Source organism: Heptranchias perlo, chromosome 25 (genome assembly GCF_035084215.1).
Source record: "Heptranchias perlo isolate sHepPer1 chromosome 25, sHepPer1.hap1, whole genome shotgun sequence".
Lineage (NCBI taxonomy): Eukaryota > Metazoa > Chordata > Chondrichthyes > Hexanchiformes > Hexanchidae > Heptranchias > Heptranchias perlo.
Genome location: NC_090349.1, coordinates 24,272,469 through 24,516,628, shown reverse-complemented (window position 1 = coordinate 24,516,628; position 244,160 = coordinate 24,272,469). Strand labels below are relative to the sequence as shown.

Here is a 244,160-nt window from a genome sequence, read left to right as displayed (position 1 = left end):
TCTTTAGAGCCCTTATAGTTAGGTACAATTCCCCATTACTGAATGAAGGCAAATCAAATAAGAAAAGTGAGCTAGGCAGTCTACTTCCACAAATTATGTCTTGAAATTAAGCCCAAGTGACAACTAAATCCATAGGATCAATTTGTGGCAAATGCCCCCAATCCAGTGCAAAAGACCAGACTCTGAATGTATAGATTTAAAATCTGACCAGTACCTATAGTTTCATTCCAGCTAAGTTTGATGATTTGCAGTTTTAGGTATGGGATTGTTGCATCAGTTTGCTCAATTCATAAAGTTGAGGGACTGTGATTATATATTACAGTCCAATGGGAGAGGAAGCACTACAGTCAGAGTTTTCCTCTATCGTGGATTTTTGGTTTTACGTGCTTCTGACTATGAGTCCTAATGTGCAAGTACAATTCCGATTAAGTTTAAAGGCTGAAATCCACTAGGAGGAATTCCATCTTCATCAGAGGCCTAAACATATCAACTGGTAACACTTATAGGCCCTTTCAAGATTTTCAGTTTCAACCAAAACTATGAAGTGTGTGATAGCATCAACTGAAAAGAAAAGCTACAATGAACCACCAACATGTAGAGGACTTCTCGTGTTCTTTTGCACTGCTGCTACTGTCTCAGCAGATGAGTCTATCTACAATGTGGGTGATCCAATTGGAAATGTACTGTTCCTAATCTAGTAGATCAGTGTTAATTTTGAATGTAGTTCAACCTATAATGCTGGATTGGATGTGAATTTGTATTTCTAGATGTAAACAGCAGTCTTGTTCTTTGAGCAGCAATTTAACTTTTTCTTTTACTTTTTAAGTTCTTCTCTTTGGTAACCTATATTTTAAAAAAGGCTCTGTCCTTAATGTTCTTTTAAGCCTCTGACTTTGGTTATTGAAACAAACATTTCAAAATGAATCCATTTCTGATGTATAACTTATTCAAAGGATTTCAAGGAAGGACTCTGGTTCAATGAAATGCTACATCATCATGCAAAGTACCACAAAGATATTTGCATGCAAATCCCATATTGTAGGTTTACCATTAACATTCTATTGAAAATGAAAGCAATCCACACCTAAGCTTTACTCTACGCTTTAATTATATCCCCCCCTCCTTTTCTCTACCTCTCCTCTAAAGTGGTCACTTGTATTGAGGTATGGTTTTACAGGCACTAGTAGCCCTCTGATACCCTGTCCAAGTAGCTGTTCTTCACATGTGAAAATGGGTAGACTATTTGACTATTGGGCAGGGGGAACAGAGAGGCAGTGGCATCATAGGCAAGTCTGATCCTTTGTTTACTTCATGTTCACATATATACATTCCAGCAGGAGTCCTGGATAATGATCAGGAGTGAGGTTCTTGCCAGCTGATTTTTTTTCTTCTTCCCTCACTCTAGCAGAAAGGCCAATTTTAGTGACCCCACCACTGATCTGAATAAGATAAGAAATTTAGTAAGTGCTTGGGATTGATGGGGTTCATTCCTGGTCTATATAACTCAATACCACACCGAATCATTAACTGAGCTTTATTTAATTAATCTTGTTTTTGAAGGTTTCAAAATATGTACGCTTTATTTTTGATTTCATCATCAAAAATGAGCCTGTAAATATTGAACTAACTTTTTAAAATTCATTGTATAAATTGTAAAGTATGTGTTTATTTTTGGCACAAAAATTGTGCTGTGGGTCCCGTAATTGAATAACTGAAGCACACCATCAGTTACATGACTACATAAATAAATTGGATCTATTTAATATTGTTATTGATTAATGTAAATCTGTTTAAATACACATAACTTTTCAAACTGAAGAGGTTTCTTATACTTGACAGTTCCTGCAATCATAATGTGATGGACTATTTCATTAAATATCCATTCTGGGACAGTAGTGTCATTAGCAAATGCAGTAAGTTGACATTTTTTAAAGTGAACCAGCAGCTCTAGTGTTGGAATATTCTGTTTGAGTTCACTGCATAGTTCAAATCCCAGTGTCAACTAACATTCGGACTCTGCCTCCGTTGTTTAGACAAGTATCACTGGTTCTCTGCTAGAATGGTATCTGGAGTGTCTTGTGATGGTGGAGTACTTCACCATATGAGAGGGAATTAAACTGCAAGGAGATCTGCTGCACCACCCCCCGCCCCCAATTGTGCCTCCTCTTAGATTGACACTGACAACTGTGGGAAAAGTGTAACTCAGACCAGCCCCAACCAGCTGAAGGAAGACACTGGAAGTGAGATGGTTATAGTGGGGATGTATACATATTTTATGAAGACATTTAACTAATATTCATAAACTCTGTAATTTTGTATTTTTTTGTATTTATTTTTATTAGGACTACTCTATTAAATGCATTGTCCAGTGAAAATGTAAATGCAAGCCAGATAAACTGATATATTTATAGTTTTATTATAAAGCTCACAGTATATGTTTCCACTGCTGGAACTAATGTGTTTATCAGTAGAATTAATTGTGGTGTTTTGACTTAAAGGTTTCTGAAATCTATCCTCATATATGGAACTGGCTTGTTTTGGAGCATTGAATTGAAATTAAATTGCAAATTTTGTACTTGGCAGTTTTTTACATAAAAGTTTATTTAAGTACCAAAAAGGTGTGCAGTTGATAATTTTGTTGCTCATGCCAACTGATTATATCCTCTGACTCAGGGACTTCTGGATCCATGCAGCAGCAAGTTTGGAGTATCAGAGATGGTGATGAAAGTGAGAGTCTGTTGCAGAGTTGACAGTAAATGATGGTATATTTGTCCATTTTGGAAATGTTGGTGAAAGAGATCAGATAAAAGGACTGAACAAAATTTCCAGTGCAGTAGTAGATTTTTATTTTGGGGTCTGTTGACAGTAAAGCTTGAATTCAGCATATACTTTAAACAAAAACCTATAAGAGGCTATATGTGTATTCACACACTCCATTTCCATATAAATCTTAGTAAATAAAATCGGGAACTCTAGAACAAAGATGCCATCATCAGATTTGTAGACTTAACTGCTGCTAATGCTTGTCCTTCACTTTTCCCAGAAGTCTCAAATGTTATGAGACTAATCATATATGGAACCAAGTCCACCATCCTTCTGACCCAGGTGAATATAAAGGAGTTCCAAAGTAACCAGATCCCAAGATATGCAGTTCTTTATCTCTCTTAACCTCCATATACTTCATACCCGGTCCAATATCCAATTTGTTCATAATAATCTTTCATGCCTGTGCTGAATAAGTGCCCAGGCCAGTCTGTTTCTTCCTTCCCCAGTTGGATGCAGTATGTCCTTTTCTCTCCCAGTAGAAAATATTTTCTTAAGCTGGTTTTTGGTTTTCTTTGCAATCACACATCTTTCTGTTCGGCATAGTCCTTAATTAAGATCGTCCTTGATGTTTTGATATCGATGTAACTGCCATTTTCTGTTTTCTTTTAGTGTTACTCATTGAATTAAAGTTTTCCCATGGGTTTCCCATCCCGTGCCTTCAGCTGTCTCGGCCCTAAGCTGTGGAATTCCCTCCCTAAATCTCTCCTCCTTTTAAGACGCTCCTTAAAACTTACCTTCTTGACCAAGCTCCTGTCCTGATATCGCCTTACATGGCACGGTGCCAAATTTTGTCTGAAAGTGCTCCTGTGAACTGTGTTGGAACATTTTACTATGTTAAAGGTGTTATATAAATGCAAGTTGTTGACATTACTTCATTTGAGGTACAAGTACTAGATCTGTTGACCAAATTAATAGAAGGACATCAGCTGAAATAGGTACGATGCCATCATGTTCAGGGTAATGAAATCAATCCTGGAACTTGGCAGCCTTTTTCCAGTTGTTGTCCTAAGGCTGTGTTAGCGGGGAGTGGTCAGCTCTGGCACCATGCTGTACTTGAAGCAGCAGCCTCCAACGGCTACCGTGGCCCTTCTTGCCTCGATCTGTACTTCAGTTGTTAGGGTGACTGACGCAAACCTAGGTTTCAGTCAACTCTTTTGCAAGGATTCATCGTCTGTCAACCAGCAGCTGCTTTTGACAGGCTAGTTCCACTGTCTCAGATGGACTGACTATAAGATTTCATACACACCCACCCAGAATCTCCAATTAACAAAAAAGGGGTTTTGAAAGAAATGGGCTGATTGGTGGGGGACTTCTGCTGTCACAGTACAATACTCTCAGCATTCAGCAAACCTTCCACTTTAGAGGCAAAGTGGAATTGATTTGTTTTATTGTGTCAAGATAATCACTTTAACTCCGTAATCTGTTAAATCCCAACATCTTTATCTATAATCTTGAATAAGAATGAGTGAAGACACGCAACCTCAGGTTTTGTTCTTCCAAAACATACACACAGCTGTGATGTCAACACATCACCTAAAGCTCTTGCATATGAAAAATAGGGTGAGGAAAGACCATCAGGTCTAACAATGCTGACATTGTCCACTAGATGGTGCAACCTCATGCACTATTGTCTCTAATTGCAGGTAATTTATGCTACTTGGGAAGGCAAAAAGCAGCAAAAACTTAAGGAAAAATGGGAAAATTCTTTTCTGGCCACCTAATGTAATCTAGCAAGCTCCAGGAGATCATGGTTACCCAAGATACAACACTAGCTCCCAGTTTCCAATGGGGAGCAGTGGTATATGGTTAGGGTACTGGACCAGCAACCCAGAGATAGTGAGTTCAAATCCCATGTAGCAGAATTATTGAATTGAATACATCTGGTAATTTAGGGGCTAGCAGAAAGAAAATTGATCATCAAAGCTGTGAGTAAAAGTTCAACTGGTTTACTTCAGTTACGTGGATAAACTGGAGAAGTTGGGGTTGATCTCCTTAGAGCAGAGAAGGGTGAGAGAAGATTTGATAGAAGTATTCAAAATCACGAAGGGTCGAGACAGAGTAGATAGAGAGAAACTGTTCCCATTGGCGAAGGGTCAAGAATGAGAGGACATAGATTTAAGGTGATTGGCAAAAGAACCAAGGGGGACATGAGGAAAAACGTTTTTACGCAGCGCGTGGTTATGATCTGGAATGCACTGCCTGGAGGGCGGTGGAGGTGGATTCAATCGTAGGTTTTAAAAGGGAATCGGACAAGTACTTGAAGGGAAAAAAATTGCAGGGCTATGGAGAAAGGGCAGGGGAATGGGACTTGCTGGATTGCTCTTGCATAGAGCCGGCACAGGCTCGAGGGGCCAAATGGCCTCCTTCTATGCTGTAACCATTCTATGATTCTAACGTCCTTCAGGAAAGGTAAACTACCACACTTACATGTGACTTCAGTCCTAAAATGTTGTTGACTCTTACTGCCTTCTGAAGTAGCCTAGCAAGCCACTCAGTGCCTCTAGTGTGGCAGTACTGCCGTGCTATATGGGACAGACTAAGGATCGATTTAGCAGCTCAAAACTGGGCATCCATGAAGTGCTGTGGGCCATCAGCAGCAGCAGAATTGTATACCACCATAATCTGTTATCATTGAACCATAGAAAGATTACAGCATGGAAGGAGGCTATTTGGCCCATTGAGCCCATGCCAGATCTACACAGGAGCAGTCCAGCTAGTCCCACTCCCCCACCCTATCCCTGTAGCCCTGCAATTTTTTTACTTTCATGTACTTATCCAGTTCCCTTTTGAAGGCCATGATTGAATCTGCCTCCACCACCCCCTCGGGCAGTGCATTCCAGATCCTAACCGCTCGCTGTATAAAAAAGTTTTTCCTCATGTCCCCTTTGGTTCTTTTGCCAATCACCTTAAATCTATGTCCCCTCGTTCTTGACCCTGATGCCAATGGGAACAGTTTCTCTCTATCTACTCTGTCTAGACCGTTCATGATTTTGAATACTTGCATCAAATCTCCTTGCAATCATCTCTGTCCAAGGAGAACAATCCCAGCTTCTCCTTATCTCATGGTCTGGCACATCCCTCATCCATCCCCATCAAGCCAAGAGACCAATCCTGGTTCAACGGGGATGTAGAAGGGAATGGTCCTGGAGCACAGGGCTACCTGCCTGCTAAACACCAAAAGCAGCAGGCTGTAGACAGAGCTAAAATGGTTCAACAACCAATGGATCAGAGCAAATCTCTAATCCTACCATATCCAGTCAAGAATAGTAGTGGATAATCAAACACCTAATGAGAGAAGAAGGCCAAATGATCATTCTCACTGTTGACTGTGACAGAGCCCTCATGTGAGTAGAAGTGCCAAATGGCTGATCCCAGTTGGCCTCCTCCCAAGGTCCTCACCATCATAAAGGCCGGTGTCTATCCAATTTGATTTACTTCACCTGACATTAAGAAAGGGCTGAGTACACTGGATACAGTGAAGGCAATGGGCCCTGACAACATTCCAGCAGAAGATCTGTGCACCAGAACTAGCAAGCCTCCAAGCCAAGCTATTCCAGTGCAGCTCTGACACTGGCACCTTTCCAACAATGTGGAAAGTTGCCCAGGTATGACTTGTTGACAAAAAGCAGGACAGATTTAACTCGGCCAATTACTGCTTTATCAGCCTCCTCCAAATCTTCAGCATAATGATGGAAAGAGTCATCAGTAGGACTATCAAGTGAAACCTACTCACCAATAGCCTGCTCACTGACGTCCAGTTTGAGTTCCACCAGAACTTTTTGGCTTTTGGAACAGGCAGGGACACAAGGACTGAGTGCCAGAGGAGAGGTGAAAGTAACTATCCATAGTATCAAGGCAGCATTCGACTGAGTGTGGCACAAAGGACCTCTGGCAAAATAGGTAAAGGGGAAAACTCAGTGGCTAGAGCCATACCCGACACAAAGGAAGATGGTTGTGGTGGTTGGCGGCCAATCATTGCAGCCACAGGTCACTGCTGCAGGAGTTCCTGACGGCGGCGTTCTCAGCCCAACCATTTTAGCTGCTTCATCCATGACCTTCCCACCCATCATAAGGGCAGGAGTGGGATTGTTTTCTGATGATTTCAGAGTGTTTGACTCCATTCACAACTTTGATAATGAAGCAGCCCATGTCAGAGTACAGCAGGGGCTGGACAACATCCAGGCTTGGACTAGAAAGTGCAGGAAACTTACAGGCAACATAAGTGCTAGTAACCATCTCCCAGCAAGAAAAGGTCCAATCCACTTCTGCTGACCTTCAGTGGCACCACCATTGCTGAGTCCATCAACAGCTTGGGGGTCTTCATTGACCAGAAGCTTAACTGGACCAGCCATATCAACAACATGACTATGAGCTGGGTAGAGGCTTGGTATTCTGTGATGAGGCTCAACTCCTGACTTCTCAAAGCCTCTCCATAATTTACAAGGCTCAAGTAAAGAGTGTAATGGAATACTCATTATTCACCTGGATACCATCTGTGACAGAGCAGTCTGCTTCGTCGACACCCCTGCCACTGCCTCAATATTCACTCTTTCCACCTACTGCACTGTGGCTGTAGTATGTACTATCTACAAGATGCATTGAAGCAGCTCACCACTTCCAACAGCAACTCCCAGCACCATAACCTCTATCACCAAGTTATAGTCCAACGATTTTATTTGAAATTTACAAGCTTTCGGAGGCTTCCTCCTTCCTCAGGTAAATGTCAGGAACTCCTCGAAGCCTATGCATTTATAAATCACAGAACAATACATGGTGATTACAGATAGTCTTTGCAGCGGCCCGTTGCCAAGGCAATCACAGTATTCAGACAGAGAGGTGTTACCTACAGAGCCCCCGAATATACAGTCAACAAAAAAAAACAAACAGAAAAAAAAACAGAGAGAGAGAGGCAGAAACATCCGGAAGGCAGAGAAAGCCAGCAAATGAACCGTTATATTAAAAACAGATAGCTTTTGTTCGCTGGTGGGGTTACGTGTAGCGTGACATGAACCCAAGATCCCGGTTGAGGCCGTCCTCATGGGTGCGGAACTTGGCTATCAATTTCTGCTCAACGATTTTGCGTTGTCGTGTGTCTCGAAGGCTGCCTTGGAGTACGCTTACCCGAAGGTCGGTGGCTGAATGTCCCTGACTGCTGAAGTGTTCCCCGACTGGGAGGGAACCCTCCTGTCTGGCGATTGTTGCGCGGTGTCCGTTCATCCGTTGTCTCAGCGTCTGCATGGTCTCGCCAATGTACCATGCTCTGGGGCATCCTTTCCTGCAACGTATGAGGTAGACAACGTTGGCCGAGTCACAGGAGTATGAACCATGTACCTGGTGGGTGGTGTCCTCTCGTGTGATGGTGGTATCTGTGTCGATGATCTGGCATGTCTTGCAGAGGTTACCATGGCAGGGTTGTGTGGTGTCGTGGATGCTGTTCTCCTGAAAGCTGGGTAATTTGCTGCGAACAATAGTCTGTTTGAGGTTGGGTGGCTGTTTAAAGGCGAGTAGTGGAGGTGTGGGGATGGCCATAGCGAGGTGTTCGTCGTCATTGATGACATGTTGAAGGCTGCGGAGAACATGGCGTAGTTTCTCCGCTCCGGGGAAGTACTGGACGATGAAGGGTACTCTGTTGGTTGCGTCCCGTATTAGTCTTCTGAGGAGGTCTATGCGATTTTTCGCTGTGGCCCGTCGGAACTGTCGATCGATGAGTCAAGCGTCATATCCCGTTCTTACTAGGGCGTCTTTCAGCGTCTGTAGGTGTCCATCGCGATCCTCCTCGTCTGAGCAGACCCTGTGTATTCACAGGGCCTGTCCATAGGGGATGGCCTCTTTGACGTGGTTAGGGTGGAAGCTGGAAAAGTGGAGCATCGTGAGGTTGTCCGTGGGCTTGCGGTAGAGTGAGGTGCTGAGGTGCCCGTCTTTGATGGAGATTCGTGTGTCCAAGAAAGAAACTGATTCTGAGGAGTAGTCCATGGTGAGCTTGATGGTGGGATGGAACTTGTTGATGTTATCGTGTAGTCTCTTTAGTGATTCTTCGCTGTGGGTCCATAGAAAGAAAATGTCGTCGATGTATCTGGTGTATAGTGTTGGTTGGAGGTCCTGTGCAGTGAAGAAGTCCTGCTCAAACTTGTGCATGAAAATGTTGGCGTATTGGGGTGCAAATTTGGTCCCCATGGCTGTTCCGTGTGTTGGGGTAAAGAACTGGTTATCGAAGGTGAAGACATTGTGATCCAGGATGAAGCGGATGAGTTGTAGGATGGCGTCTGGAGATTGGCTGTTGTTGGTGTTGAGTATTGATGCTGTCACAGCGATGCCGTCATCATGGGGGATACTGGTGTAGAGTGCCGAGACGTCCATCGTGGTGAGAAGTGTTCCTGGTTCAACTGGTCTGTGGGTACTGAGTTTTTGTAGGAAGTCTGTAGTGTCGCGACAGAAGCTGTGGGTTCCCTGTACGATGGATTTCAGGATGCCCTCGATGTATCCAGAGAGGTTCTCACACAGGGTTCCGTTGCCTGATACGATAGGACGTCCGGGTGTGTTGGCTTTGTGTATCTTTGGGAGGCAGTAGAAGTCTCCCACGCGGGGAGTACGTGGGATGAGAGTGCGTAGGATGCTTTGAAGGTCTGGATCAAAGGTCTTGATCAGTTTGTTGAGCTGGTGGGTGTGTTCTTTGGTCGGATCTGCGGGTAACCGTCTGTAGTGTTCCTGGTTGTCCAGTTGTCGGTATGCTTCTTTGCAATAGTCCGTTCTGTTCTGTATGACGATGGCTCCTCCTTTGTCCGCTGGTTTGATGACGATGTTGCGGTTGGTCTTGAGAGCGTTGATGGCGTTGCGTTGTGTTTGGGTGACATTCTGGACTGTCTTCTGAGTGCGCCTGATGAATCTGGCATTGACTCATCGATCGACAGTTCCAATGTGCCACAGCGAAAAATCGCATAGACCTCCTCAGAAGACTAACACGGGACGCAACCAACAGAGTACCCTTCGTCGTCCAGTACTTCCCCGGAGCGGAGAAACTATGCCATGTTCTCCGCAGCCTTCAACATGTCATCAATGACGACGAACACCTCGCTATGGCCATCCCCACACCTCCAGTACTCGCCTTTAAACAGCCACCCAACCTCAAACAGACTATCGTTCGCAGCAAATTACCCAGCTTTCAGGAGAACAGCATCCACGACACCACACAACCCTGCCACGGTAACCTCTGCAAGACATGCCAGATCATCAACACAGATACCACCATCACACGAGAGGACACCACCCACCAGGTGCATGGTTCATACTCCTATGACTCGGCCAACGTTGTCTACCTCACACGTTGCAGCAAAGGATGCCCCAGAGCATGGTACATTGGCGAGACCATGCAGACGCTGCGACAACGGATGAACGGACACCGCGCAACAATCGCCAGACAGGAGGGTTCCCTCCCAGTCGGGGAACACTTCAGCAGTCAGGGACATTCAGCCACCGACCTTCGGGTAAGCGTACTCTAAGGCGGCCTTCGAGACACACGACAACGCAAAATCGTTGAGCAGAAATTGATAGCCAAGTTCCGCACCCATGAGGACGGCCTCAACCGGGATCTTGGGTTCATGTCACGCTACACGTAACCCCACCAGCGAACAAAAGCTATCTGTTTTTAATATAACGGGTCATTTGCTGGCTTTCTCTGCCTTCCGGATGTTTCTGCCTCTCTCTCTCTGTTTTTTTTTCTGTTTGTTTTTTTTTGTTGACTGTATATTCGGGGGCTCTGTAGGTAACACCTCTCTGTCTGAATACTGTGATTGCCTTGGCAACGGGCAGTTGCAAAGACTATCTGTAATCACCAAGTATTGTTCTGTGATTTATAAATGCGTAAGCTTCGAGGAGTTCCTGACATTTACCTGAGGAAGGAGAAAGCCTCCGAAAGCTTGTAAATTTCAAATAAAATCGTTGGACTATAACTTGGTGTTGTAAAATTGTTTATAATTGTCAACCCCAGTCCATCACCGGTATCTCCACATCATGTCTATCACCAAGAAGGGCAAGAGCAGCAATATCATGGGAACACCTTCACCGTTCAAGTTCCCCTCTAAGTCACACACCATCTTAACTTGGATATATATTACTGTTCTTTCATTGTCGCTGGGTCAAAATCCTCGAATTCCCTACCTAACAACAGCATAGGAACACCATCAGCACAAGACCCACCACCACCCCTTCAGGGCAACTAGACATGGGCAATAAATGTGTCCAACTAAATATTGGGAAGACCGAAACCATTGTCTTGACGCAACCTTGGCGTTCTATCTGACCCTGAGATGAGCTTCCGATCTCATATCCTCTCCATCACCAAGACTGCCTAATTCCACCTCTATAACTTTGCCCGTTTCCACCCCTGTCTCAGCTTATCTGCTGCTGAAACTCTCATCCATGCCTTTGTTACCTCTAGACTTGACTATTCCAATGATTTCCTGGCCGTCCTCCTATCTTCCACCCTCCATAAGCTTGAGCTCATCCAAAACTTTGCTGCCTGTATCCTAATTCGCACCAAGTGCAATTCATCCGTCACCCCTGGTCTCGCTGACCTACTTTGGCTCTCACTCCGACAATGCCTCGATTTAAAAATTTTCATCCTTGTTTTCAAATCCCTCCATGGCCTGGCCGCTCCCTACCTTGGTAACTTCCTCCAGCCCTACAACCCTTCGTGACCTCTGCGCTCTTCCAATTCTTGCCTCTTGCGCATCCCTGATTTTAATCGCTCCACCATTGGCGGCCGTGCCTTCAGCTGCCTAGGCCCTAAGCTCTGGAATTCCCTCCCTAAACCTCTACATCTCTCCTCCTTTAAGACAGTCCTTAAAACCTAACTCTTTGACCAAGCTTTTGGTCACCTGTCTTAATATGTCCTTATGTGGCTCGATGTCAAATTTTGTTTGATAATCACTCCTGTGAAGCGCCTTGGGATGTTTTACTATGTTAAAGGTGCTGTATAAATGCAAGTTTTTGTTGTTGTCCTTGGCAAGGTTGCTCCATCATAAGAACAAATAAAAAAAATGTTCTTTGAAACATAGGACTGTACAAGATCATTTCTATCAATCAGTACCCAAAGGTCACAAAGTTCATACACCATTTTAGATCATACCCTGCAGTCGCCCTGTCTACCAAAAATGTATCCAGCACTCAATTTCCTCTGTGGGTAGGCCATTCCATATATTTACCACTCTGCTTGAACCATAGAGAAACCACATGCTAAGAAGCATGCACATAAAAATTGCTGTAATGATTTGCAGATAAGCAGTGCTGCATGTGGCTTCCCCCTCTCATGTTGTACAAAAATTGAAGATTTGTGCCATTGTGCCAGCTTTTTTTCCTAGCTGAAGGTTCTTTGCTACTTGTGTCAGATCTCTCATGCCAAAAGTCTCAGCAGTAAGTTAGATTAGTTAGATATTACAACAGGATGTACAATCTCAACCTCAACCCCAAGGAGCAGCACCGCTTTAAGAGAAAATTGTGCAGAAAAACCTATCGGCAGAAGCAGAAATAGGTCATCTACAGGTGGGGAATGAAACTTACAGCAGGCCTGCAGGCGCTCTTGCAAGAATACAGTGTGTGCCACCAGCCTCTCACTCCCAGAAACACAGCTCTCCTCCAGTCAAAACCCACATCAATGTGGATTGCTGAGCCAACAGTACTGTCTTTCATTCCTTGCTAGGCAGTGCCACCTGTTTGCTGGCACCACCTATCTGGAGTGTCATAGTGTTTTTCTGCACTAGGCTACACTTCTCCAAATGTGTCGGGGATGCACACTATTTGAAAGGTGAAGACCCTACCAGGTAGGTAACCCATCTTTTGCAGTTGTGATCAGTGGATAGTGATCTTACCCTCCCTCGATGATGAGTTTTAATGCCTATAATAGTGCCCCAGATCATGCCATGGTTTAAATCAGCTAATTCAACACAACCTGTATCAGTCTTTAACATCTAGGTCAATCTTTCCTGTACCGGTCAAATACTAGGAACTTTAACCAGTTTTCAGGCCATTTACAAAGAAAGAACTTGCATTTGATATTTACATGTTTGTTTTGTTTGTACTCATGTATGTTTTGTTGATTTTGCTAGTGTGCTGTTACAAACAATAAAATCTTGAGTTTTCAACCATTTTTCTTTGTGGTGAAAGGATAGACCTTCCCTCCCTCCCAGAAGATTGCTCTGTCAAGGGAAAACCCTGAAGATTGATATAAGAATTGGAAATGATTACATGGGTCATAGGGAACTACTGCAATTAAAATTATTAGAGACAGTGGGCCATAATTTGCTGTGGCAGAGCATCTAACACTGTCTGCCGTTAGTTAGGCTTTCCCTTGCATGTTTAGGTTTTAAAATTTTTTTGCGTGACAAATTGCTGAATGTGCGAGGTGATAATGTTGCAGCGAGTGAAACGGAGCATCTGGGACCTGAGTGAACAGGGCAAGCAACAGGGTATATCCTTAACCAATCAGATTGAAGGATTGTGAAATTAACAGCGCAAGGACTGAGAAGGAAGTGTAAATTAGAGAGGGGGAATTCAATGTCAAATCAGGTGCAGAAAGAGAAATAAAGAGCGGGAAAGAAAGATTGGATTAAAAGAGAGAGAGAACAAAGAGACAGAAAGGAAAAGTTTAAAAAAAAATTAAATTTTGCATTTCTAAAATCTCTAACAACTAAAACCTGAAGGAATGAGACTCCTCAATTATAATAGTTAATTTTCAGTGTAAGAGAGGTTGACTGTCAGTAATTAACACTTATCACGTAGTTAAAAGGGTACTTAGACTTGAAATAACCAGACTTAAACTGTGGTGAGTTTAGTTCATATCTACCACGCAAATACAGCACCTTCACGCCTTTCAATGGTGAGGCAGACAGTGAGATACCGTTTTTGTGAAGCTAACGGCAGAGTGGCGCAACTCGGACATCAACTTTTGGATTTTCACGTTTAACCTCGCATCTGCCCCTTGCCTGAAGTTGCTGTATCATTTACGCATAAATAAAGGCGAGCACCATTAGCTTCACCATTATTTTGACAGCAAATTCTGGTCCAGTATTTTTTCAGTGCTGAGACTATAATTGTGTGCTCCCATCAACTGTAGGTTGACCCTGTCTCCTCAGGCAGTGCATGGTGGGATTTTATCGGTTTAGCAGGGTGTGTGTTGTGCTTCCTGATCTGGAGGGAGGCTGGATGTTCTTGTTGAGGTCTATGCCAAACTAACTATTAAAGCATTTCATTTTTAAAAATGTATCATCCAAAGGCATGAGTACATTATCTTTTTAAAATCTACTATCAAGGAAATCTGAAGCCTGCAAATGCAGGCATGAGTTCATTTTTATAATTTTATCGAGATACTAAACCATGTATTAATTTTTCAGTAATGTGTTAGCAGTTAATTACTATGGAGACATTACCGAAAACTTTTGCTTTTTGTTATGGATGTTAGGGATGCAGGGGCTAAAATTATGGAAATCTAAAATATAAACAGGGATTTGTACTAAAAATGAATAGGTTTGATTTAAAACTTTCTCCTGAGGAGTGGATAGAAGCTGTTTTTTTAAAAATTCCTTTTACTTTGTCAGTTTTTCTCCATCTCTCTTCTTAAGATATTGACTGCTTATTGTGGTACATTTTCCACTGCCACTAGCCACCTTCCAGTACCTTGCCTTGAGAGGCTGTTTCCCTCTGGCTGGAGAGTCTAGTACTAGGGGCCATAGTCTCAAGATAAGAGGTCGGCCATTTAGGACCTAGATGAGGAAAAATTTCTTCACTCAGAGGATTGTGAATCTTGGAATTCTCTACCCCATAGGGCTGTGGATGCTCAGTCGTTGAGTATATTCAAGACTGAGATCGATGGATATTTGGACAGTAAGGGAATCAAGAGATATGGGGATAGGGCAGGAAACGAGTTGAGGTAGAAGATCTGCCATGATCTTATTGAATGGTGGAGCAGGCTTGAGGGGCCGTATGGCCTACTGCTGCTCCTATTTCTTATGTTCTTATGTTTGCCCTTGTGGTCATTGTTCAAGTCTGAGCCTTGACAGTGAGTGGTGGCATGCTATTTGACTGCATGGGGCATTACACTGAAATCTTATTTTAGAATAACACCCTTCCTCTTCATGTCACCTGATGGTTCAAAGCCACATTTGCATTCCACTTTGTGGATGGGTCGCTAAAATGGCCTATGTCCTCACCATACATAACGCATGCACCACAGCACACTTCCAGCAGGGGCCCCTTAGATAGTAACAACAAGCAGGGACTGCTTTTCCCTTTCACAACCTGGGGTGCTGAAGAAAATGTTAGCCCCTCTACTTCGATCACTGTTGAGATGAGCTAACTCAATGCAGAGCAGAGATGGAAGCTGGGAACTTTAGTCTGTTTATCGCAGAGCAACATTAGTGGGGGGGGGGGGGGTTAAGCCTGAAAAATTGCTGGTTAACGGTACTGCAGACAACTAAACAACAAAAAAAAACACAAAATCCCCGCAGAGCTCCCTGGCTGTACATGATGGAAGAAAGTAGGTTCACGCTGAATTGGATGATTTAAAAAAAGTTGGTCTTTAAAACTAAACATGCAAAGAGTATTTTGAATATATTTTAGATTAACAGTTGCTCCCTCCCCTCCCATATTTGCATCCACTTTGTAGGTAGGTTGGTTAAATACCACCTGCCCTGCCATCCTCTCCCTATTTTTTTGCACCAGTCTCTATGCAGCCAGTCCTATATTTACATGCCTGGAGCTGGGGCTGGCAGTCGGCCGCCCTGCTTTTCCCATGATGCATGTAGACGTGCGCTGTTGGGCTGTGAGTTGTTGCTGAGACCGGGCACGGATCAGGATCAGGACCGGGACCGGGACCGGGACCTAGACGGGGCTGTCCATTCAAACCTTCAGGATCCGCACAAGCACGGCAGAGCGCCCATCGGATCGCGGAGCCGCCTCTGCAGAAACAGTTCACAATGAACACCATCAGACAAGTGCCGGCCAAGGTGCTCCACCGGAGATCGGTGCACAGTTTGGAAGCGGAGAGAGAGCAGTTTGACAGGCATCAGGTAAAGCGGAGACAGTTTACTGCAATCGAAACACTGAGCCCAGCATTAATTACATCTGTGCATCTTTGTGCAGTTTTTAATTTTTTTTTTTAAAAAATCCCTTTTAATTTACTCTCCTGTTTGAAACCCCTTTTTGTTTTGCTCGGGTAATGAGAGCCCTGCAGGAAGTCAGCGATCTTATTGCAATCCAGGTAGCAACTGATTTCATTTTTAAGGTGGATTTGCGGTGTTTCCGAACGTTGCATGAAATTCGACATCCCCAAACCCCGCACATGTTAAATGGAAATACCCCAATCAGCTCAAAAGTCACACCAAGCTGCTACACGGAGGCATCGACCAGATTCCGCCGCTTGTTTATTCCGAGCGATTTCCGTAAACCTGGGAACATGGCGATGGAGCTTCTCTTCCCCACCTCCCCAGTGTTTACACGTTTTATCAGCTGCAAATATTGACATGTGCGAAGTTCCGGGAATGTTGGTTTGAAAAATGTTTTGCCTGGATTCGAGCCACCTTAATGAAGGTGACACGACCCAAGCTGCCAGCCAGCCGCTCTCAAGGTCTTTCGATTTTTCTATCTGTAAAATGGCCAGGTACAGATAGCTTTAAGGCTGCCCTTTCCTTCCATCTTTACAACTGTCTCATCGGCCTTCGGTTATTTTGTATAATGTGTTGCTAAATTGGGACGGAAGGGGATACCATTGATTTCAATAATTACCAATTAAAGGAGCCCATCTTAGATTTGCCCACTTGCACTGTAGTTTTATATTCAGGCACCCCACTTATTTAAAGAAAAGTCTAGCCCTGTCTAACACAGCTCACCTGTAAAAGCAGCATCCAGTGCTGCCAAGGTTTGCCTGTGTGTGTGGATTATAAAGTAAAAGTAGCAGCTGGTGCATGTGGTATACAGCCAATATTTTTTAAACGAAGACTGGCATGACGGTCAAAGTCCAAGAAAACGTACACCAACAAATTTTAAATCTTATTTGGCCGTGAACTGGCGTCGATTCAAGCTGTAAAGAAGAACACTAAGTCTGAAAGGTTTAAGGAACTTTTAAAAATATCCTCGCATCACAATTGACCCTTAAATGTAAGGGGGATTTTACTGCACTGGCCTGTAATACTAGATCATGTTTTAAAGAGAAACACAAACACAAAAATATTTCCGCAGACTTTGTTGACCTAAAGCTGCCAGTTAGAAGGAGTCTGGGAAAAGACGTTTTATGTTGAACAAACTGATGTAACAGCCTGAACCCAACTCTGAGATGTAATGTGCCCATGATGTAATTGAAGTAAAACTATAAGAAGGTGGCCTTTTTCCACATAACTGCTCCCACATGCCCTCTAACCTGTAGGGTTTTTTTCTTCTGCCAGTTTTCTCCCCTTTTCTCTGCTCTTCCTTTTCCGAAGCCGCTGACTCATTGCTCAGGTACAGTTCTGTCCTCCAATACTTTGCTCAAGGGGGCATTTTTCATATGTGAGCTGAGAGTGTAAGTATTAGTAACCGTTCAATGGTGGACAGCACAGTTGAGCCGAAAGCTGTTCTCACACTATGTCTGTACGTGCACACTTTCCAGCAGAGTCACTGGATATCAATCAAGAGTAGAGCCCTGGATGACCCAGGGGCACTGATGCCATTGCACTGCCCTAACTGCAGATCCATAAGGCTGCAGACCCATAAGAGATATGCTGACGTAGCACAGATTGGGAATCAAAGGTCGGATCTGTATAACTTAGTGCTACATCTTTGCTCAGTAGGCCACGGGTCTCCAAAACAAGGTAACAAGGAGTGACTGAAAAATATATCTCTCATTATAACATCTGGTATTATGTGATGATGCAGAAGAATATGCATTTCCTTTTTATCTATTTTCTCTGGTAGGCTTGAGGGGAGTGGTGCTGAGGCCCATTTTTGAATGGCTGGGATTTGACACTCATTTATTGGGTGGATTATCTCGAATGGGAACCATGATGTGTGACATCTCCTGCCATCATTTCCCTACTATTTTCTCCACATTTTAATCTCGGGTTCTACATTTTAATTTGTTCATCGCTGATCATAATTTTTCCTTTTATGTTCTTCGATATTTGTTCTTGTACAACAAATAAGCAATATTAACAAATTCTACTTTTAATGGTGAGTACACTATGATTTATAAGCAAAGAAAACAATAGATTTTAACATCTCAGGGAACTGGCTATACTGGATTTAGTGACGAGTAATGAACCAGAATTAGTTAATAATCTGACGGTAAGGGAACATCCTGCAAATAGTGACCAAAATATGATTGAATTTGGTATTAAGTTTGAGAGGGAGAAGGCAAAGTCACAAACCAAGGTTTTAAATTCAATTAAGGCAAATTTCGAAGGGATGAGAAATAATTTGACTACTGTAAACTGGGCTGAACTCTTCATGGGTAAACCTACAAACAGTGGGAAGTAGTCAAAGAAATATTTGGTACTGTACAAAACCAGTACATACCCGTAAAAGTGTGTAGTTATGTAACCATGGTCAACAAATGAGATAAGAAATGGTATCAAGCTAAAAGAAAAGGCTTACACAAATGCAAGGAAAAATGGGAATACAGCAGACTGGGAGAGCGATAAAAAGCAACAAAGGGACACACAAAATAATAGGAGAAGCAAAAATGAAATGTGAAAAAAAAACTTGCAAGAGATATCGAAGCTAACATGAAAAGTTTTCAAAAATATATTAAGAGCAAGAGAGTGGTAAAGGGGAATGTGGGCCCATTAAAGATGGTCGGAGGTGAGACTATAATGGATAATATGAAAATGGCAGACTTGTGAAATGAGTATTTTGTATCCATTTTCACAGTGTAGGAAGAAAACAAAATACCATTAGAACTAGGGAACCTAAAAATAAGTCAAGGGGAGGAACTTAGTGGATTTAATATAAGTAAGAAAATGGTACTGGAGAAAATAATGGGACTTGAGATAGACAAATCTCCAGGACATGATGGTCTCCACCCCAGACTATTAAAAGAACTAGGTGAGGAAATTGTGGATGCATTAGCCATAATTTCCCAAAGCTCTCTAGATTCAGGAATTGTGTATTTGGATTGGAAAATTGCAAATGTCACTCCATTACTTAAGAAGGGAGGGAGCGAGAAACCAGGTAACTACAGACCTGTCAGTTTAACATCAATTGTGGGGAAGTTACTGGAATTTATCATCAGAGACAGAGTGACTGAGCACTTGGACAAGTATCAGCTGCTCAGAGTCAGCATTGATTTGTGAAGAGTAGGTCATGTCTGACTAATCTGGTTGATTTTCCTGAGTAGGTCACCAGCATAGTGGATAGGGGAGTGTCTATGGATGTTGTCTACATGGACTTCCTGAAGGCATTTGATAAGGTTCCGCACAAGAGATTATTGTAAAAACGAGAGCACATGAAATTGAAGGAAATCTTGTGATATGGGTTGGTAATTGATCTGGAGGTAGGAGACAGAAAGTAGGGATAAAGAGTTTGTTCTCTGATAGTCGGGATGTGACAAGTGATGTTCCCCATGGATCTGTATTGGAGCCTCAGCTTTTCACCATATATATGAATGACTTGGATGAAGGAATACAAAATTGTCACATCCAAGTTTGCAGATGACATAGTTAATGCAGGGTAAATGGAGTTGAGGTATAGATCAGCCATGATCTAATTGAATGGCAGAACAGGCTTGAGGGGCTGAATGTCCTACTCCTATTCTCATGGCCTATCTCCCCTTCCCAAATAGGTAGAAGACTTTTGAATTTGTGTTCATGTAATGTGATGTAATACTCTTCCCTATAAGCATCAGTATTATCCGCTCTGGGTGTAGGATATCCATTTCAAGACCAATCCCACCACCACGCCCTTTCCTTGATCATAGTGTACATTTCAGGGTTAGCCTCACCCTTGTTTTCTACATTCTTGAGCTAAATGGTGCTTGTGAGTACAGGCAAGAACAATGGTAAACACAGGATCTGAGTACCCAACCCTTGTAAATCGTTCCTTGGTGCTCAGAAGATTATAGAAGGAAGTGATATTTCATAAGAGAGAATTATTTAATGGTGCACAATGCAGACTAACAAACTTATCTCCAGTTAAGAACAATAATATTCAAACAAAAGGTTAACTACACTAAGAAAACAATGTCTCCCTTTCTATCTATGTCTATTGTGAGGATTAATTGATGTGTTACAGCTCTTAAGACATCAGGATTATTTTATGGGTAACAGTGTGATCTGATGAAATTCATGAGTGGGTTGTAATTGGCCTGTTTGAGTGTTTATCATTTATCCATTAGACATTATCTGGTTGTAACATTTGTATGTTTTCATCTGATTAGAAATTAATTTTAGTGTTTCCTTTTTCTAGCCCAGAGGAAATCAGTTAAAACCACCTTACACCAGTAGAATTATATATTATTTATAACATTTGTGTGGGGAAATACAGGACAATCCTGCTAATAATGATATCACAAAGCAGCTTCAATGTTTTTCTTGGACTGCAAGGGTATTCATTTAAATCCTTCTTTATTTTAGCTGAAAGTGTGTATAACACACAGTGTGCAGTGTGTTATTGGCTTCGATGTGATTAGGCTAGAAATAATAATGTACCAAGTAATTAGTCAAAAGGGATATTGAGATTGATTTTACTGGTTGGTACACTATAGCTTCCATAAACGATCAGCATTATAAATATAACATGCCATGGATAGATCACCCAGAAAGTTGCCTGTTCAACTTCTAGATTTGTCATATGTTATTTGGAAGACCAAGACATCCTTTATTAATAGGAGACATGTTATAAATAGAGGGCATGTTTTGATGTACAATTATTTCTATGACTGCATAAATGACTTTGAGTGGCATCACATTAATTATTTATCAAAATGCATGGTTGGCCATGATCTATTCTCTCAAACATCCGTAATAGGTTTTCAATTTAAATTGATTTGTATATATTTGAAGTTGCTTCATGTGGCACAATGTGGTCAAATCTGAACCTATCCATTTCTGCTTTAGTGAGTCCGATGTGCCTCTGGCTCTCACTCCATCACTTTCCCTGGCTGTCAGCTCAGGCTGAGACTGGTGTTGCGCAGCTTCAGCATTCACATTACCCTGAGCTGAATTTTTTGCTCCACATTTGGTCTGTTGTCATACCACATTCTTGTACTTCTGGAACATTGCTCATCCAAGTTCCTGCTTCCCTCCCTCCCCCATACTGATGTTAATACCCTAATTGTGCTTTTATTGATTTTTCTCAAATGCTTTTCGTGCCAGCATCTGTACTTCCATCCATCACAAACTTCAGCTAATCCAGAACTTTTTGCCCTGAGTTCTCCCACACAGAGTTCTGCACACGAGTCCCTGTGATTTAGCAAATCGGTCTCTAAATCCTTGCTTTCAAGTTGCTCACTCCTGCTCCGCCCTACCTAAGCAAACTTCTCCAGCCATATCCTCTCCCCTTCAGTTCCAACAATGGAGGCTAATCTTTCAATCACTATATCCCAGGTTCCAGAAATACTGTACCTTCCTAAAACCGCTTTACCCTACTTCCTTGCATCAAAAGCCTCTTAAAACCCCATCTTTTTGCACCTTTGGTGGGCACTTCCCTTCTCCTCCACAATTGCTCTCTTTACTGCAATGTCCACCTCCCTGTGAAGCAGTCTTGAGATGCTCTTTTACAATGGGAGTGCTGTACAAATGTAATTGTTGTAGAATTAGGATTTTTACGTTCACGGTTACTTGTTTTCCCCTCTCTTCTTTTTCGTGGATATTGAGGTCAGTTGTGGTGACCATATATCATTGATCTAGTAGCGATCAATCAATATTGTACTCATGGTACTAATGAGTACAGTCAAAAATTCCAACCCTTTCTTGTTTATAAATGCACACTGTTACACTGAAAAATGGGCCCCAAAACCCAGATAAATGTTAGACCTTAAAATGATTTTGGTGTACAACATGCACTATTTCACATTGGGAAATGGGCTTGAAATTCAAATGTGTGTTAGACATGCATATTTGTATAGTAATGGAAAAGTGCATCATGTGTGAAATTCAGTAAGTCCATGTTGGATCTGGGCTGTTCATGTAACATATCTTTCTTGATTTTCGTTAATAATTTGGTAGAAATGATTAAACAGTGCCTTTAAAAAGAAATTGCCTTTTGTCAGCCTAAGTCTGCAGAGGCTGCAAATGCTAGAAAAAATGAATCAATTAATGCTGCTGTCTGACCAGTCCTCGTGTGAACAAAAGGAAATGGTTTATGGTTATATAGTGGGTGGATGACATTTCATTCTTTAATGTTCTGTGTGAGAAATGTGTAGAGAGTGAAAGTAGATGGAGGATGATTATTTTATGTGTACGGTATCTCTGCCACGCGATTGTTTGAGGACTGGAGCAGTAATTCTGAAGCAAAACCAAAAGTACATGCAGCTTTTTTAGTTTTTAATAAGAATGCTCTTAGGCTTTTTTTGATTTTCAACTCCATTTTATACCAGTTTTCTTCCCTCTCCTCCCATTGAACATGCTGATTCCTTATTGTGATACAATTCCATGGATGCTGTGTGCCCTCAGTATTTCACCCGAGTAGCCATTCTTTGTGCGAAGCTACATGATGATTGTCAGGCTATTCACCATTAAGGGCATCATAGCTGAACCTGATCCTATCCTCGTTCAAGTGACTCCATTTGGTTGATTTTTTGGCCTCTTCCCACTCTAATCTGGGTAATGAGACCAGTTATGATTTCCCTGGCAGGGATCAGTTAATTCAACATCCACCATTTTGAATGTGTTCACCATTCTGAAACAAAAGTAGAAAACACTGGAGAAACTCAGCAGGTCAGGCAGCATCCAGGGAGAAAATATAGAAAGACAGTTAATGCTTCATATCTAAAATCTTTCCTCAGTATTGTGTGGCTCAGCTACTCCCTGTCCTAACCAGTTTTACAGTTCTTTTAATTAAATATTTTAGACTTAGAAAAAAAATTGCTAATATCTGGAAAATTGCATATTTTGAAAGCTGAAATAGCTTAGGATTAAAATGGTTATGATGGAATAGTTGCCACTGGTGCAAATACAGCTCAAGTTAAGGTGCTGTGCTTCAGAGCTAAGTGGAGGTGGGTGAAAGAATATTGTAAACTAAAGTATCACAATTGAATCGTCTTTTAAAGAAATAGGCTAGTTCATAACTGGTGGGAATGGGTACAAATGAGACTGTTGAACTCTGCAAATTTCAATTGACAGACAGGCTTGTGCCCAAACCCAATCATTGAGGACAGGCAGGCTCTTCATGCACTCTCAATCTTAATTCCAAAATGTCACACACACCCTTACGTTATGATTAGGAACACTTTGTGCTCTGTTTTTTGATGAGCCTTATGCTGCAGAATCCTCACCTTGCATCTGTGAGTACTTATACTTTGTGCAATAAGTGTAAGATATAAAGGGAGTCCATTGATGTTGTACACATGAATAAGATCTTGTGTGCTCCTGAATTCCGAATTGTGGAGTGGTAAAATGAAAGGAAATTAGTCTGTCCTGCTTAGAAAGGAACCTTTGACTTCCAGGAGTTGTAGCTATTGGATACTGTATACAGTGGGTGTATTAATTAATACTCTTGAGTGTAAGAATCCTTTACTCGACTCATGCCTAACAGTCTCATGTTGCTAGATCAGTTGCAGATCTAGTAGTTTTGAAAACTGCGGTTTGGATTTACACTTACAGAATGTTTTTTCTCCATGCTGAGAAAGTGTGAATAGTCTCCCTAACAGTTGGCACCAGTTATTGAAGTAGTAAGGAAGGGACTTCCCCTGATGGTGCAGTGTGACTTGACTGAACCATCCAGACTGGGAAGGTGCTAGGTTTGATCCTGGAGTTAGCTGTTCTCAGTCAGGACAGCAGTGTTGTGATTACAATTAGCCTTGGTGTCTCTTGGTTAGGGTGGAGAAAAAAATCACCTAGCGTTCCCACTTGTGATCATTATCCAGTCACCCTGCTGGAAAGTGTGTGCCAAGACATTGGCTGAGTACAAGATTGTGCTTGGTTAAATAGTCTGCAGTCTCTTCCCGTCTATGCACACACATACTGGAGGGCGGTTGGTGCCAGTGTAACTGTATGTCAGTAAGAGTCACTGCCTCAGGCACGAGAATAGAAAGTAAGATAAAATGGGGAGGGAAGAGAGAGTATTGGAAAAGGATTTGCATAATACAAATACATGTTTAAAGAACAAGTTTTGCCATATGTACTATTTTTTTAAAGATCAAATGGTTATAAAGAATTCTGGAGGGGTTTCAGATTTTGTTTTGTGTTTTTCCTGTCCATTTTTGTTGGATTTTTTTGTGTGTGAATATCTTTGTTTGAACAGTGAGTGTTTTAAACCTCATGGGGATCTGGCTTGGAGGACTGAATGAGACTAGACAGTGTGAAGGAGCAGAATCAACAACAGAAGATGCAGTCATTAACTCAGGATGCTTCAATGATTTTGTCATTTTAAATATATGTTAATTCAGCTCTCTTGCTTTGTTGGAGCAATGACTTCCCAGAGCTAGTTCCCTGATGATATTAGTAACGTACTCTATCACCATTCAGGCAAAAATGCTCATATAACCAACCAAAATGTATAAAAACAAGTTAACTTTAAATCTTCAATAAAGGTCTGTTATAGATATGGTGAGCCTTCCTTAAGCTTATTGAGATGTGGACAATGCACTGAAGCTTCAATGTGCTGAGCTGTGGGGTGATAAGATGCAGATTGAATCTCACGAAGTTCCATATGCTGAGTTCCCAGTCTGCTGTCCCAACATGTGGAGATTGGCTGTTGCTCCACATAAAGGGAGGGAAAGCTACAGGTGGAATTGTGCTGGGCAGCTCTAGCACACCTCCTAATGATGTGGAGATGCCGGTGATGGACTGGGGTTGACAATTGTAAACAATTTTACAACACCAAGTTATAGTCCAGCAATTTTATTTTAAATTCACAAGCTTTCGGAGATTTTCTCCTTCCTCAGGTAAAACATTTACCTGAGGAAGGAGAAAATCTCCGAAAGCTTGTGAATTTAAAATAAAATTGCTGGACTATAACTTGGTGTTGTAAAATTGTTTACAACCTCCTAATGAGTGGCAATAGAACAGCATTGGCCTGTGAATAGTGAATGCTAATTGGCTGGAGTCCAAAACAAAAAGTTCCCACCATACTCTGCAGCCATCGATCTGCTCAACCACTTCATCACTTCCAGAGTCCAGGCATGACTATTCCAATGCTCTCTGGGCTGGCCTCCCATCCCCCATACTCTGCTGCCCATATCCTATTCCACATCAGGTCCTGCTCACCCATCACCCCTGTTCTTGCTGACCTACATTGACTCTTGGTCCCCCAATGTCTCCCAATTTAAAATTCACATCCTCGTGTTTAAATCCCTTCATAGCCTCACCCTTCCCTACCTCTGTAACCTCCTCCAGCTCTACAACCTTTTCCAAACTCTCCGTTCCTCTGATTCTGGCTTCTTGTACATCCCTTCCCTCCCTTTATCCCACTATTGGCTGCTCTGCTTTCATCTGTCAAGGCCCTATGCTCTGGAATTCCCTCTTTAAACTCCCTCTCCTCCTTTAAGATCCTCCTTAAAACCCGTCTCTTTGACCAAGCTTTTGATCACCCCTCTTAATATCTACTTTTTTGACTTAACCTCCATTTCTGTCTGATTACGTCTCTGTGAAGCATCGTGGGATGTTTTTCTATGTAAAAGACACTGTATAAATGCAAGTAGTTGTTGTTGAGTATTATAGGCTATTTAACCATAGAGGATAGCTCCTCCTCTGACCACACACATACACTCCTTTTCTATTAGGTGTCACTGGATAAGGAGCAAGAGTAAGAACCATGGCTGATAATCTTAATCTCCATAGCCCAGGGATGCTGAGGAAAAATGTAGCACCCCACATACAGCCCAGCTGAGATGGCTAACTCAGCACAGCTCAGCACAGAATTGAATCTTGGGATGTCCTGGTCTGTCGGTCTCAGTATCACAGAGGCTGATGCCTTTTCCTAATAAATCATTAGGAGAGCGTTATGATTCCACATTATTAGTTGTGTATCACAGCAGCTCCAAGGTGTGGATATGAAGTTAGCCATGTAGCCGAGAGATTTAAATATTGTCAGATTCTTCACAATTAGACATTAATATTATGCTCTTGGTTAAAATTTTATGGTAACTCCAGACTTTACTAACTTTCTTAATCTGATTGTAACTCTGTTTTGAGTCTGTTAGTTTTGAGCTGCATCTGATCTATACTTTTTTGCTTTATTCATTTTTCTGATATCACCACTGATGAAAACTGACGGGAGTTTAGCAAGTCTTCACATTGATCAATTTTACAATAGGTGATGTATGGAGCACTAAGTGGTTTACTTAAGGTTCCTATTGTTACATTGAATGTATTCAGTACATATCTCTGCAGATAGTGATTGGCTTCTAAGTAGAAAATTGTCATCTCTGTTCAAGAAGCCTGTTGTACTTCGAATGTGTTCAGAATAGAAATGTGCAGTTCCTAGATAGACCTTGTGTGTAAAAGCACCATCTTGTGTATCAGTAGGTAATCCCCAGCATGTGATTATTGTGTGAGATTTTTGTAGAAGTTCATTAGTATTCTTGTGATAAGGAATGTAATTGCAGTCCATTGATTGGAGAATAATCTAACTTCCGTGCCTTTTTAAAATGCAATTACTCTTTTAAAAAAATATTAAAGTGCCATTATCCTTCTTGGCTATAATGTTATTTGATAAGTGCATGGTATTAATAAGTGTTTTGTTTTATTTACCTTCCCCTCTTTAGACTCTCCATGTGTCACAGTCTCCTCTGGAGGCTGCTCCCATATCTCCAAAAGTGCTGTTTCCCAGCCATCTGCGAGTAGTTGTGTAAGGGTGACTGGACCGTTTTCTTTTTTTTTCTTTTGGGAAAGCACTTAGCTTCCAGTCAGCATCTGCCAAGTTGACATAACTGAGATCAGGAACTCAGTGTGTTAATTGCAAGATATGGCGATGCCGGTGATGGACTGGGGTTGACAATTGTAAACAATTTTACAACACCAAGTTATAGTCCAGCAATTTTATTTTAAATTCACAAGCTTTCGGAGGCTACCTCCTTCCTCAGGTGAACGATGTGGAAATGAAATCCTCGAAATGAAGTCGCATTTATAATTCACAGAACAATGCTTGGTGAGTACAGACAGTTTTTTCAACTGCCCGTTGCCAAGGCAATCAGTGTGCAGACAGACAGGTGTTACCTACAAGGTCTCACAGAATATTGTATATTCTGTGAGACCTGGCAGGTAACACCTGTCTGTCTGCACACTGATTGCCTTGGCAACGGGCAGTTGAAAAAACTGTCTGTACTCACCAAGCATTGTTCTGTGAATTATAAATGCGACTTCATTTCGAGGATTTCATTTCCACATCGTTCACCTGAGGAAGGAGGTAGCCTCCGAAAGCTTGTGAATTTAAAATTAATTGCAAGAGTTATGAAAACCAGTTGATTTGCTCAGCAATCAGCCAAAACTACCTTTGCATAAGGATAATAGCCACACTTCATTTAAGAATGATAAGTGCCAAAGTTGTGTTGGAATTTTATGATAAAGGATAAACCACAATCTAACCTCGGTGGTGGGCAAATTATTGGAATCAATTCTGAGGGACAGTATAAATCGTCATTTAGAAAGGCACGGCTTAATCAAGGACAGTCAGCATGGATTTGTTAAAGGAAGATCGTGTCTGATTAACCTGATTGAATTTTTTGAGGAGTTAACAAGGAGTATTGATGAGGGTAACACGTTTGATATAGTGCACATGGATTTTAGCAAAGCTTTTGACAAGGTCCCACATGGCAGACTGGTCAAAAAGTAAAAACCCATGGAATCCAAGGTAAAGTGGCTAGTTGGATCCAAAATTGGCCCAGTGGCAGGAAGCAAAGGGTCATGGTTGATGGGTGTTTTTGTGACTGGTAGGCTGTTTCCAGTGGGGTTCTGCAGGGCTCAGTACTAAGTCCCTTGCTTTTTGTGGTATATATTAATGATTTGGACTTGAATGTGGGGGGCTCGATCAAGAAGTTTGCAGATGATACAAAAATTGGCCATGTGGTTGATAATGAGGAGGAAGATATCAATGGACTGGCCAGGTGGGCAGAAAAGTGGCAAATAGAATTCAATCCAGAGAAGTGTGAGGTAATGCATTTGGGGAGGGCAAACAAGGCAAGGGAGTACACAATAAATGGGAGGATACTGAGAGGTGTAGAGGAACAAAGAGACCTTGGAGTGCATGTCCACAGATGCCTGAAGGTAGCAGGACAGGTAGATAAGGTGGTCAAAAAGGCATACAGGATACTTTACTTCATTAGCCAAGGCAGAAAATATAAGAGCATGGAGGTTATGCTGGAATTATATAAAACATTGGTTAGGCCACAGCTTGAGTACTGCATACATTTCTGGTCACCACATTACAGGAAAGATGTGATTGCACTAGAGAGGGTACAGAAGAGATTTACAAGGATGTTGCCAGGGCTGAAAAATGTTACCTTTGAGAAAAGATTGGATAGGCTGGGGTTGTTTTCTTTGGAACAAAGGAGGCTGAGGGGAGATTTAATTGAGGTATATAAAATTATGACAGGATTAGATAGAGTGGATTGGGAGGACCTATTTCCCTTAGCAGAGGGGTCAGTGACCGGGGGCATAGATTTAAAGTAATTGGTAGAAGGATAGAAGGGAGCTGAGGAGAATTTTTTTCACCCAGAGGGTGGTGGGGGTCTGGAACTCACTGCTTGAAAGGTGGGTAGAGGCGGAAACCCTCGACTCATTTAAAAAGTACTTGGATGGGCCAAATGGCCTCCTTCTGTGCCATAACTTTCTATGATTCTGTGAAACCTATTCTGTCTGATGTGTTTTTAAAAATTTTTAAAAATGGGTCCGAGACCACTTTTACTATTGTGGCATATTGGCATATTCATCCCAAAGTAATGGTCATTAGCAATTCAGTGATTAGAAGTCAGCTGTAGTGTGTAATTGTAAATGGAACCTAGAGGCAAAGGTGGCCCTTGGCAATTATGATGTCATAGGCATCACACTTGCATAGCTAAACTTGGACGATGGGAATGGGTATAAGGCCATTCAATGCGGACAGGAACGATAAAGGGTACGCCTTACTTGTAAGGGACACCTAGGAAGTTGCAACACCAAAATAGTTGTAGTATCAAATTCTCTGGCTGAATAAGGGCCAAGATAAAATTTAGCGTTTGGATACCAAAATAAGGAGAATGAGTTGCCATTTGGATCTCATCAAAAAGTGACAAGTGAGAAAAGGAAGTGGGTACTGATGGAAGACATCAACTAGCCCAACATAATTGGAATTCTGAGTTCATTGATGTAGTTCATGACTGCTTCCTGAATTAGTGAATCACGGAGCTCATGAGACGTGGCACTTTCCTTGAATTGGTTCTTGAGAGTGACCCAGACACTATGCAGAGAGTAGAATTAGTTGAACTGTTAAGGGTTGACGACCAATGCACAATAATAATCCGACTTGGGGAAACAGTGCAGGCATGAAACTCGACCATAGTTTGACATACTGGGTAGACTTGGGGGCATTATTCAAGGATAGATCTGTTGAGGATAAATGGATGTCCCCATAAATATTGTGTGGACATGTAGGAAAAGTACATACCAAAGTCCAGTAGGGGCAAGGTAAATTAATATGTGTTGAAATGGATCAAATTAGGGAAATTAAGGAAAAAAGAAAGATTTACAAAGCTTGTAGAGAGAAGGGAAAGGGCAACCATTGCACTGAGTACAAGATTTATACAGAAGCCTGTTAGAATACTTTGGATGCCAAGAAAACTGAAAAAGTATTGAGCAGAAGATTCAATTTTTCCCCAAAACTAATGCCATGTGGGTAGATTGGTCTACTCCTGCTCCTATTTCTAAATCAAAACCTTAAGGGACCCACATGAAGTTGAAAATGGGAATGGACAAGAGATGGTAAACATGCTAAATACTGCATTTTGGAGGCACTTACCAGGGAGGACAATGACAATGTACCATCAAACACACACTGTGTGCTCTTTGGGATGGTGAAGTTAGCAAAACAAAGGTCCAGTGGGTACAAAGGGCTGAAAGCCAATAAATCGCCTTGGAATGATCAACTAAACTTTGGGGTACTTGGAGACACAAGGCAGTGTTGCGAAATACTGACAGTTATGTTGAGGGAGTCTATGAACACTGGGACATTCTGCCAGATTGGAAATGGACAAATGTGGTTTCCATTTTCAAGAAAGGCAACAGAGCTACATCTGACAACGGACACACTAACCTGACCTTAATAATTGGATAGCTAGGAGAAGTAGAATGGAAATGTGCCTGTATGAAAACAACCTAATAAACAACAGGCAGCACTAGTTCAGATGGAATAAATTTTTGCCAAATTAACCTCATAGACTCTTTTTAATATGCCATCCCAAATTGACTTGGAGGTGGGGTGGGGTGAGGTGGGGCAAGAAGCCAAATGATGTAGTGCACCTAAAAGCTTTTAATAAAGTGCTGCCCAAGAGAGTATTTTGCAAAGTAAGATTGGAGGGTATCAGGTGTGGATTAGTAACCGTTTAAAGGAAAGGAACCGTAACGTCAAACTGAAGAAATATATTGAGTGGGGTGCTGAAATCATCTGGCCTGAGACCGATTCATTTTCTGCTATACACAAATGACTTGGATTTGCAGTCCCAGTGCAAGGTTCTCTGTTTAATTTTTTTCCTAAACACTGTGAATTTACCAGCATATTTTTATTCTTTTTGCTCTAAAGATTATTCTATATATAGTCATGTTTATTAGCTGCCAATCAAAACGACACTCCCAATTTTATTTTACCTGGTTGTGCCAAACGGGAATGTGAGAAAACCAGCCAATCACAATGCATCTGTAATGGCAAAGAGCCAGCAGAGATACAATGAGGTGAATGGCCTCTTTCTGTGCTGTAAACGTCCATGGTTCTGTGGTCATTCCCCTCTTCTCAAGCAGCTAAATTGGCACATATTCAATATAAATGGCATATATTTCATTCATCAAGAGCTGGCATGAATAAAGCTTAATCCATGGCCCAACAAAGATTTTACAGAGCCTGTTTTATGAACTGGGATATAAGAGATCCTGTTAAAAAGTTTGATTGGAATGTTTGGTGCGTTACCCTGATTGAACCCAACTCCGTCTGACAATTCTTACACTCAAATAAACACAGCTGACAAGTCAGCCACTCTTAATATGGAGCGGATGAGCATATACATTAGATAAAATTATACGGGCTATCTTTGTAAAGATAGAAATTAAATACTTGAGGTTGCTGGTAAGAATCAGGTGTGCTCAGGTCGGCCAATGAGAGTTGGGTTGGTTGGAGCTCCCAGTGGGAGTTTGGTTAATAAGGGGATGCAATGCCACTAATCATTTTTGAACATTAAGTACCAGCTATACTGATGCATCCATAAGTAGTTATTTCTCATGACTGACTTCTGTTCTGAGTGGAAGTTCAGAACATAATTTTTATTTTCATTCCTCTCTGTGCAAGGCAATGAGATTTTAACACAATTGGTCTTTAATTAAACCATCACAGTCTTTAATAATCCCCTTAGTACATTTACAATCAGAGGTGTACAAGAAACTTATCTTTTAGTCATCTTCTGCTTTCTACCAGTCTTGTCAACCTTGGGATAAGGACTTCTTTTGGTTACTAAGTATAGGAACATTATAAATAAACATTTCCGGTGTATGCTATTGCCAGCAAAACTGTAGAGTTGTTGTAAAAGAATGTGTTTATTATTTCCCTTGAAATACTGAACAGAGGAAATCCTCACAAATGAATTTATGGTGTTGCTACATATATCGACCAGAGGAAATCTTGCCACTTATTTACAATGCTCGTCGACTCTTTTGTTAAACTTTACACCCACATCCTCTTGTAAATGGTTTTAACAGGACTTGCATTTGATTAGGCTTCTCTACTTAGTGTAATAGAGTTGAAAGAATGTATGTGCCAATAAACTGCATGTTGGCACATGTGCAATTGAAAAAAAGTTAGACACCTCGTCTCCTGTAATATAATCTGGGTTGTTTCGCCAATGGAGGTGGTGTCCCAAATGTTCAGGTCCAGACTCTGGCTCTGTGTCAGTACATAACTGAGATAAAAGACAGCAATTGACATCAATTAAAGGAATACTCCAGGATAAGCCCTTGCGTAGACCTTGCAGCCTTAACCTCAAATGCTTATCCAAAAAATTACTCTGCCCTGTATTTGAATAAAATTTGTAACTGTAAAATAGGTGCTCAGTATAATCAACCATTGGGCAGGTCTAGAAGAAACTGCCGCTTTCACATTTTCAACATAGATAAGGTACTGTCATAGATAAGGAAGTTGGAAAAATAAAAGATCAATTAGCCTATCACTCTTGTCTTCTAATGGACCACATTACTGTACAGTTTGCACCATCAATGACTTTAAGTGAGGTGAATAACAGAGGTGAAATTTCTACCTGTCCCGTGTCCTCCAAAGGTGGTCAAGTTTAAAAACCCCAGGATATCAATTGAACATCACAATATACACATTTTACCCCAACCTGTTGCATTCCACTGATCATGGGTACGGTAGCATAGTGGTTATGTTACTGGACTAGTAATCCAGAGGCCTGGACTAATAATCCAGAGTCATGAATTCAAATCCCGCCACGGCAGCTGGGGAATTTAAATTCAATTAATTAAATAAAATCTGGAATAAAAGAAACTAGTATCAGTTATGGTAGCCATGAAACTACCGGATTGTCGTAAAAACCCATCTGGTTCACTAATGCCCTTTAGGGAAGGAAACCTGCTGGTCTTGGCCTATATGTGACTCCAGATCCACAGCAATGTGGCTGACTCTCTGCAATGGCCTAGCAAGCCAGTCAGTTGTACAATCTCGCTACAGAAGGTCATAATAAGAATAAAACCGGATGGACCACTAGGCACCGGACATGACAAAGGCAAACCAAGCCCAGTTGACCCTGCAACGTCCTCCTCACTAACATCTGGGGACTTGTGCCAAAATTGGGAGAGCTGTCCCACAGACTAGTCAAGCAACAGCCTGACATAGCCATACTCACAGAATCATACCTTTCAGCCAACGTCCCAAACTCTTCCAACACCATCCCTGGGTACGTCCCAAACTCTTCCAACACCATCCCTGGGTATGGCGGTACAGTGGTATACAATCAGGAGGGAGTGGCCCTGGGAGTCCTCAACATTGACTCCGGACCCCATGAAATCTCATGGCATCAGGTCAAACTTGGGCAAGGAAACCTTCTGCTGATTGCCACCTGCCGCCCTCCCTCAGCTGATGAATCAGTCCTCCTCCATGTTGAGCACCACTTGGAGGAAGCACTGAGAGTAGCAAGGGCACAGAATGTACTCTGGGTGGGGTACTTCAATGTCCATCACCAAGAGTGGCTCGGTAGCACCACAACTGACTGAGCTGGCCGAGTCCAGAAGGACATAGCTGCCAGACTGGGCCTGCGGCAGGTGGTGAGTGAACCAACACGAGGGAAAAACCTACTTGACTTCGTCCTCACCTTGACCTTGTCGCAGATGCATCTGTCCATGACATTATTGGTAGGAATGACCACCGCACAGTCCTTGTGGAGATGAAGTCCCGTCTTCACATGGAGGACACCATCCAATGTGTTGTGTGGCATTACCACCGTGCAAAACGGGATAGATCTAGCAGCTCAAAACTGGGCATCCATGAGGCGCTGTGGGCCATCAACAGCGGAAGCAACATGCTATAGACAGAGCTAAGTGATTCCACAAACAACGGATAGAATCATAGAAAATTTACGGCACAGAAGGAGGCCATTCGGCCCATCGTGTCCGTGCCAGCTGAGAAACGAGCCACCCAGCCTAATCCCACTTTCCTGCATTTGGTCCATAGCCCTGCAGTTCACGGCTCTTCAGGTGCACATCCAGGTATTTTTTAAATGAGTTGAGGGTTTCTGCCTCTACCACCCTCTCAGGCAGTGAGTTCCAGACCCCCACCAACCTCTAGGTGAAAAGATTTTTCCTCATTTCTGCTCTAATCCTTCTACCAATCACTTTAAATCTATGCCTCCTGGTTATTGACCCCTCCGCTATGGGAAATAGGTTCTTCCTATCCACTCTATCTAGGCCCTTCATAATTTTGAATACCTCAATCAAATCACCCGTCTGCCTCCTCTGTTCCAAGGAAAAAAACCCAGCCTATCCAATCTGTTATCATAGCTAAAATTCTCCAGATCAGATCAAAGCTCTGCAGTCCTGCCACATCCAGTCGTGAATGGTGGTGGACAATTAAACAACTAACGGGAGGAGGAGGCTCTGTGGACATCCCCATCCTCAATGACGGCGGAGTCCAGCACGTGAGTGCAAAAGACAAGGCTGAAACGTTTGCAACCATCTTCAGCCAGAAGTGCCGAGTGGATGATTCATCTTGGCCTCCTCCCGATATCCCCACCATCACAGAAGCCAGTCTTCAGCCAATTCGATTCACTCCATGTGATATCAAGAAACAGCTGAGTGCACTGGATACAGGAAAGGCTATGGGCCCCGAAAACATCCCAGCTGTAATGCTGAAGACTTGTGCTCCAGAACCAGTCGCGCCTCTAGCCAAACTGTTCCAGTACAACTACAACACTGGCATCTACCCGATGATGTGGAAAATTGCCCAGGTATGTCCTGTCCACAAAAAGCAGGACAAATCCAATCCGGCCAATTACCGCCCCATCAGCCTACTCTCAATCATCAGCAAAGCGATGGAAGGTGTCGTCGACAGTGCTATCAAGCGGCACTTACTCACCAATAACCTGCTCACCGATGCTCAGTTTGGGTTCCGCCAGGACCACTTGGCTCTAGACCTCATTACAGTCTTGGTCCAAACATGGACAAAAGTGCTGAATTCCAGAGGTGAGTTGAGAGTGACTGCCCTTGACATCAAGGCAGCATTTGACCGAGTGTGGCACCAAGGATCCCTAGTAAAATTGAAGTCAATGGGAATCAGGGAGAAGACTCTCCAGTGGCTGGAGTCATACCTCGCACAAAAGAAGATGGTTGTGGTTGTTGGAGGCCAATCATCTCAGGCCCAGGACATTGCTGCAGGAGTTCCTCAGGGCACTGTCCTTGGTCGAACCATCTTCAGCTGCTTCATCAATGACCTTCCCTCCATCATAAGGTCAGAAATGGGGATGTTCGCTGATGATTGCACTGTGTTCAGTTCCATTCGCAACCCCTCAGATAATGAAGCAGTCCGAGCCCTCATGCAGCAAGACCTGGACATCATCCAGGCTTGGGCTGATAAGTGGCAAGTAACATTCGCACCAGACAAGTGCCAGGCAATGACCATCTCCAACAAGAGAGAGTCTAACCACCTCCCCTTAACATTCAACGTCATTACCATCGCCGAATTCCCCCACCATCAACATCCTGGGGGTCACCATTGACCAGAAACTTAACTGGACCAGCCACATAAATACTGTGGCTACAAGAGCAGGTCAGAGGCTGGGTATTCTGCGGCGAGTGACTCACCTCCTGACTCCCCAAAGCCTTTCCACCATCTACAAGGCACAAATCAGGAGTGTGATGGAATACTCTCCACTTGCCTGGATGAGTGCAGCTCCAACAACACTCAAGAAGCTCGACACCATCCAGGACAAAGCAGCCCCCTTGATTGTTACCCCATCCACCACCCTAAACATTCACTTCCTTCACCACCGGCGCACCCTGGCTGCAGTGTGTACCATCCACAGGATGCACAGCAGCAACTTGCCAAGGCTTCTTTGACAGTACCTCCCAAACCCACGACCTCTACCACCTAGAAGGACAAGGGCAGCAGGCACATGGGAACAACACCACCTGCACGTTCCCCTCCAAGTCACACACCATCCCGACTTGGAAATATATCGCCGTTCCTTCATTGTCGCTGGGTCAAAATCCTGGTGCTCCCTTCCTAACAGCAATGTGGGAGAACCTTCACCACACGGACTGCAGTGGTTCAAGAAGGCGGCTCACCACCACCTTCTCAAGGGCAATTAGGGATGGGCAATAAATGCTGGCCTTGCCAGCGACGCCCACATCCCATGAATGAATTAAAAAAAAACATTCCTATGGAATAAAGTTGTGGCCATAGCACTCCATTGACTGCCATGTCTGCTCTTCTCTCTATAACCTTCAATTCATTTTGTAACCAGATATTCATAGGTGCTGTTTAAAAGACTTACTTTTACAGCACCTCTGAGCCCTACAACCTTCACCACTGAGAAGGACAACAGCATCAATGTCATAGAAATATTATTGCCTCCAAGTTCCCGTCCAAGTCACACACCATCCTGATAGACATATATCACCAGTTCTTTATCATCACTGGGTCAGAATCCTGGACTTCCCTACGTCGCCTCTCAGATTGCAATGGTTTAAGGAGAAGCCCATCACCACCTTCTCAGGGCGACTAGGGATGGGCAATAAATGTGGCTATGCCAATGTTGGCTACACCCTGTGCACAAAATTATTTTTAAAAATTGAAATATCGTTAAGTAATTTTGATGGACATGCAATTTATATTCTTCCTATCTGCTACACTGAGAAGAAACTCATCAGTTTTGAACTTGACTTCTAGTTCAACAACAACTTTCATTTATAAAATATCTTTAACCTAGAAAAAATGGCCGAAAGTTCTAATCAGCTGAACCAAAGAAGGAAATATGAGGAGGGATCACTAAAAGCTTGGTCAGAGAAGTGGGTTTTAAGGAGGGTCTTCGAGGAGAGCCGGAGAGGTTTAGGGAGGGAATTCCAGAGATTAGAGACTAGATGGCTGAAGGCACTGCCGGCAGTGGTGTGGCAAAGGGAGTGGGGGTTGCATAAGATGCCAAAGTCGAAGGAACGCAGAGGGTCGTAGGGTTGGAGAAGGTTTTAGAAATAGGGAGAGGTGAGGCCATGCAGGGGTTTAAACATGAGGAGGAAAATTTTAAATTTGAAGCGTTGTGGGACCAGGAGCCAATATAGGTCAGTGTGCACAGGGGTGATGGGCACGTGGGACTTGGTGCAGGATAGGATATGGTCAGCATACTTTTGGATGAGCTGAAGTTTATGGAAGGTGGAGTATGGGAGGCTGGCCAGGAGAGCATTGGAAAAGTTGAGTTTGAAAGCAACATACTTAAGTCAGAAACTAGAGTCTTAAACTTAAATAAAGTCAATTACATAGGTATGATGGGCGAGTTGTCAAAGGTAGATTGGGAAATTAAATTAAAGGGTTTGACAGTTGAAAAGCATTGGCAAATATTTAAAGAAATATTTCAATATTCTCAACAAATATACATTCCATTGAGAAATAAAAACTCCACGGGAAAAGTGATCCGCCTGTGGCTAACTAAAGAAGTTAAGGATAGTATTAGATTGAAAGAAGAGGCCTATAATGCTGCCAAGAAGAGTAATAAGCCTGGGGATTTGGAGAGTTTTCGAAACCAACAAAGGACAACCAAAAAATTGATAAAAAGGGAGAAAATAGAATATGAAAGTAAACTAGCAAGAAATATAAAAACAGATTGAAAGAGCTTCTACAAGTATGTAAAAAGGAAGAGAGTAGCAAAAGTAAATGTTGGTCTCTTAGAGGCTGAGACAGGAGAAATTATAATGGGGAATCAGGAAATGGCAGATACGTTAAACAAATATTTTGTATCTATCTTCACAGTAGAAGACACAAAAGGCATACCAAAAATAGTGTGGAACCAAGGAGTAAATGAGAGTGACGAACTTAAAACAATTAATATCACTAAAAAAAAAGTACAGGACAAACTAATGGGACTAAAAGCCAACAAATTGCCTGGACCTGATGGCCTACATCCTAGGGTTTTAAAAGAGGTGGTTGCAGAGATAGTGGATGCATTGGTTATGATCTTCCAAAATTCTCTAGATTCTTGAACAGTCCCAGTGGACTGGAAGGTAGCAAATGTTACTCCGCTATTCAAGAAGGGAGGGAGAGAGAAAACAGGGAACGACAGGCCAGTTAGCCTGACATCGGTCGTCGGGAAAATGCTGGAATCCATTATTAAGGAAGTGGTAACAGGGCACTTCGAAAATCATAATATGATTGGGCAGAGTCAACATGGTTTTATGAAAGGGAAATTGTGTTTGACAAATTTATTTGAGTTTTTTGAGGATATAACTAGCAGCGTAGATAAAAGGGAACCAGTGGATGTTATATATTTGGATTTTCAAAAGGCATTTGATAAGGTACCACATAAAAGGTTTTTACACAAGATAAGGACTCATGGGGTTGGAGGTAATATAGTAGCATGGATAGAGGATTGGTTAAAGGACAGAAAACAGAGAGTAGGGATAAACTGTTCATTCTCAGGTTGGAAGGCTGTAACTAGTGGGGTGCCACAAGGATCGGTGCTTGGGCCTCAGCTATTTACAATCTATATTAATGACTTAGATGAAGGGATCGAGTGTAATGTATCCAAGTTTGCTGACAATACAAAGCTAGGTGGGAAAGTAAGCTGTGAGGAGGACACAAAGAGTCTGCAAAGGGATATAGACAGGTTAAGTGAGTGGGCAAGAAGGTGACAGATGGAATATAATGTGGGGAAATGTGAGATTGTTCACTTTGGCAGGAAGAATAGAAAAACAGAATATTTTTTAAATGATGAGAAACTATTAAATGTTGGGGTTCAGAGAGACGTGGGTGTCCTCGTACAAGAAACACAGAAAGTTATGATGCAGGTACAGCAGGCAATTAGGAAGTCAAATAGCATGTTGGCCTTTATTGCAAGGGGGTTGGAGTACAAGAATAAGGAAGCCTTATCATAGTTGTACAGGGCTTTAGTGAGACCTCACCTGGAGTACTGCATACAGTTTTGGTCTCCTTATCTAAGGAAGGATATACTTGCCTTGGAGGCAGTGCAATGAAGGTTCACTAGATTAATTCCTGGGATGAGAGGGTTTTCCTACGAAGAGAGGTTGAGTAGAATGGGCCAGTTTAGAAGAATGAGAGGTGATCTCATTGAAACATATAAGATAATGAGGGGGCTTGACAGGGTAGATGCTGAGAGATTGTTTCCCCTGGCTGGAGAGTCTAGAACGAGGGGGCATAGTCTCAAGATAAGGGGTCAGCCATTTAAGACTGAGATGAGGAGGAATTTCTTCATGCAGAGGGTTGTGAATCTTTGGAATTCTCTACCCCAGAGAGCTGTGAATGCTGATTCATTGAATATATTCAAGGCTGAGATGGATCGATTTTTGGACTCTAGGGAATCAAGGGATATGGGGATCGGGTGGGAAAGTGGAGTTGAGGTTGAAGATCAGCCATAATCTTATTGAATGGCAGAGCAGGCTCGAGGGACCGTATGGCCTACTCCTGCTCCTATTTCTTATGTCGAGTCTGGAAGTGACAAAGACATGGATGAGGCATCTAGATTCAGAGTTGAAATAACTTAATTATATTCGAATTATCTCTGCTTTCCAGCATTTTAAAGATTTGTACTGTGTCCCCCATCAATCTTTTCCAATGGGAATAAGTTCACTTCTGTCAGCATATTATAACTTAGTATTCCCAAATCATCCTGGTACACCTCTTGTCTGACGAGCCCTTTTGGAGGTGGGGTGTCCAATTTCCTCATTCCAAATATGACTTTATTAACAAACTACGAAGGTTAAAATAATATATTTTGATTTGTAAGCAAAAGCTGTTGAGGTGCATCTCAGCCTTCATATTTCTGAAGGCTTGCTTCATAAAAGCTGTTGTTCCTGTCATCTGCTTCTTCATCTTGGCACATAACATCATGAATTCTACTTTCTTGACAAATCAATTATGGCAAACAATGGTAATCACCTCGCTGCAAATGACTTGAAAGCACTACACTCATAACTACAAGAACAGTCTAACTCTTACATATTCTTTAAAGTAACACTAGTCAGTATAAATGATAAGCTGTGTGATTTGAAATTTAGTTAAAATTGATGAGGAATGAGTTTCATGCTTGTATTCAGTAATGCCAAAGCATTGTAACACACTCCAACTTGACATGTTACTGAATTTATATGTTGTGTCATTTACCTAAGATTATACATCGCAGTCAATGTAGCCACATGTAATTGTATTAGCATCTGTTGTTAAAACTGAAAAGGAATCTGACCCAAGGAGGAGGGAAAATGCAGAGACAATGGAATGAAAGGCTATGTTTGAAGGCAGTGCTGCACCAGCAAAAAAACACACTTTAGCTTAGTCTATTTGGTCAGATGTCATTTAGATTAATGGCATGAGGCTTGCTGTTAATAATTCAACCTGTATATTCCTGCTTAACTAAAAAAAAATCACCCCAAACTGTTGAATGTGAGAATAAGCTTGGTGTTGTCCAATTTTGAATTAGTGACCTGTGACGTGTTGCTGTGTTTACATTAGGAGGAAGCCGGAATAAAACAAGTCATATCTGTGCAAAATGTGCTGTTAAAAACAGTGAGGAATGTAGCCTCCCGAAAGAGGCTAGTGTTTCCCAATGATATATTGAGGCAGGCAGTACTGACAAAGTGCTGTTAGTGACGTAAGTAGCAATAGGGTGCGAGTGTGTGTCTTTGTGAACTGGAAGCCAGGTGTGTACATGACAAATTTTTGTCTGCCTATACTTATTTTCAAACTCTGCTTGTACTGAATACTTTATTCTTGAATAAACCCTGCTTAAAAAAATACAATACCTCACACCTTCAAATCCAGCTTTACACCAGAATATTGACAGTTCAATAAGAATAGCACTGGATTATTAATCCCACTCGTCCCAGTCTTACCTGAAACAGCACACTGGCACTGAGGCATATTCATTGAGCCCAGGACAGTGCTTTCTTCGATAACTGTTGTGACTAATGTAAAGAAGGCAGCTCAGGTCATGACCTTGCTAGGCTGCAGCATTTGGAATGAACTGGATCAGTGTTAAAAATCCAGAGTTTTATTAATAACTACTAATCTCTTGAGACACTCTTGAACAAAACTTTAATTTTAATAATTTAAGATCACTATCTTCTAGTACGCTCAATGTAGGGAACGTAACATGGTAAACAGTGGCTTGAAACACAAATAGATTTGTACCACCACCTCTACTACACTATCTCTCAATCAACCAGCTCTGGAGCCAATGTTTGAGAGACTGTAAATGCCAAGCTGAAATACAGAAAGCTTTTCATAAAAGTAATTAGGAACAAAAATGGAAAATACTGGAAACAATCAGCAGGCCAGGCAGCATCACATTGACATTGCAGGTGTAGACTCTTCATCAGAACCAGAATCGTCTTCTGTATCCTTTTTGATAGTATTGTTTATTTCTAGTGATGGGTCCAGGTTCACGGGTTCTGAAAGGTAGGGTGTGTCTTCTGAACTTGGTTGCCTAAAAGGAGAATAAAAGCAGTTGCTTGGTCTAGGGGAGCCTGAACCAGTTCGGTAAAGATGTTAACCACCCTGTTGTGCCACAAGCAGAAATCTGAGCTGGTTACTTAACTTGTTTGATTACTTCTACCCAGTGAATAGTTTTGACAATTCAGGAACATTGAACCTGAATTGGACTCGATTGTTACAGAAAACCTGGGCATCTTTAAAAAGAGACACCAATTACTATTTTTGTCAACAGCATTAAAATAACATTCAGTCATTTTACACTGGATGATGTGAACACACTAACTGCTAATGTCTTCCAGAATCAACCCAATTACTCTTATGGAAAGATTGCTGTATTACAGCTTGGCATTTACAGTCTCTCAAACATTGATTTCAGATTTGGTTAATTGACAAACGGTGTATTGGGGGTGGTGGTACAAATCTATTTGTGTTTGGAGGCTATAAATTAAATGAAATCTGCTTTCCCTTGGAAAAGTACACCATTCCTTTCTAGAAGCAAATTTATTAGGTTTAAAATTGTTGCAGGTTGGTCCTAGACAAGTTTCTTTTGTATATATGCTAAGTTTCCTGTAAAATTAATGGGTGCAATTAAACATAACAAACTTGAGCTAAATAATATTTCATTGCAAGCTGTATCTTTTAAAAACTAAATTAAATGTTTTGGGGTTCCTTTTGTGGTTTATTTTCCCCTCTTCCCCTAATTTCTCCTCTCTTGCCTGCCCCTTTCATCAAGGCCGAATGTGGCAGGATGAGGTTCCACAGGTGCTGGTCCCATTCTTCATGTGTAAGCCTAGTCAGTGAGTTTGGTAGCATGTTCTATTATAGAGGGCACTTTCAAGCAGGGATTGCAGAACAGTGATCAGAGGCACTGAGCCCAATTGTAGTACCTTTACTCAGCGCAGACCAGAATCAAGCCCAAAATCTTCTGGTCTGTATGGCTTAGTACCACACCATGTGATGCATTTAACCATCTAAATGTTTTAATTACAAATTTTAATTACAAATGATTAAACCTATCAAATGCTTATTGATAATTAGATGGAAGACATTTTGGAACTTTCCTTTCCATATTGGACTTTAAGGGGCTAAAAACTCCTAAGAACACAAATTTCTTTTTTATTGGTATTTTATATTGTTGATGTTTCATATTATTGGAAAATATTAATGCACATAAAGATATCTATTTGCAGCATCATGGGAGGTTGGCTGGAAGAGTTGGCGTATAGTGAACATGTAGCACTTCATGCTGTTAATCCCAGGAAATGGTGGGTACTGGTCAATCTATGCATGGATAGATGCATTTTCTAATGACATTTTTGTGTACTCACTGTCCCAGAAATTGCTTTAAAATTAACGGTGAGCTCAACAGCGCTCACCGTTGTTAGTGGCGAAATCGAGGAGCAAGTTCGCACATTGCAGTGAAACACAGAAATCCGGAACTTGCTCCTCCTGATTCACCGGTGATATAACAGCTTCGAATTATAGGGATATCGCCGGCTACAGTCAGTGGAAACAATGGACCAGCGCCAACTTGCTCATCTGGCCAGCTGGAAAGTAACTAATATCGCCACAAAACAGGTATGTTTCAAAATACCAGGCCCAAACTAAGTTTTAACAGCGCAGTAAGTCTTAATGACTGCCAAACCACTAAAAATTAACTTTTAAAATGGGGGGGGGGTCCTCATTACTCCTTATTTTAATAGTTTTTGGTCATTTAAAAAAAATATTTTTTTTAAATTAAAAATTGATTTTTTAAAACTTTTTCCCCCTGTCTCTTTTCTTTACCCTTTCTGTCTTCACTGTCTATAATTGTTTTTACAAATGGTTTAAGTGTTGTGCCTTTCACTTCCTGGATTTAACGTTGCAGTTTGCAGAAACCGTTTGCAGCTTGTCAAAAATGCTGCAACCTGATCGATCAAGGGGAGAGATCGATCCTCTCTCCTCTCCCATGGGTCTTAGCTTCGCTGGAACTAACGCTGGGCTCTTCTCCGCTTCCTGTTCGAGGAAGTGCACCCAGTAAAGACCGCAGTGAGTTAGTGGGTTAGTATAAATCTATGGAATGGCGAGCACTGTTGGTTCACCATTCTGAGAACTTTCTCGGTCATTATAAATGACCAACTTGTGTTCTTGGAGGAGTTCCCAGTCTCCTTTCCTTTTGAAGATATAGTAACTTTAGTACAAAAAGAATAGTTTCAAAACTTTGCTCTATCCATTTCGACTAGGGAACAAAACATTTTATCCATTTCAGGCTATATTCTTTACCATTGTCTGTGTAATCTGATACAGCATTTGTACTTAGCTGGTTTATTTCACTTTCTAACTGGACTCTTGTGAAGAGTCTTTCACTCATGTAAAATAAATCCAGAAAGGTATTGTACTTATGTTTCACTGGTTGCCACCACTTATAATTGAGAGCAATGATTTACAACTTGCATTGGTTGATTTAAGAATAGTTTATGTTGAGTAATGATATCAAATTAATTATCATAAAAGTTGCCATTGCAAACTGTTCAAAATCCTGCCCCCACTGAAGTGATTTTCAATGGATGTCTAATGCTGAATGTTCACTTGTAGTATCTTGACACATCGTATTGAAAAGAGACTCACTAGCCTTATAGAAACATAGAAACATAGAAAATAGGAGCAAGAGTAGGCCATTCGGCCCTTCGGGCCTGCTCCGCCATTCAGAATGATCATGGCTGATCGTCTAACTCAGTACCCTGTTCCCGCTTTTTCCCCATATCCCTTGATCCCTTTAGCATTAAGAAACATATCTATCTCCTTCTTGAATACATCTAATGACTTGGCCTCCAATACCTTCTGTGGTAGAGAATTCCACAAGTTCACCGCCCTCTGAATGAAGAAATTTCTCCTCATCTCAGTTCTAAATGACATACCCCGTATCCTGTGACCCCTGGTTCTGGACTCCCCAGCCATCGGGAACATCCTCCCTGCATCTAGTCTGTCTAGTCCTGTTAGAATTTTAAATGTTTCGATGAGATCACCTCTCATTCTTCTAAACTCTAGTGAATATAAGCCTAGTCGACCCAATCTCTCCTCATACGTCAGTCCTGCCATCCCAGGAATCAGTTTGGTTATGATGAAACAAGATATTTAACCAGCACCTGGTAGAGGCAGAGACGATGATTGCAACTTCTCATTCCAATGTGAAGTCTGCTCTTTCTTCTATTTGAATGTCATCTGACTGGTCAAATTTTCTCTGTAGGTAGAGATCATACAGAACCAGGAAACAGTTTCTTATACTCACATATCTAATTACAAATGCTTGTGCTCATCTTCAGTTCCAGGCATCTCATGGGAGAGATCTATAAAAGCTTGAGGTCATGAAAGAGAAAGAGAGAGATTTTGTGTAACCTCAAGCATTTGTTTTTTTAGTTTATAAACCTGTTCAGTTAATAAGAGGTATTGCCTCAAGCAGTTTCATCACTAGTTTGAAAACGGTGCTAGATAGCCGTTAAACTCTGAAGTTAGCTAAGTTCTTGATTAATGATAATGTAGAGCAAATATGGATGTACCTCTCTAATCTACTGAAATTTGTGATTGTATTGTACGTGAATCTCAGCAATTTGATCTTTTTTCAGCTTCCATAAAGATCAACCAAACTGTTGGTCCGTAAGTCTGTGATATTGACTTGAGGTAGAAAGCATGTGCATCTTGCACAATGACCTTGTTGAATGCAGTTTCTGTACCAGCTGAGCCTCATGACTGGATTAGTGATATTTCTCCTAAGTGTTTCTTTAATAAACTGGCTGACAAGGCTATATGTGTATGTGGGGGCTGTTTCATTTTGTGTACTTAAGATAGTCACACAACTTCTATTGCAACACTGACTTTGTTACAATGTCATCTTTTGTTTTTAGAATATAATTGGCTTTGATGGTAGCAGCTCTGGAGCATGGAAGGAGTAAAATAAATTTTTAAACAACCACTTACTCCGAATGAAAAGAAAATATTTTTGAAGCACTTTAAGTCTGTCAAAATGCTTCAAAATGCATCACATATGGTGAATTATTTTGGAGTGCAGTCACTGTTGATACGTGGGCAAATGCAACAGTAATTTTGAGCACAGCAGGATCCTACAAACAGCAATGAGATGAACGACCAGTTAATCTGCTTCTAGTTGTGTTTTTTTAGGGAGACCTATCTGCTCTTCAAAGTTGCACCATGGGATCTTTAACATCCATCTGAAAAGGCAGGTGGGATCTTGATTTAATGTCTCACCCAAAGGATGGCATCTCAAACAATGCAGCACTCCCTCAGTACTGCAGCGGAATGTCAACCTGGATTATGTGCTCAAATCCTGGAGTGGGCTTGAACTCTCAACCTCTGACTCGAGTGTTACCAACTGAGGCAAGTTGATGCTCTGCTTTCAGCTTGTGATGTTCTGCATTTTGTACTTATTCCCCACCCTCTAAATTTCTCCCTTCCTGTGCTGAAAGTGCGGGATATAGTCCCATAGGTGCGGACAGTTCTCTGGTACCATGCCTAGGTTGGCATTACTTTTATCCCTGATATTATAGTTTATAATAAAAGAGAAACCTCTGGAAAATCTTGATTTCAGACTTCTAAATTTCAGCTTGGCTTAGTGGTAGAACTCTCACCTCTGAGGTAAATAGTTGTAGGTTCAAACCCCATTGTGGACTTGACCATATAATGTAGGTTGACACTACATTGCTGTATTGAGGAATGCTACATTGTCAGGGTTGCTGTCTTTCAGATAAGATGTTAAACTGAAGTCACATTTGCCCATTCAAATGGATGTAAAAGATGCCATTGCACTGTTTGAAGAAGAGCAGGGGAGTTCTTCCAACATTTATCCCTCAATCAAAACCACCAAAAATAGATTAGTCATTTGCTGTTTGTGGGATCTCACTGTGTGCATATTGGCTGGTGCATTTGTCTACAAAACAAGAGACTATGTAATTATTTGGCTGCAAAGTGTTTGAAACATCCTGAGAACACAAAAGGCGCTATATAAATGCGAGAATGTCTGTCTTCAACTCATTTACTGCACACTAAACACTAATATTGTTTACTAATGTCATCATCCGAGCTGTAGTAATGATGCTTTATACTGCCTTGGAGCACAAACAGCAGTGGGTGTGTCGTTGCATCTACTGAAGATTGTGCATCTTTAGGAACAAATAAATTATAAATTTGTGTTAGGAATGTCCTATTTTCCATTGTTTGATTTTCTTTGGAAGCGTGAAAAACCAAAAGAATTGAGGTTTTATAAAAATGATTAGCCAATTTTAATTGTCATTGAGACTTCCCAATGATTGAAAACAAGTTTAACTAACTTTCAAATGTAAGATCCTCCAGCTGAAGTGCTACAGAAAGGATTAAAGCGAATTGGATAGGCTCATTTAGTTGCTTATATTTTTATTCAAAGATAGAATCACACAACACAGAAGAAAAATAGAAACATAGAAAATAGGAGCAAGAGTAGGCCATTCGGCCCTTCGGGCCTGCTCCGCCATTCAAAATGATCCTGGCTGATCGTCAAACTCAGAACCCTGTTCCCGCTTTTTCCCCATATTCCTTCATCCCTTTAGTATTAAGAAATATATCTATCTCCTTATCGAATACATCTAATGACTTGGCCTCCACTGCCTTCTGTGGTAGAGAATTCCACAGGTTCACCACCCTCTGAGTGAAGAAATTTCTCCTCATCTCTGCTCTAAATTGCATACCCTGTATCCTGAGACTGTGACCCCTGGCTCTGGACTCCCCAGCCATCGGGAACATCCTCCCTGCATTCGGCCATTCGGCCCATTGTGCCTGTGCCAGCTCTCTGAAAGAGCTACCAATTAGTCCCACTCCCCTGCTCTTTCCCCATAGCCTTGAATTTTTTTCCTTTTTAAGTATTTATCCAATTCCTTTTTGAAAGTCACTATTGAATCTACTTCCACCACCCTTTCAGGCAGTGCCTTCCTGATCATAACAACTCGCTGAGTAAAAAAATTCTCTTCATCGCCCCCTGGCTTTTATGCCAATTATTTTAAACATGTGTCTTCTGGTTACCGACTTTCCTACCAGTGGATAGCTATTGTGCATGACATAGTGCTGGAAGTTTGTGTTCTAGAGACTGAGGTAAGTGATCTGGCCCAGTTTATGCTGCAAGTTCTCAGTGTGGCTTTTCCACTGCTGGCCTCTGCATTATATACACAACTTAACCCAGCCACACACGTCCGTATTATCTGCACTGTTTGATCACTATGAGATTGATAGGGAGGACATACATTCCACATTTGGTTTAAACTGCACTGATTCCAGTCTCATGCTGGGATGAAAATCACTCTTGAGATTTTGTACCTTCATTCCAGATGTTACAAAATTTGCTTCCTTCTAAAAGCAGATTTTTGCTGATAGTGGCATCAGAAGCAGAGTGTAAACAGGGTATAAGAAAATGAATTCCAGCAAATAGACTCTAGTCTGAGTGTGCTGAGACACTAATGTGAAACATAGGACTTGCTTTAGTCTAGTGTAAAATGATGAGCTTAGAGGTCGTTTAAAGAAAAACATTTTAGCAATTAACATTGTGTTAAAGCTATTAACATGTCACTATGGCAACTTGGCAGAACATGCCATCCCAGTGAATAGTGAAGCTGGGTACAATTTGAATGAGTTACAGTACTTCGAGAGAAATGCCAGCTGTTGGTAGAAGGCTTACAATAACTCATTGTTGGGTTGTGTTTAGGCGCACTGTCCCTCACATACAGTTTTTTTTATAGATGATGAACAGCTGGTATCATAAGGTAAAGGAAGTCCTAAACCCAAGTAGCAGTCAACTGAAGACTGCAGCTTTCTGAATCTGAATTAGTGAGGGACACAGAAGACCTTTTGTGTTAAATGAGGTCAGGTATTGAAAAAAACAGTGCCCTTCAGACTGAACATGCTGAACGCAATAGGAAATGTGTTAATATTTGGGGAGAGGAGGGGATGCTTATTGGGAAGTTCTCTATCATTGTACTGTTCATCCCCAAAATGCTGTGACATCAAGGAGATATTTTTAAATATCGGCCATGTCCCAGTAGTCCAAACAGTCCACTTTGTAACACAAGTGGCAAATAAACATAGAAGATGAATTAATGAGGCAGTGGGTTTTTTAATATATTTGCTCAGCTCTAATTTAGCAAAACAAAATTGAAGACCCGTTTTTTTTTGTTTTTCATATCTTCGCACTCTTGGAGAGAATATGCTAATTAGAGGAAGGTTTCACACAGTTTGACAAACTGCGACGTGAACACTCCTTCGATAGAGGTGACCATCTTTATACCAGCCGATAGGGTGGTAAGTCCTATATGGTGAGAAAGGTGAAGGGAGGTCGCCCACACCCATCGGACACAAGTGTCCCGCTGGATGTCAACCCAGTATTCAAAGCCGGAGCTCCAGTCTCCACAGGCTGGGAATGTGTGGAACAGGGTTCGAAGACTGCACTTCTGACTCAGTGACGGGAATGCTATCACTAAGCCAAAGACTCGCTCCTATTGAAGACCAGTAAACATTTATGAAGAGCTCCAAGTACCAGTGCTTCATTCTAAAAGAACAATTATAATTTTAGTAAATCATACTATACATATTAATGTACAGTTTTAGAAGACATCTGCATGGAAATTCCTCCATGCATTACCTATATCCCATAGGAAAAGTCATTGTGGGTAACTGACTGCCTCCGGATAAGTATAATACAAGGAGGAATTTTCAGACATTTAAACTTTGGTTGTGACTCTGTATAAACATTAGTAAACTGTTCTGTATTGCATGAAGATGATGGACATTGCTTTAGTCTTCAGCACTTGTGCTGAATGTTAAAAAAAAACAATTTTCTTCTAGTCTGGCAAATCTTTACAGCACTTTTTTTGTTTAAAAACTAGATTTCAATCTGCTTACAAGTTCTGTGCATAAAATTCCTACTGTTTAAAAACAGTTCTGCAAAGCCTGCTGTGTGATTGTATGGGGTGAGGAGATAAGTTTAGGAGGAGGTTTATCCAATAAGTTTTCAAAAGAGGGTCCTGAGACCTCAGAGCTCTGGAAGAGGGCTTCCAGCGAGATCCAGAAGGCGATCAGATTTCTGTCCATCTGTATTTTTTTCTGTTGCCGTATATTAAATGTTTTCTGCACTGATGGCACTGTTTCACTTTGGGCAGCTGATGTTTTCTTTTGGACATTAGGACAGGGGATCACCGGTAGTGTAGTCATTTTTGCTAGGGGCCACCCATATTGAAAAATTTGAAAAGCACTGGCTTATCACGATCTGCGAGGTGTTGTCTGAATGGGCCGGCCGTATGTATTCAAGTTAAGTACATCTGATTCCTGCACACAGCTCCCCAGTGTCTGCAGCTTTCCCTGCCTCCATAGCAATCCATGATACCTGCGGTTCTTCATTTTATCTGTCCATACTATTTTTCCTTATGTTGTAAATTACTCTGTAGCAGCAGTAAGAATGATGTGGAGATGCCGGTGATGGACTGGGGTGGACAAATGTAAGGAGTCTTACAACACCAGGTTATAGTCCAACAGCTTTAATTTTTCAATTAAAGCTGTTGGACTATAACCTGGTGTTGTAAGACTCCTTACAGCAGTAAGAATGACCTCAGAATCATGGACGATTAATGTGTCAGTAACGCATCAGTATAGTTGTCCTTGCTGAAGTAGCAGTCCAGACTTCACTTGCACTTAATAAATGTTTTGCTTTAAGTTAATTTCTGCTGCATCTTCCATCTCTTGTCAATCAACTCTGAGTGATGTTCAGTGCCGTCAACTGGGAAAATATTAGGAGTGGGATTTATGATCAGAAAGAGAGAAATGGAGAGGAACCCTATTTAAATGAACAGAGCTGTGTTTATTTTAAGAGTGAGATAACATGGTAATATTTTTAAACCAATTACTATTAAATTGAATACTTTTACAGCTGGGCTTGCAGAAAAGTGATATGCATGTACCAGCTTCACTTTGCTAAAATTACTTCCCTTGCCCACATTTTCATGGGCCAATGTTTCTGCTGTCAGGATAAAAGAGCTGGTTTTAGCAGCCTCACTGTAATATAGCACACTGTGGAACATTGGCCCTGTGACCTGAACAATCAAAGTGCCAAATTTAAAAGCACCTTGTCTCTAAGTGAGTGAGACTGGATACATCTGGTAACATTGCCTCCAGGAAGGGAGAGAATGGGGGTCAGTTTAAAGTGTTGCGTAAAAGATCAGGATTATCCTCTGTCTGCTGCAAGTGGCAATGGCTGAAACTGGACCAAGCTGGCAAGGATCTGAGTTGGTTCGGTACCGTCAAATCGGGGGAGGAGAGAATCTTGGTGTTTAATGTGAGTAATTTGAAAATTAACTTCTGTGTGACTTGCTACTTTATTTGCTTTTGTATCATTATCATTCTTTTGCAGAATCTCCAAAACTGCGGAACTCTTCACCTCCTTCAGTCTTCCTTTCTTCCTCCAATCTTTAGGCTTTTAAAATTCCATGCTTAGCATCGCCTAATGACTACTTCCTGATTTTACCATCTAATTTTAAAATCGGTGATCTCCAACCCTGGCCATTCACCCTGATTTTCCTCGATTTAATAAAGAAAAAATCTGGAATGCATTGCCGTATTAAAATGTTTTCATTCAGAAAAAATGTCACTCAGATTTTCTTCAAAAGATGATGTTGAACAATAAACTTTTTCGGGGCAAATATCATGCTCCCACATTTCGATGTGGGCTGGTTCTTGTATTCCTTCATGATCTGCACTGGAGCTCTAGCCAGCCCTCCCATGGGCCTGAAACAAAAACAAACACAAATTATGTCATTAATGTAAATATTTTCTGGTATGGTCAGCTAGAACTTCCTGTAGCTTGATTTGTCCATCAGCTGTTGGTCTGCTTTCTCTCTCTTACCTGGATTTGATATCCTTTTCAATCCAGTGCCATAGATTCTTAATATGGTACAGTATAAATGCAAATTCTTTCTTTCTTTACAGTCAACTGCAGAAATATACAAAACCATTTAATGTCCAGGTTGTAGTCAGTCTCTCTGTAGGCTGAGTACTGAATCACATGAACATACTACCTTTTGTGTTCTGAATGGTGGTATATCTCTTTGGTAGCACTCTTGCTCTTTGTCTGTTTCTGCATTGACTCTTGCTCGGACTTTTGCACTCAAATTCTCTCTGCCATCAGCTCTTGACTGATCATTTTGTTCAACTGCCAGCCACTTATCATGCAGCTTCAAAATCTCTTGCAGTTTAGTGACCAGTTCCCATTGATGAGTCTCGCATGTGATAAGTTTGTGTTTTGCCTTGGGGTGCTCAGGTTTTACTTTTCCTAGCTGGAACCAAACCATTCTTTCTTATGTTGAGGTTATTGTGAGGAAGTCTGGTCTATATTTTATGTAGTACTATGGTCAGTTTTGTTGGTTGGGATATGTGCAACACCCTATTAAAAAAAATTGCTTCACGTGACATAGACCTGTACTAAGTTTGAGGATAATTAGTCAGTCTAAAGCCATAAATAATAATCTGTGAATCTAGGTTTGTTCCATTACTTGCCTTATTTCCTTTAACTTGAAGATTACCTAAGAACATAAAAGATTCAGTTCACCTAATATGGTATCTAAACAGTGGCCGCTGGTGACCTTTTTCACGGGTGATGTACAGCTACACATGACTAACCAAGCCAGCGTATTACAATGGCAACGGGCCCTTCCTGTGGAATCCCACCACCAACCTTTTAAGCTCGGGGTTATCTAAAGTACACTGACCAATAAATGTAGCCTGGAAATTTTCCAGCGGGACATCCACCCTCACATTGCCACGGTAAGTCGGAAAAAGAAAATCAGATGGGCAATAAATTTAAATATATCTAAATTTAAATACCTGTAACATTCCAGTGGGAAATCTGTGCAGAATTCCAGGTGAGGCAGTGGGCTCGATTTTCGGAGACGGCGGGTTCATGGCGGTGGGGCTCCGAAAATCGGGGATTCCCGGGGCGGGTCCGGAGCCCGGCTCCAACCCTCCCACTTCCGGGTTCCCCAATGACGCGATTAGATGCGCCGCAGCCCCAGCATGCGGGACTTCCGCCGGCAATTAAAGCTGGCGGGATCCCACTTAAACCAATTAATTAGATAGTTCAGGTCATTTGCAGACCTGATTTGTAGGATATTTTAGGAGGGGTGGGATTTTCAACTCAATTGAGCGTGTTTCCCGTACTGGGAGAAACACTCCCAGTTGAAATGGACGTGTTGCAGCCACCAGCCTGTGGCAGCTGCAAAGGTCCATTTGACAGGTGCGGGGAGGAGACCCTCACTCATTGTAGTAGGCCACTCTGTCACTTTGGACAAAGGTTGGCCTCCACCACCCTCCTCCTAACAATAAAATTCACAAACTTGCAACCTCAACCCCGGTGTGCAAACACATTTACCTACCTTATGGACCCCCTCAAACGTACATGTTCCGGATGGGGGCCGCCATAGCTGCAGTCATGACCTCCTCGTAGGGCGAACAGCATCACCAGCCTCGCTGGCCACGTCGTCCACCTCTGACACGTGGAGCTCCACAACACAGTGCTGTGACACATCCACCTGCACAGCAGGAGGGAGGGCAACGGCAGAGAGAGATGCGTCGCAGGAGGCACTACCCTCGCCACAGGGTCCACAGACCGAGGCTCAGCTTCCTGGACCTCTCTGAGCAGCAGTGCACACAGAGGCTCAGAGTCACTTGACATGTAGTCGTGGACATCTGCAGCCTCCTTCATGCCGAGCTGCTCCGGGCTGGCCCGAGCACCATCTTCTTACCTGTCGCTGTCAAAGTCACCACTGCCCTCAACAACTTCTCCTCCGCATCTTTCGAGGGTGCCACCGGGGACATCGCTGACGTCTCTCAGTCATCTGCACAAAAGGGCCCTGCAAATACACCTACACCCACTCTGCAGTGACACAATGGGCTCGATTTTGGCGTCGGGTTGCCGGCGGGTTTCCAGCGGGGGGGCCCGGAAAATCCCGATATCCGGTCACGTGACCGGATCGCGACGAAATCCTGGCCACTTCCGGGTACCGCGCTGACGTGCGGGGCTGCGCGCGCAAGCCCCGCTGGTGGGAATCCCGCAGGCAATTAAAGCCAGCGGGGTTCCACTTGAGAGTACTTACCTTGCTTGTTGAGGTCAGTTAATGAGCTGAATCAGCTGTCAAAAGAGGAAGTGTGGGATTTTAGGTTCAAGGCAGTGAGCTTCACACACTGGGGGAAACAGTCTCTCTCCAACCAGGCGTGTTGCAGCCAGCAGCCTGTGGCAGGTGCCAAGGTGCACTCCACGGGGGAGAGCCCTCACCCACGCAGGAGGCCACCGCGTCACATAGGGCAACCCCTGCCCCCCACCACCCCCCGCCAAGCCAGAGGACAGACCGACACGAAACCGCAGCCCCAGTCCGAGGAACCACCCACCTACCCTGCACAACCCCTCAGACCAACACCTGCCAGATGGGTGGTGTGTGGACACCCTCGGAGGACGAAGAGCATGACCAGCCCCAGCAGCCTCGCAGTCCACGCCGTCCGCCGCAGAGACGTGGATCCCCCCAACACGGTGTTGTTGCACGCCCACCTGCACAGCAGAAGGGAGGGCTACCGCAGAGAGAGACGCATCGCAGAGGGCACTACCCTCGCCACAGGGTCCACAGACCGAGGCGCAGCTCCCCGGACCTCTCCGAGCAGCAGTGCACAGGGAGGCGCAGATTCGCTCGACATGTAGTCGTGGAGATCTGCAGCCTCCTTCATGCCGAGCTGCTCCTGGCTGGCCCCAGCACCAACTGCTTACCTGTCACTGTCAAAGTCACCACTGCCCTCCACACCTTCTCCTCCGCATCCTTCCAGGGTGCAGCCGGCTACACCGCCGATGTCTCTCAGTCGTCTGCGCGGACGAGCCCTGCAAATACACCTGCACCTACTCTGCAGTAACACGATGGGTGGCATCAGTGGTGGGTCCTCATAGTGATACCCAGGAGCGGGCATTATTGGACACAATGGACAGGATTCGCGGAGACATGGCAGTGGTGGTGTCAATATAATGTGTGCTGTTTGTTGCTCTGAAATTCAATATAGGTAACACCCATGACAAACCCTCAGACACCCTTGTGCACCCCCTTCATGCTCACGACACGTTTGCCTTACGCTGCCTACTGCACATATGTGATGCATGCCCTGTGGCTGCAGCACAGGTGGTGGCAGGTTGAGTGAGGCTGGCCGTGAGGGAGATGCACGAGAGGGTGAGTATGGGATGGAGCAATGAGATTGTATGAGGATTGGGTTGCGTGTTAGTGGCAGGATGAGTACTGGCGAGGTGAGTAGGTGGAGGTAAGATGAGGATGGGGTTTGAGTGGGTATGAAGGGTGATGTGACAGAATAGTGTTGGCGGTGCCGAAGGAGATGTGGGGTGGGGGCAGTGTTGTGGCAGACGGAGTGTAGGGGAAAGACTTCGTGTTCTCACTGCGGCTGACCTACTGCGGTCATTGCAGCGCCTCCTGCACTGTAAGCAGGTGGGCCATATGTTGGTGGCGCAGGTGACCCCCTCTGCCACCTCGAGCCAGGCCTTCTTGGTGGCAGAGGCAGGCCGCTTCCTCCCGCCCGCCGGGTGGAAGATCTGTGTCTTCCCCCTCCTCCTCACCCCATCTGATGATACCTGGGGTAAGGCATCATTAAACTGGGAGCAGCCTTCCCCCTGGGCTGCTCCATGCTGCAATTTGTCCCATTGGTTGCAGCATCTGTCAGTGGAGGACTGCCCCTTTAACTAGAGAGCCTCCAGCTGACAGATCGTACTGCGCATGCGCAGCCCGACCGACGCGCAGGCCAGCGCCGTGGACCCCGGAGGAGCAGGTAATTGATTCCTATTAGTGGGTTGCCTGCTACGATCGCGTGGGCAACCCACTAATTTCGCCGAGCGTGTTGGCCACGCTCCCGGAGGACCACCCGCTGGGAACCCGCAGGCCTGCTAAATTCGGGCCCAATGGGTGGCATCAGTTGTGGGTCTTCATGGTGATCCTCAGGAAAGGGCATTATTGCACAAACCAGACAAGATTTGCAAAGACGTGGCAGTAGTGGTGACAATATAATATGTAATGTGAGTTGATCTGAAATCAAATATAATTAAAAACCATGACAAACCCTCAAACACCCTTGTGCATCCCCTTCATGCTCACGACACATTTGCCTTACGCTTCCTACTGCACATATGTGATTCATGCCCTGTGGCTGCAGCACAGGTAGTGACAGGTGGTGAGACTGACCGTGAAAGAGATGCATCAGAGGGTGAGTATGAGACGGAACCATGAGATTGTATGAGGATTGGGTTGAGTGGTAGTGGCGGGATGAGTACTGGCGAGGTGAGTAAGTGCAGGTAAGATGAGGATGAGCTTTGAGTGGGTATGAGGGGTGATGTGACAGAGTAGTGTTGGTAGTGCAGAAGGAGATGTGAGGTGGGGGTGGTGATGTGGCAGACGGAGTGTAGGGGAATGAGTAAGTGTACTCACTTCGGCTAAACTACTTGGGTCATTGAAGCACCTCCTGCACTGTATGCAGGTGCGTGAAATGTTGGTGGTGCTGGTGACCTCCTCTGCCACCTCGAGCCAGGCCTTCGTGGTGGCAGAGGCAGGCCACTTCCTCCCATCCAATAGGACCTGGAGTGAGGCATCATTAACCTGGGAGCAGCCTTCCCCCTGGGCTGCTCCATGCTGTAATTTTGGCTCCTTTCTGCAGCATCAGTCAGTGGAGGACTGCCCCTTTAAATAGGGCTCCTCCAGCTGACAGCCTATGATGCGGCTGCGCAGTCCGCCCGCTGCGCAGCTTTCCAACGCGCAACGCGGAAGCCAAGGTAAGTACCTTCAATTAGGCTGCGATCGTGTGCAGAGCACCCCGAATTCACTGGGCGGGTTACACACGCGCCCAGTCGACCCCCCTGCTGCCAACCCGCCTCCCTCATACAATCGAGCCCAGTGTCTTACTTGCCTCAGCTGATTAGCCGCCTCTGGATCTAAAGCTTTTCCGTGTCATACAGTTGAAAGATTTTCTGCTTTGTGACTCCTTACTGTCACTTGATGTGATATACAGCTGGTGTGTTTAATAATAAACCCTGTTTTAACCCCTTCCTTTAGTCATGTGATCTACAAAAACTGGTGATGTCTTCCAGAGGTTGTCAGGGTAGACTCTAGCCCCTGACAATCAGTCACTGATATATGAAATATCAGTGCAACTATAGTGGTATACTGGTTGTATTTTCTTGCCTGGTTTAGAGCCTCAGAATTTCTTCTCTGTAACAGCACTGTTTTAGAGATGGGTGGCTATAGTGCCTGATTAATGCTGTTGAGAGTTGATCTGCACTTTTTTAAAGGCTCCAGATCTGTCAATTTTGTATCAAATCTTTGCACATGGAAGCTGCTTTAGCTAAGAGTAGTTCATCAGGAGGACCTATTGATCAGATTACAATATGAAAAAAAATCTAATTTTCATGCATTTAATGGATAAGCAGTATTTACTGGCACATTCCATTTTCTTCTGCATTTCTTTAATGTTATTGCAGTTGTCATTTGGCTACAACACCATTGACATACATTATGTTCATGGTATACAGTGTGAAGGGTATAATATAATAGATAGTAGCAGTGACTGAGCTTTACTGAGTGGCTGGGATGTTGGTGACCCTGGAGACAGATTCCAGATAGTGGCAGTGACTCTCGTTTGCTGTGTCAGTATCTGGTGGGTTTTGGTTGTTCCACTAGGGCTTTAACAGTTAACCTGTTGAGTGGACTGGAGCACCCTTGATCTTTTGCATGCAACTTATATAGTGGCTACTATACTATTGACTTTGATGAACTTAGCCTCCAGGAATATATGATGTGGAGATGCCGGTGATGGACAGGGGTGGACAAATGTAAGGAGTCTTACAACACCAGGTTATAGTCCAACAGCTTTATTTAAAATCACAAGCTTTCGGAGGTCTTCCACATCCCAGCCACTCAGTAAAGCTCAGTCACTCACCTGACGAAGGAGAAAGCCTCCGAAAGCTTGTGATTTTAAATAAAGCTGTTGGACTATAACCTGGTGTTGTAAGACTCCTTACATTTGTCCAGGAATATATGACTTTCTCGAACTGGTCTATCTTCCATTGTGTCTCAATGTCTCTTGTTCATTTCTTCAACAAAAAGCCAATCTACCTGATATCATTTGGTGGCTGGTTTAGTGTCAGATAATCAGTGTTTGTACTTGTGCCATAAGCAGAATAGGAAGACATAAACTCACAGATTCAAAGTCTACCCAGTGCAACATTCCCATGGAAAGGACGCTGCTCTCTGTTATAGTATGAAATCTTTCCACTGTTATTTTTTTATGAAAAGAAATATGAGAAGAAATCGTTGGGCCCATCAGTGCTGACCCCATCCACTAGATGGTGTAACCTCTTGTGCTGCCCTCCCCAACACCTAGTAATACAAACTCCTGGGGGAGGTGCGGAAAATAAACAATGGGCAATTTCAAGAAATATTCTTAAGAATTTCCGCCCTGACTATAGTTCAAGGAAGCTCTCGGACGCTTTGCTCCTTAGGTACCCATAATGCGTCACTAGGAGAATGTAATTAAATATGAACAGTGCAAATATTTTTAAATGGAGCTGCAATTTAGAAACTATTTCTTATGTTGCTGAAATGTAGCAGTTGCCAGGCTGCAATTCTTTGTAGGGTTGTCAGAGCAACTAACTAATAACCTTCACTTTATAGCAATAAACAAACTCAATAAATTCTGTCACTCTCATGAATCCAGCATATCTTGTACAGTTTCTATATCCATAGATTGCAGCCGTAGGATTTCAGAACTTCTGTTCTTGCACTAGAAGAATATTAAACATATAAGGAATACTGTTGTTGGAACGGCAACTTTTATTTAAATATTAATGTATTTTTAAGTGACCATGGCAAATTGCTTTCCCAGAAACCATTAAGGATTTATTGAGTAGCTATACATTTGTGAAATGTAAGAATTTGAAATGTCTAAATTTGAGAGTTATCTACGGTAAAAATATGAAGATGCCTGCTTTGTTTTGGAATATTATTGAATTATTTGCATATTTGAGTATATAAAGGGTATTTTTAAGTACAGGGCTGTGCTGGTAGCTACAACAGTAGAGCATACTTTTGAGTAGGAGGAAGAATTGAAATCCCAGAATCCCACCCTAGGCTGACATTAGTACTCAGTCCTCAGACTCCCCTGACGACAGGGGTGTCATTGCTTTTGGAGTTGTTATTTTGTGGTCAGCTAGGTATCTAATGCACACAGAACCCATCACAGATCCCATTACCATGTTTTGAGTCTACTATTCAGCTACTGAGAGATCTAGACTTGCCTATGGAGTGGACGTGCTCTCATTATTTGGATACATTCAACTTTCCTAAACCCAGAGCGCTTGGATGCAGGTTAGCAGAGCCAAGGGTTAGGAACCTCCAAGTGTGCACGTGGATACTGCATCATTAATCTTCTAAAACCGCACAGTCTACCAGAGCAGATCACTGTTTGACCAGCCAGAAGCAACCTACCCATTAGGGCTTTGGTCTGCCACATTATGTGGAGCCGATTGGGAAGAATCCCAGCCTCTAGTGACAGATTTACCTTTCCAGGTCCCATTAATTGGCCAGGCTTGCTGATTGATCATCAACAGTCCCCTGGAGTATTGCCAGATATCCGCCTTCAGTATGATGGAAGGACCTACATGGGGCAGCTTGTGTCGTGCCAGCCACATTGATGTTCTAGACATCCAAGGTCAATGTCGCGTATCAGGTTTTCACAACACCAGCTACTTAGTCCAAGTCCTTGTGAGAGGCCTTGAGGTTGATTCCACCTCCAGGGTACTGGGTGACCTTACTGTATAGGCTGGAACCCTCCTCAACTGCTTCCACTTTTTGCTACATATCTACCTTGCATCTTAATCTTAAGGATAGGCTGGAGGAATCCTTTCCATTGTATGCTTGGGAGTTAGACCATGGAGGAGAACTGTTTGGACTCCTCTATTTTACAAGCTTATAAGTTCCGTCTGTTCTGGAAAAGGAGAGAAAACTGAATTTGAGGTCAGGGGGAATCCCTTCCTTCTCCACTCAAGACATGACTGATTGTAAGATCACTAAAGAGGAGCATTCAGTGTGGTCTTAAAGGTGTGTATGAGCCAGAGCATCCTATCCCCCAGATCAAAGGAAGGTGGCTTTAGGGAGGGGAGCAACAGTTTTCCAAAAATATTGAAGAAAACAATTTTTCAAACATCAGAACAGGATTCCTACACTTTATGAAGTCACTTGAAGTATAGACCATCTGCTCATCAGGATCTAGGAGGTTTCATTCTTTCTGCAAAACACATCCTGAAGAACTGGCCAACAGTGACATACTTGATGTGCACTGTGTAATTGAAAAAAAATCAGTTTGTGTTATTAATAATGAAATTAATTATTTAGCTCTCCATATTGTACCTCCTAATAGACGTCAGAAGGTATTTGTCAGATTGTATGTGCACACGGCATAAGGTTCAGAACAACAACACCAACCTGCATTTCTATAGTGCTCATTACAAACAGGGAGACATCTAAGAGCACTTTTACAGGGCAGTGGTTTGTGTGGAGGAGAGGAAGATAGAAAAAGCAGCTATCCATTGAATCACAATTCATACAAATATATGGGCCTACGTTTTAACCTGGAAGAATGGGTGGGTTGGGGGTTGGGGGGGGATGGCAGTAAAAATTTTAAAAATCTAAAACCCGCCTCCAACTAGCTCACTTCCGGTTTTAATGGAGGTGGGACGAGAGGCGGGCGACCAACCTGCTTTTAGGAGGTGGGTCAGTCAGCGAAAGCTTTCAAGGAGGCTGCGGGCCTCCATTTTAACAGCTTTTTTTTAACCTCTGGGGGCCAGGATTCCCGGCCCTTCTACTTCACGCCACATGAGAGAAGGCAAGAAGGCCCGAAACTGTAGGTAAGTGCCTTTATTGTACTGCTAGTGGGCCCGGAGGAGCAGGAGTGTTTCCCCCAGGCCCAACAAACCTACCTGCAGCAACCCCCCCCCCGCCGAAGACCTCCGACCCACGATGACTCCGGAACCCCCCCCCCCGATAACTCTCAACCCCGACTGCCGATGACCCTGATACTCCCCTAATGACCTCCGACCCTCCCGATGACTCCTGACCCCATCCCCAATCTAAGACTTACCTTCTTGCATCCGCTTCTCCCGTCCAACTGATGGGCAGCCTGTCAATCAGGTTGGCCTGTCGGGCGGGAAACCGACAAAAAAAAATAAAAGACGCCCTTACGTCAAAATCGTATGGACGTCCGGGAAACCCGTACTTCCGGGTTTCCCATTAGGAATCCCCCCCCACCCCCGCCATCTCCTCGGCTCTGTGTTAAAATATAGGCCATGGTTTCTGGCTGACTTTTCCATTGGGCAGATCTTGTGCATGCTAAGTAACTGGAACCATTTCTTTCCTTGTGCATCATTTGGATTCCCACTGTAGTTCCTGGTCTTGAGACTGGGTCAAATGAAGCTCTTTTCCCCCTAATTTACTGTTGCTGTGTCTGTTGACTCTGAGCTGTAGGTGGTAGCATTACAATGACTGATTGTAAACAATTTTACAACACCAAGTTATAGTCCAGCAATTTTATTTTAAATTCACAAGCTTTCGGAGGCTACCTCCTTCCTCAGGTGAACGATGTGGAAAATGTGGAAAATTATTTTCCACATCGTTCACCTGAGGAAGGAGGTAGCCTCCGAAAGCTTGTGAATTTAAAATAAAATTGCTGGACTATAACTTGGTGTTGTAAAATTGTTTACAATTGTCAACCCCAGTCCATCACCGGCATCTCCACATCATACAATGACTGAGTGAGGTGAGGAAATTCAGCTCAAATTTCTTTTGAAAAGCTGCCTTCATCCAGCTCCCATAGCTTCAAAGTGTTTGAATTCTGCTGATGCCAGTGTTTTGATCTAGCTGACAGTTGCTATCTTTTTTTCTCTTCCAGGCTGCCAGCATCGGCAAAGCTATTAACAACCAGGAGGTACCCGTCAAAGAAAAGCACGCACGCAGTATCCTTTTTTAAAAAAACATTCCTTCTTAGAATCTTTTCAATAACACAAGGTAAAGTCCATTTTTATCACTTTCAGCAAACGTAACCAAGCAAAATTTGATGTGACTTACTATGGTCAGTCTATTCATTAATTGGTCAACTTCTGTGCTCATTAAATGAGGGCTATCCTGGCCTGGGAATGAAAACTTTTCTCCTTTGACCAACTAGCAACAAATATTTGGTATAGTATAGATGAGATAAAGAGTAAATTGCCCTCCCATCGTGCATTAACAATATGCCTTAACTCCAGCCTGGAAGCTCCCTCTGCAGCATCAAAAGGTTTCCATTTTCCATAATAGTCATCCTTTCTGAGCATTCTGATTAATGCTAATTTGTTAACAATTTTGTACTGTGGACCCAAGGCCATGGGACACTGGGCTGGAACTACCTGTAAAGCCGGCAGTGAGATGAGTCTTTCGTCCCATCATTCTAGCTTGGGTTTGAACTCAACTCCTTGAAGTGAAAGGAAATATGTTATCAGCTCCGTCTCTCAGTCTTTTGCCCATTCCCTGACCACACTTAAAAAAAAAAGATTTGTCTTAGAAGTACAAGGTGGCATTCTTGAATAGTTGCTGTCTTGCATTTGGCATTGTTGGGTGTTGACTTGTACCAAGAATGCTTGGCTGGTTGACATTTCATTCCCATTTCTCTTTCCTCTTTTTAAAGAAAGAGAAACTGATAAGTAATATAAATAAAAGTACTTTGACCCCATTTTCTACATGTTCACTGATTACTTCAGTATAAATTTGAATGTTGTATCGTTTATCCTTTATTCACTTCTGCCTGAGCACATGATGTCATATACATGAAGCTGAAGGGGGATTGTAAAGGGAATGACTATTATCCAGAAGGAATTAGATATTATAATAAGGTCCCTTGAAACTTCCTCATTTGTACTTGCAAAAATTAAGCACAAATTTTGACCACGTGTTTGTCTATAATTTACGCAGACTTTCCACTTGGTATCAAGTCACATCCTGTTTCTTTTTCCCTCTTTTTCACTAAACTGTAACAATCATGAAAATCGATCAGTAAATGAGAGCATAGCCCACGTGTATACCCAAATAAGGTTGTTTCCAGCAAAAAAAATTAAGCATTTATCAGAGTCATGGAATGATGTAGCACAGAAAGAGGCCATTCGGCCCATCATGCCTGTGCTGATGGTTTTAAGCGTGATGGCTGTTCAAGGCTGCAAGTGAATTAAGCTGTGATAAAGTTTACTTAAACCAGGGACTGGTCCTAAATTTGTCTCTTTAATTGAATGCTCCCACTTCAAACTGTTGAATCTGACTGGTGAATAAATGGGATGAAAATGCCCTTCTTTGTGGAAGGAAAGAATTTTATTCTCTGAGGAGGACTTTATTTTAATTATATTTTCTTTCTAAAAGAACATTCTGCTAAATCTTACTAAATGCTCCATGTTGCTACAAACCCTTGCAGACTAAAGCATAATTTGTGGTTATACCTGTCATCAGGAGCTGGTAATATAGGACAGATGGATATTGATATTAAATGATTCAGCTGTGTAATATTTTATACTACTACTTGTGAGTTTTCTTGACTCCTTTGAATGAATTATATTGGGAACACATCATGAGAAAGGGGCATTTACCTTCTGGTCCTACGCCATTGGCCTTCCATTATCCAGCAGCTCCATCATGAGCTGGAAGTTCTGTCACGTCCTACACAAAGTTCTGAGAGATGGACATCCAAATGTAAGTCACATTTTGGCTAATTATGAAAGTTCTTCTGTAAAAGAGCAGTCAAAACCAGGGACGGTTGGGTCATTCGTTTTAATGGTACTTTTTAAACGTTTTATCACAGCAATCATGTTGACTAAATTAAATGTATTTTTAATAAATGGCCATATTTGCAGTGTGATGGAATAGTCTTTTGGAATGCTGCCCTAAGTTGCTAAACTTGTCCAGAGATACTTGCTTGAAAAGGAGGTTGGTGAGCAAAGGAGCGTCATTGCAGGCATGTTGAAAGCCCATCTTTCAGTAGCGTTGATAGAAGATTAATGATGTGTGAACGCATCTTTTTTTAATTTGAAAATATACTTTATTTCATAGAATTTAAGGATACACAAGGGTGGCCATCAGGATCAGAGCAAATGAAGTGTGAATGCATCACAAGTTTAACATTTAGTACAAAGCTAAACTGACTCCGAAGGGATACAGAGTAGTACTCCTTCCACCAGGGAATCCCTCGCTGCTTTGTCCTGGTGTTAGGTTGAGCCCTGACCTTTGTCCTCAGGAAAAGTCACATCCTGGGTTCCATCGGAGACCTATAGTTCTCCCTCGTTATATTCTAGTGTGCAGTGGGAGTACCATGCAAAAAACCTCTGCCTGTATTTTACATGGGGCTTCTCCTGATTGTTTGCGGAAACTTTGGTGGGAGATCATCAGAAAGTCTGGAGAAATGGCATAAACGACTCTTTACACCGTTTCTCTGGAGATTCTGCTGAAATTATGTCACATGATCAGGAAAACCCCCTCTTCTCAGGGTGCATTTATTCTGTAACAGCAGCATCATTGTGAAGCAATAGTTGTTTCCAACAATGCTACAGCTATAGCATGAATGTACCATGAGAGAACATTTGTTTGGCTGCAGGCAGTATGTAGCTTGAGGAGATGAGGGAATCTAGGGGAGGCATTTCACAAGGTGCCTCTATATTGATAGTGTGCTGTTGGCAATTGGTGCATGGTACTTCCATTGCTGCTGATCCATGTGCCTCTGACCACACGTGGGAGCTGATTTTTACTGGATCCCAAGACTAGAGGTCAGAGGTATGGGAAACATAGTTGTCCAACGGGGTGTGATGGCATGCTTGACAACTTAAAGAAAAAAGTTAATGCGATGCTCAAAGGTTGAAGTCTCCTCTTGAACTTTGCTTTCCTGGAGCCCCACTGCTAATATAAAAATATCTATATGCTCCTGAATAAATTAGGGGAACAAACTCGTTCCCACACTTTTAAAACACGATCGGGCCACTTTAAAAAATGCCCCAGTGAAAACTACTTGTATGGAAATCTGACTAGTGGATACTGTGTGCAAGAATGCCCCTGCTTAATGTCAAAGTGTCTAATTTACAATATTTTGTGTTTTGTGCACAATTAAGACATTCCTTGTCAAGCAAGGAGAATATTTCATAATAATTATTTGGAACATTTAATGGAGGCAGCACTTCACACTGAAATTACCTACTCATTCGCTTAACTGCTACTTCAAGCCTTGCCCAGTTTCAAGATTGATAGTATTTACAGTTTATCCAGAAGTGCATATCCTGATTTCGAAGACTGACGAGAGTGAGTTAGACTTTGCACATTCTGAAAACTGAGGCATCTATTGCAGCTTGGGTCAACAAGCGGGAGTGCTGTCCTCTGCTATGAATTGAACCTGCAGGTGTAGGGATGCAGGATTCTTCCCTGTTTCTCTGAAAGCCAGTCCAGTTTCTTAGAGTTTTATGTTTTGCTTGATATTCTTACTGTTTCAAATTTTCAATATAAATGACTCTTTGTGTCACAAAAATCTGCTTCTACTTATTTCTAGGTTCTGCACGACTGCACCAGGCATAAAAGTAATATCCGTGAAATGGGAAATTTATGGGTAAGATAAGTCTTGAAAATTGTGACATTCTAATTAACAAAGGTGAGACCTGAAATAGTTTAGAAATGCATGAATGTTTTTAGTTCTTCTGCAGTTTCCATTACTTACGTGAGCATGAGAATTTCTAATGATAAATGTTGACATGCAAGTTTGACAAAATGTGCCAATAGGTTTTGTAGGGGGGAAGTGCTTGTAGACGTAAGATTTTTAATATATTGCTAGTTGATCCCCTGTGGCTTTGTACATGAAGAGTCAAGACAAAGTGTAGTCTTCATATAAAGTAAGGTTAGAGGAGTGGGGGAATAATTGGACCAGGCTGTGCAGGTGTAATTCAGTCTTCATTTTGAAGTCGTACACTTTGTCTTTATTTTTCTCTTTCCATTATAAATTCCTATGTCTACATTTATAATGGAAACTACCTATGTACACTTGTCTCGCTGTAGGTACACCTCCTCCCAGTAGTGGCAAGGGGATGAGGGTGTAACGACACCAAGACAATTTTAGATAGGCAGTTTCATTTGGGAGGAGTGTTTAATTATAGTCTGACAAGTTTTACACAGGCAGTTTCAATTATGAATATGGACATAGGAATTTATAATGGAACAGTTGACAGGTCACTGAGGACACCACCCAACATGTTGTGTGGCACTATCACCTTGCTAAATGGGATAGATTCAGAACAGATCTAGCAGCTCAAAACTGGGCATCCATGAGGCGCGGTGGGCCAGCAGCAGCAGAATTGTATTCCAGCACAATCTGTAACCTCATGGCCCAGCATATTCCACACTCTACCATTACCAACAAGCCAGGGGATCAACCCTGGTTCAATGAGGAGTGTAGAAGAGGAACAGCACCAGGTGCACCTAAAAATGAGGTGCCAAACTGGTGAAGCTACAACTCAGGACTACATGCATGCTGAAGAGCGGAAGCAACATACTATAGACAGAGCTAAGCAATTCCACAACCAACGGATCAGATCAAAGCTCTGCAGTCCTGCCACATCCAGTCGTGAATGATGGTGGACAATTAAACAACCAACAGGAGGAGGAGGCTCTGTAAACATCCCCATCCTCAGTGAGTGCAAAAGACAAGGCTGAAGCATTTGCAACCATCTTCAGCCAGAAGTGCCGAGTGGATGATCCATCGTGGCCTCCTCCCAATATCCCCACCACCACGGAAGCCAGTCTTCAGCCAATTCAGTTCATTCCACGTGATATCAAGAAACGGCTGAGTGCACTGGATACAGCAAAGGCTATGGGCCCCAATAACATCCCGGCTGTAGTGCTGAAGACTTGTGCTCCAGAACCAGTTGCGCCTCTAGCCAAACTGTTCCAGTACAGCTACAACACTGGCATCTACCCGACAATGTGGAAAATTGCCCAGGTATGTTCTGTCCACAAAAAGCAGGACAAATCCAATCCGGCCAATTACCGCCCCATCAGCCTACTCTCAATCATCAGCAAAGTGATGGAAGGTGTCGTCGACAGTGCTATCAAGCGGCACTTACTCACCAATTACCCACTCACCGATGCTCAGTTTGGGTTCCACCAGGACCACTCGGCTCCAGACCCCATTACAGCCTTGGTCCAAACATGGACAAAAGTGCTGAATTCCAGAGGTGAGGTGAGAGTGATTGCCCTTGATGTCAAGGCAGCATTTGACCGAGTGTGGCACCAAGGAGCCCGAGTAAAATTGAAGTCAATGGGAATCGGGGAAAACTCTCCAGTGGCTGGAGTCATACCTAGCACAAAAGAAGATGGTAGTGGTTGTTGGAGGCCAATCATCTCAGCCCCAGGACATTACTGCAGGTCCTCAGGGCAGTGTCCTAGGCCCAACCATCTTCAGCTGCTTAATCAATGACCTTCCCTCCAACATAAGGTCAGAAATGGGGATGTTTGCTGATGATTGCACTGTGTTCAGTTCCATTCGCAACCCCTCAGATAATGAAGTAGTCCGTGCTCGCATGCAGTAAGACCTGGACAACATCCAGGTTTGGGCTGATAAGTGGCAAGTAACATTCGCGCCAGACAAGTGCCAGGCAATGACCATCTCCAACAAGAGAGAGTCTAACCACCTCCCCTTGACATTCAACGGCATTACCATCGCTGAATCCCCCACCATCAACATCCTGGGGGTCACCATTGACCAGAAACTTAACTGGACCAGCCATATAAATACTGTGGTTACAAGAGCAGGTCAGAGGCTGGATATTCTGCGGCGAGTGACTCACCTACCGACTCCCCAAAGCCTTTCCACCATCTACAAGGCACAAGTCAGGAGTGCGATGGAATACTCTCCACTTGCCTGGATGAGTGCAGCTCCAACACCATTCAAGAAGCTTGACACCATCCAGGACAAAGCAGCCCGCTTGATTGGCACCTCATCGACCATCCTAAACATTCATTCCCTTCACCATCGGTGCACTGTGGCTGCAGTGTGTACCATCCACAGGATGCACAGCAGCAACTCACCAAGGCTTCTTCGACAGCACCTCCCAAACCTGCGACCTCTACCACCTAGAAGGACAAGAGCAGCAGGAACATGGGAACACCACCTGCACGTTCCCCTCCAAGTCATACACCATCCCGATGTGGAAATATATCGCCGTTCCTTCATTGTCGCTGGGTCAAAATCCTGGAACTCCCTTCCTAACAGCACTGTGGGAGAACCTTCACCACACGGACTGCAGCAGTTCAAGAAGGCGGCTCACCACCACCTTCTCGAGGGCAATTAGGGGTGGGCAATAAATGCCGGCCTCACCAGCAACGCCCACATCCCATGAACGAATAAAAAAAAAAGTGCACGCAGAAATAAATTTATTAATATATTATAGATAGAAAGATATGAGGATGAGCCCATGGGGTTTTGATAAGGATTGTAAATATCCATTGGGCTATTTGAACCCACAATAGACATTAACCCATTTCATTCACACCTATTCCAAAGCACATTGCAATAGTTTTTTCTTATCAAAAGCAAATAGCCTTCTTCCCACAGCGTGTCCTGATGGGATTAGAAGAAGCATTCTTGTAGATCATCGCTTAATAACTTTGCAATCAAGGTATTAGCAAGTCAGAATACTTTGTCCCCTCCAAAGAGGCCCTGTGACAGTAAACTATATGGGCATGATTTTGACCCCGAGCCGGGAAGGGGTTAGGGGGTCAAATTGCGGACAGCAAACCCGGAAGTACGGGTTTCCCAAAAGTTCTTACGATTTTGACTTCAGGACGTCTTTCATTTTTTAAAATCGGTTTGCCGTCCGACTGGCCGGCCTGATTGACAGGCTGGTTTCAATCGGATGGGGGAGCATCCAGGGAGAGGACATGTTCAGGTAAGTCTTTGGTGTATTGATTGGGGGGGGGTGGGTGGGCATGGGTTGGTACATGGGCATGGGTTGGTACAGGGCCATGGGTTGGCATGGGGGACACCGGTGGACATAGGGGTCACGGGGGGAGTCAGTTATGGGGAGGTGGAATCGGGGGTCAGTCACGGAGGGAGTGTCGGAATTGGGGGTCAGTCACGGGCATCTGCGATAGTTGGGGGGGAATCGGGGGTCATCGCAGGAGTCAGAGATCCGGGGGGTCTGCACTCTGGGGGGGGTTCGGAGATCAGGGGGGGAGGAGGTCGGAGATCGAGGGGGTCCGCGATCATTGTGGGGGGGGGGGGTTGGAGATCGGGGTGGGGGGGCATGATCGTTGGGTGGTCGCTGCAGGTAGGCTTGTTGGGCCTGGGGAAAGCACTCCTGCTCCTCCGGGCCCACAAGCTGTGCTCGAAAGGCACTTACCTGTTAGTTTTGGGCCCTCTTATCTTCGTTCACGTGGCGTAAAAGAGAAGGCCCGGGAATCCCAGCTCCCAGGGGTTGAAATTGGAAACTCTGGAAAAATGGAGGCCCGCAGCCTCCATGAAAGGTTTTAATCACCAACCCGCCTCCTGGGAGTGGGTTGGTCACCTAGCCCGCGTACTGCCCCGATGAAAACCGGAAGTCGGTGGGTTGGAGGCGGATCCGAAATGGTTGCAATTTTGAATGCCCCCTGGCCCCAATCCATCCGTTTCTCCCTTTTAAAATCATGCCCTATGTCTCATTTCCGAGAAAATATGTTGTTAGTAACAGTGTAACCTCCATTTTGAATGTGGAGTTTACAATTGCTATTTAAAAACAGCGAAAACAAGAGAAACCATGAACAGAAATTCCATTCATGTCATTTTTAGTTGTCTATGCAGCTAGCTTTATATTAGATAAGCTATTTTTGCAGGTTACTCACCCTAAGACAAAATTACTGAATTATTTATTAAATACATATACAAATAGAACCATAGAGGTTTCCAGCACAAAGGGAAGCCTTTCGGCCCATTGTATCTGTGCCAGCTATATGTTAGAGTAATGCAGAACTAATCCCACTGCTCTGCCGCCCCCCCCCCCCCCCCCACCCCATTGCCGTGCATCTTCGTCTGCTTCAAATATTTATCCAATTTTCCCTTAAAAAGTGCAATTGTCTTTTCCCCAACCACTCCCTATGGGGAAGTATTCCATGCTCCAGTGACCCTCTGTATAAAGAACTTTCTCCTGATCTCTCGCCTCATGATCTGTGTAAGGAATCTTACAACACCAGGTTATAGTCCAACTGTTTTATTTGAAAATCACCAGCTTTTGGAGGCTTTCTCCTTCGTCAGGTGAGTGTGGGATCTGTGATCTCATGATCTGTGACAACCCCTCATTTCTGACTGCCCAACCAAAGGAAGTAGTCTTTCCCTATTCACTCTATCAAAACCTGTCAGAATTTTTAAAAACCTCAATTAAGTCTCCTCTTAGCCTTATTTGCTCCAGGGGAAATAGACCTAGTATCTCAAGTCTCTCTGCATAACTTTAGTTTCTCATCCCTGGTATCATCCTGGTGAATCTGTTCAGTTTGCCCCTAACAATTTGGGGCACTCGAAACGGAACACAGTACTGTAACTGTGACCTAATCAACACTTTGTACAAATCTATCATTACTTCTTTACTCTTGTACTCTTTGCCCCATTTATATAATCCTAAATATTGTTTGCCCTTTTTTATGGCTTCATCTACCTGCACTCACACTTTCAGGGAATTATGTAATTGAACCCCTAAGCCCCTCTGTTAATCCCAACCCTTCAATGTCCTTTCACTTGAGTGCGTGCTCCCATTCCTTGCTTTTCCTCTCAAAATGTATTACCTCACACTTGCCAACAATAAATTGCATCTTCCACCATTCTGCTACCCGATGTCTTCCTGAAGTCTTTTTCCACCTATCACAATTGTTAAGTGTATTTATGGGCTGAAACCAAAAGTATAAAAACACTCAAAATAGCCAGTCTCATTATCACAGGCATAATTTTACACTTTGTTTTAATTTTCTCACCACTTTTCTCCCCTGCTTTCTGAATGCATTGTGTCTTTGCTGGGGTACAGCTGTGTGGCTGCTGGGTCACCGCCCCCTCCCCCGAACCTCGTTCAAGTGGCCATTATTCATGTGCGATTCTTGACGGTGAATGTCGGCACGTTAGTCAACCTTGGGGTGTGAGAGCCTAGCCCAAACCTGTCCTTGTCCAATGCCCAGTACCAGCAGGTATCCCTGGCTGATCTCCAATGACACCCCAGCTGAGATCAGCTAATTTAGCACTCCCTGCAGACCAGGAACTGAACCAGAACCTTCTTGTTTGGTATGACTCAGCTATTCACTGGATAAATTCAGGTTCTGATTTGTTTTTTTAAAAAGAGTTCATTTTGCTCGAATATCCCCTATCACAGCCATTCAATCTTACAAAGTAACCATTATCCAATTGCCTTACATCTGAGAGCTTTTATTCCATACAGGAGCTTCCTAAAGTGAAAGATGTCATGCTCTGGATCAATAGTAATAAAGGAAATATAGTTCTCGATGGGCAAGATTTTAAATTAGGTAATTGATTTATGGTATCAATGTTCTGCAATATTTAAATTAAATGTGAAAACAGCTACATAAAGTAATTTTAGGACTAACTCATTTTAAATGAACTGTGTGACCTTTCCAATCCCCTCCAATTTCCCCCCACCCTCTTCTGAAGGTATGGTGAGGTACAGTTACACAGTTGTTACCCTTCCTGTAATACCTCACCAGAGTGGCAGTTTCCATGTCCAGTATTCATCTATGGGGGCCTCAAATTCTAGGTCCAGTCCTCTCCTCATTCAATAATGACACATGCACACTTTACAGCAAGAGTCACTGGATAAAAATAAGGTTGGGAACTCTGAATTTTCCTTCGTTAGCTCAGAGCCAAAGCCAATTGTAGCACCTCTACAGGCACCCAGGCTGAAGCCAACTAACGATACAAACTGTAGATCGAAACTTGAACCCTTCATGGCCAGTTCCACACCGGGCAGCAAATTTACCAACCGAGCCATCCATTCACAGACTTGAATCACAGTCCAGTTGCAGCAACTTCAAAGCATAGGATAGCACCTCTTCAAAAATGAAAAGAAATATTGAGCAGTATAAGATACAGATTACTGAATTAATACCACTCATAAATAAGGCCACAGACCTTGAACTTTGTTACTTTCAGTTCTTTACGGGAAAATTTAAAACAAACTAAATTCAGCAAGATGCATATCGTCATTGCACAAATATTAGGAAAAACTCCCATCATCCCTATTAAACTGCCACTGACGATGCCATCAATTATCTAACAATTAAGAACAAAACTCTTGTTATAAATTCTCTCTGAGGATATCATTACTGATATGATAGTCTCACTATATCCCAACTTGGCAGATTAATTTAAACTCTATACTGTAATGCATCTCGTTAATGATTTCATATTTGTGTCTGATATTACTTAAAGCAAAATTAATGGTTAGTTTCTAATTGCAGGGCATAGTCACCTGTGACCTTGTTACCAGTAATGAGTCTTAAATAAGTTGTACAGAAAGACTTAGTCATTGTGCAAACCATATTCGCATTTCCAAGAAAATACGTTTTTATAGGAAATCAGCACCTATTTGAACATTTACATCTCAATGTTATTTGCTCTTCCTCTGTTTAAAAAAAATGGACAGTAAAAAGGGCCACGACAACATGTGGCAGAGGAGATTTTGAGCTGGATTTTACTTTGAATTACTGCCTGTTTTGGGTGGTTTTGAGATAGTAAGCAGGGTGGCATCAAGTTGACACTTTAGAAGTGAAAGGCAATGGATGTATATATAGATTAGATCCACCATACCGAATCCCTGCATTTATTGTAAATATAACTTTTTGCCATTTGTAATATTAACATGGAGTCTTTTTTGGTGTCCTGCAATGAAGTGCATCCACCCTCAAGTTTCTCTGTACTGTTATCCAGTCAAGCATGGGGCCTGCAACTCTGCCCCCTTGAGAGGGGCCAACCCAGAGACCTTCCTTTGGCTGGTTACTGGGACATGAACTAGTGATCTGCAATAACACCTTCATTCAATTTACCCTCTCCCCTGAAGTAAAAGACCGCAACCTATGCTCAACACCACTTCTCTCTGCATGGTTCAGGTCAAAAATAAACACTCTCATGGCAAGTAAGTTTAAAAAAAAATAAGTTTAATGGTTATGGATGAATCACCATGGTATACGTATCCTCTCATCGGTTCTGGACTCGTATATAAACTTTCATTGTTCACATACTGGCTGAACACTATTTCAGGGCCAAATAGACTCTTGCAGTACTCGCGACCATCTGTTATTCTATATATAGATATTGAGTCTCCAATGAAGCAGCCACCAAGGAAAAAAATACCTACGTGTTATACCCACATGGGTGCACATCAGGAATGCTGTGAGATTCCGTTCACCCTCCCGTCAACTGAAATTACACTGAGTCAGCCAACACTGTTGATGCAACTGTGCAATAAAGCCAGTGTCAATGGGATGGACGACAGTAAACTCTCCAGAGGAAACCCTGAGTATAATAGTTTTTAATTGTTTTGCTAGCTGAGTTATAGTTTGTCCTATCTACTGTGCAGTCCACAGTATACTGTATGCAGTTAAAAAAAGGATAACGTTGAAAGTTATAAAGAAGCCCCAGCAGTAAAACATTATCCATATAATAGGCAGGAATCAATCTTCAGATCATGAATATCAGACAATTGATCCAAATAGGCACATTTAATTATGTAAATTAGGGTTGCATTTTTATCCATCTATCTGTAATTATTAAAAATCTTATGACTGCCTGCACTTCCTGTCAATGTTTCTTGTTGTAAATTCCAATGTCCACATTTTATAATGTAAATTGCTGTTGTAAATTTGTCACGCTGTAATTTACTCCACCTACCAGTGGAGGTGCTATAGCGCCATCACTGGCTGGAGGGCGGAATTACAATGTAACAAGTTTATATAAGCAATTTCCTTATTAATATGGCAATGGCAATTCATAATGAAAATATAAAAATAGGGCTGGAATGTATAACTTTAAAATGGGGATTGAATTATGTTTGCGTGCCCTGGTCCAATTATCCCCCACTCTCTAACCCTGCTTCATCACCATGGGCGAGCCTCTAGTAGGTTGCAACAGTTGTTAGTATTGTTCAGCCGATCACCTTAATCTGACAGACCAGCTTTCAGAACACGTGCCTGTTCTTCAAGTGAACTAAGAATATGGAAAAGCATATTTGCGTATCAGCAGTTTGTTTTGTCTTGCTGTGAAGCACAGGGATGAATTAAGTTCCATATGCTTGTGTTTATATGATTCTTACAAAGACTGTTTTTCTGTTTTCGCTGAGGAACAAAATTGCATATTCCTTTCTCAGAATTTTTTCATCTCAAGTTCTGTTAGAAGTCAAAGAGACTTCTCTGAGTGGTTTCCTTTGACTAACCCCTTGGAATCTGCCTCCAGACTCGTAAGGCATATTATAATGTTTAATATCTCATCTATATTGCTGGCTTCTGTAAATAATTCCATTTGTGAATACATTCATTCAATAGTTATGAACAAAGCATTTCATGGCTGATCGGATTCATCTTCTGAAGTGATACAAGATGTAGTGCAATCCTACGCGTTATCCGGTAGTAAGTTTATAATAGGAGAGAGAATTGTTTGCCCTGTAGCACACTATATCCCATATACTATACAGATAAGATTAAGTTTCAGATCATAAAGAGTGGATTAGGAACAAGCAAAAATTGGAACATTGATAACTGCTCGTTCACTTTGCACACAAGGCAAAGTGGCAGTAGGACTATCCGAGGCCTTCGGGCATGTGGTAGTTAAAGGGGAAAAATTGTTCATAAACCAAACCCCTTGTATTTATTAGAAATTTGTGGTCACCAATGAGTGAATTAATACAGCGATGGTACAGGATATGGATTAAATATTCTCTTCAGAACTTTCCATTTAAAAAAAGTAGTGTGTAAATTTATAAGTTATTTTATTTAATATGAACATTACTGCTAAAACAAAATAATTGATGTAGATTTTCAAAAGCAAAATGCTATAATGTATCTTTTCCTCCTAGGATTATATATTTCAATTTGGTGATAAAATCTCACTTAAATTCCTCTAGGGTCATATGCATGATCGGTATGGGCAGTTGGCAAGTGTCTACGTCAGACTTCTAAGTACCAAGATGGATTTTCATAAAAAGGTATTTACTCCATTGTACTATTTGACTAACATGCCTTACTTGGGCGTTTTTCTGAAGAGACCTATTCAGATACACTGTTAGAGTCTGAAGACTTCATGCGCATTTCGTGTGCTGGTGTTAATATATCTGAATTACACTTCATACAACACGTAAACAAAAAGGGTGTTAACTAGATCACACCTGGTAATTAGAAAGAACTTGCATTTATATAGTGCCTATTCTGTCCCAAAGCACTTTACATCCAATAGATGACTTTTGAAGCTTAGTCACTATTGTTATGTAGGCAATTGGCATGAAGTACCTGTTGCCAATAGTTGTCTACGGAAAGTAGGATTCCTGCAGACAACTTCTTGAGGATTGAATGTCGTGTGGAGTTGTGAACATTCAGTTTTTAGAACCATTTAAAAATATGCAAAAAAAAAAGCCTTTTTTGTGACCCTAAAGAACAGGAATAAGTAATTAATGTAAAACAAATTGTACTTCGAACTTCAGTGTCACAAAAGCATATTGGAGGGAGAAACAGAAGATTTTATTAAAAATCTTGTGTATAGCAAACACTTACCTGTAAGTGTAAGACTTCCTGTAGCAATTTCCTGTCACGCTTCCTGTCGAGGTTAAAACTTAACTATTTATTATACTTCTGTTAAGTCCTCCCAGCTCCATCTTCATGATAGGTGACATCTTGGTAATGTATCCACATCCCTCCTGCTCCCTCTCCTACTCCTCATCCTCCAACTTCCCCTCCTGCTCATTGCTCCGTCTTGCTGCCAAACATGCAGTTTCACTTATTCAATCACCATAAATTAGTGGCCCTGATAATATATTGTACATTAAACAGCGTATCCTCCAATTTACCATGAGTAAAAAGGGAGATTTTGCACTCTGGATATTAATTTGTCCACATGTTGTATTATTGTGAACTTGAATGATGCTTAAAGAAACAAAGATAGAATTTGCATTTATATACAGCATCTTCCTCAGCCTCAGGACATCCCAAAGCTGTTCACAGATAATGAAGTACTTTTGAAGTGTAGTCACTGTTGTAATGTATGGAAATGTGGCAGTCAATTTGCACGGAGCACGGTCCCACAAACAGCAATGATATAAATGAACAGATAAACTGTTTTCATGATGTTGGTTGAGGGAGAAATATTGGCCAGGGAGAATTCCCTGCTCTTCTTCAATATAATGCCATGGGATCTTTTACGTCCACATAGGAGGGCAGATGGGGCCTTGGTTTAAAGTCTCAATCGAAAGATGGCACCTCTGGCTGTGCAGCTGTCTCTCAGTGCTGCACTGAAGTGTCAGCCTGGATTATGTGCTCAAATCTCTAGAGTGCGGCTTGAACCCATGACCTTTTGACTTAGATGAGAGAGTGCTACCACTGAGCCAAGGCTGACACTTATAAGGGTTTCCCTTATTGCTAGGACAGTTTTTAAAATTATTCAATTTAGTGGTAGTCAGGACAATTTGTGGTTTTCGTGTTCTCTGGAAATGGATTTATTCTACTCGTTTGCACTGTCTCAATAATCAGAGAGATTAGCACCAAATCCAGTAATGAGTGATGCGTAATTGTTCCCTCCAGAACGAAATGTTTTTTCAACCAATTTTCTGCATTCCTCTGCTGAAGATGTTGCCACATTGCTGGGGTATGGTTCCATGGATATTGGCCAGCCTTCTCTACCTCCTCCAGGTGGCGATTCTTTATATGTGAGCCTAGACAGTGAGTGTAGCCGGGTTATTCAACTGCGGAAATGCATTGCAAAAAGGACCAATCGCGTTCTTACCTGATGTTCACACACTCTACGGCTGCTGGATACTGGTCACCAATGGGAATCCTGGCCAATTTTTGAGCCACAGTACAAAGTTATTTAAACATTTAACAGCAATAAAAGTTTATCCTTCATTGTGAAATTCAGAGTGTGCTGGCCATTCCTAATTGTTCTTGCATCATTTAGATGGAATATGGAACTAATGTTGCATTACAATGCAATCTATCAGCAGTTATACAGGAACTACAGAAAACCCAAGGGACCCTCTTATCCTTACACTTACTTGTGTTATCCTGTTGAATTATCCTGTTAAGCTACCAATGATGGAGAGCTTAACACAAACTTCAAAGAAATTCAATACGCTATAAAAGTAAAACTGAAATTGGAGATTGGTTACCCAGTAAGCTAGGTTAGAAGAGGTGAATTTGCACTGTGCGATCATATGTGTAGTGGGATAAGTGCCAAACAGAGGTACAGACATACAGTGCTACGGTTTAGGACAACGCAATGTTTGGATGCACTTACCTCTTGGTGTTGCAAGAACAGTTGTCAGCAGCTGGAGCCAGAGACCCTAAAATAACCATATTTTATTTACTTCCAGATATCTTCTTGTTTCATAATTGCCTAGTGGTAGTGTATGCATTTGTTTTCATTGCAATCTGTGTCGGATCCGATTGCAGTGGCAATTATACATCTCCATTCTCCTGTGGTATAGCAGGGGGGATTCCCTCACTTTCCCAGGCTATCTGAGGAAAGTTGTGCACTGGTCTTCGGTGCCAGTGAAAATCCAAAACTAAAAATTAAAACTTAAATTCTCGGGTTCCACCTCGAGTTATTCCTAACACGTGGGTTATAGAAAGCGAGTTAGCCAATATTTCTGTCTTTGGTCAGAAGTTTCTGACGTTAATTTCCTGATTATAGTACAGTCGATAACTAGTATCTAACAACGTGAATATTTTAAAATGTACCCGAGAAAGATTTAGTAATTGAGCTTTATCTGAAAGATCTGAATTAATGCATTCAAATAGACTGTTGCAGTAATGACTGTTCATGTGATAAATTGTGAAAGCAGAGATTGTGTACATAGATCTGCAGACATAATGACATAAATGACTTAATCAGGCAAGAGCTTACAGGACACAGTTTCATTCCATTCTCACTGAAATCCAGCCCACTGAATTTTAAGACAGATCCAAAGGCCTAGAAATTTGACCACGCAGCGCCTGATTTTTGGGTGCTAAATGGCCTCCTATGCCTTCAATATGGCGAGCAGGGAGTACATGCTAATTACGAGCGGGAAGTGTGCTGCCCGCCATATTGGTGTAGGCAATAGAATTGACATCGAGGGCCCATGCCTGAAACAGGCATTAGGCCCTTTGCATATTCAAATAAGGGGCCCAACATTTGTTCGAAGCCCTCTCTGCAATATTGGGTTGCCCTGAACGCGCCGGGCTGGCTGCGTTCAGGACAGCTATGTCGACATGCGGCCAAACGGGCGGTTCTTAAAGGGACCACTGCAGGCTTCGACCAACAAAGAAAGTGCTTAAAAATATACTTACCTGAATGTGGAGCCGGGAGGAGCTGTAGTGCTTCTCCTGACCCTGCATTAAAACCAGAATAGTGGAGGAGTCATGAAATGGTGTCAGTAAGAGCCACTGACAAAAGCAATAGGCAAAGGCGATTAAAGGAGGTGGGATACAATTTTCTCCATAGTTAGTGCTGAATTTAATTCAGTAACGTGAAGGAAATACATTTCCATTTTTTTTCAGAATTTTAACTAACTTTGGGAGGGAGCGATGCTAGCAGATGTATATCAATACTCAAATGGGGATATTTTCTAATCATTTTTCTTTTCTGCTTTTGCTTTGAACAGCATAAGGAGTTTCCACCAAACCTGGAGGTGACTGATGAAGTGCTGGATAAAGCTTCTGGCACAGATGTAAACAACATGTAAGTCTGACCAACACCAAGGGGTAAATTTTAACCCCACGAACGGGTGGGTTGGGGCGGGTGGAAAGGTAAAAATTGTAAAAAAAAAACCAACACCTGATCCCAACCCGCCCACTCCCAGTTTTAACGGAGGCGGGTCGAGCTCCGGGCGACCAACCCACTTTTAGGTGGTGGGTCAGTCAGTGAAATCTTTTAAGGAGGCTGCTTCCATTTTGAAGGCTTTTTTTATTTTTAACTCCTGGGGGTCGGGATTCCTGGGCCTTCTGCTTCACGCCGCAAGAGAGGAGGTGAGAAGGCCCAGCTCAGCAGGTAAATGCCTTTATTGCACTGCTTGTGGGCCATGAGGAGCAGGAGTGCTTCCTCCAGGCCCAACAAGCCTACCTGCCACGACCGCACAAACGCGATCGGCCGACCGCCTCACGATCTCCGACTTCCCACCCCCCCCCACTATCTCCGACTCCCCCGCCCCCCCCCGCACGATCTCTGACTCCTCCCCCCCACGATCTCTGACTCCTCCCCCCCACGATCTCTGACTCCTCCCCCCACGATCTCCGACTCCCCCCCCCCCCCCCACGATCTCCGACTCCCCCCCACTATATCCAACCCCTCGTTCTTGATGTCTGACCCATGATGCCAGACCCTGATGACCTCTCCCCTATGACCCCTGACCCCTCCCGATGATTCCCCCCGATGATAGACCTCCCTGATGACTTCCCCCGATGACCGCCCCCCCACTCCGATGACCACCAACCCCCCCAAATCTAAGACATACCTGCTGGCATCCGCTCCCTGGCTGTTCTTCCGTCCGACTGACAGCCAGCCTCTCAATCTGGCTGGCCCGTCGGGCAGGAAACCTACAAAAAAGATGAAAGATGTCCTTGCGTCAAAATCGTAAAAATGTTCGGGAAACCCGTACTTCCAGGTTTCCCGCCAGGAATACCCACCGCACTCTTCCCGGCTCCCAGTTAAAATTTACCCCCAAGTCACAGAATGTATATCTTTTGGTCATGAAGCTATGAATTGGTCTGATGGGGCCCATGTGTTCAGAGGGTAACTCAATCCCTCCAGGATTTGTAAGCTTGTTTCAATTTCAGAGAATTCTTACCTTCCTGAAGGGAGTGAACAGAAGTATATGTGAATCCTCATCAATCACGAATACTTGGCCCAGATATGCTTGAAGGAGCATTTTTGTAAATTTGTAGCATGACGTCATTGTTATATTTTTAACCTCAACCTAGTTAATCTGTTTTGCTAATTCTCAAATTAAATTGTGTGGTTGGAATCCCTTTACGTAGTTTCAATAATGTCCTGAACCGTGAGCAGATCTCGGGTGGTTTATGAACTTTTTATAAATGCTGAGATTAGTTCTTGACCTTGAAATCACGCTCTCATTATTTTTCAAAAAGTAAAATAGTTTGCCAATCTATATTCTACTTTTCCACCTCTTCAGGCTTCCTATGCCACACAGAACACTCTAACTAGAAGGAAAAAGAGGTTCTCCCAGTCATCTGCAGTGCTACTCTATAAACTAACAAGGGAACATGGAAGAGCTGCCTGGAGTGACCTGGTCACTGGGATAACTTTGTGCTTCCCTTAAAAGTAGTACCATGGGATCATTAATACCCACCTGAATCATGAGAACAGGCAAGCGAGGCCTTGACACTGTCTCAGCCGAAGGGCAGCACCTTCATAAATGTAACACTCTCTCAGTACTGCGCTAGAGTGCCAGCTTAAGATTGTGAGCTGAATTCCCGATTATAGGGCTTCAACTCACTACCTTCTGATTCAGAAGTGAGAGTGCTACCAGCTGAGCCATATACTATATAGTGTGAGCTCCATATTACCCGTTTTGTATTGGAGAGTTAGATGAAGGAAATTCAGGTTGTAGACTTTCAGTTGATTGATCCTATTTTATGTTTTAACGTGTCTGCATTGCTGTTTTGGCTGGTGCGTGCTCCCTGTAAATTCCTGCGTGGGTTCTGCAAATATCGTTAGTACAGTGGAGTATCAGGAGGAGAATGTGCACTTGTTTGCACTGTGCTGCCTCCAAATTTATTTCATGTGAAGCTTACTCCATTCTAATGCAGCACTCATCCAGTTTATACTGTGCAACAAGAGGTGGTTTGGATGCCAAATATGCTTTAATAGAAGTAGAAGAGTGAAAGATGCTTATTATTTTATCTTCACACACATGGCTATACTTCCTTCTGGTTTCTAATGCAAGTGAAAAAGTCAGTGCATGTATAAAATTAGGAAACTTATTTGTTCACATTAGCGACCAGAGGAAAATACACCCACCCAAAGTGTTTTGAGTCCTGGGATCAACCTTATCATTATTCTTTGTACTTTCTGTAGAGCATTGTTCTCTTTTTGGAGGTAAGTTAACGAGAACTGGATGCAATTTTCTAAGTGAGTGAGCTGACAAATGATGCCATTAACATCGCCTGCTTGAACCTGCACTCTATGCTTCTCTTGATGTGTCCTAATACTCTGTTGATTAGTATCTCGCAGTGAATGGATATTTTCAAGGACCAGTCAATAATACTTCAGATATTTTCCTACTGCACAATAACTACCCTATATTGAGATCATGAATATCATGCCTAAATGTGATATTTATCATTGTACGCACTAAAGGTGGTTTCACATTAAGGGAGTGCTGTCACAGCAGGTGTGTGGTAATTCTGCAGTAAATAGCACTCGAATATAAAGGATATGACGTTCAGACATCTGATGGCATTGAAAACCCACATTCTTGTGGGTCTCGTGAGCTGTTGCTAGATCCTACTTAAAACAAAAAGTATCTCCCTTTTGGAATTGAATTCCTGAGTCTCTGGTCTCCTGATTGAGCAGCAATAGGAGGACAGTAGCTCACGGATTGCAGGACTCCACTTAAAACTGTTTCCCCTGGACACTCTTGACATTGTAAAAATAACATTTGGTCGGTCTTTGCTCCAAGTACTGAGTCTTGTTAGTTCTAATGGACTCGGCTCCACTTAGTACAATTGGTGTAAAATTTATAAATATTAATGTTGATCTCTTGATTATTCATAAAGATAGTGAGATAGCACAGGACCAAGTTCAGACCATGTGAACTCTGCTCGTCATTCTTTCCCACCACAACCCATGGCCTTGTATCACAACCTTGTTTTTTCTGGATTAGTAACTGGATGATTAGTTGGTTCCATTTTTATTTCATGAACCATTGCTGCAACGGAAAGTGTTCTGTGAAAACCCTTTCTGAAACTAAGGTACTTTTACATTGAGTGCAGCTGTTGAAGGAAGATGCAGTCTTTGTGTTGACTTCATAAAACAGTGGAAACAAGCATGGCTCTTTGATCCTGATGGCATTGTGGACCCATGAAAATGTGGATCTATGGTCCTGCCATTGGAATAAAGGAGCTGGTTTTAGCAACATAAATGCAGTGAGTATATTGCGTTTGCAGTCTATGGGGCTTTGTATTAAAGGAGTACATTCCCACGAGGGGAAAGGTAGGGCAATTAAAGCCAGAGCTCCTTGGATGACAGAAGAGATAGAGTAAGATGAAGCAGAGAAAAGGGGTGTATGACAGATGTCGGGTTGATAATACAAGTGAGAACCAGGGTGAATATAGAAAGTTCAGAGGGGAAGTGGAAAAGGAAATAAGAGGGGCAAGGAGAGAGTATGAGAATAGACTGGTGGCAAACATAAAAGGGAATCCAAAAGTCTTCTATAGGCATGTAAACAGTAAATGGGTAGTAAGAGGAGGGGTGGGGCCGATCAGAGACCAAAAAGGAGATCTACTCATGGAGGCAGAGGGCATGGACGAGGTACTAAATGAGTACTTTGCATCTGTCTTTACCAAGGAAGAAGATGCTGCCAGAGTCTCAGTAAAGGAAGATGTAGTTGAGGTACTGGATGGGCTAATAATTGATAAAGAAGAGGTACTAGAAAAGCTAGCTGTACTTAAAGTAGATAAGTCACCTGGTCTGAATGGGATGCATCCTAGATTGCTGAGGGAAGTAAGGGTGGAAGTTGCGGAGGTACTGGCCATAATCTTCCAACCGTCCTTTGATACTGGGGTGGTTCCAGAGGACTGGAGAATTGCAAATGTTACACCTTTTTCAAAAAAGGGTGCAAGGATAAACCCAGCAACTACAGGCCAGTCAGTTTAACCTCGGTAGTGGGGAAACTTTTAGAAACGATAATCCGGGACAGAATTAACAGTCACTTGGACAAGTGTGGATTGATTAGAGAAAGCCAGCATGGATTTGTTAAAGGCAATTCGTGTTTAACTAACTGGATAGAGTTTTTTGATGAGGTAGCAGAGAGGGTAGATGGGGGCAATGTGGTTGATGTGGTGTATATGGACTTTCAAATGGCATTTGATAAAGTGCCGCAAAACAGGCTTGTCATCAAGATTGAAGCCCATGGAATAAAGGGGGCAGTAGCAGCATGGATACAAAATTGGCTAAGTAACAGGAAGCGGAGAGTAGTGGTGAATGGTTGTTTTTCGGATTGGAGGGAGGTGTACAGTGGTGTTCCCCAGGGGTCGGTCCTAGGACCACTGCTTTTCTTGATATATATTAATGACTTGAACTTGGGTGTTCAGGGCACAATTTCCAAATTTGCAGATGACTCAAAACTTGGAAGTGTAGTGAACAGTGAGGAGGATAGTGATAGACTTCAAGAGGATATAGACAGGCTGGTGGAATGGCAGACACGTGGCAGATGAAATTTAACGCAGAAAAATGCGAAGTGATACATTTCAGTAGGAAGAACGAGGAGCGGCAATATAAACTAGAGGGCACAATGCTAAAAGGGGTAGAGGAACAGAGAGATCTGGGAGTATATGTGCACAAATCGTTGAAGGTGGCAGGGTAAGTCGAGAAAGTGGTTGAAAATGCATACGGGATATTGGGCTTTATAAATAGAGGCACAGAGTATAAAAGCAAGGAAGTCATCATGAACCTTTATAAAACACTGGTTCAACCACAACTGGAGTATTGTGTCCAGTTCTGGGCACCGCATTTTAGGAAAGATGTGAAGGTCTTAGAGGGGGTGCAGAAAAGATTTACTAGAATTATTCCAGGGATGAGGGACTTTAGTTACGTGGATAGACTGGAGAAGCTGGGGTTGCTGTCCTTGGAACAGAGAAGGTTGAGAGGAGATTTGATAGAGGTATTTAAAACCATGAAGGGTCTAGACAGAGTAGAGAGAAACTACTTTGGAAGGGTCAAGAACCAGAGGACATAGATTTAAGGTGATTGGCAAAAGAACCAAAGGTGACGTGAGGAAAAACTATTTTACGCAGCGAGTGGTTAGGATCTGGAATGCACTGCCAGGGGGCATGATGTAGGCAGATTCAATCTTGGGTTTCGAAAGGGAAAGTACTTGAAAGGAAAAAACTTGTAGGGCTATGGGGATAGGGCGGGGTAGTGGGACTAGCTGGATTTCTCTTCCGTAGAGCCGGCATGGACTCGATGGGCCAAATGGCCTCCTTCTGTGCTGTAACCTTTCTATGATTCTATGATCAGCAGCGCAGAGACATTGCGCTCCCATTACCCAGACTACAGAAGCACCAAATATAAAAGTGTCCATAGTATCCACCATCTGCTAACCTAACAGGCACGTCAAATTAAAGCCATGTCTTCAGTGAAATCTAAGGCATTTGTAAGATGTGAATGATCCTTTATTACTAAAGGCATGCTGACTGTTTTTGGCCTCCATTTTGATTTTTTTTTGTGTGTAAAATTGTGAATTTTTTTTGTAATCTGGATAATGAATTCACTATACTGGAAATGACTATAGTGGTTCAGTGCATAGGTCAGGCTGTCTTCATCAGAAGTCAACTGTATTACAGGTGACTGCCCAACATTAACAAGGATTTCACCAGGCACACGCAACTGTGTTTAATAGATTGGAACAATGGCTCCTTCGATGTCTCACTGGGTTATTTGTGTTGGTTTCCTAGTCTTTGCTGAATACATTGATCTTAGCAGTAGGAATACTAGAATTGGCCTCAGTATCCATGGCCTGGGGTGGGGGGATGGGGGTTGAGAATCAGCCAAGATTCCCGCACCTGTTTACTATCTAGTGATCCCTGCTTGTAAAAGCAGCTATTGAGTGAGGATAGGATAGGGCCTTGGCTATAATAGTCTCCTTTTCCTTTCCCACCCAAACCATGATCAAATGGCCTGGCTGCCGACAGTCACTGCCTAGGGTGGAGAAAAGAATGACAATTTGGGCGAGCTGGAGTGTTGCTATTCCCTGTGTGGAACCATACTTTACTAAGTGTCACGGGTTTCAGGAGGGGAGAAAGTTGAAAAGGGACAAAAAAAAACCTCTTAAAATATAGTGTCAAAAGTGATCTTAAGTAGAGCCCACAGTTGCAGCCCAATAAAGTGAAATTGTCCTACTACAACCTTTGGGATTGGTTGCACATCATCCTCATGCCTAGCAATCTTCATAGAGGGTTAGGCCTGGAACATTAAATTATTGAGATCGTTAATGTCTGTTTTCTACACAGGTGGTCTTTCAGCCAGATTTCTCTGCGCAGAAAGCTCAACAAATGCAGTGCCTTTTTTTTTGCCGAGCAGTGATGTTGAAACTATGATACATATATGCTTTAATTATTTTTAAAATAGTTGTTCTCCTGCACGATTAAACGGTCCTTTTGGAGTAGTGTGCACAGGTTCTGTTTGTCTCTTCCTCAGGTGTAGGATGTTGCAGTGGGGAGTTTGGCTGTCTCTGTGTGTCAGCCTGTGCCAAGTGATGCACGTGAAATAATTTGTGCATGGCTTCAGTGATCAATACTGAATTTTATATTATAGAAGATAAGTTGCTTTCTTTTCGAAATTGGGATTTTATTTTTATTTTATTTGGGTGTGTTGGCCTCTGGGTGGGCCGAGCCCTCAGCCATATTGTTTCTGTTGTTGATAATCAATTTTCTGCCATGACTCTGGTTCATAATAATTAGATAAACTCGGAAAAGTTGCCATTCGTTTTAATTTGTTTTGTTGTCGACCCAATGTTTAAAAAAAACTTTTTTTTTTGCAGCTTCCAGCTTACGGTGGAGATGTTTGATTATTTGGACTGTGAGCTGAAAGTTGCTGAAGCGGGTAAGTTTTTTCCAGAAGCACACTTTTACTACACCACTTGGCTGGAATGTTAATTCAGAAAATGATCTCTGGAAGGGCTGAAAAAAAGGGTTTTTGGAAAATGTTGTGAAACTAATAGTTTGAGCTTTCAAAGGAAAATCAGTCAGATATCACTTTGCCTGTGAGAGCACTAGTGTGCCTTGTGGTCCTGACCCGACCTTCAGCATTGCACATTAGAATAAAACTGTTTTTTAAAAAAAAAATTAAATAGCATGTTTGTATTATCGTAGCTGCTTATCTGCAATTTTCAGCTCTATAAAACTCGGGTAAGATCATTTCAATGTATTCTGAGGTCCTTTTATATTAACATTCAATGAAGACCTAAAGAAGATTGGCTCCCCTTTGAATCAGTGGGAAAATATATAGATTGTGTGGCACTGAATCAAGTAGAACAAAAAGGTGCCAGGTTCCTTCATTATATATGCTGAGTTAGTTGATCTCAACCAGGCAGACGCAGGGGCACTGCAAACAACTGGCTTCTCTGCCTTTAGACTAGGCAGGGCGGGAAAAACTAGATAGCATATCTACTCCTGCTCACTGTCCAGTTATCCCCAACTGGAAAGAACATGTGTGGGATGTTGAATGAGAGCAGGACTGGGCTTGGCTGTAATTCCCACAGTTGAATAGACTATTCGTCCAGCTGAAGGAGCAGTCCACGACCAAGTGTTGCCGACTGGCACACTCCAAGGTGCAGGAGTACGTGCTGCGGGACGCACTGAGGCGAGGTACGATCTACACAGAGGCTCTATGGGGAAAAGGCCACCGTGTAAGGCCAGCCCACCTTGTATTGTACACCACGAGTCATAAGAAATAATGTGGTTGAATTGTAATAAGAGATTGCTTTGTGTGCGATCTGTAGTGTTTTGGTTTGAATTGTACTGGTTTTTGAATTGTGATATTTACATTGAACTGTGTGTGTCCTTAAATTCTATGAAATGAAGTATATTTTGAAATTTTAAAAGAAGCATGCGTGAGGATGGTCACTTGTATGAGGTGCTGGAGGGCTGCTGGTGCATGTAGAACTGTACCTTCGCATGACCCATTGTCTTCAGGCAAGAAGAACATTGGGAGAAAGAAAGAAAATCAGTGTGAGCCACTACATGACATCATGTAGTAAGCTGTATTGATAGGAACATGGAAACTAGTTTAGACTTGCATAGATATTTAAATATGTAGATGTTGGACAACATTCTTTTCATCTTTCTTCTAACCTTCCTCTTTACCAGTGATAGACCTGACCTGTGTAGGTGAGGGAGGGTATAGTTAGGGGGAACAGGTGGGAGAGTGCTACCACTGAGACAAGCTGACATTGGCTGTCAGCTTGCAAAAGTGCAAAATCAAGTTACATTCACAGACCATGGGGTTGATTTTTCAACCTGCCGATCCCCAAAACTGGTTTTACACACAGGTGGCAAGTTGAAAATCTGCACCCGTATGTAGGAAAGCACGAGTCCGATTCATGTTCACAGCCAGTACGTGGAAGGATGTGAAACCAACTCACGTTCACAGCCTGAATGTGAGAAAGTCTGAATCCGACCTCCATTAGTAGCTCATACAAAGGAAAATGTGAATCTGACTTGTGTTTACAGGTGTACGTAGGAAAGGGTAAACTTTGAATATCTTCTTGTTCCTGACTTGAGAGTGGACTAAACTTACACTCAGGAACACAAAATGACATTTTGTAGTTTTTTTTTGCCAGGAGCAGATGTCCTTTGGTAGGCAGTGTAAAGGTTAAGAGTTTTTCAAATGGATTTGGCGTGTTTCTACAATGGTTACATTCCATAATACCAGAATTCTGTGCTGTGTATGTGTTTGGAGGGGGTGGGGAGTGGAGGGGAGGGTAGTTTAAATTAAACACCAAAATAATTTTTAAATCCTTGTGCATCAATTCCATAAGAAAAATGAAAATTCTGTTGAGATAACACTGAAATGAATCTGGCTCCCCTACAGGCTAAGTGGGTAAATTTACTTCCCCCTACCTCCAGCCCTACAACCCCCACCCCTAAAGAGTTGTCCTCTGACTCGGGCCTCTTAAATATCTCTCCCTTCCTTCACCTCACCATTGGCAGCCATAACTTCAGATATTTAAGAGCCATGCTTTGGAATTCCCTCCCTTAACACCTCTGCCTATCCACCTCACTCTCCCCCTTTAAGGCCCTCCTTAAAACCTACCTCCTTCTTTGGTACGGCATCTATTTTTGTCTGATTATGCTTCTGTGAAGCACCTTCGAATGTTTCTCTGCATTAAAGGTGTTATATAAACGCAAGTTGTTGTTGTGTAGTCTCAAGTTTGCCCCTCAGTCTGTGCTGCGTTAAAAGTGGGGTGCTGTGATGGGCCTCAATGCCCATGTTAGGGAAGCCCAAAATCATTGCTGAAAAAGCCACAGCAGATGAGGACATGATTGAGTGAGATGCCGCAGGCTGCCCTTGTCTGAGTTATTGACTTCAGACGATGAGGGGTGAAAATTGGAAAATAAAGTGAGTTGTGCTTTAATCGTCAATTGCTCCACCCCTCCCATCATATTGATGAGTCTTTTTCAAGTGAAGAATTTCGGAACTTTTAAAGGACCTACTTACTGCACCGTGTAATGAATCTTCCGTTCCTCTACCATATTTTAATCTCACAGACATCTTGCTTCTAAACATGTCCTCATTACCTGAATGCCTTTGGTGGAGATTCTTGGAATCTAATTCTGGCAGTCTATTTTTATTTTGTTATTCCTAAGAGTATTTTTAAGGCTTGTAGTTTAAAATGGCAATTTTTAAAGGAATAAGAGAACGAGTCACTTTCAGAGAATTGGAGTACCTCAGATTTCTAAAATATTTATTGAACTTGATATCTAAGAATCCACAGTGACTCGTTATTAAAAACTATACAGTTTGGTTGTGTTTTATGGCTGTGCTGAACTCTATAGAGCACTGAAAGTTATTTGGACTGTATCAGCTCAGAAAAATTTGCAGTTTATCCAAAAATATTCCAGTTCAGATGAACTTTTTAATTTAATTTAAATTTAATTTTGAAAATAAATATATTTATATTCAATTTTCTCCTCCTGAATGAGCTATGTTTGGATAGGGTGCAGTTACACAGGCATGACAGCCTCTTGTATCCCACGGTTACACAGGCAGCGGCAGCCTTCTCGTAACCCACGGTTACACAGGCAGCGGCAGCCTTCTCGTAACCCACGGTTACACAGGCAGCGGCAGCCTTCTCGTAACCCACGGTTACACAGGCAGCGGCAGCCTTCTCGTAACCCACGGTTACACAGGCAGTGGCAGCCTTCTCGTATCCCACGGTTACACAGGCAGTGGCAGCCTTCTCGTAACCCACGGTTACACAGGCAGCGGCAGCCTTCTCGTAACCCACGGTTACACAGGCAGCGGCAGCCTTCTCGTAACCCACGGTTACACAGGCAGCGGCAGCCTTCTCGTATCCCACGGTTACACAGGCAGCGGCAGCCTTCTCGTAACCCACGGTTACACAGGCAGCGGCAGCCTTCTCGTATCCCACGGTTACACAGGCAGCGGCAGCCTTCTCGTATCCCACGGTTACACAGGCAGCGGCAGCCTTCTCGTATCCCACGGTTACACAGGCAGCGGCAGCCTTCTCATATCCCACCGTTGCCATTGCCTGTGTAACTGCACCCTATCGAAACAGAGTTCATTCAGGAGGAGAAAATTGGATATAAGTATATTTATTTTCAAAATTAAATTTTAAAAAGTTCATCTGAACTGGAATATTTTTGGATAAACTGCAAATTCATCCTAGCTGGTATCCCACGGTTACAGGTAGCGGCAGCATTCTGGTATCCCACAGTTACACAGGCAGTACCATCCTTCTTGTATCCTATGGTTACGGAGGCAGCCTTCTGGTATCCCATGGTTACACAGGTGATTGCAGCCTTCGTGTATCCCACCCAAGTTGCCGTACTTGATGTATGAACGTGGACAGTGAGTGTCAGCAAGCCATGCAACGAATAAGAGCATCATCGCCCGACACCGATTCTGTGCTCACTTGATAGCCACAGGTGTACATTTCCCAAGAAGGAGTGAGAAACTTGGTTGATTCCCCTCCACTCCCTCCCTCCCTCCCCAGAATGGGAATGCTAATTATTACAAACACATGCTGCTTTTTTCATTAAGAAGCATGCATAGGCAATGGAACATATAACACACAATGTAAGTCTGTGCTCTGCCATTGTGCTTTATGTACATAAGGTCAGTGTCCTACTAGAACTGGTGCTTATTGTCTATTGCTGGAACAGCAGCAACAAAAGCTCATTTTTCTTCTTATCTGGGCAGATATTGTGTGGACAGATTGTGTGCCTTTTAAATATAATTTTTGGTGATTTACTGGAGGTTGTTGATTCTTGGTAGTCTTGGGAGAGGTGTTTGGGGACGTTTATAACAGCTTGTGCATTTGGTTGTTCATTTCACTAATAACCGAACTGTAATAAATCTGAGTGTTTCAGAGTGATCACTGACAACTCTTCTGCTGTGTTCAGCCTTGGCCGTCAACTCCCAACTTTAGTCATTCAACACGTTTTAGTGTCACAATTCACCCGTATCCCAACTGGTGTACAGTTAGTAAAGATCATCACTTGGTTCAAAGGAGTAAAGTGGATTTCCACAGACAGTGTAATAGATAGAATGGGAAGTGAATACTAATAAGTAATACTTGCAGTTTTATAGCACCATTTCAGGTCGAGATGTCTCAAAATACTTCATTCAATGAACTAGTTTGAAGTGCAGTGACTGTTTGGTAGGTAGATGACCTTGCCAGCTGGAAACCTACAGGAGTGAAAGGGCAGGATGTATATTTATATAATTCTGAAGAAATACGCAAACCATAATACAGTGAGTACAGGTAAACATTGCCCATAATCTCATATTGCCCATAAATTCTCTACCCCAGAGTGCTGTAGTTGATCAGTATTGAGTATATTCAAGACTGAGATCGATAGATTTTTGGACACTAAAGGAATCGAGGGATATGTGGATATGGTGGGAAAGTGGAGTTGAGGTAGAAGACCAGTCATGATCTTATTGAATGGTGGAGCAGGCTCGAGGGGCCTTAGGGCCTACTCCTGCTCCTATTTCTTATGTTCTTATGTTCAAACAATTTGAAAAACTACAAAATCTGCCAAAATAAAAATGTAATGGAACTCCACAGTCAAAATCCTATTGTGAAATTGGAATGAAAAATACACCCAGTGCAGCTCATAACCGACCCTTAACCTTTCACTTATTGGGGCTGAATCCACGTACTGGAGCCATCCATTGCTGGTTGCGACCAGAATCAAGCTGACAGTCTGTGCTCCCTCGCAATGCAGTCAGACCCAGCTGTTGCCCTGTCACAGATGACAAGTGTTTTCATCCTATCCACCGTGGCAGGCAGCCATTCCCCGGTTCTGTGTTTGCTGTGTTCCAAATGGGTTATTTTATTTGGTCTGACCAGCTGTAATAAAGAGTGCAGCAAACATTCATATCAAGCAAGCAACAAATACTTATCAGAATAAAAACAATCATAACGCAAACGCAGTCATTTTCTGTTTTCTATTTTCTGACTCAGAGTTGTTGGGGAGGAGCTGCAACGACTGGTACACCAGGTAAAACTGAGCATTAGGAAATGAAGTTTGCAACTTTTGTAATGGGGTGGTGGAGCGGTAGAAAGATAAATGGATACCAGATTCTCATGTCATTCTGACATTGATTGGCAATACTGAATAGATATCAGTCATGAACCTGATCTGGATTATAAAACAGCGTGGGGTTGTTTTTACAGGCTGGGTATTAAAGTGAAGTAGCGCTGACCAGAATAGAGTAACTGCTTTTACATTGGGCCACAATTTGCTGGAGCAGAGCATCTAACGGTATCTGCCATTAGTTAGACTTGCCTCTGCATCCTTCAGCTCAAAAACTTTTTTTGCCAACAATGTTGCTGAGGCCATTAGCCTCAGTTATTTTTGACAGCACGTTCTGGCCCATTGTGTAATACCCGAACTAGTGCTGTCAGCCTTAGGGAGTCTGGCAAGTTGACTCTGCGGTTGCCACGGTTATGTGAGACCTAAATGTCCAGAGTCTGTAGCACTAGCATAGCATTTACACAATTTGAAAGCAGCTTGTGACACTCCACTACAGATTGTAGTTGTAATCTGCAAAATGCCCTGAAAGGAATTCTTCTTAAAACAATCACCATTATGACCCATGTAATTCAACCACATGCACGTGGAGGAGTTACACTCGGTCGTTATCCCATTTTTGATTTACTTGTGTAATGGTGTAAAGTGTAAGAGCGGGAGGAAGATCTGATCACTGGTGTAAACAGTTCCACGTTTTCATTAATAACTTGACAAACCAGAACTCCCAGGTTCATGAAATTATCAGTGATTATTGTTATCCTATTTGGGATAATATGTTCTTAAATTCCACTAATCAGTGTTTACATTTAGAGGTAATGGTAAGATAGACTATTCCCTCTAAATTCTTGTGGTGCACCATCAAATCACTTTTTATAATCTTGTATCAATTTTACAGTGATTTGAATACAAATCAGCCCTTCTGTGAGCAACATAAAGAACTGATGAGACACATCCTCTGGGCTAGATTTTTCTAGACCCATAATTAAAATTAAACAGTGCATGTCAGTTTTTTATTGCTGAGAAATATAAACCATAAAGGTACAATTATTTCCCTACATAAGTCATTGCCCTTCAGAATAATTCATTGTGTGAAGATCTTTAAGACATTTTGATATGATAGGGGGGCAATACAAATGGAAGTATTACAGGTGTGTGCTTGTTGGGATCATTGATCCATGAGCACTGTTTTTAACCTTTACTGAACTACATTTTACTAAAAATATTTTTATTTGAATGAAAATGTTCTTGGCAAGGAAGGGAGAAAGGTTACAAAATGGTATTTACAAATGTAAGTGGATTGTTGGGGCTGCAATCCAATTTTTAACAAAGGTTTTGCCAGTTGTCTCCAAAGCTCGAGGGAGGAGCTAAGCCACATTCAAAGAAACATATACTGTGTGTTTTGTCCAGTTATGTGTATGGCGGCCAGTTACTTTTGATTGTCGATGACAGTTGTTCAAATCCATGAAGCTCTGGCAATTGTTTTCGGGGACACTGAAATGAGATCTGCTGTTTGGACATTCTACCCTTTTACAAAGATGTGAGAGAGGTTCTGTGGAGGCACAGGATAAATCCAGATGCTAAAGTAATTTACAGGAAGGTCTTCTATTCAATATCCTGGGCTCACTATTGAAAATTTAACTAGATCAGGACCAGTGAAGATACTCTTAAGACTGTAAGGAGCTTTGATTCATGTATGAGAGTAATCCAAGAAGTTGAAGTATCTAGAAATAAGTAGAGCAGAATAGACCCAAAATCGTGACACAGCTTGTCAAAGTCAGTTTCTCTTGGTGACGTCAGGAGCATGTAGCATGGCTTTTATACTGGAAGGGGAAGGTTTGTAGGTTTGACCTCTGCTTTCCTTCCTTCCTCTCTCTTTTCCCCCCTCCCCCCTACTGACAACACCTGAATACCTCGCCCATGTGGTCATTCTTGGGGACGAGCCTGAACTGTGGGCATTGGTAAGTTGTTCGATCATGGTGGAGATAATTATAGTCGAACCTGTTATTCTTCTCACCAGATATCTGCACATACACACGTACTCCTGTAGGGGTTGCAACCAGGAGCTGGAGCTCTAGCTGTTCTTTTCCTTGGGGACACGAAGGTCAATGTTCTATACCCACCAGCACCGCCTTGGTTGATGTCTGGACCCTAAGTTCTAGAATTTCCTCCCTAAACCTCTCCGCCTCTTTACCTCTCTGCCCTCCCTTAAGATGCTCCTTAAAACCTACCTCTTTGACTAAGCTTTTGGTCACCTGTCCTAATATCTTCTTGTGTGGCTTGGTGTCAAATTTTGTCTGATTATGCTATTGTGAAGCATCTTGGGATATTTTACTACGGTTAAAGGCACTATTTAACTGCAAGTTGATGTTATCAGCAAATTCAGCATAGATGAGAGATTAAACCTGAGGCCTTCCTGCTCTGCGTAGTCGAGCGGAACGCCATATTTACTCAGAGTCTTCAGTGAAGTTCTCTGCTTTGTTTCAAAAGTCCATTGTGGTCAATTTGAGTTACTGGTAAAGACCAAGAGGGGTTCTGATTCATTGAGGATGTTTAACCTTCCTGTCATAACCTTTCTTCTGAGCTGCTGCTGTGAAATTAAGGGAATACCAGATAGAAAATGACAGAAAACAGCTAAGAAATCTATACACAACTAGGATCTAATGATGAAGTGAGTGGTGTGGGTTATAGTTAGCATTCTGCTTTAGTTTTGCCTTAAAACAGTCGTTAGTGTGCTATAACCAGGACGAAGGCACAAACTTGTTCGTTACTGACTGAGTCAAACCTAATTACAAAGTATGTGAATGTCAATTTTGCAATAACATTATTGGTATGTGGTCTTGTGACAGCACTCTGAGTTAGCCTGGTTATTTTAAAGAAAGTACAAATAACCGTAATTATTTTTCCATTTGAAACTGACGAGAAAAGGTCACACTGAAGCGAATAGTTTAATGTGGGAATTGCTTGAACTGCTTGTGCAAGATCATGAATTATGCAACCTCCTCCTGGGCTTTACAGGAACTGTTCACACACTCGAGCCTCTCCCTTGCCTCTTTCGACTTCTTACAGAAGTTCCCTTTAAAATGACAGCATCTACCATGATGTAGGTCGACCTGTCCACCCCCCATCCGAAAAAAAGCAATGTAACAACCAAAGAAAGTTGCAAAGGGCTCTTTTTAACATGACTGTTCTGTTCCAATCTTGTTTTCAGTATTCAGATCACTGGATACCTCCTATGCAGTATCACAGACTCCCTCTGGTCAGTGCCGACTGGCTCCTCTCATTCAGGTGATCCAAGATTGCAGCCACCTTTACCACTACACAGTAACACTGATGTTCAAACTCCATTCCTGTAAGTATCCCGAATTTCTGCAGCATTGTTTTCTTCGCCTGATGAAGGTAGAAGCTACAAGTAGAGTAAATGGCATGGGATATTAATTGGGTCTAAGTCATCTTTATCCCAGCTGAATGGAGATCTCAATTAAATGTTCTATTTGTGCGGTAATGTTGCTGACACCATTGGCAATCCCTCTGGAGTATTTTGCTATAGCAGCTTAACTCCTCAAGTAGTTTTCTGTGCCGAGAGAAACTGTGTTCAGAATTCCTCAGTGTTTTTGGTTGACCAACTTCGTACAAACCGTGGCCTGCTGTTCTTTTAACAAAATATCCATCAAACCAAGTGACCTCAAGAGTAGAGCATTTGCCTCCCAGGCACGCAGTTGTGGCTTTGGTCTCAGTGCTGTCGTTTGGTTCAGTCTGGCTCTGCTTGCTACCTTTGGGAAATATTTATTTTGTTCTCTGCCAGTGCACTAGATGAAGCTTCTCACCGGGGGAGGAGAACTTGTTGGTGGGTCTTGCTCGGCTGACAGACCTTGACAGTTAGAGATGCCCACAACACAGATTATCCTGGCCCTGGATAGAAGAAGTGACTGTCCTGCCTTTCTGTCAAAATCTAGACCCTGTAATTACTGAACTGGAAACTAGGGTATTAAATTCCAGTCAACGTATTTAAATATCCAATCAGAACCAAATTCCAACTATCTTTTTTTGTTTCAGATCAAAACAGTAAATTCTTCTTTGCTGTAGTTGAGGGTAATGCATATGTTCTGAAATGGGACAGAAACTCTTGAGGCTAGTAAGTGCCAAGACATTTCCAGTTTGGAAAAGGCCAAATGGAACTCTTGGAGCAAGTTCTGGGATGACAATTGTTTTTGCTGTTTGGCCTAAAATGGGATTTTTTTGCTAACAAGTAATATCAGTGATCATTTTAGATTAGCCGTTGGTCTTTCAGGACTACTTTCCTGAGCGGGCAAAGAAGTGAACTAAATATGGTTGGAGATTTCAATTACTTACAAGGAAGCAGGTCAGGTAATTGGTTTCCTCCTCCTACTCCTTTGGCACCTTCTCCTCCTTCAAGCACTTCACCTTGTTCCACCCTTTTCAGCCCTCCTTTAAAATCCTTGTTGTTTATCACCCCACCAAACCCCATCCCAAGTTTCTCCCTGAGCTATCCTTCCTGCTTTCCTCCTTCAGCCTTTGGCCTGAGTGACTTTTCATCCTAGGTGATTTCAATCTTCATCTCAGCTCCCCTTGCCATCTTTCTTCTGAATTCTCTGTCCACCTGTTCTCCCTATACCTCTCCCTCCATATAGACTCTCCTACCCATATTCATGGCCACCCCCACTCCATATCCCATAGCCTCTCTACTTCCTTGATCTTGTTTGCTGATAAGGTCATCTCTGACCACTCCCTGTATTCCTCATCCCCTGTATACCCCCCTACCCCCTTCCAACCCCAATTGTTTCTGCATCGGTCTCTGGCAAAAACTCTCCCTAGGTCACTTACAACTACACTTTCAAACTCACAGCTGCCTAGCCTTTGGCCTTCTGTTCACCATCATACTTCTGCAGCTGTCAATTTGCTCAACCACTCCCTCATCTCCACCTTGGACGCTGTTGTTCCCAGGAAAACCTTTGCTTTCTCACACCCTGATTGTTCCGCCTGGTATGGTCCCTATCTTTGCTTCCTCAAGTCCAAGGGTTGCAGGATTAAGCATATCTGGCACACAACTGGTTTAGCCATCTGTCATTAGTTCTGGCTGGATCACATGAAGTACTATTGGGTTTCACTTTCCTCTGCCAAAACCATCCAGGAGAGCAATGATAACCCCAGGCTTCTTTTCTCTACTACCGGATATCTCCTTGAACCCCTCTCCCCTGTCCCCTTCACGCTCACTTCCAACTGACTGTCCATCATCCAGTCTTGGATGAGTTGCAATTTCCTCCACTTAAACATTGATATGATCGAAACAATTTGCTTCAGCCCCTGCCACAAACTCTGTACCCTTGCCATCGTTTCAACTCCCCTCCCTGGCCATTGTCTCAGACTGAACCACACTGTTCTCAACCTAGGCATCCTGTTCGACCCTGAGCTGAGTTTCCTACCCCATATCCCACCTCCTTTATGAACCTCCTTAAAAACCACCTCCTAATATCTCCTTCTTTGGTTCGACATCCATTTTTCCTTACGCCCACGTGAAATGCCTTAGGATACTTTCTCTATGTTAAAGGTTGATGTTGACTCCTCGATAGCTGTAACTGGTTTGTTGAAAGCAGATCAATAATTAGAGTTGTCCTGTAGATAGGCCTAATAAAATTACACAGCGCAACACTTTATGAGAAAAGGCATTTCCACATCCTTAATTTACACGTTAAGTTCACAGAAAATATGTAATTAATTTGACAGCTTTTATAACAGGCTAATAATGAGTGTTCCAGTGCTGGTATAGGAAACAGAGCATATTACAGCACAAGCTATCCTAAGTGATTCAATTCAAGCTCTCTTAAGCCACTTTTATACTGTTGCCTGTTTAGGTTGGAATGTGGGAGACTAGTGTTCATAAGGAGGTTCCCAGGGTGTATTCGGTCCAGGTGGATAGACTATCCAAGCTGGATAGGTCAGGGAGAACCAGGAGACATAAGTATATACATATGAAGTAGGTTAGATGTGAGAAAGTACTTCTTTTCGTAGACAGATGTTGACTTCTGGCTTAAGTTACAGAGAGTGTGGATTTGCTGCAAGCATGCAGAATGCAGAAGGGAACTGCATGAGTTGCCAAGATGGTAGGTGACATGTTGTCACTGTGGAGCTGGCTTGATTGCCATCGGAGGTTGGAGAAGAATTTTCCTGAATGGGCTAACTTTTTTTTGACTTTCCTAGGAGATTGTATGGCTGCATGGTGGTGGTGGGGGCAACAAGGGTGACGGTGTGCAAAAGTCACACTGTGCTAGGATGGGATGGGCTTGATGCAGCAGCTGGCCTTTACATGTCCTTCTTTATCCAATGTTCCGATGCTTACACTATTGCATCCGGCTCCTTAATCCTGCTGGCAGACTTGTAATCCCACGAAAAATTGTGTCTACAATTCGGTCACCAGGGCAGGCAGCAGATCTATTGCGTACAGGCCAAGAGCGAGCGAATGGACACCAGTCCCTTAGAATTCCACAAGCACCATTATAAAAGCAGCATGTTTATATTGCACATCAAGGCTTTTATTGCTCTGAATTCTCCTAATTTACATTGTGTGGTGAATTCACAGCACCAGCAACAACACTGAAGCAACTGTCAATGCACAAATTTACACAGGCGCAGTTGCATAAAAGTCGCAACTATGTTTCTAGCAATATGATGTTTGGAAAAGGTGCACAATGGGGTAAAGTGCTTGCTGGCCAGTACAGGCCAGCGATGCAATCAGAACAAAATGGTGCGGTCAGCAAAAATGGTGCTGGCTTTACTTCTGCAGGCCCCTTGGAAGCCTTCCTCCATGACGTGAGTCTTAGGCTCCTCTGGAAGAATTCATTTCTTCTTGTTTATATTACAACATTGCTTTCAGAGGCAACGCTATATAATACAAGCAAGGTAATATATTATAGTTTCTATACATGAGTATTCCTCATAACTAGGATTAGCTACGACCGTTTGTTCAAATCTATTCTCCTAAAGCAGTGGTGCGTGGGCCAGTTTAGACAGCACATGAGGTACTGCGTTTGATCTGCTTCTGCATGTTTTAGAAATGTGAGCCTTCTCCAAACATGACTGCTCGCTCTCAGCCGAATGGCTATTAGGTAATCATTACATACTATCCATGCTGGTTGGGCCTGGAAATAGAAATAGTGTCAGTGCTGTAATATGCTCACTTCAGTGAAGATGTTTGGAAACTTGTCTGGCCCCTTTGCCTACACTTGTGATATTTTATTAAACGATGAGTAGGAAGCTGTCTGGAAAATCTGGTTTTACAAGTTCGTAATGTCACAATATTGTGCAATGACACACCCATGTAATGTGTGGTAGGGAACACATCCTTCCATGTCAAATGCATTCTTCTTTGCACGAAGCTAACCTTATATACTTTCCCTTTCCTCCCACTACCAGCCCATTTCCCCCCCGTTTCTCATTTCCTCTCCTGAAGGTGCAGTTCCACAGGTTCCACCAGCCCTCCACCACCTCACTTTGTGTGAGCCTTGGCAGAGCGATGGCAGACTGACTGTATGAGGTAACCATGACTACCAAGGTTACACCAGGTTACTAAATAATCCAAGGCGACTGCAAAATCCAAAGTCTAATATATATCTACCCTAGTTTTCTACTTAACTGATTATTCCCATAAAATTGCCTGACTTGCAGCTGGGTTCCCACGTGTGGATGTTGGTTGTGGACAGGATCAGAACCCCACCCCCCCCCCCCCCCACTCCGATGCTGGACCCCCCTCCCCCCCCACCCCCGATCCCCGTTGCTGGCTGTCGTTGCTTGCTGACCCCCCCCCCCCCCCCCCACCGCCGATTTTTTGCAGTGCCGATGATCTTTCTCTCCCTCCTGCCCCTCTCTCTGATTTGCAGCTCCTTTCACTGCTGAAAGGCAGTCAGCCTGGTGCGTGGGAAACCCAGAACTCAAATACTCACCTTCAATTGAGTTACGTTCGCAGATTGCACCGCACTCAATTTGCTTTCAAGTTCCCCATGCGAATATCAGAGGATTCATTGGGTCCCCAGCTCCGAGTAAAAATCATGCCCCAGGTGCCAGAAGAGGTGAAGAATTAATTGGAATGAGTAAAGCAGGCACATTTATCTTTTCTCATATTTGTCTGAATGAATGAAATGATGATTGAACAGAATTAAGTCTCCGTTGCTCCCAATTTAGTTTAACCACACCACTTGTGGCTCTTGGACACTGATGGGAATTTAGAGGTACATGTTCACAACTTCAAGCAGGTGAAATTATTTGTGCAAAATGTATTTTACCGGAGAATTGTTTTGTTGTGAACTGCATTCAGGCTTGGTGATTAAAAAAATTATATTCTCACATTGTGCAAATTCCAAAGTGGGCATTGGGTCCAAACGCTGATTTGTTTGCATAAAGTGTAAATGGTTGGCATGTATGGAAAGCTCCTCTATTCTCTGCTGTACACACCATTAGAATACCAAGCATCGAAGTCAGTTATCCGGATGCTTTTTTCCACATTCCCCCAAATAGCCCTGGAATCAACATTGTCACCTTTGGATGTGAAATGTAATGGCAACACATGTGTATTATTGTACAGCGGGACCTTGACTTATCAGCGCTCCTCTTATCTGCATTTGTGATTATCCATGAGTGGACAGGCGATGGTTCGGTTGGAGTTGTATCTTTCAACTATTTGGCTGTAGCTTTGGGTCGGGTCTTGGCATGCACCAGGAAACTTCCATATGCACTTCTGGTTGGGAATTTGGGCTGGGTCAAATCTTTTGCTCGGCTGTACAAAAGTCACTTGGAATATGCGGCACAGAATTCATTGTGTTGTGTTGGATTGGGGATTCGGGTTGGATTGGGTCACATCGTTGGCTGGGCTTTTAACTGCTGGGCTGGCACTTCAGGTCAGGCAGGGTCCTTTATTGGCATTAATCTGCAACTTAATTATCCATGGTGGGGAAGGGGGAGTTATTTGAATTATTGAAGCTCTGGTACAATCTCAATATTAATGATTCTACCATCAGCAATAACTGATTAAAAGTGTACAGCTCCTTTAAATAATCCCATGCTGTCAGTTGCACTGCTCCACCAGGCTCTTTGATCTATGACCCAAATTGAACAGACTGCTTTGCATTGATGAGCATGCCTGACCTTTACTGTACGTGTAGGTTTTCAGTTAAGCTTTAACTTTAACAGTTAGAAAATTTAGTAGAATGATTCCAGGGATGAGGGACTTCAGTTATGTGGATAGAATGGAGAAGCTTGGGTTGTTCTCCTTTAGAGCAGAAAATGTTGAGAGGAGATTTGATGGAGGTATTCAGAGTCATGAAGGTTCTAGACAGAATAGATAGAGAGAAACTGTTCCCATTGGCGGAAGGGTCAAGAACCAGAGGACATAGATTTAAGGTGATTGGCAAAAGAACCAAATGTGACATGAGGAAAAACTTTTTACACAGCGAGTGGTTATGATCTGGAATGCACTGCTTGAGGGGATGGTGGAGGCAGATTCAATCGTGGCTTTCAAAAGGGAAAAAATTTGCAGGGCTACGGGGATAGGGTGGGGGAGTGCAGGATTGCTCTTGCAGAGAGCCGGCACGGACTCGATGGGCCGAATGGCCTCCTTCCATGCTGTAATCATTCTATGATTCTATACTTCATCAGTCTGGAGCATGCAACCTCTGTTTGATGTCAATGTAGAAGTAGCTCTGTGATCTGGAACTACACCAGCTCAGCCAAGAGATAGTGCTTCAGATCACTGCAGTAATTTGGAGAGGAATCATAGAAAATTTATGGCACGGAAGGAGGCCATTCGGCCCATCATGTCTGTGCCGGCTGAAAATGAGCCACCCAGCCTAATCCCACTTTCTAGCACTTGGTCCGCAGATTTGTAGGTCACGGCACTTCAGGTACACATCCAGGAACTTTTTAAATAAGTTGAGGGTTTCTGCCTCTAACATCCTTTCAGGCAGTGAGCTCTAGCCCCCTACAACCTTCTGGGTGAAAAGTTTTTTCCTCAGCTCCCCGCTAATCCTTCTACCAATCACTTTAAATCTATGCCCCCTGGTTATTGACCTCTCTGCTAAGGGTAATGGGTCCTTCTGATTCACTCTATCTAGGCTCCACATAATTTTGTACACCTCATTTAAATCTCCCCTCAGCCTCCTCTGTTCCAAAGAGAACAACCTGAGCCTGTCCAATCTTTCCTCATAGCTAAAATTCTCCAGCCCTGGCAACATCCTCATAAATCTCCTCTGTACCCTCTCTAGTGCAATTACATCTGTCCTGTAATATGGTGACCAGAACTGTACACAGTACTCAAGCTGTGGCCTAACCAGTGTTTTATACAGTTCCAGCATAACCTCCCTGCTCTTATATTCTGTGATGTGGAGATGCCGGTGATGGACTGGGGTGGACAAATGTAAGGAGTCTTACAACACCAGGTTATAGTTCAACAGCTTTATTTGAAATCACAAGCTTTTGGAGCTGACGAAGGAGGAAAGCTCCGAAAGCTTGTGATTTCAAATAATGCTGTTGGACTATAACCTGGTGTTGTAAGACTCCTTACACTTATATTCTGTGCCACAGTTAATAAAGGAAAGTATTCCATATGCCTTCTTAACACCTTATCTACCTGTCCTGCTACCTTCAGGGATCTGTGGACATGCACTCCAAGGTTCCTCACTTCCTCTACACCTTTCAGTATCCTCCCATTTATTGTGTACTTCCTTATCTTGTTTGCCCTCCCCAAATGCATTACCTCACACTTCTCCAGATTGAATTCCATTTGCCACTTTTCTGCCCACCTGACCAGTCCATTGATATCTTCCGGCAGTCTACAGCTTTTCTCCTCACTATCAACCACACGGCCAATTTTCGTATTATCTGTTACAAGTTAAGTCTAAGTACATTTTAATGTGTCACTTTTGGTTTGGCTTTAATTGCTTTTGTGCATTTTCCCTTGTACAGAATACATTCTGAGTTGGCCAATCTGGAATGGTATACTAGTGCTTAGCATTTCAGTTAGTGCCTCTACTTGAAGATTTAAAATTCAAAAGCTGTACCACAATTTCTAAATAAACCCAACGAGCTGAATCTTCTCAAACTTTGCATCTTTAGCTCATTTCAAACATATGGGTGGTGGAGTTAATTTTATAGAGATCAGTTCCGATATGAAAATGTTATGTCAACAAAGGCGACAGGTCAAGGATGAATAATGTAGGCTGTAAGGTTATCTAGATATGCAGGACTTTTGTTCACCTTATTTGGAGTTGGGGGATGGAGAGAAACTTTGCAAAACCTTTCCTCGGAACATTAATTGGATTGGGTAAAGTACATGATAAATTAGCTTAGTGTACAAGGTCTGTGGAAGAAATGAGCTTGATGGACCAAATGACTTTTCCTTGTTCCATACTTCAGCACAATTTAAGAAATGAAACTTATTTTTTTTTTAAAACTCTGTCAGAAATCTGAAATAAAAACATGAAATGCTGGAAATGCACAGTAGGTCATTCAACATCGGAAAGAGAAATGTTAATGTTTTGGGTGGGAGCTTCCCTCAGAATTTACTCATTTTATTTTTCCAATGCAACTCTACAGGGAACACGTTAGGTAAAATTAATTTTTAAAATCAAAATGAAAGACATATCTTTCTTATTTGTTTTAAACTTCATGTATATTAGTTCTAATTGTTGGAAAATTAGAGTTTTATCAATCTCTTTCCTATTCGGAGTGAGATTGATATCCAATTAAGGCTGCACAAATCCTAAAGTCCCCAGTTGACTAGTGTGGCTGTGTGCATATGCAGTGTTTTCATTACGTTCTTTGCGTAACTCTGCTCCAAATATTTACAGAGCCATCTCTGGTGCAACAACCACAATGAGCCACTTAGTCTTATTGTTTTACGTTATATTAAAAAGGTATGTGTTGACATGTATTTCAGGTGAGATTAAAGTTAATAAACCCTAATTTTACAGTGCATTTTAATTTATGTTTTAACCCTTGTGTTTCACCCACCCTATTTGCATTTAACTGCATACCATTGACAGAGCTCACTCTTAACAGGAGGTATAAAGCTGTTAACGTTTCCCCCATTTTAACAATCCACTGTATTAACTTGCCTGGACTTTAATATTGTTTTGTCTGTACATCCATCATACTTGAGGAAATGGACAAGTCTTTTTCTACTTTTACTTTCCTCTTTGTCCTCAGCCAATGGTGCACTAATGAAGGGAGGATTGGCATTAGGTTGTTTCCGCTACCTCTAAACTATCTGACAAAAGACTCACACTAAGGTATGGTTCTACCTGCAGCAGCAGCTCTCTAGGACTGGAGTGAACGTTGAGAAGCTGCTTGACCATTGGGACCACGAACAGCCAATTACATAGAATTACAACATGGAAACAGGCCGTTTGGTCTAACTCGTCAGTGTTGATGTTTATCCTTCACACAAGAAGTAGTCCTAATCCCATGTGCCACCCTGTTCCCATAGCCCTTTATTTCTTTTCATTCAACCACCGATTTAACCTATTCTTAAAGGTTGACATTGTCTCTTGTTTAATCACTAACTCCAGTAGTACGTTCCACAGCCTCACAACCCTCTGTGTAACAAAAGGTTTCCCCTGCCCTCTGTCCTATATCTCTTACATTTAATCTTGTGTCTACGTCTGTTCTAACCAGTATTTAATCCAAATTGCTATCCTCTTCCTAATTCCATACCCCTTAATTTTCTCCAATAGTCTCTTATGCGGTACCTTGCCAAAAGCTTTCTGAAAGTCCATGTACACCACATCTACTGCATTTCCCCCATCCACCATATTTGTGACCAGTTCAAAGTACTCTATCAGGTTTGTCAAGTAGGATCTTCTTTTCTGAAATCTGTGTTTGCTGCTTCCAATTACTTTCTCTTCATCGAAATATTTAGTAATTTCACCTTTAATTAAAGATTCTAAAATTTTCCCTATCACAGATGTCAAGCTAACTTGCTTGCAATTACCCGGGTTAGCTGCGACTCCCATATTATATTGGCCTCTCTTTCAGCACACATCCAGTCTCAGTAGCATTCTGGAATATAATTTGTAGGGCCTCTGCAATTTTCTTCCCTCATTTCCCTTAGGATCTTTGGACGTATGGATCTTTGGATGTGCACAGATCTGGTCTCCACATTATAAAAACGATATAGAGGCATTAGAGAAGGCGCAAAAAAGATTCACCTGAGAACATATATTTATCAGGAAAGGCTGAACAGGCTGGGGCTCTTTTCTCTAGAAAATAGAAAGCTGAGGGGTAATCTGCTAGAGGTCTTTAAGATAATGAAAGGGTTTGATACAGTAGACATAGAGAAAATGTTTCCACTTGTGGGGGAGTCCAAAACTAGAAGTCATAAATATAAAATAGTCACTAATAAATCCAATAGCGAATTCAGGAGAAACTTCTTTACCCAAAGAGTGGTAAGAATGTGGAACTCGCTACCACAAGGAGTAGTTGTGGCAAATAGCATAGATGCATTTAAGGGGAAGCTAGATAAGCACATGAGGGAGAAAGGATGCTGATAGGGTTAGATGAAGAGGGGTGGGGGGAGGCTCATGGGGAGCATAAATACTGGCATAGACCAATTGGGCCGAATGGCCTGTTTCTGTGCTGTAGACTCAATGTAACTCGATGTATTCCGTCAGATCCTGGCATTTTGTCCTTCTTTAGCTTAACAAGGCCACCTTAGCTCTCACTTGGTGCAGTCACTGCTGATCACTGGATGGCATTTATAAATATGGACTCTGGCTATCTCAGTTTGAATTAGAACTTTTCTGGTCTTGTACAGCTCAGTACCACACCATACAGTTCATTTAACCAACCTCAGACCATCCATACCTGAAACCAGCTAGAAAGGTTACACCGAGTCTTTAGCTGTAACAGATGCTTCGTGATAAGGTTCAATTTGATAAAGTTGAAAACTCTTCATGAAGCTTTCAATTCATGATATGAGGAAATGAATGTACAGTGGTTCATGGAGTAACATTCATTATTGTGTACCTTCTTGAACAGGTCTGCCAGCAGACACTTTGCAAGGACACAGAGAACGATTCTATGATGAATTTCACAGGTAACAAAGAATTGCTATAATCTTTGTTGACAATTTTAACTAATTGGGAGAGACTTTATGCGAAGATTCCCTCTGGAAACCTTAGTTCAAGACAGGCCAGTGAAAGTGATAAAGGTCACATATTTTTATTGCTGGCTGGATAGGTGTGGGAAGAGTAAATGGTCTGAGGTTTGCAGAGTTTACACTGCTGCAGATCTTAAGACTTTTTCATAAATTTGAATGATGCAGCAGCAGAGAAGGAATGGTTGTGCAGGGTCTTCATACTTGTGTTGAATTGAAATGTATTAAAGAGTGTGAGTAGCCTATTACTTACAGTGCAGAGATACCAGTATGAAGGCCATACTTGGAGCACTGAGCTTTTTATACTATAGTATCGTGCTTAGTGATAAAGGCTAGAATCAGCAACTTGGTACTTAATGATCATCTTACGGTGTACCCCAGGTGTCAGTGCTGGGTCCACCTTTGTTCTTGATGTATAGAATATAATTTGGACTTGGATGTAAGGAACATAATCTTGAAATTTGCTGATGACACAAAAGTAGGAGGTTTGGAAAATGGTGAAGTGGACTGTAAAAGACTTCAGGAAGACATAGGATAGCAGAATGGGCAAATAGATGGAAGATGCAATTTAATGTGGATAAGTGTGAGGTAATACGTTTTAATACACTGAATAAAGATGATTTTTTTTTTGTATTATGTATGGACATAACATAGAATGACTTTTCTATTGAGCTGCTTTTGATTTTGTTGCAGCCTGAAGAGTTTCTTTAGCCGATCTCGTGACATGTTGTATTTCAAGCGGCTAATCCAAATCCCCAAATTGCCTGAGGTATGGTACTTTCTTGGCAATAAAGCATGATAGTACTGACTAATGAGGCATTAATCTGTTTAGTTTGGCTTCTTATAAACTACTGGCTTTTGTTATATTTGCTGAAAGAAGACTGCACTTCTCTCCATTAAGAGTTTAATGGGATGCACTTGTAATAACTTTTGAATCACTTAACTTGAAAATGGTGAATTCTACCCACATTCTTTTGGATTACAGAATGAATGTATGAACAGATCTCCTCATCCTCATGTATAATATTTTTCATTTTCGCCCACCCACACTACAGTCAGTTTGAAATCCTGGTCCAGCTGTAGACATCTCTGTTAATGCTATTAGTACTGCTGCTTGCTTAGTTATCAGGGGTTGTTCTTAAATGATGTAGAATTATCTTTGTATCCTGTCTTTCCTTAACCAAGACTGAACAACTAGCCCTGTCCAGGGAAGGTTTGAGTAGGAGCCAATAAAGACTGGGGTCTAAACTCCTCGTTGAGGATCCAGTGCTTCTGTGTTGTTGGTACCAGGTTGTTCTCAATGGCAGTTTTCAGTATGACGAGGCAGCCAAATGTTGAGAAGTTGCTACCCATTTATAGAAGTAAACCATCATTTAAATAATATTTCATAGTACCTAAATAAATTTTTAACAAGGTATTTGACACTATCCAGTACATCATATGTTGTATTTTTAACAGAGTCCACCAAATTTTCTGCGAGCTTCTGCCCTAGCAGAGCATGTGAAACCAGTGGTGATTATTCCTGATGAGGCCCCAGCAGATGATATTGAGGAACCAGAAAATCTCGTAGAGGTCCGTGCAGCTCCAGTGAATGAAACTCAGGTACGAGGGATGATTTTCCTAATGAGATCCCCTTGACTCTCTAGTAGACTGGGAATTTTTTTCCCTTTTAAAAAAAAAAAAAATTTTTTTTAGTAAATTTACATACGCAACTTAAGATGAAGTCCAAAGTAAAAAGGTGAACAGAGTTGTTGCAGGAGAACAGCTTTAAAACAGGGCAAGCGGGGAAAGGAGCTGTAGTGACTTGGTTGTGAGTGTCCTCATATATGAGGATAGTGATTAACAACAACAACTTGCATTTATATAGTGCCTTTAGTGTAGTAAAACATCCCAAGGCGCTTCACAGGAGCATTATCAAACAAAATTTGATACCGAGCCATATAAGGAGATATTAGGACAGATGACCAAAAGCTTGGTCAAAGAGGTAGGTTTTAAGAAGCGTCTTAAAGGAGGAGAGAGAGGTGGCGAGGTTTCGGGAGGGAATTCCGGAGCTTAGGGCCTAGGTAGCTGAAGACACGGTCGCCAGTGGTGGAGTGATTAAAATCAGGGATGCGCAAGAGGCAAGAATTGGAGGAACGCAGAGATCTCAGAGGGTTGTAGGGCTGGAGGAGGTTACGTAGATAGGGAGGGGCAAGGCCATGGAGGGATTTGAAAACAAGAATGAGAATTTTAAAATCGGTGTTCCTGGACAGGGTGCTAATGTAGGTCAACGAGCACAGGGGTGATGTGTGAACTGGACTTGGTGCGAGTTACGATACGGGCAGTAGAGTTTTGGATGAGCTCTAGTCTATGGAGGGTGGAAGATGGGATGCCGGCCAAGAGAGCATTGGAATAGTCAAGTCTAGAGGTAACAAAGGCATGGACGAGGGTTCCTGCAGCAGATGGGCTGAGGCAGCTTAATATAGATTTAGATCAATAATGAGGAGATTCTAATTGAATAAGAATCCTAGATTCCACTTGGGAATCTTCCCCCTATCTAACGAATAGGGCCCGATATTACCATGGCGGCAGGTTTGGGGCGGGGGGGTAGATTGGGCGCGTGGGTAACGCGCCCGGTGAAATCAGTCTGCTCCGCATGCAATCTCAGGCTGATTGGAGCCACTTTCCTGTTCTTCCGGGTTCCCCGCTGCTAAGCTGCGCGGCGGGCGGACTGCGCATGCGCAGTAAGGTCTGTCAGCTGGAGGAGCTCTATTTAAAGGGGCAGTCCTCCACTGACTGATGCTGCAAGAAGTAGGAAAAATTACAGCATGGAGCAGCCCAGGGGGAAGGCTGCTCCCAGGTTAATGATGCCTCACTCCAGCTCTTATTGGATGGGGTGAGGAGGAGGGGGAGCACAGAGATCTTCCCCCCGGCTGGCGGGAGGAAGCGGCCTGCCTCTGCCACCAAGAAGGCCTAGCTCGAGGTGGCAGAGGAGGTCACCTGCACTACTAACATATCGCCCACCTGCATACAGTGCAGGAGGCGCTGCAATGACCTAGTTAGGTCAGCCAAAGTGAGTACAATTACTCATTCTCCTACACTCCGACTGCCACATCACCGCCCCCACCCCACATCTCCTTCTGCACAGCCCACACTACTCTGTCACATCACCCCTCACACCCACACAAACCTCATCCTCATCTTACCTGCACTTACTCACCTCGCCAGTACTCATCCCGCCACTACCACTCAACCCAATCCTCATACAATCTCATGGCTCTATCTCATACTCACCCTCTCGTGCATCTCTTTCACGGTCAGCCTCACTCAACCTGGCACTACCTGTGCTGCAGCCACAGAGCATGCATCACATATGTGCAGTAGGCAGCGTAAGGCAAACGTGTCGTGAGCATGAAGGGGATGCACAAGGGTGTTTGAGGGTTTGTCATGGTTTTTACTTATATTTAATTTCTGATCAACTCACATTACATATTATATTGGCACCACTACTGCCATGTCTTTGCAAATCTTGTCTGGTTTGTGCAATAATGCCCTTTCCTGAGGATCACGATGAAGGCCCACAACTGATGCCACCCATTGTGTCACTGCAGAGTGGGTGTAGATGTATTTGCAGGGCTCTTTTGTGCAGATGACTGAGAGACGTCGGTGATGTCCCCGGTGGTACCCTGGAAGGATGCAGAGGAGAAGTTGTTGAGGGCAGTGGTGACTTTGACAGCGACAGGTAAGAAGATGGTGCTCGGGCCAGCCGGCAGCAGCTCGGCATGAAGGAGGCTGCAGATGTCCATGACTACATGTCGAGTGACTCTGAGCCTCCGTGTGCACTGCTGCTCAGAGAGGTCCAGGAAGCTGAGCCTCGGTCTGTGGACCCTGTGGCGAGGGTAGTGCCTTCTGCGACGCATCTCTCTCTGCGGTAGCCCTCCCTCCTGCTGTGCAGGTGGATGTGTCACAGCACTGTGTTGTGGAGCTCCACGTGTCAGAGGTGGCCGGCGAGGCTGGTGATGCTGTTCATCCTCTGAGGAGGTCCTGACTGCAGCTACGGCGGCCCCCATCCGGAAGATGTACATTTGAGGGGGTCCACAAGGTAGGTACATGTGACTGGACACCGGGGTAAGTGTGCAAGTTGGTGAATTTTATTGTTAGGAGGAGGGTGGTGGAAGCCAAACTTTGTCCAAAGTGACAGAGTGGCCTCCTGCAATGAGTGAGGGTCTCCCCCCCGCACCTGTCAAATGGACCTTTGCAGCTGCCACAGGCTGATGGCTGCAACACGTCCATTTGAACTGGGAGTGTTTCCCCCAGTACGGGAAACAGTCCCAGTCAGTTGCAAAATCCCATCCCTGCTAAAATAACAGGTCAATCAGGTCTGTAAACAACCTGCAGTACCTGTTCAAGTATTTTAAGTGGCACCCCGCCAGCTTTAATTGCCGGCGGGAGTCCCACATGCGGGGGCTGCGCGCGCATGCGAGCGCGTCTGTGGGGAACCCTGAAATGGGGTGGGATGGAGCCGGGCTCCCGACCCGCCCCGGGAATCCCCGATTTTCGCAGCCCCCCCCGCCACGAACGCACCCGATCGAGCCCATAGACTTTTCGTGGTTTTATATTCTTGGGAGCAACCTTAATTTTATAGTTTCTATTTCAGGAGATTTTAAGTAACTCGTTCAAAAAGGTCATAAGTATCCCAGAGGTATATTCTGAGAGGGGGGTTGGATTTGTTGGGTCAGTGTGGTACTCAGCTTGTTCACACCATACTCCCTCTGCATGCCTTTTCAACTGCCGCATTTTGGGCAGTGCAGGAGACCTTCGCCCCAGGCAGGCCAGGGCCCCATCAAAATGCAAAAGTTGGTGTCCGATGACCATTATTTGGTAAATTGCTATTTTAACCTCGGGCAGCGCAAGTTGCACACATTGTCTAGCGTGCCCGCGGATTCTGCCGTGACATGGATCCAGGGCCAGAAGAGGACCAGGTAAGTAAAATTTTTTAATCTTTTGAAGGTTTCCTTATGGGCCAGGAGGAGCAGGAGTATCCTTTGGACCCCACAAGAAATCTTTGGACCTCCTCTGCCCCGAGCTTCCCTTCCCCTTCATGTGGACCTTGATCGCCTCGGACCCCGCCCACCTCATCACTCATCTTATGTTGGGAGCTTTGGGTCCCTGGCAGCAACCTCCTGCCGCACAATTTTCCACTTCTGCTTGCCGCCCATCTCGTCATTCCTGCCGGGTTTGGGTGGGAGTCCGAATTGAAAAATTAAAATGGCCCCGGCCTGTCACCAGTGCTGTTGGGGTGATTTTACTGCTCCCACTCCCAATTTAAAATCGGGGCACTTGTTCCTCATTCACTGCTTATTGGTTGTTGCTGAGCTTTTACAAGCAAGGAGGCAGTTTTTAAGAACTGGAGAAACTTCTGTGTATCAAAATGCTTTAATCCATGAGTTGTATTTGTTTTCTTCCAGAACTTGGTGGATGTGGACATCTTTGATGCTACTTTTGGTCCCCCAACCAACAATGGTTTTGTGAAAGATGACAGGTAAGGCGGCTGAGCTTTGAGAATGACTGACTGAATTTATTAAGAGATGTTATTCTGTTTAAAGATGCTACATAGTCATGTGCACACTCTTCATGTAGAGACCTTCAGATTGACAACCTGAAGAAAGAGGTGGAGTTGCTGAAAGCTGAGATAGAAAAAGTAAAGTCTGAGGTAAGGACCTTTTTGTGGATCTCATCCTGAACCAAGAGAAAGGATTAACAAAAAAGTAAAACTGCAGGAGATTGTACTTGTAAGGTGGTGCAATGTGAATGTTTTGTGCTTCTAAGCTAAGTTTGCACCATGTCCACAAAATACCACTATTTCAGTGAATTTACTTTCACACCAAACTTTAATTTCCAGCAAGGAAGAATGACTTCCTGTAGTGCAAACATATCTGTATGGACTGACTGCTTTCCCTCTTCCCCAGCCTAGCAATGCTACATGTTAAAATTTGTCATAAATTGCTTGTAGATAGTTCTTCATAATTGTTTTGGCAAATTAAACCTACATTAGAAGTTGGTAGCATGGCACAGCACTAACAAAACTGTGCGGTAAAATTTGAAATGATAGCAACAGCTGGAAATCTGCATAAAATACCATGTGAAGGTATGTATTGCTGTTGCACTGTCATTGTGGATTCCTGATTGCAGTTCCTGAATCCCGTTACTGATGAAAAATGTTGCTCTAAAATAGCAGCTAGTCTAAAGTGGAATTGTGACGCCTGTGGTGGTGCATCTAAAATCAGTCTGGTAACTGTGTGTAGACTGCCAACGTTCTCTTGAATTTATTCAGAAATAAATGCAGCACAGTCTCCATGTCAAACTTAGTTGCATTCTAAATTCAGTGTGTCTGCAAGCTGTCTAAATGTTTGATAAGCTCATATTTCTGGGTGATTTAACTTTTCATCGATTTTTGTTTTTATATTGTTCCAAGGCACCCACACGGTTTTCTTTTAGATTTTTTTTAAATGAATTTCTGATGTAGCATGAGGTGTGAAAATATATTTGTTTCAAAGTTTGCTATAGCATTGGCAAAGTCTGTCCCATCTATTGCTTAAAAAAAAAACCGCACAGCTTCTATTAATTCCTCTTGGCTGTGAGTCAGAAGGTTGCAGGCAAGCCAGCTTCAGACTTCAGCACATAATGTAGGCTGATGGTTCAGTGCAGCAATGAGGGAGTGCTGCATTCTTGGAGGTACCCTCTTTTGAATGCGATGTTGAACCGAGGCTCCGCGCACATTCAGATGGACATTAAAGACCTCATGGTACTTTTTTGACGCAGAGAAGGCGATTCTCCCAGTGTCCTGGCCAACATTTCCCCCTCCTCCAACACCACCAAAACAGATTAACTGCTCATTCATTGCATTTGCTGTTTGTGGCGCTTTGCTGTGTGCAAGTTGGTTGCTGTAGTTGCCTAGAAAACGACAGAGACTATACGTCCAAAGGTAATTCAATGCTTGTGAAGCACTCTGGGACATCCCGAGGATGTGAAAGGGACCGTAATGGGCTGAACTTTCAACTTCAGCAGAGGTGTAAACCGGTCAGTCTCAGAGTGCCTGCCCATTGTACAGCCTGCCTGATTTTCCTTCCTATTGTATAACGGACAGTCAATGCAATATTGCCGGTTTTACGCCCCGACAAAGTTGAAAGTTCCGCCCTATAGATATAAGCCTTTTTTGACAGGTGAAATGACGCTGTAATCCAACTGGGGTATAGCAGTCTAGCGGTTATGGAATTGGGCTGGTAACCTAGAGGTTGTGAGTTTAAATCTAACCGTGGCAAGTTGTGAAACTGAACTGGTAATTTGTGATCTATCACCAGACAAAATAGCCATAAAAGCTGCTGCTTAGTTGTAAAAACCCACCTGGGAACCTGCCACCCGCATACAGTCAGGTCTACATGTGACTCCAGACAACAAACAGTATGTTGGTTGCTCTCAGGGCAATGAATAATATGCTAAAATGACAGATAAGAATGACTCTGAAATGTAATTAATTTTAATATTTTCCCAACTATGGATGGGCAATAAATGTTACTTTGTCAGCATCGTCCACATAATAAATACAAAACAAACTTTTCCTTCTGTCCAGCCCTATAATGAAGTATGTTTATGTGTTTGAAAGTAATCCACCCCACTACTATTGTGTATCAGTGTTTTTCAGAATCTTGTGAAATGTATGTCTAGAAACCATGTAGTCAAATGTGATTCATATAAATGTTTTATTGATTCTAATGCCTCTTCAGAATCTTACAAAATAAAAACCGTGTTGTGTTTCTGCGGTCTTTCTATGTGTTGAAGTGTTTTCTAAAAAAAATAGGATCCGGTGCCAGCCCATAAAAAATGTGAGAATGTGAGAGGTTCACAGAACACCACAGGGTGGAACTTTGAATAAATCTCAGGAAACTTTCCTGATCAACACTACGTAAATTTTGTTAAACCAATTTGGCTTATCAGACAGCTGGGGCACTGTTGTCTCAAAACCTGCAGTTTCAGGCACAGTTGGGACATCTGCTTTCAGCAAATAGAAGGTTCAGTGAAGACGGGAGGGGAAACTTCCTGATATTCCATTGCCATCGGTGTAATTAGGTAGTCGCGTTTGTTCGGAGTCACGCTGTAAATAAAGGAATGAGGAGCACCTACCTTGTAGTCAGCCAAAGGAGATTAATCCCTTTTTTAGGTTTTGACATTTTAAGTGAGGAAAAACAGCTACATATTCCAATAGTTTTATCCTTTCGCCAGGCCCAGAAGTACATTGCACAACTGAAAGCCCAGATTAACATTTTGGAGACTGAGCTGGAGGAAACCCGCAAGTTGAAGCAGAAGGCGCTGGTTGATAATGAAGAGCTGCGGGACGAGCTGGAGAACCTGCGGAAACAGAAGGGTGATACGGATAAAACACAGTTCTTGCTAATTGAGGCAGAAAGTGAGTTGTATTCTTGCCATATTCATTATGATGAGGCCACTAATTGCTGTAGGAAGTTGGTGACCCAATGGGTGTGGCTTTCAGATCAAATTGGTTCCAGTCCTCGGAACACTCCCTGCTTTGTGAATAACATTCCAGCCCCCATCCACAGCCGGTCCCTGTTCGTCTCTGTCCAGTTCCAGGCCCGAACCCTTCCCAATGTGCTGTTTGCTGCCACTCATTACTAGCCTGAAGTCCAACAGGGCCTGCAGATTGTTGAAATCCTAGCCTTAAGGACCAACCTTTTCTCATTCTTGAACTGATGGTTACCTACCTGAGGATCATTCCTATATAAATACTGCTTGTTTCTCATGCCTGCTACAAACTGAGGCAAGAATATACCATTAACGTGCGACTCACACGGGATCCTGAATCTATTGAAATATTTTACTTTCATTGGAAGGATTAGTTTCGATCGTGTTGAGGCCTTTGCCTCTGCCGTTGAGTCGTAGAATGGAATCTTCCCCAAGACAGACACTGAGTATATACGCAGGGAAATCTGCCACCATCCACCAAAACTGGAAACTCCAGCCCACTTTTATTAACGACTGTACATATATCTATCTGCGTGTGTTTGTATGTGTGTATGCGCGCCTCACTTCGCTTGTTCTTATCTCTGTTGCTGGTATCACCAATGGGAAAATGGGAAAAATAGGTGGCACTAATGAAACTAATTTCAATCCTTTGGTACCTGAAAATGGGGGAGGGGAAGAGAAGAGAGATTGCAGATAACTCTAACATTGCTGCTGGCTGCAGTTGATGGAAACTTCCCATCCATTGTCATTAAAGTGTATGTTAAGTATTTATTGTTTTTTTTCATGTTTTTGTCACAGTGAGACACACTATAGAAACATAGAAACATAGAAAATAGGAGCAAGAGTAGGCCATTCGGCCCTTCGGGCCTGCTCTGCCATTCAAAATGATCATGGCTGATCGTCTAACTCAGTACCCTGTTCCCGCTTTTTCCCCATATTCCTTGATCCCTTTAGCATTAAGAAATATATCTCTCTCCTTCTTGAATACATCTAATGACTTGGCCTCCACTGCCTTCAGTGGTAGAGAATTCCACAGGTTCACCACCCTCTGAGTGAAGAAATTTCTCCTCATCTCGGTTCTAAATGGCATACCCCGTATCCTGATACTGTGACCCTTGGTTCTGGACTCCCCAGCCATCGGGAACATCCTCCCTGCATCTAGTCTGTCTAGTCCTGTTAGAATTTTAAATGTTTCGATGAGATCACCTCTCATTCTTCTAAACTCTAGTGAATATCGGCCCAGTCGACCCATTCTCTCCTCATACGTCAGTCCTGCCATCCCAGGAATCAGTCTGGTAAACCTATAGAACTAGACTTGACTGCCATATTGTGTTTGTTTTAATCTATTATGTCCTTAGCTTGTGTACACATCGCTGAAATCTCACCCGAGAACTGGAGCTGTTTCTGCATTCAGTTTTCACTCCCTGAACATAAGCAATCTAGAAACTACGCTGAAAAATCATTGAACAGCCAACTTTTTAAAAAAAACACATGGCCAAACTCACCGACTCCATTACCTGCTCTGAAGCTGCCTTCTGGTTTTGTTCTAATGTCACTTAAATTACATTTACAGAGAAGGTCCAAGCGAATGAGCAGCGCTACAATAAACTGAAAGAAAAGCACAGTGATCTCGTCAACACCCACGCAGAGCTCCTCAGAAAGGTAAGGACAGCCTTTCAGTGGGACTGGATCTAGTGCACAATCCATTTCAAAATAAGCAAGGTTATTTTTGTGCTTGCTTGAAATTGAACTGATGTTCATTTCACCAGTAATTAACCTTTAACCTTCTGTTTCTTTCATAGCTTTAAGGTGTCAATCTGGTTCCCAGCAGAGAGAATTGGATTGAAATTCACCTCTGCTTAACAGTTGTTGCTGTGAACAGTGTTAGACATTTAATGTGGCCAGCTGTAAAATTGTATTGATGTTCCAGAAGTTTAAAACGATGGATTAGAATTAGGCTTAGGTTTTGTAATCCTACTGCCTGCGGCAAACAATTTAAAATAAATGGGTTACTCTGAGCGATACAATCGAAAAATCTCCAGTTATGGGACTGAATTCCTCCCTCCTTAGACAGTTGACTGCAGATTGGAGTTTACCGATGTTGAAACCATTTTAGATAGAGCTTGAGGCTTTTTTCTTAATTAACTGCATCTCTTAAAACCTGTCCAGAAGCTGTTATGGAAGGTGGAGAGCTGTATGCCTGACTGACACAAGCACCTGACTTGCAGTATGGAATTTGTGGAATATGACCTGATTGTTTGGGTGTGAACAGGTGATAGGAAAAGTCAGTTGAAATGTTTATCTGATTTTAAATCTGTCATTGAGAACTAATGTACACGCACACACTTTATTGCTTTCTAATGGGTCAACTCACGGAGCAAGAGCAAAGGGGCTTGTTCTTCACAGCTTCTGTGTCAAGAACAAAACCAGGACCTTTACTGTGTCTTTCTTGATCTTATAAAGGACTTTGCTACAGACAGCAGAGAGGGCCTCTGGAAACTACTGGCCAAAGTTGTCTGTCTCAAAGTTTATCCAGATGATCCGTGAGTTGCATGATGGCCAGAGCCATGGAAGATGGTGAAGTTTCCAACCTCCTCTGACCCCGTGATTTCAGCTCTCTGATCCCCCGCTGACCCCGAGAGTTCAGCTCTCTGATCCCCCACTGACCCCGAGAGTTCAGCTCTCTGATCCCCCACTGACCCCGAGAGTTCAGCTCTCTGATCCCCCACTGACCCCGAGAGTTCAGCTCTCTGATCCCCCACTGACCCCGAGAGTTCAGCTCTCTGATCCCCCACTGACCCCGAGAGTTCAGCTCTCTGATCCCCCACTGACCCCGAGAGTTCAGCTCTCTGATCCCCCACTGACCCCGAGAGTTCAGCTCTCTGATCCCCCACTGACCCCGAGAGTTGCCCTCTCTGATCCCCCACTGACCCCGAGAGTTCAGCTCTCTGATCCCCCACTGACCCCGAGAGTTGCCCTCTCTGATCCTCCACTGACCCCGAGAGTTCAGCTCTCTGATCCCCCACTGACCCCGAGAGTTCAGCTCTCTGATCCCCCACTGACCCCGAGAGTTCAGCTCTCTGATCCCGTGAGTTGCCCACTCTGATCCCCCACTGACCCCGAGAGTTCAGCTCTCTGATCCCGTGAGTTGCCCACTCTGATCCCCCACTGGCCCCGAGAGTTCAGCTCTCTGATCCCGTGAGTTGCCCACTCTGATCCCCCACTGACCCCGAGAGTTCAGCTCTCTGATCCCCCACTGACCCCGAGAGTTCAGCTCTCTAATCCCCCACTGACCCCGAGAGTTCAGCTCTCTAAACCCCACTGACCCCGAGAATTCAGCTCTCTGATCCCCCACTGACCCCGTGAGTTGCCCTCTCTGATCCTCCACTGACCCTGAGAGTCCAGCTCTCTGATCCCCCACTGACCCCGTGAGTTGCCCTCTCTGATCCTCCACTGACCCTGAGAGTTCAGCTCTCTGATCTCCCATCACCTCTGAGAAATCGAAGGTGGTCAATTCTTTATAATCTCAAACAAAAGCTGAAAATGCTGGGAACACTCAACAAATCAGGAAGCAACTGCAATCTAGGAGAGTTGGCAACCCTCCCAGCTGAAAGGTGGGAATTTAAACATCATTTTACACTACAATGAAAAACGACAGGTGGAAAGAATTGATTTGGAGGTGGGGATAAAAGTCCAGCAGTGTTTTTCAGTCACTTCAGTCCCTCACTGATAGGCTACAGACCTGGGAACAAATGCAGCGAAAGTGGTGGGGAGGCATGTGGAAAAAGGAACTGATTGGAATAACAAAGTTATGACATGTACTTAACTAAAATGTTTACTGCTGCAGCCAAAATACAAACAGTTCTTATTGCCTACAGTGCTCACACAGGCTCCAGCAGTGCCTAATCTGCTAAGGGAAACCCTCCCCCGCCCTGTAGCTATTGGCCTCCATTCCTGCTCGTCAAAGCACCACCTCCTCTCATTGGTGCACTGGCGCTGCCCATCAACTCTACATCTTATTTTCTCCCGGGTTGCTCGGAGCAGTGCCTGGGTGATCTATCCTCAATTTCGGGAGACTCCTAGACAATCCGGAAGGGTCGGCGACCTGATTTGCAGTCTGTGTCGAGTTAGCTGATCAGGACAGAAGTAGGCTGGCTACTATTGGCCTCTGAGCTCCTGGGTTGGGAAGAGAAAATTCCCAAGGGCTCCACTGCAGATCACAATCCAGCAGACCTCGGTGGAAGTGTGTGTGTGTGGGGACATCAGGCACTAGTGTAGTCAAAGAGCCTGCCAACACTCACCTGTTGAGGCTTGCACATGAAGAGTGGCCACATGGTTGAGGTACTCGTGGGTGGCTGGTGGCCGTAGAACTGTACCCCAGCAAGGAACTCATACCTTTTGGTGGGGGAGGGAGGAGGAGGGATAATTGGTTTTCTTTACTCTTTGCCTTGTTGGAGCAGCTCTGTATTAGGGCTGAATATTCTAAGAGTTACTGGGTTTAAACATATTTCTGTGTGTTGTGTCAAAGTTCAGCTTTATTGTGCATCGGTGTCCAGCAACAGAATCTTCTGCATATTCTACTGTTTATCGCATTTGGACCCATTTATTTTTATGAATTATCAAGGTTATTTCAGCCATTGTGTGCTTTTGTCTGAGACACTTTGTGTCTTTTAATCAGATGTTTGGTCTTTAATAATGGGTTAGTGGGGTGTGCATGTGGGGTTGTTTTAATATTTACCATGCATGACTAATTGAAAGTATGAATACAATGCCAGTGCCTTATCTATTGCATCATGTAAGATTTTCCAGTCATTTTCCCTTTCTGGGGTAACTGGAATGAACCAGATTCAAAACTACAGTGACCTACACTGGAGATTAATTCATCCAGCAATAGACTCAAATCAGAAACTTTGGGTTTTGATTCAAGCTAACCTGACGCTTTAATTTTTTTTGCATACATTTGGAGACACCACCACTCGTTCTTTATGAAGAATTTCAGCAGGTTATTTGACCTATTGAAGGACATAGCAGTCAAAGCTGATCCTCTCCACACGAGCACTCTTCCCAGTAAGAGCCATTCGATTGGAATATAGGAACAGGAGAAGGCCATTCAGCCCCTCGAGCCCGCTCCGCCATTTCATAAGATTATGGCTGATCTGTGATCTAACTCCATATACCTGCCTTTGGCCCATATCCCTTAATACCTTTGGTTGGCAAAAAGCTATTTATCTCCGATTTAAATTTAGCAATTGAGCTAGCATCAATTGCCGTTTGCGGAAGAGAGTTCCAAACTTCTACCGCCCTTTGTGTGTAGAAATGTTTTCTAATCTCACTCCTGAAAGGTCTGGCTCTAATTTTTAGACTGTGCCCCCTACTCCTAAAATCCCCAACCAGCGGAAATAGTTTCTCTCTATCCACCCTATCTGTTCCCCTTAATATCTTATAAACTTTGATCAGATCACCCCTTAACCTTCTAAACTCTGGAGAATACAAGCCCAATTTGTGTAATCTCTCCTCATAACTTAACCCTTGAAGTCCGGGTATCATTCCAGTAAACCTACGCTGCACTCCCTCCAAGGCCAATATGTCCTTCTGAAGGTGCGGTGCCCAGAACTGCTCACAGTACTCCAGGTGCGGTCTAACCAGGGTTTTGTATAGCTGCAACATAACTTCTGCCCCCTTGTACTCTAATCCTCTAGATATAAAGGCCAGCATTCCATTAGCCTTATTGATTATTTTCTGCATCTGTTCATGACACTTCAATGATCTGTGCACCTGAATCCCTAAGTCCCTTTGGACATCCACTGTTTTTAACTTTTTACCATTTAGAAAGTATGCTGTTCTATCCTTTTTTGATCCAAAGTGGATGACCTCACATTTGCCTACATTGAATTCCATTTGCCACAGTTTTGCCCATTCACCTAATCTATCAATATCCTTTTGTAATTCTATGTTTTCATCTACACTGCTTACAATCGGAATGGGAACTCTGGCTTATTTCCTTCGCTTCCTCAGCTCAGGGACATTGTGTATTGCCGCCCAGCTCCACTGCTTCCTTATCAGTACAGAACAGGGATCAATCCTGGGACCTCCTTGTTCTGTATGGCTCAGTATCACACAATATAACGCACTTGATGAGCTATTGGGAGAAAAACAATGATTGTACTTGTGCTCATCATTTTGCGTAACTGATTCTGTGCTGTACTGGTGCGGGAGTTGCTGATAGCCACGGTAAAGTTTTTAGTGATTAGCTCCCAAACGTCTTGAAATTATTTGTGAACCTTCAGAGTTTACACTGGTTTGGACCAATAAAACAACAAAGACTTCACTGAAATAAATTAGAATACAGCACCATGATAGGAAAGGGATTGAATCTCCTTTTTTTTTTGAGAAGGCTCATTTTGTTTATTATGTGCAGAGTGCTGAGACGACCAAGCAGTTGACGGTCACGCAGCAGACCCGGGAGGAAGTGGCCCGTACAAAACAAGAGCTTGAATTTGCCATGGAAGAATCTAAAAGGGAAGCAGAGATGAAGGTAAGGCTGAGCTGTAGCCGCACAGGTAAATCGCTGCTGTAGGCTCTAGTGCGTACCTGGCCTGATCTGGCATTGATATCACTTTTTGGGTTGTATACCAACCAATCACAGGCCATGAGCTGGAAATGTCAGAACAAGACAGCGGTAGAATTCTGGGTTTTTGGGCAGTACCAGATATACTACTTGGGTTCAACATCAGTGATGACCCCTTAAAGGGACCTTGCATTCCCTTAGAACCAGAATGAGTCTTTATATTTGCCTAGTATCTAGGTAAATAAGATCAAACTAAGAACCCTTGCTGCTGTATTGCAGCTTACTGGAATATGTCATGTGCCGCCATGAGGCCGCCACATCTTCAATACAATCTTATCAGATCAAGGCTCGAGCTGTAAACCAACAGACCAATTTATTTAACATTACGTGGATAAATGACCAGTAATCAGTGCAAAAAGCTTATTTACAGTAATTACAATCTTTACTGATCTCCTCAATGTCAAAACACAAAGATGCTTCTCCTCCATGACTTTCAATGTAACATTGATCCTTAAAACACAGTCACTCATTTCTTACATTTCAAAAAGCTACCACAGAGCCAGATCTAGCTCGGTCTCTCTGTTGCTTTTTAAGTTCCCTAACTGGACCAGCCCAAGCAGCCTAATATATACCCCACCGTTGCAAGCTCCAGGCCACAGAGCTATCTGCCAAAGAGGCTACAAACAATCGCTGGCCCTCTCCTTCTTGTACAGTCAACCCATGTTGTTACCCCAGACACAATTGTAAAACAAAACTACTGCCCCAGGATGTCATTTGCCTTGGATGTTTGAAATTGATTGAGATAACATGATTCATTGATCTGTACCGGAACTCTGAATTACTTGCTAGGTGACTCCCCATTCAGGTACAACATTCCTCAGCATTTTGTACCTGACCAAGGTGTCAAACTGATAATATTAAATCACAATATCTAAACACAAAGGTTTCAGGAATGCTTCTAAAAATAATGCATTTGAAGTGACCCCTTTTGTACTGCATACCATACCATGCATACCTGCAACTTTCAGAATCCAATATTAATATGAAAGAAACCAACAGAAAATGTAACACAGCCAGACATGATTCATTTTTGTCACATGATTTAGATGCTTACCACATTTTGGTTTGCCACAAGCCCACTGTTATCAAAAGAATTAAGCCTTTTAAATCCCCTTCTCTCCCTCATCCTCACCTTTGCCGTTGCCTGAAATTCCTACCAGTCCTACTGCCAACCCTCATACACTTTGAGGCACCTAGCCCATCTTAATCTGTAAGTAGGCACCTAAACCTACCGTACTCGGTAAGTAGATACCTAAACCTACCGTATTCTGTAAGTAGATACCTAAACCTGCCTTACTCGGTAAGTAGGTACCTAAACCTACCTTACTCGGTAAGTAGATACCTAAACCTACCTTACTCGGTAAGTAGATACCTAAACCTACCATACTCTGTAAGTAGATACCTAAACCTGCCTTACTCGGTAAGTAGGTACCTACACCTACCTTACTTGGTAAGTAGATACCTAAACCTACCTTACTCGGTAAGTAGATACCTAAACCTACCGTACCCGGTAAGTAGGCACCTAAACCTACCGTACTCGGTAAGTAGATACCTAAACCTACCGTACTCTGTAAGTAGATACCTAAACCTGCCTTACTCGGTAAGTAGGTACCTAAACCTACCTTACTCGGTAAGTAGATACCTAAACCTACCTTACTCGGTAAGTAGATACCTAAACCTACCATACTCTGTAAGTAGATACCTAAACCTGCCTTACTCGGTAAGTAGGTACCTAAACCTACCGTACCCGGTAAGTAGATACCTAAACCTACCGTACCCGGTAAGTAGATACCTAAACCTACCGTACTCGGTAAGTAGATACCTAAACCTACCGTACTCGGTAAGTAGATACCTAAACCTATCGTACCCGGTAAGTAGATACCTAAACCTATCGTACCCGGTAAGTAGATACCTAAACCTACCGTATTCAGTAAGTAGGCACCTAAACCTACCTTACTGACTGTAGTAAACAATTTTACAACACCAAGTTATAGTCCAACGATTTTATTTGAAATCTACAAGCTTTCGGAGGCTTCCTCCTTCATCAGGTAAATGTCAGGAATTCCTCGAAGCCTACGCATTATAAATCATAGAACAATACAAGGTGATTACAGACTGCCCCTGCAACTGCCCGTTGCCAAGGCAATCACCGTTTTCAGACAGAGAGGTGTCACCTACAGAACCCCCGAATACACATTCAACAGAAAAATGTGGTTTTCAATGACTTCCTGATGTTGGCAGGTGTATATCTTTGGCTAACATTTTGACTAGAGTTCTGTAGTCCACATTAATCAGGGAGATGGGATGGTAACTGGTAGACACCATCAGATCTTCATGTTTATTCGGCTGGCAATGATGTGGGAGCATTGCTATATCTAATAACTTGTGGCCAAGGACCACATGCACCATATCCTTTAAAACAATTATTCAAGGACCTGAAAACCTTGTTGTTTGGATGGTCCAGGTAGGATTGAACTTGAGAGAAATCAATTTTAATCTTCTTTCTAAAATGAACCTAGAGATGGATATGAGGAGTGGTCCCTCCTTATTTCTTTCTAGAGTGGAAACAAGTAGAATGAATATTACATCAGACTTTCATTAGTTCTAAATGGATGTACCTCCCAAAGATGAAGACACATTTAACAGAATTGATGAAACCTTAAGATGAGGGAGGGTGAAGTATTCTCACCCTAGGTGATATAATGTTACTTTATAATGTTGACCCTCTCAAAGTGAAGTTGATCAAAACTGTTTACAAATGAAAAGGCAATTAATGTATCCCTAGAACTAAATGAGGAGATGCTAATGGCCACCTTTAGATGATGCAGCAAATATTTCAGCAAATGTAGCATCTGCTTCAAAAGATTTCCCAACTTTGTGGAGTTAACAATCGATCTTCATGAAACCCATCAGTGGGACAGTGATCATAGAATCATAGAAAATTTACAGCACAGAAGGAGGCCATTCAGCCCATCGTGTCCGCGCTGGCTGAGAAACGAGCCACCCAGCCTAATCCCATTTGGTCCGTAACCCTGCAGTACACGGCTCTTCAGGTGCACGTCCAGGTATTTTTTAAATGAGTTAAGGGTTTCTGCCTCTACCACCCTCTCAGGCAGTGATAACTTTAGAGGAGGAGTAGGGCTGAAAATTCTGCGGGGGGTGCTCCTGGTTTCGGTGGGAGATCGGTGAAACTCCCAGAGAAGCGACTGTTTATTTCTGGCAGTCCCACCGAAGTTATGGCCGGAGATCAGGAAAACTCTTGCGGTATATCAGGGCCATAATTATTAAATAATTTATACAAAGGAGCATATTCAGTACCAGATTGAAACCTATCCACAGAAGATTAAAGCCAGATTCAAGATATGTTTACTGAAGGTTTTTTTTCAACAATTTCCTCAACTCTATTTAGATCAATTCCATTATAATCTGCTAAGTGCACTGGAACCTACTTTAGACAGATCAATGGCCATTAAAGCTGCTGACAGCTCAAGGGAATTGTGAATGACCTTGAGCTATTTTGTTAAGATTTTGATTCATGCACCCAAGGACACTGAGTAATGCCTCCATTGCTGCCCTAACTAAGATCTACCGTCCACACAGGCCAAAGGTTGAACCAGGGTTTTTACCTTAGTACCACAACACATATCCTCTCCCAGATCATCAGGGAAGCAGTGATTGATAAGTTTGAAGAAAGTTGCATTATGATATACTCTGCACTGATATTTTTATGTTTTGCTGGTAGCATGTTTTGGTATTGATTCTGTTTTTCGAAAGTCTTTCCATTAGAAAGTGAAGTTTTCTGACATCAAGTACTAAATGTGAAGTGAAACCTAGAATTAAGTAGTTGCTAGTTTCTTGGAAACTGGTCATTGGACTGCCACAGTTGTCATTTCTATAAACACATGTAAATAAAGAAAAATGTTTTGTCAACTAATCCTATTGTGTGGCACATTAGCCGGCTTTACCGCTCTGTTAAAGGTACAGTTTTAGAAGCCAGTTGTTGGATCAACCTGCCTGTACTGTTTTATTGCAAAATGCCATTTAGACATTGGCCCCGATTTTCAAAGGAAATTGCGGGTGCGTTGGGGGCGGGGGAGGGGGGGGCTGCGAAACTCAGGGAAATCCCGAGCGGGTGAGGAAGCTCCAACCCGCCAGCTTCCAGGTTCCCCATCGACGCGCCTGTGTGCGTGCACTTCCTGAGTGCGGAAGTCCTGCCGGCAATTAAAACCGGCGGGATGATAGTTAAAGAACCAATTGTACCTCATTGAGGTACTTAAGGTACTTTATTTCTGACGTAGTAGATAGTTAAAACGATTTTAAACTTACCTGGGCGGCTTTCCCACGGCTTCCGCTTCATGCCTGGTGAAACCAGACATGAAGGGCCGGATCAGGCAAAAATAAACAAAATAAATTCAATAAAAAACCATTGCACAAAGTTTAAAAAAACAAAATAAACCTACCTTTCCACCCTGCTCCGATGACCAATGTCTCCCTCCCCTCTTCCACCCCCCCCGATCTTCCCCTCTTCCACCCCCCCCCCCCCGATGTTCAGCGACCTTCACTCTCTATTCCAGCGCTGGATGACTCCTCCCTTTCTTTCTCTTCCCCCACCCCCCCCGCCCTCGGCGTTGCAGCTACTGTCGGCAATCAGGCCGGCTGCCGGGCGCGAAACCCAGAAACCCCTTTAATCACCATCAATTACATCGCAATCGCGGCGGAAATGGTAAGTTTTTTATATTCGGGTTTGCCACGCGCACCTTCACCCCCCTCCCCCGCCCCAATGCCAACTCGCCACCATTTCAAAATTGAGCCCATTGAGTCTAACTTTCACTAGTTTAATGCTTTATCATATGATAACACCTACTGTAAATGGGGTAATTGTGGGTATAATGTCACTGTATCCATGTAATGGAAATGTTCTTTTCTGCAGCCCTTCCTGAATGGCTCCAGTTATTTACTCATCCTTGACACACGTGGATGGTTGGGGTTTTTTGCGCTAGATAGCGCCCTCTTGTGTCAAGATTCTGTTTAGTTGCCAAATAATATCTTGGCTTGAGTTTCACCTGGCAGTGAATTCATCGACTTTCTCAAAAACATCCCGTCTGAGCTGAGATCTAATTTAATTGACAAGTTTAACCAATGTCTGTTAAATGAAGCAACAACCTAAATTTCCATAATGCTCCTCATGTACAGAAAGGCATCTCAAAGTGCTTTACAGGGTGGCGAGAAACAGCAGCGTTCAATGTTTCCCTAAATCTCTAAAAGCTGCTTCCACCTTATAAAAATTGTGATTGATATCAATGACACTTGCAAGAACCTCACGGGAGAATAGGTGGAAGCAAGTGCTACAATTCTCGATTAAAAATAAGAGATGTGAGTCTGACATTAATAGTCTGTGGTGCTCAAGGGTGATTGAAGGCCACAGGATGGAGAACAGTCAAATGGTTAGAGTGATAAAGATATCAACTTGCAAGTGATGAAGTCTTAGTCATGAGTGAAATAAACTTTGTACTCACTGCTCCTCCATTGCATGCACTTGTTCTTTCATAGGTATAAATTTTCACACATTAAAGAGACAGCATAATATCTGTGTTCCCTTCATGGATGTCTGTCACCCCTTGTTATTGTCTCGGAAGTACTAGGAATTCTTACCATTTTTCACTTGAGTGACAGCGCATGTATTTTAAGATGCAGGTTGGGGAACAAACGGTCCAGTAAAAAAAAATTACATTGCTTACTTACGCAGCATACTTTGAAAATACATTTTAATAACATTTAACAACTAGTTAGAGCAGAAGTGTATTCTCCTGAACTGGCCCATGATCCTTAAATGTTATATAAACAATATCATACTGGTGTCTCTCAGTTGCTTCTTGTTGATGTGGTTTTTTTCTGCATTAAGATTCCCAGTTACAGGTTACCTGTGTGCAGAGCTACTTCTAATATGACCTTGTGAAGTTCAACTCTGTTCATTGTGATTGGCAGCTCGTGGCCTAGTCTTCCTCGTCATGGATCATGCCAGGGTTACAATGTCTGTATGAGCTGTGTTACCTGACATTGCTTAATATCCATATTTACAGCTGGAGGACCAGAGCTTTATAATGGAGCAGCTGAAAAGGGAACTGGATGCAAGCAAGGAAGAACTATCTACCATCCAGGGCTCACTGAGGAACTCTGAACAGGTAAAAACTAGAACGTGGCCAGGAGCAAGAGTGACGTAATGGAAATGCTGCATTTTTTTTCCTTCGGTTTTCTCCCCCTGTATTCCGGAAGGTGCTGACTCGTGTTGGGGTACAGTTCTATGGCTGCAAGCCATTCTCTGGTACCTCACCCATGGTGACCATTTTTCAATTGTGAACCTGGACAGTTGAATGTTGGCAGGTTGGGAGCGATCATGGCCAAGCCTGATCCTACATATGCGCACATTCCCACCATGAACCACTGGATAGCAACCTGGAGCAGGGACTGTGGCTGCTCTTCCCCATTCTCTAGCTCAGGGGCACCAAGACCAATTGTATTCCCCCAAAGACTGCCCCAGCTGAGATCAGCTAACTCAGCACAGGACAGGAATCAAAGCTGGTATAGATCTGCCTGGTCTATCGTGCTCAGTTTCACACTGGATGGTGTATTTATCCCGAGTGACTAAGAGAACCTCTGGAGTCACTATTTTAAAGGGAATGTTTCCTTATTAATATTTGAAGAGGAGGATTATGGGACAATGCTGGCACAAGTGTAGTAGTCCCACTCCACCACCATAAGTGGTGAATACATAGATCTGCATCATCAAAATTGCAAATGTAATTGAAGAGTAAAAATTAGCAGGGCTATGGGGAAAGAGCAGGAGAGTGGGATTAATGGAAAGCTCTTTCAAAGAGCCATCACGATGAGCCGAATGGCCTCCTTCTATGCTGTAAGATTCTATGTAAGGGGAGTTTTGATTTCGTCATCTAAGGCAGAAATTGTTCCAATTCTGTATTTAATTCTGTCAGAATTAGAGATCCATCTACAAGGCACAAGTCAGGAGTGTGATGGAATACTCTCCACTTGCCTGGATGAGTGCAGCTCCAACAACACTCAAAAAGCTCGACAAAATCCAGGACAAAGCAGCACGCTTGTTTGGCACCTCATCCACCACCCTAAACATTCACTCCCTTCACCACCGGCGCACTGTGGCTGCAGTGTGTACCATCCACAGGATGCACAGCAGCAACTCACCAAGGCTTCTTCGACAGCACCTCCCAAACCCCCGCGACCTCTACCACCTAGAAGGACAAGAGCAGCAGGCACATGGGAACAACACCACCTGCACGTTCCCCGTTCAAGTCACACACCATCCCGACTTGGAAATATATCGCCGTTCCTTCATCGTCCCTGGGTCAAAATCCTGGAACTCCCTTCCTAACAGCACTGTGGGAGAACCGTCACCACACGGACTGCAGCGGTTCAAGAAGGCGGCTCACCACCACCTTCTCGAGGGCAATTAGGGATGGGCAATAAATGCCGGCCTTGCCGGCGACGCCCACATCCCATGAACGAATAAAAAAAAGATTAAAGTACATGAACTGATCTTGGAATTTTATTAATACTGCACATTACTAATTATAGTTAATCAGGATTTGGTACTTTGATTGCAGGTGGGCTCTGAGATGAATTCCAGGCTGCAGGGCCTTGAGACAGAGAAGGACAGTCTGAGGAAAACTGTGGCTGAGAAGGAGGCAGAAGCATACTCACTGAGGAATACGATTCAGGAAAAGGAGACGATGATGCGTACCGAGAAAGACAAGAGCTTGAGGGACCTGGAAGAGCTCCAGGGCAAATTTATGGAGAAGGTCAGAATCCATGGGAATTATTATTCCAGATTTAGGTCACCTGCTTTATATTTATTATATAGGTGTCAGCCATGGCTCAGTTGTAGAACGCTTGCCTTTGAGTCAGAAGGTCATGGGTTCAAGCCCCATTCCAGAAGCTTGCGCAAATAATCTAGGCTGACACTCCAGTGCAGTACTGAGGGAGTGCTGCACTGTCGGAAGTGCCACCTTTCAGATGAAACGTTAAACCCTCTCGGGTGGCCGTAAAAGATCGCATGGCACTATTTGAAGAAGAGCAGGGGAGTTCCCCCCAGTATCCTGGCCAACATTTATCCCTCAACCAACACCACTAGAACAGTTTAATTGGTCATTTATCTCATTCTGTTTGTGGGACCTTGCTGTGCTCAAATTGGCAGCCGGGTTTCCCTACATTACAATGGTAACCGCACTTCAAACAGTACTTCATTGGCTGTGGAGCGCTTTGGAACGTCCTGAGGTTGTGAAATGCACTATATAAATGCAAGCTCTTTCTCTCTCGCTTTCTTTCTCCTGCTCGCTTGCTTTCTTTCTCTCTCTCTCGCTCGCTTTCTTTCTCTCCCTCTCTCTCTCCCGCTCACTTGCTTTCTTTCTCTCTCGCTCGCTCACTCTCTCTCTCCCCCTTGCTTGCTTTCTTTCTCCTGCTCGCTCTCTCTCTCCCCCTTGCTCGCTTTCTTTCTCTCTCTCTCCCTCGCTCGCTTTCTTTCTCCCCCTCGCTAGCTTTCTCCTGCTCGCTCGCTTTCTTTCTCTTTCGCTCGTTTTCTCTCTCTCTCTCTCTCTCCCCCTCGTTTGCTTTCTTTCTTTCTTTCTCTCTCGCTCGCTTTCTTTCTCTCTCACTCGTTTTCTCTCTCTCTCTCTCCCCGTCGCTCGCTTTCTTTCTTTCTCTCTCGCTCGCTTTCTTTCTCTCTCTCTCTCTCTCTCCCCGTCGCTCGCTTTCTTTCTTTCTCTCTCGCTCGCTTTCTTTCTCTCTCTCTCTCCCCGTCGCTCGCTTTCTTTCTTTCTCTCTCTCTCTCTCTCCCCGTCGCTCGCTTTCTTTCTTTCTCGCTCGCTTTCTCCTGCTCGCTTTCTTTCTTTCACTCTCGCTCGCTTTCTTTCTCTCTCTCTCTCTCTCCCCGTCGCTCGCTTTCTTTCTTTCTCTCTCGCTCGCTTTCTTTCTTTCTCTCTTGCTCGCTTTCTTTCTCTCTCTCTCTCCCCGTCGCTCGCTTTCTTTCTTTCTCTCTCTCTCTCTCTCCCCGTCGCTCGCTTTCTTTCTTTCTCGCTCGCTTTCTCCTGCTCGCTCGCTTTCTTTCTCTTTCGCTCGTTTTCTCTCTCTCTCTCTCTCCCCCTCGCTTGCTTTCTTTCTTTCTCTCTCGCTCGCTTTCTTTCTCTCTCACTCGTTTTCTCTCTCTCTCTCTCTCTCTCCCCGTCACTCGCTTTCTTTCTTTCTCTCTCGCTCGCTTTCTCCCACTCGCTCGCTTTCTTTCTCTCTCGCTCGCTTTCTTTCTCTCTCTCTCTCTCTCTCTCTCGCTCGCTTTCTTTCTCTCTTTTTCTTTCTTTCTTTCATCCATTAGTTTTGAGTCTGAATTCCAGTATAGTTAATCAAGGCCCCGTGTGTAATAATATAAAAAGCAAAAAAAGAAAACTGAAAATTTGAAACAAAACAGAAAATGCCGGAAACCCACAGCGGCTCAGTCCCTATCTGTGGACAGAAGAGACAAGTTAATGTTTCAGGTGTAAACCCTTGAGAACTGGAAGAAATTACAGATGAACATCATTTAAAAAAGAACAGAAAAAAGGAAAGGAGGGAAATACATACACATGGGAGAAGAAAAAGAATAACCTGAAGGTACTTAAGTGGGAAACAGTAGATGGTTAAATGGTTGAAGTGGTGTTAATATGAGACAATAGGAGGCATAATGAGAGAAATTAGATATGTCTGAGACCCTGACTAGCTGAGACGGTGAGGGGTAAGGCCGATAGACACCGAGCCTGCTCCACCTGTCAGTTTTTCCTACTTCCATTTATTGCGGAAAATTAGACAGCTGCTTACTGTATTTTGTTTTGCATTCTAGGCTAACCGAGAACAGTTGCTTCAGCAGAAGCTTCTAGATGAACAGTTTTACCTGGTCCAGGGAACTGTAAGGGAAGCTGAGAACATCATTCAAGATGCTGTGGCGAAACTTGATGATCCACTGCACATTAGATGCACCAGTTCACCAGGTACGAACACTGCTATCAGTCATTAAACACTTTCTCTTCGTCATTCCCGTTATGTGGGATTTTGTTAGCTGATGTGCAAGGAAGTTGTAAGTTTTGAGGAGAACAAAATGGTTTCTAAGCAGCCTGCACGTACAAGACAATTCTTTGTAGGAATGCATGGGGATGTTTTTAAAGGGGCACAGCTGTGATAAAAATTATTCATCAAATATTTGTTTACAAATGCATGGCATTATGACAGAAATCGCATTAAAATGCATCATTGTGTCATGGCCAAAATGACACAAAATGGTTCTGGCTCGTTCAACTTCCAAACACATTGTGATGAAGGTGGTGCCCCTTTTAAGAATTTTTCCATATATTTTTACCCACTAGTTATGTGATTTCCTATTCCATACTCCAACAGAACTAGTTACCAAGTGATGTTTGATTATATTATAACTTGATACTCTCAGTGCCCTCCCCCAGCCTGTCGAGCTAACATGGTTAAACAACGTCTCTGTAACATTGGGAATATTTCCCCACATTGCATCTCCCTCTCGTGTTCCCACACCACAAAGAAGCTTCGCAAACAGGGCTGGGTGAAAGGAGGACGTTGCGTATCAGGAGGGTGGACTGAATGACAAACTGAAGTTGTGAGAAAATGTGATTTGCGTTACCCTATTTATCCCACTGGATCTGCACTCATTTAAAACAAATCACAGAAAACTTTGACCAGGGGTAGGCCTCCATTGAATTCTTTGGTGCATTTTGCACACACACAATGGTGGCTGTTTCCATATCATTCTGCCAGAGCTATGTGACGGGACACCAACCCCTACGTGGTGCCCTGCAACTTTTCTCCTATAGTTAATGAACTTCAAACTCTTCCACACCAACACCGAGCTCCACAGAACCCGAGTACTGCTACATAGCCACATTTTCTACTACATTCCTTCCACCTCTTCAATGACATTTTTGGAGCCAGCGCTACATATTAATTTCCGGGGAAATCTCCAGCCCACCTCCTGAAATTCCTCACAGAATCAACTTTCCCACCACTTTTTCATTATCTTCCACCCCACCAGTTACTAAATCAATGCTTTACCCAATAGAAGTAAAAGGTATATAACACAGTCCTCGTCTACACCTCATTACCACAAAGTGTTCCAATAAACAGGCTGATTATAAGTAACAATTTCACAGATTCTGTATCTTCTCTTATGTAATACTTTATTGGGTAATACAGTGTAGCTGTCATTATAAAACAACTTATTCTCCAACTCACCATAAGCGATGTTACAGGAGATCCACTTGTAATAAGTTTAGTTAAAAAAAGCATGAGGTCCTGTTCCCCAGGCATTTCAGTGAGTTCCTGATCGCTGATGTGACGGGAGGGCAGGTGAGTCATGATGCTCTCACATAATCAAGAGTCCAAGAGCAACTGAAGTCCACCAGGCATCTCAGTCAACTAACTGTCTGTAACACGGGAAAAATCTATGGAGGCAAGAGGAAAAAATGTAAAATAGAATCTTAAAATAGCATCTTCAGGCCTTAGTGGCAGTTGCAAGTAGGTCAGCGGTTTGCATGGTATTTGTGTGTGCGTGTGTGTGTGTGTGTGTGTGTGTGTGTGTGAATGTTCCCATACCTGTCCTGCACTCTACTGTATGCATTTCACCCAGGTATGGGGCAAAACAAAACTAAGGGATCTGATCTTGTCCATCTCTTGTAGATTACCTAATCAACAGAGCAGAAGCTGCCCTGGAATCAGTGAACTTGATGCAACAAGGACACTCCCAGTACTTGAAGAACATGGCAGGTATGGTCACTGCAATCTCTGAGACACACGTACCATATTGTCATAAGGGCAGCATTTAATTATTTGGCAAATTAAGATTCTGACGACCAAATTATATCTTGATTTGTTTTTTTTGACGGCGAGTTACTTCTTTTTAAAGATTTCTTCTCCCCTTTCCCTTTTCTTGGGTCTTCCTGTGCTGTGCCCTCCCAGCTGAGAGAGTGCAGAGCATGCCTGCTCCCTAATACTATTTTGGCCATTTTACCTTTAAAACAAAATTATATCACAGAAGGTTTATTTAGATCTCCCTCCCCCAGTTACTTCTGCTGTTGGTAAGATTCAGTGATTGCTGATCATCCTCCAGTAGCTCGCTCAAGTTGTGAGTCTTCAGATACTCTATTGTGGAGGCCATCACAGACCAACTTAATCCTGTCCTCAAATAAAAACAGAAAATGCTGGAAACTCTCAGCAGGTCAGGCAGTATCTGTGGAGAGAGAAACAGGGTTACTAGCCCTGATATTTACAGGGAGGTGGGGAGGCAGCGGGGGTGCCAGGAAACCCAGAAATACGAGGTACGTGGAAGTCCTGCCGAATTCAACGGCAGGACCTTGTTTGAATTTATTTTCTCCATTTCCCGCCCAGCAGCCGGCCAGATTGAGAGGCTGGCTGGCTGGCGAGCGGGAAGGCCTGCAGTAGAAGGGGGGGTCGGGGGTCGTGGGGTGGAGAGATTACCGGGGTTGGGAGGGTGGTGAAGAGATCGCAGAGGGAGGCTGATTGCAGCAGGCTTGCTTTGGGGGGCCGAGGGGGAGTACTCCTGCTCCTCCTGGCCCACAAGCAATGCTGGAAAAGCACTTATCTGCGGGTTCCCGAATCCTGGGAAACCCGGCCGGCAGCGGTTAAATTAAAATGGCTGTTAAAATCTGAGGTACACAGCCTCATTAACACCTTATAATTACCCACCTGCCCCTTGAGAGCAGGTTACTTGGCCGCCACAGTTAAACTAGAAGTAGGTGCGTTTGTGGCAGTTTGGGGTCGGGTTTCGCATTTTAAAGAATTTAACTACTCTCTTCCCCCTGCCAATGTTTCAGGTCAATGACCTTTCATCAGAACTGAGTACCACAGAGTGTTCTGATGAAAGGTCATCGATCTGAAGCGTTAGCCCTGTTTCTCTGTCCACAGATGCTGCCTGACCTGCTGAATCTTTCCAGCATTTTCTGTTTTTTTCTTAATTTCAGATTTCCAGCCTCTGCAGTACTTTGCCTTTTTAATCCTGCCCTCAATTGATGGACACATGCAGTTTCCAGCAAAGGGTCACTGGACCAGGGAGCTTGGCTTTTTTTCATCTCCTCCCATAGTCCAAGGATATTGGGGCCTATTGTAACTGAGGATCCGATTTCAGCTTCCCACTCGGATCAGTTAACTCGAACCAGACATGGGATTGAACCTGGGACTTCCCTGGTCTGGATCCCTCAGTACCAAACCATGCAGTGATTTACATACTGAGTCATTAAGGAGCCCAGGTTTATTAAAACCTGATATAATTTCAAAAAACTCTGAAGTATCAAAAATATCTTGTAAACCCTGTTAATAAAAATGAATGGCTGATTGAGGGTAAATTACAGTTGTGAAGGGGGTCCCTCTTTGCTAGTTTTCAATCAAGCATAATCCCTGAACTGCATCCATGTCTGTAGTTCACCCCTGGGCCTCTGTGATTCTGTGTATAACCTACAGCATTAAACAAATCTGGTTCGAGACACTCCAACTATAATGTTCACTTAGACTTTTCCCTTCAGTGTCTGTGTAAAACTCTCTTTTCCTTTGTTCCTACAGATGCCAGTGGCCTCCTGCAAGCACTGACTAGGTTTGCACATCTGACTGCAGACACCATAGTAAATGGCAGTGCCACTTCACACCTGGCCCCAACTGATCATGCCGACAGTAAGTACTGAACACTGCCGCTCCTGGAGTTACTTATTGCAACACCTCTATCTGCAGCAGGTGCTGATTTTACTGACCCCTTTCTTGAGTGCCCAGTGAACATGTTGTCTAATGATTCACTTTAAGTCACGATGATGTCGGCTGACTGAATCAGGCTATCACAGGAAAAATGAGGGGATGGGAACCAGCCAGGGGCCTACAAAAGGAGTTAGGTAAAAAACTGCAAATGGACAAATCAAAGGTAGACGAAATTCAATCCAGACAAGTGCAAGGTACTCGACATTGGAAGGACAAATGTGCGAAAATCGGGTCTAACTTGACAGACTTCTTTCAAAATAAGATCAGTGATAGGAAATAGATATTTAACAATGGGCTGGAATTTGCTGTGAGTGGTGAACCAACGGGAATGGCACCAGCCCTTCATTAGACTCACACTTGCCCACAGACTTTCTGTGAGGTTTTGCAAGTTGCTGTCAATGGGGCAGCCAAATGGCACGGCGCCCTCTACAGGGCATCCGGGACCTCTGCGAACAGGGCAAGCAGCTGTGTGTCCCCTTAACCAATCAGATTGAAGAATCGTTAACGAGCAGCGCAAGGACTCAACCAGGAAGTGTGAGTTAGAATAGTGAATTCAATGTCAAATCAGGAACAGTAAGTGAAATAAAGAAAGGGAAAGAAAGATTGGATTAAGACTCAGAGAAAAGAGACAAAGAAAAAGTAAGAAAAGCATTTTTCATTTAACTTTTTAAATAATGTCTAACAATAATTAATACCTGAAGGAATGAGACTCCACACTTGTAAAAGTTAATTTTCAATGCCAGAGAGGTTGTTTGGCAGTAATTAAGACTTACCATGCCATTTAAAGGGTACTTACACTGGAATAGACAAGCCCGACATTTTTTGGCGAGTTTAGTCTGTATCTGTGAGGTAAGTACAGGAACGTCACACCGTTCAATTCATTTAAATGGTGAGTCAGACGGCGAGATGCCATTATCGCACAGCTTTTGGAGGAGCAGGGCATCTCGGACAGCAGCTTCCGGATTTCCACGTTTAACTGCGCATGTACGGTCGCCAGAAGTTACTGTCTGATTTGCACATAAATAACGGTGAGTGCTGTTAGCCTCATGGTTATTTTTACAGCAAAATCCAGCCCAATAACTTTATGATGAGCAGATGTTGCACAGAGTTCCTGCATCATCTGTTCGACTGAAGGGTTAAGTCTTTAAGTGAAATATTTCAGAAGTTCACTATGAGAGTGGCAGTTACCTGAGAATCTCTCTTTAGAAGGCAGTAAGGATGATGCAAATGTCTCATTGCTGCAGTTTGCTTTACACCCACTTTCAGTTAGGACAGATCCATAGTGCACATGGGCTCCCCCAGTGCCTGGAAGTACTTGATGCAGTCACTGTGGAAAAATGTTCAATGTTCCAATGTAATCACCACAAATAGCATCTCTCAGGCAAAAAGTGTAACCTGTTGAGAGCAACGTGAAATTAGTTTTTTAAAAATGAATTTATATTTGTATTTTTTTCATCCCTGCAGAACTGACTGACACCTGCCGGGAGTGTGGCACTGAGAGCCTGCTTTATTTGAAAGACTTGAAGGATAAGCAGTCAGTCGCCCGTGCAGACCCAGCCGCAGTGAGGAGAGTGATGCAGGGTATTCTTGACCTCGGACAGGTACGGTAAATCCAGGGCTCTCGACTGAAGGTGACATCTTAAGTGGGTTATGGAAAGCCCTATAACGTGGTAGATCTGAACTTCCAGGAAACAGTTGACAAAGTTCCACGTGAAAAGCTACTAGTTAAATGGGGATTCAGGATAAACTTCGGGAATGGATAAGAAATTGGCTCCCATTTAATGTCGAGTCATCGACTGTGAAGTTGATGACTGGATATTAAATGGGAATGCCTTGTCGTTTATCAACAAGGACTGTAGCTTTGTTTTTAATATACTCCAGCTGATGTACACATGGGTTGATCTAATTCCATGTCACGCTTTCTGAGCAGGTTGCATTAGATTCCACTAATGCTGTGATAATACAGTTACTGGACTATTGGTCTGAGGCCAGCAACTACAGCGTGCAATTTGCAGCTGACAAGGTTGTACTGTGGCCTGCTCGTGGCTGCAGTTAAACCTGTGGAGGTCAGGAGAGAACTCTGTGCTTGTGTATTTCCATACGAGCACAGAACTCCTCTCCTGGCCATTAAATTTGGAGCGTTCTGAGAGCAAGTGGAAGTGCCTGCTTTCTGAAAACCTAAAACCTATTTTTCAGTTTATAAAATATTCAGAGACTCCAACGAACTGCCTGAGTACATTTTAAACCTGGCTTGTCACTACACTCCCATTGTTACCCACACCATGTCACTCCCAAATGGGGCTCAGGGAGGTTTTTTACATTGGAGAGTTTGAATCAGATTGGAACTTGTCACTGTCACTTTTTTGAAATGGAAATGTTTTACAGCAATGTGAAAGTGGCAGTAAAACTGCACCATGAGAGAGCTGGAATGTTTGGTGAACTTTTATCAAATTGGATTCAGTCTTTTTATTAACAGTTTATTTATATTCTTACAAATGTATTAATTTTTATTGCTGCGTAAGTATTTGTAGGAGATAAAACTTAAAAATAAAGTACCAAACTTTAAGAAGAACGATTTATGTTCTGAATAATCATTAGTAGATATTTTCTTTGAGTATTAATTTTATTTTAAAAAGTAGCTGATGCTGAGCATTATGTTTTTATTTAAACTTTCACTCAGGGATTGAGGCCTAAGAGCATCGATATCAGACAGGAGGAACTTGGGGATATGGTGGATAAAGAGATGGCATCAACATCTGCAGCTATTGAAGATGCAGTGAAGAGGATTGAGGTAGGGTAGGATCTGCCTCTAAAGAAAGCAGAGCCCCTTCGTAATGGCTTTGAATAGTTTCCTTGATTTCCTGCAAAATAGTAGTGCCTAATAATTTGTTTTTCGCTCAATTGAAGTCTCTATACGTGATTTCGGGCAGCGTCCTGTAGATTGTCCTTTCTAGCTTCCTATAGTTTGATTCTAGGCCGAGAGAGCAAAGTATTTCCCCTGAATACTCTAAACAAAGATACAATGTTATTATTGGTAATATCAGTCCCCAGGCTTCATGTATACTTTGGCCAAACCTGATAGACCTATTTTACTCATCACATGCAATTGACCACCTATATTAATGAACTCTGACCTAAAATAGCTTTAGGCGAGAGCCCTTGCCTTGTTTTACGTATTTATTAAGAACTAGTTGGTCGCCTGCCATGTTGCTTGTGGTAAGTTGGAGGGTATAGTAAGAGTTTGTGAGATGTGGTGAGGGACACTGAAGTTGATAGTAGTGGGTATCTTTCTGAGTGGCTCAAATTTCTGAGGAGCCAATTAGAAAAGCATGTCAGTATTTTTTTGTGCTATAGACACATTTAAAATGTGCTGTGACTTTAACATAGATTCAGACTGAAATCTCCGTGCTTTCTGTAATTACTTCTGGTGGATATTCTATAATCCTCTGGTATATGGATACGCCATGTCACAGAGCAGCAGCTGGCAGGAGGTGAGTTTCATGGCATGATTTCTGACGTGGCAAGGTCCCTCAGCTGTGCCCTTGGGGAGAGAGCCTGGACAGAAAATTGGAAAGTCATGTCCGATGTTGCTCTTGTGCACCCTCCTGTGGGCTGCTCATGGACAGCAGAGGCCAATAACTGTGCTCTTAAGAGCTGAACACTTTGTGTGTTATGAACAGGCCTCCGCATACATGCACTTTACAACAGAGGTCACTGGATAGCGATCAACAGCAGAAACCCGAGACGATTTCCTCTTTCTCCCCCCCCACCCCCCAACCCCCACACTCTCCATTCGCTACCCCAGGAGCATTGAATGCTGTTGCCCAGTTTGTGCCTGGGACCTGCCTGCCCTGTATGGCTCAATATCACACTACACACTTAAGCGCAGACCCATTGAGAGCAATTCAAAATATTTATGTACGCTGGGTGGGGGACTTCAATGTCCATCACCAAGAGTGGCTCGGTAGCACCACTACTGACCGAGCTGGCCAAGTCCTGAAGGACATAGCTGCTAGACTGGGCCTGCGGCAGGTGGTGAGCGAACCAACACGAGGGAAAAACTTACTTGACCTCGTCCTCACCAATCTACCTGTCGCAAATGCATCTGTCCATGACAGTATTGGTAGGAGTGACCACCGCACAGTCCTCGTGGAGATGAAATCCCGTCTTCGCACTGAGGACACCATCCAACGTGTTGTGTGGCACTACCACCGTGCTAAATGGGATAGATTCAGAACAGATCTAGCAGCTCAAAACTGGGCATCCATGAGGCGCTGTGGGCCATCAGCAGCAGCAGAATTATATTCCAGCACAATCTGTAACCTCATGGCCCGGCATATTCCTCACTCTACCATTACCAACAAGCCAGGGGATCAACCCTGGTTCAATGAGGAGTGTAGAAGAGCATGCCAGGAGCAGCACCAGGCGTACCTAAAAATGAGGTGCCAACCTGGTGAAGCTACAACTCAGGACTACATGCATGCTAAACAGCGGAAGCAACATGCTATAGACAGAGCTAAGCGATTCCACAACCAACGGATCAGATCAAAGCTCTGCAGTCCTGCCACATCCAGTCGTGAATGGTGGTGGACAGTTAAACAACTAACGGGAGGAGGAGGCTCTGCAAACATCCCCATTCTCAATGATGGCGGAGTCCAGCACGTGAGTGCAAAAGACAAGGCTGAAGCGTTTGCAACCATCTTCAGCCAGAAGTGCCGAGTGGATAATCCATCTCAGCCTCCTCCCGATATCCCCACCATCACGGAAGCCAGTCTTCGGCCAATTCGATTCACTCCACGTGATATCAAGAAACGGCTGAGTGCACTGGATACAGCAAAGGCTATGGGCCCTGACAACATCCCAGCTGTAGTGCTGAAGACTTGTGCTCCAGAACTAGCTGCGCCTCTAGCCAAGCTGTTCCAGTACAGCTACAACACTGGCATCCACCCGACAATGTGGAAAATTGCCCAGGTATGTCCTGTCCACAAAAAGCAGGACAAATCCAATCCGGCCAATTACCGCCCCATCAGTCTACTCTCAATCATCAGCAAAGTGATGGAAGGTGTCGTCGACAGTGCTATCAAGCGGCACTTACTCACCAATAACCTGCTCACCGATGCTCAGTTTGGGTTCCGCCAGGACCACTCGGCTCCAGACCTCATTACAGCCTTGGTCCAAACATGGACAAAAGAGCTGAATTCCAGAGGTGAGGTGAGAGTGACTGCCCTTGACATCAAGGCAGCATTTGACCGAGTGTGGCACCAAGGAGCCCGAGTAAAATTGAAGTCAATGGGAATCAGGGGGAAAACTCTCCAGTGGCTGGAGTCATACCTAGCACAAAGGAAGATGGTAGTGGTTGTTGGAGGCCAGTCATCTCAGCCCCAGGGCATTGCTGCAGGAGTTCCTCAGGGCAGTGTCCTTGGCCCAACCATCTTCAGCTGCTTCATCAATGACCTTCCCTCCATCATAAGGTCAGAAATGGGGATGTTCGCTGATGACTGCACAGTGTTCAGTTCCATTCGCAACCCCTCAGATAATGAAGCAGTCCGAGCCTGCATGCAGCAAGACCTGGACAACATCCAGGCTTGGGCTGATAAGTGGCAAGTAACATTCGCGCCAGATAAGTGCCAGGCAATGACCATCTCCAACAAGAGAGAGTCTAACCACCTCCCCTTGACATTCAACGGCATTACCATCGCCGAATCCCCCACCATCAACATCCTGGGGGTCACCATTGACCAGAAACTGAACTGGACCAGCCATATAAATACTGTGGCTACGAGAGCAGGTCAGAGGCTGGGTATTCTGCGGCGAGTGACTCACCTCCTGACTCCCCAAAGCCTTTCCACCATCTACAAGGCACAAGTCAGGAGTGTGATGGAATACTCTCCACTTGCCTGGATGAGTGCAGCTCCAACAACACTCAAGAAGCTCGACACCATCCAAGATAAAGCAGCCCGCTTGATTGGCACCCCATCCACCACCCTAAACATTCACTCCCTTCACCACCGGCGCACTGTGGCTGCAGTGTGCACCATCCACAGGATGCACTGCAGCAACTCGCCAAGGCTTCTTCGACAGCACCTCCCAAACCCGCGACCTCTACCACCTCGAAGGACAAGGGCAGCAGGCGCATGGGAACAACACCACTTGCACGTTCCCCTCCAAGTCACACACCATCCCGACTTGGAAATATATCGCCGTTCCTTCATTGTCGCTGGGTCAAAATCCTGGAACTCCCTTCCTAACAGCACTGTGGGAGAACCGTCACCACACGGACTGCAGCGGTTCAAGAAGGTGGCTCACCACCACCTTCTCGAGGGCAATTAGGGATGGGCAATAAATGCTGGCCTCGCCAGCGACGCCCACATCCCGTGAACGAATAAAAAAAAATTAAGTTTTTCCTACCAAGTGCATCTTTACTTTGAATACCTTCTTAAAATCTATTGAGTTTTTCTAAAGATTTATTGGAAATGCCTCATCACTAGTGCTATGGTTTGTTATTTATTTTGCAATATTAGTTCATTCTATTTCAGAGAGTCATGAGAAATCTATGCTTGACATTCTTACTGATTTAAAACAAGCCAGCAGTGAAGCCTCTAACCCACCTAGCATTGGCAAATCTTGCAGTTTAAATTGTTCTCTGGAGAGAGGAGCTTTCCAATATATTCTGAAACTCACTGAAGGCTTTCAAACAGGGCTTCAATTCTTACTCTGTTTAAACTACAGGAAATGATGAACCAGGCCAGGCAAGGGAGCTCTGGGATTAAACTTGAAGTCAATGAAAGGTTGGTAAAAATTCACCACTCATGTTTTCACCAGTCACGTACACAACCCAGTTTATTAAAACAGATTTAGTTTGATTTTGATTTTTGCCGATGTGCAGTGAGGCCATTCCCTCATTATTTCTGTCTGTCTGTTGCAGAATCTTAAACTCTTGCACAGATCTGATGAAGGTAAGAACTATACACTGGAGTCTTCAGGTGTTTATCAAGTGATGAATATAATGCTCAGTTACCAGACAATAAATCCCATGGAAACGATGTTGCACTTTCAAAAAATTGGACACAATCAATATTCTTTGCTTTTATTACTTTTTATAATATTTACTCCATGTAAAATGGAGTTCAGAACATTTCATTGTGGAGCAATGTAGACATTCTGTGATGGTTGTGTCTAAAGAGGAGTAGTTTAGTCGTAAAGTTGGTTCATTTGAACAAATGTTCTGATGTAGCAGAAAATATGAGGTTTTGACGGATTCAGTGCCTCCTGATGAGGTGATTCCAGAATTCATGGTTGGCTCATCAGCTGAGGTCTATTGCCATGTCACTAATTTAACATTGTATTCTCTCACACTGCAGGCAATAAGACAGCTTGTGGTGGCTTCAACAGGCTTGCAGAAGGAGATTGTGGAAAGTGGAAGGGTAAGAATGGATGTTTATGTCTGAATTAGACTTCTGGGACATGGCTTCCCTAGTGATGCTGCTAATCAAATACTCCTAACACCACACAGCACCGTTCACCCTAATGATCAACTGGACCCATTAGACCCAAGATCTCTAGGAATGGTGGGTCTGTAACAGTCTCACTGTGTTAAATTGATGCCAAATTCATGCAGATTCTATTTCTAATGTATGGCCTGCTTTTTTAATTATGATGTTTTGTCTCCTACCCATAACTGCAGTGTGCTTAAGTAAAGTCCCCGACAGCCTATCTCGAACAATCCCACTTCCATTTAACCCTTCAAATCCACATACTTTGCTTTCGATTATTTATATTATTACTGATTAAATCCCTGAGTTCAGCATTTTGATGGACCTACAAACATGTGAAAAAGGACAGAAATTAGATCAAGCCTGCCCCACCCAGACATGACGCAGCCTACCTGCACCAGCAACCCCTCCCCCATCCTGTCACTCAGTCTCCTCGGTGGGACGATAAAAACAGAGCAAAAAAAAATCTTAGGTTAATTTAGAAAAAATCTCTGGGAAATTCCTCTCCGACCTGTTAAAACAATCTTATCAAATCAGCGGTCCTTTTGACGTACATGGAAAATATGATTTTTGGATTCAGTTAGTGAAATAATGTTTGTCATTTACAGGGTGCAGCAACTCCTAAAGAATTCTACGCAAAGAATTCTCGCTGGACGGAAGGCCTGATCTCTGCCTCCAAAGCTGTGGGATGGGGTGCAACACAGCTGGTGTAAGTACCTGCTCCATCAGATAGGCAATCACTCTCGCCCTTACTCTGATCGTGAGGAGAGAGTTACTGATCCATCACAATGGAGAGGACAATTCATACCTGCGATACCATAGTGGTGGAGAAGATACCTGAGATCGTTTGCAAGTCTGTAGTGGTTGATAAAATTTAGACAAGTTATAAAATGCTATATTATCTTAATATTTCTTTGTAATGAGTGGGTGTCCTCAAATCGTTCAGTATGCTCAGTAAACAGAGCAATAAATGAGTGTCACCACAGAATGGAGTGACATGATGATGATCTGAGCTTTTAGATTTTCTACTAGAGTGGTAGGAATGAACAAATCTCTCCAACTCAGGGACTCAGACCAGCTCTTTCTCGCATGTTATTCTCTATACTTACATTTCAGTTTGAACCTCATATATATCTTTGCGCTTGTATCCTGACTCCCAATGTGCCCTTGGTTCAATAACACAGAATTACCCGAATTACAATCAGTCCACGTTGGTGTTTATATTGGGAAGACTGAAGCCATTGTCTTCAGTCCCCACCACAAACTCCGTTCCGGTCCTATTTGACCCTGAGATGAGCTTACGACCGCATATCCGCTCCATCACCGAGACCGCCTACTTCCATCTTCGTAACATCACCCATCTCCGTCCGTGCTTCAGCTTATCTGCTGTTGAAACCCTCATCCATGCCTTTGTTACCTCTAGACTTGACTATTCCAATGCTCTCCTGACCGGCCTCCCATCTTCCACCCTCCATAAACTTGAGCTCATCCAAAACTCTGCTGCCCGTATTTTAACTCGCACCAAGTCCCGTTCACCCATCACCCCTGTTCTCGTTGACCTACATTGGCTCCCAGTCCGGGACCGCCTCGATTTTAAAATTCTCATCCTTGTTTTCAAATCCCTCCATGGCCTCGCCCCTCCCTTTCTCTGTAACCTCCTCCAGCCCCACAACCCTCTGAGATCTCTGCGCTCCGCCAATTCTGGCCTCTTGCGCATCCCTGATTTTAATCGCTCCACCATTGGCGACCGTGCCTTCAGCTGCCAAGTCCATAGGCTCTGGAATTCCCTCCTTAAACCTCGCCACCTCTCTCTCCTCCTTTGAGACGTTCCTTAAAACCTACCTCTTTGACCAAACTTTCGGTCACCTAATATCTCATGTGGCTCGGTGTGAAATTTTGTTTGATAATCGCTCGTGTGAAGCATCTTGGGTCGTTTTACTATGTTAAAAGTGCATTATCAATGCAAGTTGTTTGTTTATCCTTCACACGAGCAATAGTCCTAATCCCATTTGCTTGCCCTGTTCCCATATTCTTTCATTCCCTTTTCCTTCAACCACCTCTCTAACCTATACCTAAATGTTGACATGGTCTCTGCTTCATTCTACACCCGCAACCCTCTTTATAAAAACCAGATTAGTATGGGTGAGGCCAGTCAGACTTGAGACATGGTGACATGGAAAAAGAATGTTCCAGTTCACGAGTTTCCCATTATTTATATATTGTGTATCTCCTTAATTGGCTCACTGGAAGTTCCTCTGTGAACTAAACAAGATGGATGCTTCAACCCTCTCATCTTTACATGTGCTCCAGCCTAACTAGGAGTTTTATTTCATTCTGAAAGGACAACTGTAGATTCATTGAAACTTCTTGTACTGAAAGTAAACTCCCATTCCAAAGAAATATTAAGATAATATAGCATTTTATAACTTGTCTAAATTTTATCAACCACTACAGACTTGCAAACGATCTCATTGAAGGCTTATTTATTCCTAGTTTGTGTTCAACATTACTCAGAGAGAAGAAATGTTTCCTGATCCTATTACTGATAATACGCAAGAAGTTTGCTGAATATTTAAAACTAAGCAGCATCTGTGATATAATGGATTGTGCTGGTGCCCCACAGATGCTAAGAATGGCTGTGCCTACAGACACTATATTGTTAATGTTCAAGAATACTTATTGCATTAAAACAATGTACCACTTCATTTTCTACCACAAATACCTTCAATAGTACAAAATGTAGGTAACTGCACCTTTCCTCTCTTATGTGTTAGGTAGCTCCTTGTGTGTTATTTTTATCCAAACAGCTCCATGCTGTTCTGTAACTGTCCATTAGATGGCATGTGAGAGGAATTGCTGTTTATTTCACCCTTCACCAGATTATTTTCATTGACAGTACCTCACTGCCTCCCACCCCCCAAACCTGTGGAAATGCAGGTGTAAGTCCACATTCTATCACAAGGATGGCCTGGGAACTGCAGCTTGAAGAAATCATGTTCATACTGGTTCGGATGACTTTTTTATCCCCCCCTCCAAGAACCATGAAAAGTTTCTGATAACTATGGAACATAGTGCAGCTGGAACAAAGCCAGGATCTTGAGCGTTGCGCTGTCACATGGCTGATTTTTAACTGGGTGGTCTTGGTTTTTCAGTGACCGGACCAGAAATGTCTAAAATCTAAACCAGACATCAAAAGTTCATTCTTTTTTAAACTGACAAGACAGGAAAAGACCTACTGGTCCATGCAGCCTATCCCACACAGTTATGATGCTAGATGCATCACAGTACAGACACTCCCCACCCACTTGGAGCCATGTAATCTCTTGAGAGAGTCAAAAAAAAATTAAAAACCCAGGCCAATTAGGGGGGGTGGGGGGGATGGCGATCAAAACTACTCCAGGAGATCGCATTGGCCCTGATTTACATTATCAGATAGCTACCTCTTGTACGAGGTGATCTCCGCCCCAGCTAGGAATGGGTCCAGCTCTCGTTTGAAGGAATACGGCAAATCACCGCTAACCGCACGAGCCGGCAACCTATTCCACAGGTCCACTACTCTGGGAAAAGAAGCTAATCCTTACAAGCATGACCCCTGCTCCTACGTTACCTATTTAGTTGAAATAATTGGTCTTAATTTGAATTAATCTTACGGCCCCCTTTCCATGCCTCAATATCCCCCACCATGTGAGGAGACCTAAACTGGGTACAGTATTCTGAGGCCTAACCAAGGTCTTGAACAAGGACAAAAGGGCGTGCTGTGTTTTCGGGTGAATTGTCGTGTGTGTACACCCAGGAACCCTGTTCGCTTTAGCTGTAGCTTCATAGCATTGATCATGAACCTTTAGAGAGTGATGCACTGAAACACCCAGATCTCTTTCTTTCACCACTGGTTTTAATTATTTTGAATGCAAGTCCATTTGTTTTTCTGCTTTGCTTCTGTGCTTTAGGATGTGGAGCCATTTCTTACAAAAGTTACTAAAGTTTTCAATGAATTTACATCAGCAGCAAACCAAAGACCAAGGCCAGATTTTCCTATTCCTGCACCTGGGGCTGGTAGATCGGCAGTGAACACAGAATCATTCGGTGTGGAGCAGTGCACATTCATAAGGGAGCCGACCTGATGTTACGTCCATTTAAATGACTAGATAAAAGGATCAGGTGTGCTACCTTACAGGTGTGCACTCCTCCTGCCCAGTTGTCCTGTATTTGTTTTGCCTGGACCATCCAGTAGCCCCCCCCCCCCCACCAGTGCAAGGACTGGAGAATTTGCCCCCACAACTCCAGCTTTGATCCCATTGTCTTGACCCTGTTAAATTGAAACCGAAAATGCTGGAAATACACAGTAAATCCATATGCACCTATAAAGCGAAAAGCTGAATTAATATTTGGGGTGGGTGGGGGGGTGTAGATACTTCACTAGAACCGGCAACTGGTTGCTAAGCACGATAGCCCTTCCAGTTTCCAGTTCTAAATCCTTTACAGATGCTTATGGACTTGCTGTGTATTTCCAGGATTTTATTTCAGATTTCCAGTATTTGAAGTGTTTTTTTTTTATTTCTTGCCTCCCCCCCCAATCCAGTTTTGGATTTGGAAAAAGTAGCAGCCCTCCTTGTGGAGCTGAGCATTGTCCCCAGTTAACGAGGGGCTGGGATGTTAACCCCCAGGAATGCATAGTCACGTTCATTTTTCTTTCTGAATCCAGAGATTCAGCTGACAAAGTTGTCTTGAAGACTGGGAAATATGAAGAACTGATCGTCTGCTCACACGAGGTCGCAGCCAGCACAGCGCAGCTTGTAGCTGCCTCAAAGGTGAGAGGATTAAGAAAATTAGATCTTGGATATACAAGGGGAGGTGGGAAGAGGGGAGAAGAAGCCAGTACAGCAGAAATAAGGAATAGGGTATATCACTAACGAGTAAACTGTAAGGGCTTTCTTTACATTTTCCTTGCCAAGATTCACTTGACGATACAGAGTGAGATGGCATGGTGGAGGGATTTAGGAAAAGACTGAGGTTGAACGGCTGAAAGAACAGAGGGAGCAGGAATAAGGAGTGACCCAGTGTGCCACATCAGTTAATTTTTAGATTTATGTCCTTGTTTCCAAATCCTTCCAAGGCAAAGGCACTTTACCTCAGCCGATCTCATGTAGCCTTATGGCCCTGCTTATTCCTTCTGCTCCTCTGACACATCGTTACTCCTTGTTTACATAGACTCTACAGCACAGAAACAGGCCATTTGGCTCAACTGGTTTATGCCGGCCTTTATGCTCCACACGAGCCTCCTGCCACTCGGCTTCATCTCACTCTATCAACATATCCTTCTATTCCTTTCTCCCTCATGTACTTATCTAGTTTCCCTTAAATACATCTATGCTATTCGCCTCAACAATTACTTGTGGTAGCGAGTGCCACATACTTACCACTCTTTGGGTAAAGAAGTTTCTCCTGAATTCCCTATTGGATTTATTAGTATCTATCTTATATTGATGACCTCTGGTTTTGGACTCCCCACAAGTGGAAACGTTTTCTCTACTTCCACCCTATCAAAGCCTTTCATTATCTTAAAGACCTCTTTCAGGTCACCTGTCAGCCTTCTCTTTCCTAGAGAAAAGAGCCCCAGCCTGTTTAGCTTGAGAGGATATACTTATGAATCATTTTTGCACCTTTTCCAGTGCCTCCATATCCTTTTTATAATATGGAGACCAGAAATGTTCACAGTACTCCAAGTGTGGTCCAACCAAAGGTCTATACAAGTTTACCATAACTTCTCTGCTTTTCAATTCTATCCCCATTTCCTGCACCCTCCACTTCATCATTGATGGTTGCTCTTTTACCCTCTCCCTAAATCCCTATGCCTTGCATCTCTCTCTATTTTCAGAAGAATCCTAACAAAGCTTTTCTTTTGCTGCATCCCATCTCCAATTTCTACTTTTCCTGATTTCACCCTGCTTGGTATCCAACTTTTTTTTGTCCTGTTTGAGGTGCTCGATAGCAATGTAGGTTGCCTGTACTCGAGTTATAAACACGTCTTCTCATTGTTGACACGGTTTAGGTGAAAGCAGACCGGAGCAGCAGAAACCTGTCCAGATTACAGCAAGCCTCCAGACATGTGAATGAAATGACTGCTAATGTAGTGGCTTCAACAAAATCAGGACAGGAACAAATTGAAGATAAAGGTACAGGGAACACCTTAGACTTACTGGTTAACAAAGCTTTGGTGTTAAATTGATATTTTACATCTTATGTTCCTCTCTTTCTATATCCTTCAGATACTATGGATTTTTCAGGAATATCAAGGATTAAACTTAAAAAGCAGGAGATTGAAACACAGGTAACTTTTAATTAGTTTTGAGAGAACCTGGTCTCATCAGTTGCATTTATTTCTGAAAATACTTGTTGAAAATAAACTTTATTTTAGAGTTATTGTCACTACTTATTTACAGCCAACTCAAGATTGTACACAAAATATTGTATTCTAGTCTTTCGCAGAGGGACAGATACTATGTTACACGGGTGCCTTGGTTAACTTAACAACTTTCAGGTGTTTAAACAGAGTGGAATGAAAGTTTTGTGAGGAATTGGGTGCTTCGATTTGTGTTTAGTATTCCTCCATTTACCAACTCTTTGTTCAGATTAAAGTTCTGTATAAATGAGACCAGCAGTATGCCGGTGTAATGTGTCATGCAGTTTGTAATCACTAAATAAGTCTCCTGCCGGGTTTAGTCTTTATAAGCAATATCCATAACTTATATGCTACCAAGTTTGTGTAGAGGACTATGAACATTGCCATTCTCAGTGTCAGACAGTAATGGAGCACAGCGCTGATTGCAAAGTTCCAACTCTTGAAAAAGACATTTATGAATCTAGTTTTCTATAGGTGCTTTTTAATTGTTTGCATTTTCATTTAGAGATTATTGAAAATCTTAGTGAATGGGAACATTGGAATGAAATCTATACCTGAAACTCCAGTACGCCCTCTACTACCACAGGTTTCAATTGGATTTAATGTACACAAGCATTTTGTAGGAGTAATATCAGATTTTGTGTTAGTGACATAAATGGGTTTACTTTACACAAATGTCAAAGAAAATCATTAATCATTTCTAAAATAGACTTCTATACATTGCATTGTGTTTTAAGAAGCTTGTTAATCGATGCTGCTGTGATATTATCAGGTAGTGTGGTTGAGGGACTCAGATACACTCTTACATAGGTCCTCTTAACCTGCTAGACCTCACTAAAAATAACTACTGCTTGCACCAATTATAGTGCTTTCACATCTAATACACTGAGATTAACCAATTGCATATCAAAATTCAGAATGAGAAAATAATGAATATTTAAAGAAAAGCTCTCATTTTGACACCCCCACGTGTCTACAGCATTCACTAGCATAAAATCATTTTCTGGCCTGTGGTAGCCTGGATGCATGCTACTGCTGGGTGTATTATTAGCTGGCCAAAGCAAACCCTCATTACTGACATATTTTCAATCCCCTATCTTTATATACTGGCAATAAACCCCCCCCACCCCCGATCTAACTCAGATCTTATGCAGCTTGACCTCTGGCTTTTTTAAAGGCACACCATCCAAAAAATGCTTGCCAAATCCTTTTTCAAAGTGAAGTAATGAGGTAAAACATGATGAAATGCTTGGGTTGTATCACTTGCCTATGATATTATGATGTATGACCCTCCCCCTCAAACAAAATCAGGTTTGCCAAACCTTTTCTCATGAAGCCATTGGGCCTTTACACTGATTGCAAACTCCTGGGGAAGATTACATCATGGAACATGAAGGCCCCAGGACCCTTACTAACTACCTTCTTCATCTGTTCAGGTGAAAGTTTTGGAGCTGGAAAATAAACTGCAGCAGGAGAGAATGAAGCTGGGAGAACTAAGGAAGAAACACTATGACCTGGGAGGAAAATACGATGAAATATTGGAGGATGAAAAGCAGCCTTCTAAACCAGAGATTTCAAAGAAGCCGCCACTTTCCCAAAAACCAAACATCCCAACAAAAAATCAGGCAAGTCTAACCCCTCATTTAATAGTTGTTCCGAAAGGATTCTTTCTGCTACAAGTAATTTCAAAAATAGGGTAAACACCAATATCTAAGGATCTGATTCTGAGGATTCTTAAGCTGTTAATTGAGTTGCTTCAGGATATGGGCACCATTGGCAGGCTGCATTGATTGTCCAAACCTAGTTGTCAGAAGGTGGTAGTGCGCTCATGTCGGGTTGTAATCCAGACTCGAATATGATGATCACTTACAAAACCAATTCAATGTTATTTTGCAGCTACATGCACCCGACCTGGCCTATGTTTCTCATTTACGGAACTCTCAATAAGAAAATGTGCAGAGTGAAAATGGCTGCAGTGTGTTGGAACAGGGAACAAGGATCTCCTCTACACTGCTCAGACAACAAGTCAAACTCATCAGATGGCAGTGTTACATTCCACATACATACTTGCTCATTTTATCAAATTGCTCATTTCATCTGATCGCTCCCTATCATAATTAAAATAATTTATGAAAATTATAGGAGTTAATACATTACAAAATAAAGAAATCACATTGTTAAACAACTATATTAATTTTCAAATTGGTCATGTGGGATAGAGTGGGAAGAGATATAAAGCCATGAAATAACTATTCATTGCAGCCTTTGTAAACTCGAGTCCCTCAAGAATCAGACTGTTATTGATTACATTGAAATGTCTTTTTCTAGAGATTAAAATATTCTGCACGCTTATACATTTGCTGCTGGGACAGAATATTTGAGCATTTGCTGGAAAGCATCCAGCAACACGATGAAGTAATGGAATATTAAATAGCTTCAGAAGCTTTGTACATACTTTCCCCAGAAATACTACATGTTTAGATTTAAATCTATAGAGCAAAGTCTTTTGTATGTATAAGTGGACATTTTAATGGGTGTGGTGTATTTATTAGCAATAGTCAAAGTTTCAAGATATAAGAATTTGCCATACAAACAGTTGTCTTCAGCTGTATTGTTGAATTTCATGTATGAGAAACCATGAATTTTAAAATGTGAAATTGGAAATAAACATTAACATTACAATACTTAGTTGTATTGTTTAATGTAACTGATTTGATTTTCTTGAGTACCCACCTATCTTCTACCTGGACAACTGGGTGACTGATGCCTCATCTGTTAATACAGATCTACAATCGCTGTGCCTCTCTTACATAGTCAAGTTTAGAGTTAAACATTATCATCTCAGTTTTCATGGCTATGCTGCTGAAAACACCATTAACTCTCCACCATGGACTCAGACTGTTGCCGTGCCGTATATAACTACCTGTTGGACATTAAGTCTTGGATGAACTGAAATTGTCTTCAGCGCAACATTGGCAAAACCAAAACAATCCTTTTGATTCTTGCCAGTACTTATTTTCCACTGGTTCAAGCTCCAACCAACTGATTGCCCACTCAGATGGTTTGCAACCTTGGTGTCCCACTCAACCCACAGCTAACCTTCCTACCCCATATTCAGTCAGTTGCCATGGTTACAATTCATGCATACAGCAACAAGACATTTTCCATAGGCAGCCCCACACATTCTTTGAACTAAAACTTATACCCCTGTTGGGTGGAGCGAATGGGGTAGTGTTCTACAAATGTAATAACCCTTTTCTCAGGTTACAGACTAAAAATGTGCAGGGTGTCCATTTCTTCCCTTATCACTTTGTTGGGTGAAAAAACACCATGCTGACCAACCATACATATCAGAATAAGCTACAAACCTTATTTTATTGTAAGAATTAAATCTGTACAAAAGCAAAATAAATCAAGTACAAGTTTTTGAATTTTCAGAGTCCTTAAACTGAGCCTTTTGATGATTCTGTGGAAAGCCTGTCTTTGTCCTCACTGTCATAAATATAAACAATCAAAGTTTCACAGCAAGGAGAAAATTTCTATTGCAATTTAACATGTGACTTCAGGCAGGATTGTCTGTCTCTCTCCCCCTCTCCCCGTCAGCACAATCCCACATCTAGTCAATCCCCAAGATTGCATTATTCCACTTCTGGAACATTGCTCACTTATGCCCATATCTCTCCCTCTGCTCTTCAACTCCTAACCTATGCACTAATCATCTGCAAAATTGAATTCTTTAATACTCTATCAACCTCAACTCTTCCCAAACTAATGAATTCAGAACTGCACCCCCCCGCTTTCTCTCCGCTACGAACTCTGACACACCAATCACCCATGTCCTTGCTGAGCGACACTGGCTCCCTGCTTCTTCCAATTTAAAAAGCCATATCTTCATTATCAAATAACTCCACTGACCTTAACTGAGTGATCATCAGCTGTATGTCTCAGGCCACACCATTACTCAGCATTGAGCATTGATTGGGCACTGAGCTGGTAATGTGGAGAGTGGCAGCAACTTAAAACAGCAGCTGTGTAAGTGGACTGGCTCACGTTTCCTTACATTGCTGGGGAGGGTTGAAGAAATCGTAACTCCCCAGGCTAGAGAGCAACTGCTCCCTTTTCAGATAGGATGGGGTCGGAGGGATGGGGTTGTTTAGACAAGAAGGTTTCCATCTTTGGTTTAGAGGGTACCTTCATCAGAAAGCAACTGTCTGAAAATTGACTTTACTAACTTCAGCCTTCCTGTTTGATTTCTACCAGAACATCTGGGGGTGAATTTCCACAGGGGGTGTTTCTCCTGTTCGTCCACCACAATCTTGGTGGAGAGACAGAAACCCTGGAAAAATGGCGTATCTATGGTTTTCGTGGCTCTTCCAGCAAAGTTACAGCAGTCATATTGGATAACCACTGCAGCAGTTCACACTCTGTGCCTTAGCACCTGATCCCAGTTCCCCACCAGTCTGCTCGCTCAGATTCAACCCAAAGATGTGCAACCTCAGTGTTTTGCTCCACTGAGCCGAACTTCAAACCTCCCACTTCCAGTCCATCAACTAAACTGTCAATGGCCATAGAGAAAAGCATAGCAGCAGAGCTAAGCACAGTAGTAAAACATTTCAGTACCACAAGAGTCAAAGAGATGCAAATAAGCTTAAAACTTGGGATGAGCACAAAACAGTAAATATTCTGAATGATTACTTCCTCCAAGTGGTCACAAGGGATGATATGAACAACATGCCCTCTCCAGAGATAACCCAAGCAAAATCAATTACTTCAATGTAAACACCCTAGACAAGCTAAAAGGGCTCAAAAGTCTCCAGGGATAGATGGTATTTATCCCAGAGGACAGAGAACAATTAGGGAGGAGATTTGCGAGGCACTGACAATTATGAGGGGGGTCACTGGACACTGTTGATACACCAGTAAATTAGAAACAAGCTATTGTAGTGCCCACAATCAAAAATACAGCCATAAAATTGGACCACAGGGAACACATGCCACTTGCTCAAATATATATATACTCCATGTCCAGATCCTAATCAAATGACAGCCTGTTTCAGGGAATTGAAGAATTTTTAAACCTGGATATTTGCCCACTCAGACCTATTCTATAGCTTGTTCTCTCTGCCTAGTCTGTTATATCCCCTCTTTGAGGAGCTTATAAATATATATATTGTTTTCTCCTTCCTGATCATGTTTATTTACTGTTGGAGTTTAGAAGGATGGTTCCCTTCCAGTATCCCACTTAAGTCAAAGGTAATGAGTGAAAAAAAACAGGAAATCCTGTTTTTGCACTAATGCTGACTCTGACTAAAATTAAATCAACAGATGGAATTTTAACCCACCCTCCTCCCTTCATGTGCCTAGACAGTAAGCATCTAGAGACTACTACTCAGGAAGCAAAGTCAAGTTTGATGCTGTCCTCACATGCACTTCCAGCAGAGATCACTGAACACTGGTCAGAAGCAGGAAACCTGGCCAATTTTTCATCCCTAGCCCCGAGCTGCTGAGGCAAATTGGCACACCCCTAAACCCACCCAAGCTGAGATCAGTTAACGCCACAGACCAAGGATCACTGGGGCCTTCCTGATCTGTACTATTTACTACATTTAACCAGCTCATCCATCAGGAGTGTCCCTACTGAGAACCAGTTTCATTGAGAACGCTAAAAACAGGACACAAGACTTTTCTACCATTGCTCCTAGTTGTGTTTTAAAAAAAATTCGAGTCAATGTTCCTTCACACGGTCCTTGCATACGAACCAAGAGAGGTACATGGAAATTGATGTGTAGGGGGTAAAAGGACATTACCCCACCCCCTCAATTACAAAACTGCTCCTCTGAGGATGTTTTAAATGAACAAGTGCCAAATTTATTTTATATTCAATCCCATACTAAACGAGCTATGTATTTTCTTCCACGGTGGGAATTTCTTATTTTTTTTCCCCCTCTTCTGTAAGTCATTGCAACTCTGATCCAATATGGCACCATAGTGCGCATTTACCCATTGAGCCACTGGGGGAGCTATTTTTCTCATTTATGTAATACCAGCTGATTTAAAACCAGTCAATCTCAACAGTGTAAGTGGGTTAGTTCAACCCAATGGGTAATTCTTGTAGCTGAGGTGGTGCTGTCCCATGTTCAAATCCTGGACAGTGCTGAGCTAGGTGGTGTAGAAGAGTTATAATTGGCCTGCGTACCTCTGAGCACATTCGAGCCTGATCAGGTTCTCATCCAATGTTCACACCAGTTTCCAGCAAGGATCAATGGAAAGCAATCAGGAACAGGATTTCTAGCTTTTTCTTTTCCCTTCCTCATGCACACTCAACCCAATTGTGATACCCACACTTAACGATAGCAGAGATCACCTAACTCAGTATAGATTAGGGTTTGAACATGTGAACTTTCTGGTTTATATGGCTCATTACCCACTGAGCTGGTATTTCACCCCCATTTCCTATTTTGTCCACATGCCCTTCCTGAAAGTGCTGCCTTATGCTCTGGTACAGTTCCACCTTCTCCTGGTGCTATTCCTACCTGTCACAACCCAGTCAGCTCATCATCTCCAATACCCTTACAGTTTGCCTTGGTCCCCCAGATTATTCATCTATATACAGCCTCAGTGATATAATCCTCAAATATGGGGTCAGCTTCCAAATGTAATCAATTGAATAGTTGTCTCTGGATCATCGCCCGCCAATGCCGCAACTCACCCACTGCCCCACATCTATGCTATCAGCTTGAAACTGGATTTCTCTAGTGCTCCCCTGCTCAACTTCCCTAGCTCTGCCCGACACAAACTCAAACTGTCCTGTTACTCTTGTGCTTGTATCATTTCCTGTACATCCGCTTCGCCACTGCTCAGTGCATCTTCAAATCCATCCATTGCCCCTCTAACCTCTTTCTGCAATCTTCTCTAGCACTACATCTCAGCACACACATACACTCGCTTTTCTAACTCTGACCCACAGCACATATTCCCTCCCTCCACCATCGACTACAGACTCTACACCACTCATACTCTGGGATTGTGTTTCTAAACACCTGTGCCTCATTACTGCACCCCACCTTCAAAAATATCAAAATGTACCTTTTTGGTCACGTAGTCAGTCACCTTTGCTACTGCCTGAACACCGTTCAAATTGCCTCAGGTCACTTTGTTATGTGAATGGTACTGTAGAATCACATGAGCAATTATGGACCATATGAGAATGTGAAATGAGAACAAGGGATTTATATAAAATGTAGCATTCATGAAATGTAGGCCATTAACAGCAATTTAACTGCATTTTCTGAGTTAACAAGCCTCACAATAGATTAGATATCAGCTTTTACAAATTACAGCAACAAGCATCAGTATTTTAACTGCAATGAGTTACATGCATGCTTCACACCACCCCAGTTGTGAGTCATAGCCTTTATAAATGACTTCATTTAACTGTTCCCTTATGTGCCAACCACCACAACAGTTACAAGGCAGAATTTCAACATCCCATTCATATCCATGATCAAGCAAAGAAAAATGATCCAAGTGTTTTAGATTTCAGAACAAGCCAACAATAACCCTTTGTACTGAGGCACATCTACAGTCATTTGAAAACTCAAGTTTTCTAACATATTAAAGAACTGAAGACAAGCAATTTGCAGTGATTTTGTAGAAGTTGAATATAGATTTTTTAATTAAAAGAAATGGACATTTGAAATTCCCTTGCAAGAAATTTCAAACAAATCTGTCAACAGTTGGCGTAAATAACCTTTAGCACAAAAATGGGGGTAAATATGTATGAGTTACGATAGCAACACTGAAAATTTATTGTATTACATCTAGGGATTTGTTAACTACTGTAACAATATGTAATATGAAATAAGCAACATTCTTTCATTAAAGCAGGGCAAGTAAAATTACATTTTATCTTAATAATGAAAATTAGAACAGTAACTTTAGACATTGGTCCACAATACCCAAGTTTTGAAGGGAAAACAAGGTAGGAATCTCGAGTGTTTTCGATAAAGATGACCCCTTTTCAAATTCAATCCACATAAATAAGCATGAATTTGGTGCAAATAAAAGTTACTGGGAGGACAGCAAAGATAAATAAGGTAGCGTTGGTAATCTTCAATAAGCTGGTGGAAAGCTTTGTGGATAATGAAAGTTTAAAAAGCATATGCAACTGCTGTTTTGATTCTGTGGGGATTATACAATTTTTGAAAGTGAGCAACAGCTGAAGGTGTTAAATAATATAAAACAGAGAAATCGGTATTAGATCCTTAAACTTGATTACTGGTTAAATAAAAATTATAAAAAAGGTCTAAAAGGCCATTAGTTAGAATTTGAAGAATGCTATTAAAAAGAGAGACTGGAAATGCATTTGTTAACTTAATAATTCTTATTTCTGTACTTTACACCATTTCCACAAACACTGATAAAGCCAGGATTTTCAAAAATGATTTTTTAAAAATCTCGATCAAAAATGCAGAATCTAACATCTCTTCTTTCCACAGAAAAGGCAACAGGTGGCACATTGTTAATTTCTGCTACAGTAGATTTACCCACTCGCCGGGGATTTAAAGTTGACCTTCGAATTTAGTGCTAAAAGTGAGTCCAACTCCGGTCATGACTCACATGATAATTCGAGACACCATCTTTTACTCTGATACGGAATTGAAACTAGAGACATTGGCAAATGGATATAGTACATTGGATTTTATTAATAGAACTGATTAAAATATTCTGAGGTAACTTTCTGTAGCTCACCACTACAACAATCATTAGTAACAGCAGTTATGAACTACAGACTTCACAAACGTGTGTTGTGTCGAATATTTAAGTTTAAAAAAAAACGTTGATATTGGAGTGTTGAGTTTTTCCTGTGGTAGGCACATAGTTACCAGCTATTACAAAAGGCATTTTCAGTTATTGACTACTGAAAAATTGTAGCATAGACATTGTTAATCCTAGGACCCTTTCAAGACAACTTAAGTAATTTGACCAAGTTGTCCTACAAATCATACTCTGAAGCAAATTGCTCAATTGAAGGATTTAAAATGTTGCTACGTCACTTGACTGAGTTGTAAATGACAAATACGCCAAAGAACTTTTGCAATTCAATGTGCAATTTCAGGGTCACAAGGAAACACGGTTAAGAGCTTAATTTGCAATAGCACATTTTTGCACACAAGGAGTCACCTTGCCACCAGCTAATTTCCTCAATTTTAATATTAACATTAGGAGATTACAGTCATTTAACATCTCAATTTTGATAACTGTACAATGCTACCAGTTTAAATAAAGTCAAATGCTCTGATTACCTGCAACACTACCGCCCTCTCACCCCCCTCAAAACATACATTTTATATGAAAACTTAAGTGCTGCCCACATGAGCATCACAAGCTTATGAAGTAAAACATTTCCACTGTCCCTTATAACTAATATTGCTAAGGCACATAACATACATATGTTCTGGACTCCATATTCAGTCATAGATTATACCTCTTGAGCCATGAGCCTGCAAATAAATGAAGTAGCCCATCTGTTTTTAGACCTGAATGGAACTGCTTATTAATGTGCATCACTGATCAGATACAATGGATAAAATGTGCAACACAGCTTACTAATTTTTTTAAATTATGGAGTATTACAATTTTTTTAAAATCATGGTGGAATAGGGTTATGTGTCACTTGCTGTAGTTTGTTTTTGAAAAACTTTACCCATTTTCACAATTTTAAAGCAGTTTTGTCTTACAATGTATCACAGCTAACTAACTAGAATCCAGTTTCTGTATTTCACAAGAGACAAGGTTTAGTTGTGGAATATCATGGTTTTTTTTTTAAAAAGGAAAAAAAAGGTAGAAATTATTCTTGGGCAGGAGCTCAAAATGGGAGATATTGGAAAATGGGCAGCAACGCACAGACCACTCGTTAATACACCCCGCCTGAGATTCGGTTCCACTGACTTCACTGGCAGGGCGAGAGACAGGCAGCCGATACAATATCACCCAAGGCAAATTTCTACCCCAAGCTTTACAACTATAGCTAAAAGGTCAAATGTAGCAAAACAGAATAAGATGACAGTTTATTTAGCAGTCATAAGATCTGTAGAGTTTTAAGTGGTTTGTACATGTATTAACAAGACAATCTTCTACTATTTTGGCCAATCCCGTTTGACTGCTAGTTTTAAGAAAAACAAAGAAACTTTAGCATGACATTTAAGTGAAAGATAACCTGGATTCACTTAATCTACTCCATTAAAGTTGAAATAAATGAAGTACGATAAAGTTTCTCCCCACCCCCCCTCCAAAACCTTCAAAAACATGGTAAAATTCAGCAGAAGGTTTGAGAAAAGTATATGCAATAATACAATCACATAGGCATAAACTTCATATAGCCCTCAATATCCAAATACAAATCACCTCCCTCTTCAACAGGAAGGAACACAGCTAGGGTTATGAGACATGTAACGATTACACAGTCTATGCCTACAGTCAATCACAGTATATAATGGGGAAAAAAATGTAATTTTTCAAGAACAAGTCAATTTAGTTCTAAATGTGAATCAGCAAATAATTTTCCATTAACTATGTGCTATTGGACTGTTCCTAAATTTTAATGAAGCTCATATCAGCATTTGTATCTTTTTTGCACAGATTTAATTTTTTTTGCATCAGTTGATTCTAATGAATATCCATTAAAGGTCTCTATCCAAAAAGTGCAATGGATTCAAAATAGTTTTAAAAAATTGAAAGATTACTGTAAAAGGCCCCGATACGTCTTAGAACATTCTATCCAAAAGTGTTCACACAAAATAGAACTTTGTGGCTGTACATAATTTTCTGTAATTCTTAATGAAATGCGCCATGTAGGGGCAAACTTCTAATTCGCAGTCTCCTAACAAATGTAGTAATTCCCCCTCAAAGAAATACAGATCACGTGCACTATCAGAGACGGTCAACATTTCAGCAGAATTTAAAGCACCTATGCACAGAAGAATGCAGTGGACCCCATTTCATAAGATTACTGCAAAATAAAACCTGGTTGAGGAGGACGCTGTCCAGGTTTCTGAGCAACTGGAGGATAAGGTGGCCTGTTCTGTAGTGGATAACCTAACTGAGGTGTGAGAATTGGAGCACTGTTTCCTGATCTTGGTGGGATAGGAGGGAAAGATGCAGCTGGGTAAGGAGGTACTGATCCTGCTCCCAGGGCTGCGCTTGAAAATAGAGTGGGGAAGGCTCCTGCTTGAGAGGGCGGGGGTGGTGGAACCCTCCGAGGCACAACAGTGGGAGTGTTAGATTCCGTAGAGTTGGAATTCTGATTTGTCTGTATTGGCTCAGGTTGCTTCTGTAGCTGTAGCAATCGTGCCTGAGCTAGCCTCGGTCCTTTTATGACAATCTCTTGCAGCTTCTCAATTTTCACCCGCCGCTGATGTGCAAGTTTCCGTTTATTCTGATACTGGTCAATGAACACATCCAAGGGTACTTCACCATCCAGAAAGTCCTTAGCCATGATCTGAAAATTAGAGATTAAAGCAATCAATGGTTTGATCAATTCTTACATTTCTTTACAACTGAGAAAAGTAAAATGTTATAAATGATTCACAAATTTTATTATAAAAAGATTATATTTATATATCTCCTACAGAAAAGAAATATTTAGATATGCACAACTAAACTTTTAAAATTTAAAACAGATTCTTTCATAAAGATTTTACCACTGGGTTTAAAATCACACTGACACATCACTGAATCTTTACCAGATACATTAAAGTCATAAAAAAACAGAATAATGCATTAGTTTGATAGGCAGTCAACATCTTGTGTTAAATCATGTTTGGTCTAGTTGTTTCAGCCCATATGCAGACCACTTGCTCAGCTAACTAAAGACAGTACATTTTTGTTTGTATGTAGAAATTTTCAAATAAAGAGTATGGTTAGATTTTTCTCTGAAGGGAGGGTTTTCCTCTTTCTCTAAATTCAGTACGATTTCCCTACATAAAAGGGTCCTCTCGGCTTAGAATCATAGAATCGTTACAGCACAGGAGGCAGCCATTCAATCCATCGAGCCTGTGCAAGCTCTTTGTAAGAGCAATCCAGTTAGTCCTATTTCCCCGCTCTTTCCCCATAGACCTGCAAATTTTTTTCCCTTCAAGCATTTATCCAATTCCTTTTTGAAAGCCACAACTGAATCTGCATCCACCACCTTTTCAGGCAATGCATTCCAGATCATAACTACTTGCTGCGTAAAAAAGTTTGTCCTCACGTCGTGTTTGATTCTTTTGCCAAACACTTAAATCTATGTCTTCTGGTTCTCAATCTTTCTGCCAATGGGAACAGTTTCTCTTTATCTACTCTATCTAAACTCATCATGATTTTGAACACTTCTATCAAATCTCCTCTCGACCTTCTTTGCTCTGAGAACAACCCCAGCTTCTCCGTTCTATCCAAGTATCTGAAGTCCCTCATCCCTGGAACCATTCTAGTAAATCTTTTCTGCTCCCTCTCTAAGGCCTTCACATCTTTCCTGAAGTGCGGTGCCCAGAGTTGGACACAATACTCCAGCTGTGGCCGAACCAGTGTTTTATAAAGGTTCAACATAACTTCCTTGCTTTTGCACTGTATGCCTCTATTTATAAAGCCCAGGATCCCGCATGCTTTTTTAACTGCTTTCTCAACCTGCCTGCCATCTTCAAAGATTTGTGCACATATGCCCCCAGCTCTCTGCTCCTGCACCCCTTTTAGAATTGTACCATTTAGTTTATATTGCCTCTCCTCGTTCTTCCTGCCAAAATGTATCACTTCACACTTCTTTGCGTTAAATTTCATCTACCATGTGTCCACCCATTCCACCAGCCTGTCTATGTCCTCGTGAAGTCTATTACTATCCTCCTCACAGTTTACTACACTTGCAAGTTTAGTGTCATTTGCAATTTTTAAAATTGTGCCCTGTACACCCAAGTCCAAGTCATTAATAGATATCAAAAAAGCAGTGGTCCTAGTACCTACCCCCTGGGGAATACCACTGTATACCTTCCTCCAATTCAAAAATCAACCATTCACCACCATTCTGTTTCCTGCCACTTAGCCAATTTCGTATCCATGTTGCCACTGCCCCTTTTATTCCATGGGCTTCAATTTTGCTGACAAGCCTATTATGTGGCACTTTATCAAACACCTTTTGAAAGTCCATATACACATCAACTGCACTGCCCTCATTAACCCTCTGTTACCTTATCAAAAAACTCAATCAAATTAGTTAAACACGATTTGCCTTTAACAAATCCGTGCTGGCTTTCCTTCATTAATCCACACTTGTCCAAGTGACTCTTAATTTTGTCTTGGATTATCGTTTCTAAAAGTTTCCAGAGGTTAAACTGACTGGCCTGTAGTTGCCAGGTTTATCCTTACTCCCTTTTTTGAACAAGGATGTGACATTTGCAATACTCCAGTCCTCTGGCACCACCCCCGTGTCTAAGGAGGATTGGAAAATTATGGCCAGTACGGCTTGTGTAACTATCTAATTTCTCACTCGTGGCAATAGAACTAATGAGATCACCTGTGTCACTGGTATATGCACTCTGTACCTTGTTGCTTCCTCCTTTAATCAGACTGATCTGAGAATGCATACCAGAACAAAAACTAAATATAAAGCTGAACGGTGGAGGGAGTCCTAAGTACATCAAGCCCTCAGCTGATGAATCAGTCCTCCTCCATGTTGAGCGCCACTTGGAGGAAGCACTGAGGCTAGCAAGGGCACAGAATGTATTGTGGGTGGGGGACTTCAATGTCCATCACCAAGAGTGGCTCGGTAGCACCACTACTGACCGAGCCCTGAAGGACTGGGCCTGCAGCAGGTGGCGAGTGAACCAACACAAGTGGAAAAACCTACTTGACGTCATCCTCACCAATCTACTTGTCGCAGATGCATCTGTCCATGACAGTATTGGTAGGAGTGACCACCGCACAGTCCTCATGGAGATGAAGTCCCGTCTTTGCACCGAGGACACCATCCAAAGTGGCACTATCAACATGCTAAATGGGATAGATTCAGAACAGATCTAGCAGCTCAAAACTGGGCATCCATGAGGGCTGTGGGCCATCAGCAGCAACAGAATTGTATTCCAGCACAATCTGTAACCTCATGGCCCGGTATATTCCTCATTCTACCATTACCAAGCCAGGGGATCAACCCTGGTTCAATGAGGAGTGTAGAAGAGCATGCCAGGACTAGCACCAGGCGTACCTAAAAATGAGGTGCCAACCTGGTGAAGCTACAACTCAGGACTACACGCATGCTCAACAGCGGAATCAACATGCTATAGACAGAGCTAAGTGATTCCACAACCAACGGATCAGATCAAAGCTCTGTAATCCTGCCACATCCAGTCGTGAATGGTGGTGGACAATTAAACATCTAACGGGAGGAGGAGGCTCTGCAAACATCTCCATCCTCAATGATGGCGGAGTCCAGCATGTGAGTGCAAAAGACAAGGCTGAAGCGTTAACAACCATCTTCAGCCAGAAGTGCCAAGTGGATGATCCATCTCGGCCTCCTCCAGATATCCCCACCATCACAGAAGCCAGTCTTCAGCCAATTCGATTCACTCCGCGTGATATCAAGAAATGGTTGAGTGCACTGGATACAGCAAAGGCTATGGGCCCCGACAACATCCCGGCTGTCGTGCTGTAGACTTGTGCTCCAAACTGTTCCAGTACAGCTACAACACTGGCATCGACCCGACTGTGGAAAATTGCCCAGGTATGTCCTGTCCACAAAAAGCAGGACAAATCCAATCTGGCCAATTACCACCCCATCAATCTACTCTCAATCATCAAAGTGATGGAAGGTGTCGTCGACAGTGCTATCAAGCGGCACTTACTCACCAATAACCTGCTCACCGATGCTCAGTTTGGGTTCCGCCAGGACCACTCGGCTCCAGACCTCATTACAGCCTTGGTCCAAACATGGACAAGAGCTAAATTCCAGAGGTGAGGTGAGTGACTGCCCTTGACATCAAGGCAGCATTTGACAGAGTGTGGCACCAAGGAGCCCTAGTAAAATTGAAGTCAATGGGGGTCACCTCCCCTTGACATTCAACGGCATTACCATCGCCGAATCCCTCACCATCAACATCCTGGGGGTCACCATTGACCAGAAACTTAACTGGACCAGCCACTAAATACTGTGGCTACAAGAGCAGGTCAGAGGCTGGGTGTTCTGCAGCAAGTGACTCACCTCCTGACTCCCCAAAGCCTTTCCACCATCTACAAGAGAAGGGCAAGGGCAGCAGGGACATGGGAACACCACCACCTGCACGTTCCCCTCCAAGTCACACACCATCCCGACTTGGAAATATATCGCCGTTCCTTCATCGTCGCTGGGTCAAAATCCTGGAACTCCCTTCCTAACAGCACTGTGGGAGAACCTTCACTGCACGGACTGCAGCGGTTCAAGGCGACAGCTCACCACCACCTTCTCAAGGGCAATTAGGAATGGGCAATAAATTCTGGCCTCGCCAGCAATGCCCACATCCCATGAACGAATAAAAATGATTGAAAGGACAACACTCCTACATAGCTTTTCTTTATAGAAAGTGGCAAAATATTCCATTTGTATGTGGAAATAATGCTGCATTTGAAGAACAAAAAAAGACTACATACATTGTGATCAAGGATTGCCTGAAGTAATAAATAGAACAATTTTTACTTTGTGCATTAGAATCAGCATTTGGCAAACCCAGGTCTGATACAGCACAGGTTATACTGTACAGCACCTCTCCCTCCAATGAATCATACTCAGAAAAGCATCGTCTACTGCACAAGTGTGACCACTACATTTTCCATACCTACTAACCTTGTATCTTGAATGAAGTTTTTCAAAAAGGGCTAAATTATGGACACAGTTATGCGTTAAGAGTTCATTAGAAATAGATTGAGAATACGTGAATTAAAATTTTAGCATTCAGATCCTTGCAGTTGTCAGAAAGGATATTTTCACATCAGTCTGGGTTTGATCTAGCGCTGGGCACAGGTGAAAGGGCAGTGTTATATAGTCCACTGCATCATTCATCCGTTTATTTGGGCTTTTGATCAGGCGGATTCATTAATTGGGCTTCGGTTGAAAGAAATTTAGATCTAGCAAAAATAATTTCTACGCAAACTATTTTTGACTTTATTAAGGTGCCTCCTTTTTCTTCTATGTAGTTTTCACAGAATCAAGTGGATGGTAGAAATATGAACTCCAGATGAAATGTCAACAGACCGGCACGGACTTGACAGGCCGAGTGGCCTCCTTCCATGCTGTAGCCATTCCATGATTCTATGATTTGACAAAAGGGAGCATCATAGCTTAACCTGATCCTACTCTCACCCAACATCCAATATACTTTCACCTATACTTGTTGGATTATGAACAGGGGTGGGAACCCACGATGATTTTCTTTCTCTTCCCTAGCCCAGGGACATCAAACCCAACTACTGTGCTTAGTTAACTCTAAACAACAGAGATTCAGTTTAGGACTTCCCTCAGTGATGTAAGTTGTGGTGCAGTTACTCACTGAGCAAACATCTTAATTTGCAATATGTTGAATCATGAGATACATTTACCTCAGTTTCCTCTTCAATTTTTGCTCCTTCTGTTTGTAGGAGTGCGAGTAGTGTGTCTAGGGAAGAACTACTGGATTGACTGTCTGTGGAGAGGAGAATAAGAATGTTAAATATCACAATTTTTCACAAAGCAAGCAGCTATATTTTAGATATTAATAAATAGACCAGGGGGGAAAAAGTTAGTTTGCTAAAACAATGTCAATTGTGCTCAAAGCGGTGCCACTGAGCTTCAAAGATTGAATTCTGCAATTTTTTGTTTAAAAAAAGATAAATCTTACCATATAGAATTAAATTGCCCTTGCCCTAAGTGAAATACTTGCAATATAGTGCAGCACTAGAGTACTATAGAAGTTTACTGCACAGGACAAGGCCATTCAGCCCATCGGTGCTGGCATTTTGCTAGGATAATCCAAAATTAATTCCAATGCCCTGTCGGCTTCCATAGCTCTGTACATTATTCTGCTTCAAGTGCTCATCCACTTTTCCGCTAACAGATGTAATGGTCTCTGCCTCAAGTACTACTCGTGGACAAATCCAATCCAGCCAATTACCGCCCCAGTCTGCTCTCAATCATCAGCAAAGTGATGGAAGGTGTCGTCGACAGTGCTATCAAACTGCACTTACTCACCAATAACCTGCTCACCGATGCTCAGGTTGGGTCCCATCAGGACCACTCGGCTCCAGACCTCATTACAGCCTTGGTCCAAATATGGACAAAAGAGCTGAATTCCAGAGGTGAAATGAGAGTGACTGCCCTTGACATCAAGGCAGCATTTGACCGAGTGTGGCACCAAGGAGCCCTAGTAAAATTGAAGTCAATGGGAATCAGGGTGAAAACTCTCCAGTGGCTGGAGTCATACCTAGCACAAAAGAAGATGGTAGTGGTTGATGGAGGCCAAACATCTCAGGAACTCCTGCAGCAATGTCCTGGGGCTAAGGGCAGTGTCCTAGGCCCAACCATCTTCAGCTGCTTCATCAATGACATTCCCTCCATCATTAGGTCAGAAATGGGGATGTTCGCTGATGATTTCACAGTGTTCAGTTCCATTCACAACGCCTCATAACGAAGCAGTCCGTGCCCCCATGCAGCAAGACCTGGACAACATCCAGGCTTGGGCTGATAAATGGCAAGTAACATTCGCGCCAGGCAATGACCATCTCCAACGAGAGTCTAACCACCTCCCCTTGACATTCAACGGCATTACCATCACCGAATCCCTCGCCATCGACCAGAAACTTAACTGGACCAGCCATATAAATACTGTGGCTACAAGAGCAGGTCAGAGGCTGGGTATTCTGCGGCGAGTGAGTCACCTCCTGACTCCCCAAAGCCCTTCCACCATCTACAAGGCACAAGTCAGGGGTGTGATGGAATACCCTCCACTTGCCTGGATGAGTGCAGCTCCAACACCACTCAAGAAGCTCGACACCGTCCAGGACAAAGCAGCCCGCTTGATTAGCACCCCATCCACATTCCTAAAGATTCACTCCCTTCACCACTGGCGCACTGTGGCGGCAGTGTGTACCATCTACAAGATGCACTGCAGCAACTTGCCAAGGCTTCTTCGACAGCACCTCCCAAACCCGCGACCTTTACCACCTAGAAGGACAAGATGTGGAGATGCCGGTGATGGACTGGGGTTAACAATTGTAAACAATTTTACAACACCAAGTTATAGTCCAACGATTTTATTTTAAAAATTAAATTAAAAATAAAATCGTTGGACTATAACTTGGTGTTGTAAAATTGTTTACAATAGAAGGACAAGAGCAGCAGACACATGGGAACACCACCTGCACATTCCCCTCCAAGTCACACACCATCCCGACATGGAAATATATCGCTGTTCCTTCATCGTCGCTGGGTCAAAATCCTTGAACTCCATACCCAACAGCACTGTAGGAGAACCTTCACGACATGGACTGCAGCACATCCCATGAACGATTAATAAAAAAAGTATTCCATGCTCTAATAATTCTGCATAAAGACATTTCCCTAACCCTACTCAGTGAGAATTTCACATTAGTGACTCCTTGTCACTGACTTCCCAATTAGAGGAAATAAGTCTTGCCCTATTTACCCTATCAAATCCCTTAATTTTTTTAAAAACCTTTACTAAATGTCCTCTTGGCTTTCTCAGCCCCAATGTAAATAATCCAGCATCTCATCTTTCCTCATAACTACAGTTTCTCACCTTTAGCACCAACCTGATTAATCTACACTCTTCTCTATGGCTTTAATGTCCTTTCTATAATTGAGATGCCACAAACTGCAGTGTAACTGGCTTAACCTTTGTCTTGTACAAATTCATCTTGTACTAGCCGATCTCCCACGGCAATGTATACAGAAAGTTGAGACCAAGTGTAGACTTTAGTGGTTTCATAATGGGGAATGCAGTAGGGGCCTTAAAACAAATGGATGCAAAAGAGATGTGATAAAAAGGGAGACAGCTCAAATAGATAGGACAATGAATTGAGTAAATCAAAGTCCAGGCTATTTTTATCAAATTCTTGCTGGAAACAACATAGGCATGTTTAAAAAAAATTTCAACTTGTGTGGTGGTGTATTTTCTTGATCTCAGCTGTAATTGGATTTCTGAATTTCTCTTTCCAAGGCTCTCAAAAGAAATTATACAGAAAGTGAAATACAGTCACACCTTAAGAGTGGTGTCTGTTTTTTTTTGTAATTGCAGCTTCAATTTCTACTGTTGAAATTTGAATGCAGCTGGTTGAGGGTCCAATAAAATATCAGATTAAAAATAATTCTGAACTGTTTAGCAACAAGTTACAATAGTAATATAATTACGTCAATGTATTTTTTTTTCCCAATGGTTAGCACAAGTTTAATCTAAGATATACTGTACAACATTTTGCTCAGCCTGACCTCCACAGTTGGAAACTAAGTAAAATACTCTGACTGAATGTTGGGAAATACTTTTGCAACAGATGTATTTGGAATGTGCAGCCAACTTGGAACTTGTAAAAAGGTTTTCACAATCTGAACGTTGGCTCTAAAAATACTCGCATGGGGTCGTAGGAGGTGGGCTCATGCCAATGAGACCCCAATGAAGTATCAATCTCAGTTAGGCTATTGTGAGGAGGTGCTAACATTACCTAGAAGGGGTAGCAGTTGATGGAAAGGCACTGAGACTTAGCTGGATGCAAGTTACAACAAGTGGTGGTGAATGGAAATCTAGAAAAAGTGGAATATTTTCGCGGATCCTCACACATTACTTTTGGTGGGTAATTTGACCAGAACATTAGTTTCCTCAATGAATGATCCACAGGTACCTACACCACATTATTCAAATTGAAAAAGGTACACCTTTCAACTTTTAAACTGATCTCACTTCAGTTGACTACTGTACATTATAGCTAATTTAGGTCTACTTAATTAAACTGAAGATCGAAGTACATTTGGTTATATTGTAGCAATGCAAGCTTCCCTTCAGATATATCTGAAAAATTAGATCAAGCACCTGTTGATATTACATGCTCATAACAGTTGAGTCAATGACAATCACAATCTCTTTCCCCAGTAGCACCATTTACCTGTGTTGGATAAATGGTAGGTTCACACGTGCAATATTCCTGAGTTATTCATCATTGATTAGTACCATGGACTACCACAGCTAATCAATATTGTTCCTGTATCAGACACACAAATGTAATGGTCTTGGTAATTTTTTTTCGCTGTGAATTGGGATACGGTCTCCAAATTCCAGCTAGCAATCTAAATGATTGGATTTTCCTCAAATTATGAAACAATTCATTAACCAGTGTAACAACTGTACTCAAAATATTTTCCTCCATTTTTTCCTAGAATTTGATTTCTCCTACCAATTTTTCTCCTTCACTTCAAACAGACCATGTCTAATTTTGGCCACTTAATTTTTTTTATATCATTCTTTATTCTCTTCATTCACACCACCCTCTTCTATCTACTTATGTGCCAAATTTCTGTTTTCACCTACACATTCAAACAGATTCCAGCTGTTTCAAGCCCATATAAATCTCTACAGTCCTCCAGACCAACAGACTTTAGTTAGGAGCAGATGCGACTCCAAAAACAGCTGGGAATCATCAGCAAATGCTGTGATCTTTATTTGAACAGTCAGCAAAACTTCCAAAACAGTTTTATTCTGGTGTTACTGCCTTCCTCAATATGATAGTGATTACATGAAGAACTACAAGCAGCCCCCTTATACAGTTGAATTGTTTATCAATAATATCAAAAAGCATACAGACAGCACTGCAAATAATTTTGTAAACAACATTCCTGTGCTTCACAATTGCTTCCATTACTAGCAGATGTAGCCTTTGGTTCCTTTCCTTAATTTTTGTTCCCTCTCTGTTTTTTAATCACGCATTTTCTCCCCTTCCTCTTCTCTCTCAGGCATTGACATCTTGTTGGGGTACAGCTTCAATGGCACTGGTCACCAGCCAGTACCTTGCCAAAATTCACGTCAGTCTTGACAGCATCAGGAGGCAATTCCACTGCATGAGGCATCACAGTAGTGCCTGATCATATCCTCAACTGATGTCTGCACAGCACACTTCCAAGTATGTGTTACTGGAGAGCAACCAGGAGCAAAAATCCTGAAATTTTCTTCTCTTCATCTCAGGGATGCTGATAGCAAATGTAGTGACCCTGCTGCTGCCCTGGCTATCTTAGCACAGACCGGAAGTTAGACCTGGGACCGTCATGACTCCTTTCCATTTAACTTTGATACTTTACATGGCTTCTGGACTCAAGTTTGTATCCTGCAAAAAAAAAGCATGAACAGCTCCACTCGGGGTGCAGCTTAAAAAGTCATAGGGTTATACTGTCTCGATACAGTCTTCAACAGTTCAGCCCACACATTAAATAGGATAACTAGTTCCGGTGGTTGAGAAAAAAGGGTGACATTCAAGCAGCCTCTTGGCAGTGCCAAGAGCCATGACTGTGATCCTACTGTAAAAGGTCTGAGTTTTTTTTTAAAAATGAGGAAACACTGGAGAAACTCAGACTTTATCATCTGGAAAGGGGGCATTCAAGAGGCAATAATGCAAGATAGTTAAGGGTATGGAAAAGGTAAACCAAAATATTACCTCACAAGCTGTGAGAGTAAGTCAAGTTCAAATTAGTAAGATAAATTTAAGGTCATTATCAGTAAATTCTTCATACAAAGTGATCAACATATGGAATGGACTCCAGATAGAAAAATGGAGGTGAAAACCCTGGAATCATTTAATAATATGTTGCACTGGGGTTAATGAAGTCTTTCTAGATGAGTGAATTAAGAGGGGCCTAATGGTCTTCCTTGTCTGTAGTTATCTTGAGATCTTCAAATCTAGTACGAACTTGGCAGCTTATTTTAAGAACAGCTAACTTAACCAGACCAGTGTAGGGTGGCATCTAATAGCCACCAAACATGCCAAAAGCAGCTCAAGCCAACAAATTCTTCCATGGGCTCTGGATGTCCTCTGCATCATTGTATGATGTGAAGGCCCACTTATACTTCACAGTGGCTTTCACAAAAAACAGCCCTATAGAAAGGGAACTTTCCACTTCAGCAAAAGCAGTAGCCAAAAAAATAAAAAGATTTCCCTGACCAACTGCAATTGAATCAGTTTGAAAGCATTTACTCCTGCTGTGACTCACTGAACAGTGTAAAACTATGCAAATAAAAAAGTTTGCTGTGCTTAAAGAAATACCCTCAGATGCATCTAACCTTTACTTTACCCGTGCTTTTTTTTCAACCAATTTTCTCCGTTACCTGAGGCAAGGGTCTGCGGCCATCTGTCACCGAAGTGGCTGATCCATTTACATGCTTGGGGACTGACTATTTGACCACAGGTGGCATTGTAGCCAAACGTAATCCTGTCAATGTGAGGAGCTGCTAGATGTTAATCAGGAGCAGGAAATCCTAGCTGATTTTCCCTTCCCAACCCAAGGCCACTAAGGTCAATTGTGGTTACCATACTACTGCCCTGGCTGAGGTCAGTACAAATGGGAGATTAAACCAGTGACCTTTCCTGGCCCATTCAGCTCAACTTCACTGCCTTAACCAGTTGATGTCGGTGATGGACTGGGGTTGACAATTGTAAACAATTTTACAACACCAAGTTATAGTCCCAGTTGAGCCTTTGCAATGGGTTATATTTCCTTATTTAAATGAATTTTGTGTTTAGTTCACTAATAGAAATACAGGAATGTGATTTTTTTTAAATCCAGAAACCTGACCACTGCATTGTTTTCTTTATTTTCATCACAATGGGGATAAAAAATTAAAAATACTAAAACTTTAGCTCGTCTATACTAAATATTCTCTGCAGTTTTTAAAAATGTTTTAGTTGTATAAAACTTACAAGAGTGAATGATAAATTCCTGTAACACTGACGTTAACTGCTCAGAGGCTGTCTGAAAATGAGTCCAATTGTTTTGGTGGAAAAGTATTAAAAAAGGTCAGATTCGGAGCAGGGTCCATGTCAGTCCAGTTCAACCAACCCTTTACTTGTTCTTGTTCTGCTAATCTCTATGATAGATCTAACGCCAAACCACCAACATCTTCTTTGGTCAATGAACCGCTAACAACAGATTTCAAAACAGACCACAAGCGTAATGGAAAAATACTTTTAAGCTGCTCTACAAATACATAAAGAAGCAATCGTCAAAAGTAGTGCAGAGCCAGTAAAACTGTAGCAATGGAACAGGCAGCAATTGGGCAAATATCCAGTTTTAGAGTACTAAAGGGCTATGATTAATGGCTAGCTACCTGCTAAACAATAGTCTCATTTAAGTCCCGTCATGGAGACTGCTACTGTGTATCACTGAGTTTCATACCATACAGTCATTTAGATGCTAATCATCATTTATAATGCCTTCTACTGTACAGTAGCTGGAATATGTAAAGTTTGAAATGCTCTAAGGACGTCAGTGTCAATGCAGGTCAGCAACATCACTAATAACCAGGTCATGCATTTTGCGGAATGACAACTGGAAACCCGAAACACTCAATTTGTTGTAAACAATTTTACAACACCAAGTTATAGTCCAGCAATTTTATTTTAAATTCACAAGCTTTCGGAGATTTTCTCCTTCCTCAGGCAAATGTTTCAAGATCTCCTTGAAGCCTACGCATTTATACATATTGAACAATACATGGTGTTTACAGACTGCCCCTGCAACTGCCCGTTGCCAAGGCAATCACCGTGTTCAGACAGAGAGGTGTTACCTGCAGAACCCCCGAATACACATTCAACAAAAAAACAAACAGGGAAAAAAAAGAGAAAAAAAAACAGAGAGAGGCAGAAACATCCGGAAGGCAGAGAGAGCCAGCAAATGACCCATTATATTAAAAACAGATAACATTTGTTCGCTGGTGGGGTAACGTGTAGCGTGACATGAACCCAAGATCCCGGTTGAGGCCGTCCTCATGGGTGCGGAACTTGGCTATCAATTTCTGCTCGACGATTTTGCGTTGTCGTGTGTCTCGAAGGCCGCCTTGGAGTACGCTTACCCGAAGGTCGGTGGATGAATGTCCATGACTGCTGAAGTGTTCCCCGACTGGGAGGGAACCCTCCTGTTTGGCGATTGTTGCGCGGTGTCCGTTCATCCGTTGTCGCAGCGTCTGCATGGTCTCGCCAATGTACCATGCTCTGGGGCATCCTTTCCTGCAACGTATGAGGTAGACAACGTTGGCTGAGTCACAGGAGTATGAACCATGCACCTGGTGGGTGGTGTCATCTCGTGTGATGGTGGTATCTGTGTCGATGATCTGGCATGTCTTGCAGAGGTTACCGTGGCAGGGTTGTGTGGCGTCGTGGACGCTGTTCTCTTGAAAGCTAGGTAATTTGCTGCGAACGATGGTCTGTTTGAGGTTGGGTGGCTGTTTAAAGGCGAGTAGTGGAGGTGTGGGGATGGCCATAGCGAGGTGTTTGTCCTCATTGATGACATGTTGAAGGCTGCGGAGAACATGGCGTAGTTTCTCCGCTCCGGGGAAGTACTGGACGACAAAGGGTACTCTGTTGGTTGCGTCCCGTGTTAGTCTCCTGAGGAGGTCTATGCGATTTTTTGCTGTGGCCCGTCGGAACTGTCGATCGATGAGTCGAGCGTCATATCCCGTTCTTACTAGGGCGTCTTTCAGCGTCTGTAGGTGTCCATCGCGTTCCTCCTCGTCTGAGCAGACCCTGTGTATTCGCAGGGCCTGTCCATAGGGGATGGCCTCTTTGACGTGGTTAGGGTGGAAGCTGGAAAAGTGGAGCATCGTGAGGTTGTCCGTGGGCTTGCGGTAGAGTGAGGTGCTGAGGTGCCCGTCTTTGATGGAGATTCGTGTGTCCAAGAAAGAAACTGATTCTGAGGAGTAGTCCATGGTGAGCTTGATGGTGGGATGGAACTTGTTGATGTTATCGTATAGTCTCTTTAGTGATTCCTTGCCGTGGGTCCATAGAAAGAAAATGTCGTCGATGTATCTGGTGTATAGTGTTGGTTGGAGGTCTTGTGCAGTGAAGAAGTCCTGCTCGAACTTGTGCATGAAAATGTTGGCGTATTGGGGTGCGAATTTGGTCCCCATGGCTGTTCCGTGTGTTTGGGTAAAGAACTGGTTATCGAAGGTGAAGACATTGTGATCCAGGATGAAGCGGATGAGTTGTAGGATGGCTTCCGGAGATTGGCTGTTGTTGGTGTTGAGTATTGATGCTGTCGCAGCGATGCCGTCATCGTGGGGGATACTGGTGTATAGTGCCGAGACGTCCATCGTGGTGAGAAGTGTTCCTGGTTCAACTGGTCCGTGGGTACTGAGTTTTTGTAGGAAGTCTGTAGTGTCACGACAGAAGCTGGGGGTTCCCTGTACGATGGGTTTCAGGATGCCCTCGATGTATCCAGAGAGGTTCTCACACAGGGTTCCGTTGCCTGATACGATGGGACGTCCGGGTGTGTTGGCTTTGTGTATCTTTGGGAGGCAGTAGAAGTCTCCCACGCGGGGATTACGTGGGATGAGAATGCGTAGGATGCTTTGAAGGTCTGGATCGAAGGTCTTGATCAGTTTGTTGAGCTGGTGGGCGTGTTCTTTGGTCGGATCTGCGGGTAACCGTCTGTAGTGTTCCTGGTTGTCCAGTTGTCGGTATGCTTCTTTGCAATAGTCTGTTCTGTTCTGTATGACTATGGCTCCTCCTTTGTCCGCTGGTTTGATGACGATGTTGCGGTTGGTCTTGAGAGCGTTGATGGCGTTGCGTTGTGCTCGGGTGACATTCTGGACTGTCTTCTGAGTGCGGCTGATGAATCTGGCATTGACGCATTTCCTGACAGCTTGAGCATACATGTCCAGCTGAGGGCAGCGACCCTCAGCTGGACATGTATGCTCAAGTCCAGTACTTCCCCGATCACAAAAGTATTTGCAAAAGGTAACACGCTGAAACGCTAACAACCACGAACTGTTGGAGGCATATAATTCACATATGGAACATAGGTGGAAGTAGGGAAGGGAAGCACCAATGTATTCCACATCTAAATAACTGCCATTAAAAAAACAAATGCACCAGTCACACACCATATTTGCCAAACATGTACAATCTGTTTAGATCACTGTTACCATTATTATATTAATCAAAACAGAATGGTTAGTTATGAGGTCTGCTTAACTTATGGCAATCTGCTGTAATGCCAAACAACCTCAATATTTGATTTATACAGTATATGCATTTTAGCTATAATTGTTATCAACAGCCTTTGAAACAAGGATCTTAATGGATTAAATTGACAAGCTTAACTTTTCTCCACTGAAACTAAATCAGCTTCACACGAGTGAAGAAACTCCAACACATTAATTTCTCACGTAAAGCTTTTCATCATAGACTCACTGTCAAAAGTTACTGATATTACAACTTTTGTTTTGGAACAGATGTTGTATAAAGTACTGTAACCTATCTAGTCATTCTTATTGCTGCCAACTAACTGTACTTTAAGTAAAAACAGTTTCTAATGCCTAAACTCTATAGTCTATCAGCATGGTGGAGAGATCAGGAGGATATGGTGCATTTGTACTATTTCCAGTGCATACCCCCAAGGCAGGTGCTCCATTGTATTAAGGGCCAAAGGCAGGTATATGGAGTTAGATCACAGATCAGCCATGATCTTATCAAATGGCGGAGCAGGCACGAGGGGCTGAATGGCCTACTCCTGTTCCTATGTTCACCTGGTGTCAATGCTATTCCAGATATATTTTGAGTATAATGTCAAGCTTCAGTTCATAGGACACGCCTACAGAAGCTGACTTGTGTTCAGCATGACTAAAAAGGTATTGGAAAGAAGCCCAAATTATAACAATGGTTCTGGCCATCTATTCCTAAATTGAAGTGACTGCACTTCCAAAAGTAATTTATTGTGCAACATGCTTTGAGGCACGTCAACACAAAAGGTGGTATAGAAGAGCAAATATTAATGTTAAAAATTTACAGGTCTAGAAGTAGTACTAGCAGCTATTCTCTCAGGTACAGTGTCACTGGTACAGTGTCACTGGTGAGTCCCCAACCCCTATATCTTGGACAGCATCTTTGCTGCCAAATATCTAGTTAAACGACAGCTTGATCCAGCGCGGCTACCAAAAAGGACTCCTTGTTGCGTATACTGGATACTTGATCTTGCACGCGGACATCTTTTCAAAAGATAGACTGAAAAGCATTCGAGTGAGACAAGGCTAAGTGAATCCAACAAACTGGTTTATTCTACATGAAATATATCAATGAACTGAACACATTTTCAATAAGATCTCCCTATTTCTTGTCGGTTCTCATACCACAAATAATAATAAAATGCAACTGTCCACCTGTTATGGATTGAATGGATGAGGCAGGAGAGAGGGGGAGACTGGGAGACAGGAGACAGGGTTCTGACCCCTCTTAGCTCTCAGGCAAGGATTGACTTTGAGCCTCCAAGTTACTGTCTTGCATTAGAAACCCTCCCCTCAATGTGGAAGCTGTGGCAACTATATTATCTGCTCAGCTAGGCTCCCCTGCAGGGCACATTGAATTAAAACCCACTCCAGTATTAAGAGTATGAAAATGAATGACAGATTACACAATTCTGATGACACTTTTGTCTTGTATTCTACCTAACTATCTGAGTCAACAGTCTCTCTGGTTTGTATGTTTCTGGGAGTTAAGCCTTTTTAAACAATCCACTTTTGTAGCAAAATTATAACATTTAAAAATAGGTAAGTCTCAAATGTTACACTTCCATTGGCTGCAAATGGGTACACTATCATTCTGAATTTGGTTTAGCCATTTCCACTTTGGAATTTGCAACGGCACATCTACGTCACAGGGCCTGTTTTATGGTGAAAAAGACCATTGAAGTGTATTAAAGAAATTATTTTTTAAAATTCAACAAATCAGGTCTGGGGAAAAAATTTTTTAAAAATGTTGCCCTGTGCCAGCAGCCGCTGTGTGTGTTTGAAACAGCTCATTTGAGATTCCTGTTTGTATAATCTCTCATTGGTTGGGGTGACATTGCTTTTACACCTCTGATTACTATCAGTAGCCCAGTAAAATGCTCAACGACTTCTATTTAAAATTCATAATGGTCACATTTTATTTACACCATCCCTCCCAATTTTACAGATGTACAGGCTTTAACACAATCCACTTCAGAAATCAGTCCGCAGCAGTAAGGAAGTGACTCAGTAGGTGATTCTGATTTAAGCAATGGCAAAGAGCAGCACATTTGCCCTTGTCCTTGTATGACTGGCAGCTCAGCTCCTTTCAGTTTCTGCCACTGATCAACAGCCCATGGCCCTGGTCAATTTCAAGCAGAGATGCCACCCACACGGCACTCTACATGGACAAAGTATTTAATTAATATTCCCACTGGAATGGTGCCAGAGACTATGTGCAAATTTTCATTGGCCAATTTAATTGTCAATCGTGTGCGCACAGATGCGTCCCGGCTACTAGGGACATTTGCTATCACGTTATATGATGTTATTTATTCTTTATACAATATTCAGTGACGTGTCAGTTGCTTTGATTTATATTGCTACATTTCACTTATCTTAAGTGAAACGGAGACTTGTACATACTGATGAAACATCTAAACAATGCAAGATGATTTTGTAGCTAATTCTGAGCCACTGAATTTAGATAGCAATGTAATGTAAATTTTAATCAGGTAATTTGTTGCTTTATTAAATCCTAAGTATAATGCGTTAGTTCAGTTGTTACACGAAGCATTTCCTTTTACTACAGTACTTTGAGGTGAACTGTTTTGGGAGAGAATACTTAATGCCTTTGCCTTTTCCCGTTGCTGCAGAGATATCCACAAATATCTGAGTCGTTGCTATGTTTTCTGTGGTGTATTCCAATGAGTTCTCCAGTAAATTTTGGCAGAAATTTGCCACTGGAGGACCAGGGAGTCCAATAGTCTAACTTGTGGTATTAGTCACCAATATCACCGTTGCAGCGAGTTCTGGGCCATTATCTGTAAGCTCATCAGTAAAAGATCATAACATTTTCCTTCTTTGTAACTGGGACAGTTCAAACTATAACAATGCAGTTAATTTCCTTCTCCAGTTAACAATTAGAAACATACAGCATATCACTCATAAGATGCATTAACAATGTTCTATTCATTGCATACTTCTTGTTCATAATGATGATTGTGAAAAGTATCAAAAATTTGAACGTGTCTGCCGAGTGTATCTATTAGATGTTACTAAGTTTCAGACATTTCCTGCTCTGAAACTAACAAATGACGCTCAGGGACATTAAGCCAATGTAATTATGAAGAAAAAAAAGATAGAAAACATTCAAACGACAAAGAATGAACAGGAAGAATGATTGAAAATAAAAACTAAAAGAGCTGGAAACAGTGACCAGCTTACTGAAATGCAACAAGAGCAAACGTATAAGCTTTTCAAATAAAAACCAAATCCCAGGTGTAGAATAAGTCTCTGCCTGAAAAACGAAAGTTATTTAAAAAAAACCAAGAGAAATACAAAGCGACGGGCTGAGTAAAAATCTGAAGTTTAATGTCCTCCTGGAACCAGAACTGTAAAATCACAGCAATTCAACTCAAATCCAAGGGTTACCAAATCAGACTAATCTATGGAAACTGAGGATTGTGATAGTTTTAGGCAAAATAGAAGGGAGGAGAGAGGGAGAGAAGGATTCAAATTTATAGTTCACATTTTTTTTTAAAAGTAGAAATTTTCAAAAATTTTCTTTAAAAAGTTTAGATATTAGCCCCTCTCTAAATTTGTTTTAAAGAAGGAATTAGTCACATTTGATTTTGCAAAGTTATTGTTCATTTAGCCTAATCATGCAGAATGCTAATTTTTAAAAACAATAATGCACAACCTCCGGTGGCATTACTTGAGACGAGTCAGAAGACACCGTTCGTGGCTATTTAACAAAGAATACATTGGTAGGGCCAATGATTTATGGTGATTGAAATTGAATTTATTATGGCGGAAAGTGCGACACTATATGCATGATTTTAAATTATTGTTATTAACACATAAAACGTATTAAAGCAGAAGTATCAAAAATTCAAATCAATGTGGACAACATATGAAAGGAAGCACGTTACCTAATTTTGACTTCCTCATCTGATATGCTTCAAATAGTGTCTGTAGTTCTTCATATTTCCTAGTTAATTGGATTTTCAAGCAGTCCAATTTGGGGTGATATTGCAGATTCTGCTCTGCCAGACTACGATTACTAGCAAGACTCATGTCTTTATTTGGTGGTATATTCCGTACCTGAAAAACAAGAGAAATTTCTTCAACTTCATATATACACCATTTTACATTTGGAGAATTAGCAAATCTCTGCCAAAAACCAATGTGTTCTTGTAATTGGTACATCCTTTCTTGTTACTTGAGTACGGTTGCAGTATTTCGAACTGTTTTTATTCCAGCCAAGCATAATTCCACCTTTACCTATGCATTATTACCCACTGCTTGGGTTTTCCTACATACTGCCCACAGCACAAAAAGTTTTCCTTTAAAAAGCAGTGTCCCCAGTCTAGCAATGATAATATAATTGTGTTGCCAATCACATCTGCTGCTAAAAATAAGTTTATGAAATTCTTCTTGCTAAGTTCACACCATAGCAGAATTCTAACAGATGTGCAACAGAATTTCTGAGCAAGATGTTGTACAAATAAAGCCTGTGTAGAAATGTTGAAACTTTAAATTCCAAATTCTGTTTACTTACTTCTTTTTCCTAATTCTGTCCAGCAAGCTCTCATCCTTTTGTGATATTTTTTCCCCACGTAGAAGGGTTGAGGCTGTGGAGTGCACCACCAGAGTCAGTGATTGAAGCAGGAAACTGATGGGTTGTGTTGATCTACCCCAGGTTATATGGTACTATGATTATCACGGTTGGAGAAACACAATTATCACTAGTTTTATCTTTCCATTACATTTCTCCTATTGGAGACCCCATGTCTCTGTCCATAACAGTGCACTTGGATGGGCATTACCAAATGGCATGCTGCGCACTTTCACCAGACAAAACGGGATGTGCGGATATCCCAAAACTAAACGTCACTTTTTTTAAAATGAGAGAACATATTCAGCAATGAGTTTTTCCTTGCTCAATTCAGTTAACCATAGAAATTTTAAGATGCTTACTCAGAAACCGTGTTCACTACATTATGGAACACATATGCTAAAAAGGTACCCGATTCTTGTTCGGAGTGGTTCATATTTCACTGCTCAGGCATTTTATTTCAAATTCTTTGTTTGCATTTTATATCAAATGTTATTTTTCTACTTCCCTCTAGGTAAGAAACGAACACTAAGCAATCCAGTTCTTAAGTTGTTTATTATGTTTTTTAAAAAAAATGCTAACCATTGCCAAAGCTCACCAGAAGTCTGCTGTGCCCAAATCTGGGAATTAAAATACAATATGGTTGTATAGATACATTTTACAGAGCTTGATGTACCAGAGATTAACTCATATCATGTCCAATTAGCATGTTATTTTCTTTAACTACACCAAAGTTACATAGTAATAATTTAGATATTTCCAGTGCCAACCAAACATTGTGAACTCAAGAAAATCTCTGGTAAAGTCATATTTAATATAAATTAGGGTTGTCAATTAATCAGTTAACTCCTGCAATTAACGCACGTTAAAATTTATCTCCAAAAAAAATTAGTTTAAGTTAATTGCAGAAGTTAACTGCAAATAATCGACAGGCCCACTTGTAATATTTTCTTATCCCACTGGAACACTGCAGCGTCTAATCAAGATTATTTTCACATGCAGATTTTTCAATTCCACTGATATTCTATCAAGTATGCATCAGGAGTAAGACATAAATATTTAACATCTAGCCAACGGTTTAGCACCTCATCTTCCACACGTATACACTAACACATAGTACCTTCGACACTTTGATACTGCAAACACTAATATAACATGCAAGTTCCCAGGAAGGGTGAGACTATTTACAGCTTTTGAACGTATAGCTCTGAAATACAAACACAACTCACTCTGATTTCCTTATCTGCAGTAAAAATGATCAAAAATGTCTAATGACATTTACATATATAACTTGCCTCACATGACTCATTTTGCCATTTTAAAAAGGGGCACCACCCTTAAACAGATGTCAAGATTGGAGCAGTTAACTTAAAAATGTATATTATACACAACATTTTATAAAAGGAATTGAGTTTTCACAGTAGTTACACAAGCTACTGAAAAAGAACACTGCTTGTTTAAAGATGATTACATACTTCACCAAGCACGTCTGTACTGAGTCAGCTGACCTTAGCCAGGCGGCAGTTGGGAAGCTCCAAGGCCTCAGTGCTAAGGAGAACTGAAGAATTCCTATTCCTAATTGCAATGCAAGAACAGGATTGCGATGCTTTAGTGCTGAATAGCCCATTAACACTCACCACCTAGCATCACAATGAGGAAAGTTCACTTGGGTGAAGTACTAACCAGCTCGCTCCCCAGTAAAAACTAGTTGGACTTTTGGGACAACAAATTAGAAAAGTCACCAGCCAGCAGTCATCTATTAGTAAGCTTCACTAGCACCTAAATGGTCTTCCTTTACAATTATTTCCATTGTCAATATAGAAAAGGAGAGTTTCTCAATCTCCAAATTGCCCTTTCCTTTTTACTGTAAAGACAAAGAAGATTCTAGATTCTCTCATTCCTATCAGTGCAATGAGATTTATTAGAAAGTTACTCCACATAACTTTAAAAATTAAGATTTTGTATTTCACAGACTAATTTAAAAAGGGTAATAAACCAATACCAGAAGTTGATTAAAGTAAACTTTACAAAGTGAGGTTTATATGGCATTATTCTAGATTTAACAGGTTGGGGTCACTGAGCTATAGTATTACAACTCCTAGTCATTTTTACACACGACTAACTGCCTTTAGCCTTTCAACATGGCACTGCCCTTCCTGTTGCACATTTTCCCCCAAACAAACAAATTCAGTCACACACCCACAGACACTCAAAATTTGGGAAAATACAGGAGTTTTTAAATTTATATAAAATTTTCATCGAATGTATTTTATGCAGACGTATACTTTCAGTGGCTGTGGCTTTCATATCACCTGTTAATCATTTAGCTATTTAAAGAGTTGAACTAACCACAACCAAATATCCACATGCTGCCTCCGATAAAAAACACTGCAGTGGCAGTTCCAAGTACAATTGCAGTCTTCAAGTCTAGAGAGAGGAGTCAGAAAACCCAGGAGTCTAAAATGAAAAGTCAAAAAGCCACCTGCCCTTTGCAGACACCACGTGGTTTATATAAGACATATGATAGGAGTGGAAAAAAAAAACTAAAGCTGAAGTATTCCTACTTGTTCTCTTATTCTCTCCTGCCCTCCTTCTGTGCTATAAGATTCTATGATCCTTATAAATATTTAAATTTCTAAGACATCAAACTTTAGCCCCAAGGGTTGCCAAAGTGTTTCTACAGATTTCTCCAATTCAACATCAGGATTTACTGGAAGCATGTTGATCTAACATAATGAAAGACAAAAATGTTTTAGAAAATAGAGACACTGTAGCAAAGTATCAAGTTGATTTAAATCCAGGCACAAATACAAACCTACACTAGGCATACAGCACTACTGCATAATCGGTGATGGTCCCTTGAGTAACTTCTTCAGGCACTATTTTATCAGTTGGTTAACCCTGTGACCTACAAAGATTAATGAGGCACAGCTCATTTGTCCACAGTAAGGTTTGAAATGATTATCTGTATCATCTACTATGGGGGACAGTCAACTATCTATCTCTACAGTGAATCTGCAACTGTGTCAACCAGATCTAGTGTTATTGTTAGACAAATCTGAAATGCATTGGACTTTGGCTCTCCTGCTTGACTGAGTTTTACCAGAATGTTGTTTTGTGAGATTTCATTTGTCTGAATTTCCTAAACACACCTCAAATCAATAGTTCAATTCAATTCACCGCTCTTCTGCCCCTATGTAACGGAGTCCAGCCAGTCTCAATTAATCAAACGTGACAGATCGTCAACATCAACCAAGCTTAAAGCTGCAAGATCTTATTCTTAACCGGTCAGAATTTGCTGTCAAAGTAATGGTGAGGCTAATGGCATTCACCGTTATTTATGTGTAAATGGCACAGCAACTTTAGGCAAGGGGCAGATGCATGGTTAAACGCGGAAATCCAAAAGTTGCTGTCCGAGATGCGCCACTCCGCCGTTACCTTCGTGAAAACGGCATTTCACTGTCTGCTACACCATTGAATGGCGTGAAGTTGCTGTATTCGCGTGATAGATACAAACTAAACTCACAGAAAAGTTAAGTCTTGACCATTTCAGTCTAACTACCCTTTTAACGACATGATAAGTGTTAATTATTGCCATAGGCCTGGAATTTTCTCCATCTGACTTACATCAGTATTATGCCAAAATCCACACTGCCCTTGCCGTCAGCAACTTAAGCCAAAATTTCCTGTGGATCTCATTTGCACATAACAACCTTCACAAAGTGAGCACATATTCAGCATAACTATTAGGGCCCCAAAGAAACATGCGGAACATAAATCATCATCTTTCTTTATCTTGTTATGAAAATTAGTTTAAAGCCATCAAGCCATAATTTACATAGTTACATTCGGCCCAACTGGACCATGCCGGCGTTTGTACTCCACACGAGCCTCCTCCCACCCCTCTTCATCTAATCCTATTAGCACATCCCTCTATTCCTTTCTCCCTCATGTGCTCCTCTAGCTTCCCCTTAAATGCATCAATGGTATCCATCTCAACCACTCCTTGTGGTAGCATGTTCCACATTTTTACCACTCTTTGGGTAAAGAAGTTTCTCCAGAATTCCCTATTGGATTTATTAGTGATTATCTTATATCGATGATCTCTAGTTTTGGACTCCCCACAAGTGGAAACATTTTCTCTACATCTACCCTACCAAACCCTTTCATAATCCTAAAAACATAATCAGGTCACCCATCAGCCTTCTCTTTTCTAGACTTTCCTGAGAAGTGCATCCTCTCAGTTCTGGTATCATCCTTGTGAACCTATTTTGCACCTGCTCCAGTACCTCTATATCCTTTTTATAATATGGAAATCAGAACCATGCACAGTACTCCAAGTGTGGTCTAACTAAGGTCTATACAAGTTTAACATAACTTCTCTGCTTTTCAATTCTATCCCTCCAGAAACATGCACTGTTGCATGTTTAAGTAAATACAAATCTGGAAGCTTTTCTCTTTTTAGAGTTACAGATTCTAAAGGATATACAAAATAAGTAAAGTTCCCCGAAAATTTAAAAACAAATTGCCAAGAAAAATCGCCATCAAACTCTAGAAATAAAGCTTGGGGCCTGTTCCAAGGCTGAAACTCCTCAGTCACACAGATTTCAGGTTTGGTGTGGATGTGCTATGCTTAAATATTTGGACGTTCATTTATACCAGCTCAGAACTGGCTTAAATGCAGGAAACTAGCATTCTCTGGTCTTTTGCTATGTTAATGAGCAAAAAAATGTTTTGATAGATGTAACTTGGAAGCAGGGCAAACGATCGAGGAAATTCGCTGTAGCACTTGTGTGGAAAACCTCCTAAAAAGTGCAACACGGCTCTTGCAATGAAAATTCCGAGACATAATCTTTAAATTTTGGACAAGTGTAACACCATTATAGGCTCATTCCAACCACAAACACTACTAAACTTAATGTTGGGGCAGGATTGATGGATCACCTGGTCTTTTCCTGCAGTTCATGTTCGTATGTACTCAAAATCACAAAGAAATACCATTATCTAGAAATGTGGAAATATGGAATTATCCGGCCAAATGGAATTTAAAAGTTGTACTTGTAATAGCGTAGCATGAATAATCTAAAGTGTCAGTAGACATCCATTTCATATGCCAAGCCTATTGGCTGATTATTCTACAAGCAGAGAAACTCCAAAGCATCTTATCTGAAAAAAACTACTGCTGAAAGTGGAAAGTAAATACCAGTCTAACACATTTATACTGTGAAATTACTGGCTAGTAAAATTCAGTAACTAGTTAACATTCCATTATTGTAGATTTCAGCCCTTCCAACTCTATTGATAAAGTCTGACTGAACATAGTTTCAAATAGAAGAGTGAGAACAACTAAGTTTAATTCTAGAAGCAATACTTCTGTTACTGCTATAGGTATTGCATTCATTATATAAATGTGGCAACTTGTTTTTAAATTAACAAATCAAGCAGCCTTCAGGTTTCTGTTTAAACCTCTCTATTAAGCTAGATGGCAGCTACCACTGTTTGTATCAATGTAACATGACATAACTTCTACAAATATAAATTTGGTCCACAACTATGGATGAGGCCGTACCACTTGTACTACTATATATATATATATATATATATATATATACACATATATAAAAAAAACACAATAATATAACAATGTTCCTAACATCAATGGTGTACTTTCATCCAAAAGATAAAATGTAACTGCAGCACTAAGTTTCTTCAAACAATGCTGCAGTTAGATTTGGCTCCATAATAATCCAACATGAAGATAAGCTGCTATCAATTTACAAGGAGTTTGTTTTTGAAAAATAGCGCTACTTTGTGATTTGAAGGACAAAAATCACTTGAATTTCACAGAACTAGATTAATACAAATCTAACACTATCGCATAAACTCATCACATTTCCAATCTTCCATGTTCAATATTTAAGACAGATAAAACTATCTTAAATAGCTTGATGTACTGGGCAACTTCTTCAAATAAAAATTAACAGATCATTTATCTCATTGATGTTTGTGGTATCTTTGTGTGAAGGACGGCTGGTGCATTTGTCCACATAAGGACCGTAGCTGTAATCAAAAGAAATTGTACATGAAAAGCCGTTGCGATGTGATGGGACATTCTATAAGAGTGTTTTTCTACCAGCTCTTGCCTTCAAATGTGTACACTTCCTTTCTGCCATTTCCCCATTGACCCACATGCTTTTTATTCGCTCACCATTCAGGAGCGGACCAGTGATGCAGTGTGAAAATGCCAACCCCGCCCCCCCCCAAAAAAAGGGGAAAATACTGTAAATTTGAGCACTAATAAAGAATTATTTCCTATTGAACATTCAATAAAAATGAATACATAAAAATGTAATTCATTGGAGTTTTACACTCCACAATCTCTTGTTCCATGTTTAATATATTGGCTTTTTAAAATATAAAACAGCTACTTACTTCAAATACAAGCCAGTTTGCCAATTGTTATGTACTGTAAATATTTGCTTAAAAAACTACAAGTGTAATTCCAGTTCCTGCGTAATCCTCATTTAGTTTCCAGGACTACTTCCTACTTATGAATGCCATTTTCTCAAAAGCAACAGCTGAACAAACCTGAAATATAGCTGCAGCAATGTATCCTTGTTGTCACAGCACTTGACAAAGGAACCTTTGTTAAAAAAAAATCTGGTACACACAAGTAGTCATGAGAGCGCTCCCAAAAGCACCAGAAGAGACATTTCTTGGGGGAGGACAGGGAAGAAGAGGTGATGGAAATGCAAACCAAAAAGATAATTGTTTTCATATAAAAATGCACCACCCTATATGATACTGAGCTATCCAAATCAAGACGATACTGGATTTGATCCTGACTGGACTGTTTGCTGATTTCAGTTGAGGTACATTTACTATTGGCCTTGAGCAAAACAGCCGGAGTCTCCCCATCTCATTTCCCTTCAGAAATCTTTGCTGGAAAGTGCACACATGATATCAGTTGAGGGCAAGACTGGCCAAGCCAGTGGCTTTCAAAATTTTTTGATTGGCAGTCTCCTTGCAAATAATGACACACTCCCAAAGATCCCTGTCCTAGCTTCTAGAAGACAGTAAGAGTACAATAAATGCAACAAAAAAATTATACAGAAACAAATAATGCAGTAATAAGTCAACAAATGGAGAAAGTTACTTGAGCATGTAACAGAAGGATGTCGGTAGCCATGGAACCAGAATCCCAATACAAGTCAGCACCCTCGACAGGAGGGGCAGATTTTAAACCAGTCACACACATCACTCACCAGTTTAGAATCATAGAATGGTTATGACACAGCAGGCCATTCGGCCCATCAAGCCAGCACCGGCTCTCTGCAAGAGCAATCCAGCTAGTTCCATTCCCCTGCTCTTTCCCCATAGCCCTGCAATTTTTTCTCTGTCAGGTACTTATCTAATTCCTTTTTGAAAGCCACAATTGACCCTGCTTCCACCACCTTTTCAGGCAGTGCATTCCAGATCCTAACAACTCACTGCATAAAAAAGTTTTTCATGTCTCCTTTGGTTGTTTTGCCAATCACCTTGAACCTGGGTCCTCTGGTGCGTGAACCTTCCGCCAGCGGGAAGAGTTTTTCTTATTTACTTTGTCTGGACCCTTCGTGATTTTGAATACCTCTATCAAATCTCCTCTCAATCTTCTCTGCTCTAAGGACAACAATCCCAGCTTTTCCAGTCTATCCACGTAACAAACCCCTCATCCCTGGAACCATTCTAGTAAATCTTTTCTGCAACCTCTCTAAGGCCTTCACATCCTTCCTAAAGTGCATTGCCCAGAACTGGACACAATACTCCAGCTGTGGCCGAACATAACATCCTCGCTTTTGTACTCTATGCCTCTATTTATAAAGCCCAGGGTCCCGTATGCTTTCTTAACCACTTTCTCAACCTGCCCTGCCACCTTCAATGACCTGTGTACATATACCCACAGGTCTCTCTGTTCCTACACAACCTTTAGAGTTGTACCCTTTAGTTTATACTGCCTCTCCTCATTCTTCCTACCAAAATGTATCACTTTTCACTTCTCAGCATTAGATTTCATTGGCCACAGGTCCACCCATTCCACCAGCCCGTCTATGGCCTCTTGAAGTCTATCACTATCCTCCTCACTGTTCACTATCCTTACAAGTTCTGTGTTGTCTGCAAATTTTGAGATTGTGCCCTATACACCCAAGTCATTAACATAACAAGGAAAGCAGTGGTCCCAATACCGACCGCTGTAAAGTCATGCATTCTGTCTTAATAAATAGTATAAAATTAAAGTATTATTGTTAAATAGCAAAATGTACTGCAATTTGGGAAGCAGATAAGTAGAGTTGGTTGCAGCGCAAGAGTTCCCTGCAGTACAGACTGAGGAGCTGAGAAGTCTAGGCACAAAAGCACAACCACTGGCAGAAATGTGTATTTACATTGTGACAAGTTTACATACAGTTTCTATTATAAATGTGGAATTTATAATGCAAATATAAATAAGGACATAATATGACTTTAAACTTAGTACTAAATTATATCTGCACAACCTGACAATTATCCCTCACCCTCTACCCCTACCCCAAAACTAGTCTTGATTCCCCACATACACCACCACAGGAGTCTGACACACTTTATATATATTTAAACTCCTTTTTACAGAAAATAACTGATCCCATTTTGAGAAACAATGTTGTAGCCTAAGACTTTCGGGGTTCACCATGTAGTATCACAGATGCATGTTTAGCATTTTCTCTCTTCACATAATTAGATTATAATTTTTTCACTATTGTAAGCTTTGTGCATTTTTACATTTTAAAAAAATCTTTTAAAAAGATGAGCACATGTTATTGCAGCAATTAGTTGCGAAAGTTAAAAATTCCCAACTCGAGCAGGAACTGGTCGATAGGTTAAAAAGGGAGGTGGAATTTATGCAAAGTTCAGGTGAAAATTCACCCCCTCCCAATTTCCTGGTTCTTAGCCTCGGCACAAATGCTGCCTAGTTAGTTACTTGTAAACAATTTTACAACACCAAGTTATAGTCCAGCAATTTTATTTTAAATTCACAAGCTTTCGGAGGCTTCCTTACAGTCAGCACTTACGAATTACACAGTAAACACAACGCCCGACCATTTATTTAGTAATTTTATCCTTTGGAAATCTGGACTACTGCACACGCCGAAAATGCTGAGCAGTCACCACATTATCCAATACTGCCCGGGTGATTTCCGGGATCCTCATCAAAGCGTTAACACCCTGCGCTCTGGGTGGGTTCGTGGCTGCGGTCACAGCTTCCCACCCCTCACCGCCGGCCGGCCGGACGGCCACCCGCCAAGCCTCAGCCCTACCCTGCCCTGCCCTGCCTGACTTCAAGCCTCTCTCGCTGGCTGCTTCACTCTATTGTTTCTCCCTCACACACAACTTTCCCAGAGCCCCCGGCCCGGGCCTAACTCAACCGACCGCCCGGGCCAGGCGCTGCCCAGGTAGTTTCTTTTTAAGCCAAGAATTCTCATCCCCCCCCCCCCCCCCCCCCCACCACAAAAAAAAAACTCACCTCCTCCATCTCCTCTGCCATTTTATTCAGTTTCTCCTCGTCCTCTAACAGCTCGTTCAGCTCTCGCAGACTCAAGGAGCTGAGGTCGGACAGCGACATTATCGCTCCGACCCGACGATTCCTCTTTTCCTCACTCCCCGTCTCCTGAGCCAGCCCGGGCCGGAAACGACCGCCTGCTAGCCTCTTGATTGACGTGTCCGCCAACCAATCGCACGTCGGATGAAGTCATACAACGCTGCCTCCAAGGGCACTCACACGCCCCAGATGTGCAATAACAAAGCCAGGTTGCAGGTGTGAGTTATAAGTGCCCTTTGGTTAGGTAGTTCTGGCTGTTGGAAGCATCTTTTAATTCACTGCCAAGTATAACCGGCCACATATATACAATGGCACCATTTTCAATATATTAAATATTACAGGGCGATGATATCACAATTTCAGTTCTCGCATATATTTATCAGAATTTTCTCAGCTCACATTTTAAAATATGTTTCCATTACTTCACATATATTTTCCTGTATACATAGAACACAAATGCACCAAAAATAAATAAACTGTTTCCATACGTTCTAAATATGTTTTTATTTATGTATTCTGCATTTTTGAAAATGTAAATTATACTTCAATATTTAAAACCTACTGTTTACATTTTCTAATTCAATTATTTTCTGCTGTTGCCTTATTTTACATCTCTCTGATCATTCTCTTTTTTCCTCTTTTACTGTTTATTTTTTTATGCCTGACTCTCCTCTCATTAATTTTTAGTGTCCATTATGATTTCTCATGCCACTTACATAATTCATGCCCTCCTTCATAATTCTTCTACTTGAAGGATGAGAGGACATTCAGTTGAAAGGAACAGGCACGCACTACATGAATCCCATGGAAATATAGGGGTCAATTTTAGGATGGCTGAGCGGGTACATTCGTGGTGGGGGGGGTTCCCAAAATTGGGGAATCCCGGAGCGGATCCGGAGCCCGGCTCCAACCCGCCCACTTCCGGGTTCCCCAATGACGCGAATCGGCACGCAGCCCCCACATACGGGACTCCCACTGGCAATCAAAGCTAACAGGATCCCACTTAAGATCAATATCTGGGTACTTGAGGTAGTTTACAGACCTCATTAGTTGGAGATTTTAGGAGGATTCGGATTTTGGACGACCCAGAGCGTGTTTCCCATGCTGGGGGAAACACTCCCGGTTTAAACAGACGTGTTGCAGCCAGCAGCAGCTGCAAAGGTCCATTTAACAGGTGCGGGGTAAACCCTCATTCATTGCAGCAGGGCACTCTGTCACCTCAGACAAAGTTTTGCCTGCCACACTATTGTCTCCACACTCCAAATTATTAAATCTTACCCTAAACTCTGCTGTACAAAGACATTTACCTACTTTGTGGACCCCTCACACTCACACCGTCAGGATGGGGTGGGGGTTCCATTACTGTGTTCATCACTCCATTGGAGGATGAGCAACATCACCAGCCTCGCCAGGCATGCCGTCCACCTCTGCCACATGGAGCTACACAACACTGCGCTTTGCAACAGGCACCTGCACAAAGTAGCCGTCCAACTACACATACATCCACTGTAGGGTGACCCAATGGGTGACATCAAGGGTGTTCATGGAGAACTTCATGAAAGGGCATTATTGCACAAACCAGTCAAGAATGGCCAAGACGTGGCAGTAGTGGTGACAATATAATATGTAATGTGAGTTGATCAGAAATCAAATAGAAGTAAAAACCATGACAAACCCTCAAACACCCTTGTGCATCCCCTTCATGCTCACGACACATTTGCCTTACGCTGCCTACTACAGCACAGGTAGTGGCAGGTTGGGTGAGGCTGACCGTGAAAGAGATGCACGAGAGGGTGAGTATGAGACAGAGCCATGAGATTGTATGAGGATTGGGTTGAGTGGTGGTGGTGGGATGAGTACTGTTGAGGTGAGTAAGTGCAGGTAAGATGAGGATGATCTTTGAGTGGATGTGAGGAGTGATGTGATAGAGTAGTATTGGCAGTGCAGAAGGAGATGTGGGGTGGGGGCGGTGTTGTGGCAGACGAGTGTGGGGGAATGAGTAACTGTACTCACTTCGGCCGATCTACTTAAGTCATTGAAGCGCCTCCTGCACTGTATGCAGGTGGGCGATATGTTGGTGGTGCTGGTGACCTCCTCTGCCACCTCAAGCCAGGCCTTCGTGGTGGCAGAGGCAGGCCACTTCCTCCCGTCCGCCGGGGAAAAGATCTCTGTCCTCCCCCTCCTCCTCACCCCATCCATTAGGACCTGGAGTGAGGCATCACTAAACATGGGAGCAGCCTTCCCATGCTGTAATTTTGGCTCCTTTCTGCAGCATCAGTCAGTGGAAGACTGCCCCTTTAAATAGGGCTCCTCCAGTTGACAGCCTATGATGCGGGTGCACAGTCCTCCCACTGCGCAGCTTTCCAGCGCGAAACCCGGAAGCCAAGGTAATGTGGAAATGCAGAAAGAGATACCTGACCATATTAACTCTCTCTAGTACATCTAACCAACGAATGTAGAAATGCATGATGGATATTTGACCATATTAACTGACCAGCTAATTCAATTTAAAGCTCACATAATAGTTTCAGAGAAGCACAATTGTGTAATTACGTTTAAGCCTTGGTATGTTGATAATTAAGTTAGCTGAGCAGGTGCTTAGTACCGTCTGGCCCCTCTAGCAGATAAGGGTATTGCTGACTACAAAAATATAATGAGAATACAGTTTCTTGAAAGGCCATGTGGCCTTGAGACTGACTTCAGCCCTACTGATAACCAGGACAGAAATGTGGGAAGGATGAGAATGCTCAGGCCTACGTGCCAAGATAATAAAGGGCTATGGACGTTCGGAGGGGGCAGGCTCACTACTTGATTGACTAACTACCTGAGCCAATAAAGAATGTACGTGTACGCCCATATTCTGTAGCAGATGGGCGTCGTTACTGAACTGTATAAACGTGAGCTGTTTCTTGAACTCAGCGAAGACGTAGCCCCAACCATTGTTTGGGGTACACATCCACTTGTACAAGTTTCTTAATAAATTCTTGCTTGTTTGAATTAAGTGTTTGGGAGTTAATGCATTGTATATAATAAGTAATATTAAGTTTAAGTTTTCGACAGTTTGAGGCTTCAATTTACCTACGATCGCCTGGGGAACCGACTGATTTTACTGGGCGGGTTACCTACGTGCCCAGTCGAACCCACACTGGCAACCCGCCTCCCTCCTAATATCGGGCCCGTAGACCCTTTAATCCATTCAAGGAGGCAAACCTGGAGATATTCAGAGGTGAGAGCATTGAGGGAATGAGGACGGTGAAATTAAAGGCTGATGGATAGTACTGCACTTGCATCAACCTAGAAAATTAGCAAAATCTGACTAACAGCTTCAGAAAAGCTGACATAGCTCCCAAAAAGCTGACAACTCAAGAATGGTCATGATTATAAACCTACAACATGAAAACAAGTAATTACACGGCTTTTTAAGTTAAGCTGTAGGTATACACAACATTCCTTCACTTGTATTGGAGCAAGAAAAAAATGAGCCTGCATTTGTAACATACATATATGATAGCCTGAAGGGGAAATCTAAATGTTGAAGGCACAAAAATAGTGTATATTTCTAGGAGTGTCTGGGGCATGCTCTCCTGGAAAACTTTGAATTTTTACATTAACAATTATGCATTCTGGTTTATTATAGACACTTTAATACTTCATAAATAACAGACTTTTAATCTTAAAAAAGGAAAAACAAAATTGGGTTTGGATTTCCAACAGACCAACCAAATCATCACCTACCCAAAAGTTACCTCTCACACCCAGCCCCACTACTGCCCCAGTTCACTAAGGCATTCTACTCTCTCTAGATCCAGAGAGACAGTAACTCATCTAACTTCCCAACCTTTCACAGACAGTGCTTTCTCCAACCCTTCCAGTTCATACTAGAACTGTTCCCTCCGTCTTTCCTTCCCTCCCCAAGCTCCAGCTGGCACTCATTGCCACTCACTTTCAGTTAATCCTGACACCCTCTTTCCTGTCCAACCCAAAGTACTGCTCCCAGATTCTACCATCTTCCTCCCCAAAAAGCACCATTTACAAGCTTCTTTTTCCTTTTCCTTTCAATACCATCTTTCTCCCTTCCCTCTATTGTCATCTATTTCCCTTCCTTTCTCCTTCATTTTCCCATTCCCATTCAGTGACATCCATTTCCCCCTCTTTCACTGTCATCTATTCTCCCCTTCCCCTCTGATGGTCATCTTTCTCCCTCCCCTCCCACTCTCACTGCAATCCATTTCTTTCCTACAGTATACATAGGCTGCAATTCTGGCCATTAGTGCTAGAAGTATCATGAGGGGAGACAGGAACCTGTTCCTGCTTTATATAACTGTAGCATAACTTCCACCCCTTTGTATTCCAACCCTTTTGAGATGAAGGCTAACATTCCATTAGCCGTTTTAAATTATGTTTTGTACCTGCCCATTAGTTTTTAGTGATTTTTGTACATGGACCCCTAAATCTCTGTTCCTCCACAGTTCCTAGCTTGTCAACATTTATAAAATACCATGATCTATCTTTCTTAGGTCCAAAGTGGATGACCTCACACTTACACATTTAACTCCATCTGCCACAGTTTTGCCACTCACTTAATCTATCAATGTCCCATTGCAACTTTCTGCTCCCATCTACATTACTTACAGTGCTAACTAACTTAGTGCTTAGTGTCATCAGCAAACTTGCATATAAGACTCTCTATTCCTTCATCTAAGTCATTGATATAGTGAAAAGCCAAGGCCCCAGTACAGATCCCAAAGGGACACCACTAGTCACATCTTGCCAATTGGAGTACATGCCCATTATCCCTACTCTCTGGCTTCTGCCTCCTAACCAATTCCCTATCCATGTCAAAAGGTTACCTCCAATTCCATGCGGTTTCATTTTTGCTAACAGTTTCTTGTGTGGAACCTCACTGAATGCCTTCTGGAAGTCCATATAAACAACATCCGTAGACACTCCCTTATCTACCACGTTATATACTCCCAGATATCTCTGCCTGGAATGGTATACCCACTATGCGCAGTACTGGCAGAGGAGTACTATACACCTTGTGCAACACCTGACATCACGGGCAACCCTTTCTTGTCCTTGTGTTCTCCTCCACCAAGCGCAATACAAAAGGTGCACTGAAACCAATTCCCACGCTAACGAGTCTGAAAGTTGGAGCAGTCTCCAACCTGTCACTACAGCCGATTAGTTAGCAAAGAAGCTAAGCAGTCTGTACCCACTGCTGCAACATCCATTAGAAATAGGAGTTCCCAATATAACACTCTGAGGACTCTGGAAAATAGAGAGATTGACCAATGCCAAGCAACAATCCCTGCTTTAATCCCTTTAATTGTAGTGCATGATTTATGAATTACAATGCACAGGAAATACTTCTTTCTAGCAGCAATTTGGCTATGACTGCAACAAAGGAGTTAATCATGCGCTGTTACACACTCATTACTGCCCATTCACACTCAAATATCACTGGTCATAACTCTGACACACAGTAATTTCCATCCTAGGGATCCTTGCAGGTAGGGTTGGGAGTGTTGCAAATGTGAAATGGCACTGTGAAAAATTATTTCAGCAACATCATTGAAACTAATCCACAATCTGTGCATAAAATTAATTCCTGTTAAAAATAGAATTTACATCTAACTTTGACTATTTTAGTTAATTACCTAACACATGGCATAAATAGGAGATGTAATGAGGGGCTTAAAATCTATATATTGCTTATAGCATTCAGTACAATGCCAATTATCTTCTTCTGACATCTAACATTTTAATGACTAGTGGGGCTAATCTATATTCTATGATATTGGAATACAAGCATAAAAAATTCCTTTCTCCATTCTTTTAATGCAGTAGTTAACCCATTTATTTTAAATGAGTTAATGCCTCCATTAAAATAATGGTGAAAGGAATTTCATACAAATGCGTTTAACCAATATCACACAGCGCAACTTCACCCATAAATCTTCTTTCCACTGCATACTGTATTCTCCATCACAATGTATCCTTCACTAATAAACATAAAATAGTGACATCTTATAATTTTATGATCATGTTTCTGTAGGAAATGTTATATTCGAATGAGAAACCACATTAATTCTTGCAAGGTGAAGCATCCTCAATCCGTCACAAAAGCTGCAGCCTAAATGAATGATCTGACCTCATTAAAAATCTCACATGCCTAAAGAAAGGGGTAATCTTTAATATGAATATTTCTGAGCAGTTGGATGTACAGCTGCAGTACTCCACATTTATCTCTGAATTATTTCTCCCCACATGCAGCTAAAAACCCAACTTTTGAAACATTTTCTTCCTTGTAGGCATTCAAGCTCTCACAGTGAGTGAGGGCTGATTTCAGGAATGTGAAATTTGTTGCTCATCCTGTGGATTTATAATCTTTTTCCAATTCGACTGCCAGAAAAAAAGGTGTAGGAAAATGGAAGCACAAGTACACAACCCAGACCCAGAGTACACATAACCTTGACCCAGTGTACGCATGACCCAGACCCGGAGTACACTTGCCCCAGACCCAGAGTACACACGACCCAGACCCAGAGTACACACGACCCAGACCCACTGTACACACGACCCAGACCCGGAGTATACACAACCCAGACCCGGAATACACACAACCCAGACCCGGAATACACACGACCCAGACCCAGAGTACACACGACCCAGACCCACTGTACACACGACCCAGACCCGGAGTATACACAACCCAGACCCGGAATACACACAACCCAGACCCGGAATACACACGACCCAGACCCGGAGTACACACGATCCAGACCCGAAGTACACACGACTCAGACCCGGAGTACACACGACCCAGACCCGGAGTACACACGACCCAGACCCGGAGTACACGTGACCCAGACCCAGAGTACACATGACCCAGACCCAGACCCAGAGTACACATGACCCAGATCCAGACCCAGAGTACACATAACATAGACCTAGTGTACAATTAACCTAGACCCAGAGAATAAACATAATCCATACCGAGAGCACATATAACCCAGATCCAGAGTAAACATAACCCAGACCTGGAGCACACATAACCCAGACCCGGAGTACAGATAACCCAGTAGACGCAACCCAGCAGCATGACAATACAATTCTTGGTGCTCTAGGAGCTCATATTCATGCTGTTCGGTACAAGAGTGTGTGCTGCCCAGCAGCAATTCTGATCTAGATCTCCATTATAAAAATTTGATTATCTTCCAGGAAGATCTTTTTAAACAATAGGACTTAACTCCTACTTGTACCTCAGTATTTTTTTTGTTGACAGGCAACGGTAATTTATTTAAAGAGAAGATTCTGTTAACAATTCCCTGCCTCCATCATCACCACCATTTTTACTCCAAAGAGCAGAAAGTTTGGTGAAGTGATTTAGAATTGCCATGGGTGCTGCATTTTCAACAGTTTTGTCTTTGTTTTAATTTTGTTTTTATCAGTATTCTGGCATTCCTGCTGAAAATAAGTGTATACGCCGGCTTCAATTTGTTTCCTAACATTCAGTTCCCCCATTAATGTGATCCATATGACTGTTAGGCTTGAATATGCTGAAGTCTATAAATAGAGAAAAATGGCTGTTTGCCTTGCTTCACACCAGGATTTGATTAGTTTGAGCTTTTGAAACATTTTATGTTAATTGAGCCCTGAAAAACTGCTCAAAAAAATGTACTGTTACCACACTTTATAAAGGCAGCTTAGTTTATAGCCAAGCAGACAAAAATTACCCATAGTTGCTGGTTTTAATTTTTAATGCCAATTTCAACTGAAATATGTGTTTTGTTGCTGATAACAGAAGCTCCACACACCCCAAAGTGTTGAGCTCAGAATCAGTAGATGCAATGATATGCTTTCCGTCCTTTGGCAGCTTCAGGAGAAAGTTTCTGCTGCTATGAGCCGATCGTGCAGGCACTTGTTCGGTGTGGGGGGGTGGGGTCAGAAAATTCAGGGGCGAGTTATTGCACCTGGAATGTGCAGGCCAGTACTTTCTGCCCATGCTGCATTGTGTGATCAAGAGGTTTGTGTTGATAATGTATATGGGCTTCATTAGGGATCTGAAAATAATGCTAATTGGAGTAGAACTTCCTTACTCTGTATTTTGCATGCTCTACTCCCTAAATGCAACATCATTGCTGAAGGCCTGTTTTACATGGGCATACTTAGTATCACACTTCCTGGTGTTTGGGAGGAAAAACAAGGAATGGCAGTATACGCTCAACGGAAAGACTCTGAACGTGTAGATGAACAACAACAACTTGCATTTATATAGCGCCTTTAATGTCGTAAAACGTCCCAAGGTGCTTCACATGAGCATTGTCAAACAAAATTTGACACCAAGCTACATAAGGAGATATTAGGACAGGTGACCAGCTTGGTCAAAGAGGTAGGTTTTAAGGAGCGTCTTAAAGGAGGAGAGGGGGGTAGAGAGGAAGAGAGGTTTAGGGAGGGAATTCCAGAGCTTAAGGCCTAGGCAGCTGAAGGCACGGTCGCCAATTAGCACAGCATCTGAGGTGTTGCCACTATGGTGTTAATTAGGTCTCAGTTCCTAAGCTGCCCATGTTACCTTTTCAGAATGACGTACAAGTACTGAATAGCAACAGATTGGTTGCCACTTTGAAACTGAAATGGAATAAAAATATAAACTCTCACTCAACATCTCTGGGCAGTTACAAATCACAGATTTCTTGCTGTAAAGCTAACTCAGGGAGAAAATGTTCTCTACTCTTACTATCTGGGTGAAGCCATTTTCACCTCAATATACTTCTAGCACATTGAAACACAATTTAAGATACCTGGTAAATACCAATGATAAATACTACTTTATGATCGTCATAAGATATGATGCACAAAAAAGTGTCTCCACCAATGTAACAAAATTACCTAAAAATATGAAAATATTTGTCTCCTGATTTAAACATAGGTGTTCTACAAAGCAATGGTAATAAAATTTCAAACAATGGAGATAGATGCTTAGCAATAGTCATCAGTCCTATTCAACACTTTTATAGATATATCAGCAGTTTTTGTAGCTATTGTAGAATATAGAGGCAGATCTTACAACAAAGAACTTGTTAAAAACTTAAAGTTACAATAGGATGCCTGATGCTAAGCGGAAGAGGAAAGTATTTTTCAATAAGTATGTGTGAATCCACGAAAACCAGAAAAGGTTAGAATCTTCTTTCTCCAGCTGATGGAACCAGGACTTTGCAGAATCGTATATGGTATTCAGTGTTCAGAAGGACCACAACTATATGGTTTTGACCATATAGTATAGGACAGCGAAACTTACGGGTTGAAGTACAAAGGCCCAGAATTTCCTTAGATCGGGAAATTCTGGGCCATAATTTTGTGGAAGTGTGAATGTAGGTAGATAAAGCCATAAAATGGCCAACAGCATTTTGGGTTTTATAAATAGGAGCATAGAATACAAAGTAATGACAAATTTGTACAAATCATGTGTTAGGTCAAAGTTGGAGTGTTGTGTGCAGTTTTGGGGCCCTGTTAGAGTTAAAACATTAAAGTCATAGAGATCATGCAGCATAAATATACCAGGATGATGCCAGGGATGGGAAGCAGTAGTTATGAGGTGAGACTTGAGCTACTGGGACCATTTCCACTAGAGCAGAGAAGGTTAAGAGGGCATTTAATAAGGATTAAGTGTTAGCCTTGGCTCAGTTGTAGCACTCTTGCTCCTGAGTCAGAAGATTGTGGGTTGAAGTCCCACTCTGGAGACTTGAGCACATAATCTAGAATGACACTTCAGTGCAGTACTGAGGGAGTGCTACATTATCGGAGGTGCTGTCTTTAGGATCATGTGTATTGTGGATGGAGATCCAGTGTAAGTGTTCTCTGTCCATACGTCTGGTTGGTTATACCCCAATTACACCTATTTATGGGGTGGAACCAGCATAAAAATATACATCAAAAGCAAAATACTGCGGATGCTGGAAATCTGAAATAAAAACAGAAAATGCTGGAAAAGCTCAGCAAGTCAGGCAGCAATCTGCATTTGGTCTCCCCAAAGTAGAGGAGACCGCATTGTGTCCGTCCTATTTCCTGCACTTCTGCCCTCATCCCTTCCTCTCCCTCCCAGAAAAGTCCAAGAGTGGGTAGAAAATTTGAATCTAATCACCTTTAAATGAATATTCAAGCTTTCTCAATGTGAACTCTCCACGAACATTTGTTTCATTTAGCTGATACGGTGATGTCTTAATACAGCAAAGAGTTCCCTCTTAAGTACCCAATCTCCGATGCTAATTTTTATTTGGCACATTAGCAATTTTCTTAGTGTGGGGTAATGGGCAGTAAGTAAGTGCTATACCGCAGTACTGACATTTCTATCCCAATCACACAATTACTGTGAAAGAAAAAGCTGTATGCCATCATCAATTTCTAGGCGTAGGTCTCCAAAACCTGTATTATTGGATTTATTATTGTCGGGAGTTACATGTCTCATGGCTCAATCTTCCTAAATCATAATGATGTTACAGCACCATGTCCCATCAGGTGTGTGGTATCCTAGCTATAGTAGTGAGCTGAGAAAGTGTGGTATTATAGCAGCATACAATACATTTTTACTTTTTTCTGTGAACATTTGCATGGATGATTAATGAGCTATTATACTATGAAAATGTACTCCCCTCTCAGCCTTCTTATATACAGGACTCATCAGTTTTATTTCATTCTGGTTCTAATACAGAAACTTACTGGATGAACCTGTCTAACATAATTCCATGGAGTTCCTGTAGTATTTGTAAACCTGGTAGGTAACTGGAATTTATAGGCAGTGCATAGCTGGAGACTGTGGTCGGCAGCTTAGAATATTACTGCACAAATCTAAGGGCTGATTTGTGGGTCCTGGCTCTTTCTGACATTGCTGGTTGTCCTGTCTTGCGGGTGTCTGATTAACTGTACATCGAGGGGCTATGGATTAGGGAAAACAAAGACTAATTAAAACTACAATTTTTATTGGAGCTTTAGACATTTAAGATGATACATACTGATTATAATGGGGGTAATTTTGACTTTGGACGATAGTGTGAAACGCTGACAAAAAATTTGTCAGTGGCTTACTGGATAGTATGGCGGGCAGCATGCGTGCACTCGTTCCGTGTCGAAATTGTGCCGCCCACCATATTGCTAAAGGCGCTTCCGTAGGCGTCCAGGGTGTGCGCCTGAAACAGATGTTAGGCTTCCTCTGCAAAATTTGGTTGTGCATGACCGCAGCATGTACCATGCATGCTGTAGTCAGTTTCTTCAGACCCTTCATAGCCAAAGCAGCGATCCTTAAAGGGACTGCTGGGGGCTGCCACTGGAAAGGTAAATATGAACTGTTTTACTTACCATATTGTGGAGCTGGGTAACAAGAGGCATGCTCCTCATGGCTGTTAAATCCACAGGCCACTGCCGGCCATTGTTTGCCCTCCACACCTTCCAATTGTTCCCCCCCCCCAAGACTCTCCTAATGAACTCGGTTGGCGTTTGAGCCCACTGATCTTGCTACCCCCCCCCAGGATTGACGAGTTGCCTCTGGGACCGCATCTGCTGTCTGCAACTCGGTGCCAGCAAATGAGGCTGGGGGATCAATTTGCCGTGTTCTGATTCGGGCTCGATCCAATTGACTCCCTTTGAAAAGGCAATGTGAGGAGAAGTGTCAGAGGCAGCTGAACGGATGATCTCAATCTTAGTAACAAAGAAGTCCATGAGCTCCTTGCACTTGTTGTGGGAGGTGACACATAAACTCGTCACTTTCCCATACCCGATGGACACACTGCCCGACAGACACATATGTACAATGAAATGTGAAACATTTCATTGTACATATCAAGCATGCTACCGATACTTTGGTTAAAAATGCTCCAAACAGCTCGATATTCCTCTCAGCGGTTGTTCAGAACATTTTCAATATGTTAAGCCTAAAATATATTATTTCCAGTACAGTGATATTTCTTTTTTGGTATAAAGTATAAGATTTGTGCAGTAGACTCCCATCAAAAGCAGTTAACTCAACAGCAATTAGTCTATTTAAAAGGAGCTCGATGAATATCTTAAGAAAACCCTGAAGATCATCGACACAGATGATCAAACACTCTATAGAACAGTTTGTTTCCAGTCCTGTTCAGACTATAAGAATCTTGGATGTGTAAAGCAATTAATTAGGGTCATGCAATGTAGGTTGTAATGTTAAACTGACATTCTGGAGTTTCGTTATATTACCTTTGGGCAACAGAGGGGCATTTCAAAGACTTTTTATCTTCATGCCAGAGTTACGTTGGAGAGTCTATGGCAGTGCAGATTGTGTGTGGGTTTACTTGAGCTCAATAAGTGAAATTACTTTTTCTTGTTCCTTATCTTTGGATATTATTAGGATAACATACCATTCTGGAATAAATGAGACACCAAAATAAAGGTCTTTCACTGAAGATAGTGCAATGTGGGGTATTAATGCTTCTGTATTTAAACTGCAGATTGGACAACAGCAAGAATTAGTCAAAGATCAGGCAAGGGATTTGTATATTGTTCAGATCCACTTGAAAAACAGCATTTTCACTTCCTCCGAAGATTTTTATGTAAAATTGCAGTACCTGGGCAGCAAATCACAGCAAATATAGACATTCACAGGATTTCATTCTAGTTTGATAACCTAAACAGCAAAACAGGCTAATTTATCACGACAATAACTATTTAAGAACAAATTACACCCATTTACACTTTTCACTAACAACTACATTTATGACATTAAAAATAGTTTATTGCAAACTGTTGTGTTTATAACTTATCTATGTATTTTACCTTTGTTATACCCCAGTGAGATTAGATGACCTTGTACATTTTTATCCTGCGGTCTATATTACTGTGGACAATGTTTTCTTTCCATTTTCACACTCAGAGAGCAAGCAGGAAAAGTGTCAATTAAAGGGAGCAACCCAACGCATCAAACCAAGAGATTCTACAAAGTGGACAATAATAGATCCCTGGCTCTTGAAAGCAGGGTGATAAAATTATGTTTTACCACCTGTAGAACTAACAGGAGTTAAATTTCTGCCCCTAGTGAATATCACTAGCTAAACTTCTTGCATAAATTATTTTCTGCTCAATTCCCTTCTATAGTATAATGGAGGCCATATAAACATGTCTAATAATTCCAGGCCATAAACCTCAAAATATTTGCTTTCATGTTTAGACTGCATTCTCGACAACAACTGTATCTTTGACAGCACCTCCCTCCTCTGCAACCCCTACCACCAAGAAGGACATGAGCAGTAATGTTGTGGGAACACCATCACTTTCAAGTTCCCCTCCAAGTCACACACCATCCTGACTTAGACATATATTGCCATTTCTTCATCGGCGCTGGGTCAATATCCTCGATTTTCTACCTAACACCAGGGAGCACCATAGCTACAAGGACTGAGCAGTTAAAGAAGGAAGCCCACCACCACTTTCTCAGGACAAATAGGAATGGACAATAAATGTGGCCTTGCCAACTTCACCCACATCCCAAGAAAGCATTTTGTTCAATTATATATATATATATATTTTTATTATTCGTTCACGGGATGTGGGCGTCGCTGGCAAGGCCGGCATTTATTGCCCATCCCTAATTGCCCTTGAGAAGGTGGTGGTGAGCCGTCTTCTTGAACTGCTGCAGTCCGTGTGGTGACGGTTCTCCCACAGTGCTGTTAGGAAGGGAGTTCCAGGATTTTGACCCAGCGACAATGAAGGAACGGCGATATATTTCCAAGTCGGGATGGTGTGTGACTTGGAAGAGAACATGCAGGTGGTGTTGTTCCCATGCGCCTGCTGCCCTTGTCCTTCTAGGTGGTAGAGGTCGCGGGTTTGGGAGGTGCTGTCGAAGAAGCCTTGGCGAGTTGCTGCAGTGCATCCTGTGGATGGTGCACACTGCAGCCACAGTGCGCCGGTGGTGAAGGGAGTGAATGTTTAGGGTGGTGGATGGGGTGCCAATCAAGCGGGCTGCTTTATCTTGGATGGTGTCGAGCTTCTTGAGTGTTGTTGGAGCTGCACTCATCCAGGCAAGTGGAGAGTATTCCATCACACTCCTGACTTGTGCCTTGTAGATGGTGGAAAGGCTTTGGGGAGTCAGGAGGTGAGTCACTCGCCGCAGAATACCCAGCCTCTGACCTGCTCTTGTAGCCACAGTATTTATATGGCTGGTCCAGTTAAGTTTCTGGTCAATGGTGACCCCCAGGATGTTGATGGTGGGGGATTCGGCGATGGTAATGCCGTTGAATGTCAAGGGGAGGTGGTTAAACTCTCTCTTGTTGGAGATGGTCATTGCCTGGCACTTATCTGGCGCGAATGTTACTTGCCACTTATCAGCCCAAGCCTGGATGTTGTCCAGGTCTTGCTGCATGCGGGCTCGGACTGCTTCATTATCTGAGGGGTTGCGAATGGAACTGAACACTGTGCAGTCATCAGCGAACATCCCCATTTCTGACCTTATGATGGAGGGAAGGTCATTGATGAAGCAGCTGAAGATGGTTGGGCCAAGGACACTGCCCTGAGGAACTCCTGCAGCAATGCCCTGGGGCTGAGATGATTGGCCTCCAACAACCACTACCATCTTCCTTTGTGCTAGGTATGACTCCAGCCACTGGAGAGTTTTCCCCCTGATTCCCATGGACTTCAATTTTACTAGGGCTCCTTGGTGCCACACTCGGTCAAATGCTGCCTTGATGTCAAGGGCAGTCACTCTCACCTCACCTCTGGAATTCAGCTCTTTTGTCCATGTTTGGACCAAGGCTGTAATGAGGTCTGGAGCCGAGTGGTCCTGGCGGAACCCAAACTGAGCATCGGTGAGCAGGTTATTGGTGAGTAAGTGCCGCTTGATAGCACTGTCGACGACACCTTCCATCACTTTGCTGATGATTGAGAGTAGACTGATGGGGCGGTAATTGGCCGGATTGGATTTGTCCTGCTTTTTGTGGACAGGACATACCTGGGCAATTTTCCACATTGTCGGGTGGATGCCAGTGTTGTAGCTGTACTGGAACAGCTTGGCTAGAGGCGCAGCTAGTTCTGGAGCACAAGTCTTCAGCACTACAGCTGGGATGTTGTCGGGGCCCATAGCCTTTGCTGTATCCAGTGCACTCAGCCGTTTCTTGATATCACGTGGAGTGAATCGAATTGGCCGAAGACTGGCTTCCGTGATGGTGGGGATATCGGGAGGAGGCTGAGATGGATTATCCACTCGGCACTTCTGGCTGAAGATGGTTGCAAACGCTTCAGCCTTGTCTTTTGCACTCACGTGCTGGACTCCGCCATCATTGAGAATGGGGATGTTTGCAGAGCCTCCTCCTCCCGTTAGTTGTTTAATTGTCCACCACCATTCACGACTGGATGTGGCAGGACTGCAGAGCTTTGATCTGATCCGTTGGTTGTGGAATCGCTTAGCTCTGTCTATAGCATGTTGCTTCCGCTGTTTAGCATGCATGTAGTCCTGAGTTGTAGCTTCACCAGGTTGGCACCTCATTTTTAGGTACGCCTGGTGCTGCTCCTGGCATGCTCTTCTGCACTCCTCATTGAACCAGGGTTGATCCCCTGGCTTGTTGGTAATGGTCGAGTGAGGAATATGCCGGGCCATGAGGTTACAGATTGTGCTGGAATACAATTCTGCTGCTGCTGATGGCCCACTGCGCCTCATGGATGCCCAGTTTTGAGCTGCTAGATCTGTTCTGAATCTATCCCATTTAGCACGGTGGTAGTGCCACACAACACGTTGGATGGTGTCCTCAGTGCGAAGACGGGATTTCATCTCCACGAGGACTGTGCGGTGGTCACTCCTACCAATACTGTCATGGACAGATGCATTTGCGACAGGTAGATTGGTGAGGACGAGGTCAAGTAAGTTTTTCCCTCGTGTTGGTTCGCTCACCACCTGCCGCAGGCCCAGTCCAGCAGCTATGTCCTTCAGGACTCGGCCAGCTCGGTCAGTAGTGGTGCTACCGAGCCACTCTTGGTGATGGACATTGAAGTCCCCCACCCAGAGTACATTTTGTGTCCTTGCTACCCTCAGTGCTTCCTCCAAGTGGTGTTCAACATGGAGGAGGACTGATTCATCAGCTGAGGGAGGACGGTAGGTGGTAATCAGCAGGAGGTTTCCTTGCCCATGTTTGACCTGATGCCATGAGATTTCATGGGGTCCAGAGTCAATGTTGAGGACTCCCAGGGCCACTCCCTCCTGACTGTATATCACTGTACCGCCACCTCTGGTGGGTCTGTCCTGCCGGTGGGACAGGACATACCCAGGGATGGTGATGGAAGAGTCTGGGACGTTGGCTGAAAGATATGATTCTGTGAGTATGGCTATGTCAGGCTGTTGCTTGACTAGTCTGTGGGACAGCTCTCCCAATTTTGGCACAAGTCCCCAGATGTTAGTAAGGAAGGACCTTGCAGGGTCGACTGGGCTTGGTGTTTTGCCGTTGTCGTGTCCGGTGCCTAGTGGTCCGATGCCAGGTGGTCCGTCCGGTTTTATTCTTATGATGACTTTTCGTAGCGAGATTTTACAACTGAGTGGCTTGCTAGGCCATTTCAGAGGGCAATTAAGAATCAACCACATTGCTGTGGGTCTGGAGTCACATATCGGCCAGACCGGGTAAGGGCGGCAGGCTTCCTTCCCTAAAGGACATTAGTGAACCAGATGGGTTTTTACGACAATCCGGTAGTTTCATGGCCATCATTACTGATACTAGTATTTTAATTCCAGATTTTTATTTAATCAATTGAATTTTTAAAATTAATTAATTGAATTTAAATTCACCAGCTGCCGTGGTGGGATTTGAACTCATGACTCTGGATTTTAGTCCAGGCCTCTGGATTACTAGCCCAGTAACATAACCACTATGCTACCGTACCCGATGCTGTAGAAGAAAAAAGACGTATTCTGAACAAAGAGTTAAATGACTCTGAATAACATAATAAAGTCCGAGTTAATCATTCCAACACGATTTTCACAGATTATTTCAATACCTTAATACTATATCTGGAATGGAAGGCAAGCATTTTATCTGTTATAAGAAATTGAATAGTCATAGTTCTACTGTACTACATAAAACTGTAACATGGAAAGGTCAGGAACCTTGTTCCAGTTGACCTATAATAGAATGCTTGTTTTTTTAAAATTGAGAAGCCTAGGTGAAGGGCCCAGGCCCATAGTACGGGACACTACCAGAGCTGAAAAGAATAGGAAAGAAGGCAAGGTATATAAGGATATGGTGGCTGGGTGGTGCCACACCTTGGTTGTAAAAACTTGCTAACCTCAGGGGGTAAAGCAAGTCTGGATAAAATGGAAGGTGAAGCATATTCCCACTTCATCTCACTGGGGCCAGAATAAGGAACCAAGCTTTCATTTCATAGTGCTTAAGAAATTGGCACTCATTTTAAATACAGAGGGGTCACTTTTCATAAAATACATGTGTAGCTCACATTTGGCTTTCATTGTTCCCCCCTCCCCAGCCCACCCCTAAAAAGTAGCAGCTATACTCTTTTAGTACCACTGTGGAGATGTTCAAACTTTAGCATCATTGCAGAATTATTCCCCGTTAACAAAAGCATATCTATAATATATTATATTTTCTATGTATGTCACCCACTCCCTAATTGGGCTTCATCATTCTGTCACCCCTTTCGGTAATGCCTTGATAGGATTTTCCCTATTGTAATGTTACCTGTTACAAAGTCAGGCCTGCAGTTGCACACTTCTACCATTAGATGGGGCTTCCAACGTTCCAGTTCTCCAGCTTTCTGGAAATTTTCAGAGACTCTATTTGCCATCTTGGTTTTTCTTCATCTAAGTTTTTTTTAAAAGTTAAATTTCAATTTTATTTTTTTCTTCTTTTTTGGCTCTAAAACTGGGTTTCCAATTACACACAACTCACTTTAATGCTGCCACTTCCAAGCAAAGCGGAAAAAAGATGACCATTGGTATGGTCTTTCTTACTCTTTGGCAGTCGTTTGTTTGCAACATGTCTTAGGGTAGTCACATCTTCCATGGGTGGGAAGGGGCCAAAGGGAGCAAATCTTCCTTCAGTATTTATAACACAATTATTACAAAATTCAGATTTCCACAATTATGAGGTTATAATTAAGCTCTGACCTCAAGTGGTTCACTTACCAGTCTTGAAGAAATATTTTAATTTTTAAAATCGAAACACATCACACAAATATGAACAGAATATACCCTGGAGTTCTATGTGATAATTTTTATCCCAGTCGTTTCTATTGACTTTAATGCAAAATGGCAACCTTATTTGTAGAGATAGGAATTGACACACCAACCTCCATGAAGTATGATTTTACTATCTTCAATGTTATGAAATAAAATAATAAATAATTTTTTATATGAACTGACAGCGCTTGTAATTCTTACAGGTAAATGTAAAACACTCTTCGAGCAACAGGACAGTCAAGCTCGCTGACTTGAAATAATCATTTGTATCTGTTTAGGTCTGTAATATGAAATTGTTTCATGTCACTGCGTACTCCCTGAGGCTACACAGTGCAGTATTCACACCTGTCTGCCGTGTTTGTTGAGTGATTTGTCAGCAGAATATATAGAGACAGGATGCAGAGTCTTGGGATCACAGGCTGAATTTAGTGAGTGCTATAAATCATCAAAGCAAATCTTCACAGAACCGTCTCATACACTGACGTTGCAGCGGCAAGGGATTTCCCCATCGCTAACATCACTTGAAAACAAAATTACTGATTTATAACCCAATATAAGTAAACTGCCCTCAAGTGAATGACTACAAAGGTTTGTTTTTGCAATATATAATTTTAACAGACTCTAAAGACTGGTTGATGGACTATTTTTCTAAGGGCTCATAAATCACTCGCAGAAAAATATTTGATCATTTTCATCCTTCGTTGGTGAGGGATACTGTACAAGTACGTCACTGATTGCCTCACACTTTCAAAGCTTCCCCTGCAGCTACTTCTTCGGTTTCTCATTCTGTTGCATACAATCAGCAAACCAGTTAGTAACATATTCAAACTTAATGCTTTTGGGATATAACAGTGAATTAGATCAATACTTAAGAAGGGAAAAAAATTGCAGGGCTATGTGGAAAGAGCGAGGGAATGGGACTAATTGGACAGCTCTTTCAAAGAGCCGGCACAGGCACGATGGGCCGAATGGCCTCCTCTTATGCTGTACCTACTATGATACTATAAATATAGGGTGATGGGGACTTACAAAGATGTAACACATGAGGCTGGGGAGGGATTTAGATGGTGTTATTAACTGTAAGAGCACAGCTTGAATTAGCTCATGTATGTCATCTGATTGTGTAAACAGCTTTGAAACACAGTTGTATTTGTGGAATGAAGTTGTGCTCAACAATACTGGTGTAACAGGCGTGTTGGAATCTCTCTATTCTACCAGAGATATTAACCCATCAGGTTAACGTCTGCATTAAAATAATGGACAGAGGATTTTTATAGCAATGTATTATGCATTTGTATGCTAATATCACACTATGGTTTCACCCCATTGCTTTGTTATGGTACAAATCACACAAGCGATGTTACAGATTACAAAATGCATTTTTAGCTATCTTTAGTGGAAACTGCAGGTGTACGCAGGGAAATCTGTTTTGTACGCCTGCTTCCTTTTAGCTGAAATTAGCAAGTGGTGGAAAGTATAACCTATAGGAATAATTTTATAAATTTGCACTCCTAACGGAGAGCTTTGCTCACCGGGGGCGTCTTGTGGGAATTTGGGCGCAGAGGTCAGCAGGTTACCTAATTAGATGAAAATCCCTGTGTTGCCCATTGCCCTCAGTGATCTCAGCTGGGTTTGCAGCAGGGTGATACAGTTGATCTCAGTGTCCCTAGGTTGAGAAGAGGAACATCAGCCAGAGTTCCACTCTCAATTATTCAGTGACCCCTACAGGGAAGTGTGAATGTGTAGAGGCTGAGAGAAGTGGGGTTAGGACTTGGCTTTAATACTTCCATTCCCACTCCTGCCACCCTGCAGCACCAACCAATCCCCCCGTCCTCACCACACCACCACCTCCCCACCCCGCACTACCAACCAACCCTCCACCCGCACCACCCCCCACCACCACCACCCAGCACCACCACTCTGGACCACCACATTACTGGCCAGGGTCACATAGTAAGAACAGTCATTTGAGTGAAGTACCAGAAAGCAACCAGCACTTGTAGAGCACTATCCTCTCCTTAAAAAAAAGTGAAAATTCTGCATACATACTCAAAGATCGTTTTCTGCTACTTCTCTCTCAGCGTAGACAGACTTTTCAGTTAATGATTTCAAGCACTTTGTATAAAGGTGATTTGAGTGCATGATTTTAGATTCATTGTTATGTCCCTCTGGCTGAGTCGTCAGAAGGTAATACGCAGCAGACTTTTCTGGCCTGACTTTTGAAGGGTCTAAAGATCTGCTATATTAACAAAAGCCTGCCTACTTCCTGAAGTCCCAGTTTATTCACCAGTAAGGGCTAATGTCAGATGGACATTACAAATGAGTTGGAAAAAATCACAAATATTGTATACCTTAGGAGCGAAAGGTCTCTGTTCCATTCTGTGAAGAAATGCACTCTAGCTCTTCAAATACACATAAAACGCATCGTCCTCAATGTGCTTCAGGCAGCCTGATCCATGGATCCCAGAAGGCATCCACATTTTTGATGAAGAGTGACTAAAGTGTATTGTTGTCCAACATCAACAGGAATGTAGATGGTTTAATTTTTAGACAGATCAGGAGCAGCTCTTTTTTTAACATCTCACTCTCATACAGCTCCCGAACAATCTAAAAAAAAGACCCACTCACTAGTCCTACTGCTGCTGGATATTAGATTAGCTCTGGAGAAATGTCTGGCAGATGTTAGCATATCCACCTCATTCCTTCATCCACAAAGTAGATGTTTTTAAATAATAATTTCTCAGGAAGTAAAGATAATTAAAGAAAGAATCCCCAGAATATGTCACGGGGGATGCGCCTTACCCATATAATTACCTTCTCCCTTATGTTTCCAGAAATCCAGGTCATACTGAATTAATTGTGATGAATGTCAGTTTAATCTAAGGCACTTGTGCCTGCTGCATACAAGTATTATTTGCCTCCAAGTATTTAATTCAGCAGAAGACTTTCAGTTGTCAGAATTTCTTCTAGTTCAATGTTCAAATTGGGTCAAAACGAAAAATTTGACATGTGAACGATTTGTTATTAACACTATTTTAAAAATCCCAGGTATTACAATTCCATGTGTATTTAAGTGTATGGAGGTGAGGGAGGAGGAGGAGAAGGCGGGTAAACAAGGTCAACGCCCAATGTCTCATGGTTAGCAGCAGGGATGTCATTTAACAAGAGGAACTTCCTTTGCTCAGTCCAGTTGAGATAATGATTATTGTATTTGTGCAACTGGGGGATAAGAACCTATCCCTGCACAGCCAATTGCGATTAACAGAAACAACATGGAAACATATCTAATTGACTGTAAGCAGTGAAACAACTGGATAGGCAATCTGCACCTCGGTGGTCTTGAGAATTGTATAGATGGGAATTTCCTCTTTGTTGCACCTGGAGAACACGTTCCCAGGCTGAGCAACGAGGAAATGGATCCGGAGACCAATTGCATCCGTTTCCTCTTCGTTGACTGTTGAACACCCATGTGGAGAGGTGTCTGAAGAAACCTGATGGTGGGGGTAGTGTCGGGATCCTCTGTGGACCAGAAAGTCTGCAGGGGTTCCGGGGGCAGCCCAAAGTAAAAGTATTGGATCTGGTACTTTTATTTCCTCTCCGGCTCGGGATAATCTTTTGACTGCTGCTCTCCAGCAACAACTAGAAGGTCCCGATGTTGGTGGTCAGGAGTGCTGGCTTACAACTGTACTTCTGTTTCTGCCCCCCACCCTCCGATCTCATTGTAAGATCTTGCAAAGGGGCGGACCTGTGCCAGGAGCATGCCCGAGCTATGCTAATGGCCTGGGCCAGGAAAGGTATAGGCACCGCTTCCTTCACAGGTGCAGCACACCTTCCATACACTGTGCATGCTGGGCACCTGAGGAGAGCCCGAAGAGGAAGATCAGCCTTTGTATATTTCTAATCTAATGGGACATTGTGGAATCTGTAGCGTCAACAAAATTCACTTGTAAAGAATGGAAGGCCCAGGGTCATAGAAAGGAATTCCAGCAGACACCTTGACTGCTATTGGTAGGCTATAGTAACAAGGATCACAGACGCCTGCTATTAGTTGGGCCTGTTTGTGATGGTTTCCTTTTTACCTCTTCCCTCCTCTCCTGAAAGCATCGAATCCATGCTGGCGTGCGGTTCCACGTGTGCTGGGAGCTCTCTGATATCTTGCCCAAATGACTATTCGTCACAAGTGAGCCCAGACAGTGAGTGTTGACAAGCCATTCAACTGTGGGAGCATCGCAGATGATTGCAATTCTGTCCATGCCTGACATCCTCACACCCACTTCTAGCATAGTGTCAGCCGTGGCTCAGTGGGTAGCACTCTCACCTCTAAGTCAGAAGGTTGTAGGTTCAGGTCCCACTTTAGAGACTTGAGTACAACTTCTAGGCTGACACTTCAGTGCAGTACTGAGGGAGTACTGCATGTTAGAGGTGCCGTCTTTCAGATAAGACCTTAAACCAAGGCCCTGTCAGCCCTCTCAGGTGGATGTAAAAGATCCCATTACACTATTTCAAAGAAGAACAGGGGAGTTCTTCCTGGTGTCCTTGCCAATATTTATCCCTCAACCAACACCTAAAAAACAGATTATCTGGTCATTATCACATTGCTGTTTGTGGGACCTTGCTGTGCACAAATTGGCTGCTGTGTTTCTTACATTACTTCAAAAGTACTTCATTGGCTGTAAAGTGCTTGGGACGTCCCAAGGTCGTGAAAAGTGCTATATAAATGCAAGTCTTTTTTTTTAGTGATTAGGAGCAGTAATCCTGCTCAATTTTTCTCCTTTCTAACTCAAAGTCACTGAGGGCAATTGAGACACACCCTAATACGACCTTGGCTGCAATCAGCTAACTGCATACAGTCAGATATTAAATCTGGGACCCTTCTGATTTGTACAGTTCAGCTACTCATTGCCTTAACTGATTCAGCCCCGGGCGAACTCAATATGTTTTTTTCTAAGTAGCCCGGTCTGTGCGTGAGCAGTACTGAAAGTGCTTGCTTAACTATTATATTCCCAGAGCAAAGTACGTTTAAAATTGTAGAGTTCAATTAACTTTGCAATAAACATCGTGAGTCATAATTTCACATTCTATTTCAATGCATTAGAGAGTTATCTAGACATCATTAGATTTTAATATAAATTTAGTTTGTGATAAAATTGTTAAATGTTACAATTCAGACCATAATTTGTTTTGTTGGAAAATTGTGCAACAAAATTTCTTAAGTGCATAGTCTATTGGGTACTGATTTGTTTTTGTGGATTCAGTGAGTATGGGATCAAAGGTCACAGGAGTCTCAGATCAGTATAAACCCCAGGTGAGGATGATGCTGTAAATTTGGGATGGATTTATTGCCATTTAGACACGTTAACAATTGTACTGTTACTTCTGCTGTTCTATCCCTTTTCTTCCACTTGAGGCCAGCATTACCTTTTCTAAAGTACATGTCTGTCCTCTGCTTCAATAACAAAGAAAGAATGAACTCAGGACGTCCCACAGCGCTATACAAGCAATGAAGTAGCTTTGAAGTGTAGTCACTGTTGTAATGGCAGCCAATTTGCGCACCAAGGTCCCACAAACAGCAACGTCATAATGACCAGATAATCTTGTTTTTTTATAAAAAGTGATGTTGGTTGACGGATGCATATTGGCCAGGACACCGGGGAGAACGTCCATCTCTTCTTCGAAATAGTGCCATGGAATCTTTTACGTCTACTCGAGAAGGCGGTATAGCGACTCATCCGAAAGATGTTATGCAGCTTAGTTTGAAGAACAATCTTGAATTCAAGCATAAAACTGTTAAATGTGGCTGTAAACACAATTACAGCTGAACTGTTTTTTAAAAAAATATTAATCAGCCTAAAGATAGGACGAAAATTGAAGGCCCAGAGTGGGTGAAATGATCATTTAAGAAAATCATCAGAAAAATGATATATTTCATTTCTCTCAAATCACGTATTCAGTTGGTCTCTCTGCTTTCCCAGTGTATGTAATGGTGAACAGTCAGCTGAAACCCATTAGCCATTGCTATCTTGTTTTATTCCTTCAATATCTCCTGCATCAACACTGTCGTTACCTCTGACTTGTCCTTGTCTAAATACAATCCCTGCTCACAATTATCAAATACATTTTGTACCAATATAATAATAATTTGCATTTATATAGCACCTTTAACATAGAAAAACACCCCAAGATGCTTCACAGATGTGTAATCAGACAAAAATGGATGCTGAGGCAAAAAAAGGAGACATTAGGAGGGATGACGAGGTGGGTTTTAAGGAGGGTCTTACAGGAGGAGAGGGAAGTGGAGCGATGGAGGGATTTAGAGATGGAATTCCAGAGCGTAGGGCCTAGATGGCTGAAGGCATAGCTGCTAATGGTGGGGCAAAGGAAGTGGGAGATGCATAAGTGGCCAGAATTCTCTCCTGCTCCTCCTGGTCCCACAAAGAAAAGTTTTTTTACTTAGCTTTTGGGGCCTCCGCTGCTGTCCGGCAGGTTTCACTGGTCTGAGTGACCACGGCCCTCGTTCCAGCCAGTAGCCTATCTTAGCAATAGGAACCTGATTAGCTTATGTTAATGAGGTGTCTGCCTGATTCGGGTGGATGATTAAATCATCCATGTTAAAGATGCCGAGTTATCGGAGTGGAAAAAATAGTCGCTCAATTTTAACTCCTGGTTTCCGCCAGGCTGAGGGAGTTAAAATCACCCCTATGCAGACCAGGAAGGTCCCAGGTTTGATCCCTGGTCTGTGCTGAGTTAATGAACTCAAGAGAAACAGTGGTAGGAATTCTCTGCAGCGCCCATGAGTTAGGGAAAGATATTCATCTCGGATCCATATCCAGTGACCCCTGAACGTACGCAGGCGTGGATGTCGTGTGGCGATGACATCGGGCTCATCTGTGACCTACACAGTCGAATATCTTGCTGACATGTCCAGTGAAGGCTCGCTGAATAATAGCTACTTGGGTGAGTTACTGCTGCTTATGCAATGTATCCTTGCAAAAGGAGCCAGTGCCTTTAGGAAAGGAAGCGGGGAGAAATTATAGAGCCAAAACATAAGATCAATTACCCCCTCATGAATTGGTGGCTTGAAATTTCATATCAACACGAAGTCCATGAACAAAGCGCTGAGTTTTCACATCATTATGAAGGATTAATCTGTAACGTCATCCCTGAGTGGCTTTCTTACCAGGCTCACACTAGTAGTGAACTTACCAGTGCAAGTGTATAAATTGTGTGATAGGTTGTGATCAAAGAATGTCACATCTCAACCCTGTTGAATTACACAGTGCTAAGAACAAATATGCTTACCACAAAAATGAACAATTAAACCATTGACAAACAACAGATTGGACAGAAATGTAATTCCAGGGAAATCAGCGCTTAAGAGATTGGGGGTGGATTTTAACCCTGTGTAAATGGGTGGCAGTAGCCCGAAAATGGTTTACTGCCTCATTTACACAGGTGTTCTGGCTGCTGCCATCCTCAAAGGGACCTTGCGCTGGGTGGCCTTTTTAAATATGCAAATCGGGGTCCTATGACATACTTAGGACCCTGAATGCAATTTTGACAGACAACTGGGAGGAGTGTGTGCCATGCAGGCTCCGCCCAGTTTTACCAGGTGGTGCAGCAGAAGAGGCAGCAAAAAGAAATTATTTTCGCTGAGTGTTCCTCTGGGCTCCACAAGAATAATGTGGACCACCTTCCACCTCGGGCTCCCCCCACAACACCCCCCCACCCCCGGACCTACCTTCCTGTTGGCCCCCAGGCTTCCCGATATTCCACCGGCCCAGACCGGGTGAGCTGCAGTGAGGCGACCATTTGGTGCCTGCAGCTCACCGTCAGCATAATAATGTGGTCTGGCCCTGAAAATGGACCAGGCCTTTCACCAGAAGGATCGAGTGGCTCAACGGCTGGCATGCTCCGCCAGTTGGGCAACCGATAGTTAAAATCTACCCGCTAGGTGCATTTATGATGTACATCATGTGGTGCATAAATACCAGCATAAACATTCAGTTGGGCCGAATGGCCTGTTTCTGTGCTGTAAATTCTATGTAATTCATATTTTGCCTGATAGTTTTTGCTCTTGCATAAAAAATTCTTTGTGAATAATAAGAGAAAAACACTTTGTGTGTTTACTAACGGGTAACGCAGTGGTTGCACAGCTTTGAAAGTGGTGATGCCCCCTGGCAATTACAAAATACAGCACATTCTCATAAATCTCAGAGCCATGAGAGACTTGAAACAGAATCCACAGCCATGAGGTGACTTGCTGATGGATGGCTTTCTCCTGTGGTAAAACAACTTCCTTTGAGGCTTGTTTCTCTCTTTTCGTGTTTGGTGCAGGTGTGACAAGCTCAGTTTGTTTCTTTCAGGGGTGTAACTGATCTCCGTGCTGGCACAGCTTATTCCTGCAATTAGTCCACGAGCTCCATGTCAATCCATTCTCTTAACAAAAGTGCCACTGGTCGTTGCTCAGCTGGAATAAACTACACCAAATATAAAACTGTTGTAACAACCTGGGACGATTTCTGATGGAAATAAGAATTTGGGTTTCTTTTCGGCTCATCTTCAAAAGGGGGTAGATTCTAAAATTAAAATCAATATCAACATAAATATTAAATCTGGAGATTCAATTCTGAGCGTCACTGCACACAGACTCCAAAAGAGCCTCCTCCCATCCTTCTTCATCGAACCCTGTCAACATTTCCTACTATTCCTTTCTCCCTTGTGTGTTTATCTAGCTTCCCCTTAAATGAAAACAGAAAACAGAGAGTAGGGGTTAAAGGTAGTTACTCAAACTGGCAAAAGGCGGGAAGCGGTGTTCCACCAGGATCGGTGCTGGGACCACTGTTATTCACCATTTACACAAACAATTTGGATTCGGGAATCGGAAGTACAATTTCAAAATTTGCGCATGACACCAAATTGGGGGGATGGTTAATAGCGGGGAGGATTGCAACAAAACACAGGAAGACATTAATAAACTTGCAGAATGGGCATGTAATTGGCAAATGAATTTCCATATAGATAAGTGTGAGGTATTACATTTTGGTAGGAAGAATAAGGGGGTCACATACTGCTTGGATAATAAGGGCAGCATTTTAGCACCCGCTATCGGGTGCGTTCCTGGCGGGGGGGCCCCGAAAATCGTGAAATCCCGGAGCGGGACCAGAGCCCGCCTCGAACCCGCGCACTTCCGGGTTCCCCGCTGACATGCCGGCGTGTGCGCGCAGCCTCCGCTGGTGGGAATCCCGCAGGCAATTAAAGCCAGCGGGATGCCACTTGAAAGTATTTATTTGGCTTGTTCAGGTCATTAACTGACCTCATTAAGGGATTATGTGAGGAGGGGTGGGATTTTAGAGCAACCTGGGACTGTTTCCCACACTGGGGGAAACACTCCCAGTTCAAATGGACCTGTTGCAGCCATCAGCCTGTGGCAGCTGCAAAGGTCCATTTGACAGGTGCAGGGGGGAGACCCTCACTCATTGCAGGAGGCCACTCTGTCACTTGGGACAAAGTTTGGCCTCCACCACCCTCCTCCTGACAATCAAAGTCACCAACGTGCACACTTACCCCGATGTCCAGACACATGTACCTACCTTGCGGACCCCCTCAGATGTACATCTTCCGGATGGGGGCCGCCGTAGCTGCAGTCATGACCTCCTCGGAGGGCGAACAGCATCACCAGCCTCGCCATCCACGCCGTCCACCTCTGACACGTGGAGCTCCACAACAGAGTGCTGTGACACATCCACCTGCACAGCAGGAGGGAGGGCTACCGCAGAGAGAGATGCGTCGCAGAGGGCACTACCCTCGCCACAGGGTCCACAGACCGAGGCTCAGCTTCCTGGACCTCTCTGAGCAGCAGTGCACGCGGAGGCTCAGAGTCACTCGACATGTAGTCGTGGACATCTGCAGCCTCCTTCATGCCGAGCTGCTCCCGGCTGGCCCGAGCACCATCTTCTTACCTGTCGCTGTCAAAGTCACCACTGCCCTCAACAACTTCTCCTCCACATCCTTCCAGGGTGCCACCGGGGACATCGCCGACGTCTCTCAGCCGTCTGCACAAAAGAGCCCTGCAAATACACCTACCCCCACTCTGCAGTGACACAATGGGTGGCATCAGTTGTGGGTCTTCATAGTGATCCTCAGGAAAGGGCATTATTGCACAAACCAGACAAGATTCGCAAAGACGTGGCAGTAGTGGTGACAATATATGTAATGAGTTGGTCAGAAATTCAATATAAGTAACAACCATGACAAACCCTCACACCCTTGTGCATCCCCTTCATGCTCACGACACGTTTGCCTTACGCTGCCTACTGCACATATGTGATGCATGCCCTGTGGCTGCAGCACAGGTAGTGGCAGGTTGAGTGAGGCTGGCCGTGAAAGAGATGCATGAGAGGGTGAGTATGAGATAGAGCCATGAGATTGTATGAGGATTGGGTTGAGTGGTAGTGGCGGGATGAGTACTGGCGAGGTGAGTAGGTGCAGGTACGATGAGGATGAGGTTTGAGTGGGTATGAGGGGTGATGTGACAGAGTAGTGTTGGCAGTGCTGAAGGAGATGTGGGGTGGGGGCGGTGATGTGGCAGATGGAGTGTAGGGGAAAGAGTAAGTGTACTTACTTTGGTTGACCTACTGAGGTCATTGGAGCACCTCCTGCACTGTATGCAGGTGGGCGATATGTTGGTGGTGCAGGTGACCTCCTCTGCCACCTCGAGCCAGGCCTTCCTGGTGGCAGAGGCAGGCCGCTTCCTCCCGCCCGCCGGGAGGAAGATCTCTGTCCTCCCCCTCCTCCTCACCCCATGTATTGATACCTGGAGTGAGGCATCATTAAACTGGGAGCAGCCTTCCCCCTGGGCTGCTCCATGCTGTGATTTTTTCTGTTTGTTGCAGCATCTGTCAGTGGAGGACTGCCCCTTTAAATAGAGCTCCTCCAGCTGACAGATCTTACTGCACATGCGCAGTCCGCCTGGCGCGCAGGTCAGCAGTGGGGAACTCAGAGGAGCAGGTAAGTCGATCCAATTAGTGGATTGTATGCTACAATCGCGCGGGGAGCTGACTAATTTCACCGGGCGCGTTACCCACGCGCCCGATAGCCCCCCCCGCCAAGAACCCGCAGCCCTGCTAACATCGGGCCCTAAGAGTCTAAATGGGATAGAGGAGCAAAGGGATCTGGGGGTACAGATACACAATTCACTAAAAGTAGTGACGCTGGTTAATAAGGCCATTAAAACGCAAACCAAGCACTGGGGTTCATTTCAAGAGGGATGAAATTGAAAAGCAGAGAAGTTACATTAAATTTGTATAGAACCCTTGGTTAGAACACACTTGGAGAACTGTGAACATATTATAAAAAGGATATAGAGGCACTGGAGAAGGTGCAAAAAAAGATTTACTAGGATGATACCAGAACTGAGAAGTTATACCTATCAGGAAAGATTGAGCAGGCTAGGGCTCTTTTCTCTAGAAAAGAGAAGACTGAGGGGTGACCTGATATTGGTCTTTAAGATTATGAAAGAGTTTGATAGGGTAGACATTGAGAAGATGTTTCCACTTGCTGGGGAGACCAAAACAAGGGGCCATAAATATAAGATAGTCACTAAAAAATTCAATAAGGAATTCAGGAGAAACTTCTTTACCCGGAGAGGGGTTGGAATGTGGAACTCGCTACCACAAAGAGTAGTTGAGGCGACTAGCATAGATGCATTTAAGGGGAAGCTGATGAGGGAGAAAGGATAGAAGGATATGTTGATGGGGTTAGATGAAGAAGGGTGGGAGGAAGCTTGTGTGGAGCATAAACACCGGCATGGACCAGTTGGGCCGAATGGCCTGTTTCTGTGCTGTACATTCTATGTAAAAGACTAAAAATTCAGGGGGCCCTGGACACCAAGGGCATTCTAGGCCCTTCCGTTTCCCCCCGCGCCCCCCAATCCCTATTAAAAGATAAACGTGAGTAAAATGCATGAAGAAATAATCCTGTAGGATGTTTACACACTGCATTAATAATAAAGCAAATCATATCACAATATACCCTGCCTAAATGAAACTGCTTAATTTTGTCACATATACAAAATTTAAAAAAACAGCTGACTGTGAATTCTGTAAGTTTAATATCCAGACTATCAGCATCTGATTATAATTAAGGACACAAAACATCAAACCAGTGAATATTTCAATTGCAGTATATTCTCAGGAGGAACGATTCAAGATATATCTGCAACATGCACCATCTCCTCAAAATATCTGAATTTGCCTGCTATCAGATACTTACTTCAACTCCTTAATTTAACAGGAAAACATCTTTTTTGGGTGGGGGGGGGGAAGGAGTGGCAGGAAATAAGCGCTTATTCAGCTGTGGTTCAGTTGTAGCACTCTCTCCCCTGTGTCCGAAGAATGTGGGTTTGAGTCCCATTCCAGAGACTTAAGCACATAAACTGGACTGACACTCCAGTGCAGCACTGAGGGAGTGCTGCACTGACAGAGGTGCCGTCTTTTGGATGAGACGTTAAACCGAGGCCCTGTATGCCCTCTCAGGTGCAAAAGATCCCACGGTACTATTTCAAAGAAGAGCAGGGGAGTTCTCCCTGGTGTCCTTGCCAATATTTATCCCTCAACCAACATCACTAAAGGAACAACATACCGGGTCACGTATCTCATTGCTGTTTGTGGGGCGTTGCTCTGTGCAAATTGGCTGCTGTGTTTCCTAGATTACAACAGTGACTACACTTCAAAAGTACTTTATTGGCTGTAAAGTGCTTTGGGTCGTCCTCAAGTCATGAAAAGCGCTATAGAAATGCAAGTCTCTCTTTTTTTAACGTTAGATCAGAATCCATCAGGAGACAGAAAAATTCCGTAATTACCGTGAATATTTAAGATGAATATATACGCTAAAATATTTCTACCACAGTTTTAAGTAACGTCATTTAGACCTATACAAGAAGAAAGCCTAGCCCATCGCTAACCCTAGAACTTACACTGTGCCGGCTGTTTCCTTGGTGTTGACATGGTCTGCGCTGCAGCCTTTTGTGAGTTCTCAGGAGACTGGGGACAGGAGAGGGTTTAGCACCAGAAGCTGTCGCATCTTGTGCGCGAGATGCTCCCCGAACTGGGAGCCCGCTGCAGGCAGACGAAGAAAGTCTACAGGCGCGATAACCACAGATGTGACACACAAACTATTTTCTCTCTAGGTTGCTCACTGCAGTGCCCAAGAGATTAATCTTTCATTCCTAGAGACTCCAGGCCATTACGGGAGGGTTGTCCACCCTAGTTACAGTGAGTTTTCTCAGGGGCAGCAAATTTCAATGAGGCCCACAGACCTGAGTGTTAATGAGCCCCTGACTGCACAATACTCTTTAGGTCACCAGGGGGCGTTGGTGTGTTCCCCATCCCACTGAAATGCAGCAGAAAATGGATGCACATTCAGCTTTACATTCTATATATGGTAGTTTTAAATAGTCTCTACCACAAGACACTAATCAGCTGCATCCAGCTGGATTCAATATGTCTCACTACACTACAATAATTTTTGATACATGGAAAAACTTTTTTTTAAGCAGAAGTAGTGATAGAGACAATCTCCATTTTGGGTGTTTCCACAAAAAATACATCTTTTTAAATACAGTACATAAATTATCTTTAGAAAGCTGACAGTGCCTGAGTTGATCAGTAGGTGAGAAACACTTAATTGAAAATACTGACCAACAGGTGGACTGAGAAAATTATGCTAGGCACTGAAACTTCAATCTCATCACTGCCAGTTCAGGAAACAGCATTAAAGTAGCAGCTGCAAATGGAAGGTGAGTAAAATGGCTTTTAGTGAAATAATACGATGATATGTTTTTATGAAGATTACTCAACTGTAGCCTATTATAGCTTATTATGGAGTATTGATCGAATCCAATATTGTCACATATACATCATGGGGGAGACTTTTGGGTTGGGGTGGAATGGGCGTAACATCAGTGATGTGCCCACGGCGTCTGACCAACACGGCTGTCAAGAGGCCTGAACCACATTCAGCTTCGGGACTCACTTTGTCAGCGAGCTGTGGGCGCCAAACGGGCATCTTACAGCAGCACGTTGGTTTCCTGCACTGGAAAGTCAGCCAGCTACTCCATGCAGGTGGGCAACAGGTTAGGCCTGTGGTGGGGGGGCAGATGCCGGGAGGAGGGATGGGGCAGATGTCGGGGTTGACGGGGGCAGGTACTGGGGGGGTGAGGGATGGGAACGGGCCAGCAGTGGGCCGCAAGGCTCCTGCTCCTCCTAGGCCCACAAAAATCTTAAAAGAAAACAAAAAAAACGTACATTTTGGTCCCTTTAAGGATTACCAATTAGGCCTGTCAATGCCTAGTGAAAGTCGGACGAGCATGTTTTTTAAATTTTTTTTTTATTCGTTCACGGGATGTGGGCGTCGCTGGCAAGGCCGGCATTTATTGCCCATCCCTAATTGCCCTCGAGAAGGTGGTGGTGAGCTGCCTTCTTGAACCGCTGCAGTCCGTGTGGTGAAGGTTCTCCCACAGTGCTGTTAGGAAGGGAGTTCCAGGATTTTGACCCAGCGACAATGAAGGAACGGCGATATATTTCCAAGTCGGGATGGTGTGTGACTTGGAGGGGAACGTGCAGGTGGTGTTGTTCCCATGCGCCTGCTGCCCTTGTCCTTCTAGGTGAAGGGAGTGAATGTTTAGGGTGGTGGATGGGGTGCCAATCAAGCGGGCTGCTTTATCTTGGATGGTGTCGAGCTTCTTGAGTGTTGTTGGAGCTGCACTCATCCAGGCAAGTGGAGAGTATTCCATCACACTCCTGACTTGTGCCTTGTAGATGGTGGAAAGGCTTTGGGGAGTCAGGAGGTGAGTCACTCGCCGCAGAATACCCAGCCTCTGTGCTGTGGGTGTTCTCCCATTTCTCTGTGAAAGTTCAATCAGAGTCCTAAAAGAGGTGTAGAACCCCAATTTGTATACTTAAACAGCCTCTCGCTTGTTTTGGGCGGGAGTGCTGGGCTCCCATTTAAAAGCCTGCCTGAAAATTGATTCAGGAGGGCAAATAGGAGCACAAGGTCCCCACCAAACTTTCAAATGCTGGCTGCCCTTTCTTTTAGGTGAGAAATGGGCGGCAGGCAGTTGAAAGTCTCCCCCTATAGTTTGGTCTGACTCCTAAACCTGCTTCATCTTGGTTGTACCCTAAAGGCGTGTGAGGTAAGACAATATGTAAAGCTCTAGAATTTTTCTCTATGCTCATGCTGTGTTTCTATCACAGTTTTAAGAATTCTGGAATATTTTCCCTGTTTTTTTCATTTTGACCTATTCTAGAATATATTTTCGTAAAGCGAGTTTATAAAATTTGTTTCTATGGCCATGAAATTGCAACGTGGGATAACAGCTTTGAACATGTGACATGTTTGCTGAAATTCTGCTATTTTAGCAGAAGTGTTAATCTGTTTAAAACCCCATAGTGTAATTTCAAGACTATGCTTTCAGTTTGTTAATGTTAAGAGATCTGTTCTTCATAAATATATATATATATAGTATATTTTAAGGGAAATTGGAAATACAAAGTTACTTCAAGTGCGTTGGTTTAAACACAGCTGTTTTCATTAGTCAGCTTTGGTACAACATACAGTTTTATTACTCAGTTTATAGATTCTAATTTCAAAGTGAATGAGTGAGTTGGAGTGGGTAATGGTTAATAAAAAGTTTTATACAGAACAACACATGGCCATAGGTGAATTGCAGATGTGCATGCAGTCCTGAGTTGATCTTAGGCCAACATGCATAGAGGTTATATTAGTTATGAATGCACGTACCATTCCAGACCCAGTGAGAGACATTATACAGATCTCTACTTCATTCCTGCCTACCTAGCCTGTCTGATCTTTGTGACTATGGCTGGTGTCATGTTATTGTAAATTCACTATCCAACCAAGGAGGTCATTTGTAATCAATAGTTGGCGTGAGATGGTAGTCCGGTGAAAGCACAATGACACCTGGGGCTCGAATTTAGCAGGCCTGCGGGTTCCCAGCGGGTGGTCCTCCGGGAGCGTCGAAAACGCGGACGGCGAAATTAGTGGGTTGCCCACGCGATCGTAGCAGGCAACCCACTAATAGGAATCAATTACCTGCTCCTCCGGGGTCCACGGCGCTGGCCTGCGCGTCGGTCGGGCTGCGCATGCGCAGTACGATCTGTCAGCTGGAGGCTCTCTAGTTAAAGGGGCAGTCCTCCACTGACAGATGCTGCAACCAATGGAACAAATTGCAGCATGGAGCAGCCCAGGGGGAAGGCTGCTCCCAGTTTAATGATGCCTCACCCCAGGTATCATCAGATGGGGTGAGGAGGAGGGGGAGGACACAGATCTTCCCCCCGGCGGGCGGGAGGAAGCGGCCTGCCTCTGCCACCAAGAAGGCCTGGCTCGAGGTGGCAGAGGGGGTCACCTGCGCCACCAACATATGGCCCACCTGCATACAGTGCAGGAGGCGCTGCAATGACCGCAGTAGGTCAACCGCAGTGAGAACACGAAGTCTTTCCCCTACACTCCGTCTGCCACAACACTGCCCCCACCCCAAATCTCCTTCGGCACCGCCAACACTATTCTGTCACATCACCCTTCATACCCACTCACACCCCATCCTCATCTTACCTCCACCTACTCACCTCGCCAGTACTCATCCTGCCAATAACACGCAACCCAATCCTCATACAATCTCATGGCTCCATCCCATACTCACCCTCTCGTGCATCTCCCTCACGGCCAGCCTCACTCAACCTGCCACCACCTGTGCTGCAGCCACAGGGCATGCATCACATATGTGCAGTAGGCAGCGTAAGGCAAACGTCTCGTCAGCATGAAGGGGGTGCACAAGGGTGTCTGAGGGTTTGTCATGGGTGTTACCCATATTGAATTTCAGAGCAACAAACAGCACACATTATATTGACACCACCACTGCCATGTCTCCGCGAATCCTGTCCGTTGTGTCCAATAATGCCCGCTCCTGGGTATCACTATGAGGACCCACCACTGATGCCACCCATCGTGTTACTGCAGAGTAGGTGCAGGTGTATTTGCAGGGCTCGTCCGCGCAGACGACTGAGAGACATCGGCGGTGTAGCCGGCTGCACCCTGGAAGGATGCGGAGGAGAAGGTGCGGAGGGCAGTGGTGACTTTGCCAGCGACAGGTAAGCAGTTGGTGCTGGGGCCAGCCAGGAGCAGCTCGGCATGAAAGAGGCTGCAGATCTCCACGACTACATGTCGAGCGAATCTGCGCCTCCGTGTGCACTGCTGCTCGGAGAGGTCCGGGGAGCTGCGCCTCGGTCTGTGGACCCTGTGGCGAGGGTCGTGCCCTCTGCGACGCGTCTCTCTCTGCGGTAGCCCTCCCTCCTGCTGTGCAGGTGGGCGTGCAACAACACCGTGTTGGGGGGATCCACGTCCCTGCGGCGGACGGCGTGGACTGCGAGGCTGCTGGTGCTGGTCATGCTCTTCGTCCTCCGAGGGTCTCCACACACCACCCATCTGGCAGGTGTTGGTCTGAGGGGTTGTGCAGGGTAGGTGTGTGGTTCCTCGGACTGGGGCTGCGGTTTCGTGTCGGTCTGTCCTCTGGCTTGGCGGGGGGTGGTGGAGGGCAGGGGTTGCCCTATGTGACGCGGTGGCCTCCTGCGTGGGTGAGGGCTCTCCCCCGTGGAGCGCACCTTGGCACCTGCCACAGGCTGCTGGCTGCAACACGCCTGGTTGGAGGGAGACTGTTTCCCCCAGTGTGGGAAACTCACTGCCTTGAACCTAAAATCCCACACTTCCTCTTTTGACAGCTGCTTCAGCTCATTAACTGACCACAACGAGCAAGGTAAGTACTCTCAAGTGGAACCCCGCTGGCTTTAATTGCCTGCGGGATTCCCACCAGTGGGGCTTGCGCGCGCAGCCCCGCACATCAGCGCGGTACCCGGAAGTGGCCGGGATTTCGTCGCGATCCGGTCACCTGACCGGAGATCGGGATTTTCGGGGCCACCCCGCTGGTAACCCGCCAGAAACACGCTCCTAAAATCGAGCCCCTGATATCAGAGTTGCAAAATTATGGAGGGAAAAGTCATTCGTAGGTTAGCTTCAGGCAACAGTAGAAGAGCTACATTTGTTGCCCAACTCTGAAAAGGTAATGATGGGGCTTCTTTTTTAAAGCAATTGCGTTACAACTGAGTGGCATTCTAGACCACTTTAGAGAGCATCAAGTCAACCATATAGTGTGGGAATGGAGTCACATGTAGGCCAGACCAAGTAGGGATGGCAGTTTCCCCTCGTTGAAGAACATTAGTGAATCAGTTGGGTTTTTATGACAAAACAGCAGCTTTCATTGCCATTTTCTGGCGTAAGGCCACAAATGACCAGGTTTCTTCCATTCAATTTCACAACTTGCTGTAGTCTGATATAAACTCATAGGGCTCAATTTTAACTCCCAGGTGGGAACGCAGTAAAACGAGCCGCGTACCCGTCTGGGAGTGGTCGCAGGGAGGTTTGGCCGATTTTAACGGCTGTAGCTCATTAATATGCCGCTTGCTGACTTCCTGACCAAAATGGCCGAGAAGTTGGCGGGAAGCAGCTGCCTGACAGTTAAAATCGGGTGGCACAGTAGTCGCCGTTGGAGACCCAGAAGTACGGTCCCTGGCATAAGGTAAATGCTCCCTGGGGAGAATCTTGGCCGGGAGAATGGGGTGCAAGACCAGGGCACTCCAGCTCCTCCTGGCCCACAAGGAAACTGAAACATTTTTAGAAAACTTGCTGGGGTCTCTTCTGGCCCTGCCCGCTGTTCCCAGCAGGTTTTTCCTGGCGGGGAAGCCATCACTACTCCCCCTGCTCAGGCCTCACGTTATAACGGCAGATCAGAACCCGACGATGTCACCGGAGCCTGATCTGCATTTTTTAAAGACGACCCTTTGTCACTGGTATTTAAAATTGCAGTCGGCCAGATCTGGGTGGGAAAGGAGTGGATAAATCCTCCCTTCCATTTTATCTCCCCCCACCTAATTTCCACATTAAAATTGACCCCACAACATCTGGGTTGCTACTCCAATGACCATAACCACTCGGCTACCATACCCACTAATGGAAAATTGCAGAAAGTACAAGCTCTAGCATAACTTAGCATTGAGCAGAAATTTACCACAATCAGGAGCTAGCATACCTTAAACCTTAACACAAGTTTCTTCCCACAAAATCAAGATTTAATCCCATTCTCATTGAAAAATTTCCCGATTAGTCTAATGTATTTATTTGTCTCATTTTGACACTGGGGATTGTTGTAATAATCAAAACAACCGTTATGCAAATCATATTGTCAAAGAAATGCTGTCTGGCTCCGCACATTTCTCAAATTCTACATTATAATATTCAACATTAAAAATTTACACCACATAATTTCAGCAGATGTTACATGATGTGAAACATGTACATATTTTAAAAGCTGCCAGGAACATTCAGCACTCAAGACACAAATTTGGGCTGGAAAGTCTACAGACCCAAATTAGTTTATAGAATACAGTTAAACTTATTCAAACCTCTGTGCTGTCAGAAATTGTTTACATGCATATAGATGAACTATTTGTAGGGCACAATCTAATAATTTTACAATAAACTGCATTTACCATGAAGTAATTAGTTTTTTTATTTAGTGCAAGAGAATTACCATCAAAGTGAAAATAAATTAAAACAGGGTCTTACCTGTGCACATCGTACTTATGTCTGGGTTACGTAAGAAAAATTTACTGAGCAGTATTACTTCAGTTATGTGGTACAAAAGGTGACATCACATCTTAACTTGACAGAGATTGAAGAAAATGGATATAGGCGAGATCAAAGGCAGAAATTGCAAACTAAAAGTGGAAAGGAATTAGAGAACTCGGTCAACAGTCCTTGGGAAGTGGGTAGGAATAGAAATTAGAATAAAAATGGTAATTAAATTTAAGGTGAAACTGAATATTCAATTCAATATCCCTTACAATACAATGGTGACTATCAATATTGGGATATTTACAAAACTGGATTTCATACACTGATATAAAATTGACTCACTTCTGCAAGGTCCCATGGACAATTTTAGAATATGTCGAAGATGTGAATGCCAGACTATTCGCTAGCTGGCAGAATGAGAGTTAGATCTTAACCAGTTTAGCTGTTTTAATGACTGAAGTATCTTTGATTGAGTGTAGATCCAATCTGGATGCACTGATCAAATACCAGCAAAGGGTGAAATGACAAAAGTTCAACAGTGTTCAATCTTTATATGAATCTCCGAGTATTCTTTCAGGTTTAAGTAGTCTCCTGCCTTAGCGATGGTCTCAACTTTGTTAGTTCTCAGAGAGTTCAGTGAAATATGTATGTTCACAGCAATTATTACATCTCTGAAGTTCTGAAGTAGGAATTTGGTCCATCTGGTAATTTTGAAATGCAAGCAACAGGAAGCAAAAGATCCAAGAATTGCCAAATAATGGACAAGTTTGATTGCATAAAATATAAATAAGGATCTAGATCTTTCCAGGAGGTAAGGAAATGGACAAAATTGACATCCAGGTTGGAGTATCCAGTAAATTAATATTAAATGTATTTCCAGGAAACTAATATCACCTGATTTTATCAAGATCTTTAATTCAAGAGCAGTAAAAAAAGAACTTGAATTTATGTTGCACTTGAGGAATCCTAACGTGCTTTGCAGCCAATTAATTACTTTTTGAAGTGTAATCACTATTGTTATGCAGACAAACATGGCAGCCAATTTGTCTACAGCAAGATCCCACAAACATCAAAATGAGATAAATGACCAGAAAATCTGTTTAAGTGGTGTTGGTTGAGGGATGAATGTTGCTTATGGAGAATTCCCTACTCTTCTTTGAAAAAATGCCATGCGATCTTTTGCATCCATCTAAACAGGGAGATGAGGCCTCAGCTTAATGTTTGATCCAAAAGGTTGCATCTCCAATAGTGCCGCATTCCCTCAGTCCAACGTTGGAATGTCAACCTAGATTACGTGTTGAATCCTAGAGTAGGGTGTGAACCAACGATGCTGAACTAGAGGCAAGAGTGTTACCACAGACCCAGATAGACTGTAAGAGTAAAGGTGTAATTGATGCTCAACAGTTACGCTTTGCTGAGTTAGGTTAGTTCATTTGAGAGCATCAACCATACTGAGATCATTCTTGCAGTCGTCTTCTGGCTGTGTCTGGTCAGCCCAACATCCAAAATTTGAACTGTCACTTTCCTGATGCAATCAGATCAATCTTTAATAATGTCACCTTTAATTGGCTGATGCCCAAAACTGCTGCCAGGATGGGGGAGTGCGGGCAGAGAATGTGTCTTCCCCCCACCACCTGGATTGGGATTTCTGATGAAGGGCAAATGGTGCAGATCTGGATCCGCCCCAAATTCCATCCAATGCAGGCAAAATGCTCAATTTTCACCCTCTCTCAACCCAGGAATTTTGAGCCCATCATGTTAACACCGCGGGCCACCATTTGCAGTTCGGGTATTAAACCATTAAAATGTTGGGCACTTCACCTCCGGGTCTGGAGCCTGACGCAATCTGACATCACTACTGTTTGCGCACTGGGCTTTCTGTCGCACGTCCGTCGTAACTTCAGCGGAAGAGGTGCGGAAACCCCGGGAAAAACTGCATAAATGCCAGTTCTGCCTTTGTTCTGGGGCTTCTGCGATTCTTCCTGCAAAGTTACTGCTGGCGAGAGGGAGAACCCCAGGGGAAATCCACCCGCACCATCTTTAATGTAAGGAATCTTACAACACCAGGTTATAGTCCAACAATTTTATTTTAAAATCACAAGCTTTCGGAGATTATCTCCTTCGTCAGGTGAGTAGTGAATACACTACTCACCTGACGAAGGAGATAATCTCCGAAAGCTTGTGATTTTAAAATAAAATTGTTGGACTATAACCTGGTGTTGTAAGATTCCTTACATTTGTCCACCCCAGTCCATCACCGGCATCTCCACATCATCTTTAATGTGGCAGTGACGTGAAACTATTGTGTGAATGCATCGTTAAGTGTTTTCCACTTTTAATTTTATCCTCTCACAAAACTAAACTTTCCAAATGACCTAGTTGCCCTGACTTCAAACTTAAAATTGTTGCCCAAATGCATTAAATAAGCTGCAGCTATTGTCTTAGCCTATGTTTTATTAATTCTAACATTCATAGAATCATAGAATGATATAGCACAGAAGGAGGCAATTTGGCCTATTGTGCCTGTACCGACTTCAGATGTGATGTTTTGTTTATGCAGCATTAGAGAACAAGAAATTGAAATGCAAGTAGAATAAATATATGTTTTAAAATCTATTTTAAATTGACCAATTAATTTTAATTGGAATTTAAGCGGCCCTGAACTAACTGTTCCTCCCTCTCATGCTAATTATCCTTCCCACCTGTGCTCACATTTACTACCTAAACTCTCTCCTGATCTTTCTTTATCCTTGTAGCCATTTTTATTTCTTGCCCACCTCTTACGGTGTCTCACTCCTGGGGGCCTCATTAATCCTTTGTTTGGCTTTCATTTTCCCCAAGAAAACATTTCTTAGTCTCTCCTTCTTGTTATATTCAGCTATTCTACATCTTAAATTAATTATAAGCTAAGGATGAATAATTAATCATTTATTTAGTTGGTTAGGTAAGCTCTTCATTTCCTCGGGGCTAACTTCTTTGTAAAGCACACAGATTCTGGAGTAATATATTAGATATTCTTGCCAGAGGGAGGAGGGAAATTTCTATTCTTTCTGGACAGTCTGATTAGGTCGAGACGTCCTCGTCGCGGAGAAGAGAGGAGTAGTGTTCGTTAAATTAGTTACTCCCTATCTTCAGTACAAAGCACTCTCTCAGTTAAGAGCTAGTTATCCAAAAGAGAAAATATCATTTAACAACAGAGAGATTGTTGCCTTCCATAGATTAGGTAGGTGGGAAATAGCAAGTGAAGTGAGGAAGTAAAACGTTATTGTTTCTACACAGTCTGCTGGGATGAATGAACTGGTGCCATGGAGACAATTTTGGCTTCAACTGAAATATTGACTGGTGACAGGAGCTATAAAAAGAATTGGGGAATTTACTTCAGATCAGTAAAACATAACTGATGTTGGGCTTTTAAACAGTTCACTGTGCTGGCACTTTAATCCACTGAGAAGCACTCAGCTCAGGAGTACTTCAAACAAATGAGCACTAGGCTGTTGAAAAGCCTGGATGCCAACATGAAGGACGATTTGGTCTCCCCAGTCAATGACACTACTGGTGGGCCTCTCAATGGGAAATCATGGTTTGCAGACTGGCCTGCCCTCACACCCCAAGACTGGTGACGTTGGCCAGGGGGGTGAAACTGATCTACGTTAGGAGTGCAAAACGGACTCATAGCGAATCACCAACCCACTTTAAACTGTGCCTGATTCTCTTTTCCATTGAAATAGAAAAGAAAATCAAGTGTTGTGTGAAACTGGCTGTCGATTCGCTATGGGTCCGTTTCACACTACTGGAGTAGACCAATTTCACCTCCATGCCTGCCCTTCAGAGATCTCCAGAAATACAGGAAGATGCACTCCCTTACTGTGAAAAAGCTCATTCCTTACCACTGCAACAACAACCATTTGCATTTCTATAGCACCTTTAATGTAGCAAAACATTGCAAAGCAACATGTAGATGCAATATCAGTGGGGCATATGCAAGAGTGGGTAATGTATCGACTCTACCTGACTGGAATTTAAAGGGTAACAAGCAGCGTGGAGCCATTTTCTGGCAGCCCACATGATACAGGCACCTCCCATACACATCCGGACTGTCTCCCAAGGTCGGAATGGGATCGCAAACTAACAACCCTCCATAAAGAGCAGCGGTCCCACCCTGCAGGTAGGAAGGAGTCTTGATATCCTCCTGTCCCCGCCTAATGCACAGAGACTGCATTAAATTATCGGATTCCAAAACAAGGCATTGATCCCAACGTGTGCACAACCACCCTGTGCCAATGTTTCCTCCTCTATGTAGCATGTGACAAAACTGTACAGGACTTCACAAAACATGTGCATGCTCCTATTTTTGAGAAGAACATTTAAAATAAAAAGTAGAGCCCAGATGCACTGGTCAGTAATATATTTCATTCTCTCTCACAGGAAGTTGAAACTCTTCTGGTCTGGATGGTTAAATGAATCATTACGGCCTGGAAATTCGGGGGCTCCATTCCACCAGCGTGAGTGTGGTGGCTTGGAACCACCACCCACCCTCGCCCAAGGCTGGAGACCTTGTCACGAATCCCAGGAACAGGGTCATTTTCACAGCTGGGGGCAGACTCCTGGCACCTGCAAGGGTGCATCAGTAGCAGCTGCCCCAGCCCAAGCCGATCCATCCTTCTGAAGCGGAGCAGAGTACTCCCGAGGCAGAAATGGGCCAAAGAAAAACATTTCTTTAAACTTCTTTGGCTCTCACTGGAACCACTCTGACTAGATTTGATCCCCTCTGGGATCGATGACCTTACTCTAAGTAAGGTCTGAGGCCGTCTGAAGGCCTCAATAAGACCCAAGCCAGGTCTCAACTGGCGTGAGTTCTGCCGAGGCCCTTCGAGGGTATAAAGGCAGGAATTTCCCAGGGAATCCAAGGAACTCTTCGCACACTCCCCCTTTGAAGTAGGAGGCAGATGGTAGATTATCTCACGGCTCCCCCCACCTCCCACCCACCGGAATTTAAAGGTCTGGTCTAAATAAGATGGAATCCCTGACAAAACCAGGTTCTGCCCATATTCTGGTCCCCCCCCAGTCAGAAATGGGACCTCCTGCCCCAGGAGTTTCAGACCCAATGAGTACAAAGAAGAGAAGAAATAAACCATAACTAGAAGACAATGTACACAACTTTTGAATTATAATTAACTTTTTGCTCCCGTATTCAAACCCAGTGCTTGATTGCACATAGAAGGTTCAAATGTCTCTAGATCTCTAAATATAAACCTGGAAATGGCTGTGTCAGTGAATCAGGGTGCACAAATTTGTTTAATTTCATCGCCCGTCTCTGCCCCTGCCTCAGCTCATCAGCTGTTGAAACCCTCATCCATGCCTTTGTTGCCTCTCGACTTGACTATTCCAATGCTCTCCTGACTGGCCTCCCATCTTCTACCCTCCATAAACTTGAGCTCATCCAAAACTCTGCTGCCTGTATTCTAACTCGCACCAAGTCCTGTTCACCCATCACCCCTGTGCTCGCTGCCTACATTTGCTCCTGGTCAGGTAGTGTATCGATTTTAAAATTCTCATCCTTGTTTTCAAATCCCTCTATGGCCTCGCTCCTCCCTATCTCTGTAACCTCCTCCAGCCCTACAACCTTCTGCTTTCCTCCAATTCTTGCCTCTTGTGCATCCCCGATCTTAATTGCTCCACCATTAGCGGCCGTGCCTTCAGCTGCCGAGGCCCTAAGCTGTGGAATTTCCTCCCTAAACCTCTCCGCCTCTCTCTCCTCCTTTAAGATGCTCCTTAAAACCTACCTCTTTGACCAAGCCTGTCCTAATACCTCATCATATGGCTCAGTATCAAATTATGTTTGAAAATGCTCCTGTGAAGCGCCTTGGGATGTTTTACTCCATTAAAGGCGCTATATAAATGCAAGTTGTTGTTACCCACTCTCCAGCTGGATTAATGGCTTGGCTGTTAAACCACTTGAGAGGCACAAAATGATCATTACTGCAAGACTAACAAAATCTTATAGAACCAACTCACAAGCAGGAAACTGAAGTGATTTGCATTTTTATTTGTTGCTGTTAAAATAAACACAAAATGCCGAGTGTAAAACTCCATCTTTTTTAAAAGCAGAAAACATCCCACTGAACGAGTTAGTACCCTACTCTTTCACTCTGACAGCTGAGTTTAAATCCAGCTCAAGGTCTCTTCTCTCTGCTCATGAGGCTCGAACATGACATAAGCTCGCAAAACTTAATCCAGGCATAGGCCCACAGCACAAAACTGTGCACAAGTCAGCACAAAGTTAGCAAGGAACTGGCAATCAGGAAGGCCATGAAGATGGCTGATCTGGAAAATGGGAAATTTACACTGGTGCACAGCTAAGCTTAAGTATACACCGTTGAGGCTTTGTACAAGGCAGATTATTCTGCACCTGAGTGTGCTTTTTATGACCTAGAAATTGATGTTAATGCTGATTACACTAAATAGTAAACAATTTTACAACACCAAGTTATAGTCCAACAATTTTATTTGAAATTCACAAGCTTTCGGAGGCTTCCTCCTTCCTCAGGTGAATGTTGTGGAAGCCTCCGAAAGCTTGTGAATTTCAAATAAAATTGTTGGACTATAACTTGGTGTTGTAAAATTGTTTACAATTGTCAACCCCAGTCCATCACCGGCATCTCCACATCTACACTAAATAGGTAAGTGTAACATTCCCCAATACTGAGCCTTCAACTCGATGAAATCAACACAATAGCAGGAATTATAATGTAAAAGTCACTTCATTGTAAAAGAATCTTTTGGTTTTACTGTAAAAACAAATGGGAGACAGTGAAGAAATAGAAAAGCCAGCTTCAGATCACAAATAAAAAGACACCGCATGGTGAGATTCCCTTTGGGATTTTCAGTCAGTGAGAAGTTCTGGAGTCACACTGAGGGAAGATTTCCTCTTTTTGTAATGTGTAACAAAATTATAAAACCATTTATTAAGAAGAGATTTATGGTTTCGTTGCACTTCAAACACACAGGAAATATAGCACGCTGAGTACTTTAAATAAAGTAAATTCAAGGATATAACCCAGTGTAACTCTATGTATTTTACTCCACATCAATTCAAATGACAAAACCCAAAAATAGAAATGACAATGTAAATTTCAGCATTTTTTTTAAAAAAGCATCCAATGAGTAAACAAAAGCAGACCTTTTTCTTACAAAAAATCTTACTGTTAAAGTTACCTTTTCTCTTCAATGGGAGCCTGGATCCAGAGACTAAAGCCACGATTTTAACTCAGGGCAGAAATGAGGGGATGTGGGGGCCGTAGCGGTTGGCGAACTGCTCGGAGCGTGAGGACCAGGAGTTGTTAACTCCCGGGCCCCATCTACATGCCCCGACACTCACTTTTGCCCAAAGCCAGCGGGAATGATCTCACCGTTAGTGGGCAGGAGTCACAATTCTTGGAGGGTCAGGCCACCACTGGGAGAGCCACGGAATTGGCCTACAGCAATGTGAGGATTTGGGGGGGTTGGTCACAACTGGTGGGGGGCAGGGGTGGCGGTGGTTGAGCTCAGAGCAGGAAGGCCCAAAGGTATCCTTGGGGAGCTGGAAGGAGCACTCTTGCTCCTCCAGGCCCACAAGGAACCATTTAAAAAAAAATTTAAATCACTTACCTGAGCCCCTTGTGTCCAGGATCGTTGCTACCTCAGCTTTTGCTGGCGAGTTGGAGACTATATGGGCCTTCGTCGGGCCTGCAGTTAAAAGGACGTGCCCGCCTGGTGTCTGCGAGATGTGACATTGACATTGAAATTAGGCCCCCGCTCCTCTGGGGCCAATGGCCTTCCCGTGCCTGAATTCAGGCAAATTAAAATGGTTGCGAGGGGAGAGGCGGGAATGTGGCAAAATCTCCGAGCCATCTTTACCCCCCCAATCACTCCATCCCTGCACTATTCCCGCCAGGCAGGGACGGTGTGGGTTAAAATCGACCCTTAAATTTCATTGATCAGGAATGGAATGCAGGTTAAATTATTGTGCAAGTCTGGATGAATCTGCCACTGAAGCAAAAGTAGCAAGAAGAAAGTGTGCAGGATCCGAATAAATGAAAGGAAAACTCGGATAAAATGGGGCACGGGAGGACATCTTTATATTTATATTTCTTGTGTAACTATATGGTGAGCCATTGAAACTTCTGTTTGACCATCCTTTGTATATTCTTTGCAATATCTCATGGGTAAAAAAGTTCTCAATAAAATTTTAAAAATAAATTCTGATAAATGATTATATTGCATTTCGCTCATAGTCACATATTTGAATTTGGCAGCACCCCATTAAAAATTCTATGTTGTGAATGTTATATTGCCTTGGCACATTTTGATCATTATTCTTTGCACATTCCTATGCTCAGGGGTCCAAAATACATTTTATACATTGAATATCAATCCGTTCAAAGATCTCCAAATTGTTCTTTTCCAGTGACAATGGTTGTTAATTTAGCTCACGTGTTACCAGTGGAGGTCAGCACAGAATCATGAAGTAAAGCTTTCAATTGTTTGCTTCATCTACTTTGTGCCTGAATAGCCTGCCAGCGAATCGGTGTCAGGGCTTATGCATGAATAATTGTCACTTGACAAGGTACTAGAGGGAGCCTGGTGACCATGGATCTGAACGCCTTCAGAAGAGGGGGAGGGAGAAAAACTGGTGGAGGGGATTGGCAAGGAAAAACTGAAGAGGAAATAGTTTTTTTTAAAGACAGTAAGAGTTCACTTTTGAACACTAAATTTGATTATTTTATCAATTATAGGAACAACTTAGATTTATTGGAGCCGCTCCATTTTAACTGCTCGCCCGCTCTGTTCCCACATGGGGAGAGTTATAACTCCCTCTGATGACAACAGGAAGTAAGGTTTGTGGATAGAAAATGTACTTTACATGCAGAATTATAAAATATATATATATAAAATATATGTGGCACATGTGTTTTATGCATTTTATCCAATTGTTCTATCTTTAGTACAAAGGTCCTATTGCAATATATATGCCACATAAATCAGGTTAGCACTGCAGAACTAAACAAAACAGTGATATTATTGTATAACTGCCAATTCAAATCCATCAAAATTTCAGCTTCAAGACATTCAGACAATTGCCCTGCTAGTCTGCACATACACGAGTCTGGTCTGTATGCTTTGCTTTATTTAATTTGGGTGCCTCCCAGTATTTATATGCATGTAAACAAATAAACATCACACGACTAGGTGCAGGAAATTCTTATTTTATCACCTTCGGTTACAAACAACTACATTTTTGATTGCTTACATGGGTTATCAGGAGTCAGGAAAGAAGAAAAACTTTTTATTAGAACAGTTGTGGGCAACTCCTCAGTACATCAAAAGCAATGTCCTAGAACAGAGTTCATTAGAACGGGGGCGAATTTAACCCTACCTGGCTGACTTACCTGCTCTGGAGCCGCCAGGAGCTGACCTTCCGCGATTTTCACCTGCTTAACTCGGCAAAGATGCCCACCCAAGGCTGGCAGGGTTCTTTTTAACATGTGCGTGACAGGTCGGGACCCAACTGCAATTTTTAACTAGGCGGCCTGAGCGTGAAGTGCCAATGAGTTTCCCGCCAGGCCAACCTAACAAGGAAGTGGATCGGGGCCAGAAGTGGCCCAAAAAGGTAAGTTTATAAAAATGTTTTTAACTTTCCTTGTGGGTCTAGGAGGAACAGGAGTGCTCTTACCTGAGAATGGATGGCATGGTGTTCGTTGTACCACTGTATGTTGATAAATTGGACAGGACCAGTTACAGGGGCCTAATTAGGGATTTGATATTGGGCATTGACTTGCATGGTGATGTTTCAGTTGTCCAACACCACGTGAATATTAACAGAATGCAGATCCTTTCTGTTCACGTAGACCATAGGGATGATGTCGGGGACACTGACAGCCGCATGGATGCCATATATGAAGTCTGCACTCTTGGGAACCCTGACATCCAGTGAAAGTGCCCTATCTAACAGATGCTTTCTTTCCACATGAACATGGTACCCCTTGCAAATGCGGCCTTAGTCACTTGCTTAATGCAGCTATGGATGGCTGACTGCCTGACTTGCATATGTCTCCTGTGGTGTCCTGGAAGGATTTGGTTGCATTACTGAGATGAAGACCTTCATAGCCATCAGCAGAGCCATCTATGTTGAAGTTGTCCGTGGGTTGGACTCAATGAGGGAGCCTCCCTCTGCTCAGTGACAGCTTCCTTTGTGATGCAGAGCCAGCAAAAACAGGTCTCTTCCAGCGTACTCAGGTTGAACTGTCTGAGTTTTGTAAATGGGGGGCCTGAGGTAAGCATACATAAGATCTGAGCTGCACTCACACATGCCTTTCTTGTCCCTTCATAAATTCACTATCCTGCTCCAAATCCTTGGAAGCCCATTGGAACCCCATAAGAATTCCCATCCCGAGCTTGCTATAAGTGAAACTGCAGCTGCGAGCAAGATAACTGTAGAAAAGTGAATTATAAATTAAAGTCTTGCAATGCAAAAAATCAAGTGTGTACAGCAACAGGAGATAATGTACCAACAAAAATGCAGATTAAACTAGTTAGCAGCTGGGAAAAAAATTTCCAACCAGTAATGAAAATTCCAACACATCTTTAAGAAGCCAACTCCTAAAGCCTAGGCCAGACAAAGTCATTTGCTTGTTTTATATGGTAAAGCTGTGCTGTGTGGGGGAGGAGGAGGCAGTGCAAAACACATGAAATCTGGCATGGGATCAATTTGTGGCCGAGTCAAAGGTTAAATGTGGGTTGTGCTGGTCTTCAAAAACATGAAAATGTTTTCTTTGCGCAATGCAGCATGCTTCGAATTGTCTAATGTTGACCTCCGTACCTGGTTCTATGACCCGAGTTCCCAACTGGAGCCTTGCAAAATTTACCCTCTGGTGTTATGTATTTTTCTCCTCTTTCTCCTCCTTTTTAATCTTGATTTCTCCTACTCCCATCATGCCAGAGCTTTCTGAATGATTCTGCCACCCACCCACCAGTCTTTGTCGGGACCGATTTTGAATTTTGGCCGACTGATCGGTGGAGAGCGCTGGTCGGCCGCCCGCTCCAGCTGCGAAGAGGCTCCCCGCGATTTTGAGACCCTGGCCTCATTTAAATTTGGCAGGCAAGCTGCGGGGCGCCAAACAGGAGTCCTGATGCAACTTGCCCGATTGAAGCCTCTAGATCGAGCCAGGGTGGCTGCCTGTGAGATAAATGGGGGGGGGGGGTACGATCGCCGAGGGTGGCAGCGGCCCAGGTTATATTTGTGGGCCCGAGGGAGCACTCCTCCCACAAAAATAATTTGACACCTTTGGTGGGTCTCTTCAGTTCCATCGCCCGTGGGACTGAGTGAAGCCTGCAAAAGGCAACCAGTTTTCTGACCAAAAATGGCAATCAGGGTTCTATTTATGTCATAGGACCCCAATTTCCATATTAAAAGGGGCCTATTGCCTGAAACAGGCGGACGCTTCGGACACCCGGCAGCAGGCCCCTTTCAAAATAGAGCTGTCTGCATCGTTGGTGTTAACGGGACGGTAAGGTTTCCAACCCTGTTTTGAGGCCAATACCGTCCCGTTAATGCCAGGCAAAGGCAGTGAAAATTGACTCCATGTTCTTTCTTTACCACTGGAATCTCGATCACTGGACCTCAACAAATAGCACTTTATCTGCCTCTGTAACAACAATTCCCTCTGTGATACTCGTATTGTGACCAGGCTTTTTTTGTTAGAAAAACATTGTCGAATACCTGTGGTATAACACTGGTACAGAACTCTATCAAAGTTATTTACTGAATGGTGGTCAGGTGGACCGAAGGGTGAGTGAGTTATGCAGGCCTACTGACTCGTGGTTTATGTTTCAGTAAAGCCCTGTTGGGTTTCTTCTATAATGCGGTACATTTGCTACTTAAAATATTTTTATTGGGCAAATCATCTGAAATATTTTTTACTAGGAAGACCTTCCAAATTACTCTATTCTTGGTGGCTTGCTGATTCTTGGAAAGGTTTAACTCTGAGCTGAAACCAGATGGCTGCAACATGCCACAGACGTGACTTTACTTCCTCCGTAAGTATGTAACATCATGAATCAAACAGCAATGTAGAACTTATCTAGCCTGTCACTTCAAGATAAGTTTCATATCACTATTTTAATGAAATAATTTGCTTTGTGTATTACCAAACACTCTGCAATATTTTTCTTCGGGCCACTCATCATTTGGCAGGCTTCCTAAACCACTTTTGCAATGTAATTAAATGTGGCATAAGATTCTGACTACTTTTATAACATAATGTGAAAATTATAGGATTTTAGGAAAAGTTACACAGAAAATCAACTCATTTATGAAATGAAACTTAATAAGCTTAATGGCCATGGGGAAGCTGCTCGCTTTGGGTAAAATATTATTCAATAGTTATTCCTTCCCTTTTTCCTTCCTTTATTCCAGTTTCTTTTAGCTTTAATTTTCTAACGCCGTTTTTCCAAAGCAGGAATGCTTCTCCCAGCTCCATAGCACACCTATTGGCTGCTGCCAACCGCGATCGATCCCCTTCTGCTGTCCTCCTCGGCACCCCCCCCCAAACCCGGCCTGGCCTGGCATGGCATGGCACACATCTGAGACAGTTGCTGGTAAGGCAGGTGGCCCAAAATTCAGGAATGCAGAAGGGCGAACTGCTTGCGGAGACACACCAGGCACCCGCAGCACACCCAGCTTATTTAGACGAAACCCAAGGCCCAATTTCGGGTCAGCCGCAGGCCTTCTGGTTTGGGCGCACATGGCAGCAGCATCACCCACTTCACGCCCGAAACCGAGCGCCAACAAATTTCTACTCTGGTTTCTTATTTTTTTGAGGCTCATATTCTGAGACCTTTACATGAGCCCAACAAGAAAGAAAAAGTGGACAGAAAAAAAACTCATGTTTCTCATTCTTCTTATCTCCATAGAAGCTGAAAACAAGAAAAATGTTGTAGAAACAGAGAGAAGGGACCATCAACATCTCCCACTACCAGTTGAAATTGGTCCACTTCATCACGAACCCTGCCATTTACCATCGCCAGCCCAGATAGGTTAACTTGGGGTGAAACAGATTGTCTGGATGAGAAATTGACATAAGGTGATTCGCAACTCATAAGGAAGCCAGAGGATGAAGTATTGGAGGTAGAGCATGATGTACCTGAGTGGAGGCTTAGGATTTAGCACACCCTGACTGTTCCGCCTTTGGACGGTAAGCTCAGGGGTTCTGCCATGAAAAGACAAATGATCACAGTGCATCAGAACCATGTGAAAGTCCTGCAAAGACTCTCCAAAAATGTGGGGCATCTAAATGGATGAAGAGTCCAATGCCATCCTTTGTGGCACTATCAGAGACAGCTTCTCTACAATACAGAGCATCCTGGAGCGAGTGATCTCCCTCCAAAGTTACAATGGGAGACTGGCAGAACCCATAAGGAATTTCAGGGCCAAGATTCCTTCTGTTAATGGCGGTTCTACATTCTCCTGAAAGAACACATATAGACGTTAAATGGACCAAACTCCTTGATTTCAAACAAATGTTCGAAATACACGGCAGGTCCATCAGCATCTACATAGAGAAAAAGGCAGCTTAATGATTTGTGTCTGGACCCTTTGTCAGAATTCTCGAATTCTCTGTTCTTCAGCCATCAGCACATCATCAATATCCACTGCAAACCCCTCCAAACAGAACACTAAGCCCATCCAAATCTGGCAGCTTTCGTTTTGGTTTGATTCCAATTGTCGATGATTCAAGTACTCCTAAACCTGTATTTTGAAGTTTTTACCTGGTTGTAATTTTAACTGTGCTATTTCCAGACCTCAGCAAAAATACCTGCAGCCATTTGCTTTGACCTAGTATTGAACTGCACGGTGCTAATCTGACTTTGCACCTTTGGTTTTTTCAGAAAATATTGGGTTCAAGGTCAAAACAGTGAGGAATTTAATATTCAGATCCTGAACATTAAACAACTCACACCTTCGTACATGTTTTGCAGTCTCTAAATACAGGACAATAACTTAAACACTAATATAACTCATAAACCAGGAAATCACCGTTGCCAATATTAGCAGATGAATGCTTAACGTGCTAGTATGGCATTCCTCTACGTGCTATTTTAGTGGAGGCATTAAGCCATTTAAAATAAACTGGTTAAAGCTTGCATTGAAATAGTGGATGAAGGAATATCATTCAAATGTGTTGAGTGCATTATCGCTAATACAGTCCCCACCCCACAAAACTGGGCCAATGGCACTAACCATTTGCCAGTACCATTGAAATCAATTATAAAGGCACCATTTTAAGCATACCGGCTTTTTCAGGCAGACTTTGTCATGGAATCCTCCTTTTAAGACATTTTCCTGCTTCAGTCGCTGCGGGTTTTCGTCCCTTATCCATTCCTGGTCTTCTCTTGCTTTCCTTTCTTGCTGCCTCACTTCGTTACTCTTCCACTCGGTTGAACAAAAGATCAGTGCCACAGTCCCGCGAAGTCGCACGCCTGCCTCCAGCCTTCCTGCTACTTGTTTTACTGTCCACCGCCTATAATGGGCAAATCACGTTAACGCAAACCCAACCGTTATAAACGGTGGGGATTGTATCTTAATAGTAATTTGTAGACTATTGTGTTTTTACTGTAAGGGTTATTACAAGATATGGAATCATGAACTACACTGGAGTGTCTTACTCATTTCGAATTAATTGTAAATGCATCTCGGATCTTAGAGTAAGTGTTTGAAATAAACTCAGACCTGCATCTGCTAGTCTTGTTCTATTATTATCCTCCCCCACCTCCAAATTTCCTCCTCCTCTCCTGAGGACACTGGCTTTTGCTAGCCTACGATTCCATGGATGCTGGCAGCCCTTTGGTACCTCACCCAAAGGGCCAGTTTTATGTCAGTAGTGACAGTAAGTTTCGACAGTGGGGCGCATCAAAGCTAAGTCCAGTCCTGTCCTGTCCTCACCCGATGCCCACTCATATGACTTTTCCAGCAGGGGCTAATAAGTAGCAATCAATTGTGGGAACTCAGGCTGATTTTCTTGTCGCTATCCTGGGGACACTGAGGCCAATTGTAATATCCCCACTACTACTGCAGGTGAGGTCAGCCAGCTCAGTATAGATCAGGGATTGAGCCAGGGACCTTCCAGGCTAAGTACTATAGCAGTGCCTTCACCACTGAGTAATCACAGAGCTGCTCTATTGTTAAAGATTGTGGAAGTCTTTGCACTTATAGAACTGGCTAATTAAACTAAAAATTGGGGCTCGATGTTACCAGGCCTGCGGGTTTCCGGCAGGTTGGGTTTCGGGAGCGTGGTCAACACGCTCGGTGAAATTAGTGGGTTGCCCGCGCGATCATAGCAGGCAACACACTAATAGGAATCAATTACCTGCTCCTCCGGGGTCCACGCTGCTGGTCTGCGCGTCGGGCGGGCTGCACATGCGCAGTACGATCTGTCAGCTGGAGGCTCTCTAGTTAAAGGGGCAGTCCTCCACTGACAGATGCTGCAACCAATGGGACAAATTGCAGCATGGAGCAGCCCAGGGGGAAGGCTGCTCCCAGTTTAATGATGCCTCACCCCAGGTATCATCAGATGGGGTGAGGAGGAGGGCGAAGACAGAGATCTTCCACCCGGCGGGCGGGAGGAAGCGGCCAGCCTCTGCCACCAAGAAGGCCTGGCTCGAGGTGGCAGAGGGGGTCACCTGCGTAACCAACATATCGCCCACCTGCATACAGTGCAGGAGGCGCTGCAATGACCTCAGTAGGTCAGCCACAGTGAGAACACGAAGTCTTTCCCCTACACTCCATCTGCCACAACACTGCCTCAACTCCACATCTCCTTCGGCACCGCCAACACTACTCTGTCACATCACCCCTCATACCCACTCAAACCCCATCCTCATCTTACCTCCACCTACTCACCTCGCCAGTACTCATCCTGCCACTAACACGCAACCCAATCCTCATACAATCTCATGGCTCTATCCCATACTCACCCTCTCGTGCATCTCCCTCACGGCCAGCCTCACTCAACCTGCCACCACCTGTGCTGCAGCCACAGGGCATGCATCACATATGTGCAGTAGGCAGCGTAAGGCAAATGTTTCGTGAGCATGAAGGGGGTGCACAAGGGTGTCGGAGGGTTTGCCATGGGTGGTACTTATATTGAATTTCAGAGCAACAAACAGCACACATTATATTGGCACCACCACTGCCATGTCTCCGCGAATACTGTCTGTTGTGTCCAATAATGCCCGCTCCTGGGTATCATTATGAGGACCCACCACTGATGCCACCCATCGTGTTACTGCAGAGTAGGTGCAGGTGTATTTGCAGGGCTCTTCCGCGCAGACCACTGAGAGACATCGGCGGTGTAGCCGGCTGCACCCTGGAAGGATGCGGAGGAGAAGTTGTGGAGGGCAGTGGTGACTTTGGCAGCGACAGGTAAGCACTTGTTGCTGGGGCCAGGCAGGAGCAGCTCAGCATGAAAGAGCCTACAGATCTCCACGACTACATGTCGAGCGAATCTGCGCCTCCGTGTGCACTGCTGCTCGGAGAGGTCCGGGGAGCTTCGCCTCGGTCTGTGGACCATGTGGCGAGGGTAGTGCCCTCTGCGATGTGTCTCTCTCTGCGGTAGCCCTCCCTCCTGCTGTGCAGGTGGGCGTGCAACAACCCCGTGTTGGGGGGCTCCACATCTCTGCGGCGGACGGCGTGGACTGCGAGGCTGCTGGTGCTGGTCATGCTGTTCGTCCTCCGAGGGTGTCCACGCACCACCCATCTGGCCGTTGTTGGTCTGAGGGTTGTGCAGGGTAGGTGGGTGGTTCCTCGGACTGGGGCTGCAGTTTCGTGTCGGTCTGTCCTCTGGCTTGGCGGGGGGTGGTGGGGGGCAGGGGTTGCCCTATGTGACGTGGTGGCCTCCTGCGTGGGTGAGGGCTCTCCCCCGTGGGGTGCACCTTGGCACCTGCCACAGGCTGCTGGCTGCAACACGCCTGGTTGGAGAGAGACTGTTTCCCCCAGTGTGTGAAACAGTCTGTGATGCAGGTAAAATCCCACACTTCCTCTTTTGACAGCTGATTCAGCTCATTAACTGACCTCAACAAGCAAGGTAAGTACTCTCAAGTGGAACCCCGCTGGCTTTAATTGCCTGCGGGATTCCCACCAGCGGGGGCCACGCACGCAGCCCCGCACGTCATCGGGGAACCCGGAAGTGGTCGGGATCGCGGCGCGATCCGGTCACGTGACCTCATATCGGGATTTTCGGGGCCCCCCCCGCTGGAAACCCGCAGGAAACCCGACCCTAAAATCGAGCCCTTGATTTCTGTAGTGGAACTGTAAGATTTAAATAGATAAGGCTACATTTTTGAAAAACAATATGGGGGAAGATTTGCTCTGGTTGTTTTGTACACACCTCAGTTCTCAGGTGCACAGGAAAAGAAAAGGAGCAGAGAACCGTGATGCCAGGGCTCTGCCCCCTTTATGTTGTCCTGGGATTTCTGGGGATCCCTCCGAGGGTGGGACAAGCGGCTATGATCAGACTGAAACACAAGCACGGTAATGAGGT

At 43.0% G+C, this 244,160-nt stretch overlaps 2 protein-coding genes and 1 long non-coding RNA gene across 3 annotated transcripts; 2 read left to right on the top strand and 1 right to left on the bottom strand.

The window, feature by feature from the left end:
- Positions 1 to 15,555: 15,555 nt before the first annotated feature.
- On the top strand, positions 15,556 to 150,918 carry hip1rb (huntingtin interacting protein 1 related b). Its single transcript, XM_068005760.1, has 32 exons — positions 15,556 to 15,884; positions 61,372 to 61,436; positions 63,050 to 63,191; positions 65,029 to 65,085; positions 74,615 to 74,695; positions 78,341 to 78,417; positions 85,457 to 85,518; positions 94,408 to 94,548; positions 105,240 to 105,297; positions 106,051 to 106,126; positions 106,816 to 106,959; positions 110,805 to 110,878; positions 110,977 to 111,049; positions 113,617 to 113,800; positions 115,448 to 115,536; positions 120,293 to 120,409; positions 126,583 to 126,684; positions 128,137 to 128,331; positions 130,398 to 130,545; positions 132,254 to 132,340; positions 134,150 to 134,257; positions 135,800 to 135,936; positions 137,016 to 137,126; positions 141,065 to 141,123; positions 141,261 to 141,291; positions 141,697 to 141,759; positions 142,437 to 142,537; positions 146,531 to 146,636; positions 147,878 to 148,001; positions 148,095 to 148,156; positions 149,665 to 149,853; positions 150,125 to 150,918. Exons 1-32 carry the CDS (start codon positions 15,792 to 15,794, stop codon positions 150,173 to 150,175), a joined length of 3,207 nt encoding a protein of 1,068 aa, XP_067861861.1. The 5' UTR covers positions 15,556 to 15,791; the 3' UTR covers positions 150,176 to 150,918.
- A 5,989-nt stretch (positions 150,919 to 156,907) lies between these two features.
- Positions 156,908 to 188,771, bottom strand: vps37ba (VPS37B subunit of ESCRT-I a). Its single transcript, XM_068005759.1, has 4 exons — positions 188,610 to 188,771; positions 178,386 to 178,557; positions 164,822 to 164,904; positions 156,908 to 159,728 (listed from the first exon to the last, which is right to left on the bottom strand). The coding sequence occupies exons 1-4, from the start codon at positions 188,706 to 188,708 to the stop codon at positions 159,237 to 159,239; spliced, it is 846 nt and encodes a 281-aa protein (XP_067861860.1). The 5' UTR covers positions 188,709 to 188,771; the 3' UTR covers positions 156,908 to 159,236.
- A 31,480-nt stretch (positions 188,772 to 220,251) lies between these two features.
- LOC137342377 (uncharacterized) lies at positions 220,252 to 241,349 on the top strand. Its single transcript, XR_010967245.1, has 4 exons — positions 220,252 to 220,678; positions 235,359 to 235,460; positions 238,547 to 238,659; positions 239,536 to 241,349. It is a non-coding gene; the product is annotated as an uncharacterized lncRNA (long non-coding RNA).
- The last annotated feature ends 2,811 nt before the right edge of the window (positions 241,350 to 244,160 follow it).

Coding starts and splice junctions, on each gene's coding strand:
- hip1rb (XM_068005760.1), top strand. CDS start 15,792: ATGAACACCATCAGACAAGTGCCGGCCAAGGTGCTCCACCGGAGATCG. Junction 94,549..105,239: donor GATGTTCAAACTCCATTCCT/GTAAGTATCCCG, acceptor CTTCTTGAACAG/GTCTGCCAGCAGACACTTTG. Junction 128,332..130,397: donor AGGGCAAATTTATGGAGAAG/GTCAGAATCCAT, acceptor TTTGCATTCTAG/GCTAACCGAGAACAGTTGCT.
- vps37ba (XM_068005759.1), bottom strand. CDS start 188,708: ATGTCGCTGTCCGACCTCAGCTCCTTGAGTCTGCGAGAGCTGAACGAG. Junction 164,905..178,385: donor GATGAGGAAGTCAAAATTAG/GTAACGTGCTTC, acceptor TCCTCTCCACAG/ACAGTCAATCCAGTAGTTCT. Junction 159,729..164,821: donor AAATTGAAGAGGAAACTGAG/GTAAATGTATCT, acceptor TCTAATTTTCAG/ATCATGGCTAAGGACTTTCT.